This window comes from Ranitomeya imitator, chromosome 1 (genome assembly GCF_032444005.1).
Source record: "Ranitomeya imitator isolate aRanImi1 chromosome 1, aRanImi1.pri, whole genome shotgun sequence".
Taxonomy (NCBI): domain Eukaryota; kingdom Metazoa; phylum Chordata; class Amphibia; order Anura; family Dendrobatidae; genus Ranitomeya; species Ranitomeya imitator.
Genome location: NC_091282.1, coordinates 983826773 through 984115130, shown reverse-complemented (window position 1 = coordinate 984115130; position 288358 = coordinate 983826773). Strand labels below are relative to the sequence as shown.

The 288358-nt window shown below is 44.0% G+C and overlaps 2 protein-coding genes across 2 annotated transcripts; both read right to left on the bottom strand.

Moving 5' to 3' along the window:
* Positions 1-62618: 62618 nt before the first annotated feature.
* On the bottom strand, positions 62619-288079 carry ADAD1 (adenosine deaminase domain containing 1). The gene is made up of 12 exons (XM_069743906.1): positions 287972-288079; positions 272392-272553; positions 222935-223123; positions 207822-207974; positions 199087-199185; positions 174522-174647; positions 146759-146885; positions 96188-96358; positions 86558-86787; positions 86134-86371; positions 80456-80588; positions 62619-63043 (listed from the first exon to the last, which is right to left on the bottom strand). The coding sequence occupies exons 2-12, from the start codon at positions 272546-272548 to the stop codon at positions 62930-62932; spliced, it is 1737 nt and encodes a 578-aa protein (XP_069600007.1). The 5' UTR covers positions 272549-272553; positions 287972-288079; the 3' UTR covers positions 62619-62929.
* Positions 67146-70071, bottom strand: LOC138658249 (uncharacterized). Its single transcript, XM_069745741.1, has 2 exons — positions 69894-70071; positions 67146-69692 (listed from the first exon to the last, which is right to left on the bottom strand). Exons 1-2 carry the CDS (start codon positions 70035-70037, stop codon positions 68499-68501), a joined length of 1338 nt encoding a protein of 445 aa, XP_069601842.1. The 5' UTR covers positions 70038-70071; the 3' UTR covers positions 67146-68498.
* Positions 288080-288358: the final 279 nt, after the last annotated feature.

The window sequence follows — 288358 nt, the reverse complement described above, 5'->3', positions numbered from 1 at the left end:
AGTAACCCTAACCACACCTCTAACCCTGACACACACCTAACCCTAATCCCAACCCTATTTCCAACTGTAAATGTAATCTAAACCCTAACCGTAATTTTAGCCCCAACCCTAACTGTAGCCTTAACCCTAGCCCCAACCCTAACTTTAGCCCCAACCCAAACTGTAGCCCTAACCCTAGCCCTAACCCTAACTTTAGCCCCAACCCTAACTGTAGCCTTAACCATAGCCCTAACCCTAGCCCTAACCCTAGCCCAAACCCTAATGGAAAAATGGAAATACATTTTTTTAATTTTTCCCTAACTAAGGGGGTGATGAAGGGGGGTTTGATTTACTTTTATAGCGGATTTTTATGATTGGCAGCCGTCACACACTGAAAGACGCTTTTTATTGCAAAAAATATTTTTTGCGTTACCACATTTTGAGAGCTATAATTTTTCCATATTTTGGTTCACAGAGTCATGTGAGGTCTTGTTTTTTGCGGGACGAGTTGACGTTTTTATTGGTAACATTTTCGGGCACGTTACATTTTTTGATCGCTTTTTATTCCGATTTTTGCGAGGCAGAATGACCAAAAACCAGCTATTCATGAATTTCTTTTGGGGGAGGCGTTTATACCGTTCCGCGTTTGGTAAAATTGATAAATCAGTTTTATTCTTCGGGTCAGTACGATTACAGCGACACCTCATTTATATCATTTTTTTATGTGTTGGCGCTTTTATACGATAAAAACTATTTTATAGAAAAAATAATTATTTTTCATCGCTTTATTCTCAGGACTATAACTTTTTTTTTTGCTGATGATGCTGTATGGCGGCTCGTTTTTTGCGGGACAAGCTGACGCTTTCAGCGGTATCATGGTTATTTATATCTGTCTTTTTGATCGCGTGTTATTCCACTTTTTGTTCGGCGGTATGATAATAAAGCGTTGTTTTTTGCCTCGTTTTTTTTTTTTCTCTTACGGTGTTTACTGAAGGGGTTAACTAGTGGGCCAGTTTTATAGGTCGGGTCGTTACGGACGCGGCGATACTAAATATGTGTACTTTTATTGTTTTTTTTTTTTATTTAGATAAAGAAATGTATTTAGGGGAATAATATATATTTTTTTTTTTCATTATTTGGGAATATTTTTTTTTATTTTTTTTTTTTACACATTTTGAAATTTTTTTTTAAACTTTTTTACATTGTCCCAGGGGGGGACATCACAGATCAGTGATCTGACAGTGTGCACAGCACTCTGTCAGATCACTGATCTGACATGCAGCGCTGCAGCCTTCACAGTGCCTGCTCTCAGCAGGCTTCTGTGAAGCCACCTCCCTCCCTGCAGGACCCGGATCCGCGGCCATCTTGGATCCGGGGCTGGAGGAAGCAGGGAGGGAGGTGAGACCCTCGCAGCAACGCGATCACATCGCGTTGCTGCGGGGGGCTCAGGGAAGCCCACAGGGAGCCCCCTCCCTGCGGGAAGCTTCCCTATACCGCCGGCACATCGCGATCATCTTTGATCGCGGTGTGCCAGAGGTTAATGTGCCTGGGGCGGTCCGTGACCGCTCCTGGCACATAGTGCCGGATGTCAGCTGCGATAAACAGCTGACACCCGGCCGCGATCGGCGGCGCTCCCCCCGTGAGCGCCGCCGATCGCGCTGGACGTACTATCCCGTCCGTGGTCATGGGGGCCCACCCCACCTCGACGGGATAGTACGTCCCATGTCAGAAAGGGGTTAAACTATTCTATGAAAATTTGCGCTCCAGAGGCAAATAGTGCTCCATCCCTCCTGAGTCTCTGCATATAGCGAAGCAGTACTGTACAGCCACATGTTGGGTATTGCCACGTTAAGTAGAAATGGTGGCACAAATTATGGTAAAATTTTTACACACTTGTGTGAAAATGGAAAATCTGGGTTTAAACAAAATTTTGGTGGTAAAATTGTACCGTATATACTTGTGTATAAGCCGACTTTTTCAGCTCATTTTTTGTGCTGAAAATGACCCCCTCGGCTTGTACACGAGTCATTGTCCCAGAAAAAGTTGGAGGCGCGGCAGGCCACAGGAGGCAGGAGCCGGCGGCTAAAGCCTGTGCCCGCTGCTAAAGAGAAATGAATATTCACTTCACTGGCAGTCAACATTCTTTTATCTTATAGGGCGCAGTTACAGCTGCCGGCTTCCAGCAGCTGCCGGGCTCTCAAGGGTGCCCGCTCATTAACCCCTTAACCCCCAAGGGTGGTTTGCATGTTAATGACCGGGTCAATTTTTACTATTCTGACCACTGTCCCTTTATGAGGTTATAACTCTGGAACGCTTGCATGGATCCCGGTGATTCCGACAATGTTTTCTCGTGACATATTGTACTTCATGTTAGTGGTAAAATTTCCTTGACATTACTTGTTTTTATTTGTGAAAAAAAAACAGAAATTTGGCAAACATTTTGAAAATTTCGCAGTTTTCCAACTTTGAATTTTCATGCCCGCAAATCACAGATATGTCACACAAAATACTTAATAAGCAACATTTCCCACATGCCTACTTTACATCAGCACAATTTTGGAACCAACACTTTTTTTTGTTAGGGAGTTATAAGGGTTAAAAGTTGACCAGCAATTTCTCATTTTTACAGCACCATTTTTTTTAGGGACCACATCACATTTGAAGTCACTTTGAGGGGTCTATATGATAGAAAATACCCAAGTGTGACACCATTCTAAAAACTGCACCCCTCAAGGTGCTCAAAACCACATTCAAGAAGTTTATTAACCCTTCAGGTGTTTCACAGGAATTTTTGTAATGTTTAAAAATAAAAAAATGAACATTTAACTTTTTTTTCACAAAAAATTTACTTCAGATCCAATTTGTTTTATTTTACCAAGGGTAACAGGAGAAATTGGACCCCAAAAGTTGTTGCACATATGTGGGGGTAAACCACTGTTTGGGCACTTGGCAGAGCTCAGAAGGAGCGCCATTTGACTTTTCAATGCAAAATTGGCTGGAATTGAGATAGGACGCCATGTCTCGTTTGGAGAGCCCCTGATGTGCCTAAACAGTGGAAACCCCTCAAAAGTGACATTTTGGAAAGTAGACCCCCTAAGGAACTTATCTAGATGTGTGGTGACCACTTTGAACCCCCAAGTGCTTCACAGAAGTTTATAATGTAGAGCCGTGAAAATTAAAAAAATCATTTTTTTCCACAAAAATGATATTTTAGCCCCCAATTTTGTATTTTCCCAAGGGTTTCTGGAGAAATTGGACCCCAAAAGTTGTTGTGCAAGAAGTGGCGTTTTGGAATGCAGATTTTGATGGAATGGTCTGCGGGCGTCATGTTGCTTTTGCAGAGCCCCTGATGTACCTAAACAGTAGAACCCCCCCAAAGTGACCCCATATAGGAAACTAGACCCCCCAAGGAACTTATCTAGATGTTTTGTGAGAACTTTGAAGCCCCTAGTGTTTCACTAGTTTATAACGCAGAGCCGTGAAAATAAAAAAGCTTTTTTTCCACAAAAATGATTTTTTAGCCCCCAGTTTTGTATTTTCCCAAGGGTAACAGGAGAAATTGGACCCCAAAAGTTGTCCAATTTGTCCTGAGTACGCTGATACCCCATATGTGGGGGTAAACTGCTGGCGCACAGCAGAAAAGGAAGGAGCTCAGTTTTACTTTTTCAATGCAGAATTAGATGGAATTGAGATCGGACGTCATGTTGCGTTTGCAGAGCCCCTGGTGTGCCTAAACAGTGGAAACCTCCCAATTCTAAATCCAACCCTAACCCCAACACACCCTTAACCCTAATCCCAACCCTTACCACACCCCTACCCCAACACACCCCTAACTCTAATCCCAACCCTAACCATAACCCTGACACACCTTTAACCCAACCATAAACGTAATCCAAACCCTAACCACAACTCTAGCCCCAACCCTAACTTTAGCCCCAACCCTAACTCTAATGTGAAAATTGAAATAAATTTTTTTATTTTATAATTTTTCCCTAACTAAGGCGGTGATGAAGGGGGGCTTGACTTACTATTTATAGCGGGTTTTCATGTTTGGCAGCTGTCACACACTAAAAGACGCTTTTTATTGCAAAAAATATTTTTGGCGTTACCACATTCTGAGAGCTATAATTTTTCCATATTTTGGCCCACAGAGTCATGTGAGGTCTTGTCTTTTGTGGGACGAGTTGACGTTATTACTGGTACCATTTTCGGGCATATGACATTTTTAGATTGCTTTTTAATCTGATTTTTGTTAGGCGGAATGAATAAAACCAGCAATTCGTGAATTTTTTTTTTTTTTTGGGGGGGGGGCGTTTATACCATTCCGCATTTGGTAAAATTCATAAAGCAGTTTTATTCTTCGGGTTAGTACGATTACAGCGATAACCTCATATTTTTTTTATGTGTTGCTGCTTTTATACAATAAAAACTATTTTATAGAAGAAAAAATTATTTTTGCATTGCTTTTTTCTGAGGGCTATAACCTTTTTTATTTTTTTGCTGATGACGTTGTATGGCAGCTTGTTTTTTGTGGGACAAGATGATGTTTTCGGTGGTATCATGTTTATTTGTATCTGTCTTTTTTGATCGCGTGTTATTCCACTTTTTGTTCGGCGGTATGATGAAGCAGTTTTTTGCTTTTTTAATTTTTTACGGTGTTCACTGAAGGGGTTAACTAGTGTGACGGTTTATAAGTTGGGTCGTTACGGACTCGGCAATACTAAATATGTATACTTTTATTGTTTCTTTTATTTACATAAAGAAATGTATTTATTGGAACAATATTTTTTTAAAATTTATTTAGGATTATTTTTTTACACATGTAAATTTTTTTTTTTACTTTGTCCCAGGGTGGGACATCATGGTAGTGATCATCATGACAAGCAGTGCCAGATTATATTGAGTTGTTCCGAGGGTCTCAGGGAAGCATGCAGGGAGCTCTCTCCCTGAGCGATGCTTACCTCTGCCACCGGAACGCTGTGATCGTGTTTGATCAGTGTTCTGGGAGTTAATGTGCCGGGAGCGGTCCGTGACCGCTCCTGGCACATAGTGCTGGATGTCAGCTGTAGTAATCAGTCGACACCCAGCCGTGAGCGCGGCTGATCACATATGACGCACTATCCCGTCCCTGGGGAATTAAGTCCCAGGTCACCTCAACGGGTTAGTACGTCTAATGGCAGAAAGGGGTTTAAGTAATGAATATTTACCTCTCTCCACTCCCATAAGCATGGAGAGAGGTGAATATTCATTACTTTAATGTGAGCGGGGACATGTGATCGCTCGGCCGGAAGTGCTGCTGGCAACGGAACGAGATGCAGCGAGGGCGCGCAGGGAAGGTAAGTAGGATGTTTTCTTTATAGGGATGAGGAACATGCATACAAGCAACACACAGAATAAGCAATGGACGGCACTAAAGAAGCACAAATCAGTATGGACATTAACTCCTTAAAGAACATCCGAAAAATACGCAGGTGGCACGTATGTTCTGGGTATACGGTGCTCAGCACTGATAAGCAATCCACAGTAAATTCGATGAAACAAGAAAACAGTGCGGCACTCACCCTTTTTTGAAGCTGTGAAATCGTGCTCTTTATTGGAGAAAAATATATATTTAAAACATCCGTTAGGACATCAGGTCAGCGAGAGGGTGCGGAGGTGGAGTGTGGTCCACACTCCACCTCCGCACCCTCTCGCTGACCTGATGTCCTAACGGATGTTTTAAATATATATTTTTCTCCAATAAAGAGCACGATTTCACAGCTTCAAAAAAGGGTGAGTGCCGCACTGTTTTCTTTTCTTGTTTCATCGAACATGCATACAAGGACAGAGATGGGGAGCTATGCATACAAGGACAAGGATGGGGAGCCATGCATAGGACAGGTATGAGGAGACATGCATAGGACAGGGATGGGGAGCCATGCATACCAGGATAGGGATGAGGAGACAGTGCATACCCAGCTTATACTAAAGTCAGTAAGTTTTCCCAGTTTTTTGTGGCAAAATTAGGTGCCTCAGCTTATACTCGGGTTGGCTTATACACAAGTATATAGATATGGTACTTATTTTTTCTTCACTACTCAATGGTATAAAATTCTTTAGCACACCCATGGTGCCAATATGATCACTGCACCCCTAGATGAATTTGTCGAGGTGTAGTTTGTAAAATGGGGTCACTTACATGGGACTTTGCTGTTTTGGCAACTCAGGGGCTTAACAGTGGGTCATGACACCTGCAAACCATAAAATCTGCACCATAGTATGAGCTTTGCACTGTGCCTGAAAAATATTTTAAGATTACTTGTAGGGCATTGGCACACTCAGGAAAAATGGACCTCAGTTCGTTGTAAAAAAAAATTCCTATTAGCCCTTAGAAAAATTAAAAACTTGGGTTGAAAACATTTTAGTGATAAAAATGTAATTTTCTTCACTGCTCAATAGTATGAAATTCCATGAAGCACATGTGGTGCCAATATGATCACTGTACTTATAGAATAATACATTGGGGAGTGTAGCTTGTAAAATGAGTTCACATATAGGGGTTCCTGTTCTGGCACCTCAGGGGCTCTGACAATGTAACATGGCACCAAACCATTCCAGCAAAATCTGAACTCCAATATGGCACCTCTTCCCTTTTGACCTTGGCACTGTGCCTCAAAAGTAGTATTCCCCAACATATGGGTTAATTGAACAACGAATTGAATGGTACCCTTATGAAAATACAAAATTTGGGGCCAAAATAACGTGTGGAAAATTTGAGTTTTTTTTATTTTCACGGCTTAACGTTATAAACTTCTGTGAAGCACCTTGGGGTTCAAGGTGCTCACCACACATCTGAATACATTCCTTGAGGTCGTTTCCAAAATGGGGTTACTTGTGGGGTGTTTCTACTCTTTAAGCACATCAGGGTCTCTACAAACAGGACATGACATCTGCTAATGATTCCAGGAAATTTTAAATTAAAAAAGTCAAATGGCGCTCCTTCCCTTCCAAGCTCTGCCGTGCATCCAAACAGTGGTTTTGTCCCTCATATTGGCGTGCTCAGGAGAAATTACACAACACATTTTGGGGTTCATTTTTTCCTGTTTCCCTTGTCAGAATAAAAATTGGAAAAAAATAAATTTCATTTATTTTCCACATTCCAAAAATTCCTGTGAAGCACCTAAGGGGTTAATAAACTTCTTTAATGTGGTTTTGAGCACCTTGAGGGGTGCAGTCTTTAGAATGGTGTAACTTTTTGGTATTTCCTATCATATAGACCCCTCAAGTGACTTCAAATGTGACGTGGTCCTTAAAAAAAAATGGTTTTGTAAATTTTGTTGTAAAAATTAAAAATCTCTGGTCAACTTTTAACCCTTAACTTCCTAACCAAAAAATGGTTCCTAAATTTTACTGATGTAAAGTACATGTAACATAGTTTTAAGATTGAAGGAATACTTTAAGTCCATCTAGTTCAACCCATATCCTAAGCTAATATACCCTAATATGTTGATCCAGAGGAAGGTAAAAAAAAACGTGGCAAACAGTAAGCTCCACATTGGGGAAAAAAATTCCTTCCCAACTCCACATACGGCAATCAGACTAGTTCCCTGGATCAACGCCCTATCAAGGAATCTAGTGTATATATATATAACCTGTAACATTATACTTTTCAAGAAAGGCATCCAGTCCCTTCTTCAATTTTACTAATGAATCACTCATTACAACATCATACGGAAGAGAGTTCCAAAGTGTCACTGCTTTTACTGTAAAGAATCCGCATCTTATTATGATTAAACCTTCTTTCCTCCAGACGTAGCAGATGCCCCTTCGTCTCAGGTCTACGAGTAACAAGATCGAAGATGTCTTTGTACTGTCCCCTCATGTGTACATTGTAATAAGATCACCCCTTTGCCTTCGTTTTTCCAAACGAAATAACCCCAAGTGTAATAACCTGTCTTGGTATTGCAGACCCAATTAATAGCCTTGGTCGCTCTTGTCTGCACCCGTTCTAGTTCAGCTATGTCTTTCTTATATACCGGAGTCCAGAACTGTACACAGTATTCTAAGTGTGGTAGCACTAGTGACTTGTATAAAGGTAAAATTATGTTCTCCTCATGAAGATCTATGCCTCTTTTATTGCATCCCATTATTTTATTTGCCTTTGCAGCAGCTGCCTGACACTGGCCACTAAATGCGAGATTGTTATCCACCCATACCCCCAGGTCTTTTTCAGTGACTGTTTTGCCCAATGTTTTACAATTAAGCACATAGTTATACATCTTATTCTGCCCAAGTGCATGACCTCACATTTATCCCCATTAAAGCTCATTTGCCATTTATCATCTCAAGCTTCTAGTTTATATAAATTCTCCTGTAATATAAAATTGTCCTCCTCTGTATTGAATATCCTGCAGAGTTTAGTGTCATCTGCAAAAATTTAAATTCTACTCTGTATTCCCCCTACAAAGTCATTAATAAATGTTAAAAAGAAGCGGGGCCCAATACTGACCCCTGTGGTACCCCACTGTTAACTGTGAACCTGTCCGAGTGTTCCAATAATAATCACTTTCTTTCCTATTCCTGAGCCAGTTCTTAACCCACTTACATTTTCCCCTATCCCCATTATTCTCATTTTATGTATCAACCGTTTATGTGGCACCGTATCAAAAGCTTTTGAAAAGTCCATATACACTACGTCCACTGCGCTTCCTTGGTCCAGTTCGGAACTTACCTCTTCATAGAAGCTTATCAGATTAGTTTGACAGGAACGGTCCCTAGATCACCCATGTTGATATTGGGTCATGAGATGATTCTTCTTCAGATACTCCAGTATATCATCTCTTAGAATGCCCTCCAGGATTTTACCCACAGCAGAGGTTAAGCTTACTGGCCTATAATTTCCTAGTTCAGTTTTTGTCCCCTTTTTGAATATTGGAACCACGTTTGCTATACACCAGTCCTGTGGTACAGACCCTGTTATTATGGAGTCTTTAAAGATTAAAAATAATAGACTTATCTATGACAGTACTTAATTCCTGCAGTCCTCGGGCGTGTATCCCATCTGGGCCAGGGGATTTGTCAACTTTAGTGATTTTTAGACGCCGCCGTACTTCCTGCTGGGTTAAGCAGGTGACATTTAATGGGGAAATTTTTGTTATCACTGATCATGTTGTCCATCATGGGATTTTCTTGTGTAATTACTGTTGAAAAAAGTCATTTACCATATTGGCTTTTTCCTCATCCACCATTTCACCCAGACTATTTTTTAAGGGGACCAACACTATCATTTTTTAGTTTCTTACTATTTATGTAGTTAAATAATATTTTGGGATTATTTTTGCTCTCTCTGGCAATGAGTTTCTCTGTCTCAATCTTTGCTGCCTTGATTTGCTTTTTACAGAATTTATTAAAATGTTCTGTATTTATTTAATGCCTCATCACTACCTACTTGCTTTAATTCTTTAAAAGCTTTAATTTTGTCACTTATTGCGCCCTTTACAGCTCTATTTAGCCATAGTGGTTTCCTCCTATTTCTAGCATGTTTATTCCCACAGGGTATATATATAGTCTGTGAAATTTGCCAAATTTCTTTTTTCACCCCACAAATTAAGACAAGTCATATCAAAGAAATTGTACCACTATCATGAAGTACAATATATCACAAATACAAAATCACAGAATCACCAGGATCCATTGAAGAGTTCCAGAGTTATTACCACATAAAGTGAAATTGGTCAGAATTGTAAAACTAGGCCTGGTCATTAACCCCTTCAAGAAAGGGGAGTGATTTAAACTTTTATATTTTTTTTTCTGATTTTTTAAAACTTTTTTTTCTTTTTAAACTTTTGTCATGCTTCAATAACCTCATTGGGAGGCTAGAAGCTGGCATAGCCTGATTTGCTCTGCTACATAGAAGCAATGCTCAGATTGCTTCTATGTAGCTGGATTCCTGCAGTGCTATGAGCGTCGACCACAGGATGGCGCTCATAGCAATCCATCATCAACAACCATAGAGGTCTCAAGGAGACCTCTGGTTGTCATGCCGACTCATCGTTGAAACCCGGTCACATGACGGGGGATCAGCGGTGTGCGCATTTCCGGCCCAATGGCCGGAAGAGGTAGTTAAATACCGCTGTCAGCATTTGACAGCGGCATTTAACTAGTTAATAGCGGCAGGTGGATCGTGATTCCACCTGCCGCTATTGCGCACATGTCAGCTCACATGTCGCGGCTTTGATGTGGGCTCAGCGCTGGAGCCCACATCAAAGGGGGAGACATGGCATGCGCCGTACTAGAACGGCACATATCATGAAGGGGTTAAAGTGCAAACCACCTTCGGGGTAAAGGGGTTAAATCAAATTCACTAATTGTATCCCTAGTCATAGGAACCTTATTATAATACATAATTACATAGTTATGTAGGTTGAAAAAACGCCTAGGTTTATCTAGTTCAACCTTTCTCCACCAAATGTACATTTTGCCACTAATTTAACAATAACCCGCAATGTTGTTTTCAAGGAAATTGTCCAGCCCTTTTTTAACCCCTTCATGACCCAGCCTATTTTGACCTTAAAGACCTTGCCGTTTTTTGCAATTCTGACCAGTGTCCCTTTATCAGGTAATAACTCAGGAACGCTTCAACAGATCCTAGCGGTTCTGAGATTGTTTTTTCGTGACATATTGGGCTTCGTGTGGTAAATTTAGGTCAATAAATTCTGCGTTTATTTGTGATAAAAATGGAAATTTGGCGAAAATTTTGAAAATTTCGCAATTTTCACATTTTGAATTTTTATTCTGTTAAACCAGAGAGTTATGTGACACAAAATAGTTAATAAATAACATTTCCCACATGTATACTTTACATCAGCACAATTTTGGAAACAAAATTTTTTTTTGCTAGGAAGTTATGAGGGTTAAAATTTGACCAGCGATTTCTCATTTTTACAACGAAATTTACAAAACCATTTTTTTTTAGGGACCACCTCACATTTGAAGTCAGTTTGAGGGGTCTATATGGCGAAAATACCCATTCTAACACCATTCTAAAAAATGCACCCCTCAAGGTACTCAAAACCACATTCAAGAAGTTTATTAACCCTTCAGGTACTTCACAGCAACAGAAGCAACATGGAAGGAAAAAATGAACATTTAACTTTTTAGTCACAAAAATTATCTTTTAGCAACAATTTTTTTACTTTCCCAATGGTAAAAGGAGAAACTGAACCACGAAAGTTGTTGTCCAATTTGTCCTGAGTATGCCGATACCTCATATGTGGGGGTAAACCACTGTTTGGGCGCACGGCAGGGCTTGGAAGGGAAGGAGCGCCATTTGACTTTTTGAATGAAAAATTGGCTCCACTCTTTAGCGGACACCATGTCACGTTTGGAGAGCCCCCGTGTGCCTAAAAATTGGAGCTACCCCACAAGTGACCCCATTTTGGAAACTAGACGCCCCAAGGAACTTTTTTAGATGCATAGTGAGCACTTTGAACCCCCAGGTGCTTCACAAATTGATCCGTAAAAATGAAAAAGTACTTTTTTTTCACAAAAAAATTCTTTTAGCCTCACTTTTTTCATTTTCACATGGGCAACAGGATAAAATGGATCCTAAAATTTGTTGGGCAATTTCTCCTGAGTACACCGATACCTCACATGTGGGGGTAAACCACTGTTTGGGCACATGGTAAGGTTCGGAAGGGAAGGAGCACCATTTGACTTTTTGAATGAAAAATTATCTCCATCGTTAGCGGACACCATGTCGCGTTTGGAGAGCCCCTGTGTGCCTAAATATTGGAGCTCCCCCACAAGTGACCCCATTTTGGAAACTAGACCCCCCAAGGAACTTATCTAGATGCCTAATGAGCACTTTAAACCCTCAGGTGCTTCACAAATTGATCTGTAAAAATGAAAAAGTACTTTTTTTTCCACAAAAAAATTATTTTCGCCTCAAATTTTTCATTTTCACATGGGCAATAGGATAAAATGGATCCTAAGATTTGTTGGGCAATTTCTCCCGAGTACGCCGATACCTCATATGTGGGGGTGAACCACTGTTTGGGCACACGGCAGGGCTCAGAAGGGAAGGCGCGCCATTTGACTTTTTGAATGGAAAATTAGCTCCAATTGTTAGCGGACACCATGTCGCGTTTGGAGAGCCCCTGTGTGCCTAAACATTGGAGCTCCCCCACAAGTGACCCCATTTTTGAAACTTGACCCCCCAAGGAACTTATCTAGATGCATATTGAGCACTTTAAACCCCCAGGTGCTTCACAGAAGTTTATAACGCAGAGCCATGAAAATAAAAAATAATTTTTCTTTCCTCAAAAATGATTTTTTAGCCTCGAATTTCCTATTTTGCCAAGGGAAATAGGAGAAATTGGACCCCAAATGTTGTTGTCCAGTTTGTCCTGAGTACGCTGATACCCCATATGTGGGGGTAAACCACTGTTTGGGCGCACGGCAGGGCTCGGAATGGAAGGCATGCCATTTGGCTTTTTAAATGGAAAATTAGCTCCAATAACTAGCGGACACCATGTCACGTTTTGAGAGCCCCTGTGTGCCTAAACATTGGAGATCCCCCACAAATGACCCCATTTTGAAAACTAGACCCCCAAAGGAACTAATCTAGATGTGTGGTGAGGACTGTGAACCACCAAGTGCTTCACAGATTATAACGCAGAGCCATGAAAAAATATATATATATATTTTCTCAAAAATGATCTTTTAGCCTGCAATTTTTTATTTTCCCAAAGGTAACAGGAGAAATTTGACCCCAAAAGTTGTTGTCCAGTTTCTCCTGAGTACGCTGATACCCCATATGTGGGGGTAAACCACTGTTTGGGCACATGCCGGGGCTCGGAAGTGAAGTAGTGACGTTTTGAAATGCAGACTTTGATGGAATGCTCTGCGGGCGTCACGTTGCGTTTGCAGATCCCCTGATGTGGCTAAACAGTAGAAACCCCCCACAAGTGACCCCATTTTGGAAACTAGACCCCGAAAGGAACTTATCTAGATGTGTGGTGAGCACTTTGAACCCCCAAGTGCTTCACAGAAGTTTATAATGCAGAGCCGTGAAAATAATAAATACGTTTTCTTTCCTCAAAAATAATTATTTAGCCCAGAATTTTTTATTTTCCCAAGGGTTACAGGAGAAATTGGACCCCAAAAGTTGTTGTCCATTTTCTCCTGAGTACGCTGATACCCCATATGTGGGGGTAAACCACTGTTTGGGCACATGCCGGGGCTCGGAAGTGAAGTAGTGACGTTTTGAAATGCAGACTTTGATGGAATGGTCTGCGGGCGTCACGTTGCGTTTGCAGAGCCCCTGGTGTGCCTAAACAGTAGAAACCCCCCACAAGTGACCCCATTTTAGAAACTAGACCCCCCAAGGAACTTATCTAGATATGTGGTGAGCACTTTGAACCCCCAAGTGCTTCACAGACGTTTACAACGCAGAGCCGTGAAAATAAAAAATCATTTTTCTTTCCTCAAAAATGATGTTTTAGCAAGCAATTTTTTTATTTTCACAAGGGTAACAGGAGAAATTGGCCGCCAGTAATTGTTGCGCAGTTTGTCCTGAGTACACTGGTATCCCATATGTGGGGGTAAACCACTGTTTGGGCGCACGTCGGGGCTCGGAAGTGAGGGAGCACCATTTGACTTTTTGAATACAAGATTGGCTGGAATCAATGGTGGCGCCATGTTGCATTTGGAGACCCCCTGATGTGCCTAAACAGTGGAAACCCCTCAATTCTACCTCCAACACTAACCCCCCACACCCCTAACCCTAATCCCAACTGTAGCCATAACCCTAACCACAACCCTAATTCCAACCCTAACCCTAAGTGCCCACGTTGCGGATTCGTGTGAGATTTTTCAGCATCATTTTTGAAAAATCCGCGGGTAAAAGGCACTGCGTTTTACCTGCGGATTTACCGCGGATTTCCAGCGTTTTTTGTGCGGATTTCACCTGTGGATTCCTATTGAGGAACAGGTGTAAAACGCTGCGGAATCTGCACGAAGAATTGACATGCTGCGGAAAATACAACGCAGCGTTTCCGCGCGGTATTTTCCGCACCATGGGCACAGCCGATTACGCACCGTGTGCACATAGCCTAATTCTAAAGGTATGTGCACACGCTGCGGAAAACGCTGCGGATCCGCAGCAGTTTCCCATGAGTTTACAGTTCAATGTAAACCTATGGGAAACAAAAATCGCTGTACACATTGCTGCAGAAAAACTGCACGGAAACGCAGCGGTTTACATTCTGCAGCATGTCACTTCTTTCTGCGGATTCCGCAGAGGTTTTACAACTGCTCCAATGGAAAATTGCAGTTGTAAAACCGCAGCGAAATGCGCAGAAAAACCACGGTAAATCCGCAGCGGTTTAGCACTGCGGATTTATCAAATCCGCAGCGGAAAAATCCGCAGAGGAACACAATACCAACGGGGGGTGGATCGGAGTGCAGGGGGGTTGGATCGGAGCACGGGGGGGGGGGTGATTGGAGCACGTGGGGAGCGGAGCACGGGACGGAGCGGTGCATAGCACTGATCGGAGGACTGGGGGGGGGGGGCGATCGGTGGGGTGGGGGCACATTAGTGTTTCCAGCCATGGCCGATGATATTGCAGCATCGGCCATGGCTGGATTGTAATATTTCACCAGTTATAATAGGTGAAATATTACAAATCGCTCTGATTGGCTGTTGAAAGTGAAACTGCCAATCAGAGCGATCGTAGCCACGGGGGGGTGAAGCCACCCCCCCCTGGGCTAAACTACCACTCCCCCTGTCCCTGCAGATCGGGTGAAATGGGAGTTAACCCTTTCACCGGATCTGCAGGGACGCGATCTTTCCATGATGCCACATAGGCGTCATGGGTCTGATTGGCACCGACTTTCATGACGCCTACGTGGCGTCAAAGGTCGGGAAGGGGTTAAAAACGGTTATAGTGTCTGGCTTTACTACCTCGTGATAGAGCAGTCAGACTGTGGAATGACCTAACTGTAAAAAAAAGAACCCTTTCCTGTATAGCTGCCGTAATCACCTTTTTTCAACCCATAATGAGTGTCCCCTAGTCCTCAGTTCGGTCTTTGGACAGAGTAAGTCATGTGCCAGTGTTTTGTACTGGGCATACACATATTTATACATTTAAATGAGATCTCCTCTGAGGTGTCTTTTTTTTTTAAGCTAAACAAGCCCAACTTTTCCAACCTCTCCTCATATGATAGGTCTTCCCCATGCCTTGTAACTGCCTCCACTGATCGTCTCTTCTGCTCGGCTATTTAGGCCTGGCTCTTTCCTTCAGCCAGTGGCACTTGTAAATGGTTCCTGGTTGGATTCACATCTCTTTGGATTTCCCTGTCATCCTGACCAGTTCAGCAAAGCTAAGTTTTTGCTTGCTCTTTTCTGTCCATAGATTGTGGACTTATCCGTTCTGTGTTTTCTATGTTTGTCCAGCTTATCAGTATGAATTAATTCTGTCTTGCTGGAAGCTCTGGGAAGCAGATTTACCCTCCACACCTTTAGTCAGGTGTGGAGATTTTTTGTAAACTCTGCGTGGATTTTTTGTAGTGTTTTATACTGACCGCACAGTATTCCATCCTGACCTATCTATTTAGCTAGACTGGCCTCCTGTGCTCATCCTGGTTTCTTTCTGTGTATGTCTTTTCCCTCTCCACTCACAGTCATTATTTGTGGGGGGCTAATCTATCCTTTGGGGATTTTCTCTGAGGCAAGATAGCTTTCCTGCTTCTATCTTTAGGGGTAGTTAGCTCTTAGGCTGTGACGAGGTGCCTAGGGAGAGTTAGGAGCATCCCACGGTTACTTCTAGTTTTGTGTTGAGCTTAGGGACTGCGGTCAGTAGTTACCACTTCCTTCAGAGCTCGTTCCATGTTGCCCCTAGACCACCGTATCATAACATGGATCCCATATTCTACATGTGGTCTCACCAGCGATTTGTAAAGGGGTTATAATACGTTGGGATCGCGGGATTTTTATGTTTTTATACATCCTAAAATCTTGTTTGCTTTTGCGGCAGCTGCTTGGCATTGAGTACTGCAGCTTAGCTGACTTGTAACCAGAATGCCCAAGTCCTTCTTCTGTTCTGTAGTCTAGAGTATATTCCTAGTCCTAGGTGCATTACTTTACATTTACCTACATTAAATCTCATTTGCCAAGTGTTTGCCCATTCAGTCATCGTTTTGCAATATTGTAATGTCAAGGCCAGATTTTAGTATCCTACATAGTTTAGTATCATCAGCAGACTGACACTTTACTTTCAATCCCCTCCACAAGGTCATTAATAAAGAGGTTAAAAAGAATGGGTTCTAGCACAGATCCAAGCGGTATCCCCCTGCTGACTATATCCCATTTAGAGAATGTACCATTTACGACAACTCTTTGTTTCCCATCATTTAGCCAATTCCTTACCCATCTGCATATATTTTCCCCCAGTCCTTGCTTCTGTAGCTTCACTATAAGGCTATTATGTGGAACTGTATCAAATGTCTTTGCAAAATCCAGATAAATCACATCAGTCGCATTACTTACATCCAGATTTGCCCTTACCTCCTCATAGAAACCCAACACGTTAGACACGACTTATTCTTCATAAATCCATGCTGGTTGTCAGTTATGTAATTATCTACAATATATTTTTGCAGGCCATCTCTTATAATGCCCTCCAAAATTTTGCACACTACTGGACGGTAGTTGTCTGGATCCACCTTCTTACCTTTCTTAAATATCGGTACCACGTGAGCTATCCTCCAATCCTGTGACACCACCCCTTTTACAAGAGAGAAATATGAGATACAGCGGTCTATCAATTATTGAGCTCAATTCCCTCAGTATCCGTAGATGAATTCCTTCTGGGTCGGGGATTTGTCAATGTTTAAATTGCTCAGACGTAGATGCACTTCTTTTTGTGTTAAACTAGTTCTATCAGGTTGTGAATTTTGATTTTTGCCTTGTTGAATGATCCCTGTAACACACAATTCATTGGTGAATACAGATGAAAAGTGCCTGTTTCATATCTCAGCCTTTACTTTATACTCTGTGATTATCTTGCTGTTGTCATCTTTTAAGAGGCTGATCCCATCAATTTTTTTCTTTTCGGCATTGATGTATTTATAAAAAATTTTGGGATATATTTTAATGTCGTTGGTGATTTGTTTCTCTGTAGATAACTTTGCTAGCTTGATTTCTTTTTCACATTTCTTATTTAGATCTTTATACACCTGAAATGCTATTTCAGTATTTTCGGCTTTCAAGATTTTAAATGCCCTTTGTTTTTGTCTTATTGAACTTTGTACTGTCTTATTCATCCATAATGTTTATTTTTATTCCTTAACATTACCAGAGGGTATAAGTTTTCTGCAAGATTCTAGTAGTATTTCCTTAAAAATACCCCATTTATATTCAGTATCCCCAGTTACCATGACGTTGTTCCATTCAATACGATTAAGCGCTTCTCTTAATTTGTTGAAATCAGCTTTCTTAAAGTTCCAGGGTTTGGCATTTCCCCTTTTGAATGTTTGATTGAAAATTATATTGAAACTTACCATGTTATGGTCACTGCTTCCCAAATGATCCGTGACCTGTAGATCTGAAATTGTATTGGGTCTATTTGATAGAACTAGATCCCTTTAGATTACCTCCAATGGTTGGTTCATCAACCAGCTGACAGGGCCAATTGTCCTGAACTGTGCATAAGAAATGTAGCTTCTAGCATAACCAGAAGATTCTATGTCCCATTGAATGTCTGGATAGTTAAAATCCCCCATATTATAAGAACACTACTGCTTGCTGCATTTTTAATTTGCTGCAGCATTTTATCCTTTACCAGTTCAGCTACCGTATATTGGGAGGCTTGTAGCAAACTCCAATTTGCAGCTTTCCATTATTGTCATCCCCATGTACATTTACATTGCTTTCACTCCCCTCAATGTCTTCTTTGAGCACAGGCTTTAATGTGGATTTTACGAAGATGCGCACCCCTCCACCTTTTTCATCTGTCCTGTCCTTTCTAAATACCATTCTTTTAATTTGATCTTTCTAAAGAACTTTTGCAAATTAATCTGTAACTGAAACCAGTCAGTATGTTTATTGGGGCTGAATGTTAACCCTTTAAGATGGAAATTTGCATATCAGCCAATACCTTTTTTGAAATATTCACCACAAATTCTATTCCCTTCTCCTTGTCGTGATTGGTCTCTGGGGCTGTGATTTGTTTCTCTCATTCCTCCCTCTTTTGTTCACATTTCCCCCCCTCTCCTTTTTGTTTTCAAAACCCTGTGTTGATGTCTCCATATCTGTAATGTATAAAGTTATTAATATCAGATGGTACAACGTTTATATAATTCTTTCTGCTGGACACATAACCTCTTTTTTTTCCATGAGGTATATGCGCCCTTCTTTTGCCAAGCATAGATTTTTACAGTCTTCTGGTCCTCAATGTCTTTATCTCAATTGCATCTTTTCATATCTTCTAATTCTTCACGTAGTTTACCTACGTTTATCAACTGTATAATTGAACATAGTCCATTCTTCAGGTCTGTATTTTTTCTTCATTAACTATGACATTATCCTGAAGTTTTTTGATTATCAACTGTAAAAATTCAATATTTAAGAGAATGATACCAATTGTATACTTATTTGATATCATAGAAAACCGTGTACTAAAAAAAAAGAATCCTCCATAAAAGATTGGGGCAAATATTTGAATACATGCCCCTCTGGATTTTGCGTGCCTTATAGCATTGTCCTAATGTAGTAAGGTGCAATTGTAGAGTTATTATGCATTTCATATCATTCTTATACCTGTGCTTCAAGTCTCAAATACTAGGAGTATTAAGAAAAGATGGATCTTCCTCTATACCTTTTAGGATCCGTTCTTCATCCTCGGTGGTATAATTGAACACGCTGGGCTCAAAGGTGTTATCATCCATAGTCCATAAGAAGGTGAAAAAATTCATATACAATATTACTAAACGTTATTATAAAAATGTGAACATTTCCTGGATAACAATAGCAAGGGTAAAAAATGGAACAGCATACTTAAAAAATGCAATGTTGGTGCAAAAGCCTCCTAAACAAAACCAATCTAAATTTTGTAAAAGTATATAGAAGTAATTAAAGTAGGCAGCACTCCAATAGTTACCAAGTGGCCTTACTTTAGTACATATCGCATGGCGGCGTTTCGGTTCAAATGTACCTTTCTCAAGCAGTGCAACACTTACACATGCAAGGTATAGACACAATTCATCATTATACAATTTACAAAAAAATGCAATACCTTTTCATTTGTGCAAAATGTGCTAATAAATTCATGCTATGTAAAGTGCTAAATGTTATAAAGTGCATTATAAAAGTTCTTCAGTGTATAAATACGTAATTGATATTTTAATTGATACAAGTGTTATTAATAATTAAAAATGAATGACCCATATCAGCCCCGTCATGTGGTATACAGCACGGTAGGGGCAGCACGGTGGCGCAGTGGTTAGCACTGCAGCCTTGCAGTGCTGGGGTCCTGGGTTCTAATCCCACCCAGGACAACATCTGCAAAGAGTTTGTATGTTCTCTCCGTGTTTGCGTGGGTTTCCTCCGGGCACTCTGGTTTCCTCCCACATTCCAAAGACATACTGATAGGGATTCTAGATTGTGAGCCCCATCGGGGACAGTGATGATAATGTGTGCAAAAACTGTAAAGCGCTGCGGAATATGTTAGCGCTATATAAAAATAAAGATTATTATATTATTTATTATTATATACAGATTCCTTAAACCGCGGCAATATGGGTTTCTATGCAGCATTATTGCGCATGCCATAAAATGTGCTAGCATAAGAATCAATACTGGCTTAGACAGGTCAAAGCGAGACTGCGGATGCAAATGCTATTTTTACTGTGGGATAAAGACTGTGCATGGCCATACAGAGTATTTATTAAATAATGTTACGTTTTTTCATTGCTAATGAACCAATTTCACTACATGGTATCGGATAGCACAATATTACCAGGCTTTTATATTACATGTATGATATCTGGTACTATGTAGTGGAATTGGCTCAATAGCAAAAAAAGTATAATTTAATAAATATTCTATATGGCTATGCACAATACTTATCACACTGTAAAAATAGCGTTTGCCTACTTATAAACATTAAAATACGGGAGCAGGCTTGTTATAGAGTTCTGTCCATTTGAAACATGCAATACATACAAACTGTGCATGCGTGATCGGGCTTTGACCTGGCTAAGGATTGGTTGTCATGCGATCACGATATGTCATGTGGAACAGCGATGCATTGACGCCGATATCGGTGTAGTTTAAGAAATCGATAAATCCCATGTCAGGGCTGATATAGGGATTTTTTGTAACACTTGTGTCAATTATAATATCAATTCTGCGTTTATACACAGAATATATATGAAGAACATTATAATGCACTTTATAACTATCACTTTACATAACACGAATTTATTATGGGAACAACAAATTAGCTCCGCTAAAATGAAAAAATATCAGAGAGATAAACAAGATTACGAGCAAAAAAAGATCTATCAATGGCAAGTCAGATCACAAGAAAACAACAACCCCATTAACAACACAAGGAGTCCTTCAATCTCTTCTACTGCTTCCGCATCAAGCAGTGCACCATCAACACATGAGGCAGAATATCGATATCCCAGGCGGGTTAAAACAAGATTTGGAGGAAGAAACCAATATCAAGAGAGACAGAACAAGAAACGCAGCGATCATCCAAAGGTAATTGACCTATCATCTCATACACTTTCTGATGATCATATATCATTATTAGAAAAAGGCTTAACATTTTCTCCCCCTCAACCACTAGACACATTTACAATAAAAGATGTCCATCTATTTGCTAGAAAACTAATCCTTAAACGATTTCATGAAAAAACGGCTATGGGGATAACATTGAATCCCGATTAGGATAAAGAGGTCTTTGCTATTCTCGAATCCTTGGCTGATGAAAATGATTCCCCTGGTCCGGTGAGCACCTTTCCTAATTTTCTTTTTAATAAATCAAAAAAAATTCCTAATATCAACTCCTGCTCAGCAGTCGAGATTTTTGTAAAATTAGTGACTGAGGATATTGAAAAAATTAACCATAAATACTATCTTAAATCTAGTGATCTCAAAGAAAGAAAAATAATTCAAGAACTACAAGAATGGAATGATGTTACTTTTAAAAGAGCAGATAAAGGCGGAAACTTAGTAATCTGGCCAAACGAACTATATGAAAAACAAGCTTTCAAATTACTATCTAATAGCCAATGCTATAAAAGACTAAGTTATATCCCGATTCAAGAATATCAAAGAGAACTAGTAAACATTCTACTGGAGGCCTACGAGTAAGGAATTATCTCCAAAAAATTATTGGAAGTAATAGAGACATTAAAACCTAAACTTCCAATGTTCTACCTCCTCCCTAAATTACACAAAAATGCACTAGACCCCCCCGGGCACCCCATAGTATCGGGTAATGAGAGTCTCACAGAGATTATTTGTAAAATAATCGATTATTATTTAAAACCAATTGTAACTACATTGCCCTCGTTCACTTTAGATACAACTGCGGCGTTAAAAAGATTAGACCAGCTCAATCTTGATAACATGATTCTCGTTATCGCGGACGCAGAGGCATTATATACCTCAATTAAACATACTCAAGGTATAGCAGCTGTGACATGGTTTTTACAAAATAGTAATCTTGATAATGATATGTGTAAGTTTCTCCTTACCTTATTAGAATTTATTCTTACACATAATTGCTTTATGTTTAAGGACCAAATATTTCTTCAAATACAAGGTACAGCAATGGGGGCCGCTTGCGCCCCCTTTTAAGCTAACTTATTTTTAGGTTTTTGGGAGTGGGAAATATTTCAGTGTTCAAATATTCCAGGTATTAATAAAATCCAAAACTGGATAAGATACATTGACGACATTATGTTCGTCTGGGAGGGAACTATTGATGAGCTTAAAAAACTAATGATGGCACTTAATGAGAATGATTATAACATTCATTTGACATATTCCTATGGGCGTAGAATTACATTTCTTGATACTGATATATCCATCAATAACGATGGCTCTATTCTCACAACTCTACCCCTCCACCAGACCTATCCATCAATGTCAATGGCTGCTCACTATCCCCAGTCCCACACGCCCGGTGCCTTGGGGTGATCCTCGACTCTGCCCTCTCTTTCAAGCCACATATCCAAGCCCTTGCCTCCTCCTGTCGTCTCAAACTCAAGAATATTTCCCGGATCCGTGCTTTCCTTGACCGCAACACTGCAAAAACGCTAGTGCATGCCCTTATCATCTCCCGCCTCGACTACTGCAACCTCCTACTCTCTGGACTCCCCTCTAGCACTCTGGCACCACTCCAATCCATCCTACACTCTGCTGCCCGACTAATCCACCTGTCCCCCCGCTATTCCCCAGCCTCTCCCCTGTGTCAAGCCCTTCACTGGCTTCCTATCGCCCAGAGACTCCAGTTCAAAACCCTCACACTGATATACAAAGCCATCCACAACCTGTCTCCTCCATACATCTGTGACATGGTCTCCCAGTACCTACCTACACGCAACCTCCGATCCTCTCAAGACCTCCTTCTCTACTCCCCTCTCATCTCTTCTTCCCACAACCGCATCCAAGACTTCTCCCGTGCATCCCCCATACTCTGGAACTCTACCCCAACACATCAGACTCGCGCCTACCATAGAAACCTTCAAAAAGAACCTGAAGACTCATCTCTTCCGACAAGCCTACAGCCTGCAGTGATCCTCAACCTACTGAACAGCTGCACAGCCAGCTCTTCCCTCTCCTAGTGTATCCTCACCCACCCCCTGCAGACTGTGAGCCCTCGCGGGCAGGGTCCTCCCTCCTTATGTACTCGTGTGCCTTGTTATCTGCTCATGCTTAATGTATTTGTCTATATTTGCCCCGTATTCACATGTAAAACGCCATGGAATAAATGGCGCTATAAAAATGTATAATAATAATAGGAAACCTACCACGCCACGAACACATTCCTATATGCACAATCTTCCCACCTGCCATCAACAATCCGCTCTATCCCAGTGGGACAATACCTAAGAGCCAAAAGAATCTGCTCCACGGAGGATGTATATCAAGAGCAAGCAAAGGATCTCTACTCAAGATTCAGAGAAAGAGGATATGGACATAGACAAATTCAATGTTTACAGAAAAACAAGTCACAAGAAATCAGTTATTATATCAACAAAAGCAAAAAGAAATAACTACTGATATATCTAAGGTGAGACTAATCACACCATACAATAGTCAATGGAAGGATTTCACAGAAATCGTTCATAATCGATGGAATGTCCTACTCACTGATCCCATCCTAAAAAAGACCCTTACTCCAAAACCGTTAATAACTGCTAAAAGATCCAAGAACCTGGGTGATATGTTAGTCAGAAGCCACTATTCCTTTAAAAAACTCCCTCAAAAAAATGTCTTTGGAGAAATACAAGGGTTCTTTCCCTGCAAGAGATGTAAAGGATGTGCCAATACCATCAAAGGTAGGGAATTCTATAATGCAGATGACTCTCAGAAATATACGATCAGAAAATACCTTACCTGTACATCCCAGGGAGTAATTTACCTAGCACGATGCCCATGTCATAAAATATATATTGGCATAACTACAAGAGAACTTCGCATACGAATAAGAGAGCACGTACGCGACATTGAAAAATCTAAAAGATGCCAAACAAGACGAACAACTCAAGACCCTCCCTCGCCATTTCAAGGCATTTCACAATTTGGATGCTAGAGGGCTCGAAATTATGGCCATAGACCAGGTAACCTTGGGAATAAGGGGAGGGAATTTGTTTAAAGTATTATCCCAAGTAGAAAGTCGCTGCATTTTTAGACTCAATTCATTAACCCCAAATGGACTCAATGAGAGTCATGGTTTTGGATCCTTTCTTTAAAATTTTTATGGCTTCCCTGGTTTTGTGTTGTGAATTCTGTGATCAAGCTCCCTCCTGTGGTCACGAGTGGTACTGCGGCTTCTGAGTTTCCTTCCTCAGGTGATGAGGTTAAGTCGTTAGGTGCTGCTCTATTTAACTTCACCTAGTGCTTTGATCCTGGCCTCCAGTCAATGTTCTAGTATTGGTCTTGCTTCCTCCTGGATTGTTCCTGTGGCCTGTCTGCTCAGCATAAGCTAAGTTCTGCTTGTGTTACTTTTGTTGCTATATTTTCTGTCCAGCTTGCTTTTTTGGTTTTGCTTGCTTGCTGGAAGCTCTGAGACGCAGAGGGAGCACCTCCGTACCGTTAGTCGGTGCGGAGGGTCTTTTTGCCCCTCTGCGTGGTTGTTTGTAGGTTTTTGTGTTGACCGCAAAGCTATCTTTCCTATCCTCGGTCTATTCAGTAAGTCGGGCCTCACTTTGCTAAATCTATTTCATCTCTGTGTTTGTATTTTCATCTTAACTCACAGTCATTATATGTGGGGGGCTGCCTTTTCCTTTGGGGAATTTCTCTGAGGCAAGGTAGGCTTATTTTTCTATCTTCAGGGCTAGCTAGTTTCTCAGGCTGTGCCGAGTTGCATAGGGAGCGTTAGGCGCAATCCACGGCTACCTCTAGTGTGGTTTGATAGGTTTAGGGATTGCGGTCAGCAGAGTTCCCACGTCTCAGAGCTCGTCCTATGTTTTGTGGTTTTTGTCAGGTCACTTGTGTGCTCTGAACTTCAAGGTCCATTGTGGTTCTGAATTACCTATTCATAACAGTACTGGAGGCCCAAAGTACTATGCTTCTCAATAGAGGGAAAAAAGAAGTTCTGAGACAATTTTTTTTCTTCTTTGCACTGTGTTTTGCCTTTTTTTTCCCCTAGACATTTGGGTGGTTCAGGACACAGGTGTGGTGATGGACATTAAAGGTCTGTCTTCATGTGTGGATCTTCTCACTGCAAGAGTACAAAATATTCAAGACGTTGTGGCTCAGAATTCTATGTTAGAACCAAGAATTCCTATTCCTGATTTGTTTTCTGGAGATAGAGCTAAATTTCTGAGTTTCAAAAATAATTGCAAACTGTTTCTGGCGTTGAAACCTCGCTCCTCTGGTGACCCAGTTCAACAAGTTAAGATCATTATTTCTTTATTACGTGGCGACCCTCAAGACTGGGCATTTTCCCTTGCGCCAGGAGATCCTGCATTATGTAATATTGATGCGTTTTTTCTGGCGCTCGGATTACTGTACGATGAACCTAATTCAGTGGATCAGGCAGAGAAAAATTTGCTGGCTCTGTGTCAGGATGAGATAGAGATTTATTGTCAGAAGTTTAGAAAGTGGTCTGTGCTCACTCAATGGAATGAATGTGCTTTGGCAGCAATCTTCAGAAAGGGTCTCTCTGAAGCCCTTAAGGATGTCATGGTGGGATTTCCTATGCCTGCTGGTCTGAATGAGTCTATGTCTTTGGCCATTCAGATCGGTCGACGCTTGCGTGAGCGTAAATCTGTGCACCATTTGGCGGTATTATCTGAGCATAAACCTGAGCCTATGCAGTGCGATAGGACTTTGACCAGAGCTGAAAGGCAAGAACACACGTCAGAATGGGCTGTGTTTCTACTGTGGTGATTCCACTCATGCTATCTCCAATTGTCCTAAGCGCACTAAGCGGTTCGCTAAGTCTGCCACCATTGGTACGGTACAGTCGAAATTTCTTTTGTCCGTTACTTTGATCTGCTCTTTGTCTTCCTATTCTGTCATGGCATTTGTGGATTCAGGCGCTGCCCTGAATTTGATGGACTTGGAGTTTGCTAGGCGCTGTGGGTTTGTCTTGGAGCCCTTGCAGTGTCTTATTCCATTGAGAGGAATTGATGCTACGCCTTTGGCCAAGAATAAGCCTCAGTATTGGACCCAGCTGACCATGTGCATGGCTCCTGCGCACCAGGAGGATATTCGCTTTCTGGTGTTGCAAAATCTGCATGATGTGGTCGTGTTGGGGTTGCCATGGCTACAAGTCCATAACCCAGTATTAGATTGGAAATCAATGTCTGTGTCCAGCTGGGGTTGTCAGGGGGTACATGGTGATGTTCCATTTCTGTCTATCTCATCATCCACCCCTTCTGAGGTCCCAGAGTTCTTGTCTGATTACCGGGATGTATTCGATGAGCCCAAGTCCAATGCCCTACCTCCGCATAGGGATTGTGATTGTGCTATCGAGTTGATTCCTGGTAGTAAGTTTCCTAAGGGTCGACTGTTTAATTTATCTGTACCTGAGCATGCCGCTATGCGGAGTTACGTAAAAGAATCCTTGGAGAAGGGTCATATTCGGCCGTCGTCATCGCCATTGGGAGCAGGGTTCTTTTTTGTGGCCAAGAAGGATGGTTTGCTGAAACCTTGTATTGATTACCGCCTTCTAAATAAAATCACGGTCAAATTTCAGTACCCCTTGCCGCTGCTATCTGATTTGTTTGCTCGGATTAAGGGGGCTAGTTGGTTCACCAAGATAGATATTCGTGGTGCATATAATCTTGTGCGTATTAAACGGGGCGATGAATGGAAAACTGCATTTAATACGCCCGAGGGCCATTTTGAGTACCTGGTTATGCCATTCGGGCTTTCTAATGCTCCATCAGTGTTTCAGTCCTTTATGCATGACATCTTCCGAGAGTACCTGGATAAATTCCTGATTGTATACTTGGATGATATTTTGGTCTTCTCGGATGATTGGGAGTCTCATGTGAAGCAGGTCAGAATGGTGTTCCAGGTCCTGCGTGCTAATTCTTTGTTTGTGAAGGGATCAAAGTGTCTCTTTGGTGTTCAGAAGGTTTCATTTTTGGGGTTCATTTTTTCCCCTTCTACCATCGAGATGGACTCTGTTAAGGTCCAGGCCATTTATGATTGGACTCAGCCGACATCTCTGAAGAGTCTGCAAAAGTTCCTTGGCTTTGCTAATTTTTATCGTTGCTTCATCTGTAATTTTTCTAGTATTGCTAAACCATTGACCGATTTGACCAAGAAGGGTGCTGATGTGGTCAATTGGTCTTCTGCTGCTGTGGAAGCTTTTCAAGAGTTAAAGCATCGTTTTTCTTCTGCCCCTGTGTTGTGTCAACCAGATGTTTCGCTTCCGTTCCAGGTTGAGGTTGATGCTTCTGAAATTGGAGCGGGGGCTGTTTTGTCGCAAAGAGGTGCTGATTGCTCGGTGATGAAGTCATGTGCCTTCTTTTCCAGGAAGTTTTCGCCTGCTGAGCGAAATTATGATGTTGGCAATCGAGAGTTGCTGGCCATGAAGTGGGCATTCGAGGAGTGGCGTCATTGGCTTGAAGGAGCTAAGCATCGCGTGGTGGTCTTGACTGATCACAAGAACTTGACTTATCTCGAGTCTGCCAAACGGTTGAATCATAGACAGGCTCGTTGGTCGCTGTTTTTCTCCCGTTTTGACTTTGTGGTTTCGTACCTTCCGGGCTCTAAAAATGTGAAGGCGGATGCCCTGTCTAGGAGTTTTGTGCCCGACTCTCCGGGTTTGCCTGAGCCGGCGGGTATTCTCAAAGAGGGAGTAATTGTGTCTGCCATCTCCCCTGATTTGCGGCGGGTGCTGCAAAAATTTCAGGCTAATAAACCTGATCGTTGCCCAGCAGAGAAACTGTTTGTCCCTGATAGGTGGACGAATAAAGTTATCTCTGAGGTTCACTGTTCGGTGTTGGCTGGTCATCCTGGAATCTTTGGTACCAGAGATTTGGTGGCTAGATCCTTTTGGTGGCCGTCTCTGTCGCGGGATGTGCGTTCTTTTGTGCAGTCCTGTGGGATTTGTGCTCGGGCTAAGCCCTGCTGTTCTCGTGCCAGTGGGTTGCTTTTGCCCTTGCCGATCCCGAAGAGGCATTGGACACATATCTCTATGGATTTTATTTCGGATCTCCCAGTCTCTCAAAAAATGTCGGTCATTTGGGTAGTTTGTGATCGCTTCTCTAAGATGATCCATTTGGTACCCTTGTCTAAATTACCTTCCTCCTCTGATTTGGTGCCATTGTTCTTCCAGCATGTGGTTCGTTTACATGGCATTCCAGAGAACATCGTTTCTGACAGAGGTTCCCAGTTTGTTTCGAGGTTTTGGCGAGCCTTTTGTGCTAGGATGGGCATTGATTTGTCTTTTTCCTCGGCTTTCCATCCTCAGACAAATGGCCAGACTGAACGAACCAATCAGACCTTGGAAACATATTTGAGATGTTTTGTTTCTGCTGATCAGGATGATTGGGTCTCCTTTTTGCCGTTGGCTGAGTTTGCGCTTAATAATCGGGCCAGCTCGGCTACCTTGGTTTCACCGTTTTTCTGCAATTCTGGGTTCCATCCTCGTTTCTCTTCAGGGCAGGTTGAGTCTTCGGACTGTCCTGGTGTGGATACTGTGGTGGACAGGTTGCAGCGGATTTGGACTCATGTAGTGGACAATTTGACCTTGTCCCAGGAGAAGGCTCAACGTTTCGCTAATCGCAGACGCTGTGTGGGTCCCCGACTTCGTGTTGGGGATTTGGTTTGGTTGTCATCTCGTTATATTCCTATGAAGGTTTCCTCTCCTAAGTTTAAGCCTCGTTTCATTGGTCCGTATAGGATTTCTGAGGTTCTTAATCCTGTGTCTTTTCGTTTGACCCTTCCAGATTCTTTTTCCATCCATAACACATTCCATAGGTCATTGTTGCGGAGATACGTGGCGCCTGTGGTTCCATCTGTTGATCCTCCTGCCCCGGTTTTGGTGGAGGGGGAGTTGGAGTATACAGTGAAGATTTTGGATTCTCGGGTTTCGAGATGGAAACTACAGTATCTGGTTAAGTGGAAGGGTTATGGTCAGGAAGATAATTCCTGGGTCTTTGCCTCTGATGTCCATGCTGCCGATCTTGTTCGTGCCTTTCAGATGGCTCATCCTGGTCGGCCTGGGGGCTCTGGTGAAGGTTCGGTGACCCCTCCTCAAGGGGGGGGGGTACTGTTGTGAATTCTGTGATCAAGCTCCCTCCTGTGGTCACGAGTGGTACTGCGGCTTCTGAGTTTCCTTCCTCAGGTGATGAGGTTAAGTCGTTAGGTGCTGCTCTATTTAACTCCACCTAGTGCTTTGATCCTGGCCTCCAGTCAATGTTCTAGTATTGGTCTTGCTTCCTCCTGGATCGTTCCTGTGGCCTGTCTGCTCAGCATAAGCTAAGTTCTGCTTGTGTTACTTTTGTTGCTATATTTTCTGTCCAGCTTGCTTTTTTGGTTTTGCTTGCTTGCTGGAAGCTCTGAGACGCAGAGGGAGCACCTCCGTACCGTTAGTCGGTGCGGAGGGTCTTTTTGCCCCTCTGCGTGGTTGTTTGTAGGTTTTTGTGTTGACCGCAAAGCTATCTTTCCTATCCTCGGTCTATTCAGTAAGTCGGGCCTCACTTTGCTAAATCTATTTCATCTCTGTGTTTGTATTTTCATCTTAACTCACAGTCATTATATGTGGGGGGCTGCCTTTTCCTTTGGGCAATTTCTGAGGCAAGGTAGGCTTATTTTTCTATCTTCAGGGCTAGCTAGTTTCTCAGGCTGTGCCGAGTTGCATAGGGAGCGTTAGGCGCAATCCACGGCTACCTCTAGTGTGGTTTGATAGGTTTAGGGATTGCGGTCAGCAGAGTTCCCACGTCTCAGAGCTCGTCCTATGTTTTGTGGTTTTTGTCAGGTCACTTGTGTGCTCTGAACTTCAAGGTCCATTGTGGTTCTGAATTACCTACTCCTAACAGTTTTGTTCCCTTAAATATATTAGCTTGCAGGATAATTAAAACCAAGGGACCTTAGTTATTATTTTCTTCAGTTACCTATGGGTGTTTTCATTTTGTTTTGCTGTATTCTAATTTTCGTGTAGTGTTGTTTCATTGTATGATTTTAATTATTTATAATCTTTCAGACTTTTTCTTAATCGCTGATGTGTTCTGCTTATGTCCTCCATTGCGGTGAGGAAGAATTTTCCAGATACAACTATCAATAGGACTTATGGAGTGAAAAATCCTCAAGATATTATCACATTAATATTAAACGGATATTCTATATCCAATCTGGACTACTGTATTGGCGGGTTGGCTGAATCTATGCTATGTCCTGCATGCGGAGTGTAATTTTTATTATTTGACATATACTCATTTGTAAAAATTTTTGTGTATTTGTATACCGGGTTCTGTTTTTCACTATACATCACCTTCATCACTCACACACATTAATATTTTCATATATCATAATTACTTATATTATTTATAATTATTATAAATTTACACTAACACTGCTTTATATTGAATTAGGTTTATTTATCATATTAGCACAGTTATACAGTGGGGCAAAAAAGTATTTAGTCAGTCAACAATAGTGCAAGTTCCACCACTTAAAAAGATGAGAGGCGTCTGTAATTTACATCATAGGTAGACCTCAACTATGGGAAACAAACTGAGAAAAAAAAATCCAGAGAATCACATTGTCTGTTTTTTTATCATTTTATTTGCATATTATGGTGGAAAATAAGTATTTGGTCAGAAACAAAATTTCATCTCAATACTTTGTAATATATCCTTTGTTGGCAATGACAGAGGTCAAACGTTTTCTGTAAGTCTTCACAAGGTTGCCACACACTATTGTTGGTATGTTGGCCCATTCCTCCATGCAGATCTCCTCTAGAGCAGTGATGTTTTTGGCTTTTCGCTTGGCAACACGGACTTTCAACTCCCTCCAAAGGTTTTCTATAGGGTTGAGATCTGGAGACTGGCTAGGCCACTCCAGGACCTTGAAATGCTTCTTACGAAGCCACTCCTTCGTTGCCCTGGCGGTGTGCTTTGGATCATTGTCATGTTGAAAGACCCAGCCACGTTTCATCTTCAATGCCCTTGCTGATGGAAGGAGGTTTGCACTCAAAATCTCACAATACATGGCCCCATTCATTCTTTCATGTACCCGGATCAGTCGTCCTGGCCCCTTTGCAGAGAAACAGCCCCAATGCATGATGTTTCCACCACCATGCTTTACAGTAGGTATGGTGTTTGATGGATGCAACTCAGTATTCTTTTTCCTCCAAACACGACAAGTTGTGTTTCTACCAAACAGTTCCAGTTTGGTTTCATCAGACCATAGGACATTCTCCCAAAACTCCTCTGGATCATCCAAATGCTCTCTAGCAAACTTCAGACGGGCCCGGACATGTACTGGCTTAAGCAGTGGGACACGTCTGGCACTGCAGGATCTGAGTCCATGGTGGCGTAGTGTGTTACTTATGGTAGGCCTTGTTACATTGGTCCCAGCTCTCTGCAGTTCATTCACTAGGTCCCCCCGCGTGGTTCTGGGATTTTTGCACAACGTTCTTGTGATCATTCTGACCCCACAGGGTGGGATTTTGCGTGGAGCCCCAGATCGAGGGAGATTATCAGTGGTCTTGTATGTCTTCCATTTTCTAATTATTGCTCCCACTGTTGATTTCTTCACTCCAAGCTGGTTGGCTATTGCAGATTCAGTCTTCCCAGCCTGGTGCAGGGCTACAATTTTGTTTCTGGTGTCCTTTGACAGCTCTTTGGTCTTCACCATAGTGGAGTTTGGAGTCAGACTGTTTGAGGGTGTGCACAGGTGTCTTTTTATACTGATAACAAGTTTAAACAGGTGCCATTACTACAGGTAATGAGTGGAGGAAAGAGGAGACTCTTAAAGAAGAAGTTACAGGTCTGTGAGAGCCAGAAATCTTGATTGTTTGTTTCTGACCAAATACTTATTTTCCACCATAATATGCAAATAAAATGATAAAAAAACAGACAATGTGATTTTCTGGATTTTTTTTCTCAGTTTGTCTCCCATAGTTGAGGTCTACCTATGATGTAAATTACAGACGCCTCTCATCTTTTTAAGTGGTGGAACTTGCACTATTGCTGACTGACTAAATACTTTTTTGCCCCACTGTACATTATATTACATTATATATCTTTTACATTCCCTCTTTTTATACATAATTTGGGCAGACTTTTTATAGTTTGTTATATAATTAGCATGATATGCTTAGACTTGTTGCACTTAGTTTTTCTGACATGTTTTTAATGATATATATATATATATATAGATTCTTGTTGATCGGTAGTCAATATACACGTTTAGATCCCTTGCACTTACCTTTATTGATATATATGTAGTATCTGTGTAAATATATGCAGATACAGGTTTCAAATTTAATTTACTCCATATACATTCCCGGTAGGCTATCTATGGCTTGCACAATTGGTATGGCTGACGCGCAACCTCCGATTTTTTACATCTAGTTTCACCTGCATGCCCTCTTTATTTGTAGGCATATATAATTCCTGCTGATCGGCAGTCAGTACGCATGCCCAGATCTCCTGCACTCAGCTTTCCGAATATGTTTAGCAGCGGTGGATGGCGTGCGTTCCATTGAGCGTGGACGGAAACGCCTTAGTAGTGCGGTGACATCTACGCATGCGTCGCATGGATTGACGTCAGGCAGAACACTGGATCGGATTGGCTCCTCGAGCTATTTATACTGACACACACGCGCTAGCAAACCACGCCTCCTGAAGATCGGTGAAATGCGCGTCGAGGCGGCAGGTGGGAATCCATTACGTACCATCCACATTTCCATGTAAGTTTTACTACCTCATTATGTGCCAGTTACTTCTGCACCTAAGCACTTATGTGACATATAAATAGTACGCACTATCGCACTTTACTTTGGCTTTAATATGCAGCACTATCCTTTCACGTTCAGACTTGACTGAGTAATCATACACTATATGGGAGACATCTCTGTTGCTGCAATTATGGCACAGTGAGTAAAACATAAAAAAACGTACAGCGGGACTAACGTGGTCTTTCTCCTAACATATTAAGGAGGCCGTAATGGCACAGCGAATATAAAAAACGTAGAGCAGGACTGCCCCAAGAGATTGCCGTGACGTGGCGGGGTGGCTCAAAGAATTGATCAATTGTTTGCTAAATATCTCATTTTGATAGTCAGAAATAAATGTGCATTTGCACTTTTCAAATTGCGTTCTGACCACAAGCAGCGCTGGCTTCTCCCCTTTTGTGCTGCAATTAGCCATACTGATTGTGCCTAATCCCTTATATATTAGAATTTCTACTTGTGCAATTCTATGCAACACATTTTTTTTTATATATTTTTATATGGATATAACATATTAAGCCATACCGATTGTGCTTAATCCCTTATATATCAGGATTTTTACTGGTGCAATTCTATGTAAACATTTTCTAAATATTCTTATATGGATATAATTCTCAATATCCCCTCTATTCCTGCTATTTAGTGTCATTCTGTTATTTATCTTTTATCATCCTTTGATTAAATAAAATTTGTTAGATTTTTACATAAATACTCTTGGGTCTTTTTTCTATTATTTCATTATAGAAAGGGTTATATGTGATTATGAATTTAATATTAGCACATTTTGCACAATTTAAAAGGTATTGTCTTTTTTGCTAATATTCGTAAATTGTATAATGATAAAATGTCTCTATATATACCTTGCAGTTTTGCACAGGAACCTCTGGCGAGCACATGGAGGGCTGTGCGTCCCTCCAAAGAAATGCCACCCCACACCATTACTGACCCACTGACAAACCGGTCATGATGAAGGATGTTGCAGGCAGCAGAGCGTTCTCCATGGCGTCTCCAGACTCGGTCACGTCTGTCACATGTGCTTAGTGTGAACCCGCTTTCATCTGTGAAGAGCACAGGGCACCAGTGGTGAAATTGCTAATCCTGGTGTTCTGTGGCAAATGCCAAGCGTCCTGCATGGTGTTGGGCTGTGAGCACAACACCCATCTGTGGACGTCGGGCACTCAAGACCATCCTCATGAGTCGGTTTCTAACCGTTTGTGCAGACATGCACATTTGTGGCTTGCTTGAGGTCATTTTGCAGGGCTCTGGCAGTGCTCCTCCTTGCACAAAGGCTGAGGTAGCAGTCCTGCTGCTGGGTTGTTGCACTCCTACGGCCCCTTCCACATCTCCTGGTGTACTGGCCTGTCTCCTGGTGGTGCCTTCAGCCTCTGGACACTAAGCTGACAGACACAGCTCGCATTTATGTGCCATCCTGGATGAGCTGCACTACTTGAGCCACTTGTGTGGGTTGTAGAGTCCGTCTCATGCTACCATGAGTGTGAAAGCACAACCAACATTCAAAAGTGACCTAAACATCAGCCAGAAAGCATTGGTACGGAGATGTAGTCCCCACCTGCAGAACCACTCCTATATTGAGTGTCTTGATAATTGAGAACGCAGCTAGGGCATATAATAGAATAGGCCGTGTCTATATCCTCTGGATCAGAAATAGGAATAGCTGTGGAGGATATCCACTAAATAAAACGTAACTTTTAATATATACATGAATAAAAGCCTCGGATCCTAACAAACACATATATAGACATTACACAATGTGCTCAAGTGAATCAGTGCTCAAGATAAAAAATTGGAGCGGTCTTACCAATTAAACGGACATAGAAGTATCCCCTCACGTTTCTGTAAGGGGAGTGGTTCCAAAAATAAGCATCAGACTGGAGGGTAGGGAAAAGATGTGTCGTTACTGTCCTCCCTGTAAACCCCCCTAAGAGCTCCTGTCCTGACAAGGACAGGCCCCAAGTAGGTCCTGCTATGGACACCCACCAACCAGAAAAAAGCGAAATAAATACAATGTCTCTATCTCCCAACGCGTTTCAACTCCACTGGGGGAGAATCATCAGGGGAGTTCTATTCAATACAAAACAGTGAGTGTTAGATAGTCCAAAAAGAAGGTTCTGTCATATGGAATCCGTGCAGGTCCATATAAAGTCCGTGCAGATAAAGGTCCCGCAGTGGCAGGGAATCCTAATACACAGTCCCCATATATCGACTGTGTCCGCAACCTGGAGTAAGTCCCTACATTCTGACCAGTTTGCCCACCTTATATAGCCCCATGCACACCAAACAGCTGTGTAAGATAATACCTTGATTAGGAGGTCGGCGCTATACACCCGGTCCTGGGCTGCGCCCATTCTGTTATCGCGTGGTGGAATAGTTCCGGCCGCTGTAGCGCTTGCTACCGGAAGCGACGGCACCATATTAAGAGCGTCACTTCCGCCCACCATGTTAGTGGAGCCCAGCACTCCCATCGGCCGCAGGCGGCCCCGCCATATTGAGTAGTAGAACGGTTCCGGCCACTGTTACCCTCGTTACCGGAAACGACGGCCTCATTTGAAGCACGTCATTTCCGCCCACCATGCAAATGGAGTCCGACGCTCCCATGAGCCGGGAGCAGCAGCGCCATATTGAAGGCGTTCTTTCCGCCCACCATGATGTTGGAGCCCAGCGCTTCCATTCCCCGGAGGAAACCCACGTATCCCATATCTCTGACAATGAGTAGTATCATTACCAGCAAAGACATCGGATAAAGGTGTTTCTATACCCCCGTGCATAAATATATGTCAATTCCGTCCACATATCTCGGGAAAAGATGGACATATGCACCATCTTTTATATGTCTTTTTATATAATGGGCATGAGCCTATGGTACCCCAATCAATATCAATCTGATAATTAAAGCAAGGGGGGGGGGAGGAGGGGGGTAGATATACAAAAAGAGGTCAAAAAAGGGGAGAAGTACCCCAAGTAACATAAAAGTTAGATCCTAAGAGAAAAACCCCTACAGGGCTTGATTGGGAAGAAAGTCCAAAATAGGACCCCAAACCATGTAGCCACAAGGGTTCCAATAGGATGGAACAATAGTCCCATACCTATACAGTATATTATAGATATGACATATTTGTTTTCTTTAGCTGTTCCCTAAAAGCCACAGGCCCATCAAAGAGTCCGAAATATCCAAACAGGATAGATGTAAATAATATTCCATTGAGTATATAAGGTCAAAAGCATAGTATAGGTATCGTACATAATCTAACAGCCCCTATCTCCATAGCAAAAAATGACATGGATAAAACCAAAAGAATGGAAATAACATGAGGGTAGGGAGGGGGAAGGAGAGAAAGGGGGAGGGGAGAGAGAGAGAACTGTCCACAGAAGAGAGCTACATATAAGAGGAATATGTTATAGGAAACATCCAAAATTGATCTGATCATTCAGGCCTCTAGGGTGACAGGTATCCAAAGTAAATATCCAGTTGGCCTCTCTCTGGAGCAGTAGTCTGTCAAGATCCCCACCTCTCGTTGGCATGTCAATCCTATCAATTCCCATAAATCGTATGGCTCTGACATCTCCCCCATGCATACTGTTGACATGTTTTGCAACCGGGGTGTCTCTATGGTTTCGTATGTCACCCAAATGTTCCCCCACCCTCCTCCTAAATTCTCTTATTGTTTTCCCGACATATGTAATGCCACATTGACAAATACCTTTTTTGGATGTATTGATCTCTAAATCACAGGAGGGGGACCGGCTGGAAAGCACGATATATAGGAAACCCACTGCAACTAATTCGTTACTAAGATGGGACAGTAACCATCCATACTCCCTAAAAAAAGGCATCCCAAAAGGCCAATATTTGTGACTACGACGTAATTGCTCTAGCCAGAAGGATTTTAAAATTATGGCCGATGATTTAAGACAGATATTTGGCCAGAGGGTACCCAGATCGGATTCTGCGGGAGGCATTTCAATATGCCAGTAAGCAAAATAGGGAGAGCCTTTTAACACCCCGGAGGGAGGAGACTGAACCAACAAAGGTGACGAGAATTATCTGTACGTATGATAATGGAGCATCATCTGTCAAAAATATCATACGAAGACACTGGGGCATCCTTCAGATGGATGAGGATCTGAGGGATACCCTGGGGAAAGAACCAGTAGTAACATATCGTAGAGCCAAGACACTAGGTGACAGATTGGTACATAGTCACTTTATTGCACCCAGGGAAACAACTTGGCTCCCACAGAGACCAGCAGGATGCTTTAGGTGTAGTGGGTGTATAGCGTGTGATTCTATATGCACGGGTAAGGAGTTTTTCAATGAGAACACACAAGAGATTTTCAAACTCAAGCGATTTGTGAATTGTAGGAGCACAGGAGTTATTTACAGGGGTCTATGTCAATGTGGCATTACATATGTCGGTAAAACAATAAGAGAATTTAGGAGGAGGGTGGGGGAACATTTGGGTGACATACGAAACCATATAGACACCCCGCTTGCAAAACATGTCAACAGTATGCATGGGGGAGATGTCAGAGCCATACGATTTATGGGAATTGATAGGATTGACATGCCAACGAGAGGTGGGGATCTTGACAGACTACTGCTCCAGAGAGAGGCCAACTGGATATTTACTTTGGATACCTGTCACCCTAGAGGCCTGAATGATCAGATCAATTTTGGATGTCTCCTATAACATATTCCTCTTATATGTAGCTCTCTTCTGTGGACAGTTCTCTCTCTCTCCCCTCCCCCTTTCTCTCCTTCCCCCTCCCTACCCTCATGTTATTTCCATTCTTTTGGTTTTATCCATGTCATTTTTTGCTATGGAGATAGGGGCTGTTAGATTATGTACGATACCTATACTATGCTTTTGACCTTATATACTCAATGGAATATTATTTACATTGTTGGGGTGGTCTGCAAGTCAGACCTTCAGGGATATTGGATGGCTGCCAAATGTGTGAGTTTCTCCAGAGAAATGACGGACAGAGATCAGATGTGGTATCTGTATCAGCTGCGTTTTATTACAGGAACGGACCTTCAGTTATATACACTTTTAGAGTAGGCGTATACATCATGTTCGTGCGCAAATCAACTGTTTATTACATATGAGATCATTCTTAATTAATCAGGTGATTGATACCAAAAGGTGACTTGAGTTGAGACACGTAGGGGCTAATGTCCTAAGTCTCCTTTCTAGGTTAGGTGTTACCTATCTCAGCAGTTCCTAATAGTCAACAACATGACTTAGCAAAGTCAGGCCTGCCTGGACATATGTATGAATTATGAGAATACATTAAGGTGGTCCCTGATTTCCCTATCAGTCCCCCCTTTTGAGATTAGATCTGATTCTACCCCTAACCCATAGGTGCTGTCACTGGCCTAACGCCAATGTCGGACTTTCTTGTCAATTCTTCTGCCGAATCCCCCATAGGATGGGGAGATCATATCCTATTCTCAATCATAGCATTCGTTCATAATCATCATTAAGGGGTCTCATCTGCATGTACATAGTCTTTGTAATGGAAGTATCGATCAGTCTCTGGAGGAGTCCTCTAATGCAAGGTATGCAACAGCATCCGACAACCATAAGTATTGCAGTGATGACGACAAGAGATATGAGGAAACTGGACACCAGGTGACTCCATTTTCCGAACCATGACTCGAGCCAATCTGTGAAGGGGTTGTCGATACCCGAGTTCTCTGCGAGCTCCTCAGACAATGATGTAAGACCCTCCAGTGCTTTAGTGATGCTCCCGTCTGGGTCTGTGTTGTTTGGGATGAAAGTACAACAGTAAGTGCCAAACATTTTACATACACCTCATTTCTCTGCTAGTAACATATCTAAAGCCATCCTATTCTGCCATGTCATTAAGGAAGTAGGGCCTAATTGTTCTGCTATTCCCTTTACAGCATCTCTTGTATAATTTATAAACCTTTGTTGATTATAATATATATAATTTATCCAATCCACATTTTTATTAAGGGTAACCCACAAAAAGAAAACTGACTCAAACCCTGCTGCGATCTGGTTCCTAGCTTTGTATTCATCTGGCACACCTCTAGGAACCCCTATGCTGTCTATGTAGATCCTTGGGTCAAAGGATCCAGCAGGTGCTGATCTCTTATTTCTGCGTAGAGTGTCAGCATTCAGTTTACCTTTTTGTATTTCTTCTGATGAGATTATTTGAAATGGCATGAGGATCTGTGTTAGGGCACAGGTGCCAGCCCAATCTGGTGGCAATCTGGCCCTAAGTTGCATATCTCCACATATCCACCATATGTCACTCCTTGCTGCAGTTTGTCCCTTAAACCACTTAGCCTTGAAGCTCCCTGTATCGTGATCTATGGAGGTGGCAGTGTTACAGAATTCTGATGTTAGGTTTCCTACGAATATTGTTTTCTCTGTTCCCGTCCCTTGTCTCTGGAAACAGGTGTAATTTCCCGGATATGCAAACACCCTAGGAGGTATCTGATCCATCTTTACATGTGGATGCAAAGCTGAAAGAGCATAACACAAAGCATTGTCAGAGGGGTCATATGCGGCATCATATAAGGCTAAAATGCACTGCAAGTCAGTTTGGTCTGGTTCTGAGGATGTGAGAGGAATGGTCCCCAAGTGAGGTCTGGCAGTAGCACATGCAATACAGTTAGACTTATTATGTTGCCCTGCGGTGAATCTCATCCACATGAGCCATTCATTCCTTTCAGTGTAGCCTGTTTCTATGGCCACCTTCTCCTCGTAGCTCACTTCCCCAAACATGTTGAATTTTGGCCTTTCTACTGTTGTTGCTTGAGGCTCCTTCCCTTCAGTCTTATTCTGCTGACGGATAGCCCTTAGCCAAAATTGTCCTAACTGAGCCCTTTTTCCCGGGGAATGTAGTCCCAGTACATAAAGACCTTCGTCCACCCGAGAGGGTTCCCTAATGGTTATGAGAAGAGGGTTACATGGAAAGTTGCGAGGGTCCTCTTCCTTGCAATCCCACCTGGCTCCCCATAGTGTAATATACAGCCTGTCAAGGAGAGGCTCCCCTGATGCACTAAGGCGAGTCTTAGCTTCCTCTGGCTTATATCCCCATGGATTTCCTGTATTCCAAGCTGCATCAGACCATGAAGCACAGTTCTCATTCCCTGGTCTAGTTACACAGATATACACCGCAGCCCCTTCAACCGCTGTTATAAACTTATAACTGGGATTACTTCTCTTTTTCCCAAATTTAAGATTCCATTGACATTTTACTATCTCACAAAAGTCAATTCTAAAAGTAGCCATTTTCTCAGAGGTATCAAACCAAATTGTTGGCATCCCCGAGGCATCCCTAGTCAGCATAGGCATAGTCGGTGTCCATTCTTCTTCTTGCTGTGAGGCTGTCAACATCATCAGGAGCAGGATTATCATTGTTCCACTTCCCGACAGTACACTGGCTTGCATGTTTCCAAGCAGGGTCTCCCTCAAGCGGTACGGATGTAGCTGTAGCGAGAGGACCGTGTGATTCTGGCTCCAGAGGTCTCCTGGTGTGTCTTTTGATTACTACTCAACCTCCTAAAACAGAATCAAAAACTTATTCATGCATAGCAACAGTCTCCCTCTGAGGTACTGGACACGGCTATATGGTTGCCTGGAAGGGGACATTTTCCCTATGTGACCTTAGGTACACAACATTGCGTATTACCTCCCTGTTGTTGTCGCTTCTTGGCACCTGGAAGGCTTCTGGTCATCCTGGGAAGAGATCAACACACACGAGCACATACCTTTCTACCTGGTGGTAGTTGTATGATGGCAGTCTACAGTCATTGAAACGGGTAGAGAGGCTTGGGCATGTGTCTATGGTGCATTGCCTATACTACCTGTGTTGTGCAATGGGGTACATGCCTGAGTAGAATCCAAAAGGGAGCATTATGAAATTGTGAGTGACCCTTTTCTCTTTCGTGGCACAACTGTTCTTAGACCAGTGTATCGGGTTGTGAGCCCCTTGGGTCGTCACAGAGTACACAGATCTTGGCAGACACGCCCGCTGTCCCACCTTCCACAAACCTGCATGGTCCCAAGTACCACTCTGTGACCAGACCTTTGACCCCTTCCCGGTGGATCCCTGAGTCAGAGCCTGCAAGATACTGAAGGTCAACTGGTTATACTCAGTGCTTACCATGGTCCGTAGAGGTGCCTCAGGGGTCTCGTGTCGCCATATTCCAGCAGCTCCTGTGGCTGCTTGGTCCTCCTTGTTGGTGCCTCGTGCCTTGTTGGTAGGGAGTTTCCGGTGTGACCTTACCTCAACTATGGCAACCTCTTTCGGGAGCAGTAGTGCGTCCATCACCTGCTTAATGAGGTACCAGTGTTTGACAGGAATGCCTGTTGCTGTAAGAAAACCTCTTGCCCGCCATATGGGGCCAAACTTGTGGGTCACTCCAAAAAGATACTCAGATGTCACATTAATGTTGCATCACTTCCCTTTTGCCCCTCTAAGCGCCTCAATGAGTGCCGTCAACTCCACTTCTTTTTGGTCATGTAAGAAGGGAGTGGTTCTGCTTCTATTACCTCATGCTGTGTGACCACTGTATACCCAGCATAGAACCGTCCATCCTTTCCGATGCTTCTTCCACCATCTACAAAAAGCTCAACATCTGGATTAATGAGAGGTACACGAGAGACATAAGAGAAAACTGCAGTGGCTTGATCCATAAAGGCTATACAAAACAGCAAAAACACAGTGATTTACTAGTACTCCTCCCCCCTTTTGAATCCACTACCTTAGTGCAGAAGAGTGGTTGGATTCAAACTTCCAAGAAAGAAAAGAAAAAGTTTTCCTGGCACAGAGCCAAAAATTTGAAACTTCTACAACTTAACAACTAAGCAAAAACAGAAAATTTTGTTCATAGGGCACCACGTGCTTGGGGCATAGAACCTATGTGCAAATTTTGGACAGTTGGCAGAGTGCCAATTCTTCGTACATTTACTGGGCTGTCTTATCTGACACCTTTTATTGCTCTCCGAGTTCTTTCAAACAACTTTCCCTTTTACACTTTATCTTATCCGTGTACAGTGAACATTTCTTTACAACATATGCAGTAGTTCCTTCTTATTAACATGCTTATACATTCTAAATAAACATGACATTACCCTCTATCGATCTGTGCCTGTGACAGGTTCTACATTTGAAATCCACAGAGGAGAGCAAAGTGTTTTGCAATCTGGATGTAATCTTCTGGTCTCCCTCTGTTCAGGGGGCACCTGAATGGTATGTCACTGGGATACCAGAGATTATTGTCCTCTATGTGACTCAACAAGGTTCCCGGGGTCCACAGAATGGTCCCGTGAACGTTAAGTCGGAAACACTTCAACTCAGGGAATCTTTCTGACAGAGGTCCAAACCCAGTATTCTCTTGGCTATAGCCAGGATGTACCGTTTTTACGATCCACCATCCTTCCGGTGAAATAGCCATCATCAAGCCAACTCTGCAATCTGGGCATGACATCCTACAAAATTTGTGCTGGGGGTCGGCCTTTTACAATGTTACAAGTAATCCTGATTCCTATGAACCATGCAAATACAAAAAGTCCCAGAAAAACAAAAGCAAATCCTTCAGTACAATACAGATTAATGTACTTCAATGGTTGTTCACAATACTTGGCACTATATTCCATATGGGTGAAACATCGGAACCTATATACGTATGCGTGTTAGAAAGGAGCTCTGTTTCCAACACATATACGCTTGACGTGAAAAAGAAGAACAAGAAAAACCTAGCTGTCTGGATTCTAATACTCTCTGTTTCCTAAAAACAAAAACACACTATTCCTATCTGTTCTTTTACCTAAAACCTGCAGAACCCATACAACAATCTGCAAGGCATTCAGCACAGTTGTTCACTTGCAGCCTCCCCAAATATCAGTTAGATAGGTAACAAATATTTGGTTTCAGCTTATCTCATACACATGTGACTATGTGTTTCACTATTAGCGTTCCTCAGTTTTTGTCCTGGCACCAATCGGCCAAGGACCATACCTAACTGGATTCCCTTATGCAGGCAGGATTTTTATGCTTAAATCCTCATTTCTCATACACACGTCTTGCAGAGATCAAACAGGGAATCTCATATATCAATCACTCTTTTACACACAGTTATTCCACTTGTACAACGCTAATCTCCCTTCTGCAGCTACCTGATTCTCACTGCCTGTCCTTATCTGTGTACTATGACCTGCTTCTCCTTGCTGCCTGATATCACCTCAGCGTCTCCTACTGTTTCTCTGTTATCTGCCACTCCTGTCCCTGTGTTCTCTGGTTATTCCTGATTGATATTTCACTGTGTAGTCCCTTATTGTGCCCACTTCTCACAGCCTCTTCCTCGTAACAACTTAGTAACCCCGCACTCACGTATCAGTGCTGGGGTGTGCTAACCTCTAAGTCCCCTCTCCTCTCTGCTGCTCCGTACCTATGCTAAATACTCAGCCAATAGGCGTGCGGGGGACAATGATTAGTGATTTGGCCCTTGTGACCGCCGCAGCGTCACTCACTAATCCCACTGAGGCCTCCTAAAGGGCTCCTATCGCAGACTAACTGCGGCATACACAGAAATGTTATATGCTAACCAGAGAACAGAACTAACTAGCGCAGGCAGATTTGATATGGTCAGAGTTCTCCTCTTAAAGAGGGGCAGCTTGTGCGTACATACAAGGTAGGACAAACACAGACGGACTGACTGACCTCTGACCCAGGGTGCCCCTTAAGGGTCGCCGTAGGGAACTGCAGAGGCCCTATCCCGATTCAACCGGCGTGTTAGACCGTATCTCTTTCACCCGCCCAAGAGGACGTCTCCTCATGGGTGAATTCACACACTCATTCACTCTTCAGTCATGTGCTAGACATATAACAAGACATTTAACAGAGATAGCAGCACATAAAATTAACCAATCCAATATGCCTTTTAAGTATCACATGGATATTCTACGGTTCTTTACCAAACAATATGGACGGCCTTGTAAACAGATCTGACTAGGACATACCTGTCATGCTCGGCTGCAGATTATGAGAGAAAGGGAGACACAGAGAGATTTTGTAAGAATCTAATGGTTCTTACCTTTTTCCGCGGATTGTCTGTGTGTCCTTGGTCTCAGGTCTGCGATGTGCCGGGCATCAGATATTGGTGATCTGCTGTTGTGGCCGCCCACCCTTAGGGACGCCAAAATGTTGGGGTGGTCTGCAAGTCAGACCTTCAGGGATATTGGATGGCTGCCAAATGTGTGAGTTTCTCCAGAGAAATGACGGACAGAGATCAGATGTGGTATCTGTATCAGCTGCGTTTTATTACAGGAACGGACCTTCAGTTATATACACTTTTAGAGTAGGCGTATACATCATGTTCGTGCGCAAATCAACTGTTTATTACATATGAGATCATTCTTAATTAATCAGGTGATTGATACCAAAAGGTGACTTGAGTTGAGACATGTAGGGGCTAATGTCCTAAGTCTCCTTTCTAGGTTAGGTGTTACCTATCTCAGCAGTTCCTAATAGTCAACAACATGACTTAGCAAAGTCAGGCCTGCCTGGACATATGTATGAATTATGAGAATACATTAAGGTGGTCCCTGATTTCCCTATCAGTCCCCCCTTTTGAGATTAGATCTGATTCTACCCCTAACCCATAGGTGCTGTCACTGGCCTAACGCCAATGTCGGACTTTCTTGTCAATTCTTCTGCCGAATCCCCCATAGGATGGGGAGATCATATCCTATTCTCAATCATAGCATTCGTTCATAATCATCATTAAGGGGTCTCATCTGCATGTACATAGTCTTTGTAATGGAAGTATCGATCAGTCTCTGGAGGAGTCCTCTAATGCAAGGTATGCAACAGCATCCGACAACCATAAGTATTGCAGTGATGACGACAAGAGATATGAGGAAACTGGACACCAGGTGACTCCATTTTCCGAACCATGACTCGAGCCAATCTGTGAAGGGGTTGTCGATACCCGAGTTCTCTGCGAGCTCCTCAGACAATGATGTAAGACCCTCCAGTGCTTTAGTGATGCTCCCGTCTGGGTCTGTGTTGTTTGGGATGAAAGTACAACAGTAAGTGCCAAACATTTTACATACACCTCATTTCTCTGCTAGTAACATATCTAAAGCCATCCTATTCTGCCATGTCATTAAGGAAGTAGGGCCTAATTGTTCTGCTATTCCCTTTACAGCATCTCTTGTATAATTTATAAACCTTTGTTGATTATAATATATATAATTTATCCAATCCACATTTTTATTAAGGGTAACCCACAAAAAGAAAACTGACTCAAACCCTGCTGCGATCTGGTTCCTAGCTTTGTATTCATCTGGCACACCTCTAGGAACCCCTATGCTGTCTATGTAGATCCTTGGGTCAAAGGATCCAGCAGGTGCTGATCTCTTATTTCTGCGTAGAGTGTCAGCATTCAGTTTACCTTTTTGTATTTCTTCTGATGAGATTATTTGAAATGGCATGAGGATCTGTGTTAGGGCACAGGTGCCAGCCCAATCTGGTGGCAATCTGGCCCTAAGTTGCATATCTCCACATATCCACCATATGTCACTCCTTGCTGCAGTTTGTCCCTAATAATAATACTGTATAGGTATGGGACTATTGTTCCATCCTATTGGAACCCTTGTGGCTACATGGATTGGGGTCCTATTTTGGACTTTCTTCCCAATCAAGCCCTGTAGGGGTTTTTCTCTTAGGATCTAACTTTTATGTTACTTGGGGTACTTCTCCCCTTTTTTTGACCTCTTTTTGTATATCTACCCCCCTCCTCCCCCCCCCCCTTGCTTTAATTATCAGATTGATATTGATTGGGGTACCATAGGCTCATGCCCATTATATAAAAAGACATATAAAAGATGGTGCATATGTCCATCTTTTCCCGATATATGTGGACTGAATTGACCTATATTTATGCACGGGGGTATAGAAACACCTTTATCCGATGTCTTTGCTGGTAATGATACTACTCATTGTCAGAGATATGGGATACGTGGGTTTCCTCCGGGGAATGGAAGCGCTGGGCTCCAACATCATGGTGGGCGGAAAGAACGCCTTCAATATGGCGCTGCTGCTCCCGGCTCATGGGAGCCTCGGACTCCATTTGCATGGTGGGCGGAAATGACGTGCTTCAAATGAGGCCGTCGTTTCCGGTAACGAGGGTAACAGTGGCCGGAACCGTTCTACTACTCAATATGGCGGGGCCGCCTCCGGCCGATGGGAGCGCTGGGCTCCACTAACATGGTGGGCGGAAGTGACGCTCTTAATATGGTGCCGTCGCTTCCGGTAGCAAGCGCTACAGCGGCCGGAACTATTCCACCACGCGATAACAGAATGGGCGCAACCCAGGACCGGGTGTATAGCGCCGACCTCCTAATCAAGGTATTATCTTACACAGCTGTTTGGTGTGCATGGGGCTATATAGGGTGGGTAAACTGGTCAGAATGTAGGGACTTACTCCAGGTTGCGGACACAGTCGATATATGGGGACTGTGTATTAGGATTCCCTGCCACTGCGGGACCTTTATCTGCACGGACTTTATATGGACCTGCACGGATTCCATATGACAGAACCTTCTTTTTGGACTATCTAACAGACCCACTGGTCACTGTTTTGTATTGAATAGAACTCCCCTGATGATTCTCCGCCAGTGGAGTTGAAACGCGTTGGGAGATAAAGAGACATTGTATTTATTTCGCTTTTTTCTGGTTGGTGGGTGTCCATAGCAGGACCTACTTGGGGCCTGTCCTTGTCAGGACAGGAGCTCTTAGGGGGGGTTTACAGGGAGGACAGTAACGACACATCTTTTCCCTGCCCTCCAGTCTGATGCTTATTTTTGGAACCACTCCCCTTACAGAAACGTGAGGGGATACTTCTATGTCTGTTTAATTGGTAAGACCGCTCCAATTTTTTATCTTGAGCACTGATTCACTTGAGCACATTGTGTAATGTCTATATATGTGTTTGTTAGGATCCGAGGCTTTTATTCATGTATATATTAAAAGTTACGTTTTATTTAGTGGATATCCTCCACAGCTATTCCTATGTCTTGATAATTGCCAATAATTTCCATCAGTTGTCTATTCCATTTGCACAACAGCATGAGAAATTGATTGTCAAACAGTGTTGCTTCCTAAGTGGACAGCTTGATTTCACAGAAGTTTGATTCACTTGGAGTTATATTCTGTTTAACCCCTTCACGACATGTGCCGTACAAGTACTGCACATGTCGAATCTCCCCCTTTGATTCAGGCTCCGACGCTGAGCCCACATCAAAGACGTGACATGTCAGCTGTTTGGAACAGCTGACATGTGAGCGCAATGGCGGTGGAATCGCGATTCACCCGCCGCTATTAACTAGTTAAATGCTGCTGTCAAACTGACAGCGGCATTTAACTAGTGCCATCGGGCCAGAAATGCGTGCATCGCTGACCCCCATCATATGATTGGGGGTCAGCGATGTGTCGGCATGACAACCAGAGGTCTCCTTGAGACCTCTATGGTTGTTGATGCTGGATTGCTGTGAGCGCCACCTTGTGGTCGGCGCTCATAGCAATGCAAGAATTCAGCTACATAGGAGCGATCTGAGTTTTGTTCCTATGTAGCAGAGCCGATCAAGTTGTGCCAGCTTCTAGCCTCCCATGGAGGCTATTGAAGCATGGCAAAAGTAAAAAATTGAAAAAAAAAAAAAATGAAATAAATAAATAAAAATAAAAGTATAAATCAGCCCTTTTTGCCCCATTCAAAATAAAACAATAAAAAAATCAAACATACACATAATTGGTATTGCCGCATTCAGAAACGCTCGATCAATAAAAAAAAAAAAGATTAACTTGATCGCTAAATGGCGTAGCGAGAAAAAAATTCAAAACGCCAGAATTACTTTTTTTTGGTTTCTGCAACATTGCATTAACCCCTTCCCGACCCATGACGCCACGTAGGCGTCATGAAAGTCGGTGCCAATCCGACCCATAACGCCTATGTGGCGTCATAGAAAGATCGCGTCCCTGCAGATCGGGTGAAAGGGTTAACTCCCATTTCACCCGATCTGCAGGGACAGGGGGAGTGGTAGTTTAGCCCAGGGGGGGTGGCTTCACCCCCCCGTGGCTACGATCGCTCTGATTGGCTGTTGAAAGTGAAACTGCCAGAGTGATTTGTAATATTTCACCTATTATAACTGGTGAAATATTACAATCCAGCCATGGCCGATGCTGCAATATCATCGGCCATGGCTGGAAACACTAATGTGCCCCCACCCCACCCATCGCCCCCCCAGCCCTCCGATCTGTCCGGTACACTGCTCCGGCTCCCCACCGTCCTGTGCTCCGCTCCCCCCGTGCTCTTGTCCGCACCCCCCGTGCTCCAATCACCCCCCTGTGCTCAAATCACCCCCCCTGCACTCCGATCCACCCCCGTGCTCCGTTCCACCTTCTCCGTGCTCCGTTCCAGCCCCCCGTGCTCCGTTCCACCCCCTCCCGTGCTCTGATCCACCCCGTGCTGCCCCCCACCCCATCATACTTACCGATCCTGCCGGGGTCCGTCCGTCTTCTCCCTGGGCGCCGCCATCTTCCAAAATGGCGGGCGCATGCGCAGTGCGCCCGCCGAATCTGCCGGCCGGCCGATTCGTTTCAAAGTGCATTTTGATCACTGAGATATAATCTATCACAGTGATCAAAATAAAAAAAATAATAAATGACCCCCCCCTTGTCACCCCCATAGGTAGGGACAATAAAAAAATAAAGAATTTTTTTTTTCCACTAATGTTAGAATAGGGTTAGGGCTAGGGTTAGGGCTAGGGTTTCGGTATGTGCACACGTATTCTGGTCCTCTGCGGATTTTTCCACTGTGGATTTGATAAATCCGCAGTGCTAAACCGCTGCGGATTTATGGCAGATTTACCACGTTTTTTCTGCGCATTTCACTGCGGTTTTACAACTGCGATTTTCTATTTGAGCAGTTGTAAAACCGCTGTGGAATCCGCACAAAGAAGTGACATGCTGCGGAATGTAAACCGCTACGTTTCCGTGCAGTTTTTCCGCAGCATGTGTACAGCGATTTTTGTTTCCCATAGGTTTACATTGAACTGTAAACTCATGGGAAACTGCTGCGGATCCGCAGCGTCTTCCGCAGCGTGTGCACATACCTTTAGAATTAGGCTATGTGCACACGGTGCGGATTTGGCTGCGGATCCGCAGCGGATTGGCAGCAGTGTTCCATCAGGTTTACAGTACCATGTAAACCTATGGAAAACCAAATCCGCTGTGCCCATGGTGCGGAAAATACCGCGCGGAAACGCTGCGTTGTATTTTCCACAGCATGTCAATTCTTTGTGCGGATTCCGCAGCGTTTTACACATGTTCCTCAATAGGAATCCGCAGGTGAAATCCGCACAAAAAACACTGGAAATCCGCGGAAAATCCGCAGGTAAAACGCAGTGCCTTTTACCCACGGATTTTTCAAAAATGATGCTGAAAAATCTCACACGAATCCACAACGTGGGCACATAGCCTTAGGGTTAGGGTTGGAATTAGGGTTGTGGTTAGGGTTGTGATTAGGGTTATGGCTACAGTTGGGATTAGAGTTAGGGGTGTGTTGGGGTTAGTGTTGGAGGTAGAATTGAGGGCTTACCACTGTTTAGGCACATCAGGGGTCTCCAAACGCAACATGGCGCCACCATTGATTCCAGCCAATCTCGTATTCAAAAAGTCAAATGGTGCTCCCTCACTTCCGAGCCCCGACGTGTGCCCAAACAGTGGTTTACCCCCATATATGGGGTAACAGCATACTCAGGATAAACTGCGCAACAATTACTGGGGTCCAATTTCTCCTGTTACCCTTGTGAAAATAAAAAAATGCTTGCTAAAACATCATTTTTGAGGAAAGAAAAATGATTTTTTATTTTCACGGCTCTGCGTTGTAAACGTCTGTGAAGCACTTGGGGGTTCAAAGTGCTCACCACATATCTAGATAAGTTCCTTGGGGGGTCTAGTTTCTAAAATGGGGTCACTTGTGGGGGTTTCTACTGTTTAGGTACAGCAGGGGCTCTGCAAACGCAACGTGACACCCGTAGACCATTCCATCAAAGTCTGCATTTCAAAAGTCACTACTTCCCTTCTGAGCCCCGACGTGTGCCCAAACAGTGGTTTACCCCCACTCATGGGGTATCAGCGTATTCAGGAGAAACTGGACAACAACTTTTGGGGTCCAATTTATCCTGTAACCCTTGGGAAAATAAAAAATTCTGGGCTAAATAATTATTTTTGAGGAAAGAAAACGTATTTATTATTTTCACGGCTCTGCATTATAAACTTCTATGAAGCGCTTGGGGGTTCAAAGTGCTCACCACACATCTAGATAAGTTCCTTTCGGGGTCTAGTTTCCAAAATGGGGTCACTTGTGGGGGGTTTCTACTGTTAAGCCACATCAGGGGCTCTGCAAACGCAACGTGACGCCCACAGAGCATTCCATCAAAGTCTGCATTTCAAAACGTCACTACTTCACTTCCGAGCCTCGGCATGTGCCCAAACAGTGGTTTACCCCCACATATGGGGTATCAGCGTACTCAGGAGAAACTGGACAACAACTTTTGGGGTCCAATTTCTTCTGTTACCCTTGGGAAAATAAAAAATTGCAGGCTAAAAGATCATTTTTGAGAAAATAATTTTTTTTTTTTATTTTCATGGCCCTGCGTTATAAACTTCTGTGAAGCACTTGGGGGTTCAAAGTCCTCACCACACATCTAGATTAGTTCCTTTGGGGGTCTAGTTTCCACAATGGTGTCATTTCTGGGGGATCTCCAATGTTTAGGCACACAGGGGCTCTCCAAAAGTGACATGGTGTCCGCTAATGATTGGAGCTAATTTTCCATTTAAAAAGCCAAATGGCGTGCCATCCCTTCCGAGCCCTGCCGTGCGCCCAAACAGTGGTTTACCCCCACATATGGGGTATCAGCATACTCAGGACAAACTGGACAACAATATTTGGGGTCCAATTTCTCCTATTATCCTTGGCAAAATAGGAAATTCCAGGCTAAAAAATCATTTTTGAGGAAAGAAAAATTATTTTTTATTTTCATGGCTCTGCGTTATAAACTTCTGTGAAGCACCTGGGGGTTTAAAGTGCTCAATATGCATCTAGATAAGTTCCTTGGGGGGTCTAGTTTCCAAAATGGGGTCACTTGTGGGGGAGCTCCAATGTTTAGGCACACAGGGGCTCTCCAAACGCGACATGGTGTCCGCTAACAATTGGAGTTAATTTTCCATTCAAAAAGTCAAATGGCGCGCCTTCCCTTCCGAGCCCTGCCGAGTGCCCAAACAGTGGTTTACCCCCACATATGAGGTATCGGCGTACTCGGGAGAAATTGCCCAACAAATTTTATGATCCATTTTATCCTACTGCCCATGTGAAAATGAAAAAATTGAGGCGAAAATAATTTTTTTGTGAAAAAAAAGTACTTTTTCATTTTTACAGATCAATTTGTGAAGCACCTGAGGGTTTAAAGTGCTCACTAGGCATCTAAATAAGTTCCTTGGGGGGTCTAGTTTCCAAAATGGGGTCACTTGTGGGGGAGCGCCAATGTTTAGGCACACAGGAGCTATCCAAACGCGACATGGTGTCCGCTAACGACGGAAATAATTTTTCATTCAAAAAGTCAAATGGCGCTCCTTCAATTCCGAGCCTTACCATGTGCCCAAACAGTGGTTTACCCCCACATGTGAGGTATTGGGGTACTCAGGAGAAATTGCCCAACACATTTTAGGATCCATTTTATCCTGTTGCCCATGTGAAAATGAAAAAATTGAGGCTAAAAGAATTTTTTTGTGAAAAAAAAGTACTTTTTCATTTTTACGGATCAATTTGTGAAGCACCTGGGGGTTCAAAGTGCTCACTATGCATCTAGATAAGTTCCTTGGCATGTCTAGTTTCCAAAATGGGGTCACTTGTGGGGGAGCTCCAATTTTTAGGCACACGGGGGCTTTCCAAACGTGACATGGTGTCCGCTAAAGAGTGGAGCCAATCTTTGATTCAAAAAGTCAAATGGCGCTCCTTCCCTTCCAAGCCCTGCCGTGCGCCCAAACAGTGGTTTACCCCCACATATGAGGTATCAGCGTACTCAGGACAAATTGGACAACAACTTTCGTGGTTCAGTTTCTCCTTTTACCATTGGGAAAATAAAAAAATTGTTGCTAAAAGATAATTTTTGTGACTAAAAAGTTAAATGTTCATTTTTTCCTTCCATGTTGCTTCTGCTGCTGTGAAGCACCTGAAGGGTTAATAAACTTCTTGAATGTGGTTTTGAGTACCTTGAGGGGTGCAGTTTTTAGAATGGTGTCACTTTTTGGTATTTTCAGCCATATAGACCCCTCAAACTGACTTCAAATGTGAGGTGGTCCCTAAAAAAAATGGTTTTGTAAATTTCGTTGTAAAAATGACAAATCGCTGGTCAAATTTTAACCCTTATAACTTCCTAACAAAAAAAAATTTTGTTTCCAAAATTGTGCTGATGTAAAGTAAACATGTGGGAAATGTTATTTATTAACTATTTTGTGTCACATATCTCTCTGGTTTAACAGAATAAAAATTCAAAATGTGAAAATTGCAAAATTTTCGCCAAATTTCTGTTTTTATCACAAATAAACGCAGAATTTATTGACCTAAATTTACCACTAACATGAAGCCCAATATGTCACGAAAAAACAATCTCAGAACTGCTAGGATCCGTTGAAGCGTTCCTGAGTTATTACCTCATAAAGGGACACTGGTCAGAATTGCAAAAAACGGCAAGGTCTTTAAGGTCAAAATAGGCTGGGTCATGAAGGGGTTAAATGATAAGGTGTGTCCAAACTTTTGCTCTGTACTGTAAATGGCCCACCCTGTATATTATACAATACATATATAATACTAGATGGTGGCCCGATTCTAACGCATCGGGTATTCTAGAATATGCATGTCCATGTAGAATATTGTCCAGCCACGTAGTATATTGCCCAGTTACGTAGTATATTGCCCAGGCACGTATATTGCCCAGCCACGTGGTATATAGCACAGCCCACGTAGTATATTGCCCAGCGACGTAGTATATTGGCCAGCCACGTAGTAAAAATAGCATTTAATAGGGGCAGAGCTGTGCTTTACATTAGTGTATTTTTTGGGCCTTTATTCCCCACCTGTGCTGCCGAAATACCTTTGTAAAGTCGCCGTTTTGGGCTGTCACGCTGGTCTGGTCATATGGGCATGGTGACATCGCTGTTTCTCCCCCAGGTCTTGCTCATTTTTCCGTTGGTGGCGTAGTGGTTTGCGCATGCCCAACAGCCGAATCCACTGCGCAGCTGAAGAAAAAGAGCGTGATCTGCGCTATTCCACGGATTATCGCTGGCGGCGGCCATCTTCCGGAGGTGCACAGATGGTAGTGCTCGGCTTCAGGAAAATGGCTGCGGGATGCCGCGTGCGGCCATTTTCCTGAAGCCGAGTTCCATTGCAAGTCCCAGGGCTGGTGTGAGCAGGACCTATGATGACGTCACATGACCGTGACGTCACGGCAGGTCCTTGTCGCACACCAGCCCTGGGACGGGACCGGAAGCTGCCGCTTGCAATGGAGCGGTCCCGGGAGCGTGGCAAGGAGCGAGAAAGGCGGCGGAGGGTGAGAATAGCAGGTTTTTTTTTATTACTTTTAACATGCATATAGTTAGGGACACACAGGGTTAATAGCAGCGGTAACGGAGTCCGTTACACCGTGGGCCGTTACCGCTGCCATTAACCCTGTGTGAGCGGTGGGGATTACGGAGCGGTCACCGGGCAGTGAGTGCAGGGGAGTAGGGGAGGGACTAATCGGACTGTGGCCGTCGCTGATTGGTCGCGGCAGCCATGACAGGCAGCTGCCGAGACCAATCAGCGAACGAATAACCGTGACAGAAGGACAGACGGAAGTACCCCTTAGACAATTATGTATATAGATACCGTATATACTCGAGTATAAGCCGAGATTTTCAGCCCATTTTTGGGGGCTGAAAGTCCCCCTCTCGGCTTATACTCGAGTCATACCCAGGGGTCGGCAGGGGAGGGGGAGCTGGGGCTATCTAATTATACTCACCTACTCCTGGTGCGGTCCCTGCTTCTTCCAGCGCTGCATATTCTTCCTGTACTGAGCGGTCACATGGTACCGCTCATTACAGTAATGAATATGCGGCTCCACCTCTCATAGGAGTGGAGCCGCATATTCATTACTGTAATGAGCGGTAACGGTGACAGCTCAGTACAGGAAGAATATGCAGCGCTGGGAGAAGCAGGGACTGCACCACGCCAGGAGCAGGTAAGTATACGGTGTGGCTCCGTCATCAGCATCCTCTGGCTGTGATGCTCAGGTCAGAGGGCACGATGACGTGGTCAGTGCGCGCTCTCTGCTGAACTTCAGTGCTAGATGGAGCTGCACCCAAACAAGGAGCAGGTGAAAGTGCCGGGGTCCTGAGCGACGGAGAGGTGAGTATGTGATTTTTTTTTTTTTATCGCAGCCACAGCATATGGGGCAAGTGACTGTATGGATCATCTTATGGGGCCATAACGATTGTGCAGCATTATAAGGGGCAAGTGACTGTATGGAGCATCTTCTGGGGCCATAACAATTGTGCAGCACTATAAGGGGCAAGTGACTGTATGGAGCATCTTATGGGGCCGTAACGTTTGTGCAGCATTATATGGAGCAAGTGACTGTATGGATCATCTTATGGGGCCATAACGTTTGTGCAGCATTATATTGGGCAAATGTGTCTATGGAGCATCTTATGGGGCCCTTATTACCCTTTATGCAGGATTATATGGGGCATATTTTAATATGGAGCATTTAATGGGGCCCATCAAACTTTATGGAGCATTATATGGGGCTCCTGATTCAATATGGATATTCAAAAACACTTAACCTACTGATGTCTCAATTAATTTTACTGGTATCTATTTTTACTTTTGACATTTACCGGTAGCTGCTGCATTTTCCCCCCTAGGCTTAGTCAAGTTTTCCCAGTTATTTGTGGCAAAATTAGGGGTCGGCTTATACTCTAGTATATACGGTATATAAATTGGATTCAGGTCTGGGGAACAGGCGGGCTAGTCCATAGCTTCTATGCCTTCATCTTGCAGAAACTGCTGACACACTCCAGCCACATGAGATCTGGCATTGTCCTGCATTAGGAGAAACCCAGGGCCAACCGCACCAGCATATGATCTCACAAGGGGTCTGAGGATCCCATCTCGGTACCTAATGGCAGTCAGGCTACCTCTGGCGAGCACATGGAAGGCTTTGCGGCCCTCCAAAGAAATGCCACCCCACACCATTACTGACCCACTGCCAAACCGGTCATGCTGAAGGATGTTGCAGGCAGCAGATTGCTCTCCATGGCGTCTCCAGACTCTCAAGTCTGTCACATGTGTTCAGTGTGAACCTGCTTTCATCTGTGAAGAGCACAGGGCGCCAGTAGTGAATTTGCCAATCCTGGTGTTCTGTGGTAAATGCCAAGCATCCTGCAAGGTGTCGGGCTGCGAGCAGAACCCCCATCTGTGGACGTCGGGCACTCAGACCATCCTCGGAGTCGGTTTCTAACCATTTGTGCAGACGCATGCACATTTGTGGCCTGCTGGAGGTCATTTTGCAGGGCTCTGGCAGTGCTCCTCCTTGCATAAAGCCTGAGGTAGCGGTTCTGCTGCTGGTTGTTGCCCTCCTACGGCCCCCTCCATCTACCAGAATGATGCGGATGAAACAAGGGTGGACATTTCAACAAGACAATGATCCCAAACACAGTCAAGGAAACGGTCATTGGTTTCAGAGAAAGAAAAAGCTGCTAAATGGCCCAACAAATCACCTTAGCTGAGTCCAATCGAAAATTTATGGAAGGAACTAAAGCTCATAGTTCATAGAAGGAGCCCACAGAACCTTCAGGATTTGAAGTATTTGTGTGGAAGAATGGGCCAAAATCACAAGTGAGCAATGCATGCATGTGGCTAGTTTATCCATACAAGAGGCGTCTTGAAGCTGTCATCACCAAAGACTTTTGTACGAAGTGGTAAACTCATTTTGGTAAGCGTGTTCAATATTTTTTCCCATGTAATTTCTCATTACTATACATAACTTTACATAACTTAATTTATGGACATCTATGGTTTGATTACTTTGCCTGTGTGGATTGGATGGGTTGTTACCGACATCTATTGAAAATTTTATGTCAAAAGCACCTTTAGAAATTTATTTTTCTTAGAAAATTGTTGACATTTTCAATACTTATGTCACCCACTGTATGCAAAAGGGTGTCTACCACACATAATGGTATCTAAATTTATGGCAGAGAAGAAATCCCAATAGACAACGGAACCCCTCCTAAATTCTTATTTACCACATTGGGTAAGTAATTCAGAGCAAGAGGCAGATGCCTCAATTTTTAGGCTATGTGCACACGTTAAGGATTTTTCGCGCTTTTTTCTGCCATTTTCCGCGGAAAAAAGCTTAAAAAACGCATACATAGGCATCCCATCATTTTTAATGCATTCTGCAATTTTTGTGCACATGATGCGTTTTTTTTCCCGCAAAAAAAAAGGCATTGCGGTAAAAAAACGCAGCATGTTCATTCATTTTGCGGATTTTTTGCCGCTATTCAATGCATTGGGAAGCTCCGGAAAAAAAAAAAAAGAGAAAAACGCGAAAAAAAACGCATGCGGATTTCTTGCAGAAATACGGTTTTGTTCAGGAAATTTCTACAAGAAATCCTGATGTGTGCACATAGCCTTAGTGTGGACACAGTGTTATTACATCTTTCTGACCTAGACGGGTGGCAGTTCTGCTACGATTCTGCTCAATTCACAGTGAGGTAATTTTTGACATATGATAAGGTTTTAACCCCTTTAATTACTGACCTAGAAAGTATGGATACATCATGCATTAAAAGGTGCCTGCTGATTCAGTCAGCATGGCACATGGAGTTGTCGTCCCGGGGGTGGAAACAACCCTCAGCAACTACGATCACAGCATTTCTCAGGCAGACTGAAACACTGAGGTCCAGCTTATAATCAGTGCTGGAAGAGCACCGCTCATAGCCTGGAGCCTAGCAACCACAGCGCCAACTCTGATTTATGTGTTCGGACTACAACATCGATCGCACTATTCACAGTTTACAGACGCAATCTGACCCACAGTGACCGCCCTGAATTTCCTCATTCCATGTTGGGGCCGTTGCAGAGCGGTCATTGTACTGATCTGTCACTCTATGCTGGGCCTTTTGATGCCACAGAGTTTTCAAGCTTATGCCATCACTGCTGGTGTTCCTACTGCAGCTGAAGAAGTTCCTGATATTTCCTAATCAACTTCAATTCACCTTCCCCTTCTATCCCCTCTTATGCTTGGTAGCCCCCGAGAGCTGATCAGTGACACAAATCACTGATCCGCACTTGTGCTTGCTGTTTTCCATCCTTCAACCACTGAGCTACTGATCAGCACCAGCGCTCGCTTTTGGCAAGGACTATTTTTTTCCTTTCTACTTTTTCTTTTTAATCTCCTTTTTGCACCACAACCGTACATGCGTTCTATAGCCGTTGAATGCTGGTCGGTGACCAACATCACTCATCGGGCTCCGACTTAAAAAAAAAAAAAAAAAAAAAGAATTGAGTAAAAAATTATATTCCAAAATAATTGTTGCCCTCCAAATGCGACATGACGCCCGCAGACCATTTCATCAAAGTCTGCATTACAAAACATCACTCCTTCCCTTCCAAGCACTGCCATGTATCCAAACAGTAGTTTTTCCTCCATATTTGAGGGGTATTGTCGTACTCAGGAGATCAGATTTTGAGGTCCTCTTTCTCCTGTTACACTTGCTAAAGTAGAATTTTTGTGAAATAAAAATTAAAAATGTGAATTTTTTCCTTCTACATCGCATTAATTTCTGTGAAGCACCTAAAGGGTAAATAAACTTCTGGAATGTGGTTTTGGGTTGTACAGCTTTTTGCATAGTGTCACTTTTCAGTATTTTCTGTCATAGAGGCCCCCCAAAGTCACTTCAAATGTGGCAAAAAAAAATTATGTTTCAAAAATTGTGCTGATGCAAAGTAGACATGAGGGAAATGTTATTAACTATTTTGTGTGACATAACTCTCTGGTTTAAGGGCAGTTTGAAAATTGCAAAATTTTCCTTTATTTTTTTCTTCTTCACAAATAAAGGCAAGTTGTACTTAAATTCTACCACTATCATGAAGCACATTATGTCACAGAAAAACACTCAGAATCAGTGGGATCCATTGAAGCATTCCAGTTTAATTAACTCAAATGACACTGACCAGAGTTGTAAAATTTGACCTGGTCATGAAATTGCAAAGAAGCTCTGGGGAGGTGAAGGGTTTAAAAACAGGTCTCAGAAAACTGCGACAAAAGCCAACATTTTTTTTTTTTACACATTTCTAAATTAAAAACTATACACGTTTGGTATCTGTGTAGCTGGGGAATCAGATTGCCAGGTCAGTTGTACCATATACTGAACATAGGAAAATAAAACATCCAAAAACCATTGTGGAATTGCACTTTTCAGTTTTACCTCACTTGGAATTTTTCCCCATTTCACAGTACACTATGAGGCATGAATGAATGGCATTAATCAAATATACAACTGGACCAGCACAAAACAAGACCTCACAAGGCTATATGACTGGAAAAATAAAAAAGTTATTGCTCTTGGAAGAAGGGAAGGAAAATTGAAAACTAGAAAATCGCCCCAGGTGTGAAGTTGTTAATGGCACTTTAAAAATAATGCAAAGTTGGTTTCACCCCTTAGTGACAGAGCCAATTTGGTACTTAATGACCAGGCCAATTTTTGCAATTCTGACCACTGTCACTTTATGAGGTTATAACTCTGGAACGCTTCAACGGATCCCGCTGATTCTGAGATTGTTTTTTCGTGACATATTTTACTTCATGTTAGTGGTAACATTTCTTCGATATTACTTGCGATTATTTATGAAAAAAACGGAAATATGGCGAAAATTTTAAAAATGTTGCAATTTTCAAACTTTGTATTTTTATGCCCTTAAATCAGAGAGATATGTCATGAAAAATAGTTAATAAATAACATTTCCCACATGTCTACTTTACATCAGCACAATTTTGGAAACAAATTTTTTTTTTTGTTAGGGAGTTATAAGGGTTAAAAGTTGACCAGCAATTTCTCATTTTTACAACACCATTTTTTTTTTTAGGGACCACATCACATTTGAAGTCATTTTGAGGGGTCTATATGATAGAAAATAACGAAGTGTGACACCATTCTAAAAACTACACCCCTCAAGGTGCTCAAAACCACATTCAAGAAGTTTATTAACCCTTTACGTGCTTCACAGGAACTGAAACAATGTGGAAGGAAAAAATGAACATTTAACTTTTTTTTGCAAACATCTTAATTCAGAACCATTTTTTTTATTTTCACAAGTGTAAAAACAGAAATGTAACCATAAATTTTGTTATGCAATTTCTCCTGAATACGCCAATACCACATATGTGGGGGTAAACCACTTTTTGGGCGCACCGCAGAACTTAGAAGTGAAGGAGCGCCGTTTGACTTTTTCAATGCAGAATTGGCTGGAATGGAGATTGGACGCCATGTCACGTTTAGAGAGCCCCTGATGTGCCTAAACAGTGGAAACTCCCCACAAGTGACACCATTTTGGAAACTAGACCCCTTAAGGAACTAATCTAGATGTGTGGTGAGCACTTTGAACCCCCAAGTGCTTCACAGAAGTTTATAACGTAGAGCCGTGAAAATAAACAAATCGCTTTTGTTTACACAAAAATGATCTTTTTGCCCACAAATTTTTATTTTCACAAGGATAACAGGAGAAATTAGAACACAAAAGTTGTTGTGCAATTTCTCCTGAGTACGTCGATACCCAATATGTGGGGGTAAACCACTGTTAGGGCGCACCGCAGAGCTTGGAAGAGAAGGAGTGCCGTTTTACTTTTTCAATGTAGAATTGGCTGGAATTGAGATTGGACGCCATGTCGCGTTTGGAGAGCCCCTGATGTGCCTTAACAGTGGAAACCCCCCACAAGTGACACCATTTTGAAAACTAGACCCCCCAAGGAACTTATCTAGATGTGTGGTGAGAACTTTGAATGCCCAAGTGCTTCACAGAAGTTTAGAATGCAGAGTCGTGAAAATAAAAAATATTTTTTTTTCCACAAAAAAGATATTGTAGCCCCCAAGTTTTTATTTTCACAAGGGTAACAGGAGAAACTGGACTGCAATAGTTGTTGTCCAATTTATCCCGAGTACGCTGATGCGCCATATGTGGGGGTAAACCACTGTTTGGGCGCACGGCAGAGCTCGGAAGGGAAGGAGCGCCTTTTTGGAATGCAGACTTTGATAGAATGGTCTGTGGGCATTATGTTGTGATTGCAGAGCCCCCGATGTACCTAAACTGTAGAAACCCCCCACAAGTGACCCCATTTTGGAAACTAGACCCCCCAAGGAACTTATCTAGATGTGTGGTGAGAACTTTGAATGCCCAAGTGCTTCACAGAAGTTTAGAATGCAGAGTCGTGAAAATAAAAAATATTTTTTTTTCCACAAAAAAGATATTGTAGCCCCCAAGTTTTTATTTTCACAAGGGTAACAGGAGAAATTGGACCACTAAAGTTGTTGTCCAATTTATCCTGAGTATGCTGATGCCCCATATGTGGGGGTAAACCACTGTTTGGGCGCACGGCAGAGCTCGGAAGGGAAGGAGCGCCGTTTTGCAATGCAGACTTAAGATAGAATGGTCTGTGGGCGTTATGTTGCGTTTGCAGAGCCCCTGATGTACCTAAACAGTAGTAACCCCCCACAAGTGACCCCGTTTTGGAAACTAGACCCCCCCAAGGAACTTATATAGATGTGTGGTGAGAACTTTGAATGCCCAAGTGCTTCACAGAAGTTTATAATGCAGAGTCATAAAAAAAAAAAAATATATATATATATATATATATATATATATATATTTTTTTTTTTTTTTTTTCCACAAAAAGGATTTTGTAGCCCCCAAGTTTTTATTTTCACAAGGGTAACAAGAGAAATTGGACCCCAGAAGTTGTTGTCCAATTTATCCCGAGTATGCTGATGCCCCATATGTGGGGGTAACCCACTGTTTGGGCGCACGGCAGAGCTCAGAAGGGAGGGAGCACCATTTGACTTTTTGAGCGCAAAATTGGCTATCGTGTTTGGAGACCCCCTGATGTACCTAAACAGTGGAAACCCCCCAATTCTAGCTCCAACCCTAACCCCAACACACCCCTAACCCTAATCCCAACCTGATCCATAATCCTAATCACTAACCCTAACCATAATCACAACCCTTACCCCAAAACAACCCTAATGTCAACCCTAACCATAACCCTAATCAAAACCCTAAAATTAACACACCCCTAATCCTAATCTCAACCCTAACCTCAAACCTAACCCTAATCCCAATACACCCCTAATCACAACCCTAACCTTAACCCTAATCCCAAATCTAACCCTAATCCCAAGCGTAACCCTAATGCCAACCCTAACCCTAATACCAACCCTAATCCAAACCCTAACCCCAATCCCAACTCTAATCCTAACTTTAGCCCCAACCCTAACCCTAAGGCTACTTTCACACTTGCGTTGTTTGGCATCCGTCGCAATCCGTCGTTTTGGACAAGAAACGGATCCTGCAAATGTGCCCGCAGGATGCGTTTTTGCCCATAGACTTGTATTGCCGACGGATCGTGACGGATGGCCACACGTCGCATCCGTCGTGCACTGGATCAGTGTTTTGGCGGACCGTCAGCACAAAAAACGTTCAATGTAACTTTTTTTGTACATCGCATCCGCCATTTCTGACCGCGCATGCGTGGCCGAAACTCCGCCCCCTCCTCCCCAGGACATAGATTGGGCAGCGGATGAATGAAAAACTTCATCCGCTGCCCACGTTGTGCACAATTTTCACAACGTGCGTCGGTATGTCGGGCCGATGCATTGCGACGGCCCCGTACCAACGTAAGTGTGAAAGAAGCCTAACCCTAAATTTAGCGCCAACCCTAACTCTAAATTTAGCCCTAACCCTAAATTTAGCCCCAACCCTAAATTTAGCCCTAACCCTAATCCTAGCCCTAACCCTACCCCTAATTTTAGCCCCAACTGCTCTTCTCCTGCCGGCCGGCAGATGGAGACAGATGGCGGGCGCACTGCACATGCGCCCGCCATTTTCTTTTGCCCAGAAGATGCCGACGGCCAGGAGGAGCAGCAGGAGGATCCAGGGACACAGGTGAGTATGGCAGGGTCACCTCAGAGGACAGAGAATTACACTTGGACTTTTTTTTTTTTTTTTGCGGTCGCCGGTAAACAGTTAATTACCGGCGATCGCAAAACAGGGGTCGGTAAAACCGACCCCGATCATGCTCTTTGGGGTCTCGGCTACCCCCGGCAGCCGAGACCCCAAAGATTCTCGCGGGGCCGGCGGGCGCACTGCGCCCGCCATTTTGAAGATGGCGGCGCCCACCTGAAGACACGAGGAGCATCGGGGGAGCTAGGTAAGTATTGGGGGGCCACCTGGGACCCCTTTTCTCTGTCCTCCGATGTGCAATCACATCGGAGGACAGAGAAATTAAAAAGAGATCGCGTTTTTTTTTTTTTTGCGATCGCCGGTAAACGGTTAATTACCGGCGATCGCAAATGCGGGGTGGGTTAAAAACCCCCCGAATCATGTTCTCTGGGGTCTCAGCTACCCTCGGCAGCCGAGACCCCGGAGAAAATCCGACTCTGGGGGGCGCTATTTACTTTTTCCACAGCGCCGTTAATTAACGGCGCTGTGGTTTAAGTACCCTTAGCGGCCGCCGTTAAAAGGCGTATCGGCGGTCGCTAAGGGGTTAAAGACAGTGAACAATTACTGAACTTAATGCAAATAACAGTTTAAAATTTTCACAACACCAACACAAACATGAAACTTAACATTTGTATTTAGTTAAAGGGACAAATACAGATATACAAAATGCTATGACTTCTGTAATACATAAAAAAAAACAACTGTTTCCAGAAAAGTGAAACAAATGGCTTGATTACAGCATTTTAACAACAAAAATTAAAACACAAATAAGAACTGTATGCTAATACCATTTTTTGTTTGTTTATGATCTAAACCATTATCTACAGAAAAAGCATTTTTTTCCCAGTAGGAATTTTTAAACCATACAGTAAGTAACAGGTAAATAAAGTACTGAAGGTGACATATGTGAATAATTCCAATTCTAGGTTTACACTTTGAAGCTTTCAATAGTTTTCGGCTTAACAATCCAAGTCCCCAAACCTCGTTGCTCAAAATAGGACTTCAGCAAGCACTTGGCTTCTTGGTAAGATCCAGAAAGGTTCTGTAGGGTAAAATCACATTTGAAAATGGTTATAAAGCAATACTACCACAGTCTAAGTTAATAAATGGTAAACTTTTTAACCCCTTTTCCAGACACTGGACGGACAGATACATCCTACTTGCCAATGTGTTCTTACAAATTAACGTACTTGTACGTCCTGCTGACCATATGGACACAGGATCTGCCACCTGCGCAATCACCTCATAAAAAACTGCAGTCAGCTCTTTTGCCAACAGTCTATGGCTATTTAGCCCTATAGATGCTGCAGTCAACAGCAACTGTGGCATCCTGAGGTTTCCAAGAGGGGACATCTTACCCCATTAGTCCCCCCAAGGGACTGCATTTTCGTGGCGCTTTTTCAGTACGGAAATGTGCTATGGAATCCTTTTGCAAGCTGAGTCAATGGCAATCCTGAAGTGTTGTGTACATGTATTTACGGACCCTTTTTTTTCTGCAGTATGTCAATTCTTTGTGCGTTTCTGCAACGTTTTTCACCCATTGACTTCAATTGAATCAGTCAAAACAGCAGAAAAAACGCAGGTATAAAATTCTTTGCGGATTTGCTGATTTTTTGTTTGTATTTTTATCGGCTTCCTATGGTGTTTCCCACGCTGTCATCTGTGTGACAGCGTGGGAAACACTGGCATGGTGTTTCTTATCTGCGGTAACGCTACCGCCAGTCAGACCGTCAGTCAAAGAGCTACGGGAATATGCTGTCAGATGTCAGCATAATCCCGCAGATCTGACCTACGGTAACGCTACTGCCAATAAGACTGTCGGTCAGAGCACTGCGGTGTCATTCTGTCAGCGTGACCCCGCAGCTGTGACCCACAGTGGAGACCTGCGGTAAGCTTTTTACATCAGCAAGCGTGGGCTGATGAGACTACTGCTCCAATCGGGCTACGTCTGCGGTCACTGATAACAGTGACAGCAGCTGCCAATGGAAGACATCAGCCGCCGCCTGTACTCACAGTTATAATAGAAAACAAACAAAAAAACAAACAAAAGTAAAATAATTAAATACATATTAAAAAAGAAAACATTATACTCACCTAACACTAAATAAATCCCCGATGCCCTAGTCTCCTAGAAATAATGTAAAATAATAAACCAACATATACTCACCTGTATGCCGTAGTCCATGTAATCTCGAGTGTCCCACGGCGATCTCATGTGTAGAACAGTCACATCGGGAGATGTGACTGCTCTACCCAGCCACCGCTGCTCTCACTAACAGCACTGGTGCCGGAAGGGATATCACCGGAGAAGATCAGCTGATTATCTCACAGCTGATGATCTCCAGTGAACACTCTCACGGCAGCTCAGTGATACACTGCGGGAGCGATTGACTACTGTCAGTGTATCGACGGCTGTCTTTGAGAGCAGTCACATCGGTGATTGCGCTCAGAGTGATCAGGATCTTCTCTGTGGACAGGTGAGGAATATTGTGGTTTATTATTTTATTTTTGTTGCAAGAGATGTTGGCTTCGGTGGATTAGGGCAGGGGTCCCCAACTCCAGTCCTCAGGGCCCACCAACATGTCATGTTTTCAGGATTTCCTTAGTCTTGCCCAGGTAATAATTGCATCACCTGTGCAATGCAAAGGAAATCCTGAAAACATGACCTGTTGGTGGGCCTTGAGGACTGGAGTTGGGGACCCCTGGATTAGGGGTTTGGTGAGTATGGTTTAACCCCTTCATGACCCAGCCTATTTTGACCTTAATGATCTGGCCATTTTTTGCAATTCTGACCAGTGTCCCTTTATGAGGTACCGTATATACAGGTCCTTCTCAAAAAATTAGCATATAGTGTTAAATTTCATTATTTACCATAATGTAATGATTACAATTAAACTTTCATATATTATAGATTCATTATCCACCAACTGAAATTTGTCAGGTCTTTTATTGTTTAAATACTGATGATTTTGGCATACAACTCCTGATAACCCAAAAAACCTGTCTCAAAAAATTAGCATATTTCACCCATCCAATCAAATAAAAGTGTTTTTTAATAACAAACAAAAAAACCATCAAATAATAATGTTCAGTTATGCACTCAATACTTGGTCGGGAATCCTTTGGCAGAAATGACTGCTTCAATGCGGCGTTGCATGGAGGCAATCAGCCTGTGACACTGCTGAGATGTTATGGAGGCCCAGGATGCTTCAATAGCGGCCATAAGCTCATCCAGAGTGTTGGGTCTTGCGTCTCTCAACTTTCTCTTCACAATATCCCACAGATTCTCTATGGGGTTCAGGTCAGGAGAGTTGGCAAGCCAATTGAGCACAGTAATACCATGGTCAGTAAACCATTTACCAGTGGTTTTGGCACTGTGAGCAGCCGATGGAAGCATGAAGTGCTCCAAAATCTCCTGATAGCTAGCTGCATTGACCCTGCCCTTGATGAAACACAGTGGACCAACACCAGCAGCTGACAAGGCACCCCACACCATCACTGACTGTGGGTACTTGACACTGGACTTCAGGCATTTTGGCATTTCCTTCTCCCCAGTCTTCCTCCAGACTCTGGCACCTTGATTTCCGAATGACATGCAAAATTTGCTTTCATCAGAAAAAAGTACTTGGGACCACTTAGCAACAGTCCAGTGCTGCTTCTCTGTAGCCCAGGTCAGGCGCCTCTGCCGCTGTTTATGGTTCAAAAGTGGCTTTACCTGGGGAATGCGGCACCTGTAGCCCATTTCCTGCACACGCCTGTGCACGGTGGCTCTGGATGTTTCCACACCAGACTCAGTCCACTGCTTCCTCAGGTTCCCCAAGGTCTGGAATCGGTCCTTCTCCACAATCTTCCTCAGGGTCCGGTCTCCTCTTCTGATTGTACAGCGTTTTCTGCCACATTGTTTCCTTCCAACAGACTTACCATTGAGGTGCCTTGATACAGCACTCTGGGAACAGCCTATTTGTTGAGAAATTTCTTTCTGGGTCTTACCCTCTTGCTTGAGGGTGTCAATGATGGCCTTCTTGACATCTGTCAGGTTGCTAGTCTTACCCATGATGGGGGTTTTGAGTAATGAACCAGGCAGGGAGTTTATAAAAGCCTCAGGTATCTTTTGCATGTGTTTAGAGTTAATTAGTTGATTCAGAAGATTAGGGTAATAGGTCTTGATATGCTAATTTTTTGAGACAGGTTTTTTGGGTTATCAGGAGTTGTATGCCAAAATCATCAGTATTTAAACAATAAAAGACCTGACAAATTTCAGTTGGTGGATAATGAATCTATAATATATGAAAGTTTAATTGTAATCATTACATTATGGTAAATAATGAAATTTAACACTATATGCAAATTTTTTGAGAAGGACCTGTACTCGAGTATAAGCCGAGATTTTCAGCCCACTTTTTTGGGCTGAAAGTCCCCCTCTCGGCTTATACTCGAGTCATATACCCGGGGGTCGGCAGGTGAGGGGGAGCGGGGGCTGTGTAGTTATACTTACCTGCTGCGGCGCGGTTCCTGCAGTCCCTGGCTTCCCCGGCGCTGCAGATTCTTCCTGTACTGAGTGGTCACATGGCACCGCTCATTACAGAAATTAATAGGCGGCTCCACCTCCCATAGGGGAGGAGCCGCATATTCATTGCTGTAAATGATCGCCAGGAGCAGGTAAGGGGAGCGCAGCGCTGCACGATATTTACCTGCTCCTCGTTCCGGTGTGGCTCCGTCTCCAGCGTCCTCTAGCAGTGACGCTCAGGTTAGAGGGCGCGGTGACGTAGTCAGTGCGCGCCCTCTGCTGAGCGTCAGTGCTGGAGATGGAGCCGCACGAGGAGCAGGTAATTATTGAAAGCGCCGGCACCCTGAGCAAGAGAGGTGAGTATGTGATTTTTTTTTTTTATGGCAGCACCAGCAGCATTATATAAGGAGCATCTATGGGGCCATAAAGAACGGTGCAGAGCATTATATATGGCACAGCATTATATAAGGAGCATCTAAGGGGCCAAAAAGTACGGTGCAGAGCATTATATATGGCACAGCTTTATATGGCACATCTATGGGGCCATAAAGAACGGTGCAGAGCATTATATATGGCACAGCATTATACAAGGAGCATCTATGGGGCCAAAAAGCCGGATTACGTACCGGTAATGCTCTTTTAATGAGTCCACGACAGCACCCCACATGAGAGAGAGGGATCCGCCCATAGGAACAGGAAACCTACAGAATAAAAGGAGGCGGTCCCCTCTCCTCCTCAGTTTAGTTACAGAGTATAAAAAGGGGAACCGCAAAAGTGTTAGTATTCATTCTTATTCAGTCACATAAATTTCTTAACTCTATACAACCATTATTTGTGACCTTAAAGGAAAGAGCTGTGCATAATTTAGGGAGGGTAATACATGGGTGCTGTCGTGGACTCATTAAAAGAGCATTACCGGTACGTAATCCGGCTTTTTACCCTTCGCCACGACAGCACCCCACATGAGAGATTTTCAGAGAGTCATTATTTGGGTGGGATTACTGTATTAAGAACAGCTCTACCAAAGGTCAGATCAGAAGACGTGGACAGATCAAGTCTATAATGGTTGTAGAAGGTGTAGACCAAGTTGCAGCCTTACATATTAAATGGATCGGTACATCTGCTTGTTCCGCCCAGGAGGAAGCCATGGCTCGTGTTGAGTGCGCTTTTATACCCACTGGAGGAATCTCGCCTTTTGACGTATAGGCCAAGCAGATAGCCTCTCTGATCCACCGAGATATGGTAGCTCTCGTGACCCCATGTCCTTTCTTGTGGCCCTGAAAGGAGATAAACAGAGCCCTACTCTCCCTCCATGTCTGACACCTTTCTATATAAGTCAGGATGGCTCTTCTGACATCTAAGGTGTGGAACTTATGATGTTCTGGAGTTACAGGTGAATCAAAAAAGGAAGGGAGAAATATTTCTTGTGACCTGTGGTAGGTGGACGCTACCTTAGGGAGGTATGAGGGGTCTGGTTTCAGGACTATCCGATCATGAAATATCAGTAAGAAAGGTGGGTCTACTGATAGGGCCTGGATGTCACTAACCCGTCTAGCTGAGGTTAGGGCTACTAGTAAGGCTACTTTATATGTTAGGATTTTTAAAGGTATTGAATCTAATGGTTCAAATGGAGAGCTTGTTAAGGCCTCTAATACTAGATTTAAATCCCACGGAGGTAGACGGGGAATATGGACCGGTTTACTACGTTCACAAGATTTTATGAATCTGGAGATCCACCTATTAGCTGCTATATTGCATCCATATAGGGCTCCTAATGCCGAGACCTGAACTCTTAAGGTATTTACAGATAGTCCTAACTCTCGGCCTTTTTGCAAGAACTCTAGGATAGGTGTGAGTGGAACTTGCTTAGTGAACGGTACCGTGTAGAAGTCTAAAAATTTATTCCATACCCTACTATATATTAGGGTGGTAGATCTTTTCCTGCTCAATAAGAGGGTGTTTACTAGTTCTGTTGAGAACCCTCTGGAACTTAATAGTTGCCTCTCAAATTCCACGCCGTCAAGTGAAGACCTTTCACTTGCGGGTGGAAAAAGGGGCCTTGGTACAGCAGCTCCTTGTCTGATGGGAGGATCCAAGGATCGCATAGGCACATGGTCTGGAGACAAGAGAACCATGGTCTTTTCGGCCAGAATGGTGCAATGAGGATTACTCTTGCCTGTTCCCTCCTGATCTTTCTGATCACTAGAGGAATCAGAGACATTGGAGGAAAGGCATATGCCAGTCTGAACCGCCAAGGATGGTGGAGAGAGTCCAACATATCTGGGTGATCCCTGGTGTTCAGGGAAGCGAACCTTTGTACTTGCCGGTTGTCTCTTGTGGCAAATAGGTCGATTTGTGGTATCCCCCATGCTTCTGTTATCCTTCTGAATATGGATTTGTTTAAGGTCCATTCTCCTTGACGCAACTCGTTTCTGCTGAGGTAGTCTGCCCTGATGTTCTCTACACCTTTGATGTGCAGGGCTGTTAAGGATGTTAGATGAGCCTCTGCCAGCTGAAAGATGTTTGCAGCTATGGTCATCAGACTTCCTGACTTTGTACCACCCTGACAGTTCAAGTATGCCACTGCGGTGGAATTGTCTGAGTAAATTCTTACATTTGTTCCATGAATCTGCAGAAGAAAATGATATAAGGCACATTCTATTGCTTTTAACTCCTTCCAGTTGGAGGAACATATTAATTCTGTCTGATCCCAAGTATTTTGGGCCAGATTGTCTTCCATATGTGCTCCCCACCCAATAGGGCTGGCGTCGGTGGTAATTATTTTAGACGGGTCTATTATCCATGGCACACCCCGTGATAGGTGGTCCATGTCTAGCCACCAGGATAGCGATTCTAAGACATTACTGGAAAGAGTTATTCTACTTTCTAGATAACCGTCTTTCCCCTGAGCCGACAATACTTCGTACTGCAATTGACGGGTATGGAATTGTGCCCAAGGTACAGCAGGGATACATGATGATAATGACCCCAGTAAGGACATGGCCTTCCTTAGTGTCATGTAGGGTTTGCGTATTGCGTCTGATACCTTTGATTGTATAGTCAACCTCTTTGACTGAGGAAGAAAGCATTTCTGACTTACGGAGTCTAGCTGGATTCCTAGAAATGTCTGAACGGTTTCTGGATTCAGCCGAGATTTTTCGAAGTTGACGATCCAACCTAACTCCTGTAGGGACGAGATCGTATTAGATAAACGAGTTTTACATTGAAGTGCAGAGCTTCCTACCACTAGAAAGTCATCTAGGTAGGGTATTATCAAGGTATCTCGTTGGTGTAGATGAGCCATCACTTCTAGTATCACCTTAGTGAAGACGCGGGGAGCCATAGAAAGCCCAAATGGCATTGCAACATATTGAAAGTGACGAACCTTTCCCTCCAGGGTGACTGCTACCCTTAGGTACTGCTGATGTTCGGCATGTATGGGAAGATGGTAATAGGCGTCCTTTAAGTCTATTCCGGCCATGACACACCTAGGGAATAAGAGTTTTATGGTAGAACTAATGGATTCCATTTTGAAGGTATGATTACGCAGGAAAGAATTTAATTTTTTAAGATTTATGATGGTTCTAAATGAACCATCTGGTTTATTAATCAGGAATAAAGGGGAGTAGAACCCTTTCCCTTTTTGATCCTGGGGAACTTCAATCAGGACTTTCTTAGATAGAAGAGATAGGATCTCTATTTCTAGAGCCCTCTGTTGGTCCTGACCTTTTGGAGATGTTATTATGAAGGAATCCCAAGGGATTCGATCAAATTCTAATTTAAGGCCGTATTGCACAATGTCCAGAATCCACTGGCTGGATGTTATCTGTTCCCATTGGGGAAGAAAAAATTTTAATCTGCCGCCTACTTCCTGGTTAGCGGTATTTACGTCTCGGATTATGGGACCCGCTAAAAAAGGCACCTTTTTGCTTTGGGTCCTTCGACTCCCATCGCTCTCTTTGTTCAAGCGGCTTGTTCCTAGTAAAGGGGCGTCTCCTGAAGGCTCTCCTGTAGGATGGAAGATACTGGTTAGGGAAGCCTTTCTTCCTTTCACCTGCTTTATTCAGGAGTTCATCCAGCGTCTTCCCAAAAAGGAACTCACCCTGACAGGGAATCGCACAAAGTTTCGCTTTAGCTTGTGCGTCCCCCTTCCAATTCTTTAGCCAGAGTGCACGCCGGGCTGTGTTGACTAGGCCGGCTGACCTGGCTGCAAGACGTAGCGAGTCCACTGAGGCATCAGCTAGGAATGCTACTGCTTCTTTAATTTGAGGCAATTTCAGCAGGATAGATTCCCTCGAAGTTTTGCCTTTAATCTGTTCCTCCAATTGCTCCGTCCATACTAGTAGAGATCTTGCAGTACAGGTACTAGATATGGCGGGCCTGAACGCCCCCGTATTGACTTCCCATGACCTCTTTAGTAAAGCTTCTGCTTTACGGTCCAGCGGGTCTGTCAGGACCCCTGAATCCTCCACTGGTAGGACCGACTGTTTGGTTGTGGAGGCTACCGCAGCATCAACTTTTGGCACCTTTGACCAGGTGTTTAGGTCTTCATCGCTGAAGGGATAGCGCCTTTTAGAGGATGATGGTAAAAACCCTCTATTCTGCTTGTCCCACTCCTTTTTAACAATATCTTTGATGGTTTGTATGACGGGGAAGGACCTACGTTTCCTCTGTCCTAACCCCGCAAACATTATGTCCTGTGCTGATTTCTTTTCTTTCCCATCTGGGCACCCCATCGTGCTCCTGACAGATTTTATTAAATTGTCCACATTACTGTTGGGAAGACAAAGTCCCCCTTCAGTCTCGGATGAGCTCGGCTGAGATCCCTCTTCGTCTGAAGAAATACATACACCCTCTGACTCCGAACTAACCGGAGACCGGGACCTGCTAGGCTGACGGGTACTGGCGCTACTTGTCTGCGCCAAACCCTGCATCTCTTCTCGGATAATAGCTCTGACATCTGAGGGAGTCATGATATTTTCCTGCCGTAGAGTTTGCATGATACACTCTGCACACAGTTTTTTGGCATAATCATCCGGGAGGGGCTGCGTACATAAAGCACACTCTTTATGCTTAGATTTGTGTGTCCTTTTCTTAGTCTAGAGGAAGGATACAGGAGGAACATATATCAGCATATAGGAAGAGACTCTTTCAAAAACTCACCCAGTGAAGCTGACAGGTACCGGTTCTGGAGGCGGAATTCGTTAATTCGTTTAGTGGTAGAACTCTTCTCTGGAGGTCGGCCACCACTCTTTGTGCTGCTCCTCGTGCTTCTCTCCCTGCTGGGAGAGCGCTGTTGCACTGCGGGCAGGTGCGCTTCGTCGGCCGGTGAAGCCATTTCACACACACCGGCCCGACGCTAGCGCTGCATTTTTAAAACTGCCACCCATTCTCCTGCCTCCCCGGACCAACCCGGAAGTGCTCCCGCGACTTCCGGGTTAGACGCGCCGCTCTCACTCACCATGCGGCCGCCGGAGGCTATTAAGCCGGCCGCTGCAGCGCGCGCGTCCTCACAGTGCCGGCCGGACCTACGGTGACCGGACCCGGACCGTGGATGTTTGGCCAGACGAGGGGGGAGGCTGCAAGCAGGGGCTCCCCCGCCGCTGCTTCTGGTACCGCAGCCCCTGCCGTTCCCACAGAAACCGGCGCAGGCGGGTGCATGGCCCAGGGATCCTCTTCATCTGTAGGTAAGCCGGGTCCCTGTAGGAACAGGAAACCTAAACTGAGGAGGAGAGGGGACCGCCTCCTTTTATTCTGTAGGTTTCCTGTTCCTATGGGCGGATCCCTCTCTCTCATGTGGGGTGCTGTCGTGGCGAAGGGTAAAAAGTACGGTGCAGAGCATTATATATGGCACAGCTTTATAAGGAGCATCTATGGGGAAATAATGAACGGTGCAGAGCAATATACCGTATATGGGGCACAGCTTTATAAGGAGCATCTATGGGGCCATAATCAACGGTGCAGCGCAATATACCGTATATGGGGCACAGCTTTATAAGCAGCATCTATGGGGCCATAATCAACGGTGCAGAGCAATATATATGGGGCACAGCTTTATAAGGAGCATCTATGAGGCCATAATGAATGGTGCAGAGCATAATATGTGGTACAGCTTTATACGGAGCATCTATGGGGCCATAATGAACGGTATAGAGCATTCTATATAGCACAGTTGTATATGGAGCATCTATGGGGCAATAATGAACGGTATGGAGCTTCTATTTTTATTTTTGAAATTTACGAGTAGCTACTGCATTTTCCACCCCAGGCTTATACTCGAGTCAATAAGTTTTCCCAGTTTTTTGTGGCAAAATTAGGGGGGTCGGCTTATACTCGGGTCGGCTTATACTCGAGTATATACGGTAATAACTCAGGAACGCTTCAATGGATCGTAGCGATTCTGAGACTGTTTTTTCGTGACATATTGGGCTTCATGTTAGTGGTAAATTTAGGTCGATAATTTTTGCGTTTATTTGTGAAAAAAACGGAAATTTGGCAAAATTTTGAAAATTTCACAATTTTCAAATTTTGAATTTTTATTCTGTTAAACCAGAGTTATGTGACACAAAATAGTTAATAAATAACATTACCTACATGTCTACTTTACATCAACACAATTTTGGGATAAAAAAAATTTTTTGGCTAGTAAGTTATAAGGGTTAAAATTTGACCAGCGATTTCTCATTTTTAAAGCAAAATTTACAAAACCATTTTTTTTAGGAAACACCTCACATTTAAAGTCAGTTTGAGGGGTTTATATGGCTGATATATACCCAAAAGTGACACCATTCTAAAAACTGCACCCCTCAATGTGCCCAAAACCCCATTCAAGAAGTTTATTAACCCTTCAGGTGTTTCACAGCAGCAGAAGCAACATGGAAGGAAAAAATGAACATTTAACTTTTTAGTCACAAAAATTATCTTTTAACAACAATTTTTTTATTTTACCAAGGGTAAAAGGAGAAACTGGACCACGAAAGTTGTGGTCCAATTGAGTGCGCCGACACCTTATATGTGGGGGGGAACCACTGTTTTGGAGCACGACAGGGCTCGGAAGGGAAGGAGCACCATTTGACTTTTTGAATGAAAAAATACTGTATAAACTAGAGTATAAGCCGACCCGAGTATAAGCCGACCCCGCTAATTTTGCCACAAAAAACTGGGAAAACTTAATGACTCGAGTATAAGCCTAGGGTGGAAAATGCAGGAGTTACTGGTAAATTTCAAAAATAAAAATAGATACCAATAAAAGTAAAATTAATTTAGACATCAGTAGGTCAAGTGTTTTTGAATATCAATATTGAATCAGGAGCCCCATATAATGCTCCATACAGTTTATGATGGGCTCCATAAGATGCTCCATATTAAAATATGCCCCATATAACACTGCACAAATGTTGATTATGACCCCATAAGATGCTCCACACAGACATTTGCCCCGTATAATATTCCACAAATGTGGATTATGGCCCGATAAGATGCTCCATACAGATATTTGCCCCATATAATGCTGCACATGGCCCCATAAGATGCTCCATACAGATAACTGCCCCATATAATGCTGCACATGGCCACATAAGATGCCCCATACAGATATTTGCCCCATATAATGCTGCACATGGCCACATAAGATGCCCCATAGATATTTGCTCCCATATAATGCTGCACATGGCCAACACATAAGATGCTCCATACAGATATTTGCCCCGTATAATGCTCCACAAATGTGGATTATGGCCCCATAAGATGCTCCATATAGATATTTGCCCCATATCATGCTGCACATGGCCCCATATAATGCTGCACATGGCCCCATAGAGATATTTGTCCCCATATAATGCTGCACATGGCCACATAAGATGCTCCATACAGATATTTGCCCCATATGCTGTTGCTGCGATTAAAAAAATAAAAAAATTACATACTCACCTCTCCGACCCCTGACACTTGCTATAGTCACCTGCTCCCCGTTCCACCGCTGACCGCCGCTGTGTCCTCCCATCCTCTGCACCGACGTTAAGAAAGAGGGCGGCGCTCACTAATCGCGTCAGTGACCTGAGCGTCACTGCGGAAGACACAGCGGCGCCGACGGTGGAACGAGGAGCAGGTGAATATCACGCACTGCCCCCGTCATACTCACCTGCTCCTGGCGCCATCGCTGCACGTCTGTTCCCCGGCGTCGCATTTTCTTCCTGTAGTGAGCGGTCACCGTTACTGCTCATTACAGTAATGAATATGCAGCTCCACCCCTATGGGAGGTGGAGCTGCATATTCATTACTGTAATGAGCGGTACCATGTGACCGCTCACTACAGGAAGAAGCTGCAGCGCCGGGGAAGCAGGGACCTGCAGGGACCGCGCCAGGAGCAGGTGAGTATAATTAGAGAGTTCCCGCTCCCCCTCCCCTGACGACCCCTGGGTATGACTCAAGTATAAGCCGAGAGGGGGACTTTCAGCCCAAAAAAGTGTGCTGAAAATCTCGGCTTATACTCGAGTATATACGGTAGCTCCAATCGTTAGCGGACACCATGTCGCATTTGGAGAGCCCCTGTGTGCCTAAACATTGGAGCTCTCCCACAAGTGACCCCATTTTGGAAACTAAACCCCCCCAAGGAACTTATCTAGATGTGTAGTGAGCACTTTGGACCCCCAAGTGCTTCACAGAAGTTTATAACGCAGAGCCGTGAAAATAAAAAAAATCATTTTTCTTTCCTCAAAAAATGATTTTTTAGCCCGCAATTTTTTATTTTCACAAGGGTAACAGGAGAAATTGGACCCCAAAAGTTGTTGTTCAGTTTGTCCTGAGTACGCTGATACCCCATATGTGGGGGTAAACTACTATTTGGGCACATTTCGGGGCTCGGAAGGGAAGTAGTGACATTTTGAAATGCAGACTTTGATGGAATGGTCTGCGGGCGTCACGTTGCGTTTGCAGAGCCCCTGATGTGTCTAAACAGTAGAAACCCCCCACAAGTGACCCCATTTTGGAAACTAGACCCCCCAAGGAACTTATCTAGATGTGTAGTGAACACTTTGAACCCCCAAGTGCTTCACAGAAGTTTATAACGCAGATCCGTGAAAATAAAAATTTTCCTCAAAAAAGATTTTTTAGCCCGCAATTTTTTATTTTCACAAGGGAACAGGAGAAATTGGACCCCAAAAGTTGTACAGTTTGTCCTGAGTATGCTGGTACCCCATATGTGGGGGTAAACCACTGTTTGGGCACACGTCAGGGTTCGGAAGGGAGGGAACACCAGTTGACTTTTTGAACGCAAGATTGGCTGGAATCAATAGTGGCGCCATGTCGCGTTTGGAGAGCCCCTGATGTGCCTAAACAGTGGAAACCCCTCAATTCTAACTCCAACACTAACCCCAACACACCCCTAACCCTAATCCCAACTCTAACCATGACCCTAATCACAACCCTAACCCCAACACACCCCTAACCACAACACACCCCTAACCCCAACACACCCATAACCCTAATCTTAATCCTAGTTCCAACCCTAACTCTAAATCCAACCCTAAGGCTATGTGCCCACGTTGCGGATTTGTGTGCAGAGTTTTCCGCACAGTTTTTTAAAAATCTGCACTGCGTTTTACCTGTGGATTTACAGCGGATTTCCAGTGTTTTTTGCGTGGATTTCACCAGCGGATTACGAATAGGTGGAAAACGCTGCAGAATCCGCAAAAGAATTAACATGCTGCGGAAAATACCAAGCGGTATTTTCCACACCATGGGCACAGCGGTTTTCCATAGGATTACATGGTACTGTAAACGTGATGGAAAACTGCTACGAATCCGCAGCAGCCAATCCGCTGCAGATCCGCAGCAGCCAATCCGCTGCAGATCCGCAGCCAAACCCGCACCATGTGCACATAGCCTAATTCTAACCCTAATTGCAACCCTAACCCTCGTTCTAACCCTAACCCTAGTGGAAAAATAAAAATAAATATACTTTGTTTATTTTATTATGTTCCCTACTTATGGGGGTGTTAAAGGGGGGAGGGTTATTTACTATTTTTTTTTATTTTGATCACTGTGATATAATCTATCACAGTGATCAAAATGAATGAATGTATCTGCCGGCTGATTCGGCGGGCGCATGCGTAGTGGAAGATGGCGGCGTCCATGCAGAAGACGGACGGACATCGGAGGTCAGTAAGTATGAGGGGGTGGGATCGGAGCATGGGGTGGGGGGATCGGAGGACGGGGGGAGAGGACAGGAGGACAGAGGGGAGCAGAGGACTTGTAATATTTCACCAATTTTCATTGGTGAAATATTACTATAGCTCTGATTGAAAGTGAAACATCACTTTCAACAGCCAATCAGAGCGAGCGTAGCATAGGAGTGCCAGGAAGAATGCTGTGGCAGGGGCCCTCCCAGCCCCCACTCCTGCAATGGATCCAGCTTCAGGTTAGAGGGGGGGGGGGGGGATGTATAAAGGACGGTGCAGGCACCCTAGCTCCATCTTCCCTTCAGGGGATGAGGAGAGGGATGGTCCGCCTCCTTCCATCACCGCAGTCTTAGCATTGGTGATGCAGTGTGCGCCGTACGGACTGCACTTATGCACCTGTACAGCCTAGGGTTTCTATACCTTAGGGTGGTCAGGGCTGAGTCCGACATCTTGTCCCACGTTGTGGGAGAGGGTATGTGGAGGTGACACCCTACGTGCTCACCCGTTGTTGGTTTGGGGAGATCAGACCCCTTCAAAAGGTCCATGTCCCCCGTCTCTTCTTCATGGTTTATATATATAAAAAAAAAAAAAAAAAGGTCTGGAAAAACCCAGACATGTGCCTCCTAAAGACACTAAGCATGAACTGGGTTCGCCTGCGGCCAGTGCCAGTGTCAGGGTGTATACGGCGGAGGAGGAGCTAACTTTGTTTATGTTTACTTACCGTCAGCCTCCTGGCGGCAGTAGCATACACCCCACAGTCCTGTGTCCCCCCAATGAGACGAAGAAGAAAAAAAATTCTTCACCTGCTGTTGATTTTTTCATTCTGCCTCCCATAGATCGCAGTAAGGCTCGGCACACATTTATCCTGCGCTCACACCAGGGTTTTCGTGTAAATCTCTGAAATACGTGATTCAGACGGAACTCCTGGAGGAAGATTCCCTATATATGAGGCAGATGGAGGAACTGTGGACACATTCTGACCTGCGATCTGGCGGTGCCCATCTTTTTAGGATTGCATAAAAGTGCTGTCGGTCACAGTTTTGTAGACTTCTGAAAGGAAGGAAACTGCTAAACAGAGTTCAGATGGAGGCCACAGTAACTCTACTGCCTCATTATAGTGAATGGATCCCTCGGGGGTTTCATCTGAATTGCGTTACTCACAGATTTAGATGGAGACCCCAACGTGCTCAGAGTAGAGCACTGAATATATGTGATCCCAAACGTTATGTAAAATGTTCACAATAAAAGCTTCAACTCAATCCACAAAAAAAGCAAGCCCCCACTCTGGTCTGTCATCTGTTAACGGAAATATAGGGGGCTCTCACGTTACTGGTAGCTCACAGGCTTTAAAAAAGTGAAATGGCTCCTCGCCCCCCCAAAAGAAATTCAGAAAATTATCAGCTCCCAAATCCAAATGCCCCCCCATCCCTTCTGAATGCCAGTGTGCCTAAATAACATTTAACGCCCACGTTTGGCATTTCTGTAGTGAGGAGAGCCCTCCTAATTTACAGGTACGTGTCTCTAGAAGCATGAGCTGGGCATAATGTACTGGAGACTGCAAAGTACTGGTCACTACAACTGCAGTTTGCAATTTTCACTCAGCAACATCCACTGCTGCTTGTTTCCGGAAAACACCCATGGAATCAAAATAGTCACTACATCTGTAGATAAATACCCAAGGGGTTACAATTTCCAAAATAGGGTCACTTGACGGGAGGATTCTGCTTTTCTAGCACTTAAGAGCTCTTTATAGCCAAATTGCGCTCTGTCCCTCCCGAGACTTTCTGAATGGCTAAACGGTACTGTACAGCCACATATGGGGTTTCTATTTTACCCATTTCCCAGTACGAAAATGTAAAATTTGGGGCTAACACACAATCTTGGTGGTAAAAAAAATAAATTACTTTTTCTTCACTGCCAAGTTGTACAAATGTCTATGACAAAACTGTACTGTCAATATAATCACTGCACCACTGGATGAATTAATTGAGAGGTTTAATTGGTAAAATGGGGTCACTAGCCAATGTAAGGCTAGGTTCACATTGCGTTAAAGCAGCCCATTCAACACATGCGTTAAACGGGCTGCGTTAACGCAAGTGCCGACATGCCATCGCGCTAGCGGTGACAAACCCGGAAACACTGCAGCCTGCGTCCCAGGGTCCGTCACTCAATGACAGCACATCGCTAGCGCACGCCCATTTTGGGCATGCGCTAGCGATGCGCCCGAAATAGGGCTTAATGGCAGCATTAACAGATAGCGTTACACTACGCTATGCCGCGGTGTAAAGCAGTCCGTCTAACGTAATGTGAACGTAATGTGAACCCAGCCTTACTAGGCACACTCAAACAAGTGCAGCAAAATATGCACTGTAATCTAGCACTACATCCATTCTGAGCTTTGCACTGTGCCTCAAAAGTAGTCTTTGACCACAATTTGGGTATTGGTAAATTAGGTAGAAATGGCACATATCTGGGAAAAACTGATTTTTTTAATTTTCACGGCTCTACGTTATAAACATCTGTGAAGCACCTGTGGGTTCAAGGTGCTCAATACACATCTATATAAGTTCACTAAGGGGTCTAGCTTCCAAAATGGTCTCACATGTTGGGGGTTTACACTGTTTAGGCACATCAGAGACTGTCCAAATTCGACATGGCGTCCGCTAATTATGCCAGCAAATTTTACATTCAAAAAGTCAAATGGCACTCCTTCCCTTCTGAGCCCTGCCATGTGCCCAAACAGGAGATTTCCCCCACATATGGGGTATCAGCATGCTCAGGAGAAATTGCACAACAAATTGTATGGTCCATTTTCTCCTGTTACCCTTGTGAAAGTAAAAATAATTAGGACTAAATTAAAATTTTTGTGAAAAAAAAGGAAATGTTTATTTTTTCCTTCCATATTCCAAAAATTCCTGCGCAACCCTTGAAGAGCTAATAAACTTTTTTAATGTTGTTTTCAGTACCTTGAGGGGTGCAGTTTTAAGAATGGTATCACTTTTGTGTATTTTCTGTGATATAGACCCCTCTGAGTCACATCAAATGTGAGGTGGTCCCTAAAAAAATGGTTTTGCAAATTTAGTTGTAAGAATGAGAAATCACCGGGATTCATTGAAGCATTCCAGAGTTATGACCTCAAAAAGTGACAGTGGTCAGAATTGTAAAAATTAGCCTGGTCAGGAAGGTGAAAATAGGCTTCGGGTTGAAGGGGTTAAATTAAGTATACAGAATCAAATAAAAAATCTGCAGTCATTAAAGCAAACGTGTCAGTAGGATTTTACTAGGTCAACTACAGACACTGTCAGGTAGGCAATGTTAAACTGATGAAAATGATACCTGCCGTGAAGAAATCCATCTTGTAGTTCTTGTGTAATTAAAGTTAGAAGTCTTCAGCAGATGCTCGTGCTCTGGGGCGGGACTGTAGGCAGAGTCTTATTTTCCTGCATTAAGCCAGAGAAACCAAGGAAAGACCTGCCCACAGGCCCACCCCAAGCATGTTCCTCATCATAGAGACAGATTGACTGTGCTTCGGGTGGGACTGTGGGCAGGTGTTTCCTTTGTTTCTCTAGCTTACAGCACAGAGATTAGACTCTGCCTACAGCACAGAGATGAGGCTCTGACTACAGTCCCGCCCCGAAGCACGATCATATCAAAACTTCTAACACCAACAACCACAAGACAAATTTTTTTCACTCCAGCAAAATCCTACTGAGGTTCGCTTTAATACTACTGCATTTTCTGCAAATATATTAGTCTTATTTATACTTACCTTTGCTTCATGATAACAGAGACCATGAAACACATCTTCTCTTTTTGCTTCCTTCATAAGCAGGTTAAAACGACTCAACATCGCAGCTTTGCAAAGACGACTTGCCATTGAACGACCACTTTTATATGGCGAACTACAGAGAATTACAAAAAAAATATTATCTTTTAATAAAACATCATTTCAAAAATATTTTCTATAGCCACACAGCTCAACCCCTTAATAATCACCAATTTGTCTTTTTACTGACCTAAGATATAAGGATATAAGAACCTAGCCTCCCCATACAGGTGACAATCCAATAGCGGTCGGCTGTACACTATAGCTGACAACTTGCTGCATTAGCAACAAATCAGTGTTTGCACCGTCCACATCTGTTTAACTCCTTAGATGCTGCTGTCAATAGTGACATCTTATAAATGGTTATCAGAGTGTGGGAGCTTTCTCTTTATCCCCATCAGCACCCTGACATCTTGATTGCGTGGTCCTGATGATTGCCATGGCAATTAATGACCAAATAGTGGCCTTAGAGTCTGCCGACTGTAGTAATCTGTTCAGAAGCTAGCGACATTTTGGTGGTAAAAATACAATTTTTCATTCCGGTCATGTCACTTTGCTTTAATTGCTGAAAATCACCTGAAGGGTTAAATAAATTACCTGACAAGTTTTCATGTCTCACCATTTACCCAATCAGGTCAATTACTTTTATAATTCTACAAATTGGACCTTTATGAGATACCAATTTTTTTTTCATTTCTTCAATTTTAAAGGTGGAAAGAGAGGGCAATTCTAACTTTAATTTGCTTTTTTTATAGCCATCAATTTTTTGTGTTTTACTTTTTATTGTGTTTGCTAGCACACTTATGTGACTTGAAAGTGCGATCATCTGATTGATTGTGCTATTTATAGCAATACCACAGTCTCTATGGGCTGGCTTTCACAGAAGTACAGTCATGAAAGACAGAGGTCTTCAGCAATCCACTGGCTGTCATGGCAACCCATCAGCACACAGCAGCCATGCCCGGTGGGTGGATAGAACAGCCTCCATGGGGCGCATGCTGTAAATGTTGCCGTCACAGGTTGACAGTGGTATTTAACAGTTTAACAGCTGCAGGAAGAAAACAGATGTTGACTGAAAAATATAGCCATCATTTGCCAGGAAAAGTGCCAACAGTTCCTGGGCCCACATATGACTTAAAGGGCTTTTCCCACAATGTATTTTTCTGAATCAATAGATCTTTAAATAATAAGTTGCACAATTGAATGAGTTTAAATAAAATGTTCCTGTGCAGAGATTAGCTTATAAATGTGCCCCTGCTGTGTAATGCTGTGTCTGACCGTACAGGAACATTGTCTATCATACCACAGCTCCTAAACAGGGGAGGACGCAAAAGAGAGTACACAAACATTACAGCACAGGATCACAGCGGATTCTTTTTGTGAGTAAAACATTTTATTACCTATTTTTAAACTATATTTTAACTGAAAAAAAAATGTGATCTCCTGCTGTCATATTTGTATATTCGTTTGCTTCCTCCCCTGGCCAGTAGCTGTGGTTTATCCGACTTGTTCTTGCTAGGTCGGAGATATAAATGAGCACCTGTGTAATGGCTAAGATTATCTTGGAACAAAAAAATGAATTTTTCCTTTAAACAAATGCAATTGAAGTACTTAATTTTTATTCCAAGGTCGGTTGATTAAAATATACTTTTGTTCGTGGCACAAACCCATTAAGTGTATTTCATATGTTGGTAAGGGGTTAAAAATAAAGAATTCAAAATCACCCCTCTCTCAGAGATTGACAGCGGCATTTAACATATTACTGATGGCTAAATAAAGTGGCTTGCAAAAGTATTCACCTTTCTCTCCAATGGCATTTTTTGTGTTTTGCTTGAGGCTATGTGCACACGTTCTGGATTTTTTGTGGCTTTTTCCGTCGGTTTTCCGCTGCAAAATCGCTTAAAAAAACGCATACATTAAGCATCCCATCAATTTTAATGCATTCTGCAATTGTTTGTGCACATGTTGCGTTTTTTTCCGCGATACGTTTTTAATCGCAGAAAAAACGCAGCATGTTCATTAATTTTGCGGATTTCCCCATATTTATTGCATTTGGAAGCTCTGGAAAAAAATGCGAAAAATACGCATGCGGATTTCCTGCGAAAGTAGTCAGGATTTTCTCAGGAAAATTCTGCACACTTTCCGGAACGCGTGCACATAGCCTACGGGTTTGCATCAGTTCACGTAAAGAACATGCTACAACTGTGAACATTTGGTTTTCTTTTTATTGTGAAGCAAACAACAAATAGGACAAAATAACTGAAAACTTTAGTGTGCATAATTATTCACTGCCCTAAAGTCAGTATTTTCTAGAGCCTCCTTTGGTGGTAATTACAGCTGCAAGTCGCTTTGGATGAGCCTCAATGATTTTTCCACATCTTGCCACTGGAATTTTGGCCCATTCATCAGGGCAAAACTGCTCCAGCTCTTTCAGTTACCGTATATACTAGAGTATAAGCTGACCCGAGTATAAGCCAAGACACCTACTTTTGCCACGGAAAACTGGGTAAGCTTACAGACTCGAGTATAAGCAGAGTATGCATTGTCCCCTCATCCCCGTCCTGCTGTTCGTGGCTCTCCTTGTCCTGTCTTGCTATGCGTGGCTCCCCCCTGTCCTGGTATGTGTGGCTCCCCCTGCTGGTGAACAGCAATCTTCAAGTCTGACCACAAATTCTCAATTGGAATAAGGTCAGGGCTTTGACTAGGCCAAACCAAAATATTTACATATTTCCCCTTAAACCACTCGAGTGTTGCTTTGGTAGTATGTTTTGAGTCATTGTTTTATTGGAAGATGATCCGCCATCCCAGTCTGAAATCATTAACAGGTTTTGCTCAATAATATCCCTGTATTTTGCACTATCCAGCTCCTCCTTGACTCGGAACATTTACCCTGTCCCTGCTGCTCAAAAAAAAAAAAAAGCAAAAAAAGAAAAAGATGGGTGTTCTTGGGATGATGAGCCGTATTGATTTGGCACCAGGCATAGCGTTTACTTTGGTGGACAAAAAGTTGCAATTTGATCTTATCTGACAATCCGCTGTGGATCCGCAGCCAAATCTGCACGATGAGCACATAGCCTAATTCTAACCCCAACCTTAATTCTAACCCCAATTCTAACCCTAACCCTAGTGGAAAAATAAGAATAAATATATTTTCTTTATTTTATTATGTTCCCTACCTATGGGGGTGATAAAGGGAGGGTTAATTTACTATTTTTTTTATTTTGATCACTGTGATAGTGTGAAGGAATAATCTAAGATCAAAATTAAAGCAGGCTTAATTTTCTGCTTTTTGACTCCATCTTGCTGTTTTGAGATAAATTCTGTTACTAGGTAAAAGTTCATAGTTGTTATGAGACCTTGATTGTTTCAACCTGAACAAGGCATGAGACTGAGGGTGTATTGTTCTACGAAGACCTTGACGTACAAGCTGTTCTTGCATTCTTAGGGTAAGTTCACACAAGACTTTTTTGCTGCGTATTTTTGCTGCTTTTCTTATGCAAATTTTCAGCTGCTTTTTACAGTACCAGCACACACATTGGGTTTTTGTTTGATCAGTATTTTCTGCTTTGCTGCGTTTTTTGGACATAGGGCATGTCACTTCTTTCAGCGTTTTTGCAGCGTTTTTTCACCCATTGATTTGAATGGGTGATGGAAAAAACGCTGCAAAAACGCATGTAGCATTATTTGCTGTGATTATGGTGCAGAAAAATCATGGCCAGCAGGAAGTGATCTCACAGCCGAGAGCTTAGGGGTGTGGTTAGTGAGGTGTTCATAGTGACAGTGAGCTATTGTGAGGTGTCCTGATAGTGATATATTGTGAGGGAGTTTCTGGTAGTGGGGTGTGAAGAGCCATTGTGAGGTGTCCTGATTGTGATCTATTGTGAGGGAGTTTCTGGTAGTGAGGTGTTAGCCATGTCTTGGTATAGGAGGATGAGCATTAATGTTTCCCAACTAATCATCTATAAGTAGCTGAAAATTAGTATAAAAAAGCAGCAAAAATACGCAGCAAAAAAGTCCTGTGTGAACTTACTCTTATAGGTTAAGAACTATGAGCGTGTTCTTATGTTGATTGGTTGAAGTATAACTTCTAAGATTATGAAAAGTGCGACACAATAAACGGGGGGTCAGAGATCTGCGGGGGGTCTAGTCATTTTCAGTTGCCGGCAAAGCTCTGTGGATCAATTTGAAAATCACTGAGTCAACCATGAAGGGTCACTCCAGGTCCTCCCTCAACAATAGAACCTATCACAGTGATCAAAATGTACCTGGAATGAATCTGCCAGCCAGCAGTGCGCCCGCCATTTTGGAAGATGGCAGCGCCCATAGGAGAAGGAGGGACACCGGGACTCGGTAAGTATGGGGGGGCAACGGAGGGGAGGAAAGACTGACGGCGGCGGCAGATCGGGGTCTCCAGCCGTGGCCGATGATATTGCAGCATCGGCCATGGCTGGATTGTAATATTTCACCAAGTTTCATAGGTGAAATAATACAAATTGCTCTGACTGGCTGTTTCACTTTCAACAGCCAATCAGAGAGATCGTAGCCACGTGGGGGCAAAGCCACCCCCCTGGGCTGAAGTATCACTCCCCCTGTCCCTGCAGGTCAGGTGAAATTTGAGTTAACCCTTTCACATGATCTACAGGAACACTATCATTCTGTGACGCAGCATATGCGTAACAGGTCGGATTGGCACAGACTTTCATGACGCATACGCTGTGTCGAAGGGGTTAATAGAAGTGTTTGTAATGAGACTGCCAGAGATGAGAGCTGAAAGCGGTCTGATAATCACACTCCGCTGTGCTCCAACACATCACACTCTGCAGTGATCACTGCTGACTGTCAATGTTACTTTGAGGGCTTCTTTTTCTGTCCTCCGTGTGCTGCTGCCAGCTTATGATTGGTCAGCGTCAGAAACAAAAGAAGTACAAGACTCCAATGAAGTCTCTTTAGTAATGGCCACTTGGACTTAATCCCTTCACGTCACAGTCATTTTCCCATTTTTTTCCCCCTTCCATTCTTCCAAGAGCCATAACTTTTATTTTTCTGTCCAGATAACCACATGATGGCTTATTTTTTTCAGGACACGTCATTTTATCATGTGATGCAGTGTAAAGAGGGCTGTATAAGGGCTTATTTTTGGCACCCTAAGCTGACATTTTTACTGATACCATTTTTCGGCAGAAACGATGTTTGAAGCGCTTCTTATTCCATTTTATTGTAATTTTGCGGTGCCCCAAAAAATGTAATTGGATTACTATATATTTTGGAAGCCTGATTGCTAGTGCTTTACATAGTACATCAGCACTGCTAGGTACAGTGAACGATCTATGAAAACCAGCTAAATGCTGGCTTTCACAGGAATATCATCATGAGAAGAACGGGAGTCTTCAGCAATCCTTCCAGCCCCACTGGCGACCCACAATCATGTCACGGACGAGCCGAATGACATGCGGCCCTCCAACGGGTGTTAAATGCCGCTGTCAGCAGATCTCCACAATGGAAAGGCAAAAAAGAAGTAATTTTGCACAGTTTCATTTTGCTCTGCAGCACCTGTTACATCATATGTCCAGCTCAACATGAAAAAAATCCTCCGATTATGAAGCATCATACCCAAAAAATACCTTTCAATAATTTCCCCTTGCAGTGCATCCACAATTTCCACTGAACTGTCTCCTTGTGACCAATTCAAACTAAGCCTATAATTTCCACAAACTGTCTGAATTTGGTGAACAGCAGTCACAACACTTATGTAAGGTCTATGTACAAGATAAAACATAGGCAATCGTGAAGTTAGACTATCGTCAATTCGACGTTTTATAGCAATTTCCAGTCCTCTTGTATCGGAGCAATTTCCATTACCTAAAAAGGAAAAACAAAAAACAATCAGCACATTCTGCGTGGCTATTATTTTAACGGCTTATTAAATATTCACTTAATTTTGCAGGGAAAAAGCAGTTTCAAATTGAAAGCTGTATCATGTAGGTCAAACAGCTGATTTCCTGCTAAATAACAAATACTTTTAGAATAATAATAATAATAACCTACCAACAATAATATTGCTGATATATACTGGCTGTATAAAGATGCTTAGGAGTGCTCCTTGAACTCCAAGAACTTCCCATTTTGTTAGCTTGTCTGTGGAGGACATGCTGCTTATGTTAGTAGTAATGTCACAAGGGAAGTATGCCACAGGATAATTTTTGCCCTCCATTGAAATATGAAGGCTTAACCGGTCATTTGCTTCATGCGCGGATAGAGAAAGTGGACTAAGAGATCTGGAATGAAGAAATATCTTTTATAAATTCTTTGTACAAAACATTGAACTTCATTATAAACAAATTTTTAGAAATAACTGTACAATGTGATCTATATAGATGACAATTATAAGCATTGTGCTCTTTCAAGTAATTAAGCAGGTAGCAATGTTCATGAGCATGTCAATTTGGCAGGATACCTTTGCAGATACAACAATATTAATAAGACATTTCACATGATTTTTTTTCGAATGTTTACTAAGGAACTCCTCCAATTTGTGCTGTTCCACTGATTATGTAACAACTACTTTTTTCTGTGGTCTTTTGTCTCTAAGTTATGCCAGTCAAAAAAAAGGAGAATGAAACTTTACATGCAAGTTCTTTGAAGGGGACAGATTTATTTTTTAGCATTGTAGGCATTGTGGAAACTCACTCTAAGGGCCATCTTGGAAAAGGGCGGTCAAGTGCGTTTTTTATGCCTGTAACTTTTAAACGGATGATCCGATTTTATTTATTGTAAAGCTCTTTCCAAACTGATTTTGTCAAGACAAAGCTGTCGGGTGACCAGAGCAATGCACTGGGGAGTGGAAGATGGGGAAAATCCAAAATTAGAGGAGCAAAGGGAATTATCACACTTACAAACGCAAGCAAGTCACAGATAAATCCACAAAACTCCTCATATAACCATCAAACTATCCTCTAGGCCATGCAGCATAAGCTATCTCTGACAATGTGTTTCAGTCAGGACCCAGATTATAAAGGAGATAGGAGTGTCTAACTGAGCTCAGCTCAGACTCCCAGAGCTCCAAACATGGCAGATTAACCCCTGTACTGCCAATAGAAATTTACATAGTTTAACCCCCTTAATGACCGCCAATATGTCTTTTTACGGACCTAAAATATAAGAGAATAGCATCCCCATACAGGTGATAATCCAGCAGCTGTCGGCTGTACACTATAGCTGATAACTTGCTGCATCTGCCACAATCCGTGTTGGCACCGTCCACATCTGTTTAAGGCTGTGTGCACACGTAGCAGATTTTTCGTGCTTTTTCGCTATAAAAACGCTATAAAACCGCGAAAAAAACGCTCACATTAAGCATCCTATTTAATAGAATGCAATCCGCATTTTTTTGTGCACATGCTGCATTTTTCTCCTGAGCGGATTCGCATTCCAGAAAAAAACGCAGCATGTTCATTAAATTTGCGGAATCGCGGGATTCCACACACCTAGGAATGCGTTCATCTGCTTACTTCCCGCATGGGGCTATGCCCACCATGCGGGAAGTAAGCAGATCATGTGCAGTTGGTACCCAGGGTGGAGGAGAGGAGACTCTCCTCCACGGACTGGGCACCATATAATTGTTAAAAAAAAAAAAAAAAAAAGAATTAAACTAAAAAAAATCGTGATATACTCACCTTCGATGGACCCTGGAGTCTTCCTGCCCCTCAGCGCTGCACGTGGCCGCTTCTGTTCCTGTAGATGGTGTGTGAAGGACCTGCGATGACGTCGCAGTCACATGACCGCGATGACGTCGCGGTCACTTGACCGCAATGTCATCGAAGGTCCTGCACACACACCATCTATAGGAACGGAAGCCGCTTAGGAGATCGGCTGTTTGCGGTAGGTGAGTATAACCATTTTTTTTTTATTATTTGTAACATTCTATCTTTTACTATTGATGCGGCATAGGCAGCATCAATAGTAAAAAGTTGGTCACACTTGTCAAACACTGTTTGACAAGTGTGACCAACCTGTCAATCAGTTTTCCAAGCGATGCTACAGATCGCTTGGAAAACGAATATGCATGCCAATTCCGCATGCGATATACCCGCGGCAGGAGGTGCAGAATTGCCGTGGAAATTTCCGCGGCAATTCTGCAACGTGTGCACTTAGCCTAACCCCTTAAATGCTGCTAATAGTGGCTACATCATATAAATGGTTTACAGAATGTGGGGGCTTCCTCTTTATCCCCATTGGCACCCTAAGATCATGATTGTATGGTACTGATGTTTGCCATGGCAATTCACTCCAAATAGCGGCCTTACAGTCTGCCGGCTATAGTAATCTGTTCAGAAGTTACCGACATTTAGGTGGTAAAAAATACACTTTTTCATTTTTGTCATTCATTTTGCATTAATTCCTGAAAATTACCTTTAGGGTTAATAAACTACCTGACAGTGGTTTTCAATATGTCCAGGGGTGCTATTTTTAAAATGATATCACTATTGGGGTTTCCCAATATATAGAACCCCTAAAGTCACTTCAAAACTGGATAGGTCCCTAAAAAATAAATTTTGTAAATTTCCTTGAAAAAATGAAAAATTACTGCTCCATTTTTAAAACTCTGAAAATGCTAACAAAATAAAAGAACATTTTACAAATGGTGCTGATGTAAAGCAGACTTGAGGGAAATGTTATTTATTAAGGCTTTTCTACGGTATGACTATCTGGATTAAAGGGATAATCAAAGTTTGAAAATTGTTAACTTTTTAACATTTTTCTCAAATTTCTGATATTTTTTGTAAACAAACAAAGCATACCTACCTAAATTTACCATTATCAAAAATCATAATGTGCCACGAAAAAAATCTCAAAATCACTGGGATTTGTTGAAGCGTTCAAGAGTTATTAACAAACTGACACTGGCCAGTTTTAAAAAAAATTGGTCTGGTCACAAAGGGGTTGGTTACAAAGAAAGTGAATGCTCCTGCTCTGAAAAGAAGCATAACAGACTTTGTGGTCTTCTGACTCCTCTCAGTCGTGGTAACCCTGTGACAGATTTTTTTAAATTTATACTGTACTGCTTTTTCTAAACCCAAGGGTTTCCTCAGAAATTGCCTTCTAATGTTTTAATGCTGGTTTTGAATGACCCTTTTACTTTTAATTGTTTTCTGATTTATTTGATAGTTCATACTGAATGTAATCCTGTGGTGGATCGGAGTGCGGGGGGTGGATCGGAGTGGGGGGGTGGATCGGAGTGCAGGGGGGTTGGATTGGAGCATGGGGGGAGCGGACAGGAGGACGGGGGAGCGGAGCACAGGACGGAGGGGAGCGGACCACAGATCGGAGGGCTTTGGGGGGGGGGGGCGATCGGTGGGTTGGGGGCGCATCAGTGTTTCCAGCCGTGGCCGATGATATTGCAGCATCGGCCATGGCTGGATTGTAATATTTCACCAGTTTTTTAGGTGAAATATTACAAATCGCTGACTGGCAGTTTCACTTTCAACATCCAATCAGAGTGATCGTAGCCACGGGGGAAGGGGGGGGGGGGGGGGGGGGTGAAGCCACCCCCCCTAGGCTAAACTACCACTCCCCCTGTCCATGCAGATCGGTTGAAATGGGAGTTAACCCTTTCACCCGATCTGCAGGGACGCGATCTTTCCATGACGCCTACGTGGCGTCAAAGGTCGGGAAGGGGTTAAGCCAAAACATTTGAGAACAGTTTTATTACAACCCATTTAAGGACTTTATTACTGGGTGATGTATAATGTAATTTCATAGCTATGTAGGCCAATTGGATGTCCTAACAACTATTTCTAATACACCAGTTAATGGGGTTGTAAAATTTGCTAGTGTTTAATTATTTAGCGGATATGTGTCAACTGCTCATCACTGGACACTCACTGATTCTGAGAATACTGTCAGTTTAGAATTATAGCCCTGCAAACTGTGGACTGGGGAGTACTTGCATGACCAATACAATTCCTTCAAACCAGTGTACATCAACTTCCATCAACAGTTCAAGTTTTCTTGCATTTCCTCAGTATTATAAAGAAATCCTGAAAACATTACACTGGGGAACACAATTTTTTTTTAGAGTTAGGTCAGACAACTGTTCTTAATTAATTTTTGGATGCTGAATCCAGAAATGATCTCAGTTTTTCTCTATCACGTCAAGTTTTTGAACGATAGGGTTTTGTCTTCTCAAAACTATGTAAACTACTGTACCTAAAAAGTGTTGTTTTTTTTAAATAGTACAAATATGAACAAAAAATGAAATATATAGGAAATAGGCATGACAAAGTTGTGACTACTCTTACAAGTTGCCACGTAGCTCTATATGAGTCGAATTGTAATCAGATAACAAGTCTTATTACAGATATCAGTGCAATTGTGCTTCTCTGGCAGGTAAGTTGTGTAGGAAAAACTTGACGTGCTAGAAAAAAACTGACTACATTTTTGGAATCAGCATGCCAATTTTAGTATAAATCAGCTCAAAAACCTAACTCAACAGAAAATGTTTTTCAAATTGTTCCCCTGTGTTATCTGTTGGCGGGTCTTTATACTTGGGACCACAGAAGCATCAGGGATCTATTATTTTAATAGGTTGTGACCAACAAGTAGGTTTTAATTTGTTCTCTACTCTTATTAACACAAGACTACACTTATTTTCTTTAAATGATTGACTTCATAAATGTGTGATTGTTGAACAAATTAATAATGTGTTAAGTTAAGCAAACCAAAACATAATTTCAAATAAAAGTAATTTATAAACTTAAGGTACCTTCACACAAGACGATTTCGTTAACGATATCGTTGCAACGTCACGCTTTTTGTGACGTAGCAACGATCCCGCTAACGATCTCATTATGTGTGACAGCGACCAACGATCAGGTCCCTGCTGGGAGATCGTTGGTCGCTGGGGAATGATCAGGACCTTTTTTTTGGTCGCTGCTCACCCGCTGTCATCGCTGGATCGGTGTGTGTGACGCCGATCCAGCGATGTGTTCACTGGTAACCAGGGTAAATATCGGGTTACTAAGCGCAGGGCCGAGTTTGGTAACCCGATATTTACCCTGGTTACCATTCTAAAAGTAAAAAACAAACAAACCAGTACATACTCACATTCCGATGTCTGTCACGTCCCCGGCGTCAGCTTCCCTGCACTGACTGTCAGCGCCGGCCGTAAAGCAGAGCACAGCGGTGACGTCACCGCTGTGCTTTGCTTTACGGCCGGCGCTGACACAGTCAGTGCGGATAGCTGACGCCAGGGGACGTGACAGACATCGGAATGTGAGTATATACTTTTTTTTTTTTTTTTACTTTTACAATGGTAACCAGGGTAAATATCGGGTTACTAAGCGCGGCCCTGCGCTTAGTAACCCGATATTTACCCTGGTTACCCGGGGACTTCGGCATCGTTGAAGACAGTTTCAACGATGCCGAAGTCTTTTCCCTGATCGTTGGTCGCTGGGAGAGCTGTCTGTGTGACAGCTCCCCAGCGACCACACAACGACTTACCAACGATCACGGCCAGGTCGTATCGCTGGTCGTGATCGTTGGTAAGTCGTTTAGTGTAACGGTACCTTTAAACTGCCTAGAAATTGTGGTTACGTGTTATGGCGCCCTCCTATTTTCTTATCTCTTGAACCCCTTAAGGATCAAAAGCCACTTTGTAGGTTAATGACCAGGCCTTCATTTTGAAATCTGACCACTGTCACTTTAGGTGGTTATAACTTTGGAACGCTTCAACGGATCCCAGTCATTCGGACATTGTATTTTTGTGACATATTGTACTTTACGATACTGGCTTCTTCAAAATTTCTTGTGTTTATTTGTGAAAAAAAACAAAAAAAATTGGCAGAATTTTTGAAATTTTCACAATTTTCAAACTTTTAATTTTTATGCCCCTAAATCAGAGCATTAGGTCACACAAAATAGTTAATAAATAACATTTCCCACATGTCTACTTTTCATCAGCACAATTTTTGAAACTTTTTTTTATTAGGAAGTTAAAAGGGTTAAAAAATGACTAGCGATTTCTCATTTTTCTAACAAAATTTACAAAACCATTATTTTTCGGACACAATTTTTTTATTTTCTGAAGGATATCAGGAGAAAATGAACCACAATATTTCTTGTGCAATTTCTTCAGAATACACAGATACCGCCATTTGTTGAGAAAGATCGCTCTTTAGGAGCACCATTTGAGGGTTTGAACGTAAAATTGGCTGGAATCAAGAGCGGACGCCATGTTGTGTTTGCAGAGCCCCTCATGTGCCTAAACAGTGGAAACCCTCCACAAGTGACCCCATTTTGGAAACTAAACCCCACACGGGACTTATCTAGATGTTTGGTGAGCGCCTTGAACCCCCAGATGCTTCACATAAGTTTAAAACCAGGGCTGTGGAGTCAGAGTCATGGAAACTCAGAGTCAGAGGTTTGGCTTACCAACTCCACAGCCCTGTTTATAATGTAGAGCCGTGAAAATTAAAAATCTAATTTTTTCCACAAAAATAATCTTTTGGCACCAACCTTTTTATTTTCACAAAGGTAGCAGGAGAAAAAGGATGGATCAGCTGCACAGACCGACGCTGGAAGGCGGGGGACCTGGGGGAGAATTTGACAAGCGCAGTGCACATGCCCAGGAATCCCCGCCCCGCGCATAATGCATGACACAATGTGGGCGGGGATTCAGTAACAGGGTGGCAGCACTGCCCGCACAGGTGCAGTCAGGAACCCGGCATCTGAGCTATGACGGCCGATGCTCAATGCGCCTGCCCCAGGCAGGCGAGCACAGCGCAGGCGCCGGATTTCAGACGAAAACAGCGCTCAGTGGGCGGCGACCAGCGCCCCAGAAGAGATGACTGACGGCAGTTGGGCGCTTCACAGAGGAGGCTTTAGACCTGCCTCCAGGTATAAAGATAGGTATTTGGGGAAAATTATAAAACGCTTTGAGGGAATAACAGCAGCAAAAACTAAAAGAGTCACCTTGTTAGAATGCAGCATTACTGCTGCACAAGGTGGCTCTTTTAGTTTATAACGGCTGGAGGGGGTGACAGTGTCCCTTTAAACAGTGGAAACCTCCAAGTGATACCATTTTGGAAACTATACCCCTCAAGGAACTTATCTTGATTTTTGGTGAAAATCTTGAACCACCAGGTGCTTTACAGAAGTTTGTAACAGAGCTAAGAAAATAATAATAATAAAAAAAAACAACACCACATTTTTTATTTTAGCCAAAAAAAAATTATTTTCTCAAGGATAACAGGAGAAAATGGACCCCAAAATTTGTTGTGCAATTTCTCCTCAGTGTGCCAATACCCCATGTGTGGGTGAAAACTACTTTTGAGACACAATGCAAAGATCAAAATAGAAGGAGTGCCATACTAAAAGTGCAGATTTTCTATTATAGTTTGAGAATATAATAACGTATTTCAGAGATTTACACAGAAACTCCGGGTGTACGAGCTCCGTGTAGAGCGCAGGATAAATGTGCACCAAGCCTTACTGCGATCTTTGGGAGGTGTAATTAACAAATCAACAGCAGGTGAAGAAGTTCATATTTTTATTTTTACGCCTTTCCTCGTGAGGTATAAGTGATTAGGTGACTTTTCTTTGGGTCAGTGCGATTACAGCGATACCAGATTATATCCGTTTTTGGATGTTTGGATGCTGTCACACACTAAGAGACACTTTTTTTTTGCATCACCATATTTTGGCCCACGGAGACATGTGAGGGCTTGTTTTTTTGTGGGACGAGCTGAATTTTTTATTGGTACCATTTTCATGAACATAACATTTTTTCATCGCTTTCTATTCCGATTTTTGTCGAAGCAGAATGAACAAAAACCAACAATTCAGGATTTTTTCTTTACCCTCAGTTCTGCATGTGGTAAAATTGATAAGGCAGTTTTATTGTTCGGATCAGTATGTTTACAGCGATGCCACATTTATACAGTTTTTATGTTTTGGCGCTTTTACACAAAAACCTTTATAGAAAAAATAATTATCTTTGCATTGCTTTATTGTGAGAGATATATAACTTATTTTTTCGCTGATGAAGCTGAATGGCAGCTTGTTTTCTGCAGGACAAGATAGCATTTTCAGTGATACCATTTTTATTTACATTCATCTTTTTTATCTCGTTTTATTCCACTTTTCCAAGCGACACGATGATATAGCATAGTCTGCAAATTTTTAATTTTTTTTTTACGTTCCCTGAAGTACTTAACTAGCATGACACTTTTATAGATCGGATTATTCCGGACATGGCAATACCAAACGTGTACTTTTTTTGTTTCTTTAAAAAAAAAAAAAAATGTAAAAATGTGTATTTATCAGTGGATTTTATTATTATTTTGTAATTTTTTTTTTTTTTAACATTTTTTTCATAGTCCCCCCTCCCCCCCAGGTCCCTGTATGGGACTTTCATTGTTTACTTTGATTGAAGGTATAATGCAGTACAATGCTCTAGCATTGCACTGCATTATACCTATACTGAAAGCTTACGACACCATGCTGTGAGAGTATGGTCTTAGAACCTTTCTGTAGCTTGGTGACCCCGGGTCACCATGGCAACGATCGGCCCCGTGATGACGTCGCAGGGACGCCGATCTGAAGGTAGAGGGAGCTCCTATGCCTCTGCCTCCCTCATGCAGCATTTAGGGGGTTAACAGCCAGGGGAAGCACTGACACCACTCCTGGCTTTTAGTGCAGATGCTCAGCCACTGGCAGAACTGAGCTGCTGCACTGATCGGGCGAGGAAGTGCTGATATTTCAGCATTGTCTGCGCAATCACAGCTATCTGGGTGCAGGGACCGACAGTATAGTCACTGCACCTCTTCCCGTGCCTCTCAGCTGTCACAGAAAGCTGTCAGCACTGAATGCATTAGAGACACAGCTCATCCTGGTGTGGGAACCGACACACGGCCATGATGGACTGTGTCCATCAGTGAACGTTAAGGGGTTAATTGCTACCGCCTACACAATTTGTCTCATGCCCGAATCCTCATTTAAATAGGTTGTGCAAAGATTTCTGCAATTTTGCAGGCCAGCTCAAAGGAACCAGGTAGATCACAAACAAAAAAAGGTATCTATACTTGTTTTGGAACTAGGTATGCATTTTTCTTTTTCATTCCACATCATAAAGTCCATTTAAGAAAAATGAAAGGGAGACCAATATGTAACCCTTTCTCAAATCTATAAATTAGGAAAACAAAATAAAAATCCTGTCAAATTTAATGGCAAAAGCCCTGGCCATTTAAGAAATGGAGATTGAAGTTGGGGCTCTCAAATGTCTCACTATTTTGACAATTGTGTGCATCTTTCCGTTTCTGAGATGGGAGATACCAATAAGTGGGGGAGATGGAGTGTGTAGAATGTAAACACAGGAAAGCTCTGTGCTGCTGTTCAGCTGAATGTAGTGATATATGTAGAAATGTAAGATGGATTACGGTGCTTTACAGAGCATCAACTCAACTCAGTGTGCTGTGTCTATGTAGGGAGAGACTCCGATTAACCTTTCACCGGTAGCTTTATCCTCCTCTACAGTACTAACCCTTTACAGACAGCTTTATCTGCTTTAAACTGAGCTGCATAATACACATGAAATCGTAATCATGGGACATCCCATTTAACATGTATGATTACTTTTTTAAGTTCACGACAAATTTGTTGAAAACAAGAAATACTTACATCTGTGAGTTGCTTTGTGCAGCCCCTTTTGGAAGCTGATTCATATACAGGTAAAGATTTGACTTCTGCTTAAAGGCAAGGAGATCAGTAGCTGTCTCTCGGCAGAAAATTGACTTTTTCATCATACCACTATTTCCACTGAAGTAGAGAAGTAACTGTCTGTAAAAATACCTATAAACAATATACTAACAGTTAAATGTTGAATTAAAGATTACCTAATCATTAAAAAAAAATTTCACCTTTCATTAAACAAGTAATTATTATTTGTGTGTGTTCAATTGCGTTGGATAGATTGTGACAATGTTCATAATGTGTTGTGTAATTAATGGCGCTATATAAGCGAAAAAAATGAACACTTTTAAAGTAGTCAGCATCTGACACACACACTTAAACCCCTTAGGCCGGCCTCACACTAGCGAGTTTTATGGACGTATGAGTGGCGCAGAAAAAACGGATTGCACACGGTACAATGATTCTCTATGGCCCAGCTCCTATTTGCCGTATTTTACTGATCCGTATTATACGGTCTTCTACGGCCATAGAAAATAACAGCATGCTGCGTTTGTCACCGTATTGCGCAAAAAATACGCCAATGAAAGTCTATGGGGGCGAGAAAAATACGGATTACACACGGACCAACAGTGTGACTTGTGAGAAATACGCAGCGGTGTTCTATAGAAAAGCCGGCAATTCAGTGCGGTGTACAGTAAAATTACACTGACAGGTTAGAATAGAATAGCTAAGATAAATGTCTACACATAGTATAGGGGTATATATATATATATATATATATATATATATATATATATATATATATATATATATATATATCTATATCTGTCAGTGAAACACACATGTATATATATTAATATTTCATACAGCGCTAGATAGCTTAAAAGCCGGTAATTCAATTGCCGGCTTTTCCTATCTCCTTCTCAAACCCGACACGATATGAGACATGGTTTACACACAGTAAACCATCTCATATCCCTTTTTTTTTTTTTGCATATTCCACACTACTAATGTTAGTAGTGTGTATGTGCAAGATTTGGGCGCTCTAGCTATTAAATTTAAGGGTTGAATCGCAGGCAAAATTGGCGTGGGCTCCTGCGCAATGTTCTCCGCCAGAGTTGTAAAGCCAGTGACTGAGGGCAGATATTAAAAGCCTGGAACGGGTCTATGGTTTTTGCCACCCTCCCCACCCCCCTGGCTAAAAACATCTGCCCCCAGCCACCCCAGAAAAGGCACATCTGGAAGATGCGCCTATTCTGGCACTTGGCCACTCTCTTCCCATTCCAGTGTAGCAGTTGGATATGGGGTAATAAAGGGTTAATGTCACCTTGCTATTGTAAGGTGACATTAAGCCAGATTAATAATGGAGAGGCGTCAATTATGACACCTATCCATTATTAATTAGTATGAAATGGTTAAAAAAAACTCACACATTATTACAAAGTATTTTAATGAAATAAAAACACAGGTTGTTGTAATATTTTATTATACTGGTAATCCACCTGAAGACCCTTGTCACCTGGTAAAAAAAAACAAACAACAATATTCCATACCTTCTGATGCTCAGTCTCGTCCCACGCTGTGCACAGTAACATACACATAGTGTCAAGTCGGCACTGTTATACTGATTAAAATGATGCCTTGGTTGATAAATTCCATGTGGTTGTTTTTTAATCTGTAATTTCAGTTTTGAGTCAATGATATGCTCATGCTCTGAGGCAGCCTGTTGGGGGTCTTCATGTGCTGCTCTGATTAGGCATTCATAATGCAGACTGCTGATAGGTCACTAATCACTCACTGACCTGCCCCATAGTTTGCATAATGAATACCTGTACATACAGAAGAGAAAAAAATGCTTATGCAAAAAAAAAAAAAAGCCACCGCATCGCACAAAGCTCCATCGCCGCACCCGCTGAACCAACCTGGGATGGGATTTCTCGGAGGCCACCGCATCTGCCGCTCCAGCCTGGGACAACCGAACACCCCCCTGTGACCACGCTCCACACGGAGTCTTACAGTCCGAAAAATACAGTAAATTAGCTGTGGTTTATCACATTTTTGAAAAGCATAGTTCAAATTCTGTAGTCACATGCAGGCCTGATTACTGACACACCTCTTCTCAATCAAGAAATCACTTATAAAGGACTTGTCTGACAAAGTGAAGTACACCAAAAGATGCTGAAAAGCTAGATATCTGGCATAGAAGTACAGCATTTCAGTAAATTAACATAATACAACAGTAAAATATGGTGGTGGTATGTAATGGTCTGGGGTTGTTTTGTTGCTTCAGGACCCGGAAGACTTGCTGTGGTAACTGAACCATGAATTCTGAAAAAATCCTGAAAGAGAATGTCTGGCAATCTGTTCGTGTCCTCAAGCTGAAGCACACTTGGGTTATACAGCAGGACAATGATCCAAAACACACTAGCAGGTCCATCTCTGAATAGCTTAATAAAAACAAAATTATGACTTTGTAGTGACCTAGTCAAAGTCCTGACCTTAATCCGCTTGAGATGCTGTGGCATGACCTTAAAAAGGCAGTTCATGCTCAGAAACCCTCCAATGTGGCTGAATTACAACAAATCTGCAGAGATGAGTGGGCCAAAATTCCTCCAGTGCGTTATAAAAGACTCATTGCCAGTTATTGCAAATGCTTGATTGCAAGTATTGCTGCTAAGGGGGCCCAACCAGTTATTAGATTTAGTTTCAATATGTTTATTTAAAGTTTTAAATACAACAAAGAATAAACAATCTTCTGTACGGAAGAAAACGGTGCATTAATAAAAAGTATAATGATTGCTTTGTACTAATTTCAGCTTTAAAGGGGGCAAACAAAACATACAAAGACACCCAGACAGTACATACAAAGGGTAATTACATCAGGAAGGGGAGCATAAATTCAGTCATCAAACTGACAATAACTACAGCATAACAGGAGATATTGTTCATGTAGGTTAGCGCTCAAGAGACCCGGTAATCTAGACAGCCATTACTAAATAGAGTCTAAGTTGAGCAAAAGTCTGGGGGGCACCAAATACAAACGGTATTGTTTACAAATCATAGGAAGATTTATTCTACTAAGGCAGTATGGATCCCAGACCCACCATACAATCTACATTATGGGGAAAGCGTAAAAGCTTGAGTCAGAAGAACATTAGAATCGAGGTCAAGCAAAGGGTTCCAAGTCCGGAAAAAAGTGCTCCACTCATCATTCCTGGTTGCTTGGATACGTTCGTATAATAGAATCGTGTTTACTCTATCCTTGACTAGCGAAATGGAAAGTGACGTGGTTTTCCATCTGGCAGCAATGTGAATTTTAGCGGCCATACAGATAATGGTTACCAATTTATGTAGACTCTTCGAGAATCCAGGATATTTTGCCCCCAGCAGAAATACTGTGGGATCCATGGAGACTGTTTTACCATAGATCTGTTCCACGATTGACTTGGCCTCGCGCCACAAAGTCTCAACGACTGGACAGCTCCACCATATGTGTAATATGTCACCTAATGCATTACAACCTCTGAAGCAATTGTCGGGTATGTGTGGGTGGATGGCATGAAGTCTCACTGGGACGTAATACGCTCTGTGGAGAACTTTAATCGACGTTTCTGCTAAGGAGGCCTGATGACTACCCTTTGTTAGTGTATCACAGCACATATAACATTTCTCTATGGGTATGACAAGACCCAGATCCTCCTCCCATTGTAACAAATTTGAATTTCTCTTTCATACGTGGTGTATTAAAAGCAGAGTATACCAAGGAGATCATTCCCCTCCCCCATAGGATCGTGCAGGCACCTCTGTTCAAACCCAGTTGCAAGAAATAGCGTCCCATGAGGTAGAATTCGTCTAGCAAAATGAAGGAATTGATTTATACGTAGTGCTTCCCTAAATGGTGGCTCATGTTTCTGAATGAATTCTTGTCTAGTGAGTAGAATATTGAATGGGGAGCAGAGGTGTTTCAATGTGGTGATACCTCTCAAGATCCACCAAGAAAAAAAGAGAGGGCTCTAGGCCTGGTAAGAACATAGGGTTATAGAATAAGGAGGTGAGTGGAGAGGATTCAGATTGTAAACCATACTTGAATCTCTTTCCTCCAGAGGATCAAGGAGTGGGCAGAAAAAGGGGCAGTGTCAGAAATATTTTGCGGAATTTTGCCAGTGGACCACAGGAGGCCAGGGAGAGAATAAGGCCGTAGAAAATGAGATTCCAAATGTACCCATCTAGGGCTCCTTTTACCGGAATTGACATTAGCCAATTGGGCTATTTGGGCAGATTTAAAATATGACGCAAGGTTGGGTAGGGATAGCCCACCTATCTTTCTATGCAAAAACATAATATTTTGTTTGATCCTTGGCCTCTTACCTTTCCATATAAACTTTGAGATGAGCGTTTGAATATCTCGAAGGTTTTTTGATGGTATTGCAATAAGGAGGGAACAAAAAAGATATAAGAATCGTGGGAGGGATATCATCTTAATGGCGTGCAATCGACCCAGCCAGGACAGATTCAGAGAGGACCACCTGGCTATGTCAGCCTGAAATTTCCTAATTAAAAGGGGGTAGTTCCATTTATAGAGGGATGATTTGTGAGATGTTAGATTAATTCCAAGATGGGTTAGAAAGTGGTCTTTTCTGCTAAATCCAAACTGAGCTACTAGATTGTCTTGATCTTCCCTGGAGGTATTAACAAATAATGCCTCAGATTTTTCGACGTTAATTTTAAGGCCTGATACTGTTTCAAACGTGTGGAGAAGGGAAAATAAGTTGGGAAGGGTAGAGTAGGGGTTGGTTAGGGCCAGGAGGAGGTTGTCAGCGAAAAGACTGACTTTATATTGATCACCAAGATCAGCGGGGCCTAATATGTTGGGATTATTTCTTATAGTTTCGGCCAAGGGCTTTATGGCTAGGGCGAATAATGCTGGTGATAATGGACATCCCTGACGTGTACCTCGTTGTATAGCTATAGGGGTAGGTTTGGTAGATGGGAGCTTAAGATAGGCAGTCAGATTATCATAGATTAACTGGAGACATGAGATCAATTTTTGGGGAAATCCGAATTTAGTTAAAACCGAAAAAAGGTATGACCAAGAGAGTGAATCGAAAGCTTTTTCAATATCTAAGGCTATCATCATAAGTGGTTTGTGAGAATGGTTTGCCGAGTGGATAACATTAAGGGTATGTGCACACGATGCAGATTTAGTGCAGAACTGCAGCAGATTTTTCTGCAGCAGAAACGCTGCAGAACTGCACTGTCATTTACAGTACAATGTAAATCAATGTGAAAAAAATGTGAAAAAAAAAAGCTGTGCACATGGTGCAGAAAAATCTGCGCAGAAACGCTGCAGATTTCAAAGAAGTGCATGTCACTTCTTTTGTGCAGTTCTGCAGCGTTTCTGCACCCCTCCATAATAGAAATCCATTGGTAAAATCTGCACAAAAAACGCATTAAAAAAACGCATCAAAAACGCACAAAAAACGCACAAAAAACGCACCTGTGGATTCTGCCAGGAGATGCAGATTTAGTGCAGATTTTATGCAGAAAATTCTGCACCAAATCTGCATCGTGTGCACACAGCCTTAGATTTCTCCTTATGTTATCAGGACCCTTGCCTCATGGGTATGAAGACCACTTGGTCCTGATGTATCAATGAGGGAAGAATCTTATTAAGTCTATCAGTAATAATTGATGTAAATATTTTGAGATCGACGTTTAATAATGAAATGGGTCTATAATTTTTAACTAATAAGTGATCTCTTTTTGGTTTGGGGATGACCGTCACATGGGCTATGTAGAACTCAGGGGGCATCTGGGAGCCGTTTAAAAGGGCATTACAGAAGGTTTTAATATGGGGCACTAGTAGATTATTGAATTTTTTATAGTACATGGCGGTGAGTCCATCAGGACCGGGGGCTTTTCCTGTTTTTAGCTTTTTGATTACTAAAGGTACCTTCACACTGAGCAACTTTACAACGAGAACGACAGCGATCCGTGACGTTGCAGCGTCCTGGATAGCGATCTCGTTGTGTTTGACACGCAGCAGCGATCAGGATCCTGGTGTGACATCTCTGGTCGTAGCTGAAAGTCCGGAACTTTATTTGGTCGTCAGGTCGGCGTCATTCGTCATGTTTGACAGCAAAAGCAACGATGCCTGCAATGTTTTTCCACAGAGCTAACAAGCAGTGAGAACGATAAGTACGTCACTGGATCGCTCCTGCATCGTTCTGGAGTTGCTGTGTTTGACATCTCTACAGCGACCTAACAGCGACGCTCCAGCGACGTTACCCCTGCAGCGCGGCGCCGTTCCTCTGGAGTTTACAGCGCCACCCCTCCTGCGAGTATCTCGCCCCGCAGCAGCGCTTATTTCTAACACCTCCAGGCGTATTAAGGCGCTTATCTCTCCCGGGCATTGTCTGACGCTGGCACCTGTTTGGGCCCATACATGTTATTTGTGGCTTCCAGTACTTCAAAAAACTGTTTCTGATGAAGGTCTTGTGATTAGACCGAAGACATTTACATTTTTGAACTGGATGCACTAAATAAACAAATTGTTCACTTTTCATCTTGCATAAAGATCTCCTGAGTGCCAAGTAATTTATTGCTCCAGCGATCTAGTTTAGGTCGGATCGTTGTCTATATCACTGGAGCGTCGCTAAATGTGACGGTACCTTAAGTCAATTTCTTCAGTTAGAATTTCTGATTGGAGCTGCTGGGATATTGGTTCTGAAATATTAGGAAGGGATATGTCCTGTAAAAATGATTGTAGAAGGTGCGGGGGAGGAACTTTAGGGGAGGAATAAAGCTTCTGATAGTATTCATAGAATGCTTTATAAATGGTCTCTGGATGGGCCGATGCATGTCCCATAGTATCCCTAATAGAATGTATCCAGTTTATGAGTTCTCTCGATCGCAATTGATGGGCCAGCATTTTAGAGGGTTTGTTTGCCTGTTTATAAAAGGTGGCTCGAGTCCAAGCCAGGGCTTTTTCTGTTCTGGTGGTTAACCCCTTTCTGCCATTAGACGTACTATTCCGTCAATGTGGGGTGGGCTTTACCTTCCAAGGACGGAATAGTACGTCATAGGCGATCGGCCGCGCTCACGGGGGGAGCGCGGTCGATCGCAGCTGACATCCGGCACTATGTGCCAGGAGCGGTCACGGACCGCCCCCGGCACATTAACCCCCGGCACACCGCGATCAAACATGATCGCGATGTGCCGGCGGTGCAGGGATGCATCGCGCAGGGAGGGGGCTCCCTGCGGGCTTCCCTGAGACCCCCGCAGCAACGCGATGTGATCGCGTTGCTCCGGGGGTCTCCCACCTCCTTCCTGCAGCAAGTCCCGGATCCAAAATGGCCGCGGATCCGGGTCCTGCAGGGAGGGAGGTGGCTTACCAAGTTGCCTGCTCAGAGCAGGCACTTGGTAACGCTGCACTGCTCTCAGACAGATCGGTGAGAGTGCTGTGCAAACTGGCAGATCACCGATCTGTATTGTCCCTCCCTTGGGACAAAGTAAAAAAGTTAAAAAAAAAAAAATTACAAATGTGTAAAAAAAAAAAAAAAAAACCTAAATAATGAAAAAAAAAAAAATATTATTCCCATAAATACATTTCTTTATCGAAATAAAAAAAAAAAACAATAAAAGTACACATATTTAGTATCGCCGCGTCCGTAACGACCCGACCTATAAAACTGTCCCACTAGTTAACCCCTTCAGTAAACACCGTAAGAAAAAAAAATAAAAACACGAGACAAAAAACAACGCTTTATTATCATACCGCCGAACAAAAAGTGGAATAACACGCGATCAAAAAGACGGATATAAATATCCATGGTACCGCTGAAAGCGTCATCTTGTCCCGCAAAAAACGAGCCGCCATACAGCATCATCAGCGAAAAAATAAAAAAGTTATAGTCCTGAGAATAAAGCGATGCAAAAATAATTATTTTTTCTATAAAATAGTTTTTATCGTATAAAAGCGCCAAAACATAAAAAAAATGATATAAATGAGGTATCTGACCCGAAGAATAAGGGTATGTTCACACGTTCAGGATTTCCATCCTTTTTTTTTCCTGTTTTTTAAAAAACTGCAGCTCTTGGCAGAAAACGCAGGTCCTTTTTTTGGTCCTTTTTTGGTCCGTTTTTGATGCGTTTTTTGATGCAGTTTTCTAGCCAGAGTCTGTGTGTTTTCTAGGAATTTTTTTAGGGTTAAAATGGCTGAAAATACCCTAACCCTACCCCTAACCCTACCCCTAACCCTAACCCTACCCCTAACCCTACCCCTATTCTAACCTTAGTGGAAAAAAAAAAAAAAAAAATTCTTTATTTTTTTTATTGTCCCTACCTATGGGGGTGACAAAGGGGGGGGGGGGGGGGTGTCATTTACTATTTTTTTATTTTGATCACTGAGATAGGTTATATCTCAGTGATCAAAATGCACTTTGTAACGAATCTGCCGGCCGGCAGATTCGGCGGGCGCACTGCGCATGCGCCCGCCATTTTGCAAGATGGCGGCGCCCAGGGAGAAGACGGCCGGACGGACACCGGGACGCCGGGTGAGTATAAGGGGGGGAGATTAGGGCACGGGGGGGGGGGAATCGGAGCACTGGGGGGGTGGGCATCGGAGCACTGGGGGGGGGGCATCGGAGCACGGGGGGGCGGGATCGGAGCACGGGGGGGCAGCCACACTCCGCCCACGCACTTCCTCCCGCTCCCCCGCACTTCCTGCTGCAGCGGTTCTGCACATCAAACCGCAGTAAAACCCGCAGATATATTTTTGATCTGCGGGTTTTACTGCGGTTTGGACCTCACAATGGAGGTCTATGGGTGCAGAACCGCTGCGGCTCCGGAAAAAGAATTGACATGCTCCTTCTTTTTTCCGGGAGCTATTCAGCGCGTCTTTTTTTTTTACAATTTCCGGACCATGTGCACAGTGTGTCCTGTTTTCCATAGGGTACAGTGTACTGTACCCTGCATGGAAAACAGCTGCGGAACCGCAGCGGCAAAACCGCCGCGGTTCCGCGGTAAAAAACGCACTGTGTGAACATGGCCTAAAACTGCTTTATCAATTTTACCAAACGGGGAACGGTATAAACGCCTTCGCCAAAAGAAATTCATGAATACCTGGTTATTGGTAATTCCGCCTCACAAAAATCGGAATAAAAAGCGATCAAAAAATGTCACGTGCCCGAAAATGTTACCAATAAAAACGTCAACTCGTCCCGCAAAAAACAAGACCTCACATGACTCTGTGGACTCAAACATGGAAAAATTATAGCTCTCAAAATGTGGTAACGCAAAAAATATTTTTTGCAATAAAAAGCGTCTTTCAGTGTGTGACGGCTGCCTATCATAAAAATCCGCTAAAAAACCCGCTATAAAAGTAAATCAAACCCCCCTTCATCACGCCTTTAGTTAGAGAAAAATAAAAAAATTAAAAAAATGTATTTATTTCCATTTTCCCATTAGGGTTAGGGCTAGGGTTACAGTTAGGGTTAAGGCTACAGTTAGGGTTGGGGCTAAAGTTAGGGGTAGGGTTTGGATTACATTTGCGGTTGGGAATAGGGTTGGGATTAGGGTTAGGGGTGTGTCTGGGTTAGAGGTGTGGTTAGGGTTACCGTTGGGATTAGGGTTAGGGGTGTGTTTGGATTAGGGTTTCAGTTATAATTGGGAGGTTTCCACTGTTTAGACACATCAGGGGCTCTCCAAACGCGACATGGCGTCCGATCTCAATTCCAGCCAATTCTGCATTGAAAAAGTAAAACAGTGCTCCTTCCCTTCCGAGCTCTCCCGTGTGTCCAAACAGGAGTTTACCCCAACATATGGGGTATCAGCGTACTCAGGACAAATTGGACAACAACTTTTGGGGTCCAATTTCTCCTGTTACCCTTGGGAAAATACAAAACTGGGGGCTAAAAAATAATTTTTGTGGGAAAAAAAAAAGATTTTTTATTTTCACGGCTCTGCGTAATAAACTGTAGTGAAACACATGGGGGCTCAAAGTTCTCACAACACATCTAGATAAGTTCCTTGGGGGGTCTAGTTTCCAATATGGGGTCACTTGTGGGGGGTTTCTACTGTTTAGGTACATTAGGGGCTCTGCAAACGCAATGTGACGCCTGCAGACCATTCCATCTAAGTCTGTATTCCAAATGGCGCTCCTTCCCTTCCGAGCCCTCCCATGCGCCCAAACGGTGGTTCCCCCCCACATATGGGGTATCAGCGCACTCAGGACAAATTGCACAACAACTTTTGGGGTCCAATTTCTCCTGTTACCCTCGGGAAAATACGAAACTGGGGACTAAAAAATAATTTTTGTGGGAAAAAAATGATTTTTTATTTTTACGGTTCTGCATTATAAACTTCTGTGAAGCACTTGGTGGGTCAAAGTGCTCACCACACCTCTAGATAAGTTCCTTAGGGGGTCTACTTTCCAAAATGGTGTCACTTGTGGGGGGATTCAATGTTTAGGCACATCAGTGGCTCTCCAAACGCAACATGGCGTCCCATCTCAATTCCAGTCAATTTTGCATTGAGAAGTCAAATGGCGCTCCTTCGCTTCCAAGCTCTGTCATGCGCCCAAACAGTGGTTTACCTCCACTTATGGGGTATCGGCGTACTCAGGACAAATTGTACAACAAGGTTTGGGGTCCATTTTCTCCTGTAACCCTTGGTAAAATAAAACAAATTGGAGCTGAAGTAAATTTTTTGTGAAAAAAAGTTAAATGTTAATTTTTATTTAAACATTCCAAAAATTCCTGTGAAACACCTGAAGGGTTAATAAACTTCTTGAATGTGGTTTTGAGAACCTTGAGGGGTGCAGTTTTTAGAATGGTGTCACACTTGGGTATTTTCTATCATATAGACCCCTCAAAATGACTTCAAATGAGATGTGGTCCCTAAAATAAAATGGTGTTGTAAAAACGAGAAATTGCTGGTCAACTTTTAACCCTTATACCTCCCTAACAAATAAAAATTTTGGTTCCAAAATTGTGCTGATGTAAAGTAGACATGTGGGAAATGTTACTTATTAAGTATTTTGTGTGACATATCTCTGTGATTAAATCGCATAAAAAATCAAAGTTGGAAAATTGCAAAATTTTCGCCATTTTTCCGTTTTTTTCACAAATAAACGCAGGTAATATCAAAGATATTTTACCACTATCATGAAGTACAATATGTCACGAGAAAACAATGTCAGAATCACCGGGATCCGTTGAAGAGTTCCAGAGTTATAACCTCATAAAGGGACAGTGGTCAGAATTGTAAAAATTGGCCCGGTCCATAACGTGCAAACCACCCTTGGGGGTAAAGGGGTTAAGACCGCGTCTAATTGTAGTTTGACGTCGTGTATTTGTTTAATTAGGTAACGGGATGTAGACATCTGATTTGCCTGTTCTAGCTTAAATAATTTTGTTTCCAACTTGTTTTGGAGTTCAGATCTACTTTTTTTCTTAGTGGATGCTATTTTAATTAACGCGCCGGTAATGAACTTTTTATGGGCCAACCAGACGTTCCCAGGTGAGGAGTCCTCAGTCACATTGGATTGGAAAAAGAGTTTCAGTTCTTCTGCAATTTGAGAGGATATCGCAGGGTCAACCAGCAGAGACTCATTTGACCGCCATCTAAAGAGATTGGATGTAACAACATCAAATTTAAAAACGGATAGGACCGCGTCATGATCAGACAATGATGACGGGACATGACGCGAAAACAAAACAGTTGGGAGAGAATTTGCCGCAGTTATTTGGAGGTCAATTCGAGAATACGATCTATGGACTGGAGAAAAGTGTGTGTATTCTCTTGTGGGTCCATTAATTTCTCTCCATATGTCTACCAGCCGATTATCATTCATCATGCGAAGAATTTTTTTCCTGTCGGTCTTAGTGATGTCTGATCTTTTTGATGAACTGCTATCCAGGTTCGGGTTTAGGGTGAAATTGTAGTCACCGCACCAAATCAGATGGTGGTAAGAGATGGAGGAGAGTTTAGATAAGATTAGTTTAAAGACCGATAATTGAGTGTTAGCGGGAAGGTAACTGTTTACAATGCAGAGATTATGGCCTTGTAGTGTCCCTTGTAAAATTAAAAATCTGCCCTCCGGGTCTGAATAAGAGTTGGTTAAGTGGAATGGAAAATTGTTTTTGAGAAATATGGCTACGCCCCTAGTCTTACGATCCCAGGAGGCTAAAAAGAAGCGGGAATAATTAGAGTCAAAATATTTGGGGGAAGAGGTGTTGGAGAAATGGGTTTCTTGCAAACATAGGATGTCGGGTCTATGCTTGTGATAGTCCAAAAAGGCTTTTTTCCTTTTTAGCGGTGAATTGAGCCCCCTAACATTATGAGATATAACTGTACACATGGCTAACTTAAATAAATACCGCCCATGATCCAGATGTCTCGAGCGCTTCTCCGACCAAACCAAAGAGACAGCCTGTGTTGGTATCGATAGGATGAACAGCTTTGTGCAATTCTAAAAGGAAACAGTAGGGAGGGTACAAAACAAGGGGGAACACAAACACATAACACAAAAAAGGCAAAGACTTGGGTCAAAAGCACAAAATGTATGGTGGCCCGGAGATTCATATTAGGGAAAAATCCAGGTACCACCGAAGTTGGGCGACATGTGGAGAACCCGAGAATCCGACCCTTGTAATAGTAAGCCCTGATGGGGAAGCAGGAGGGGGTAGTGAGGAAGGGTTAGAGGCAAAAAAAAAAAAAGGGGGTGGGGAGGAAGTAGGTTAGAGTCGGGCTATCAATGTATAACTCGGAACTGGGGGATTATTAGGAAAAAAGATGCACAGAATTGCAGGATATAGCAACAGAGTTATTGAAGTTTAGCAAAACTCGCAACGATCAATCTTGTAACAACAAGTTAACTTGGAGTATCCAACGGAATGGGCCCAGAGGCCAGTCAAGTAATACGTGCAATTTGGCTCCTAGTTTTAGGAGCAGACTTCCAGTCTCTGACCGGTCGGTCTTGGTTTCCTTTGCGGCTGAGGTGGTATAGCATCGGGAATTGGTATTCCAGCTTGTTCTAATGCTTTTTTACCCTCGTCCAGCGAGCGGCAGACATGTAGCTCATTCCCGTGGGTGAAAGTTAGTGCGAACAGATATCCCCAGCGGTATTTAACTTGCGCTGTTTGCAGTGCAGTAGTGACTGGCTTGAGGGACCTCCTTCTGAAAAGCGTTAACTGGGGCGATGTCTGCATACAGGCGCACTGAGTCAGGGAGACCAGGTAGTGAGGAAAGAGGTCTTGCTGCATTTAAAATCAGACCTCGGGACTCTTCATAGTGCATTTTAAGGACCACATCCCTCGGCAAATCTGAGGAGTGAGGCCTGCCAAGTGATCTGTGGATCCTCGTGATGTGCAATAACGAAGGATCTATATCTGGCAGCAGCGCGGTGCGTCTAATAGTCGCAATGCAGGCTTACCGTGGCGGCAGAGGTGGCGCAGTAAGCGGGGTCCCTTTCTCCGGTGAGGTGATGCAGCAGCCCGGTAAGCAGCAGAGCCGGGTGAATCCTGTCGTTATCGGTGGCGGCGGCCATTTTCCTCAGGCCGCGCGTGCGCAGATGGAGCGCTCTGCTTCCCGGGGCTTCAGGAAAATGGCCGCCGCGAACTCCATCTGCGCACGCGCGGCCTCTTTCCTGAAGCCCCGGGAAGCAGAGCGCTTCATCTGCACACGCGCGGCCTCAGGAAGATGGCCGCCCCCACCAATAACAACAGGATTCACCCGGCTCTGCTGCTTACCAGGCTGCTGCATCACCTCACCGGAGAAAGGGACCCCGCTTACTGCGCCTCCTCTGCCGCCGCACCTCTGCCACCGCAGGATTCAACCGGCTCTGCTGCTTACCGGGCTGCTGCATCACCATACCGGGGAAAGGGACCCCTCTCACGCCATACCTCTCACTGCGCCTCCTCATCCTAGCACCTCCCCACCTCTGCCGACACCATGCCTCCTGTGACCCTGCTCTGCCACCGCCAGCCCTCAGGTAAGATACTGTAAATTCGGACAATAAGACGGACCCCATCTTATAAAAAAATCTTTTTTTTCTGCAATTTTCACCCCAAATTTGGGGTGCGCCTTATGGTCCGGTGCGTCTTAGGCTGCTTTCACACATCCGGTTTTTGGTTTCAGGCTAAATCCGGCAAATTTGCAAAAAAATGGATCTGGTGTAAATTGTGAAAAACTGATGCACTGGATCAGTTTTTTAGCTGGATCCGGCTCTCTGTACTGCGCATGGGTGAGAGAGAGAGATTCCATGCCAGAAACAAAAACAAAGCTTCTGGGCATGCTCAATGTATAAAAAACGGATTCAGTCGCCGGATACGTTCAGTCACACATCCGTTCCATGCGTTTATTGCCGGATCCGTCCCTTCAGGCTTTTTTGCCGGACACAAAAACCGTTGCAGGAGACGTTTTTTGTGTCCGGCAAAAAAGCCTGAAGGGACGGATCTGGCACAAAACGGATGAAACGCATGTCCTTCAGGCACAATCCGGCGCTAATACAACTGTATGGGTAAAAAACGGATCCGGCGTAAGAAAAAAACGGATCCGGATTGTGCCTGAAACTGCCGGATTGTGCCTGAAAGAAAAAACCTGATGTGTGAAAGCAGCCTTATAGTCCGAAAAATACGGTATTTGATTTAGGAAGCAATCACTTTTTCCCTTGTCAGCTGTGGTGCCCACTCAACTCAGATGCGTGTTATGAAAGAAATGAGGCAAAATGCGCATCGGGGTGAGGATACTACAGCTGAAACCTCGCTGCATTCTGTACATCATTACAGGTGATTAACGGTTCTTTATCTGCATAATAGTACCATTACTTTTTATTCTCCATCCGTGGAGGATAGTTTTTTTAGTACTGCATCTTTCTTTGTGACTATATTTGGTCTGGGGGCAGTGTACAATATTGATTTGTGTGATTGGAACATAAGAGACATGGATTTTTTCCTGCTAGATTTAGGGTATGTTCACACGTTCCTGATTTCCCTCCTTTTTTTTCAGGACTGAAACCGCAGCTCTTTGCAGAAAACGCAGGTCCTTTTTTTGGTGCTTTTTTGGTGCGTTTTTTTATGCAGTTTTCTATGCAGAGTCTGTGTTTTCTAGGAAGTTTTTTAGGGTTAAAATGGCTGAAAATACCCTAACCCTACCCCTAACCCTATTCTAACCTTAGTGGGGAAAAAAAAAATTCTTAATTTTTTTATTGTCCCTACCTATGGGGGTGACAAAGGGGGGGGTGTCATTTACTATTTTTTTTATTTTGATCACTGAGATATAACTAACCTATCTCAGTGATCAAAATGCACTTTGGAACGAATCTGCCGGCCGATTCGGCGGGCGCACTGCGCATGCGCCCGCCATTTTGCAAGATGGCGGCGCCCAGGGAGAAGATGGCCGGACGGACACCGGGAGGCCGGGTAAGTATAAGGGGGGAGATTAGAGCACGGGGGGGGGGGGGGGGTTGCATCGGAGCATGGGGGTGGGATCGGGGCAGCCACACTCCGCCCACGCACTTCCGCCCGCTTCCCCGCACTTCCTGCTGCAGCGGTTCGGCACCACAAACCGCAATAAAACCCGCAGATATATTTTTGATCTGCGGGTTTTACCTCACAATGGAGGTCTATGGGTGCAGAACCGCTGCGGCTCCGAAAAAAGAAGTGACATGGTACTTCTTTTTTACCGCGGCTATTCAGCATGGCTTTTTTTCCCGATTCCCGCATCATGTGCACAGTGGTTCCGGTTTTCCATAGGGTACATTGTACTGTACCCTGCATGGAAAACAGCTGCGGAACCGCAGCGGCAAAAACGCTGCGGTTCCGCAGAAAAAAAACGCACTGTGTGAACATGGCCTTATACTTTTTATTTATTTAGCACATATTCTATTTACTGTCTACAATAGGCATATTTACGTATGTTGTTTGCTGTTCAAGTAACAAGTATAACTAGCATACTTATTTCTGGACTGTGTTGTTCTTGCATTGAACAAAATAGTTTTTATTGGTATAAGTAAGAAACCATAATACAAGATTAGTTTTTTTCCGTTATTTTTTCATTTACTAATGCAAAGATGCTACCATATGTATATGGAGTATTGATAACTAGATCACATTGCTCTGGGAAGATTACTTTTATGGAGTAATGTAGAGTTGATAGGCACACCAGAAACTTCAGGTCTGAATGTCTGATGGTATGTGTCATAAGGTGGTCATCAATTTGCATACCATGCATGGGTGCACACATTGCACAGTATGCAAATTACTTCATCTAATAATTTTTTATATTTAAAATGTGTTTATTTTTCAGAGACAATGGAAGTAAATATGTAAATTAGTACTATTGTCTAATAACACATTTTTAATTAACCCCTTTCCGACACTGGACGCAATATTCCGTCCACATGACCTTGGCCTATCTGACTGTGGACGTAATATTACGTCATCGTGATCGCCCGCGCTCACGGGGGATGCATGGGTGATCGCTGCTGAGTGTCTGCGGATTCTGACAGCTGACACTAGGTGCCAGAAGCGGTCACAGACCGCTCCTGGCACTTTAACCTTCGAAATGCTGCGATCGAACACAATCGTAGCATTCCGGAAGCCGGCACAGGGCTGACAGGCCCCTCCGCCTTTGGATTGGAGACCCTGCGGCGTCCCGATCGTTGACATGGTGAGCGCGGATGTAGTCATGGTGACATCCAGGTAACCAGAACAAGGAAACTTGTTGCTCATGCCCAGTGCATGATCAGCAAGTCTCTCTGTTAGTGCAATGCTGACAGCTTCTATGGCATGGAGAGGCTGCTTCATCTGCATGCTAAAGAAGCGATCAGCCAGCCAAAAATTATATCACCATAGTGGGACAAATTAAAAAAATGTTAGAAAAAAGTACAAAAAAGGTTTTTTTTTAAATAATTGTAAAAAAAATATAAAAAAAATAAAAAAAAAATCAATATATTCTATCTCTAAATAAATAATTGAATTAAAAAAACAACAAAAAAATACACGTTTGGCATTGCCGCGTCAACTCGACCTATAAAACTGTCCCACTAGTTAACTCATTTAAGTGAACACCATTATATAAAAAAAAAAAAAAAAAAAACAAGGCAAAAAAACAATGCTTTATTATCATGCTGCCAAACAAAAAGTGGAATAACACGCGATCAAAAAGAAGGATACCGTATACACTAGACTCTAGTCTTGCCCAGGTAATAATTGCATCACCTGTGCAATGCAAAGGAAATCCTTAAAACATGACCTGTTGGTGGGCCTTGAGGACTGGAGTTGGGGACCTCTGCACTAGAGTATAAGCCGAGATTTTCAGCCCAAATTTTTGGGCTGACAGTGCCCCTTTCGGCTTATACTCGAGTCACGGTCGGCGGCAGGGTCAGCGGGTGAGAGGGCGCTGAGGCATACTTACCTGCTTCCGGGACTCCTGGGGCTGTCCCTGCAGTCCCACGGTCTCCAGGTGCCGCAGCTCTTCCCCTGTTCAGCGGTCAGGTGGGACCGCTCATTAGAGAAATGAATATGGACTCCACTCCCATAGGGGTGGAGCCGCATATTCATTTCTCTAATGAGCGGTAACCGCTGATAGAGGAAGAGGCTGCGGCACCGAAGACCAGCTGTCCGGGGGAAGGAGCGGGACGCCGGGAGCAGGTAAGTATTTTATATTCACCTGTCCACGTTCCACCCGCTGGGCGCCGCTCCATCTTCGCGTCCTCTTGCAGTGACTGTGCAGGTCACGATGACGTACTAGTGTGCGCGCCGCCCTCTGCCTGATCAGTCAGTGCGGAGAGATGCCGAGACGGGACGCCGAGGAGCTGCAAGCAAGAGGTGAGTATGGCATTTTTTTTTTTTTTTATTATTGCAGCAGCAGCAATGGCACAGCTTTCTATGGTACATCTATGGGGCAATAATGAACGGTGCAGAGCACTATATGGCACAGCTATGGGGCAATAATGAACGGTGCAGAGCACTATATGGCACAGCTATGGGGCAATAATGAACGGTGCAGAGCACTATATGGCACAGCTATGGGGCAAGAATGAACGGTGCAGAGCACTATATGGCACAACTATGGGGCAAGAATGAACGGTGCAGATCACTATATGGCACAGCTTTCTATGGTACATCTATGGGGCAATAATGAACGGTGCAGAGCACTATATGGCACAGCTATGGGGCAATAATGAACGGTGCAGAGCACTATATGGCACAGCTATGGGGCAATAATGAACGGAGCAGAGCACTATATGGCACAGCTATGGGGCAATAATGAACGGTGCAGAGCACTATATGGCACACCTATGGGGCAATAATGAACGGTGCAGAGCACTATATGGCACAGCTATGGGGCAATAATGAACGGTGCAGAGCACTATATGGCACAGCTATGGGGCAATAATGAACGGTGCAGAGCACTATATGGCACAGCTATGGGGCAATAATGAACGGTGCAGAGCACTATATGGCACAGCTATGCGGCAATAATGAACGGTGCAGAGCACAATATGGCACAGCTATGGGGCAATAATGAACGGTGCAGAGCACTATATGGCACAGCTATGGGGCAATAATGAACGGTGCAGAGCACTATATGGCACAGCTATGGGGCAATAATGAACGGTGCAGAGCACTATATGGTACAGCTTTCTATGGTACATCTATGGGGCAATAATGAACGGTGCAGAGCACTATATGGCACAGCTATGGGGCCATAATGAACGGCATGGAGCATCTATTTTAATTTTTGAAATTCACTGGTAGCTACTGCATTTTCCACCCTAGGCTTATACTCGAGTCAATAAGTTTTCCCAGTTTTTGTGGCAAAATTAGGGGGGAATCGGCTTATGCTCGGGTCGGCTTATACTCGAGTATATACGGTATACATAAATATGGTACTGCTGAAAATGTCATCTTGTCCCGCAAAAAATAAACAATGCTGCCTCCCAAAAATCAGAATAGAAAGCGATCAAAAAATGTCATGCGCCCCAAAATTGTACCAATAAAAATGTCAACTCGTCCCGCAAAAAAAAAGCCATCACATGACGATTTGGGCCAAAATATGGAACAATTATAGCTCTCAAAATGTGGTATTGTAAAAACTATTTTTTTTACAATAAAGGGAATTAAACCTATCGGTAATTCTATTCCCAGAAGTCCCTCAGGACAGCACCATGGAGGTAGTCCTTCCTTGAGCTATAGCGGGACAGGATCACAGAAAGGTTTAAAGGCCCTTCCCTCCTCCACCCTCCAGTGTTTTTTTCAAAGTACCACAGAGGGATGGATGGAAGTGGTCTAAATGCACACTTCCAAAACGCATATGTAAAAAACACCAACGGCTCCATCTCAATCTCAAGCCAAGGCGACCTGATGGATGAACGATCTGCCAGAAGATCTATCTTGTGTAAGCCTAAAGACAAACAAAGGGAGGGAAATAAGGGTGCTGTCTTGAGGGACTTCTGGAAACAGAATTACCGGTAGGTCTAATTCCCTTTTTCCATTACGTCCCTTAGGACAGCACCTTTGAGAATACCAAAGTCCCAGGCAAGAACCAGGCCCGATATAGAAATGATCTGTAAGATCAAAAGAAATATAGATATCTAAAGAGATCCACAAAGATAAATCACCGTAGCGAGTGTCTGATATACAGTGGGGCAAAAAAGTATTTAGTCAGTGAGCAATAGTGCAAGTTCCACCACTTAAAAAGATGAGAGGCGTCTGTAATTTACATCATAGGTAGACCTCAACTATGGGAGACAAACTGAGAAAAAAAAATCCAGAAAATCACATTGTTTGTTTTTTTTAACAATTTATTTGCATATTATGGTGGAAAATAAGTATTTGGTCAGAAACAAACAATCAAGATTTCTGGCTCTCACAGACCTGTAACTTCTTCTTTAAGAGTCTCCTCTTTCCTCCACTCATTACCTGTAGTAATGGCACCTGTTTAAACTTGTTATCAGTATAAAAAGACACCTGTGCACACCCTCAAACAGTCTGACTCCAAACTCCACTATGGTGAAGACCAAAGAGCTGTCAAAGGACACCAGAAACAAAATTGTAGCCCTGCACCAGGCTGGGAAGACTGAATCTGCAATAGCCAACCAGCTTGGAGTGAAGAAATCAACAGTGGGAGCAATAATTAGAAAATGGAAGACATACAAGACCACTGATAATCTCCCTCGATCTGGGGCTCCACGCAAAATCCCACCCCGTGGGGTCAGAATGATCACAAGAACGGTGAGCAAAAATCCCAGAACCACGTGGGGGACCTAGTGAATGAACTGCAGAGAGCTGGGACCAATGTAACAAGGCCTACCATAAGTAACACACTACGCCACCATGGACTCAGATCCTGCAGTGCCAGACGTGTCCCACTGCTTAAGCCAGTACATGTCCGGGCCCGTCTGAAGTTTGCTAGAGAGCATTTGGATGATCCAGAGGAGTTTTGGGAGAATGTCCTATGGTCTGATGAAACCAAACTAGAACTGTTTGGTAGAAACACAACTTGTCGTGTTTGGAGGAAAAAGAATACTGAGTTACATCCATCAAACACCATACCTACTGTAAAGCATGGTGGTGGAAACATCATGCTTTGGGGCTGTTTCTCTGCAAAGGGGCCAGGACGACTGATCCGGGTACATGAAAGAATGAATGGGGCCATGTATCGTGAGATTTTGAGTGCAAACCTCCTTCCATCAGCAAGGGCATTGAAGATGAAACGTGGCTGGGTCTTTCAACATGACAATGATCCAAAGCACACCGCCAGGGCAACGAAGGAGTGGCTTCGTAAGAAGCATTTCAAGCTCCTGGAGTGGCCTAGCCAGTCTCCAGATCTCAACCCTATAGAAAACCTTTGGAGGGAGTTTAAAGTCCTTGTTGCCAAGCGAAAAGCCAAAAACATCACTGCTCTAGAGGAGATCTGCATGGAGGAATGGGCCAACATACCAACAACAGTGTGTGGCAACCTTGTGAAGACTTACAGAAAACGTTTGACCTCTGTCATTGCCAACAAAGGATATATTACAAAGTATTGAGATGAAATTTTGTTTCTGACCAAATACTTATTTTCCACCATAATATGCAAATAAAATGTTAAAAAAACAGACAATGTGATTTTCTGGATTTTTTTTTTCTCAGTTTGTCTCCCATAGTTGAGGTCTACCTATGATGTAAATTACAGACGCCTCTCATCTTTTTAAGTGGTGGAACTTGCACTATTGCTGACTGACTAAATACTTTTTTGCCCCACTGTATGTCTATAATGGCAAAAATTCAGTATGATGTAAACAAGATACACAGCAGAAACAGAGAGTAAAACACACCCGTTGTACCCCAACACCAATAATGAACTTCAGTGAGTTATGAGTTATGGTGATAGATACTTATAAACACCACTGCCACAGAATAGGCCTAAAAAACCTTATTGTCCAGCAAAAGTACCGTATATACTCGAGTATAAGCCGACCCCCCTAAAAAAAAAATTGGGAAAACCTATTAACTCGAGTATAAGCCTAGGGTGGAAATGCAGCAGCTACCGGTGAATTTCAAAAATAAAAATAGATCATTATTTCCCCATAGCTGTGCCATATAGTGCTCTGCGCCGTTCATATCTCCCCATAGCTGTGCCCCATATAGTGCTCTGCACTGTTCATATTCCCCCTTGGCTGTGCCATATAGTGCTCTGCAGCGTTCATATCTCCCCATAGCTGTGCCCCATACAGTGCTCTGCAGCGTTCATATCTCCCCATAGCTGTGCCCCATATAGTGCTCTGCAGCGTTCATATCTCCCCATAGCTGTGCCCCATACAGTGCTCTGCACCGTTCATATCTCCCCATAGCTGTGCCCCATACAGTGCTCTGCTGCGTTCATATCTCCCCATAGCTGTGCCCCATACAGTGCTCTGCAGCGTTCATATCTCCCCATAGCTGTGCCCCATACAGTGCTCTGCAGCGTTCATATCTCCCCATAGCTGTGCCCCATATAGTGCTCTGCAGCGTTCATATCTTACCATAGCTGTGCCCCATACAGTGCTCTGCAGCGTTCATATCTCCCCATAGCTGTGCCCCATACAGTGCTCTGCAGCGTTCATATCTCCCCATAGCTGTGCCCCATACAGTGCTCTGCAGCGTTCATATCTCCCCATAGCTGTGCCCCATACAGTGCTCTGCAGCGTTCATATCTCCCCATAGCTGTGCCCCATATAGTGCTCTGCAGCGTTCATATATCCCCATAGATGCTCCACATAAATCTGTGCCATGGCCGCTGCTGCTGCAATAAAAAAAAAAAAAAAAAAGCCATACTCACCTCTCTTGCTTGCAGCTCCCAGCGTCCGGTCCCGGCACCTCCATCTTCTCGGCGTCTCTGCACTGACTGATCAGGCAGAGGGCGCCGTGCACACTATATGCGTCATCGTGCCCTCTGACCTGAACAGTCAGCGCAGAGACACTGGGAAGATGGAGGCGCCGGGAAGATGGAGGTGAATATGACATACTTACCTAGTCCCAGCGATCCTGGCGCTCCCCGCCTGTCACAGCTGTCTTCGGTGCCGCAGCTTCTTTCTCTATCAGCGGTCACCGTTACCGCTGATTAGAGAAATGAATAGGCGGCTCCACTATGGGAGGTGGAGCCGCCTATTCATTTCTCTAATGAGCGGTCCCAAGTGACCGCTGAAGAGGGGAAGAAGCTGCAGCACAGAAGACAGTGGGACAGCAGGGACAGCGCGAGGATCGCTGGGACTAGGTAAGTATACCTCAGCGCCCTCTCCCCCTCACCCGCCGACCCCACCGCTACCGTGACTCGAGTATAAGCCGAGAGGGGCACTTTCAGCCCAAAAATTTGGGCTGAAAATCTCGGCTTATACTCGAGTATATACGGTATGTCGATAGCCACAGCCACAACACAATGAGGACTGTATAGACTAATAATTGGCTGCATGTGCTTAATAAAACAGGACTGTTCTTTCATCGGTCCTCCTGGGCTCAAATTAAACCTTGGTTACAGACCAGCTTACCATACTACAAGGAGACCTGCAGGACAGAAACCCTGGACTGCTGGAAGATCAAACCAGTAACAGTCAGTACATGGATAATGGGCAGAGCTTTGGGATGCATGTACATTATTGTGACAGGAGATCACGTCTATTTCGAATCCTTAGATGTCTAGGCCGCAAGTAAGGGCTGGATATTACTGAAACTAAGAAATACACCGTCTGGCAGGTAACATCCCCTGCCATTACCAACGTTGGGCTTCTCATTAGAACCGCTGAAAGGGAAATGTGGATCATCACTCCTGTTTAACTGATGTTAGACACAGGGAGTCTGGACTCGAATTGATGAAAGTAAGTGTGGGGCTTTGCTGGTAAAAATACTTTGAAAATAAATATACCAAAACTAATATTTTGATATTAGTTTTGGTATATTTATTTTGATTGACACTAATCTGAGTATCTAGTACTATACTTTTTTTTTTTTTTAAAAATACTTTGACATGAGAGATTATTTGAAACTACTTCTATTCGAGTCATTAGTTCAGACATTATATATGTGTCAACTTATTTCTTTATTTTACAGCCAGAACAGGCTATCTAACTTGGGCTCACCCGGGAAAAAATAAAGGCCTAAAAGGCAATCTTCTCAGTGATATTTCTACACCCAGATTTTATGAAATCCTATCTCCACTATGCGTTCAAAGACGCAGGTGGCAAACCTGCATATACGCACATGCGGCATGTCTTTATAGACCGCAGCATGTCTATTCATCTTGCGGAGACGTTCAGTCTCCGCAAGATAAATTACACAGTCGATGTATAGGATGCGGTGCTTTCGCATGTCTTCAGTGAACACATGTGGAATCACAAAAGCCGTCAGCGCTTTGGGCACAGCTACGTCCAAAGCGCAGCATATACGGAACGTGGAAACATACCCTAAATGCTAAAACTGACTTGCCACTATGATTCTCCAGGTCATTACAAGTTCATAGATACCAAACATGTACATTTTCTATTTTATTTAAGTGGAGAAAAAACCTTTAAGTTTGCAAAAAAATAAAAAGGCCATTTTCTGAGACCCGTAGTGTCTCCATTTTTCAGGATCTGGGCAAGGGCTTACTTTTTGCACGCCGAGCTGAAGTTTTTATTGATACCATTTTAGTGTCCATACAATGTTTTGATCGCCTGTTACTGCATTTTATTGCAATGCTACGGTGACAAAAAAAGCAAAAAAAAACTAATTGGCATTTTGATTTTGTTTCTCTTTAGTTTAGTTTATCAGATTAATTCTTTTTACATTTTGATAGATTGGGCGTTTCTGAACACAGCGATACCAAATATGTGTATTTTTGCCTTTTTTTTATTATTTTGAATGGGACGAATGTTGGGTGATTTAACTTACCGTATATACTGAAGTAGAAGCCGACCCGAGTATAAGCCGACCCCCCTAATTTTGCCACAAAAAACTGGGAAAACTTATTGACTCGAGTATAAGCCTAGGGTGGAAAATGGAGCAGCTACCGGTTAATGTCAAAAATAAAAATAGATACCAATATAAGTAAAATTAATTGAGACATCAGTAGGTTAAGTGTTTTTGAATATCCATATTGAATCAGGAGCCCCATATAATGATCCATACAGTTCATTATTGCCCCATAGATGCTCCATATAAAGCTGTGCCCCATATACAATGCTCTGCACCGTTAATTATTGCCCCATAGCTGTGCCATATAGTGCTCTGCACCGTTCATTATGGCCCCATAGCTGTGCCATATAGTGCTCTGCACCGTTCATTATTGCCGCATAGCTGTGCCATATAGTGCTCTGCACCGTTCATTATTGCCCCATAGCTGTGCCATATAGTGCTCTGCACCGTTCATTATTGCCCCATAGCTGTGCCATATAGTGCTCTGCACCGTTCATTATTGCCCCATAGCTGTGCCATATAGTGCTCTGCACCGTTCATTATGGCCCCATAGCTGTGCTATATAGTGCTCTGCACCGTTCATTATGTCCCCATAGCTGTGCCATATAGTGCTCTGCACCATTCATTATGGCCCCATAGCTGTGCCATATAATGCTCTGCACCGTTCATTATGGCCCCATAGCTGTACCATATAGTGCTCTGCACCGTTCATTATGGCCCCATAGCTGTGCCATATAGTGCTCTGCACCGTTCATTATTTTCCCATAGCTGTGCCATATAGTGCTCTGCACCATTCATTATTGCCCCATAGCTGTGCCATATAGTGCTCTGCACCGTTCATTATTGCCCCATTGCTGTGCCATATAGTGCTCTGCACCGTTCATTATTGCCCCATAGCTGTACTACCATGTAGTGCTCTGCACCGTTCATTATTGCCCCATAGCTGTGCTGCCATATAGTGCTCTGCACTGTTCATTTTTGCCCCATTGATGTACCATAGAAAGCTCTGCCATTGCTGTTGCAATAAAAAAAAAAAAAAAAAAAGTCATACTCACCTCTCTTGCTTGCAGCTCCCGACGTCTCGACCCGGTGTCTCTCTGCACTGACTGATCAGGCAGAGGGCGGTGCGCACACTATATGCGTCATCGCGCCCTCTGACAAGCACAGTCAGAGCGGAGAGACGCCCAGAAGATGGAGCGGCGCCGGGAAGATGGAGCGACGCCCGGCGTGTGGAACGGGTATAGGTGAATATGCGATACTTACCTGCTCCCGGCGTCCCGCTCCTTCTCCCAGACAGCTGGTCTTCGGGTGCTGCAGCCTCTTCCTCTATCAGCGGTCACCGTAACCGCTGATTAGAGAAATGAATATGCGGCTCCACCCCTATGGGAGTGGAGTCCATATTCATTTTTCTAATGAGCGGTCCCACGTGACCGCTGAACAGGGGAAGAGCTGCAGCACCCGAAGACAATGTGATAGGCAGGGGGAGCGTCAGGACCGCCGGGACTAGGTTAAGTATGCCTCAGCGCCCTCTCCCCCTCACCCGCCACCCACTGTGACTCGAGTATAAGCCGAGAGGGGCACTTTCAGCCCAAAAATTTGGGCTGAAAATCTCGGCTTATACTCGAGTATATACGGTACATATTTTTAAATTTTTGAAATATGTCATGTCAACCCATCGACGACCGGCGGTCATGTGACACGAGCACTAATGGGTGGGGATCGTCACAGGACAATGTCAACAGCCGAGTGTGGATCGCGATTTTGCCAGTGGCTGTTAGGGGCACATCTGTGCCGGAAAATATGTGGACTCAGCGCCGAAGCCAGCATGGGGTGCAAGGGGGGGTGGGGGGTGTTGTATGGGATATGACCTTTGATGCGTATGCAAGTCAAAGGTCGTTAAGGGGTTAACATTCCTAAAGACTTTCATCCACCAGACAGAGGCCAAAAAGGTACTTTTTTTTAAATTAAAGTGCTTTTTATTAAAGCATATATCCAGATTGTAACGCAGTCTAACAAATTCCAGACAGATACAAAATGTTCAAAGCAGATTAATACATTTTCCTTTAACATGAACTAACACCCTTACCCGCTAACCCCCCTCTTCCTCCCTATCCCCTCCCCACCAATCCCCATCCCAATATACTTTATTATCAAACTGATACATACCCTCTTGATTAATTTATACAGCTTTGCAGAAGCTAAACTGTACAAGTAGAAATTCCTACAGAAGCAATTAAATTACTCCCAACCTACTCCGCAATAGCTCAGCAGACAACACACCCTGCTAATCCATCCGCCCCACAATTTTTCAAATTTTTTTAATGTTGACCTCTCTTAATGTAGATATTCCTTTCCACGAGAACAATAAAGTTTATTTTGCCCACAAATTCTTTTTTGACTGATGTCATTTCATCTAACCAATGCATCGCAATAAGCTTCCTAGCAGCATACAGCAATCTTGCAATAGCCAATCTCCCACATTCATCCATAGCAATATCATCCACACATCCCAACAGGCAAGTCAGCGGATTACGCACAATATTTACCCCCATCACTTCTTGAATCAAATTGAGCACAAAAAGGTTATTTTAGGTTGAATCTGGCTAGTCACAGTCTTCATTTGATAAGTTCTATAGGAAATAGGGATTTTTGTGTACTCACCGTAAAATCCTTTTCTCCGAGCCATTCATTGGGGGACACAGACCGTGGGTGTATGCTGCTGCCACTAGGAGGCTGACACTAAGTGATACAAAGAAAGTTAGCTCCTCCCCTGCAGTATACACCCTCCTGCTGGCTCTCAGCTAACCAGTTCGGTGCAAAAGCAGTAGGAGATCAATAACAATATATGAGCGTATAGCATGTCATATTATGAGAGTATAGCATGTCAGATTATAAAAAACAATCATAAGCTAATAACAGGGTGGGAGCTGAGTCCCCCAATGAATGGCTCGGAGAAAAGGATTTTACGGTGAGTACACAAAAATCCCTATTTCTCCTTTGCCTCATTGGGGGACACAGACCGTGGGACGTCCCAAAGCAGTCCCTGGGTGGGGACAACAATAGATCAGGCCCTGTGTAACCGCTACTTACAAGTGCGCCACCGCGGCCTGCAGAGTCCGCCTGCCCAGACTCACATCTGTGGAAGTGTGGGAATTATAGTGCTTCAAGAATGCATGCAGACTGGACGAATCCGCAAGCTTGCAGGCGTGCCTTGCCGACGCCTGGTGCCTAGAACCCTTGATAGACAGGGAGATAGGCTGACATCTAGCACGGAAGGACTCCTGGATGGTGGAACGAATTCACCATGTTATCATGGTCGATGAAACGGCTAAACCCTTCCTGAAAATGTCAGGAAGCCTTCCTCTACTGTCAGGAAGCCCAAATAAAGCGTCCAACCTTCGGAAGGACGCCGTCCTCAAGACGTACCTACTCAGAGCACTCACTTCGTCCAGAATATGGGGGAACTCATTCCATTTTGTGGACTGGTGCCAAAAGAGATGAGGGAAGAACTATGCCCTCATAACAGTGGTAATAAAGTACCACCTTGGTAACAAGGGATGGGGATGGCCTGAGGACAACCTTGCCTCAAAAGTAATAAGGGAAAAAAGTCTGAAAGAGCAGAGCAGCTAGCTCCGAAGACTCGTCAGTGAGAATATTGCAGAGGAAAAAGGGGCGACTTTCCCTGATAGTAAAGTCTGCCCGGATGAAAAGGAGCCTACTGTAAGGCTCCTAGGAATAATAAGGTCCCAATGAGCTAACGGTATGCGATAGAGAAGGACTACGTGTGAAAACTCCCTGTGAGAAAGTCCCTACTTGCAGTTTTGCTGCGATAAGGCGAGAAGATACTAGCTCTGCAAACAAAAAATGGACGTGGTCAGTGCGGATCTCTGAGGATCACTGGGGCCCCTTTCTGCTTCCGAAAGGCTTTCGGAAGCAGTGGAAGGGGAGTTATGGAAACTGGTACCACGGCAGAACCAAAGCATGGAGTGCGATGGCTCTTGGATCTCAAGGCCGAACCACAAACTCGAGTACATTGGCCTTCAGTCTGGATGTCATCCCACCTACAACTGGAGAGCTCCAGTAAGGGCAGATCTGATTGAAGACTTCGGGGTAAAGTTCCCACTGACTTGAGGCGGAACCCTGACGGCTGAATTTGTTTGCGGTTCAGAGTTCTACTCCTGGGATATATACTACCGAGATCACTGAATAATAGACTTTGGCCCATCAGAGAAAGTGAGGTACCTCGGTCATGGCGCCTGATCATGGGTACATGCTAGATGACTGACGTATGGCACCGCCGTGGCATTATCCAATTGAATTCGGATAGGGTTACCCGCCAGAAGGCAGTGGACCTGCTGTAGGACTACCGCTCGGATCTCCAGAACAATGATAGGGAGAAAAAGACTGGCATTGGTAGTTACTAATAACCATTGAACCGGGAGAAAGGCCCTGGATGAAGAAGGAGCTCAGAGACTATTGTCTGAAAGTCTGTTTGACTTGCTGAAAACGAGCGGAGCGAAGGAAACCGCTTCCATTGTCGTCACCATTTTTCCTCAGAACTCTCCTAGTAAATCGAATGAAATGAGGGGGTGAGTAATCAAGTCCTCAGAACTCTCCTTGCGCGAGCTCGCTGTTGAAGGGCCATGACCTGGTCTAGAGGAAGAATTACCATCCTTCTAGAAGTGTGCAGGATCATCCTCAAAAAGGATATCTGCCGGGCTGGAAATGAGGAGAACTTGTCTAAGTGTAGCTGCCAGCCCAGGTGAGAAGGTATCGCAAGTGATATAGACGACTCAGCGTAGTCCTGGAAGGGCGGCTAGACAGTCGACCACACAGGGCAGGACGAGCACGCCTCTAGAGTGCAAGAGAAACATGACATCTGCCATGACCCGTGCGAACACTCTGGGTGCGGAAGCAAGGCCGAAAAACAAGGTTGTGACTTGAAAATGCTGTTGACGAATGGAAAGGAGAAGGAATTTTTGCAGAGGGTAAGCACCCCGAATATCGATGGATGCCGGAAACTGCACCTTTTTCTGTTGAAGTAATGGCTGAGCGGAGGGACTCCATCCAAAGAAGGAGGACCATGTCAAAGGTTGTTAGAAGTTTGAGGTCCAGGGTCGATCTTACTTTTCGTTCCCCTGTTTGGAACCAAGATCCCTTAGATCTAGACTGTGCTGGACAATCCTTATACAATCCTTTGTCAGTCTCCCGCTCAAAGGATTTGATTGGCCAGTTGTTACTGGTGTGAATCAAGGTAGTTAAGGTCTCCAGCCAGGAGACCATTGCTCTAGCAATCCATGCGGCCGCTGGGGAGGATAGAGCGCCGAACCCGAAGACGGAATGAACCAGATTTTCTATCTGACAGTCCGTGGTATTTTTAATTGATGACCCATCGGGTAGGGATACTGGTAGGTATACCACAGGAGATTCTATCCGGTTAATCTGCCCCATGGCAGAATGTGCGGCTGCATCCAGCAGGTCATAGTCTCTTGCCATCGCCGCTCTCTTTTCACGGTGCAGAGATAAAAATTAGGAACCCTCGATCCATCAACCTCTTAACAGGGAAGTGGAGAGGAATTGTCCGCCTTCTTGCATCTTCCGCTAAATAGTGGTGATGCAGAGGGGGGTGCTCGTACGCCAAAAAGGGTGCCTCTGTATGTCCACAGAGTTCAGGTCTCCGGGTGGACAGGACAGGTTGTCTGGCGTTAGGCCTGGATGCAGAAGAGGAAACATGGAGGCGACACTCCGTGTGCTCGTCTGTTGATGGTGTGGGGAGATCGGTGCCCTTTAAAGGACCCGTCGCCCTTAAAAAAACAGGCCAGGCATGGCATCCCACGTAGAGGCTTCTGTCCAGTGAATCGCTTATCCGAATTGAATGGCAAATGCTCTCGAGGGAGTTTAGTCTCTGAAGCTCTGGCAAGTTCAGGCAATATCCAATCCATATTCAGAGCCTTGTAGTCATCAAATCATTGGTGAGGGAGCAGGAAACGAAAAACTTCCGTTTTCTAGATGCCTGTATGTTTCTAGACGCCTGCACGTTTCTAGAATACTTGCGGCCCCTGCTAGCCGACGGCTCCCATGTAGGATAGGGACCATGTATATTGGTCCTGCGAGCACTCCAAACACAGAGGGTACACAGAGGGATTCAATCTCTTGGTCAGAGAACCATGGATTGTGGTCAGTGAAGAAGTCCACTGAGGGGAACTAGAGGATAAAGCTGGGGTCGGTGGCGGAGGGCTCCTCGGATTGATCAAGCGCCTTTAAGACCAGGGAATACTGGTCATGCACCTTTAAGACCAGGGAATACTGGTCATGCGCCTTTAAGACCAGGGAATACTGGTCATGCACCTTTAAGACCAGGGAATACTGGTCAAACGCCTTTGAGACCAGGAAATACTGGTCATGCACCTTTAAGACCAGGGAATACTGGTCATGCGCCTTTAAGACCAGGGAATACTGGTCATGCGCCTGTAAGACCAGAGAATACTGGTCATGCGCCTTTAACCCCTTCACCCCGAAGCCTGTTTTCACCTAAGTGACAGGGCCAATTTTTACAATTCTGACCACTGTCACTTTATGAGGTAATAACTCTGAAACGCTTCAACGGATCCTGGCGATTCTGACATTGTTTTCTCGTGACATATTGTACTTCATGATAGTGGTAAAATTTATTTGATATTACCTTCTTTATTTGTGAAAAAAACAGAAATTTGGCGAAAATTTTGAAAATTTTGCAATTTTCAAACTTTGAATTTTTATACCCTTGCATTAGAGACTCATATCGCACAAATTAGTTAATAAATAACATTTCCCACATGTCTACTTTACATCAGCAACATTTTGGAACCAATTTTTTTTTCCTTAGGGAGTTACAAGGGTTAAAAGTTAAACAGCGATTTCTCATTTTTTCAACAACTTTTATAAAACCATTTTTTGTAGGGACCACATCATATTTGAAGTCACTTTGAGAGGCTTATAGGATTTAAAATACCCAAAAGTGACACCATTCTAAAAACTACACCCCCCGAGGTACTCAAAACCACATTCAAGAAGTTTATTAACCCTTCAGGTGCTTCACAGGAATTAACGGAATGTGGAAGGAAAAAAATAACATTTAACTTTTTTTTTCCACATAATGATCTTTTAGCAACATTTTTTTTTTATTTTCACAAGGGTAAAAGAAGAAAATGGACCACGAAAGTTGTTGTGCAATTCCTTCTGAATACACTGATACCCCATATGTGGGAGAAAACCACTGTCTGGGCGCACGGCAGGGCTCGGAAGGGAAGGAGCGCCGTTTGACTATTTCAAACCAAAATTGGCTGGAATTGAGATCGGACACCATGTCCCGTTTGGAGAGCCCCTGATGTACCTAAACAGTGGAAAACTGCCACAAGTGACCCCATTTTGGAAACTAGACCCTTCAAGGAACTTATCTAGCTATGTGGTGAGCACATTGAACTCCCAGGTGCTTCACAGAAGTTTAGAACGTAGAGGCGTGAAAATAAAAATTCACATTTTTTCCCCAAAAATGATCTTTTAACAACAATTTTTTTATCTTCACAAATGTAAAAGGAGAAAATGGACCACTAAAGTTGTTGACCAATTTATCCTGAATACACTGATACCCCATATGTGGGGGAAAACCACTGTTTGGGCACACTACAGGGCTCGGAAGGGAAGGAGCGCCATTTGACTTTTACAAACCAAAATTGGCTGGAATTGAGATCGGACACCATGTCCCGATTGGAGAGCCCCTGATGTGCCTAAACAGTGGAAAACCGCCACAAGTGACCCCATTTTGGAAACTAGACCCTTCAAGGAACTTATATAGCTATGTGGTGAGCACTTTGAACCCCCAGGTGCTTCACAGAAGTTTAGAACGTAGAGGCGTGAAAATAAAAAATTACATTTTTTCCCCAAAAATGATCTTTTAGCAACAATTTTTTTTTATCTACACAAGTGTAAAAGGAGAAAATGGACCACTAAAATTGTTGACCAATTTATCCTGAATACACTGATACCCCATATGTGGGGGAAAACCACTGTTTGGGCACACGGCAGGGCTCGGAAGGGAAGGAGCGCCTTTTGACTTTTACAAACCAAAATTGGCTGGAATTGACATCGGACACCATGTCCCGTTTGGAGAGCCCCTGATGTGCCTAAACAGTGGAAAACCGCCACAAGTGACCCCATTTTGGAAACTAGACCCTTCAAGGAACTTATCTAGCTATGTGATGAGCACCGTGAACCTCCAAGTGCCTCACCAAAAATTATAACGATGAGTCGTAAAAAAAAATAGAACACATTTTTTCCACAAAAATGATCTTTAGCAAGGTTCTTTTTGTTTTCCCAAGGGTTATAGGACAAAATAGAAAGAAAAAAATGTTGTGCAATTTTTCACGAGTACGCCGATACCCCATATGTGGGGAAAAACCACTGTTTGTGCGCATGGCAGAGCTCGGAAGGGAAGGAGCACCATTTGGAATGCAGACTTAGATGGATTGGTCTGCAGGCGTCACGTTGCATTTGCAGAGCCCCTGATGTACCTAAACAGTGGAAATCCTCCACAAGTGACCCCATTTTGAAAACTGGACCTCCCAAGGAATTTATTTAGATATGTGGTGAGCACCGTAAACCTCCAAGTGCCTCACTCCACAAGTGACCCCATTTTGAAAACTGGACCTCCCAAGGAATTTATTTAGATATGTGGTGAGCACCGTAAACCTCCAAGTGCCTCACTCCACAAGTGACACCATTTTGAAAACTGGACCTCCCAAGGAATTTATTTAGATATGTGGTGAGCACCGTAAACCTCCAAGTGCCTCACTCCACAAGTGACCCCATTTTGAAAACTGGACCTCCCAAGGAATTTAATTAGATATATGGTGAGCACCGTAAACCTCCAAGTGCCTCACTCCACAAGTGACACCATTTTGAAAACTGGACCTCCCAAGGAATTTAATTAGATATATGGTGAGCACCGTAAACCTCCAAGTGCCTCACTCCACAAGTGACCCCATTTTGAAAACTGGACCTCCCAAGGAATTTATTTAGATATGTGGTGAGCACCGTAAACCTCCAAGTGCCTCACTCCACAAGTGACCCCATGTTGGAAACTACACAGTGTGTTGTGTCAACAGGGTATAAACTAATTTTTATTAATTTGTGGACGTGTGGTATGCTTTGAAGCAATCCTTAATGCAAAGGCCAGGTTTCTCAGGGCAGGTTTCACAATGGTAAATTGTGTCCTTTCAGATTCCCCTCTTGGAACATACTCTGCACCGTTTTTGTGATCGTCCTGTCCTCGCTGTTTGGGGAACCTGTCCTGGGAAATGTTGACCTTGGACAATACGGGCACTATCAGATTCAGAAGTACTGGGACCCTCACCTCCCTGAGTGCCAAACATTAGGGCCTTGATGACTACCTCCTGAAACTGAAGGAAGGTCCCCGTATTGCCTGCAGATCGGGACAGCACAAAAGCATTGTACAGTGCCATCTGTACAATGTGCACGGCCAATTTTTTGTACCATACGTAAGCTTTTCGCATGGCACTGTATGGTTGGAGGACCTGATCTGAGAGATCCACACCCCCGATGTACCGATTGTAATCCAGGATACAATCTGGCTTTGGGACTTGTGTTGTGGTCCCACGAACAGTGACAAGGGTGCTGTTGTCACGGTGTATGGTGGTCAGGATAAGGACATCCCTTTTGTCCTTATACTTGACCACCAGCATGTTGTCGCTGCATTTGGCTCTGCTTTCCCCTTTTCTCAGCGTTTGCCCAATTAGCGGCTTAGGGAGGCCTCGCTGATTTTTTCGCACGGTGCCACATGCAGCTGTACCTCTGGCAGAGAGGGCCTTGAAGAGTGGGATGCTGGTGTAAAAGTTGTCAATATAAAGGTGATAACCCTTATCCAGCAGTGGGTGCAGCAATTCCCACACAATTTTCCCACTCACCCCCAGGATGGGGGGGCATTCAGGGGGGTTAATCTGGGTGTCCTTACCCTCGTAGACCCTAAATCTGTGGGTGTACCCTGAGGTACTCTCGCACAGTTTGTACAGCTTTATTCCGTACCTGGACCTCTTACTGGGCAGGTACTGTCGGAATTTTAGCCTCCCTTTGAAATGAACGAGAGATTCATCAATAGCGATGTCCCTCTGGGGTGTGTACGCCTCAGCAAATTTTCTGCTGAAGTGTTCAACCACTGGACGAATTTTATATAGACGATCAAAGTTTGGATCGTCTCGGGGAGGACACTGCGCATTATCACTGAAATGCAAAAATTTTTGGATCGCTTCAAATCGTGTCCTTTTCATGGCCATGCGGAATACCGGTGTACTGTAGAGAATGTCAGTACTCCAGTATTGCCGAAGCTTTGGCTTTTTGATTAGGCCCATATGCAGCACAATTCCCCAAAATGTCATCTCTGCTGCATTTACGGGGGTCCATCTGGCATAAGATGACGTGGGATTTTGGGTCAATTTCAGTGAGGCCAGTCGTGTCAAACTGGATTCCTGAGCTGCTGCTGAAATCCGGAATGACGGGCTGAAAATTTTCCGGGGGTGCAATCCATACGGGATCGATTGCTGCAGGAGTTGCCTGGGTCCTACGGCGCCTTGTTAGGGGTCTTTCCTCACCAGATGAGGAGGAGGAATAGAGGAATGTGGGATCTTCCTCACTGGCTGAATCCGTGTCGGACGCAAGGATGGCGTAAGCCTCCTCTGGTGAATAGCGCCTTGTTGACGAATGGGCCATTTTTTTTTTCCCAAACCCTGGGTATGTGTGTGTAAGTGGTGCTTTTACACGTGTAATGTGTGGGGCTTGTGTATAGGGTACTCTTTATTAACCAATCAGAGAGAAAAAACAAGTAGTGAGAAAAAATGTAGAAGAAACAAGAAAAAAAGATGAAAAGAAAAATCAATGTAAAAAAATAAGTTTGTATAAAAAAAAAGTATAAATTTACCCTACGCAACTAAATATTTTTTTTTCCAAAAGAAAAGCGAACGCCACTAACAGTGTGACGTACGCTCCCCTAATGCACTAGAGATTATCCGGCGATAGCAGATTTTTTTTATGCACAAGACGCTACCTCCCTACCTATAAAACTCAGTACGATTTTTTTTTTTCTAAAAGATGATCGGTCGTCACCAACGCGGTGACGCTGGCTACACTAACACGCTACCACTAAACTACTCTGTACAATTTTTTTTTTCTCTAAAAAAAAACAAGACCGGTCGTCACGAACGCTGTGACACCAGCTAATCTACGTCTAAGACTACACTGTACTAACTACTATTATATTTTTGTAAAACAAAAAAAAAAAATCGGACGTTGCTTAGACTGCGAAGTCCGTTACACTAACTAGCTAAAAAATAAAAGTCCTGTAGCGCAGTCTCTGATCAGCAGCGATACTGATCAAAGAGCTGCGGACACAGGAAGAGCACGAATGCTCTGCGCGGGACGCCGCGCACAGGAAAAAAAGCGCAAAAAATTGAATTGGAGGGGGGTACTTGAACAGGGATGGAGGGACGTCACCAAACACTGACGCCGGCTACGCTACCTTGTTACGTCTAAAACTACACTGTACTAACTACAATTTTTTTTCTTAAAAAAAAAAAAAAAAAAAAACAGACGTCGCTTAGACTGCAATGTCCGCTACACTAACTAAAAAAAAAAAAGTCCTGTGGCGCAGTCTCTGATCAGCAGCGATACTGATCAGAGCGCTGCAGACACAGGAAGAGCACGAATGCTCTGCGCGGGACGCCGCGCACAGGAAAAAAAGCGCAAAAAAGTGCGCAAAAAATTTCAATTGGAGGGTGGGGGAGGGAGGGGGTACTGGAACAGGGATGGGGGGATGGGAAAGGGGTGGGGGAGGTGCTGCTGCTGTGATCACAGGAGTCACACAGCAGGCAGATGGCAGCAGAGAGCACAGAGCACGGAGCACAAGATGGAGCAGGAGATCAGCACAGGAGGCAGGAGATCGCAGGGAGGATCGCACTGGCCACCAATGGATTCTCTATCTCAGGTGACACAGAGGGGCTTAGACCACCGCTCTGCACGCCAAATCTGAGAGAAAGATGGCGTGCAGGGCGGTGATCGGTATTTTAAATTAACCCCTTTGGCGCTGATTGGCTAGAAGCTATTGTTCAGCCAATCAGCGCCATAGGGGTTAATCAAGTGAGGTGACGTGTGAATCACCCCACCTACTGTGACGGCTATGACTGGTGCGACGTCACACAGCATCAATCACAGCCTGTCACATGCTTTTTTTTTTTTTTTAAACTTTATTGTCACATCGCTGTGATTGGCTGGTCAGAATTGACCAGCCAATCACAGCGATCGCTGATGCGGGGAGGCGGTGCAGGCACCCGGGGCTGCGTGCAGGGATTGTCTGCTGTCAGGAACAGCAGACACCGGAACCCGATCACCGCGCGGTGACCGGAAAATGGCGGCGCCGTACTAGTACTGCGGCTGGCACTAATGCAGTGCCGGCAGCGCAGTACTAGTACGGCGCATGGCGCGAAGGGGTTAAGACCAGGGAATACTGGTCATGCACCTTTAAGACCAGGGAATACTGGTCATGCACCTTTAAGACCAGGGAATACTGGTCATGCGCCTTTAAGACCAGAGAATACTGGTCATGCACCTTCAAGACCAGAAAATACTGGTCATGCACCTTTAAGAACATGGAATACTGGTCATGCGCCTTTAAGACCAGGGAATACTGGTCAATGCGCCTTTAAGACCAGAGAATACTGCACATGAGCTTTAAAAGATCAAGGAATACATGTCATACGCCTTTAAGACTGGGAATACTGGCCATATGCCTTTAAGACCAGGGAATACTGGTCATGTGCTTTTAAGACCAGGAAATACTGGTCATGTGCCTTTAAGACCAGGGACTACTAATCGTGTGCCTTTAAGACCAGGTACTTCCTTACCCGGGTACTGATGTAGAGTCGATGTGCCACTTTAATGCAAAAAAAACTGTCACCCCAGTGTGAGCAGGCCGGGTGGACCAAGATGGTCACCGGGAGTTGCAGAGCTGATAAAATCTTGCAGAGAGCGAGAAGCGCCAATTTGGGGGCGGAGCCACAGACACGATGTTGAATAGGCCCAAGCCGGGGCCTAAATTTCAGTAGCCAGCGGACGTCACCAGTGGGTCGTTCTAGGCAAGACTTCCAGGATGCAGCCTACAAATCGGCCGAAGCCAGGGGCTAAATTTTTGCAGCCATCCAGAGCGTTACCTCAGAGAGGTGGGCCACAGGGAAGTGGCTGAGGCTGCCTGTCAGCATGTGAATATCCCACTGAAGATGGATCCACTCACCATTGATGCGCGTCCCGGCATGGAGCCGCCGCGGATGGGGGTTTCAACGCTGTTCTGTGCAGCGTGGACGGTGCAGGGATAAGCCTCAATCCATCGTCCCTTTGTTAGGGAGGTGGAGAGGAACCGTCCGCCTCCTTGTGCCATCTGCTTTAACAGTGGTGGGACAGTGGGGGCTGCTCGGACGCCATAGAGAGGGGCCTCTGTACATCCACGGAGTTCAGTCCGGGTGGACAGGGCCAGTTGTCCGGCATTTGGCCTGGCTCCAGGAGAGGATACATGGAGGCGACACTCCATGTGGTCGCCTGCTGCTGGTGTGGGGAGATCGGGACCATGAAGGAACCGTCGCCCTGACAGTGAGCTCAGGCATGGCTTCCCACGTCGCAGGAGAGGGTACGGGGAGGTATACGCGCCGTGCTCGCCTGTTGATGGTTCGAGGGAGATCGGAACCTTGAAAGGAACCGTCGCCCCCTTCAGTCCGTTAATTAAAAAATAAAAATTTACAGAAAATTAAACAATAAAATAAAAACGTTGGGGTCTGAAACAGACCCATGTGCCTCCTACAGACACTAAGCAAGAACTGGTTAGCTGAGAGCCAGCAGGGGGGTGTATACTGCAGGGGAGGAGCTAACTTTCTTTGTATCACTTAGTGTCAGCCTCCTATTGGCAGCAGCATACACCCACGGTCTGTGTCCCCCAATGAGGCGAAGGAGAGAATGAATAAGGTTTTCCTACACAGAAAGTCACCAAAAAAAGTCACCATGTAGTATTCATCTTTTACAATGGATCCCTATGGTAAACGGATACCTGAGCATTCATCCTGATTGTGGCCATTGTCTGCGGCATAACTCCTGGTATGCCCTCAACAGTGGCCATAAATGTAGTGTCTTATCAGCTTAAAGGGAAGGTACCGTGTTTGTAGATCATTAATAAATCAATGTAATGTAGCATAACATGCTGTTATAACCAAGTTTTGAATGCATTTGAAACATATTTCGTGTGTTATAGGAGATTAAAGAAGGCACTGGGGGCTGACATCTTGCATTCACAGTAGCATCATGACACTATCAGTGTCTTAATACGGCAGCCCATGGTCATAGGAGATAACAGACGGACGCCGACCCTATCTATTGTAATAGAACTGTAACTGCTGTGAACTGGGCACGCCTCTGTGGGCTTCACAGTAGTTGGAGTCTTCTGCTACCATATTCATGGAGCCCTCGGATCTGCTAACATCAGCTTCAGCAGAACCAGGGTGGATAAAAATCAATGTTTTTTTTATTTAAATCGGATTTTTTTCAATAAACTGCTTTTTGAGGAAAATATTTTACCATCCAAAGGTTCTTCCATCATGAGATAAAGCTGAGTTGTTTAACTCAGTAGAATAAAGGCTGTATGTTTGTAACATTCACAATGCCATGCTCTTCCAGAGGTTTCTGTAGGATTAGTGGGCAGTTTCTCTCCTATATTATCACAGACGCTCACTTTACTTACGCAGTTCTCAAAACTGAATTTGACTCCGCAGAGGTCCCAGCCTCTTCTTCACGGCAAAAATGTTACAACATGAACAGAGTTGAGAAAAAGACCTTAATCCTATTGTTCTACAAACCTATGAATACAGAATCAACCCCTTCAGTGCCAAGTCCAAGAAGTTAGACAATATGTTTCTGATTGTTTGGAGTGGAATAGATCTGCACAACACAAGAAGAATGTGAATCTAAGTGTGAGGAGGAGGAAGGGCAAGCAGACAAGAAAATGAAACTTTGAGCACAATACTGCAGCATAGCCACAGACAGACAAGTCTGGATATGTTTGTGTGTACGATCTGAGGTTTATTACATTCTTTCCTTATAATGGCAGCAGGCCGTAAAAGAGATCCAGTTTGGGAATATTTTAATGAAGCTCCTTCGCCTATCGGTAAGGCAGGCATGCGTGCAAAATGCAAACGATGCAACAAAGAGATGCAAGGCCTGGTGGTGCGAATCAGGTGAGACAACATCATGAGAAGTGCGGTGATGAAGATGACCAAAGAAACACTTCTGAACAGGCAGGATCTTCAGGTTGGTAAACATTTTTATTGAATCCTATTTCTAAAGACTGAACTGTCATGTGTGAGAAAAATTATATTTCTTATTATTACTGCATGTTACTGTCATTTGGTACAGTTATGAAGAAAAACAAATATTCCTTTTGGGGCAGTGATGTGTTGTGTACAATAAGCAGAAATTGTATAAACAATAAAATAACAGCATTGACTTTTTTTGTTTAGGGGAATTCATGGATTCTGGAAACTATACACCTCCAAGATCACCATCATCCTGTTCTACAGTTTCAGAGTTATCCATCCAGGATAGTGCTTCATTAGCAGCAGCATCATCATCATCATCATCAGACACCCACAGCCACATATCACCATCACCCAAAAGGAAGAAAAAACCTTTACCTCCTGGAACCACCATAGATAGGTTTGTGATAAGAACTAGCAGATTAGAAAAAAAGTTGATTGATGAAAAAATTGCCCAGTTTATTTATGCAACGAACTCTTCTTTCCGTCTGACTGAGAACCCACATTTCATTAATATGGTTCAGTCACTGAGACCAGGATACAGTCCACCCAGCAGAGCTGATGGTGCAGGGAAACTGCTGGATCAAGTGTATGACAGAGAAATGGAGCAATGTGCAACAGCTCTGGAGGGTAAAATTGTTAAACTAAGTATTGATGGGTGGAGTAACGTCCACAATGATCCTATTGTATGTGCTTGTATAACAACAGAAGAAGGTAAAGTCTTCCTTGCACAAACAACTGATACGTCAGGAAATGCACACACAGCAGAATACTTACAAGAAGTGGCAGTAAAAGCTATAACGAAATGTGAACAAAAATGCAAATGTCTAGTACGCAGTTTGGTCACTGACAATGCTGCAAATGTATCCAAGATGAGAAGACATTTAGAAGAGCAGGGAGGGAATACAAAGCTGCTAATAACATATGGTTGCAGTGCTCATTTGCTGCACCTCTTAGCCAAAGACTTAAGTGTTCCAGAAATAAAGGTTAATGTTGTTGAAATTGCTAAATACTTCCGTAATAATCATTTTGCTGCAGCAGCTCTGAAAAGGATGGGTGGAACCAAGCTAACGCTCCCACAAGATGTTAGATGGAACTCTGTGGTGGACTGTTTTGAGCAGTATATCAAAAACTGGCCTATTCTGATGACACTTTGTGAAGAAAATCGAGATAAAATAGATGGCACTGTCACGGCCAAAATCCTCAACATTGGGCTTAAGAGAAATGTTGAACATATGCTGAGCTTCCTGAAACCCATCTCTCAAGCTTTAAACAAAATACAGAAAAATAGCTGTTTTATTGCGGATGCTGTTGAAATTTGGGAGGAACTGAGTGAACACTTAAAAACAGAACTACACATGGACAGAATTAAATTACAAGCAGTAAACAAACAAATGGGACAAGCACTGACTCCAGCTCATTTTTTGGCAAATATTGTCAATATCCAATATCAGGGTCAAAACCTAAGTGCTGAGGAAGAGGAGTTAGCTATAACATGGGTATCCAGCAATCATCCATCTTTAATGCCAACTATAATAAACTTCAGAGCTAAGGGGGAACCATTCAAGAAATACATGTTTGCTGAAGATATTTTAAGGAAGGTCACACCAGTAAACTGGTGGAAGTCACTTAAGCGCTTGGATTTAGAGACTGTTCATGTAATGATTTCACTTTTAACAGCAGTAGCTTCTTCTGCAGGCGTTGAAAGAATATTCTCTTCCTTTGGATTCATTCATTCTAAATTGAGAAATCGGTTGGGACCCAATAAAGCAGGAAAGCTTGTTTTTCTTTTCCAGATTATGAATAGGAACAAAGAAGATGAAGATGACGACAAGTGAGCTACAGAGGACAGCAGGGACAGTAGTATTTAAGTTTTTCATGTGTCGTCTGGGCTGACAGTCCAAGTTTCTTATAATATATATATATATTTTGTTTAGCCAAATTAGTTAACAAACATGGATGTTTGTTTAAGCAAATAACTTATGCTGTAATGTTGTTATTGTTTCAGTTGAATAAATCTATTTAAATTGTTATTAAGGTCAGGATTATTTTTCTCCTTCCTAAGTACAACAGAACAGTGGTGTCCAAATATGAATGATTAACCCATTAAACTGGGGAGAAAAAAGTAATATAAAAAGTGATTCTAAAAATCTTCATCTTCTTGCATGTTAAAGTAGCAAGAACTAGTTTAGGTAGAAACTGTGATTTAAATCACTGATTTAAATCAAGCCTTACTGACTAGTGATTTAACCCCTTAGCGACCGCCGATACGCCTTTTAACGGCGGCCGCTAAGGGTACTTAAACCACAGCGCCGTTAATTAACGGCGCTGTGGAAAAAGTAAATAGCGCCCCATGAGTCGGATTGTCTCCGGGGTCTCGGCTGCCGGGGGTAGCCGAGACCCCAGAGAACATGATTCGGGGTTTTTTTTTACCCACCCCGCATTTGCGATCGCCGGTAATTAACAGTTTACCGGCGATCACAAAAAAAAAAGCGATCTCTTTAATTTCTCTGTCCTCCGATGTGATCGCACATCGGAGGACAGAGAAAAGGGGTCCCAGGTAGCCCCCCAATACTCACCTATCTCCCCCGGTGCTCCTCGTGGCTCCCGGTGGGCGCCGCCATCTTCAAAATGGCGGGCGCATGCGCAGTGCGCCCGCCGGCCCCGCGAGAATCTTTGGGGTCTCGGCTGCCATGGGTAGCCGAGACCACAAAGAGCATGATCAGGGTCGGTTTTACTGACCCCTGTTTTGCGATCGCCGGTAATTAACTGTTTACCGGCGACCGCAAAAAAAAAAAAAAAGTAAAGTGTAATTCTCTGTCCTCTGATGTGATCGCACATCAGAGGACAGAGAAATAGGAGGATTCGGGCACCCTATCATACTCACCTGTGTCCCTGGATCCTCCTGCTGCTCCTCCTGGCCGCCGGCAAAAGAAAATGGCGGGCGCATGCGCAGTGCGCCCGCCATCTGTCTCCATCTGCTGGCCGGCAGGAGAACAGCAGTTGGGGCTAAAATTAGGGTTAGGGCTATGGTTAGGGCTAAATTTAGGGTTAGGGTTGGGGCTTTTTTTTTGCCGACGGTCCGCCAAAACACAACTGATCCAGTGCACGACGGACGCGACGTGTGGCCATCCGTCACGATCCGTCGGCAATACAAGTTTATGGGCAAAAAACGCATCCTGCGGGCACATTTGCAGGATCCGTTTCTTGTCCAAAACGACGGATTGCGACGGATGCCAAACGACGCAAGTGTGAAAGTAGCCTTAGGGCTAGGGTTAGGGTTGGGGCTAAAGTTAGGGCTAGGGTTGGGGCTAAATTTAGGGTTAGAGTTGGGATTAGGGTTAGGGTTTGGATTAGGGTTGGTATTAGGGTTAGGGTTGGCATTAGGGTTACGCTTGGGATTAGGGTTAAGGTTAGGGTTGTGATTGGGGGTGTATTGGGATTAGGGTTAGGTTTGAGGTTAGGGTTGAGATTAGGATTAGGGGTGTGTTGGATTTAGGGTTTTGATTAGGGTTATGGTTAGGGTTGACATTAGGGTTGTTTTGGGGTAAGGGTTGTGATTATGGATAGGATTAGTGATTAGGATTATGGATCAGGTTGGGATTAGGGTTAGGGGTGTGTTGGGGTTAGGGTTGGAGCTAGAATTGGGGGGTTTCCACTGTTTAGGTACATCAGGGGGTCTCCAAACATGACAGCCAATTTTGCGCTCAAAAAGTCAAATGGTGCTCCCTCCCGTCTGAGCTCTGCCGTGCGCCCAAACAGTGGGTTACCCCCACATATGGGGCATCAGCATACTCAGGATAAATTGGACAACAACTTTAGTGGTCCAATTTCTCCTGTTACCCTTGTGAAAATAAAAACTTGGGGGCTACAATATCTTTTTTGTGAAAAAAAAAATATTTTTTATTTTCACGACTCTGCATTCTAAACTTCTGTGAAGCACTTGGGCATTCAAAGTTCTCACCACACATCTAGATAAGTTCCATGGGGGGTCTAGTTTCCAAAATGGGGTCACTTGTGGGGGGTTACTACAGTTTAGGTACATCGGGGGCTCTGCAATCGCAACATAATGCCCACAGACCATTCTATCAAAGTCTGCATTCCAAAAAGGCGCTCCTTCCCTTCCGAGCTCTGCCGTGCGCCCAAACAGTGGTTTACGCCCACATATGGCGCATCAGCGTACTCGGGATAAATTGGACAACAACTATTGCAGTCCAATTTCTCCTGTTACCCTTGTGAAAATAAAAACTTGGGGGCTACAATATCTTTTTTGTGGAAAAAATTTTTTTTTTATTTTCACGACTCTGCATTCTAAACTTCTGTGAAGCACTTGGGCATTCAAAGTTCTCACCACACATCTAGATAAGTTCCATGGGGGGTCTAGTTTCCAAAATGGGGTCACTTGTGGGGGATTTCTACTGTTTAGGCACATCAGGGGCTCTCCAAACGCGACATGGCGTCCGATCTCAATTCCAGCCAATTCTGCATTGAAAAAGTCAAATGGCGCGCCTTCACTTCTAAGTTCTGCGGTGCGCCCAAAAAGTGGTTTACCCCCACATATGGGGTATTGGCGTATTCAGGAGAAATTGCATAACAAAATTTATGGTTACATTTCTGTTTTTACACTTGTGAAAATAAAAAAAATGGTTCTGAATTAAGATGTTTGCAAAAAAAGTTAAATGTTCATTTTTTCCTTCCACATGGTTTCAGTTCCTGTGAAGCACGAAAAGGGTTAATAAACTTCTTGAATGTGGTTTTGAGAACCTTGAGGGGTGTAGTTTTTAGAATGATTTATATGAGTTAGATTTAAATCAAATCCACCCTGAGCAGAACAGATCCTAGATTAAGGGCTTAGGGGAGTAAAATGCAGGAGAAAAGTACAGGCAAAATAGCAGAGACATCACATCAAGGAGGTACCATTATTGGAACAGGAATGGTCAGCTGCAGGAGGTGTGATTAATCCCTTCCTATGATAAGTAGCTGCTGGTCTGCAGTGAATGGCCATTGTGGAGGGGGGTGAGAGAATCATGTAACCTGGGTGAGAGAGACTGATGGGAGAGAGAGAGAGACAGTAACTGCTGGTGATAGCAGATCACAGGGCAGTCACCCACAAAATGGCACTGTCCTGTGATGCTACTCTTCATTCTGCCCCAGGGATACTAGACCACCCAAAAGGGGAGGGAAATGGTGATGTCAGCAGTTATTGCCCCAATTTTCCAGCTTACAATAAAGATGGCAAGTCTTACTATAGTTGCTTGAAATCTAAAACGGAAAATGCTCCCCCCTAGTTGTAAATTTGTTTGTAAGAAAATATATATTTTTCATATAGAAAAGTTTGTCAACAGTCGAAACATTGCACTAATACATTTTAACCCCTTCACGCCACGACCCTTTTTTGTTTTTGTGCTTTCGTTTTTCGCTCCCCTCCTTCCCTGAGCCATAACTTTTTTATTTTTCCGTCAATATGGTCATGTGAGGGCTTATTTTTGGCGGGATGAGTTGTACTTTTGAACGACACCATTGGTTTTACCATGTCTTGTACTAGAAAAAGGGAAAAAAGTTCCAAGTGTGGTGAAATTGCAAAAAAAGTGCAATCCCACACTTGTTTTTTGTTTGGCTTTTTTGCTAGCTTCACTAAATGCTAAAACTGACCTGATATAATTATCTAGGTCATTACGAGTTCATAGACACCTAACATGTCTAAGTTAATTTTTATCTAAGTGGTGAACAAAAATTCAAAACTTTGCTTAAAAAAAATTAAAAAAAAGACCCAATTTCCGATAACCGTAGCGTCTCCATTTTTCATGATCTGGGGTCGGGTGAAGGATTATTTTGTGTGTGCGGAGATGACATTTTTAATGATTCCATTTTTGTGCAGATACGTTCTTTCGATCTCCCGTTATTGCAGTTTAATGCAATGTCGCGGCGATCAAAAAAACATAATTCTGGCGTTTCAATTTTTTTCTCGCTACGCTGTTTAGCGATCACGTTAATTCTTTTTTTTTATTGATAGATCAAGCGATTCTGAACACGGCGATACCAAATATGTGTAGGTTTCATTTTTTTTTTTTATTGTTTTATTTTGGATGGGGCGAAAGGGGGTGATTTAACCCCTTTACCCCCAAGGGTGGTTTGCATGTTAATGACCAGGCCAATTTTTACAATTCTGACCACTGTCCCTTTATGAGGTTATCACTCTGGAACGCTTCAACGGATCCCGGTGATTCTGACATTGTTTTCTCGTGACATATTGTACTTCATGATAGTGGTAAAATTTCTTTGATATTACCTGCGTTTATTTAAGAAAAAAACGGAAATTTGGCAAAAATTTTACAATTTTCCAACTTTGAATTTTTATGCAATTAAATCACAGAGAAATGTCACACAAAATACTTAAGTAACATTTCCCACATGTCTACTTTACATCAGCACAATTTTGGAACCAACATTTTTTTTTCTGTTAGGGAGTTAAGGGTTAAAAGTTGACCAGCAATTTCTCATTTTTACAACACTATTTTTTTTTAGGGACCATATCTCATTTGAAGTCATCTTGAGGGGTCTATATGATAGAAAATACCCAAGTGTGACACCATTCTGAAAACTGCACCCCTCAAGGTGCTCAAAACCACATTCAAGAAGTTTATTAACCCTTCTGGTGCTTCACAAGAATTTTTGGAATGTTTAAATAAAATGAACATTTAATTTTTTTTCACAAAAAGTTTACTTCAGCTCCAATTTGTTTTATTTTTTACCAAGGGTAACAGGAGAAAATGGACCCCAAAAGTTGTTGTACAATTTGTCCTGAGTACGCTGATACCCCATATGTGGGGGTAAACCGCTGTTTGGGTGCATGGCAGAACTCGGATGTGAAGGAGCGCCATTTGACTTTTCAATGCAAAATTGCCTGAAATTGAGATGGGACGCCATGCTGCGTTTGGAGAGCCCCTGATGTGCCTAAACATTGAAACCCCCCACAAGTGACACCATTTTGGAAAGTAGACCCCCTAAGGAACTTATCTAGAGGTGTGGTGAGCACTTTGACCCACCAAGTGCTTCACAGAAGTTTATAATGCAGAACCGTAAAAATAAAAAAATCAAATTTTTTCACAAAAATGATCTTTTCGCCCCCAATTTTTTTTTTCCCAAGGGTAAAAAGAAATTGGACCCCAAAAGTTGTTGTACAATTTGTCCTGAGTACGCTGATACCCCATATGTGGCGGTAAACCACTGTTTGGGAGCATGGGAGAGCTCGGAAGGGAAGGAGCGCCGTTTGACTTTTTAATGCAAAATTGACAGGAATTGAGATGGGACGCCATGTTGCGTTTGGAGAGCCACTGATGTGCCTAAACATTGAAATCCCCCATAAGTGACACCATTTTGGAAAGTAGAGCCCCTAAGGAACTCATCTAGATGTGTTGTGAGAGCTTTGAACCCCCAAGTGTTTCACTACAGTTTATAACGCAGAGCCGTGAAAATAAAAAAAATCTTTTTTTCCCCACAAAAATAATTTTTTAGCCCCCAGTTTTGTATTTTTCCAAGGGTAACAGGAGAAATTGGACCCCAAAAGTTGTTGTCCAATTTGTCCGGAGCACGCTGATACCCCATATGTGGGGGGAACCACCGTTTGGGTGCATGGGAGGGCTCGGAAGGGAAGGAGCGCCATTTGGAATGCAGACTTAGATGGAATGGTCTGCTGGCGTCACATTGCATTTGCAGAGCCCCTAATGTACCTAAACAGTAGAAACCCCCCACAATTGACCCCATATTGGAAACTACACCCCCCAAGGAACTTATCTAGATGTGTTGTGAGAGCTTTGAACCCCCAAGTGTTTCACTACAGTTTATAACGCAGAGCCGTGAAAATAAAAAATCTTTTTTTCCCACAAAAATTATTTTTTTGCCCCCAGTTTTGTATTTTCCCAAGGGTAACAGGAGAAATTGGACGCCAAAAGTTGTTGTCCAATGTGTCCTGAGTTCGCTGATATCACATATGTTTGGGTAAACCCGTTTGGGCACACGGTAGAGCTCGGAAGGGAAGGAGCACTGTTTTACTTTTTCAACGCAGAATTGGCTGGAATTGAGATCGGACGCCATGTCGCGTTTGGAGAGCCCCTGATGTGCCTAAACAGAGGAAACCCCCCAATTGTAACTGAAACCCTAATCCAAACACACCCCTAACCCTAATCCCAACGGTAACCCTAACCAAACCTCTAACCCTGACACACCCCTAACCCCAACCCTAAATGTAATCCAAACTTTAACTTTAGTCCCAACCCTAACTTTAGCCTTAACCCTAGCCCTAAAGGGAAAATGGAAATAAATACATTTTACATTTTTTAATTTTTCCCTAACTAAGGGGGACAATTTATGATTGGCAGCCGTCACACACTGAAAGACACTTTTTATTGCAAAAAATATTTTTTTGCGTTACCACATTTTGAGAGCTATAATTTTTCCATATTTGGGTCCAGAGTCATGTGAGGTCTTGTTTTTCGCGGGACGAGTTGACGTTTTTATTGGTAACATTTTCGGGCTCGTGACATTTTTTGATCGCTTTTTATTCTGATTTTTGTGAGGCAGAATGACCAAAAACCAGCTATTCATGAATTTCTTTTGGGGGAGGCGTTTATACCGTTCCGTGTTTGGTAAAATTGATAAAGCAGTTTTATTCTTCGGGTCAGTACAATTACAGCAATACCTCATTTATATCATGTTTTTAGGTTTTGGCGCTTTTATATGATTATTATTATTATTTATTTATATAGCACCATTGATTCCATGGTGCTGTACATGAGAAGGGGTTACATACAAGTTACAGATATCACATACAGTAAACAAACTAACAATGACGGACTGATACAGAGGGGCGAGTACCCTGCCCTTGAGGGCTTACATTCTACTGGATTATGGGGAAGGAGACAGTAGGTTGAGGGTTGCAGGATATGATCAAAACGATTTTATAGAAAAAATACAGTAATTATTTTTGCATCGCTTTATTCTGTGGACTATAACTTTTTTATTTTTTCGCTGATGACGCTGTACGGCGGTTTGTTTTTTTGTGGGACAAGATGACGTTTTCAGCGGTACCATGGTTATTTATATCAGTCTTTTTGATCACGTGTTATTCCACTTTTTGTTTGGCGGTATGATAAAGCGTCGTTTTTTGCCTCTTTTTTTTTTTACCGTGTTCACTGAAGGGGTTAACTAGTGATATAGTTTTATAGGTGGGGTCGTTGCGGACGCGGCGATACTAAATGTATTTTTTTTTATTTTTTTTAATTTAAAGAAATGTATTTATAACAACAACAACATTTTTTTTTTTGTAGGAATTTAAAAAAAATTTTTTTTTTACACTATAACATTGCCCCGGGGGGGCATCATGTTATAGTGTAAGATCGCTGATCTGACACTTTGCTGTGCACTGTGTCAGATAAGCGATCTGACGTGCACTCCTGGAGGCTTCCCGGCGCCTGCTCTGAGCAGGCGCAGTGAAGCCACCTCCTTGCAGGACCCTGATGCAGCGGCCATTTTGGATTAGGGCCTGCTGCAGGGAGGAGGTAAGAGACCCTCGCAGCAACGCAATCACATCGTGTTGCTCCGAGGGTCCCAGGGAGCCCCCTCCCTGCGCGATGCTTCCCTATACCGCCGCAACACTGCGATCATGTTTGATCGCAGTCTGCCAGGGGTTAATGTGCCAGGGGTGGTTCGTGACCGCTCCTGGCACATAGTGCCGGATGTCAGCTGCGATAGTCAGGGGACACCTGGCCGCGCTGCCCCCGTGAGCGCGGCCGATCGCGTATGATGTACTATCCCGTCGGTGGTCATACGGGCCCACCCCACCTCGATGGGATAGTACGTCACATGTCAGAAAGGGGTTAAACTTTTATATTTTTTTCATAATTTTAAAAACTTTTTTTTAACGTTTGCCATGCTTTAATAGCCTCCATGGGAGGCTAAAAGCTGGCACCACTGGATCGGCTCAGCTACATAGCAGCGATCATCAGATCGCTGCTATGTAGCTGAATTGCAGGCTTTCTATGAGCGCTGAACACAGGGTGGCGAACACAGGGTGGCGCTCACAGCAGGCCAGCACCAGTAACCATAGAGGTCTCAAGGACCTCTATGGTTACCATCCTGATGCATCGCCGACCCCCGATCATGTGACGGGGTCAGCGATGCGCTTATTTCCGGCCTCGCGGCCGAAAGCGGTAGTTAAATGCGTTTGACAGCGGCATTTAACAGGTTTAGAGCGGCGGGTGAATCGCGATTTCACCCACCGCTATTGCGCGCACGTCAGCTGTACAAAACAGCTGACATGTCGCGACTTTGATGTGGGCTCACCACCGGAGCCCACATCAAAAGGGGGAGACACGACATGCTCAGTACTAGTACGGCGCATGTCGTGAAGGGGTTAATTACTATTTTAGGCTTAATTTCACACAAAAAAAAAAACTATAAGAAAACTGGTGACACTTTCCTTTTAAAGGGACTCTGTCACCTGAATTTGGAGGGAACAATTTTCAGCCATAGGGGCGGGGTTTTCGGGTGTTTGATTCACCCTTTCATTACCCGCTGGCTGCATGCTGACGGCAATATTGGATTGAAGTTCATTCTCTGTCCTCCGTAGTACATGCATGCACAAGGCAATCTTGCAATTAAGGCTGACAAAAAACAGCAAGCTGCGATGGTGGGGAGAAGTCTGCTTTTTGTTATTTTATATTGGATATTGGTACACAGATATTAAATACCTTAGTAAGGAACGCCTTGCTGAGACTATAGCATGTGAATCATGAAGAATTCTCCCATCATTTTGAGTGTTCTGTCCAAAATTTGACTCTCCGGTACCCAATGCAACAACGTCCCACTGTTTTCCATCTAAAAAGCAAAGAAAACTAGTTTTTTTTCTCAAACTTTTGAAGTCCAAAATATTATTTCAAATCCAAATTTTGTCATCAGAATTTAGTGAATAATACAAAAACAGGGAAAGAAGAAAGTAAAAGGTCGATAAAAAAACACAAATAAATGTCCTTTTATGTCTGGTGTAACTGTAATTTTGAGAAAGTTTTTATATACTACATGTGAAACAGTGTTTCTGATGGGTTGGGTTGTGAGACCCTCACAGTCAAACATTGCTTTGACGTCCACAGCTCCTGCACACAAAGAGTGCACACAACCTGCGTTCAACAGCCGGCAGTACTTTGGATGCAGCGGATATGTGCTGCGTTCAAAGCGCTGCTGATTCCTGACCATGGGCACATACCCTAACAATCGCGAAAAATGCGGGGCAGGCACCCTCTATAGTCAGAGCATATCTGAGCACCCGATGCAAACTGGAGTAGCGAGCACTTGCGCTCAACACTAATGATGACATATTCAATAAGACGACTTAATGTTATCAAATGTATCACACCTGTGGTTCAAAATGCTTACTATAACCCAGGGAAAAATCCTTGAGGGGTGTGGTTTCCAAAATGTTATGTGTCATGTTAAAGTTTTCCACTGTTTAGGCACATCATGGGCTCTACAAGAGCGACATGGCGTCTGCTAAATCCGTTACACAGCGCCACTAACGCAATGTAACGGATCCGTTAGCGCACCCATTGACCGCAATGTATCTAACGGATCTCTAATGCATGCCATTTGTGGCATGCGTTAGCGATGTGCCGTTATTTTGTGACGGACCTCGAATGCTGTCTGCAGCATTTTTGGGTCCATTCTCGCTAGCGCAGATCGGGCATCTGCGCTAGCGCGATCGCTAAACGCGATCACTTTTTGGGCATTGCGTTAACGCAGTCCGCTAGCGTATACGCTAAACGGACTGCACTAACGCAATGTGAACCTAGCCTAACAAACAAAAAATTAAGTTTCCAAAATTGTACCGATATAAAGTAGACACGTGGAAAATGTTTATTTTGTGTGACATCTCTCTCTGGTTTAAGGGCATAAGAATTGTTTGAAATTTTAAAACTTTTTGCCAAATTTCCGTTTTTTTCAAAAATAAACGAAAGTCATTTTGAAGAAATTTTACCACTATCATGAAGCACAATATGTCATGAAAAAAAAAAAAAATCTCAGAATCAGTGGGATCCGTTGAAGCGTTCCACAGTTATAACTACATAAAGTGATACTGGCAGAATTGTAAAATTTGGCTTGGTCAATAAGGTAAAAATTGGCTAGGTCACTAAGGGGTTAAAGGGAATCTGTTAGCAGGATCAATACTACTAAAGGTACCTTCACACTGAGCAACTTTACAACGAGAACGACAGCGATCCATGACGTTGCAGCGTCCTGGATAGCGATCTCGTTGTGTTTGACACGCAGCAGCGATCAGGATCCCGCTGTGACATCGCTGGTCGTAGCTAGAAGTCCGGAACTTTATTTGGTCATCAGGTCGGTGTGATTCGTCATGTTTTACAGCAAAAGCAACGATGCCTGCAATGTTTTAACATGGAGCTAACAACCGGCGAGAATGATAAGTACGTCACTGGATCGCTCCTGCATTGTTCTGGTGTTGCCGTGTTTGACGTCTCCTAGCGACCTAAACAGCGACGCTGCAGCGATCGGCTCGTTGTCTATATCGCTGCAGCGTCGCTTAGTGTAACGGTACCTTAAGACACCTATATGGGCATGAAGGTCATAGAAAGCTGAATATAATGATACCTTGATATCTGGGATGTCTTAATCCTGAGTAATCCTATTTAACTGAGCTGTTATCCTATTTAACTGAGCTGTTCAGTGCTATGAGACGGACATAGACCTGCATTAGAATCTGCCTCCAGAGCTTATTTTAAATAAAAGGTGGCATTTCCAGTGTGAGACAAATAACTAACACAGAACAGCAGAACTGAACTTTGTATTCTTAAAATATATATTTTTTTACAGCTATCTGAGCTTTGCTGTACTGCAACACTGGCTGCCCCTGAGATGGAAGTTGAAGCTGAGGGGAATCAGCATGTGTCCGTTTAAGGAACCTGTCACGCCCCCCTGGCATTTTTAACTAAAAGAGCCACATTGTGCAGCACTAATATTGCATTCTGTCAAGGTGGCTCTTTTATTTGGGGTCCCTTCCAACGCTGAAATATTCATTTTTATAATTTGACCGCCATACCTGTAGTCTGTCCGAGGGGCATGTCTTTTCTCCCCAGACACAAATGCCTCCAAGCCATCACTCATTTCCTCTGTGCGCTGCAACCTGTGCCTTCATTAACGTCACCGTCTACTGCGCTGTAAGTTCCCATCATGTGATGAAAGTCGAAGGGCAGCGCAAACTGTGCATGCCCGAAAAAAATTACAAAGCAGGCGCTGGGGACGTAAACGAATGCAAAGGAGGCAGCGCCCGGATGGAGGTGCTGCGGAGGGCTGCGTACGTCCTAAGTGAAGCTCCGCCCACCGCCGCACCTCCTCCGGCCAGCTCCGCCCACGCCAGCATGCGTACCCTATCTTTACCATTAGGTACGCAGGCCATGCCGATGTATGCGGATGCCTCTACATGTGTCGTTTTGACGGTGCGGCTATCTGCGCCGAACGCAACGAGTTGCAATTTGCTGTGGTCGCCGAACTGTCAAAACTACGCATGCCCACAGCATGTAAGAGATCATTTACATACAGCTCTTAAGAGACCACTGCAGAGTTTTCTAAAAATCACCATCTCTATATGTCTGACAGCCATTCCATTCCAGTGTCTGGGTCCAGTGCTTCCCATCTTCATATGATGACGTCCTCTTTGCTTCGGGAAGCAGCTCCTGCGCAGGCGTACTTTATCTGCCCTGTTGAGGGCAGAGCAAAGTGCTGCACTGTGCAGGCGCTGGGAAAGGTAAGAGAGGCCCGGCGCCTGCGCACTGCAGAACGTTACAGTACTCAACAGGGCAGATAAAGTACGCCTGCGCAGGAGCCGCGGCAGGTAGCAAGGAAGAGGATATGATCGTATGAAGATGGGAGGCGCTGGACCCGGATCACGACGCCCATCGGATCGCATCGGGACCGCCCCTGGGCGAGTATAATTTAACTTATTTTTCTTCTCTTTCAGGTTACATCGGAGGCTTATCTACAGCATTACAGAATACTTTAACTGTAAAGCGCTGCGGAATATGTTGGCGCTATATAAATAAAGATTATTATTACTGTAGATAAGCCCCTGATGCCGGGGGCCTTAGCTTATAGGCGAATTTTGGGGTCACAGATTCCTTTTAAAGGTCATGGAGTGGCCTAGCAAGTCTCCAGACCTTAATCCCATAGAAAACTTATGGAGGGAGTTGATGCTCCGAGTTGCCAAACGACAGCCTCAAAATCTTAATGATTTAGTGATGATTTGCAAAGAGGACTGGACCAAATTCTTCCTGACAAGTGCGCAAACCTCATCATCGACTACAAAACACATCTCACTGCTGTGCTGGTCAACAAGGGTTTTGCCACCAAGTATTAAGTCTTGTTTGCCAGAGGGATCAAATATTTATTTCTCACTGCAAAATGCAAATAAATGTATTTAATTTATACAATGTGATTTTCTGGATTTTACTTCTGATATTCTATCTCAATGTTAAAATTAACCTACCCTTAAAATTACAGTACCTGTTTTTATTATCTAATAAAGTTTATTTGGCCTTTTCTATTTTTTGCTTTTTTGGATTCTCTGGTGTTTATTTAACCCCTTTACCCCCAAGGGTGGTTTGCACGTTAATGACCAGGCCAAGATTTACAATTCTGACCACTGTCCCTTTATGAGGTTATAACTCGAACGCTTCAACGGATCCCAGTGATTCTGTTATTGTTTTCTCGTGACATATTGTACTTCATGATAGTGGTAAAATTTCTTTGATATTACCTGCGTTTATTTGTGAAAAAAACGGAAATTTGGCAAAAATTTTGAAAATTTCGCAATTTTTCAACTTTGAATTTTTATGCAATTAAATCACAGAGATATGTCACACAAAACACTTAACCCTAGAACGCATATTGGGGCCTTTTAGGCCCCCATGCTTCCATTTTTGCTATTATCTGCAAAATTACTTTAGTTGTAATTTTGAAACTCCAGGTATTCTTCAAGTATGTCGTTGTTGATAATATCCAGTTCATATAATTTTTTTCATAGGCATTATGGTGTAACAATGCTTGTTTGGTGAAAACTACATCTGTACGAATTGGGGGCCTTTTAGGCCCCCGCTATTTTTATCATGTTCTCAGTAGTGTTTGTGTCTCAAGTTACTTTATTTGTACTCAGTAATGCTGGTGGAGGGGCCAGGGTGTGGATAATAACATGTGAGGATGTCATGTGATTTTTGGAGGGAGTGATAAGGCCATGACATCACCTCAGGTCCTTCGGAACACAGTAATGAGCTGTGTATAGAGTACTGAGGACAGTATACACTGTGAGCTAATTGCTGAAGGACCTGTGATAATATAAGCTGTTGAGAGGAAATCTGATTCATTTTCAGTTTCTGTTTCTAAGAAGCTTGCAAAGGCTAGAGCTTGTGAGCCACAAAAATCCGGAGAATTGTACACCACCTAAAAGTATTAAAGGTAAGAGCTGCTGAGGGTGAGAGGAAGAAGGGGGGACATTACACTTACAGTGTGTCACACACAAGCAAAGAGTGGACAACCCTGATTCTGTTCATTGTTTTTTCTTTTAGTTTGCTAACATCTAGTCAGCAATGGCACACTCTTCCTCCAAGCGTCTGACTGAACAAGAGATTGAAGCGATTATGTTTCAAAGCGATGATGAAAGTGAACTATCTTTGTCTGAAGAATATCTGCCACCAGCTAATCAAACATCCTCATACAGTGATTCTTCTGATGATGAAAAAGTGAATCTAGTGGATCCTCAAGAAGTGATAAGCAGAACATCCAAAACGAATGTTTTTTGGGACAGTAATCCTACATTAGTCGGACGTACTCCAACACACAATATTGTGAGACAGGCTCAAGGAGCTGTGGGAAGTCCCAGTTACTTTACCCCTAAAGATGTATTCTGTACTTATTTTTCTGACAATATTGCAGAAGAGGTCCTATTATGTTCAAACCTAGAATGAAGACGTATCGCTTCTGCAAAAAATAAGTCCTGGAAAAATATCTCAAAAGAGGAACTTTATGCATATATTGGACTTTTACTGCTGGCAGGGAGTCAAAAATCGTATGATGTCCCAATACGAGAATTATTTCTGGACCCACTTTCTGATCCACACTATAAGGCGACAATGTCAGTGGGCAGATATGAGGAAATTAGAAGAATCATTCGCTTTGATGACAAGCGAACTTGTGCAGTGAGGTTTGAAACAGACAAATTAGCCCCTATCAGGTATATAATTAGAACATATTTATCAAAAATTGCACAAAACTTCTGAAAAAATAACATGTCAATTGTTTTGAAGACTAATATAATAGAAAATAAAGTTAAAATAAAAATGTAGCTGCAGCTAGTTTGCTATAGATTTCTATGCGTTTTTGTGTGTGTTCATGTCTGTGTGAAATTTGGGAAAAAAAAAATTTGGGGTGTTTTCTGTGAAAAATTATATAATTAAAATTTTGTCCACTACTCATATTTTATTGAGCAATTTTGAAATAAACTTGTGAAAGTTATTTAAGTGTGTTTTTCTACATTATGTGCATGGGGGCCTAAAATAATGTATAATTTTTAACGCCATGCGTTCTAGGGTTAATAAGTAACTTTTTTTTTTTTTTTTTTTTAAGGGACCACATCTCATTTGAAGTCATTTTGAGGGGTCTATGATAGAAAATACCCAAGTGTGACACCATTCTAAAAACTGCACCACTCAAGGTGCTCAAAACCACATTCAAGAAGTTTATTAACCCTTCAGGTGTTTCACAGGAATTTTTGGAATGTTTAAAAAAAAATGAACATTTAACTTTTTTTCACAAAAAATTTACTTCAGCTCCAATTTGTTTTATTTTACCAAGGGTAACAGGAGAAAATGGACCCCAAAAGTTGTTGTACAATTTGTCCTGAGTATGCAGATACCCCATATGTGGGGGGTAAACCACTGTTTGGGCGCATGGGAGAGCTCGGAAGGGAAGGAGCGCCATTTGACTTTTCAATGCAAAATTGACAGGAATTGAGATGGGACGCCAAGTTGCGTTTGGAGAGCCACTGATGTGCCTAAATATTGAAACCCCCCACAAGTGACACCATTTTGGAAAGTAGACCCCCTAAGGAACTTATCTAGATGTGTGGTGAGGACTTTGACCCACCAAGGGCTTCACAGAAGTTTATAATGCAGAGCTGTAAAAATAAAACAAACATTTTTCCCACAAAAATTATTTTTTAGCCCACAGTTTTTTATTTTTCCAAGGGTAACAGGAGAAACTGGACCCTAAATATTGTTGTTTAATTTGTCCTGAGTACGCTGATACCCGATATGTGGGGGGGAACCACCGTTTGAGCGCATGGCAGAGCTCGGAAGAGAAGGAGCATCATTTGGAATGCAGATTTAGATGGATTGGTCTGCAGGCGTCACATTGCGTTTGCAGAGCCCCTAATGTACCTAAACAGTAGAAACCCCCCACAAGTGACCCCATATTGGAAACTAGACCCCCCAAGGAACTTATCTAGATGTGTTGTGAGAACTTTGAACCCCCAAGTGTTTCACTACAGTTTATAACGCAGAGCCGTGAAAATAAAAAATCTTTTTTTCCCACAAAAAATATTTTTTAGCCCCCAGTTTTGTATGTTCCCACGGGTAACAGGAGAAATGGGACCCCAAAAGTTGTTGTCCAATTTGTCCTGAGTACGCCGATACCCCATATGTTGGGATAAACCCTTGTTTGGGCACACGGGAGAGCTCGGAAGGAAAGAAGCACTGGTTTACTTTTTCAACGCAGAATTGGCTGGAATTGAGATCGGACGCCATGTCGCGTTTGGAGAGCCCCTGATGTGCCTAAACAGAGGAAACCCCCCCCCCAATTATAACTGAAACCCTAATCCAAACACACCCCTAACCCCAACGGTAACCCTAACCACACCTCTAACCCAGACACACCCCTAACCCTAATACCAACCCTAAATGTAATCCAAACCCTAACCCTAACTTTAGCCCCAACCCTAACCCTAACTTTAGCCCCAACCCTAACTGTAGCCTTAACCCTAGCCCCAACCCTAATGGCAAAATGGAAATAAATACATTTTTAAATTTTTTTTTAGTTTTTCCCTAACTAAGGGAGTTATGAAGGGGGGGGGGGGGGGGGGGTTTGATTTACTTTTATAGCGGGATTTTTAGCGGATTTTTATGATTGGCAGCCGTCACACACTGAAAGACGCTTTTTATTGCAAAAAATATTTTTTGCGTTATCACATTTTGAGAGCTATAATTTTTCCATATTTGAGTCCACAGAGTCATGTGAGGTCTTGTTTTTTGTGGGACGAGTTGACGTTTTTATTGGTAACATTTTCGGGCACGTGACATTTTTTGATCACTTTTTATTCTGATTTTTGTGAGGCAGAATGACCAAAAACCAGCTATTTCATGAATTTCTTTTGGGGGAGGCGTTTATACCGTTCCGCGTTTGGTAAAATTGATAAAGCAGTTTTATTCTTCGGGTCAGTACGATTACAGCGACACCTCATTTATATCATTTTTTTATGTTTTGGCGCTTTTATACGATAAAAACTATTTTATAGAAAAAATAATTATTTTTGCATCGCTTTATTCTGAGGACTATAACTTTTTTATTTTTTCGCTGATGATGCTGTATGGCGGCTCGTTTTTTGCGGGACAAGATGACATTTTCAGCTGTACCATGGTTATTTATATCTGTCTTTTTGATCGCGTGTTATTCCACTTTTTGTTCGGCTGTATGATAATAAAGCGTTGTTTTTTGCCTCTTTTTTCCCCTTACGGTGTTTACTGCAGGGGTTAACTAGTGGGACAGTTTTATAGGTTGGGTCGTTACGGACGTGGCGATACTAAATATGTGTACTTTTATTGTTTGTTTTTATTTAGATAAAGAAATGTATTTATGGGAATAATATATATTTTTTTCTTTATTTAGGAATTTTTTTATTTTATTTTTTATTTACACATGTGGACATTTTTTTTTTTTAACTTTTTAACTTTGTCCCGGGGTGGACATCACAGATCGCCGCTGATCTGACAGTTTGCACAGCACTCTGTCAGATCAGCGATCTGACTTACAGCACTGCAGGCTTACCAAGCGCCTGCTCTGAGCAGGCACTTGGTAAGCCACCTCCCTCCCTGCAGGACCCGGATGCCGCGGTGTGACGGGGGTTAATGTGCCGGGGGCGGTCCGTGACCGCTCCTGACACATAGTGCCGGATGTCGGGTGCGATAGGCAGCTGACACCCGGCCGCGATCGGCCGCACTCCCCCCGTGAGCGCGGCCGATCGCGCTGGACGTACTATTCCGTCCTTGGGAATTAATGCCCACCCCACATGGACGGAATAGTACGACCAATGACAGAAAAGAGGTTAACTGATATCTCATTGCATAGGTGTATTTACTACTAGTACACACACAGTCTTTATACGGATTTTGCACTTCCAATTTGGAATAAATCAGCCTCTAATGCAGGGGTCCCCAACCTGTAGCTCGGGAGCCACATGTGGCTCGTGGTCCCATGAATTGTGGCTCGCGGCTGTCTGCCAGCTTGGTGCATTACCTCCAGGTGTAGCAAACCGGTATGAAGTGCACATCTCAAAATGGTGAATGTGAGCAGCTCTGCACAGAAGAGCAGATTTGGATGCACATGAATTTAGAGATAATTTAACTATGGTAAGCTGGAGACAGGATGATACTACCTATCAGAAGAGACACTTGAAGCTGGGTGTGAGTTTTTTGGGAAAATACTGAATGAGGGTATCGTAGGAACCCCTGGTTCTTGGTACACTGCTCCCGGTTGATTTCTGTGGGAAAGGTTTTGTTATCACTATACCTGTAATGGGCGCTTTGGTTGCCATCACTGTGAAGTGAGTGGGCGCTTGATGTAGCTCTTAAGGTCAGTAAGGTTGGGGACAATTGCTCTAATGTATTTAAATCACGGATTTTAACATTGTAGACATGCGTGATGCTAATTAGTGGATACCATGCATTAACATGACCCTTGTGTCACATTTTGAGGGGTACCATCATTTCTGTCCAGGCCTATTTCATGAGTTATTTTTTTTTTTATTATTTCTGAAGCATAGTTGAAAACCAATGTCTGACTTTCATTTTCATACATTTTTTATTTATTATTACTTTTGTCAGATTCAAGCTATTTCTGTGACCATTGTGGGTTTTTCTGTCATTAAACGAGGAGTACCAACAATTTTGACCACGTGTGTATGTATGGCTCAATTCCCTGCCTAACCAGCCATTTATAATGTTATTCATTTAAACCCATATTTAAAGAAAGTATTTAAACCTCCACTTTTCCCGGTTTTAGAGGTACATCGCATAACCGAAGCTGCATAAAATGTATATACCCGTCATCTGCACTTCCGGTCATGTGTAATGCAATTCTGTAATGCATACACCTAGCTTCCGAGGTTCAATGATGCTGCCAAATAAAGCAGAATACATGCATGAGATTTGTAGGGAGCTAGCTGTGACGCCATCTCTTGTAAATCATGCTATCATGCCCACAGGGGGGTGTTAACATGAAAAGAAGGCCAACTAGTCTGAGAAAACTAACACTCCATCGACATGTCAAATGGCAGACGCGGTACTGAATAAGGTGCACGTCTCTGACTTGGGAGCACACAGAGAAAGCAGCACGAAAAGGATGTCTGTGCCAGTTCCCCCTTGTGCCATTAATCCGCCACTACGTGGTTGTAATCTGGCTCCAACGCACAATACTCAGAGCATCGGCCAGTCCCTCGCTGTAGCGGGAGCCAGAGTTTCCCCGTCCTGTGACATTACCCAGTCAACATCTGCGGGGGTTCCTCCAGGATCGGAGTACACTCGTCCAGAGTCACACAGCGGTGAGTGTTCCAAGGGTAGCGAGGAAACGTTATGCGCTATGGGGTTAATTTAAAAGAAATGGAGCTAACTTCAGCGTTAAAGGAGATAATCCTACAATTATCTCATTCAAGGGGAGAAGTGGTGAACAATGCAACACCACAATCCGCTAATCTACACAAAGACGCCTTCTTCTGCGGGATCAGCCCGCTAGGCGCTCATATAGACCAGGAAACGAGACATAAAATCTGGAACAACGATTCTATTGATATATGGTGGATAAAGCGAATGATAGGGGATTCGAAAGGGGGAGATCGAAAATCGGATTAACCATGAATAATTGGCTCCAGGCCTTCGCAGTATTATTATTATTATTATTATACATTTTTATAGCGCCATTTATTCCATGGCGCTTTACATGTGAATACGGGGCAAATATAGACAAATACATTAAACATGAGCAGATAACAAGGCACACGAGTACATAAGGAGGGAGGACCCTGCCCGCGAGGGCTCACAGTCTGCAGGGGGTGGGTGAGGATACACTAGGAGAGGGAAGAGCTGGCTGTGCGGCTGTTCAGTAGGTTGAGGATCACTGCAGGCTGTAGGCTTGTCGGAAGAGATGAGTCTTCAGGTTCTTTTTGAAGGTTTCTATGGTAGGCGCAAGTCTGATGTGTTGGGGTAGAGAGTTCCAGAGTATGGGGGAAGCACGGGAGAAGTCTTGGATGCGGTTATGGGAAGAAGAGATGAGAGGGGAGTAGAGAAGGAGGTCTTGGGAGGACCGGAGGTCGCGTGTAGGTAGGTACCGGGAGACCATGTCACAGATGTATGGAGGAGACAGGTTGTGGATGGCTTTGTATGTCAGTGTGAGGGATTTGAACTGGAGTCTCTGGGCGATAGGAAGCCAGTGAAGGGCTTGACACAGGGGAGAGGCTGGGGAATAGCGGGGGGACAGGTGGATTAGTCGGGCAGCAGAGTGTAGGATGGATTGGAGTGGTGCCAGAGTGCTAGAGGGGAGTCCAGAGAGTAGGAGGTTGCAGTAGTCGAGGCGGGAGATGTTAAGGGCATGCACTAGCGTTTTTGCAGTGTTGCGGTCAAGGAAAGCACGGATCCGGGAAATATTTTTGAGTTTGAGACAACAGGAGGAGGCAAGGGCTTGGATATGTGGCTTGAAAGAGAGGGCAGAGTCGAGGATCACCCCGAGGCACCGGGCGTGTGGGACTGGGGATAGTGAGCAGCCATTGACATTGATGGATAGGTCTGGTGGAGGGGTAGAGTGAGATGGGGGAAAGATGATGAATTCTGTTTTGTCCATGTTCAGTTGTAGAAAGCGAGCAGAAAAGAAGGCTGAAATGGCAGACAGACAGTGCGGGATTTTGGTAAGCAAGGAGGAGAGGTCAGGTCCGGAGAGGTAGATCTGCGTGTCGTCACGCAGTATTGGGCTGTATTATTTGCCAGAAACATCCGGAACGCTGCTCCGAATTATTTATATATCAGGACATGATATATAGTTCGTACAAGTCGCACGGCGGTTCAGCCTGGCGTCGGTACGACGAGGAGTTCCGCAGGCGTCTGGCCATACAGCCCGATCTAGGCTGGGGGGTTAAAGCAACAGATGTGTGGTTGCGACTGATGCGGTCCCAAAAGCAGCCCCCCCTTTTCAGCCACGACCACTAATTACTCCGCAGCTGCAGGTCAGAACTCAGTAGTTGTTCGAAAATTCGGGGCCTGCTGGTTATTTAACGAGGGAAACTGCCGATTTCAAGCGCTATGCAAATTCAGACATGATTGCTCCGCTTGCAGGGTGGGAGTGGGGCTGGGGGGCGAGACACCCAGCGTCAAGGTGCACTCGCCAGGCATACAAAGGGCCTGCAAGGCAGAACCCCAGTGAGCGTAACCGAGATGGCCCCCTGGCTAAATCTCAACCCCAATAAGTCAGCGGCTCAGCAGCTGCAAGCGGGATTCTCCGACGGGTTTTTCATCCCTTTCAGGTTTACGAGAACGCCAACCTTATCCGATAACCTAAAATCTGCTCGAGAATTCCCTGGAATTCTTAGACAAAAAATAGCTAAGGAGGTAGAATTGGGTAGAATTGCAGGCCCCTTCCAGTTGCTCCCCTTCAAAAACATTAAAATATCTCCGTTAGGCATCATAAAAAGGAACCTGGTAAATACCGTCTAATCCATCATTTATCCCACCCAAAGGGCGATTCAGTTAACGACGCAATTTCCCCAGAAGAAGCTTCTGTCTCCTACGCGTCGTTCGATAAAGTGGTAGAATTAGTCCGGGCAGCCGGGACCGGCGCCCTGCTAGCCAAATCAGACATTGAATCGGCATTCCGTTTACTACCCGTGCACCCCGAATGTTTCCACCTTCTGGGCTGCAAAGTGGACCAACACTATTACTTCGATATGTGCCTCCCGATGGGATGTGCCATCTCATGTCACTATTTCGAGCTATTCAGCACCTTCCTAGATTGGGTAGTTCGGTACGAGACGGGCAGCAAATCACTAATTCACTACCTCGACGATTTCCTGTTTGTCGGCCCCAAAGATTCTAAACTCTGCTCCGATTTACTAGGAAAATTCAAATATATCGCACACAAATTCGGCGTGCCATTGTCACCGGAAAAAACGGAGGGACCATGTAATGTATTGCCCTTCTTGAGCATCGAAATATATACTAATTTGATGGTTTTCCGCTTACCAGAGGATAAAATACAAAAAACCCAGCAAATGTTGAAAGGCTTCCGCGAAGTTAACAAGGTAACCCTACAGCAAATGCAGGGGTTATTGGGGCTACTGACGTTCGCCTGCAGTGTAATGCCGGTGGGCAGAGCATTCTCGCACAGACTATCTTTGGCAACAAAAGGCGCTTCTCAGCCCGGCCATAGAATCAGGCTCACTCGGTCGCTAAAAGCAGACCTGCTAGTATGGCAGACGTCCCTACAATCGTACAACGGTCACACGTACGTCATGGCTAGAGAGATCACAAGCAAGGAATTAGGGCTGACAATAGGGTGGAACAAAAAAGAGGGTTTTGCAGCAATCTTAAAAACCAATGGTGCAAATCTGGTTGGCCAGAGAAATGGACGTCAACAAAGTGGGGGCAAGACCCAGCCCTATGGGAATTGTTTGCACTAGTAGCAGCGTTGGAGATATGGGCCGATCAGTTGAGAAACATGAACATTCGTTTCCAAACAAAAAATGTGAAAACAGCGAAGAGTTTAAATCAGAGGTGTCAAACTGCATTCCTCAAGGGCTGCAAACAGGTCATGTTTTCAGGATTTGGATTTCCTTGTACTGCACAGGTGATAATCACATGTCTTCTTCATCATTGCCCATACTCGCTCTCTTGCGCCGGCTAGCGCTGATATGCCTTGAAAACAATATTTGGTGTAGAGCCACCGTGGTGGCGGAAGTTGACGATGATATCATTAACCCACTGTTATTTTCCAATTGGCAGGCTTTCAGAATCCAGCAGCCCAAAGCGCAACCCCGGGGTATTCCGTGTCCACTGTCCCTCTGGGACACAGTAGCCAATCATTGATGCCCTTAATTCGGACCTCCGTGTCGCCAGCTACCTGGCAGGTGTATGGTAAGGGTTGGGAGGAGTGATGCTCAAGAATTCAGGGTAGGCCAGTTGATAACTGCGACTAAGCACGAAGCGCGGTGACGATCGATTTTCTACTACGGTTGAGGGAAGGTGGGGCGTCGGGTACCTCGGCACAACGGAAATTATCGGGGCTAGCATTTTTCTTTCAATTATTGGGATGGGTAGACGTAACTAAATCCTTCTGCATAAGACAAGCCATAAAAGGTTGGAAAAGGCTTCAGCCAAGCCAAGAATGTCGCCACCCCATTTCTCTGAGACTATTGCAGGACCTGATCGCGATATCCCCGTCAGTTTGCTCATCGCAATAGGAGGCGGCCCTCATATCGGCAGCTTTTGCGACCGTCTTTTTCGGAGCACTGCGTATCAGCGAATTGCTACCGCGGTCAAAAACGTGTCGGAAGGAGGCCTCATTAACGGGGACATAGTGATATGCAGCGACGCCCTGCGCATCAGGGTTAGGAAATCCAAATGCGATCCCACCGGTAGGGGCACTTGGGTCCTGATTAACTCTACAGATGGCCCAGCTTGCCCGCTAAAAATGGTTAAAACATACGCCGTAATAAGACACGCGGGTAGATTATTCTTCACTCATCCAGACGGGTCCCCTCTGACCAAGTACCAATTCCAGGCAATGTTCAAGCTATGCTTGGAGAAAACCGGCGCAAATCCAAAGGAGTACGGAACACATTCGTTCCGGATAGGGGCGGCCACAGATGCAGCTAGGGCAGGAGTGTCAGAGGCCGAGGTGCAGAGAATGGGTCGTTGGAAGTCCGCATGCTTCGCCAGAAACATAAGACCCGACTTGGTTAACCCCTTCATGACCCAGCCTATTTTGACCTTAATGACCTGGCCGTTTTTTGCAATTCTGACCAGTGTCCCTTTATGAGGTAATAACTCAGGAACGCTTCAATGGATCCTAGCGGTTCTGAGATTGTTTTTTCGTGACATATTGGGCTTCATGTTAGTGGTAAATTTAGGTCAATAAATTCTGTGTTTATTTGTGATAAAAACGGAAATTTGGCAAAAATTTTGAAAATTTCGCAATTTTCACATTTTGAATTTTTATTCTGTTAAACCAGAGAGTTATGTGACACAAAATAGTTAATAAATAACATTTCCCACACGCCTACTTTACATCAGCACAATTTTGGAAACATTTTTTTTTGCTAGGAAGTTATAGGGGTTAAAATTTGACCAGCGATTTCTCATTTTTACAACGAAATTTACAAAACCATTTTTTTTAGGGACCACCTCACATTTGAATTCAGTTTGAGGGGTCTATATGGCTGAAAATACCCAAAAGTGACACCATTCTAAAAACTGCACCCCTCAAGGTGCACAAAACCACATTCAAGAAGTTTATTAACCCTTCAGGTGCTTCACAGCAGCAGAAGCAACATGGAAGGAAAAAATGAACATTTAACTTTTTAGTCACAAAAATGATTTTTCAGCAACAATTTTTTTATTTTCCTAATGGTAAAAGGAGAAACTGAACAATGAAAGTTGTTGTCCAATTTGTCCTGAGTACGCTGATACCTCATATGTGGGGGTAAACCACTGTTTGGGCGCACAGCAGGGCTTGGAAGGGAAGGAGCGCCATTTGACTTTTTGAATGAAAAATTGGCTGCACTCTTTAGCGGACACCATGTCACGTTTAGAGAGCCCCCGTGTGCCTAAAAATTGGAGCTCCCCCACAAGTGACCCCATTTTGGAAACTAGACGCCCCAAGGAACTTATCTAGATGCATAGTGAGCCCTTTAAACCCCCAGGAGCTTCACAAATCGATCCGTAAAAATGAAAAAGTACTTTTTTTTCCACAAAAAATTTCTTTTCGCCTCAATTTTTTCATTTTCACATGGGTACTAGGATAAAATGGATCCTAAAATTTGTTGAGCAATTTCTCCCGAGTACGCCGATACCTCATATGTGGGGGTAAACCACTGTTTGGGCACACGGCAGGGCTCGGAAGGGAAGGCGCGCCTTTTGACTTTTTGAATGGAAAATTAGCTCCAATTGTTAGCGGACACTATGTCGCGTTTGGAGAGCCCCTGTGTGCCTATGCATTGGAGCTCCCCTACAAGTGACCCCATTTTGGAAACTAGACCCCCCCAAGGAACTTATCTAGATGCATACTGAGCACTTTAAACCCCCAGGTGCTTCACAGAAGTTTATAATGCAGAGCCACGAAAATCAAAAATAATTTTTCTTTTCTCAAAAATGATTTTTTAGCCTGGAATTTCCTATTTTGCCAATGGTAATAGGAGAAATTGGACCACAAATTTTGTTGTCCAGTTTGTCCTGAGTACGCAGATACCCCATATGTGGGGGTAAACCACTGTTTGGGCGCACGGCAGGGCTCAGAAGGGAAGGCACGCCATTTGGCTTTTTAAATGGAAAATTAGCTCCAATCATTTGCGGACACCATGTCGCGTTTGGAGAGCCCCTGTGTGCTTACACATTGGAGATCCCCCACAAATGACCCCATTTTGGAAACTAGACCCCCAAAGGAACTAATCTAGATGTGTGGTGAGCACTTTGAACCCTCAAGTGCTTCACAGAAGTTTATAATGCAGAGCCATGAAATTTAAAAAAAAAAATTTCTTTTCTCAAAAATGATTTTTTATTTTCCCAAGGGTAACAGGAGAAATTTGACCCCAAAAGTTGTTGTCCAGTTTCTCCTGAGTACGCCGATACTCCATATGTGGGGGTAAACCACTGTTTAGGCACATGCTGGAGCTCGGAAGTGAAGTAGTGACGTTTTGAAATGCAGACTTTGATGGAATGGTCTGCGGACGTCATGTTGCGTTTGCAGAGCCCCTGGTGTGCCTAAACAGTAGAAACCCCCCACAAGTGACCCCATTTTGGAAACTAGACCCCCAAAGGAACTTATCTAGATATGTGGTGAGCACTTTCAACCCCCAAGTGCTTTACAGAAGTTTATAACGCAGAGCCGTGAAAATAATAAATACGTTTTCTTTCCTCAAAAATAATTTTTTAGCCCAGAATTTGTTATTTTCCCAAGGGTAACAGGAGAAATTGGACCCCAAAAGTTGTTGTGCAGTTTCTCCTGAGTACGCCGATACCCCATGTGTGGGGGTAAACCACTGTTTGGGCACACGTCGGGGCTCAGAAGGGAAGTAGTGACTTTTGAAATGCAGACTTTGATGGAATGGTCTGCGGACGTCATGTTGCGTTTGCAGAGCCCCTGGTGTGCCTAAACAGTAGAAACCCCCCACAAGTGACCCCATTTTGGAAACTAGACCCCCCAAGGAACTTATCTAGATATGTGGTGAGCACTTTGAACCCCCAAGTGCTTCACAGACGTTTACAACGCAGAGCCGTGAAAATAAAAAATCATTTTTCTTTCCTCAAAAATGATGTTTTAGCAAGCAATTTTTTATTTTCTCAAGGGTAACAGGAGAAACTGGACCCCAGTAATTGTTGCGCAGTTTGTCCTGAGTATGCTGGTACCCCATATGTGGGGGTAAACCACTGTTTGGGCACACGTCGGGGCTCGGAAGTGAGGGAGCACCATTTGACTTTTTGAATACAAGATTGGCTGGAATCAATGGTGGCGCCATGTTGCGTTTGGAGACCCCCTGATGTGCCTAAACAGTGGTAACCCCTCAATTCTGACGCCAACACACCCCTAACCCTTATCCCAACTGTAGTCGTAACCCTAATCACTACCCTAACCCCAACACACCCCTAACCACAACCCTAACCCCAACACACCCCTAACCCTAATTCCAACCCAACCCTAACCCTAAGGCTATGTGCCAACGTTGCGGATTCGTGTGAGATATTTCCTCACCATTTTTGAAAAATCCGCGGGTAAAAGGCACTGCGTTTTACCTGCGGATTTACCGCGGATAGCCAGTGTTTTTTGTGCGGATTTCACCTGTGGATTCCTATTGAGGAACAGGTGTAAAACGCTGCGGAATCCGCACAAAGAATTGACATGCTGCGGAAAATACAACGCAGCGTTTCCGCGTGGTATTTTCCGCACCATGGGTACAGCGGATTTGGTTTTCCATATGTTTACATGGTACTGTAAACCTGATGGAACACTGCTGCGGATCCGCAGCCAAATCCGCACCGTGTGCACATGACCAAATTCTAAAGGTATGTGCACACGCTGCGGAAAATGCTGTGGATCCGCAGCAGTTTCCCATGAGTTTACAGTTCAATGTAAACCTATGGGAAACAAAAATCGCTGTACACATGCTGCAGAAAAACTGCACGGAAACGCAGCGGTTTACATTCCGCAGCATGTCACTTCTTTCTGCGGATTCCGCAGCGGTTTTACAACTGCTCCAATAGAAAATCGCAGTTGTAAAACCGCAGTGAAATGCGCAGAAAAACCGCGGTAAATCCACAGCGGTTTAGCACTGCGGATTTATCAAATCCTCTGCGGAAAAATCCAGAATACGTGTGCACATCCCGAACCCTAACCCTACCCCTAACCCCAACCTTAGTGGAAAAAAAATCATTATTTTTTTTATTGTCCCTACCTATGGGGGTGACAAAGGGGGGGGGGGGGGGGGTCATTTATTATTTTTTTTATTTTGATCACTGAGATATAACCTATCTCAGTGATCAAAATTCACTCTGGAACGAATCTGCCTGCCAGGGCACGGGGGGGCGTCGGAGCACGGGGGGGTGGATCGGAGCATGGGGGAGGTGGATCTTAACACGGGGGGGTGGATTGGAGCACGGGGTGGGGGATCGCTGTGCGGGGGGTTGGTTTGGAGCACGGGGGGATCGCTGTGCGGGGGAGGATCGGAGTGCGGGGGGGTTTGATTGGAGCACGGGGGGTGTGATTGGAGCACGGGGGGAGCGGACAGGAGGACGGGGGAGCGGAGCACAGGACGGAGGGGAGCGGAGCACAGATCGGAGGGCTGGGGGGGGGGGGGGCGATCGGTGGGGTGGGGTGGGTGCACATAAGTGTTTCCAGCCATGGCCGATGATATTGCAGCATCGGCCATGGCTGGATTGTAATATTTCACCAGTTTTTTAGGTGAAATATTACAAATCGCTCTGATTGGCTGTTGAAAGTGAAACTGCCAATCAGAGCGATCGTAGCCAGGGGGGGGGGGGGGTGCGTCACAGGTCGGATTGGCACCGACTTTCATGACGCATACGCTGTCACAGGGCGGGAAGGGGTTAATTAACATGTGTTGTCTCTTACAGGGGTTGAAGTTTGGGTTGTAGGAGATTCTTACGTATACTGGGCCGAAGAGAGGGCCAAACTGCGGCCAGGAGGAACAAATCTTTACCTCCCGGGCATAAAAGTTAATTGGAGGGGTATCAGAGGCCTCCAGTGGCAGGTGTTCAAGGAGATGGTTGGCATAGCGAGGATGGTGGAACACCCGGTGCTAATGGTGGTACACGCTGGCAGCAACGACCTTGGAAAACAAAAGGTGGCCGAATTGCACAGATGGGTGACAACGGATATGGAGAGGTTCAGCTGTCTTTTCAGGAACATGATACTGGTGTGGTCTGATATAACACCACGGGCCGTATGGCGAGGAGCAAGAGATAAAAAAGCCATAGAGAGGACAAGGAGTAAATTCAATGCTCGGATTGGAAAATATGTGAGAGGAAGAGGCGGTATCGTGATTCGTCACCACCCGCTACAAGGGAATAACACGCCACAATTAAGACCGGACGGAATACACCTAACGGACATTGGCCTCGATATTTTTTTGTTGGGTTTACAGGATGGGATTGAACAGGCCCTAACATTGATGGGTGGGGTCGGAGTCCCGTGTAGGTAATACACGGGATCCTCCATGGCGGAAGAAGTGGAGGAGGGCAAAGGTCGTAACCGCTCGTTGGGCCAATTCCCCTGACGATCATGGACAGGAGCTCGGCCCGAGCTGCTCGTTACGATATGTAATTGCCCTTTCTCTGCTTATTTAATTAATAAACTGTGACCAACCTGTTCAACCCACCTAGGACTGTGTGTGTTTCATTACGGGATTGATGGGAGGGGGGAAGGCACTGGTTACGACACCCAGATCTCCACAGTCTGGCAGACGCGGTACTGAATAAGGTGCGCGTCTCTGACTTGGGAGCACACAGAGAAAGCAGCACGAAAAGGATGTCTGTGCCAGTTCCCCCCTGGCATCACTCCCCCCCCTTAGTGATGCACTAATTTGAAGACCCCCAGCCGGTCAGTGGTCACTAGAGGGGAGGGGTCCTACGGCCACTCCTACAGGGGTTAAATCCAGGTGTCCGACCGGGAACTTCCTCTTTTCCTCCCGGCGGACACCTGGAAGCTTTTGTCCCACCCTCCCTCCCTTTTAAAGGCTATTGGTGTTACTAACCCGCGGGATAATGTAAATTTGTAAATGCTATGGTAAGATGTATAAAAAAATAAATAAAATAAATAAAAATGTATATACGTATGTGATATAACTAACCCTAGTAACCTTTATTAAGTCACAGCGGAAGAAGGCAAAGGTCGTAACCGCTCGTTGGGCCAATTCCCCTGTCGATCACGGACAGGAGCTCGGCGCGAGCCGCTCGTTACGATATGTAATTGCCCTTTCTCTGCTTATTTAATTAATAAACTGTGACCGACCTGTTCAACCCACCTAGCACTGTGTGTGTTTCATTATGGGATTGATGGGAGGTGGGAAGGCACTGGTTACGACACCCAGGTCTCCACAGTCTGCCTAATTAGCACTGAAAAATCTGAGCTTATAAATACTGTTTTTTAAATAAAACATGGATGTAAGTGAATAATATTATAAAGGGCTGGTTAGGTAGGGAATTTAGTCAATATATGTGAATGTTACTGGGTGAGGGCATGAGGGGACCTGACAGGTTCCCTTTAAGTCTTTATTCTTAATTTTTTTTTTTACTTTGTTTTAGGGAACTTGAACATGCAATTGTCTGATCGCTTATACTATAAACTGTTTTACCACAGTATTTAATGTACACCGGTCTTTTTTTTTTTTGAAACATAAATTTTTATTTATTTACAAATTGTGTCAAGCATTACATCTTATTGACATTAAATTCTTAATAATTAACACAACGTTATGGGGATTAGGGAAGGGAAGAGGATAGGGGATATGGTGACATTACAATAACTATCCAATCACATTCTCTATATGCAAATCTGCAAAGTTATTTAAGAACGGTATTTAAACGGAAAGATAACCAATTGATCAATTTTTTATGAAATTGAGCTATATTATTATTAGATGTAGCGATTATTTTTTCTGATGGGCAATTTTCGTTGATCAGTGATACGACCTCGGGCAGTGAGGGGCACTTGGAGTTTTTCCAGTAACTAGCAATTTTGATTCTTGTTGCTACAATAATATGTACAATCACTGTATGGAACTCATAGGGAAACGAGTCCAAATCAATAGCGAGTAATGCCTGCTGTGCATTAAGATTCACCGGTATACCACAAATCTGGGACATCAGATGATCTATGGCTTCCCACAGACGTCTAATTCTGTCACAACTCCACCATATATGTAACATGTCTGCACAGGGGTCTCCACACCTCCAGCACGTGTCTGGGGAACTGCGTAACATCCTAGACAATCTACTGGGAGTGAAATACCACCGATATAACAATTTCCTGGAGTTTTCTATGTGGTTAGTACATTTAGATTGGCTTCCAATAATTAAGAAGGATGCCCTCCACTGATCCGGTGTGAATGTGCAGTTTAGGTCTTTTTCCCACTTTTGCAGGTATGTAGTTAGAGAGGGCAGGGTATTCTCCAACATACAGTCGTAGCTTGTGGACAGCGCCCTAATCTGTGATGTCGGGTTCATCAGCATAGAGTAAAGTTTAGATGGCCGTGCAGGCATCTGTTTTTTCCTTTCAGTTAGGAAATGCCGGATCTGCAAATATTTGTAAAAATCCCTTTGAGGAACATTGTATTTATCTCGTAATGATGTAAAAGTAATCATTTCCTCCCCATCACACAAGTTCCCAATTGAGGTGGTTTTGGGTAAATTCCAATTTTTAAGTTTGAGGTCCGGGATACAATGCTCCAGTGTCTCTATAGGAGCTTTGAGGAATGCGGTTTGTATAAGGCCTAATTTATTAGTCAGCACACTCCATAGCTCCAGAGCCGCGTCTATTGTTGGGGACATTTTTAGGTATCTATTAGGGGCTATAGTTTGATGTGCCTGGTAAAAAGCTGAGACATTGGAGGTTCTCATCAGATGTTTTTCAATTGCTATCCAGTGCCGATCATCATCATTATTCCACATGAATCGTAACTGTTCGAATAATGCGGCCCTGTAGTACCGGACCACTGAGGGGCACCCTAGGCCACCCTTACTCATAGGGATGTAAAGCGTGTCCGCTTGGACTCTGGGTTTTCTCTCTTGCCAAATGTATTTTAAAATCATTGCTTGAAAATCTTTTAATATTTTCATTGGGAATATGATGGGGAGATTGCGGAATAAATACTGTATTTGTGGGAGAATGAACATTTTTACCGATGCAATCCTGCCCAGCCATGACAGTTCGTGTTTCTTCATACGTAACATGTCAGTTTGGATTTTCTTCCTTAGAGACTCATAATTCAGTGATAGCATTTTATCTGCTGAGAGTGTCAGCCGAATACCTAAATACTCAATATGGTCATTTTCCCACTTAAAAGGGTATTTATTCTCAAAATTTTTGGGGTGTTTTGTGAGAGGGGTTAGGTTTAATACCTGGCATTTAGACACGTTCAGCTTATAATATGATATTTTAGCATATGAGTCGATTACTTGCATTGCTGCCGGTAATGATTCTGTCGGGTTTGTCAACGCTAGAATGATGTCGTCAGCAAATAAACCTATTTTGTGTTCCGTTTTATTCACCTGAATTCCTGATATCATCGAGTGTGATCTAATTTTCTGCGCTAGAGGCTCAATCACCAAAGCGAATATAAGGGGTGATAGCGGACACCCCTGTCTCGTCCCGTTAGTAATAGTAAACCTGTCCGACATCATTCCAGAGACAGAAACCGACGCTGATGGGTGAGAATATAGCAGAGTGATTGCTTTAGCAATATTACCCGCAAATCCGAATCTGGCCAGAACCTCAAACAGGTATCCCCAATGCACCCGATCGAATGCCTTCTCCGCGTCCAGGGATAGAAGCAGAGAAGGCGTCCGGTCCCTCCCCGCCACATGGATGAGGTCAATCATTCGTCTGGTGCCGTCCAATGTCTGTCTAGATTTGATAAATCCAACCTGGTCTCTGTGCACCAGGGAGGGGATTACATCGGAGAGTCTATTTGCTAAGATTTTTGAGTACAGCTTGAGGTCAGTATTTAGAAGGGATATTGGCCTGAAATTACTTGGATGATCGGGCGTTTTTCCTGGCTTGGGGAGGACTATAGTCGCTTGTAACATTTCTTCTCGTATTTTGCCTGTTTCAAATATATTTTGGAAGACTAATAGATGTGGGGACAATATTTGTTTGAATAGCTTCAAGTATTCATTAGTTATACCATCCGGTCCTGGGGATTTATTATTTTTTGTTGCCTGAATGGTTTGTTGGATTTCTTTTTGGCTTATAGGTTGATTTATTGCAATCAATTTATCCTCCGGGATTTGGGGTAGGGATATGCTATTCAGGAAATTATTAATTAGCTCAGCGTTGGGTTGTGGGATAAGGTTGTCGGTCTTGAGATTATAGAGTGAGGAGTAATATCTTGCGAAAGTATTCGCAATTTCTTTAGGGTTGTATATTTTGTTCTTTTGATCATCTTGTATGTGAGCTATGTTTTGCTTTGTTAATCTCGCTTTAATCTTATTGGCAAGTATTTTACTCGCCTTATTCCCCTGCCAATAATATTTCGCTTTATTCCGCCTCAAATTATGCTCATATTTATATTGGAATAGCTGATATAGTTCGTATCTTGCCTTTTGTAGTTTTCTATATACCGTGGGTGATGGGCTATGTTTATGGATGTTTTCCAATGTTGCTATATTTTTATTGAGCTCTTCTATTTGTCGCATTCTCCATTTTTTGTGTTGCGCTGCTATCTGTATTAGCCGCCCTCTTATATAGGCCTTGTGGGCGCACCACACTGTGGTCGGGGATATGTCAGGGGTACTATTGATATCAAAAAATTCCTGGAGAAGGTCGTTAAGTTGGGATTTAATATTATCGGAGGCTATTAGGAAGTTATTAATTCTCCACGGAGAATAAGTTAAATTATTGTACGTCTCTTTAATTTGGCATGTTACAGGAGCGTGGTCCGACCAGGTTATGTTCCCAATTTTTGCTGATTGTATATTTTGTAGGAGCCATTTATCCACTACTATTAGATCTATTCTTGAATATACTTTGTGTGGGTGGGAGTAATATGTATAATCCCTTTCAGAAGCATGAAGGACCCTCCACGTGTCATACAGTTCTTCTGATATAAGACACTGGGACAACGCATGGGATTGGGACTTTTTCTTTGAGCACCAAGATTTGTCTATATTGGGGATCGGGACGATGTTAAAATCTCCACAGATTAGCAGGGATCCTTGTTTTATTTTGGATAATTTAGTTATGAGGTCTTTAACCCCTTCACGACATGCGCCGTACATCTACTGCGCATGCCGTGAATCCCCCTTTGATGTGGGCTCCGGCGGTGAGCCCACATCAAAGTCGCGACATGCCAGCTGTTTTGTACAGCTGACATGTGCGCGCAATAGCGGCGGGTGAAATCGCTATTCACCCGCCGCTATTAACCTGTTAAATGCCGCTGTCAAACACAGACAGCGGCATTTAACTACCGCATCCGGCCGGGCGGCCGGATATGACGTCATCGCCGACCCCCGTCACATGATCGGGGGTCGGCGATGCATCAGGAAGGTAACCATAGAGGTCCTTGAGACCTCTATGGTTACTGATGCAGGTCTGCTGTGAGCGCCCCCCTGTGGTCGGCGCTCACAGCACACCTGCATTTCTGCTACATAGCAGCGATCTGATTATCGCTGCTATGTAGCAGAGCCGATCAGGCTATGCCAGCTTCTAGCCTCCCATGGAGGCTATTGAAGCATGGCACAAGTAAAAAAAAAATGTTTTTAAAAATATGAAAAAAATATAAAAAAATATAAAAGTTTAAATCACCCCCCTTTCGCCCCATCCTAAATAAAACAATTAAAAAAAAAAAAAAACCTACATGTATTTGGTATCGCCGTGTTCAGAATCGCCCGATCTATCAATTAAAAAAAAGCATTAACCTGATCGCTAAACGGCGTAGCGAGAAAAAAATCCGAAACGCCAGAATTACGTTTTTTTGGTCGCCGCAACATTGCATTAAAATGCAATAACGGGCGATCAAAAGAACGTATCTGCGCAAAAATGGTATCATTAAAAACATCAGCTCGGCACGCAAAAAATAAGCCCTCACCCGACCCCAGATCACGAAAAATGGAGACGCTACGGGTATCGGAAAATGGCACTTTTTTTTTTTTTAGCAAAGTTTGGAATTTTTTTTTACCACTTAGATAAAAAATAACCTAGTCATGTTAGGTGTCTATGAACTCGTAATGACCTAGAGAATCATATTGGCAGGCTAGTTTTAGCATTTAGTGAACCTAGCAAAAAAGCCAAACAAAAAACAAGTGTGGGATTGCACTTTTTTTTGCAATTTCACCGCACTTGGAATTTTTTCCCCGTTTTCTAGTAAAAGACATGGTAAAACCAATGGTGTCGTTCAAAAGTACAACTTGTCCCGCAAAAAATAAGCCCTCACATGACCATATTGACGGAAAAATAAAAAAGTTATGGCTCTGGGAAGGAGGGAAGCGAAAAACGAACACGCAAAAATGAAAAAGGGCCGCGACTTGAAGGGGTTAATAAAAGTGATTTGACCTGTATTGGGTGCATATATAGATGCAATTGTATACACCTTATTGATATTACATATCAATATTACATATCTGCCTTCATCATCCAGAACGCTATCAACAAGCTGGAACGCTACAGTGTCTTTTATTGCAATCGCTACCCCTCTCTTCTTTTTCGCCGCATATGACACATAGATATGGGGGTAATTTTTATGTTGTAGTCTGGGTGTATCATCACGATTTAAATGAGTTTCTTGGACACATAGTATGTCCGCTTTGAGTGCCTGGGCTTCTTTCCATAATAACGATCTCTTGAAAGGGCTGTTTAGGCCTTTCGCATTAATGCTAGATATTTGAAATACCATCAGTTACAAAAAAGAAAAAAAATTCAATCAGTCACCAGATACAGGATAATAATAAGGGAAACAAAGGGGTTAAAGTAATTAACAACAACCAGAACAAGTACAACTTGTACAACTCAGAGTCCGGTTCTATGTGAACCAACTGGATAGTCGTTCCTATCCAGTATTAAAGGGGGGAGAGAATAGAAAAAACGAAAGCAATATTCTCATGCCCCTTCAACCTGCCAGCCAGGCAAAAAAAATAACAGTGTGGTGTCCCGGCATAGGCACACAGGGGGTACATATGGTAACAGTACTTGCGTGAGAATCAGGTCCATTCTTTGTTCAGCGTCGGGGGTCTTTTCTTTAGTGGGGAGCTGGTATCTTCATCCACTGATGTCAGGGACCAATCCTGGAGCAGGGTCATGGCCTCTCTGGGAGACGCAAGGACGTGTGAAGTTCCGTTTTTCGTCACGATGAGCTTTACTGGATATCCCCACCTGTAGACAATACTGTTGTCCCGCAGAATCTTGGTTGCGGATGAGAATTCTCGCCTCCTGTTCAGGGTTGTCGCAGACTAGTCGGTGAACACCAGAATGTTCCGGAATCTTTCGGGAAGTTCTTGCTTTGCTGACGCTGACTTGGTCACAGCCTCCTTGAAGTGGTAGAAGTGCAGCCTGGCTATCACGTCTCGCGGTGTGGAGCTGGAAGCAGACTTTGGTTTGGGGATCCGATGTGCCCTGTCAATCAGCAGGTCCCTCTGTTCTGCTGACGGCACCAGAACTGTGAAGAAGTCCATTAGAAACTCCTTTAGTGTATCCGCTGACACACTCTCAGGGATTCCTCTGAAACGTAGGTTATTGCGCCTGGATCGGTCTTCTAGGTCTGCAAGCTTCAGTTTTAGGGCCATGATTTCTTCGTCCGCTTCATTATGCGCGTCTACTAGTTGGTTGTGCGCCGTAGTATATTCCTCCAGTTTCCCCTCTGTGTGTGAGGTTCTGTCGCCAATCTGCGTTATTTCTTTATGTAGCTCAGTGAAAGCCGTTGTGATATCAGTGTGAATGGCTTGCTTCAGGTCTCCCAGCAGGGATCTGAGTGTGGCTACAGTGACAGGGGCAGAATTGGAGTCTGTAATAGGAGAGTCTGAGGAGACGGTCAGGGCTGTGTTTAGTGGCTGTAAATCTTCAGGCTCTGAACCTTCAGCATTCCTAGCAGGGGGGGAAAGCAGGGACTGCAGCGTTGGTGAATAGCTCTGTGTGCTCAGGGACCTTGCAGTTTTGCTGGGAGTTTGGGGCTGGTGGAGTGATTCACTGTTCAGCTCTGACCTTTGCTTTGCACTGCCATTACTCCTGCTGTTGCCGGCGGCCGCGTGGTGAGAGCTGCGGTCGCCATCTTGGATCCAACTACCCATCGCTTCAAAGACCTGGACCCTGCTGGGCGCCTGCCCCCTCCTTCTCCCTCGCTTCATTCCTGGAGTGCACCACCGCCTGGCTTATCTTATCTTCAGATCTGACCTCCTCCGGTCACCTCACTGTGCTTTGGGCCGCTTATGATAGCTGGTGGTTAGGGAGCTCGAGCCTCGCACGTCCGCTCAGCTCCACATCCGGTCACGCCCCCTCGTACATCGGTCTTTTAAAAATCTCAGCTCCAACCGCTGCTAAGATACAGGTCACAGCTGTGCAACAGTCAGCCTCTATCCTAGCACTGACTACAAACATAATTTGCTTTTAGGGGTTAAAACAATTTTTCATATTCTAAAAGGTTTTCGGATATGGATTAGTGCTATTTATTTCCAGTGTGCGATTTATGCATCTTAAAAGTCTTACCTGTTTCCATTACAAATGCAGCTAAAGAATTTCCACAGTTTTCATATTCTGGATACTTGGATACCAGTTCGGAAAACTTTTGTTTTATCACTTGCGTTATCTGGTCATGAACAAAAGAACGCTTCTCTGGAAAAACAACACCACAATACAATACATTTAAGTAGCAATTTTAAGTTGAAATATATCACAGCTTATTAGAGAAAGCATGTTCTATAATTAAAACATTAATTTCTTAAAATGTAAAAACAATTGAAGACATATTTTTAGGGTAGTTTGGCATTCGAGTCAGCACGGTGATGAGCAATTAATTGTCCACAGGCTGCATGCTGGTCTTAAGTGCCCATTCAACCTTCGACCATTAAGTACCCGACTCAAGAGTTATGTAATCTCTGTTTTAGAAGAGACAATTTCTGTGCCCAGTAGGTGGCAACATCATAGACATGTGCCCATCTGCAGAACACATGAAAAAATTTAGACTCCAGTCAAGTAGAGGTATAGGTGATGCACTTGGCATGCATAAGCAAATCTGCCATTGAGTAGCATGTACAGTTATTACCAAACCTAAAAGGCAAGTAGCACATGTTTAAAAAAATAAACAAATAGCACAAATGTTGTGTATCCACTGGAATGGTACAACCTAAAAATATAATACACAACCAAAGGATTTAACCCCTTTCTGACATCAGACGTAGTACCAAGTCCATGTGCCCTGGGCCCGTCTGACCATGGACGGGATAGTACGTCATCGTCGATCGGTCGCGCACATGGGTGGTGTGCGGCCGAGTGTCAGCTGATTCTCACAGCTGACACCCGGCACTAAGTCACAGACCGCTCCCGGCAATTTAACCGCCGAACACTGCGATCAAACATGATTGCAGCGTTCTGGAGCCGGCACAGGGGCTGACAGCCCCTCTGCCTTTGGATCAGAGTCCCGATCGCTGCCATGGAGATCCGATGTCGTCAAGACATCTGGGTCTCCAGAGCTGAGAGACTTCCTGTCATGCACAGTGATGATCAGGAAGTCTCTCAGGTCAGTGTGCAGTATTGGTTTAAATTAATGGTTTAAATAATTGTAAAAATAAAAATCAATATTTATTCTATCACTAAATAAATATTTGAATTAAAAAAAAATCTAAATAAAAGTACACATGGGTAATTCCATATCAAGTGATCCAAATATGAATATTTTTTTTACCTCACGTCTTTAGATTTTTTTTTTTTTTTATGAAGTACAAATTACAAATTAAAAGTTTTGAATTTTTTTCTTCATCAGTTAATTTTTTACAGATTTCCAAAGTTTCAAAAAAGCGCGGATTTTGGCCTGGTATGGCTTTACATTGTTTATCATATCTCGGGCTAGAATTAAGATAAAGAGGTGGGAGAGGCATCATGTTTTTCAGAACGGTACCGGCTTTCGCATGATATGTCACAAGACTGTTTTGGAGAAATCAAATTCAAAATTTTGATGCGCAATTGTGAAAAAATGTATGTTTTAATATTGTGAAAACATGCCATGTGTGTTACTTGTGTTCTTGTTTATGTTTGTACAGGGATTCAACTTGGGACCTATCAAATTTTTATTTTTTTTAAGCCTTGAATCATCTGATTTTATGTTTGTGTGAGCTTCTTCCATTTTTCTTTTCAAATTACAATTTATTGCATTCAACATTTGTATGCAACAATAAAGAAACACAAAAAACAAATACAGAAGTGCAAGAAGAAAAGCTCTATGACCACCTTTATCTCTCCTTAAAGAAAAAGACATCCCATATAAGTGGGGATTTCCATTGCAGCTGATAGCTTTTAAAGGAGGGAAAACAGCAACTTTTCGTAATCTGGGTGATCTGGCCACCTTCCTGGGAACTTTTGAGTTACCAATGACTGACCTTCCTGATTGGCCGAGTTCCCCCCAGCTCCCAGACATTCCACCGAGATGGCTGAAAGCTCAACATGCCAAACAACATATGAAACATGGTCCTTTCGGACAGACCTGAGGGGACTCTCCTCCCCACTCTTTCTGTTTTCAGAGCATAATACCCTGCATACACATGCCCTGACAAGTTTTTCTGACTTCTGGATCAATATGTGTTGGGTTTGCCCGTGCTCAATCGTATGGACCGTTTTCACTTAAGTGGACATTTAAACTTACTATCTGCTATTAAAATAATATTAAGAGTTAGAAGGTCTAATTACCCCCCCAATAGTTTATATTGTTCAGTTAGAGCTCAAATTTAATTCAAGGGGGGTTAGACGTTGGTTACTTTGATGGACCTTAAGGCTGTGTGCACACGATGCTGTTTCGCGTTTTTTTCGCAATAAAAACGCTATAAAACCGCAAAAAAAAACCCAGCATAGAATAAGCATCCCATCATTTAGAATGAATTCTGCATGTTTTGTGCACATGATGCGTTTTTTTTCCGCATCGCGGTAAAAAACTCAGCATGTTCATTAATTTTGCGGGGTTTTTTTGCGGATTTCCCACAATAAAATGCATTGGGAAATGTCCGGAAAAAAACGCATCAAAAACGCACCAAAAACGCGCAAAAATGCATGCAGATTTCTTGCAGAAGATTTCAGGTTTTTCTCAGGAATTTTCTGCAAGGATTCCAGAACGTGTGCACATAGCCTAAATAATGTTACTTACTTGCTGTTATTTTGTCTAGGCCATGGGGGTGACAGAGCTTGGATCTCACCCTCGGCTTTTCCTCACCCAAACCGATGTGTCTGGTGGATTCTCGACACATCACGATTTCTTCCTTTAGGTATTCACTCACCGCCCACTAAACTTCCTTTTTTCATTCTCAATCTGTTTGTTTCCTTCTCTTTTTCTTCCTTCCTAATGTTCCATTCCCAGTTCCTTAACTTATTCCCCACCCTGGAATTACACATGAATATACAGATCTGGTTTCCGTCCCCATACAACCAATTCTTTAAACAACACATTGATTATGGCTGAAGTTAAATTTTGTTCCTTTAATGCTAAAGGGTTAAACATACCAGAAAAAAGATAGCAGATCTTGTACTCCAACCATAAGCAACGTGTCTCAATTTTGCTGCTTCAGGAGACTCACTTTAAGGCTGCCATCACACTAGCAGTATTTGGTCAGTATTTTACATCAGTATTTGTAAGCCAAAACCAGGAGTGGAACAATTAGAGGAAAAGTATAATAGAAACATATGCACCACTTCTGCATTTATCACCCACTCCTGGTTTTGGCTTACAAATACTGATGTAAAATACTGACCAAATACTGATAGTGTGACGGCAGCCTAAGGGTACCGTCACACTATACGATTTACCTACGATCACGACCAGCGATATGACCTGGCCGTGATCGTAGGTAAATCGTAGTGTGGTCGCTGGAGAGCTGTCACACAGACAGCTCTCCAGCGACCAACGATGCCGAGGTACCCGGGTAACCAGGGTAAACATCGGGTTACTAAGCGCAGGACCACGCTTAGTAACCCGATGTTTACCCTGGTTACCAGCGTAAAAAACAAACAAACAGCACATACTTACATTCCGGTGTCCGTCAGGTCCCTTGCCGTCTGCTTCCCGCACTGTGACTGCCGGCCGTAAAGTGAAAGCACAGCACAGCGGTGACGTCACCGCTGTGCTCTGCTTTCACTTTACGGCCGGCAGTCACTGAGTGCGGGAAGCAGACGGCAAGGGACCTGACGGACACCAGAATGTAAGTATGTGCGGTTTGTTTTTTTTTAGTTTTACGCTTGTAACCAGGGTAAACATCGGGTTACTAAGCGCGGCCCTGCGCTTAGTAACCCGATGTTTACCCTGGTTACAAGCGAACGCATCGCTAGATCGCATCGCTAGATCGGTGTCACACACACCGATCTAGCGATGCCAGCGGGAGATCCAGCGACGAAAGAAAGTTCTAAACGATCTGCTACGACGTACGATTCTCAGCAGGATCCCTGATCGCTGCTGCGTGTCAGACACAGCGATATCGTAACGATATCGCTGGAACGTCACGAATCGTACCGTCGTATCGATCGAAATGGCAATGTGTGATGGTACCCTAAGACTGGAGTGACCCCTAATTGTACGTCCTTTTACTACCCGAAGTGGTATCATAGTACAAATCCTCATTCCAAGTCTAAGGGAGTGTCTATAGGTTTTCGTAAGTCCTTCCTTCCAGAGGTCATTGACTCGGTAATTGATACGGAAGGGAGATTTATTTTCTTGAAGTTGGCTTGGAGATCTCCTGAACTTATCTTGGCGAATGTTTATTTTCCTAACCAGGGTCAGCAGATATTTGGCTACTCATGCAAAAAGCTTCTAGAGAAATTTGCAGATGGCTCGCCAATTATCCTCGGAGGCGATTTTAACCTTCCAATGAATCCTCTAATTGACGTATCAACGGTTACCGTATATACTCGAGTATAAGCCGAGATTTTCAGCCCATTTTTTTGGGCTGAAAGTCCCCCTCTCGGCTTATACTCGAGTCATATACCGGGAGGGGGAGCGGGGGCTGTGTAATTATACTTACCTTCTCCCGGCGCGGTCCCTGCAGTCCCTGGCTTCCCCGGCGCTGCAGATTCTTCCTGTGCTGAGTGGTCTCATGGCACCGCTCATTACAGAAATAAATATGCGGCTCCACCTCCCATAGGGGTGGAGCTGCATATTCATTGCTGTAAATGAGCGGTAACTGTGACCGCTCAATACAGGAAGAAGATGCAGCGCCGGGGAAGCCAGGGTCTTCAGGGACCGCGCCGGGAGCAGGTAAGTATACGGGGAGCGCAGCGCTGCGTGATATTTACCTGCTCCTCGCTCCGGTGCGGCTCCGTCTGCAGCGTCCTCTAGCTGTGACGCTCAGTTCAGAGGGCGCGGTGACGTAGTCAGTGAGCGCCCTCTGCTGAGCGTCAGTGCTGGAGACGGAGCCGCACGAGGAGCAGATAAATATTGAAAGCGCCGGCGTCCTGAGCGGAGAGGCGAGTATGTGATTTTTTTTTTTTTTTATTGCAGCAGCAGCATTATATATGGAACAGCTTTCTATGGAGCATCCATGGGGCAATAATGAACGGTGCAGAGCATTCTATATGGGGCACAGCTTTCTATGGGGCAATAATGAACGGTGCAGCGCATTCTATATGGGGCACAGCTTTCTATGGAGCATCTATGGGGCCATAATCAACGGTGCAGAGCATTCTATATGGGGCACAGCTTTCTATGGAGCAATAATGAACGGTGCAGAGCATTATATATGGCACAGCTTTCTATGGAACATCTATGGGGCCATAATGAATGGTGCAGAGCATTAAATGTGGCACAGCTTTATATGGAGCATCTATGGGGCAACAATGAACAGTAGGGAGCATCTATTTTTATTTTTGAAATTCACCGGTAGCTGCTGCATTTCCTACCCTAGGCTTATTCTCGAGTCAGTAAGTTTTCCCAGCTTTTTGTGGCAAAATTAGGGGGGTCGGCTTATACTCGAGTATATATGGTAAGTCCTCTTACTCTCCATCTTCTATTAAAAAAGTGAGAAAGCAGATGAGTGATCTGCGACTGGTTGATGTGTGGAGGGCTCTCCATCCAAATGTGAGAGACTATAGCTTCTATTCGCAAGTATACTCCACATACAGTAGAATTGACTATTTTTTGTGTCCCATCCCTTGCTGGACCTGGGGGTGGGGGCGGAGATGGGGTCGGTGCTGTGGTCCGACCATGCGCCCATTTATTTTTCGATGCAACTGGACCCCTTGTGAAGTCTAAATTCTCTTGGCGACTAAACGAGAACTTACTGCAGGACCCGATCTGTGCCTCAGAGGTGAAACGATCTATCGAAGGCTTTGTGGTGGACCATGCTGCGGACCCCACATCTCCTTCAATAAAATGGGAGGCCCTGAAGAGTATTCTAAGAGTCGTCTTTATCTCACAGGGTGACAGTCTTAAGAAGAATCGTATAGCAGAAATAGCTGATCTCTCCTCCCAGATCTATAAACTTGAGACACAACAAACAGGACCTCTCCCCGCTCACCCTATCGAATTTATCCACAGCCAGACAAAAGTTACTTACAATACTAGATCAGAAATCCCGGTGTTTAAGAGAGAGAACCAAGAGCCGTTTCTATCACTTAAGTAACAAAAAATGGCAAATTCCTAGCAAGAGCACTGCATCCACGGGGCCCACAAACATTCATCCCATTCATCAGAAATGCCAAGTGTAAGAAAGCCCACAGTACACGGGACATATTATCCAACTTTTATGATTACTATAACTCCCTGTATAATATAAAAGGTCACTTTAAGGATCTCTCCGCCCACTCATTCCACGATAAAATCAAATCTTACATACAATCAAATTGCCCGCGGTTTCGGGGGAGTGCCTGGCGGACCTCGAGGAAGATTTTTCATTAGAGGAGGTCACATCAGTGATTGGGGACCTACCTGAAGCCAGGCAAAAGTCCTGGCCCTGATGGTTATTCAGTGGGATTCTACAAACAGTTTTCGGATCTGCTGGACCCCCCATTCCTAGCCGCGTGTAATTTTGTGGCCTCGGGGGATCTTTTCCCCCACAGGCTCTAGCCGCTCATATAACGGTCATCCCGAAACCAGAGAAGGATCCCTCGTTATGTAGCAGTTATCGCCCTATCTCACCTATCAATATAGATGTTAAAACCTATTACAAAATGATCGCTAAAAGATTAAGTGTTCTTTTGCCCCACCTAATTAACCAGGACCAAGTAGGTTTCATCCCAGGAAGGGAGGCAAGAGATAACACTATAAGATCTATTTCTTTTATAGACAGGACAAACAGGACCGGTGACCCCATGTGTATATTTTCAATCGATACCGAAAAGGCTTTCGATAGGGTGGGTTGGGATTTTATGCATCAAACGCTAGAGGGTATTGGACTAAAAGAAAATGCTGAGGAGTATTATGGCTCTTTACGAGTCCCCCTCTGCACAGATCAAAGTTAATGGCTCTTTGTCAGATCCCTTGCATATACGAAATGGCACAAGGCAGGGGTGCCCTTTATCGCCCTTGTTACATGTATTAACTATGGAACATTTGGCCAATGCAATCCGTAGTAATCCATCTATAAAGGGGGTGAGGATCCTTTCGGAAGAACACAAATTGGCACTTTTTGCTGACGATATGCTCATGTTTATTACATCCCCTATAACTACTATACCCAATATCCTATCGGAACTACGCAGTTTTGGTTATCGGAGCAATTTCAAAATAAATTCCAATGAATCTGAAATACTAAATATCTCCTTATCCTCATTAGTTTCTCAGTTACACTCCTTCCCGTTTAAGTGGCGTTCTGATACCCTTAGATATCTGGGTATAAATCTAACCTCTAAGACGTCACAATTATATGAAGCCAATCACAAAACAGCTCTCTATAGAGCAGAGCTTGATCTGGAGAAGTGGAACAAATTACATTTTTCCCGACTTGGGAGGATCAATACAATAAAATGGACTTATTACCACGTCGCCTTTATTTTTTTCAGACCATTCCTATGGTCTTACCCCCTTCCTTTTTCTCCAGACTCAAGACAATAATCACAAGATATGTGTGTTCAGGCAGACGTCCTCGCCTGTCGTACCAGCTATTAAGCAGATCTAAATGAACGGGAGGATTGAGCCTCCCTAACTTCCTATTTTATAATTATGCTTCCCTTGGAACTTGTCTCCTAGATCTATTTCATCATAAACACACACAAAAAAATGGGTGAACTTGGAATCACAGATCTCTTCGAATAATTTCAAGGCGAGCACCTGGCAAGGAGGAAATATAAAAGTTCAGAGAGAGGACCTCCCTTTTCTCAAAAGAAATCTGATCCTTTTTGTTAAAAACGGTAATCGTAAGCTCAACATCTCATCCATACCAGGCCCTCTGACCCCGATTTCTGATAACGCAGACTTCCCTGCGGGCCTAGATAAAGTTACATTCCTACATAAACATAAAGACAACCACCCGATAGTTCAGGACTACATAACTCAATTTCTATAAAATCCTTGCAATCTCTCTTCGTAGAGAGGCGGACCCTCCCCCTGGCCTTATGGTTTTTTTATGAACAAATTAGAAGCTATATTATCAAGATATCCAGACAGGTTGACCTATTTAGACCTCTTACTCCCTTCGAGTCAGCTTGCTTGGATGGGGACCCTCCATTACATACGGTATCACTACTCTATAAAATGTTTCAGGAACATCAAGTGTCTACACTTGACCCTCCGGTCTTCTTCTTGAAATGGGAAAATGATTTCAATAAATCATTAACACTGGAAGACAGGAATAAAAGTCTCCTCCACACATTCAGATCTTAATTATGTGCAGACCACCAAGAGAGAGGCTATAAACTGTTGACTCGATGGTACAGATGCCCAGACAGAATCAACACTATGTTACCCACTACCCCAGATACGTGTTGGAGATGTTGGAAGGTGAAGGGATCATATTCACATATCTGGTGGTCCTGTCCACCCATTAGAAATTTTTGGGAGGCTGTTTTTGATCTCCACAATAAATTATCTCTTTACAAAGCTCAACCCACAATGGAGGTAGCTCTGCTGTCTATTTGTGATCTCTCCATAGCCAAATTTAAGAAAAGTCTTCTTAGACACTTCTTGACAGCTGCACACAATCTAATACCCCACTACTGGAAGCAATCAAATTCCCCTTCACGGTCTGAATTTGTGGCGGAATTGAACCTTATCTTTAGAATGGAACAATTGGCGGGACAGGATACGGGAACTTAAAGTTTTAAACATATGGACTCCTTGGATAGTGTTCAGAGAGACTACAGAGCTAACTACTTGGCTTGGCTAACTGACTGACTATATTAGTGATGCCCACTTGCATCTATATTCTAGGTGGTGGAACACATGTTCCTTAATATTAACAGCTGAATTGGACGAGAAACTGGAAACCACACCCTCCTTCCCCTTCCTCTCTCTCTTCTTCTCTTTTCCATCTCTTTCTGTTCACTTTTCCTTTATCTTCTATTAAACACAAAGTTGGTTTACACCATATTAAGGTTCTATATAATGTAACAATTCAGATACCCTTACTTCAGCACTATATTCAACTTTAGTTATCATAACGGGTTTTGGAGAATCGGATTCTTAATAAATATGAATCTTATTGCCAATGTTAATAGATCATTGCGTAGTTAATGGATATAATGTTCACGAGATCGTATTTTAGGAATTGGTTAATGATCCCCGATTCTCTTTTGAAAAGTTAAATAGAATAGCATTCTCTATCATATAGGAGGACAAAGAAGCCACTATACAGGCTTATATTGAAAACTTTATTATATTTTTTCCTGATTAACAGTGGTCAGAAGTGCCAAATGTTATTTTTGATTTGTATCTGCTTGTCACTATCTTAATTTGCAATGTATCTTTATATGCAACCTCATTCAAAACCTGAATTCTTTTTTTTTCCACAAAAAATTATTTTTTAGCTCCCAGTTTTGTATTTTCCCAAGGGTAACAGGAGAAATTGGACCCCAAAAGCTGTCCAATTTGTCCCGAATACGCTGATACCCCATATGTGGGGGGGGGGGGACCACAGTTTGGGCGCATGGCAGAGCTCGGAAGGGAAGGAGAGCTGTTTGGAATGCAGACTTAGATGGATTGGTCTGCAGGCGTCATGTTGCATTTGCAGAGCCCCTGATGTACCTAAACAGTAGAAACCCAGTTTAGACAGATGGAGGGATTTCATATTTGGAGGGAGGCAGGCATCTCTCGGATGGGCCAGATTTTACATCAGGGTAGAATTAGAGACTTTGAGATATTGCAGGAAGAATTTTTACTCCCGGAGTCTGAGATGTACCAATACCGTCGTCTTTCTCATGCGTACCGGGCACAGTGTAAGAGAGGGCCTGTTGAAATCCAGGTGGATCTTATGCTGGATTTTATCCTTGAAGGGGGAGGCACGAAGGGGGTGATTTCGGGTATATATGAATTCCTTCTATTTTCTTTTCTGGCGGAGCACCCTATTAGAGCAAGGGCGAAATGGGAGGCTGACCTGGGGGCGATTGATGATGACCGATGGGAATCAGTATTGGATTATGTGCCCAAGATATCAATGAGTGAGCCTGGTAGGCTGTCACAATTATTTGTCATTCATAGGGCTTACAGAACCCCAGACATGTTGTTCAAAGCCGGATTAAGGCCTAATTCAGAATGCCCTAGATGCTCGCAGTCCGAAGCAGGCATCCTTCATATGTTGTGGCAGTGCCCCAGGCTGTCCTCCTTTTGGGTGGTGGTGTTGAATAAAGTGGGTTTGGCATATAGTTGTAATGTGCCTCGGGATCCTCTGGTATGTGTTTTGGGCTATGTGGAGGAGGTAATAACTGATAAGCTGTATAAAACGGTTATAGCTAGACTGCTATTTATTGCGCGAAAGTTGATCGCCAAATTCTGGATTAGGGAAGAGCCACCAACAAGGAGAGACTTTATGAAGCAAGTGGACCATATCATTGCTTTGGAGAAGAGTATCTACGTTAGGAGGAACAAGATGGACCTCTTTGACAGGTTGTGGAGCCCGTGGCTTGAATCAATGTGACCTGAAGACCTTTTGCCCCTATGGAAATATTTTTTGACAAGTCATCTTCCTCTTCTTGTACTTTTGTATGTGATAATTTAGTGGGGGATGACTCTTGACAGGTCTCTAGTGGGTGGGGGGAAGGGGGGTGGGAGTTTGGTTTGGGACTAAATAAGTTTTCTAACAAAAAAAAGTATTGTGTATTTGTATATTGCTGAAAACAAACTATTCCTTTTATTGTCTATGCACAATTTTGATGGTTTAATAAAAATATCTGATTCAAAAAAAAAAACAGTAGAAACCCCCCACAATTGACCCCATATTGGAAACTAGACCACCACGGAACTTATCTAGATGTGTTGTGAGAACTTTGAACCCCCAAGTGTTTCACTACAGTTTATAACACAGAGCTGTGAAAATACAAAAATCTTTTTTTTTTCTACAAAAATTATTTTTTAGCCCCCGGTTTTGTATTTTCCCAAAGGTAACAGGAGAAATTGGACCCCAAAAGTTGTTGTCCAATTTGTGCTGAGTAGGCTGATACTACAAATGTTGGGGTCAACCCCTGATTGGGCGCACGGGAGAGCTCGGAAGGGAAGGAGCACTGTTTTACTTTTTCAAACGCAGAATTGGCTGGAATGGAGATCGGACTCCATGTCGCGTTTGGAGAGCCCCTGATGTGCCTAAACAGTGGAAACCCCCCAATTCTAACTGAAACCCTAACCCAAACACACCCCTAACCCTAATCCCAACCATAACCCTAACCACACCTCTAATCCCAACCTTAATCCCAACAGTAAATGTAATCCAAACCCTAACTTTAGCCCCAAACCTGACTTTAGCCAACCCTAACTTTAGCCCCAACCCTAACCCTAACTTTAGCCCCAACCCTAACCCTAACTTTAGCCACAACCCTAACCCTAACATTAGCCACAACCCTAACGGGAAAATGGAAATAAATACATTTTTTTAAATTTTATTATTTTTCCTTAACTAAGGGGACGATGAAGGGGGGTTTGATTTACTTTTCTAGTGGGTTTTTTTAAGAGGATTTTTATGATTGGCAGCCGTCACACACTAAAAGACGTCACACACTAAAAGATGCTTCTCCACATTTTGAGAGCTGTAATTTTTCCATATTTTGGTCCAGAGTGTCATGTGTGGTCTTGTTCTTTGCGGGACGAGTTGATGAATAAATAAACGAGTTGATAGAATAAACAAAAATCAGCTATTCATGAATTTCTTTTTTTTTTTTTGGGGGGGGGGGGGGAGGAAGGTTGTGGGCGCGCTTATACCGTTCCACGTTTGGTAAAATTGATAAAGCAGTCTTATTTTTGGGTTAGTACGATTACAGCAATACTTCATTTATATCATTTTTTTATGTTTTGGCGCTTTTATACGATAAAAACTTTTCTATAAAAAAATAATTATTTTTGCATCGCTTTATTCTGAGGACTATAACTTATTTTTTCGTTGATGACGCTGTATGGCGGCTCATTTTTTGCGGGACAAGATGACGTTTTCAGCGGTACCATGGTTATTTATGTACGTCTTTTTGATCGAGTGTTATTCCACTTTTTGTTTGGCAGTATGATAATAAAGCGTTGTTTTTTGCCTCTTTTTTTTTTTTTTTTTTTACAGTGTTCACTGGAGGGGTTAAAAAAAAAGTAAAAAGGAAGCAGCGGACAAAGAATACTAAATCAAATGGACAAAAAATATTATAATAAAAACTGATAAACAATAATATGTATTACTGTCCAAGTGAGAAAATATATACCGTATATACTCGAGTATAAGCCGACCCGAGTATAAGCCGACCCCCTAATTTTGCCACAAAAAACTGGGAAAACTTATTGACTCGAGTATAAGCCTAGGGTGGAAATGCAGCATTTACCGGTGAATTTCAAAAATAAAAATAGATCATTATTTCCCCATAGCTGTGCCATATAGTGCTCTACACCGTTCATATTTCCCCATAGGTGTGAACCATATAGTGCTCTGCACCGTTCACTGTGCCCCCTAGCTGTGCCATATACGGTGCTCTGCACCGTTCATTGTGCCCCATAGATGTGCCATATACGGTGCTCTGCACCGTTCACTGTGCCCCATAGCTGTGCCATATACGGTGCTCTGCACCGTTCACTGTGCCCCATAGCTGTGCTGTGCCATATACGGTGCTCTGCACCGTTCACTGTGCCCCATAGCTGTGCCATATACGGTGCTCTGCACCGTTCACTGTGCCCCATAGCTGTGCTGTGCCATATACGGTGCTCTGCACCGTTCACTGTGCCCCATACATAGCTGTGCTGTGCCATATACGGTGCTCTGCACCGTTCACTGTGCCCCATAGCTGTGCCATATACGGTGCTCTGCACCGTTCACTGTGCCCCATAGCTGTGCTGTGCCATATACGGTGCTCTGCACCGTTCACTGTGCCCCATAGATGTTCCACATAAATTTGTGCCGCCGCTGCCGCAATAAAGAAAAAAAAACACATACTCACCTCCCTTGATTGCAGCTCCCGGCGTCTCGTTCCGGCGCCTCCATCTTCCCGGCGTCTCTGCTCTGACTGATCAGGCAGAGGGCGCCGCGCACACTGTATGCGTCATCGCGCCCTCTGCCTGAACAGTCAGAGAGCAGAGACGCCGGGAAGATGGAGGCGCCGGCCGGGAAGATGGATCGGCGCCCGGCGGCTGGAACGAGGACAGGTGAATATGCTATACTCACCTAGTCCTGGCGATCCTCGCGCTGTCCCCTCCTGTCTTCGGTGCCGCAGCTTCTTTCTCTATCAGCGGTCACCGGCACCGCTGATTAGAGAAATGAATAAGCGGCTCCGCCCCTATGGGAGGTGGAGCCGCTTATTCATTTCTGTAATGAGCGGTCCCACGTGACCGCTGAAGAGAGGAAGAAACTGCAGCGCCGAAGCCCGTGGGACAGCAGGGACAGCGCGAGGATCGCTGGGACTAGGTAAGTATGCCTCAGCGCCCTCACCCCCTCACCCGCCGACCCCACCGCTACCGTGACTCGAGTATAAGCCGAGGGGGGCACTTTCAGCCCAAAAATTTGGGCTGAAAATCTCGGCTTATACTCGAGTATATACGGTAGATATATCCAATCTGTAGAAAAGTCCACTACTTAAAAAATTAATGGAATACCATTCGGTAATAAAAAACAAAAAAAGGCCCTATGTATGGAAGTAAACACGTAAATGAATAAGAAATGATAACCAAATTGTAAACCCAAAAATAATAAAAAACAAGTGTGATATGGTAAAATGCCTTTATTATAAAAATATATACTGGGCAAAAGATGGCAACAGCAGTACTGTGCCTGTAACTGGAGGAAAAGATATATAATAAACAAAATATACAGCAAAAATAGCAATAATAAAACCGGACGCAAAAAGGAGGTAAGGTACGTATAATATGAAATATATACATAAAACAGTGGTCATATGATGACTAGAAAGAAGCACTCCACATATATAGTACATAACAATAATAATAGCTCTCAATTATGCTGCAATGCTAAAAAATATATAGATAGATATAGATAGATAGATAGAAAGATAGATAGATAGATAGATCTATCTATCTACTATATAAAGCTGAATGTGTGTATGTGTATGTCCGGGATTGGCATCTGCACCGTCGCAGCTACAGCCACAAAATTTTGCAGTGTCACACGTCTGGACCCCGAGAGCGTCATAGGCTATGTTGTGAGGCGAAATTTTAACCCCGCGCGTTCCAATTCACCAAACAATTTTGCCCCTATCTACATAATGGGGAAAAAAGTGAAAGGAAAAGTGTTGGAGGCGTCGCAGCTACAGAAACAAAATGTTGCAGTCACACGTCTGGACCCTGAGAGTGTCATAGGCTACGTTGTGAGGTGAAATTTTAACCCCGCGCTTTCCAATTCACCAAACTATTTTTCCCTTATCTACATAATGGGGAAAAGTGAAAGGAAAAGTGTTAGAGGCAAATTGACAGCTGCCAGATGTGAACAAGGGGGACTTAAAGAATGAGAGCGATGGCGCCAAAGAGTATATACCGATCAGTTGCTAAGGTGGGGCCCCGACATGAGATACTCACCACACATGGGGATATGAACACACACAAAATGCGCCACACACTACCACGTGCTTGAACACATATACCACCATCAGCACACATTTCACCACACATACACCAACCTTGCCACATAAAAGTCGAAACACAAAAGTCGCCGCTCAAAACTCGCCACATGCAAAAACTAGGCTCACGCAAATCTCGCCACAAGTGCAAAACTCACCTCATGGAAAACTCGCCACACGCAAAACTTGCACACGCGGAAAAATTGCCACATGCACAAAATTTGCAACACATGCAAAAGTTGCCTCACACAAAACTTGCACATACTCAAAAGGCACCAGACATAAAACTCACCACGCGCAAAACTCGCCATGCGCAAAACTTGCTGCACACAACTTGCTACACTAACCTGTCACATGCAACTCGACACAAAAAGTTGCTACACGCATGTCGCCACACACAACTCAACACACACAACTTGACAGACGAAACTCGCCCTAAAACACACACAAGTCTGGTATTAGCCTTCAAAAATAAAAATCTGATTAATAAGCAGACAAACTACAAGAGCAACAAATGTACCATATAGGAAATACGGCAGCTGTCAGTCACATGACCTGTCTATTATGTGTATGTGTGAGCTAATATATACTGCCAGAGGGAGGGCTTCCTGTTGGCTGGGGATTTATCAGGCTGCCAATTTATCTTACAAATACTGAGGTAAAAATACTGAGCAAATAACGTGTTAACGAGGTCTAATACAGGAGATCACACAGGTATATACTATATACAGGGGAGATGACACACAGATATATACTATATACAGGAGAGATGACAGGTATATACTATATAGAGGAGATGACATACAGGTACATACTATATACAGGAGGAGATGACATACAGGTATATACTATATACAGGAGGAGATGACACACAGGTATATACTATATACAGGAGCAGATTACCTACAGGTATATACTATATACAGGAGGAGATGACATACAGGTATATGCTATATATAGAAGATGACATACAGGTATATACTATATACAGGAGGAGATGACACACAGATATATACTATATACAGGGGAGATGACACACAGGTATATACTATATACAGGAGGAGATGACATACAGGTATATACTATATATAGAAGGAGATGACATACAGGTATATACCATATATAGGAGGAGATGACATACAGGTATATACTATATATAGGAGGAGATGACATACAGGTATATACTATATATAGGAGGAGATGACATACAGGTATATACTATATACAGGGGAGATGACACACAGCAGGTATATACTATATACAGGGGAGATGACATACAGGTATATACTATATACAGGAGATGACATACAGATGTGTCATGATCCCAATGGCAGGGGATCACAAAAGGACAAGCACACAAAAAACAGAACAAGCTCTAGGGTGATGGAAACGGAGCTGACCGCGATCCTGAACCTAATTCACAACACTAGCAGTAGCCGGGGAACGTGCCTACGATGATTCTAGACGTCTCGCGCCAGCCGAAGGACTAGCTTCCCCTATTAGAAGAAACAAAGACCTCTCTTGCCTCCAGAGAAACACCCCACAGAAATAGCAGCCCTCCACATGTAATGACGGTGAAATGAGAGGAAAGCACATACGTAGTAATGAAAACAGATTCAGCAAAATGAGGCCCGCTAAAACTAGATAGCAGAGGATACAAAAGTGAACTGCGCGGTCAGTGAAAAACCCTACAAAAAACCATCTGGAAATTACCTGAACTCATGTGCCAACTCATGGAACATGAGGAGTAATATCAGCCCACTAGAGCAACCAGCAACAAGGAATCACATAACTGCAAGCTGGACTAAAACAAAAATAAAGCAAAACGTGGAACAGGAAAATCAAAAACTTAGCTTGTCCTGAAGATTACAGAAGCGGGAAGCAGAGGTAACAAGACACACTGATTACATTGATCGCCGGCGAGGAAATGACAAGAAAGCCAGGTTAAATAGGAAACTCCCATATCCTGATAGAACAGGTGGACACCAGAGACCGCAGAGAACACAAGTCACCCAGTACCATCTGTAACCACCAGAGGGAGCCCAAAAACAGAATCCACAACACAGCTGTATACTATATATAAGGGAGATGACAAACATGTATATACTGAGGTGAAAATGAGAGGTGTGAGGTGAAAATGAAAAGGTGTGAGTGCAAAATGAGAGGAGTGAGGGAAAATAGTGGAGTGATCGGAAAATGACAGATGTGAGGTCGAAATGACAAGTGTTAGGCGGGAATAAGAGGAGTGAGGGAGAAAATGAGAGGTGTGAGGGAGAAAATGAGATGTGAGGGGGAAAATTAAAGATGTGATTGGGAAAATGAGAGGCGTGATGGGAAAATAAGAGAAGTGACGTGCTATAACTAACCACAGATATTTACTATGCCCAGGCAACGCCGGGCTCTTCAGCTAATTAATATATATATATATATATATATATATATATATATATATATATATATATATATATATATATATATATATATATATATATATATATATATATATATATACACCTATAAGTGTAGGAAGTGAAAAATACTAAAAAAAAAAGGGGGCCCTGAATAATGTGTGATAAAAAATATATATAAATGGGTGGTACCACTAAAGAAGTGTGATGGCAATGTAAATATAACAAAAAAATATATATAAAAGTGTTACTACAAACAGCTCATAAAAATAACATGGGCTGTACAAAAAGTGTATACTTGTGTAAAAGAGTAAATGCAGTGCACAATAAAACATGCAGCGCCTTGATTTATCAAATCCGCTGCGAAAAAATCCGCAGAGGACCAGAATACGTGTGCACATACCGAAACCCTAACCCTCGTTCTTACCCCAACCTTAGTGGAAAAAAAAAAATTATTTATTTTATTATTGTCCCTACCTATGGGGGCGACAAAGGGGGGGGGGTCATTTACTATTTTTTTTATTTTGATCACTGTGATAGAACCTATCACAGTGATCAAAATGCACATTGGAACGAATCTGCCTGCCGGCAGATTCCGCAGGCGCAGTGCGCATGCGCCCGCCATTTTGGAAGATGGCGGCGCCCATGAAGAAGACGGACGGACCCCGGGAGGCTCGGTAAGTATGATGGGGTGGGGGGGAGCATGGGGGGGTGGATTGGAGTGTGTGTGTGTGTGGGGGGGGGGGGGGGGGGGGTGGATTGGAGTGCAGGGGGGTTGGATTGGAGCACGGGGTGGGATTGGAGCACGGGGGAGTAGACAGGAGGATGGAGGGGAGTGGCGCAGTGTACAGGACTGATCGGAGGACTGGGGGGGGGAAATCTGTGGCGGTGGGGGCAGACCAGTGTTTCCAGCCATGGCCGATGATATTGCAGCATCGGCCATGGCTGGATTGTAATATTTCACCAGTTTTAATAGGTGAAATATTACAAATCGCTCTGATTGGCTGTTGAAAGTGAAACTGCCAATCAGAGCGATCGTAGCCACGGGGGAGGGGGGGAGGGGGGGGTGTAAAGGAAACCTACTGCGACGAATACTCTATTGCATGCTTCCTCTGCCCATAATAGATCCACTATCAATGGTATACCGACTGGCCAATTTGTAAGAGTAAAGAGGATTTGTACTTCAACAAAGGATTATGAGAATCAAGCGTCGGATCTTGTTAGAAGATTTAGTGACAGAGGGTATAGCAATAAACAAATTCAAAAAGGCTATAAGAAAACAGTGGGTTTTACTAGAGAAGAACTCATATATGATGATCGGAAAAAAGATGAGAAATGCCACAAGAATAAGGATTTAGGAAGAATAAGGATTTATTACTAACTTTAATAAGCAATGGCCGGATCTGACATATTATGCGTAAGCATTGGAATAGGAATATCTTGCAATCAGATCCTTTGCTTAAACGCCTTTTACCAGATCGGCCCTCTGATGGTACCGAAAAGATCAAAGAACCTGAAAGATCTACTTGTGCGTAGCCATTATTCCACAATTTCCTCTAGACCAAGAGTACCAGAAGAAAATGGCTTTTTCCCATGTAACATGTGCAAAGGATGCACGAATTTGGTGAAAAGTAAAACATTTGCCAATCATGATGGGTCAAGAATATTTCAAATACATGAAAAACTGAATTGTGCTTCTAAAGGGATTGTCTATCATGCCCAATGCCAGTGTAAGAAAATTTATGTGGGTCTCACCACACCAGAGTTAAAAGTGAGAACCAGAGAGCACGTGAGAGATACTGAAAAGTCGTTGGTCGTGGAAGATATAAGCACTTTAAAAACCCTGCCTAGGCACTTTGAGCTATTCCATCACTCGGACCCTAAGGGCCTTAAGATTAAAGCGATTGACCAGGTACAGTTGGGACCTAGGGGAGGTAATCTGGGTAGAATACTGGCTCAAGAAGAGAGCAAATGGATTTATTTGTTGGGAGCCATGGCACCACAGGGCCTGAATGAAACCTTTGGTTTTAATTCTTTTTTATAAACAGCCCTGTATATTTTCCATTATTGTTTTTTTATTCTGCCTATATATAACTAAATATAACGAAATTCTCCCTTACCTTATAGTATAGACATTTATAATTCATAATTCTTATTATCGATGGTGAGTCTCCAAAAAAAATTTTTTTTCTTTTATCCGGCTTTGTATCCTGTTTTTCATGTTATATGTGTTTTTGTTCTGTCCTTGTATTAATTTTGGTTTTATTTTGTAGTATTCATATCGTATTTCGGTGGCAACTTACCTTGATTGGTTGTGTGTGGACTATGCGGGTTTCCATCTGGATGGCTTTTTGGCAACACGCATTTCGGAATAAAGATCCTTTTTGAAATGAAGAAAAAAATCTTTGAACTATGGACTTTATTAATTTTTATTTATTTAATAAATATTTAGATTTTATCATCTCTTTGATATAGAGGTGTATTTATATTGGAGTTTATGAACTATGGTTATATTAAATTGTCAATATAATATATATGCACTTTTATTAATCACTATACGGATGCACTTAACTTATTTTTCTGTTATATATGTATAAGTGATATGATATATTTATACTGGAATTTATGAAAACAATGATATTAATGTTGTTAATGATCACCATTTGTACTTACGGTATTTATCTTTATATACCGTATATACTCGAGTATAAGCCGAGATTTTCAGCCCAAATTTTTGGGCTGAAAGTGCCCCTCTCGGCTTATACTCGAGTCAAGGTGGGTGGCAGGGTCGGTGGGTGAGGCATACTTACCTGCTTCCAGCGATCCTGGCGCTCCCCGCCTGTCCCACGGTCTTCGGTGCTGCAGTTCTTCCATTGTTCAGCGGTCACGTGGGACCGCTCATTAGAGAAATGAATAAGCGGCTCCACCTCCCATATGAATGGAGCCACATATTCATTTCTCTAATCAGCGGTGCCGAATGACCGCTGATAGAAGAAGAGGCTGCAGCACCGAAGACAGTTGTCCGGGAGAAGGAGCCAGACGCCGGGACCAGGTAAGTATCGTATATTTACCTGTCCTCGTTCCACACGCCGGGCGTCGCTCCATCTTCCCGGCGTCTATCTGCACTGACTGTGCAGGTCAGAGGGCGCGATGACGCATATAGTGTGCACGGCGCCCTCTGCCTGAACAGTCAGAGCAGAGAGACGTTGGGACCGGACGCTGGGAGCTGCAAGCGAGAGGTGAGTATGGCGTTTTTTTTTTTATTGCAGCAGCAGCAGCGGCGGCACAGAAGGAACGGTGCAGAGCACTATATGGGGCACAGCTATGGGGAAATATGAACGGTGCAGAGCACTATATGGCAGAGCTATGGGACAATATGAACGGTGCAGAGCACTATATGGCAGAGCTGTGGGGCAATATGAACGGTGCAGAGCACTATATGGCAGAGCTATGGGGCAATATGAACGGTGCAGAGCACTATATGGCAGAGCTGTGGGGAAATATGAACGGTGCAGAGCACTATATGGCAGAGCTATGGGGAAATATGAACAGTGCAGAGCACTATATGGCAGAGCTATGGGGAAATATGAACGGTGCAGAGCACTATATGGCAGAGCTATGGGGAAATATGAACGGTGCAGAGCACTATATGGCAGAGCTATGGGGAAATATGAACGGTGCAGAGCACTATATGGCAGAGCTATGGGGAAATATGAACGGTGCAGAGCACTATATGGCAGAGCTATGGGGAAATATGAACGGTGCAGAGCACTATATGGCAGAGCTATGGGGAAATATGAACGGTGCAGAGCACTATATGGCACAGCTATGGGGCAATAATGAACATGCAGAGCACTATATGGCACAGCTATGGGGCAAGAATGATCTATTTTTATTTTTGAAATTCACCGGTAAATGCTGCATTTCCACCCTAGGCTTATACTCGAGTCAATAAGTTTTCCCAGTTTTTTGTGGCAAAATTAGGGGGGGTCGGCTTATACTCGGGTCGGCTTATATTCGAGTATATACGGTAATTGTCCGTTTTATATTTATAGCTATATGGATGCACATTTGGGCATAGGATATTTATTATGTATTGAAAGACTGATCAGGTCACATATTAGGTACACTTAATTAGAGGTAGATATAGTTTCAGAGGTGGATGTAATATCTCTAATTGGATCTATTGTTGCTTATAGCTGCTTATCCATATATAGTCCTGTTTCGAGTGTTATTGATCACGCCATTGTAACAATTTTAGTAAAATTTTTATTAGTCTTCGGTATTCAGCCTACGCATGCGCCTTTCAGTGATGACCTCGTGACTTCCGGCCCCGTGCACGGAAGGAGGGTGAGCGTTTCACGCTTGCGTTCCTGGACCGGGGACCTGGAAGTCACTATTCTGCTGAAGGAAGTACGGGGATCGGCGCATGCGCACTAGTGCGCTGATTATACCGACGCGAGCATCAGCTGAGATTGTAGTATTTAAGGAAGTACCAGACATCTATTGACACATATGCCCCTCATTGAGGAAGCCAGTCAAGCGAAACGGTGCTGTCTGGGTAGCCAAGGAGCGTCTTTAGCCAGAACAGTTGTTGTGTAAGTATTTAGTAATACAACTTTTTCCACTTATATTATTAGCAGCTATTATACTAGTCATCCACAGGGCAACAGTTAAATGATTGTAGTAAATGCAGTTTAGTCATTGGGCCACAGCTGGCTGTTTATTGCAGTTCCCCCTAAATCTGTGCACTATGCTATATATACTGGGTGGAATCTCTTTAGCAGGTTGCTATTTGGTATGATTTTAAGAATATATATATATATATATATATATATATATATATATATATATATATATATATATATATATATATATATATATATATATATATATATATATATATATATGTATCTCTATCTCTATATCTATCTATCTATCTATAGGTACATGTTGCAGAATTTAAGTTGCTGCTGGGTATACTCTTATCTGTTTTGGTAGCCGCTCCAGGCTATATGTAAATATGGATATTTCCCTTGCTGAATATTAATGGTTTTTTAAATATTATAATTGAAGATATATATTTTTTAATTATTCCAGTGTTTATGCCTCTTTGTCCCTGTGGATTTCAAACGGGATTTTGTGTAAAAACATCATCTCTGATCGCAGTGTTCCGGGGGTTAATGTGCCAGGAGCGGTTTGTGACCGCTCCTGGCACATAGTGCCGGATGTCAGCTGCGATAGTCAACTGACATCCGGCCCCGCTCCCCCCGTGAGCGCGGCTGATCGGTGACGACGTACTATCCAGTCGGTGGTCATACGGGCCCATACCACCTCGACGGGATAGTACGCCAGATGTCAGAAAGGGGTTAAAACCTGCATTCCCATGCAATCTTATGGGATTCTGCAGTTGCTGTGTCCATGCTGCGGATTTTCCCACTGCGGAATCGCATAGCAGTAAAATCCGCAGCATGTTCATTATTTCTGCGGAATCGCTGCGATTAAGCAGCCATATGATTGCATAGAACGCTCACTTTATACATGTGGCTATGCTCTCCTCCAGGCCCTTGGGAACCATATTTCTGTAAAAATAAAATAAAAAAAGAATTAAAATAAAAAATAGGGATATACTCACCATCTGATGGCCCCCGGAGTCCTCCCGCCTCTCAGTGGTGCACGCGGCGGCTTCCAGTTCCAGGGATGCATTGCGCGAAGGACCTGGGATGACTTCGCGTTCACGTGACGTCACAAAGGTCCTTTGCGCAAAGCATCTCTGGGAACGGAACGTACCGGGAGCGCCACTGAGGAGATCGGGGGCCGGCAGAAGGTGAGAATAACAATATTTTTTATTTTTAACATTCTATCTTTTACTATTTATGCTGCATAGGCAGCATTAATAGTAAAAAGTTGGTCACTATGCTTGACAACCTGTCAATCACTTTTCCAAGCGATGCTTCAAATCGCTTGGAAAACGCAAGCATTCTGCAAGCTAAACAAAACACTTGTGTTTTGCAGGAAAACGTATGCAAATTCTGCATGTGTTTTACCCAAGGCAGGGAGCTGCGGAAATGCTGTGGACATTTCTGCAGCATTTCTGCAACGTGGGCACATAGCCTTAAAGTGATTTTACATACACAAAACTTGTATTGTCATGTTGCCCTAATAGATTCTCTTTAAATCTGATATAAAAGGAAAAATTATAAAAAAAAAAAAAAAAAATCGGCACGCCCAAACGGAGATGAATAAAAATTACTCATCTTTGTTGTACGTCCATAAAATCACAAACTAGTTCTGGTGACATGTTAAGATCTGACAAGTTTCTGGCAACAGCCCTTAGTCATATGCCACCATTTCTGCAATTTTTCCTGTTCCTTCTGAGCACACCAGACAAATTTCAGGCCCCCCTCGGCTGTTCATCTATCTATTCCGTAACCAGCAGCTATACAAAGAAGGTGGTGAACTCTGCATTTTTCTATAATGACAATATAAAGTAAACAGATCAGGACAGTTTGCACTACAAATAATCTTACCCTCTCTTCCAAAATCGATGGGCTAGATTTCAAGGAAACTTTTTTTTTTTTTTTAAAGTACTATGCAAGTTAGGTTCCAGGTGTATTGTGGGAGGAGCCACACAGTCTTCTTCCTAGTTTAACTCACTGCTTCCTAGACTAACTCTGGCTGACCGTGTTCACTAAAATTGTATATTCACTTGTGATGAGAAAATGTGCTTGGATAACATCTTATCTGAGCGCGCTTATTATGTTCGAATCTCTGCGGCTGCATGATGCGCTGCACTGCGTCCAAAGAGCTGCCGTCTACTGAAAGCAGGTGAATCCGCATGTGTCCACTGAACTGTGCAGATATACGGCGTTCAACACATTCTATGAATAAAATTTCTCTTGTGTAGACTTGCGGAAAAATTGGCATGGTGCAGTCTGGAGAGACACTCCGCATGTCCGTCTCCACGGGGTGAGCGGCAGGCGTCTGTGAACGCATAGTGGGCATTGGATTTCTTGAAATCCCATCCACTATGCTGTAACATCTGGCCGCTGCAAGCTTGACGCTGCATAAGTACGCAGCGTCAAACCCGCAACCTGCACATACCCTTAAGGCTGTCTAATAGCCACAAATCATGCAGCCACAAAGATTCAAACATAATATATGAGCACACTCACATGCTCGGATAACACGTTATCCGAGCACATTCGTTCATCACTAATATTGACACTTCGTCACAGTATCGCAGTAGGCACAGAACAGAACTATTAAATTGTTAACTTCAAGAGAAAGAATACTTAGCGGATTTGCCAAACCTATAGCAATTGGTGGGATTACCAGTGGAGAAAGCATTTGCCCCAGTATTTTTTGAAATACACAGTAGAGGAACATTCAAGTCGATAGATGGAGGAGGGAAGCGCTCGTGTATATCTAAAATAGATTTACAATAAAAGTCACAAGAGGAATGCAGATGCTAAAACAAATATAAGAATACTTACCAAAGTGTTTATTTGAAGCACCTGAAACCTCTGTAGATACATTATGTGCCACCGGTAACAAAGGAGGGCCTCCAATGTTTTTACTTTCTGAATGGCAAACTGTAAATTACAAATAAATTTTCATTTTACATGTGCTTACATATTTTGTTATACCACAGTTGAAATTTATATTGATCTTCTTAACTTCATATCTTACACCTACATGACTCCATGAGTCGACGAGCATGATGCATTAATAAATGTTATGCATCCTCATGGACCAGCTAGCTTCTTTCACTGGCCTGTGAGAAATGATACATGCTGGATTCCCGAGCAGTCAATCATTGCAATAATTCCAGCACCAGCTGCAACAGCAATGGGCCGACAATACAGCTTCTCTGAACCGATTATGTTGCAAATTCAGCAACAATTCCAGACCACTTAGACTGAACATTATGGCTTGGGAACCAACAAAAGATACCCAATATTAGGCTTGGGATCCTAGGCAAAGACACCCACACTCAGGCTTCGGAACCTGCGATAAAGAGACCGCCCGAGGCTCGCCTTGCACGGCTATCGGCCATGGCTCCTAGGCGATGGGGCTGCCAATTCTCGAAAGACAACATTATTACAATTCTTAATAGGATTATAATACCAATTCTTAGGGAATTGGTTGTGGTATAACCACCATGGACCAACGCAAGGGTTTGAATAGTGCAGTTACCATTCATTGCGTATTAATAAATAACACCATGTTCAGTGGCATTTTTCATTTTTTAAACTGAGAGACTCAAAAAAAAAAAAAAAAAAACAATGATCCTTGTAGAGAAAAATGTGCTCTTTCTAATGATATCAGAATTAATATATTTTAGGGGTACCTTTTTGAGAAATTTGACCTAAAAATAGGTAAAATTCGTTTTTTGTTTTTAAAGTTTTTCATCATATGTGGGTGTGAATATTTCCACAAATACATATGCTTTGACCGTGATATTGCAGCAATGCAAAGTCATGTAGATGTTTGGTGTACAGGGCAAAGCACCAGTTACTATTGGTTTTTGGTCTTGAGTTATACAGTCATGGCCAAAATTATTGACACCCATGCAAATCTGTCAGATAACACTCATTTTCTTCCTGAAAATGATTGCAAACACAAATTATTTGGTATTATCATCTTCATTTAATTTGTCTTAAATGAAAAACACAAAAGAGAATGAAGCAAAAAGCAAAACATTAATCATTTCACACAAAACTCCAGAAATGGGCCAGACAAAAGTATTGGCACCCTCAGCCGAATACTTGGTTGCACAATCTTTAGCCAAAATAACTGCGACCAACCGCTTCCGGTAACCATCAATGAGTTTCTTACAATGCTCTGCTGGAATTTTAGACCATTCTTCTTTGGCAAACTGCTCCAGGTCCCTGATATTTGAAGGGTGCCTTCTCCAAACTGCCATTTTTAGATCTCTCCACAGGTGTTCTATGGGATTCAGGTCTGGACTCATTGCTGGCCACCTTAGAAGTCTCCAGTGCTTTCTCTCAAACCATTTTCTAGTGCTTTTTGAAGTGTTTTGGGTCATTGTCCTGCTGGAAGACCCATGACCTCTGAGGAAGACCCAGCTTTCTTACACTGGGCCCTACATTATGCTGCAAAATTTGTTGGTAGTCTCCAGACTTCATAATGCCATGCACACGGTCAAGCAGTCCAGTGCCAGAAGCAGCAAAGCAATCCCAAAACATCAGGGAACCTCCGCCATGTTTGAATGTAGGAACCGTGTTCTTTTCTTTGAATGCCTCTTTTTTCTCCTGTAAACTCTTTGTTGATGCCTTTGCCCAAAAAGCTCTACTTTTGTCTCATCTGACCAGAGATAAATCTTCCAAAACGTTTTAGGCTTTTTCAGGTAAGTTTTAGCAAACTCCAGCCTGGCTTTTTTATGTCTCGGGGTAAGAAGTGGGGTCTTCCTGGGTCTCCTACCATACAGTCCCTTTTCATTCAGACGCCGACGGATAGTACGGGTTGACACTGTTGTACCCTCGGACTGCAGGGCAGCTTGAACTTGTTTGGATGTTAGTCGAGGTTCTTTATCCAACATCCGCACAATCTTGCGTTGAAATCTCTTGTCAATTTTTCTTTTCCGTCCACATCTAGGGAGGTTAGCCACAATGCCAGGGGCTTTGAACTTCTTGATGACACTGCGCACGGTAGACACAGGAACATTCAGGTCTTTGGAGATGGACTTGTAGCCTTGAGATTGCTCATGCTTCCTCACAATTTGGTTTCTCAAGTCCTCAGACAGTTCTTTGGTCTTCTTTCTTTTCTCCATGCTCAATGTAGTACACACAAGGACACAGGACAGAGGTTGAGTCAACTTTAATCCATGTCAACTGGCTGCAAGTGTGATTTAGTTATTGCCAACACCTGTTAGGTGCCACAGGTAAGTTACAGGTGCTGTTAATTACATTAGAGAAGCATCACATGATTTTTCAAAGGGTGCCAATACTTTTGTCCACCTCCTTTTTTATGTTTGCTGTTGAATTATATTCAATTTGGCTTTAGGACAATTCTTTTTGTGTTTTTTCACTTAAGACAAATTAAATGAAGATAATACCAAATAATTTATGTTTGCAATCATTTTCAGGAAGAAAATGAGTATTATCTGACAGAATTGCAGGGGTGTCAATCCTTTTGGCCATGACTGTATATGGGCAAAGTTTGGCATAAATTTTATGAAACGCGTTTTTCAAGCTACTTTGACACAAAATTGCGGCCGAAATGTTGTTTTGTCATAGCCGGTAATAATTTTATCGTGTTTAGCAGCAAAACATCATAGCCAGTATAGAACTCTAATGGCTAGGTGCCAAAATTTGCAAAATCCTCTTAGCTGAAGCCGCAGGCTTGGTGGAACCGCCAGTGAAAGGTCAACAGTGCACAATGTATTTGAGATCTGGCCCTAAAAATTTACAGAACCTCTTTTCAAACATACATGTACATCCTTATAAATTTTCAGCAAAATCGGAGAAGGTCGAGTGGGGACCACTGGTCCACTTGACATGGAATGACTGAGATGGGCACTGACTCATTGAGTAACATTGGTCAGAATGTAACGTGATGTTACCTTGCATTGTACTCGTCCGATTTATACGCTCTTGTGAGCAAGCCCTAAATCTTATCCTCACAGCGAATGAGGAGGAACATGGGAGAACTCAGGATTATTCAGGCACTTTCATATTGGGGGGTAAGTGCCACTGGTGACCTCACATCTACAGATTCCTGCTGGGACGCAGGTAATGCTATAAAAAATTAGAAATTTTGGCCATAGAATCCTGTGGGTTGTTTTTTTTTTGCAGGCTAGTTCGGCATAGGAAAAGGTTCTAACACCTTCAAAGCATTTTGGGGCATTTAATCTAAAACAGAAGAATCTTACAATGCTCACATAATTAGCAATAGATTCATTAGGTACATAACCAACATCCAAGATTGCCAGTTAAATACAAGTATGTAAAAATGAACTACCATTCCAAAAAGACCATATATGTGCAGAAAAAAAAAAAAAAAGGAGCTTTTATGGTATAAAAGTTCATTATTAATTTACAAAAAAATACATCATCTATAAAAATGTATAAGGCTATGTGCACACGTCAGGAAAGTATGCAGAAATTTCCTGAGAAAATCCTGAGGTTTTCCGCAGGAATTCTACACATGTTTTTGTCACATTTTTATCGCGTATTTTGCACGTTTTTCGCGTTTTTTTCCGGAGGTTCCCAATGCAATAATATAGTGGGAAATCCGCTTAAAATCCGCAAAAGTAATGAACATGCTGCGTATTTTTCTGCAACATGTGCACAAAAATTACGGAACCCATTAAAAATGATGAGATGCTTAATGTATGCATTTTTAAAGCATTTTTGCTGCGGAAAGCCGCCGAAAAATCCGTGAATAATCCGGAACGTATGCACATACCCTAAGGTTGACCATCACCAAAAAATTCCCAGGTGACCAATGGTTTCATACAATAGACATTGTAATTGTAATTCCTGCCAAGAGCTAGAAGGAAAAATGGATACAATGCTTAAAGGGAACCTGTCACCCCGAAAATCGCGGGTGAGGTAAGCCCATCGGCATCAGGGGCTTATCTGCAGCATTCTGTAATGCTGTAGATAAGCCCCCGATGTTACCTGAAAGAGGAGAAAAAGACGTTATACTATACTCACCCAGGGGCGGTCCCGCTGCTGGTCAGGTCAAACGGGCGTCTCAGGTCCGCTGCGGCGCCTCCCATCTTCATTACAAGACGTCCTCTTCTGATCTTCAGCCACGGCTCCGGCGCAGGCGTACTTTGCTCTGCCCTGTTGAGGGCAGACAAAGTACTGCAGTGCGCAGGCGCCGGGCCTCTGACCTTTCCGGCGCCTGCGCACTGCAGTACTATCCTCTGCCCTCAAGAGGGCAGAGGAAAGTACGCCTGCGCCGGAGCCGTGGCTGACGATCAGAAGAGGACGTCTTGTAATGAAGATGGGAGGCGCCGCAGCGGACCAGAGACGCCCATCTGACCTGACCAGCAACGGGACCGCCCCTGGGTGAGTATAATATAACGTCTTTTTCTCCTCTTTCAGGTAACATCGGGGGCTTATCTACAGCATTACAGAATGCTGCAGATAAGCCCCTGATGCCGGTGGGCTTACCTCACCCGCGATTTTCGGGGTGACAGGTTCCCTTTAAAAGCAAATAAGTTCACATAGTAATGACAGAAACAACCACCACTGTGGACAAGAAAGGCACCTATTATTTGTTATGTCAGCTGTTATAGATGGCTGGTAAAAAGGGGATTAGAGAAATGTCACAATAGGCATAAGAAACACCGTGGATATACCAACAGCTGAATAGTAACAGATTAAGGCATATTTAAGCAGGTTTATGTGATACTGTATGCAAGTTTATTGACTACTACTTAAGGCTAGGTTCACATTGCGCTAGGGCAGTCCGTTTAGCACATAGCGCTATGGACTGCGCTAACGTAATGTCCCAAAAGGGATCACGTTTGCCGATCTGCGCTAGCGAGGAATGGATTGCGAACACTGCAAACAGCGTTCGAGGTCCGTCACTCAAATGACGGCACATCGCTAGCGCACGCGTTCGCCATTACAAGCAATGGCTGCGTTAACGGACTACGTTACACCGCATTTTGCCGCGGTGTAACGTAGTCCGTTTAATGGGTTCACATAACGCAATGTGAACCTAGCCAACCATTAGTGGAGACTTTACCATCATATGTAAAGGACACTACGGACGTGCTAAGGAGAATCAATGGAATCTTTGTTGAGTTTGATACACTCCTGGTCACTGCAGACACAGAGTCCCCTATACAACTGTATTGACCATGAAGATGGACTTGATGCTGTCCGCTTTTTCCTGGGGATTCCAACTGGGACAGCCATGTTTGTGGGTTGGTCCTCGAGTTGCTCAGGTTCATTCTTAAACACTTTTTTTTGTTTTTAGGGACAATTTATTTACAGAAATAAGGCACTGCCATGGGTGCGGCCTGTGCGCCCTCATATGCAAACTTGTTCTTGGGGTACTGGGAGTATGATTTGTTTGGGGATGTGGGGGAGTGGACCACAGACCACATGCAGTGCTGGATCAGGTATATTGATGATTTACTATTTTTCTTGGTAAGGCACTACAATGGAGCTGGAGAAATTCATGGACCAAGTCAATGTAAATCTGTTTAACATTATTTATAATTGAAAGTTTAATTTAATCGGATTACACATTTTCTTGACATCAGCCTTGAAGTGGATGAACAACGGTGCCTTCAGACTGACGTATACAGAAAAAAATCAGTTGTCTATTGTATGAAACCATTTGTCAACTGAAATTTTTTGGTGCCTTTTCCTTCTTATACATTATATACCGTTTATATACCATATATACTCGAGTATAAGCCGACCCGAGTATAAGCACAAGCACCTACTTTTGCCACGGAAAACTGGGTAAGCTTATAGACTCGAGTATAAGCCGCCGGGTCTGCATTGTCCCCTCATCCCTGTCCTGCTATGAGTGCCTTCCCCCGTCCTGTCCTAGTATGTGGCTCCCCTCCCCCTGTCCTGGTATGTGTGGCTCCCCCTGTTGTGTGCATGGCTCCCCCAGTCCCTGCATTGTCCCCTCATCCCTGTCCTGCTATGAGTGCCTTCCCCCGTCCTGTCCTAGTATGTGGCTCCCCTCCCCCTGTCCTGGTATGTGTGGCTCCCCCTGTTGTGTGCATGGCTCCCCCAGTCCCACATTACTCAGCTTCCCCTGTCCCCCATGGCTCGGCTCCCCCCTTCCCCTGGTTGTATGCATGGCTCACATTGCCCCCCTCCCTGTCATACTTGCCCTCCTCACCTGCATCTACATTGTCACGGCGCCGGCGGCTCTCCTCTCACGTGGTACCGCTCATTAAAGGGAACCTGTCACCCCCCTCAGGCGTTTGTAACTAAAAGAGCCACCTTGTGCAGCACTAATGCTGTATTCTGACAAGGTGGCTCTATTAGTTATGCTCCCTGAACACACTGTAATAAACGCTTATAAAATGTGCCCCTCATACCGTGAAATCGTCCCGGGGGCGGGTCTTTACCCCCTAATCAGACGCAGCACAGCCGTCACTCCGGGCCTGTGCGCGCCGCCTCCTCTTGCTTCATTATTGCCCCAGACATCTGCGCTGTAAGTTTTTTTTTCCGGGCATGCGCAGTTGCGCTGCCCTTCGTACTTACAGCGCAGGCGCCAGGGACGCTGATGAAGCAAGAGGCGGCGGGCCCCGGCACGCACAGGCCCGGAGTGACGGCTGTGCTGTGTCTAAAGACCGGGACGATTTCACAGTATGAGGGGGCACATTTTATAAGCGTCTATTTCAGCGCGTGCAAGGAGCATAACTAATAGAGCCACCTTTTCAGAATGCAGCATTAGTGCTGCACAAAGTGGCTCTTTTAGTTACAAACGCCTGAGGGGGGTGACAGATTCCCTTTAAGGTAATAAATATGCGCTTTGCCTATGGGAGTGGAGATGCGTCCATATTCATTACCTTAATGAGCGGTACGTGATCGGTCAGCACAGGAGAGCCGCTGACGCCGTGACAACGGAGATGCAGGGACGGAGATGCAGCGACGGAGGGCGAATATGATGTCTTCTCATAGCAGGCGGCTGTCACTGTGCCACAGCCGCCGGCTCCTGCCGCTCCCTCTCCCTCGTTCTAGACAATTGACTTGTGTATTAGCCGAGGGGGGTGTTTTCAGCACAAACAATGGTGCTGAAAATCTCGGCTTATACACGAGTATATATGGTAATTATTCGTGTGTGTATTTTTTGTAAATTAATAATGAACCGTTATGCCATAAAAACTCCCTTCTTTCGAATTGCACATATAAACACTCACAATGTTACAATGCATAAAAGACATTCTCATCTCCAAAATCCTATCGTAACATGTAGAAGGTGTAATAAAAATAATTAGCAAATACCTTCAATTAGAAATGTACAGTTCTAATAACAAATGTTGCTTACTATGGATGAGCGAATAGCTTTGAATAAATCCTTATCCGAATAGCTATAGCGGGATCCCGGATACCTGGAGCACTCCCGATCAGCTGTATGTGTCGGCACTGTGTGACAGTCACAACAGATGCATGGAGAGCCTGTTTCTTGGAACTGTCACACAGCCGCAACACATACAGCTGCGGCGCCGGACAGCTGATTATCGGGAGCGCTCCAGGTATCCGGGTTCCCCATGCAGCTATTCGGTAACGCTATAGCTATTCAGAGAAGGACTTATCCGAAGCTATTCGCTCATCCCTATTGCTTACCTCATGTGCAGGGTATTGCAGAAGCTTAGGTATCAGTGATTGTAGAAAAGAAACAAGGAAGAAGGCTGTGCAAACGCAACAAAAAAAAAATATTCATATCTATTAGAAACAATAAAGAGTGAGGGGCTTGGATGAGATGGTCCAAAATAGCCAATCCAAATAGGCAGACTTTATCTAAAGTGATATATGGAATACCCTGGTTCAAAAATAGATATATACCACATACAGTAATTAGCAACAATAAAAAATTAATATATATATATATATATATATATATATATATATATATATATATACACACACACACACACACACACACACACACACACATACACACCCACTTATACATACACAATATGGCATATCAATTTATGTGAATTGAACAAATTGGGAACACCTATCAATAAAGAAAAAATAACCTACATCAATATTATCAGGATGTTTACCAGGGTAAGCTACAGAGCATAATGTTAAACAGGTCCCACTTAGTAGCTTAGGCATCCATGGTTACGAACACTCAGCGACAGTAGGTTGCTAGTGGTTATAACCATGGATACCTAAACTACAATTTCCTGCTCATGAGGTAAGCAACACTGTTTATCAGGAGAACAATACTACATTTCTAATTTGAGGCATTTGCTAATATTATTAATACACCTACTATATATTGGGATAGGAAATTTACATTGGGAATATCAATTAAATCATGCTTTTATTGACAGTACAACAAAGGATTTTTATCCCCCAAGACCACTTTCAACAGTATTTATATGTGGGCATAAAAGTTAACCATAGAGAGAAGGAATAAAGCCATCAGTAGCATGACCAGAAATATCCATAACTGCATTAAATGTGAATACAAAAAAAGTTGATTATAAAAAAAGAGTTTAACAATACTAACACACCCACAATATTGTTTGGACAATTACCATACGATTCAGGTTCTTCAAACAGAAGAAGTTCATCCAAAGCCAACTTCGCAGCATTTGCTTTTGCTTCTTTTTTGTTCTGTCCCATTCCAGTTTTGTACTGAATTCCATCAACAATGGCACAGAATGCAAAATAAGCCCCAAAAACATTTCCTCAAGACACAAAAATGAAGAAAAAACATTACACACCAAGTAGGTCAAAAATAGGATATATGAAAAGACTGAACTAAAGCAACCAAAAAAATATATTCTAAGATGTATTCGGGACAAAACGTCTGATTTGGAAGCTGATGTGGTGACACATTCTGTTTGTTTTTGGGTATGTCTGATTATAATGCATCTTTAAATCTCTTCACTACTGATTTTATTTTTCTGCATTACATCTAACTCTTACAATTGCATTTGTGGATACAGTAGGTACGGAAAGTATTCAGACCCCTTTAAATTTGTCACTGTTTCATTACAGCCATTTGGTAAATTCAAAAAGTATCGTTTCTCCATGCTTAACATGTCACTTTCCGCAAGGAGAAACGATACTTTTTGGATCCCGGTCAGACGCCTCTCATTCAGCCAAACCAGATCTCCACTTTGCACTGATGAGGGGCAGTACCCCGAAACACAGTGTCTGCAGATTGAGATCTGGTTTGGCTCTTATCCTAAGTCATGTGAGAAGGCTCGTTAAAGGGCCGACTGACTGTTAGGACTGCTACTTCCAATAGGTGGCACTAGAGTTCTAGTCCTCTTCTTCAGAGACAATTTGCATATACATACCTGCCAAGGCTACTTTCACACTTGTGTCGTGCACTGCACGTCGCAATGCGTCGTTTAGGAGAAAAAATGCATCCTGCAAAATTGCTTGCAGGATGCGTTTTTTCTCCACTGACTAACATTAGCAACGCATTGCGACACGTTGCATGTAACTTTTTTTCCTCCTCCCCACCTCCACGCAACTCACAATGGGGCAGCGGATGCGCTGGAAAAATGCATCCGCTGCCCCCGTTGTGCGGCGCTTGCACATTATGCGTCGGTACGTTGGGCTGATGCAGCGCGACGGCCCCGTACCGACGCTAATGTGAAAGTAGCCTAACACTCCCTGTTAGTATTCTGCCATCTGGTGGCTATCCTTTGTATTCTTTTACAGATTTCTCCTTGCTTGCATTTTTTTTTGTATTTACTATTAACTTATTTTTGTGTAGCTGTGTATCTCAACAGCAAAATATTTACTGCATATATACATATATATTTGTTTAATTTCTGATATAATTGGAGTAATGTATGATATTTAAAAATATATATTCTACACAAAAAACAACCAAGTTTTTCCATTAAAAGAATAGAAAAGAAAGGAAGATTTTGGGGACTCACAGTAAAATCTTTTTCTCTGAGCCTTCATTGGGGGACACAGGAAACCATGGGTGTATGCTGCTGCTGCCACTAGGAGGTTGACACCATGCAAAAAAAGGGTTAGCTCCTACCCAGCAGTATATACCCACCAACTGGCAGAAAGCTAATCAATTAGGCTACTTTCACACTTGCGTTTTTCAGCTTCCGTCACAATCCGTTGATTTTTGAGAATGCAGGATCCTGCCCCAAAATTTTCCCATAGACTTGTAGTAGCGACGGATTGCCATCCATTGTGCGCTGGATCCGTCAGAAAATAGAGGTCCGTCGTGCGGATAAAACATTCATAGGAACGTTTTTTGTGCACGTCGGAAAATCGTTCAGCGACGCATCCTGCGCTGCTCGTCGTCGGCAAGCGACATATCACGTTTTTCCCCTCTGAGCATGGCCGGAAGGATTTTCAAATCCGGGAAAAAAACAAAATCAATCTCTCTCTCCATTGAAATTGTGGCAACACCATAAACGACGCATCCGTAGATACTCCGGATGCGTCACACAGGTTTTTCACAATTTTCAGAATGTCCGTTGACACGTCATTTTACTGCACAACGACGTACAGCAGACGACGCAAGTGTGAAAGAAGCCTTAGTGAGAAAGCAGTAGAAGTAGAGAACATAAACAATGTAACAGATAACAACAGAACCTAATACAACAATAAAACAAGGGCGGGTGCTGTGTCCCCCAATGACGACTCCGAGAAAAAGATTTTAAGGTGAGTATTCAAAATCTTCCTTTCTCTCCGTGTCACTGGGGAACACAGGAAACATGGGATGTCCCAAATCTGTCCCAAGGGTGGGAAGAATAATAATAACCTCAAGTCAGAGCTCAGGCCATTGCCGCTTGCAGGACCTTTCTACCAAGGTTCGCATCCAATGAAGCACGAGTGTGAACCCTGTAGAACTTAGTAAAAGTATGAATGGAGGCCCATGTGTCAAGCCTTGCAGAGCTGCGAGGCCGATGCCTAATGGCGAACTGCCCAGGAGGCCCCCACCGAACGCGTGAAGTGTGCCGTAATGCTCAATGCAAATTGTCTTTTCAGAGAGGAAGAGGACTAGAACTCTAGTGCCCCCTATTGGAAGTAGCAATCCTAACAGTCAATGTCGACCCTTTAACGAGCATTGTCACATGATTGAGGATAAAAGCCAAACCAGAATCTCAATTTTAAGACACTGGGTACTGCCCCTCGTCAGTGCAAAGTGGAGATCTGGTTTCGCTGAGTGAAAGCTGACCGGGATTCAAGAAGTATCGCTTCTCCTTGCGGAGAGTGACATGTTAAGCATGTCGAGATGAGGAGACTTAACACCGCAATAATCCTCAATGGACGTCCTCTACATCTTAGACGGTAAGCTTCAAGAACGGTGGAACGGATCCATCGAACAATGGTAGACCGGCACGCAGGAAGACCCCTTTGTGTACACCATCTGGGATGATGAACATAGAGTCTGATCACCGGAAAGATTCAGTCCTGGACAGATAAATACGTAGACCTCTCACTAGATCCAGTTTGAACAACAACTGCTCCCGGGGGTGAGAAGGGGATGGACAAAAAGATGGAAGCACAATGTCCTCATTCAGATGAAAACCGGAAACCACCTTGGGAAGAAAGGATGGAACCGGACATAGGACCACCTTGTCCTGTTGAAAGATCAGGTAAGGAGAACGACAAGAGAGCGCTGCTAGCTAAGAGACTTGTCTAATTGAAGTGATAGCGACCAGGAAAGTGATCTTCCAGGAAAGGAATGTGAAAGATCTCACGCAGTGGTTCAAACGGAGACTCCTGTAAGACATCACGTACCAAATTAAGATCCCAGGGTTCCACTGGGGGAACGGAGTGAGCGACTCCCTGGATGAACGTTTTGAGCTGCCAAATTCCTTTGGAACAGGACAGACAGAGCCAAAACTTGTCCCTTAATAGAAGTAAGGGGCAGTCCGGACTCCAGACCAGACTACAGAAAAGACAGGATGGATGGGAGATGAAAACCCATTGGAGCGATTTGGTGAGCTTCACACCATAGGAAATATGCTTTCCATGTTCGGTGGTAAATTCAGAAAGAGGAAGGCTTCCTTGCCCAGCTGATTTCAAAACCGCGGCTTCAACAGCCATGCTGTTAAATTGAGCGACTGAGAACTCTGGTGGAAGCGGGGCCCCCGTGACAAAAGGTCCGGGAGATCCAGAAGTCTCCACGGCGTGTACGCTAGGAGGTTGACCAACTCCGAGTACCAGGGTCTTCGTTGCCAATCCGGGGCGATGAGGGTTACGGAAATTCCCTCTTTTATTTTTATTTTTTTTGACTACCCTGGGGATTAGCGGTAGAGGTGGAAATAGGTACGTAAGGGAGAACTGTACCCAGGATATCGCTAGCGCATCAAATCCGTTCGCTGGGGGGGTTCGCGTGATCTGGACACGAACTGAGGAACTTTGTGGTTGAGTCTGGATGCCATTAGGTCGATGTCCCCAGTCCCCCATCTGAGGCAGATCCTGTGAAAGACCGACTGATTCAGAGACCATTCGCCTGCAGCGAGCCCCTCTCAGCTGAGAAAGTCTGCAGTCCAGTTTTCGACTCCTGGTATGTGCACCGCGGAAATTGCTGGAACATTCTGCTTGGCCCAAGACAAGATCCAAGCGACCTCTGACATCACTGCCCGACTTCGAGTTCCCCCTTGGTGGTTGACGCATGCCACCGCCGTGGCGTTGTCAGTCAGACTGGACATCCATGAAGGAGCTCCTGCCAATGTAGCAGGGAAAGAAATATTGCTCGGAGTTCCAGAATGTTGATAGGGAGGGAAGATTCCTGAGCTGACCACCGACCCTGGCCCGTCAAATCTTGGAACACCGCACCCCCAGCCGAGAAGGAACACTGCACCCCAGCCATTGTTACTATCTTCCAACAAATAGGAAGGAAGGACCTCCCGAGATGGATCGACTGGGAACACACACACCATATTAGGGACTGTTTTATGCTTGGTGGAATCTAGACCACCTGATCCAGGGAATGGATCGACTTGTCCAATCTCGCCAGAAGGAAGAGTTGGAGAGGAACGCGTGTCAAACTGGGCAAACAGAGCTGCTTCCATTGAAGCAACCATCTTGCCTAGTAGGCTCATGCAGAAGTGGAGGGATCGGAGAGAGTAACCTCTGAGAGATCGTACTCCGTGCATGAGAGCTAGCGATTTTTCCTTGGGTAGGAATATCTTTGCTTGAGCGGTGTCGAAGAGAATTCCCAGAAGAAAAAAAAAAGACGTTGGACCGGGATCAGAGAGGACTTTGCGGTGTTGACAATCCAGCCCAGCCAAGCGAGAGTGTCCAGGGTGATCTGCAGACTCTCCTGACACGCAGAGGCGGTTGCGGCCTTGAATAGGATGTCATCTAAATAAGGAATGATGAGGATGCCGCCCCTGCTGCGTAGAATGGCCATCGCTGTCACCATTACTTTGGTAAAAACTATGGGGGCGGTGGCCAAGCCAAACGGCAATGCTGTGAATTTGAAGTGAAGCCCCTGAATGGCGAAACAAAGGAATCTGTGGTGTGGGGGAAAAATGAGAATGTGCAGGTAGGCATCTTGAATGTCCACCGAGCAAAGGAATTCCTCTGGCTCCATGGAGGCTATCACAGATCGAAGGGACTCCATCTTGAAGTGACGCAGTCGCACATATTTGTTCAGGAACGTGAGGTCCAGAATGGGATAAACTGAGCACCATCCTTCTTTGAAACCACAAGCAGGTTGGAATATAAACCTGAGAAGCGCTCTCGTGTGGGAACGGAAACGATGACACCGGTCTTGAGCAGGGAGTCGATAGCTTTGGAAAAACCTGGAACGAGAGAGAGGTATTAATCGGTGGACAGGACTCGAAAAAAAACTATCTTGTAACCGTAGGAGAGGACGTCTCGGACCCAGGCGTCGCCGACTACAGATAGCCACTCGTCCCGAAACTGAAAGAGACGACCGCCCACCCTGAAAAACTTCCCAGGTGGGGGGCCACCCAACATGTTGATGAAACTCTGTTGGTGCCTGACCTGGAAGACCAGCGTTGGGTAGGACTTGAATGCCAGGTCGGGGCTGGCTTAAAGAAGGGTTCTTTCCTTTGTTGATGCACTGGGGACTTGTCCTGTCAGGGGTTACTCTGTGGTTGAAACCTCCAAAAGGAGTGAAAAGGAACTGTGCGATGGGGTGTACGCTTAACTCTCTGTTGTGGTAGAAGCGTACCTTTCCCTCCCGTGGCATTGGAGATGATCTTCTCCAGCTCTTCTCCAAATAGGCGAGAACTGTGGAAGGGAAGACCTGTGAGGGACTTCTTTGAAGCGGAGTCCACATTCCAGGCTTTAAGCCACAGGACCCTGCGGACAGTGATGATGTTGCCGGCTGCTATGGCTGAGCAGGCAGCTGGGTCAAGAGACGCGGACAAAAGATATTTTCCCGCCTGGCTGATCTGGTCCGCCAGACCTGTCAACTTGTCGGCCGGGGCCGTGGCGACGATAACTTAGCGGAGATGGACGGCCAGAGACTCTGTGTCGGTCGGAGGGTTCCTTTAGAGAGGAACTGTCCGACAGAGGAAGGTCTTTGTGGCCAGCCGAGAGACCGGAGGGGCTACCGAAGGAGACACTGCCCATTTGTTAAGCAGATCAGGCTGAAAAGGATACAGGACGCTCATGCATTTTTTTTTCCTCTGGAAACGCTTGCCTGGGTGCTGCCATTCCACCGCGAAGGTCCTGTTGAACTCATCATGGTTGGCAAAGACCCGGGAAGGGTGCTTAATTTATGGAGATGTCGAGCTGGATGATGAGCTAACGCAGGTGCGCTTTTTTTGAAGTTCTGGACTTCCTGAGAGGGGAATTCCTTTGGGTATGCGGGGGGTTAATAGTATCCGAGGGGGGAAACCGAGACCCGCTAGCAGGTGCAGGATTAGGAAGCTGTTCCAAAACCGAGACCAAAGTCTGAGACACCTTGGTTAGGTCAGCTACCGACAGATAGAGATGTCACCCACTCGGGAAGGGGTGCACTCTCATTGCGAGAAGTGGGGGGCTCCTGGGAAGACATATTAGACAATCTTCAATTATGGCAGAGAGGTGAGGTCTGACCAGAGGGAAACATCTTTTTACAGGAGGAGCATGTGAAGTGTGCTACAATGGGAGGAGGGTGGGAGTGAGGCTCCCTGGAGTTAGACATATAAGAAAGAGAGGGGAACTAAGTGCCAGGGTAGATCTGCCAGGAATGAGAGCCGACCCCTCAGTGACAGAGCATACAGACCTGGATCCTGGCTGGAGCAGACTAACAGGCAAAGCTGCAGAGGTAGCAGGAAGGTAGATGGAGTGCGAAAGTTGTGGTGTGACAGGCTGCAGAGCGGCGTGGAGATGGCGCCAGATCGTGGGTGGAGCCTGTAGAGCGCGCAAATTTCCCGCTCTATGGTAGGGAGGCGCGCAATGTAGCCAGGTCTGCAGGAAAAAGGCGCACAGATGCCAGGCCAGTAGAGGGCCGCGCTGATAGGCCAGAGGGGGTGGGTGTGGCTGAGCGTCGGAGCGTGCGATTGGATGGCTGGCGGCTGTAGTAGGCCTAGAATGGAGCCGGGAGCTAAATTTGAGCTGGGGAACCACAGGGGGAGGGCGTGGAGGACGCTGCAGATGGCCGAGGGAGCCGGAAACGGTCCCTTTTTTTCTCTACAACGGATGCTTGTAACCCCTGGTCAGGACCTCTTGAATAACTATATATATATATATATATATATATATATATATATATATATATATATATATATATATATATATATATATATATATATATATATATATATATATATATATATATATATATATATATTTTATTTATTTTTTTTTTTAAATAAATTGAACCCACTGTCTGCTGCATGGAATACGTGTCCTGCAGATTCGAATTCCTCTTCACAGAACTGGCGCTGGAAGACGGACTGGTATGCAGACCTCGGAGCCACTGCTTGTCTCTGGTAGCCATCGGGTAGCAATTCAGTCTTCCTATCCCTTGAACGACCGACTACGGAGGGCGGGCGGCACAGGGCGGTATTCGCCAGGACCGGGCGGCATCTTTGGTCTTGCGGATGTCCCAAACACAAGTTAAGTGTTAAGATATGAGAGGGTACAGTACTGACGTATTCCCACACTCTGCTCGCGGTCTCTAGGGGGGAGAGCACAGTAATTAATTACACTTCATCGCCCAGATCACAAGCCGAATCTGAAAAAGAGATCAATAAACCCAACAAAACCTAAAGGTAGATACAGGGCTGAGGACAGCCCGTGTCCACCTCCTACTGACACCAAGCTAAAACTGATTAACTTTCTGCCAGTTGGTGGGTATATACTGCTGGGGAGGAGCTAACCCTTTTTTTGGATAGTGTCAACCTCCTAGTGGCAGCAGCAGCATACACCCATGGTTTCTTGTGTCCCCCAATGAAGCGTGAGAGAAGTTAGCACCATTACTAGTAAACTTTGTAATGTACTTAAAAGAGAACCTGTTGACAAACTCCCTTTAATTTATAAATTTGGTACCCAAGTTAGGATCTTAGGGGGATGTAATCATTTATTCACATATGCTTGCCTATACAGCTAACTCTATGGTTGAACCATTTATAAAAGATAAAGCCCTTGAAACAGTCTTACAAAAAAACTCGAGAGCAAATATTAAATTCATTTTTTTTTTTCAACAGACATCTGAAATCTGCACGAAGGAATAATGAGAGAAAGTGATAATCATCTTTAAATATCTACAATTTCACTACAATTTAAGGTGGGACATGTCAAAAGAATAAAACTTATAAGGGTAAGTTCACACAGGGCGTTTTTTGCTGCTTTTTTATGCTAGTTTTTTTTTTTTACGTACCAGCAAAGCCTATGAGATTTCAGAAATCTCATGCACACACATTTGGTTTTTGTTTGATCAGTATTTTGTGCTTTGCAGCGTTGTTTTGACATAGGGCATGTCATTTCTTTCAGCGTTTTTCACTTGAATGGGGGGTCCGACATTAGTGTTTGACACGCTGTCATATGCATGACAGCGTGGCAAACGCCGCTTCTGATTGGCGGGGAAATCCTCCCCGCCGGTCAGAGAGCCGTGGCTCTCCGGTCAGAAGACAGCTGTGATCGGAGGTGTAAACTCACCTCCGATCACTGGTGTCAGCTGATGGGACTACCGCTCCCATCATCTGACACCTACAGTCGCGAAGTACAGTGAGAGCAGGAGTGGCGGATGGGAGTATTCATCTGCCGCTCCTGCTCTAAAATTAAAAAAAAAAAAACCCGGCGTGGGTTCCCCCTTAGGCCGGGATCACACACAGCGAGATACGGCCGAGTCTCGCAGGTTAAAACCAAGCTCTGGCACCGGCACTCCGGAGAGGAGCTTGCAGCCGCATAGCAAAACATGGAGCTGCATGCTCCACTCCGGAGTGCCGGTGCCAGAGCTCATTTTTAACCTGCGAGACTCGGCCGTATCTCGCTGTAGTGTGATCTTGGCCTAATTTTGATAACCAGTCAGACAAAACTCACAGCTGCAACCCCCAGCTGTGTGCTTCAGCAAGGCTAGTTATCAAGAATATAGAGGGGTCCTCACGCTTTTTTAATTTAAATAATTAAAAAAACTGTGTGGGGTCCCTCCCCAATTTTCACAACCAGCCTTGCTAAAGCTCACAGCTGGGGGCTGGTATTCTCAGGCTGGTAAGGGGCCATAGATCTAGGCCCCCCCCAGCCTAAAAAAAAGCAGCCCGCAGCTGCCCAGAAAAGGCGCATCTATTATTCTGGCGCTTTGCCCGACTCTTCCCACTTGCCCTGTAGAGGTGACAAGCAATGTCAGGTAATGAGGGGTTAATGTCACCTTCCTATTGCAAGGCCAGGTTCACACTGCGTTAATAGCAGCCCGTTCAACACATACGTTAACGGGCTGCTATTAACGCAAGTGCCGTATAGGCAGTGCGCTAGCGCAGATAGAGCATCTGCTAGCTCTATCTGCGCTAGCGGTGACGGACCCGGAAACGCTGCAGCCCATGTCTCAGGGTCCGTCACTCAATGACGGCACATCGCTAGCGCACGCCCGTTGTGGGCGTGCGCTAGCAATGCGTCCGTCATTGAATACAATGGCGGCATTAACGGACTACGTTACACCGCGTTATGCCGCGGTGTAACGTAGTCCGTTAGACGGGCGGGTTCAACACATTGTGAACCCAGCCTAAGGTGACATTAAGCCGGTTAGTAATGGAGAGGCGACAATAAGACACCTATCCATTACTAATCCTATAGTAATTGAAGGGTAAAATAAACACACACACACAGAAAAAAGTCTTTTACTGAAATAAAACAACACAGTTTTGACCATATTTTTATTGTTCTGCCGTTCCAAAGCGAAGCCCTTGATCTTCTGTAATAAAAATAAAATAAAGTATACTCCCTGATCCGTCGTAGTCCGATCTAACGAGTGTCCCATGCAGAATTTGGGGGAGATAAAGCTTACAAACGGGAGGGCTGCTAACGTGACCGCTCCCGGCTGTAAGCGAATGGGAAATGAATGAGACGGAGCGGGCGCAGGCTCAGTAACTAGCGGTGACGTCACTGAGCCTGTGCTCCCTCACTGCCTGACCGGAGGGAACCTCTACAGCGTGGGAAAATGCCGGGGAAGAGGATACCGCAGGTAATGTATCTATTCTATCTACCAATCTATCTATTCATTAATTCTATCAATCTATCTATTCATTCTATCAACAGGAAGTTGTTTTTTTCTTTGTGTGCACTCAACTTTATTGGCATGCACGAAGAGGAAAAAAAAAAACGCATGGAAAAAAAAAAAACTCCAAAAAATGCACCTAAACCTCCGTTTTTGGTGCAGCTTCTTTCCTGCCAAGATGATCAGGTTTTGCTGCAGAAAAAAAATGCAGCAAAAACGCCCTGTGTGAACTTACCCTTATAGTGCACTTTCTATAGTACTGCCAATGCATCCTGCTAAGCAGAGAAAAAATTCCAAACGCAAAGTGTGTATAATTCTTGTAATGAGCTGAGAAGACTATACAGTCAAATACCCCAAACCATTAGCTTTTATTTCAGTGTTCTAAAGTCATTGGCAATACTTGAGTCTGACACAAATATTGGTTTTCACAAAGTTTTCTGCTTCAGTATTAATAATAGTGGCAATTTGCATTAACTCTATATTGATATGAAGAGAGATCAGATGAAGAGTAAAATATTGCAAAGTCATTCATTGTCATGAAAATTAAAAACAAAAAAACATGTCATCTGAATTTCGGTCCGGTCACAAAATGACCTGTTTACATGATTTTAGTGATTGCATTAGCTTAGGAGAGTGTGGGCAAAGATAATTCAGCTACTATCATGCTGACTGAATTAAAAGAGCAGACTTGTTGCTTTAAAAAGGGGCTGATGCTTGAAATCATGGTCTTTTGTTAACCACGATTATCTTCAAGGAAACATGTGCTGTCATAATTGATTCACTTCAAAAAAGCTTTACAGGTAAGGATATCTCTGCTGCTTGTAAGACGGCCCCTACAAAAAACATTAATTGGTTCATCAACAACTTCATAGAGAGCGGTTTAAATTGTTGTGAAAGATTTCGGGAAGCCCAAGTTCCAGGATTAGAGATGAGTATCGCTTTGCGCAACCCAGGTTAAAAGACACTCTCTGGCCGTGGACAGGAGCTCTGCAAATTTCCTACGCTCTCAAGTTCCTCTGTGTGGCATTTGATTAGTCAGCTTTGACTTCATCTGTGTGACCTACAGGTGACAACGCACCAGCCTGACAAATCACAAGCAGAGTCTGTGATACTGGAGGCAAAAGAAAATTTACTCAGCTCCAATTCACAGCCAGAGAATCATAGAATGATGGCGTTGGGAGGGACCTCTTGGGTCATCTGGTCGAACCCCCTGCTCAAAGCAGGATTCACTAAATCATGCCAGACAGATGTCTGTCTAGCTTCTGTTTGAAAACTTCCATGGAAGAAGAACTCACCACCTCTCGTGGCAATCACCCTCACTGTCAAAACGTTTTTCCTAATATCCAATCTGTGTCTCCTCCCATTCAGTTTCATCCCATTACTTCCTTGTGCAAATGAGAATAAAGATGATCCTTCTACAATGTGACAGCCCTTGAGATATTTATAGACAGCTATTAAGACTCCTCTCAGAACTAACGTAAACAGTGGACTAGGGTTGCGCCAATCGACCTTCTCATTTTCAACCAAGGCAGTTTTCTAAAAACAGGGTTCAGCTATGGAATCTGTTCAAAACCACTACAGAGCTTGCTCAGGAATGGCAGCAGGCAGGTGACAATGCATCTGCACGTACAGTGAGGGGGATGCTGGCCTTGTGTCAGAAAGGACGGAAAATGCCGACATATATAAAAGACTTATGCATAATATAGTGTATATAGGGCAGCACGGTGGCTCAGTGGATAGCACTGCAGCCTTGCAGCGCTGGGGTCAAATCCCACCAAGGACAACATCTGCAAGGAGTTTGTATGTTCTCTCCGTGTTTGCGCGGGTTTCCTCCGGGTTCTCCGGTTTCCTCCCACATTCCAAAGACATACTGATAGGGAATTTCGATTGTGAGCCCCATCGGGGACAGCGATGACAATGTGTGCAAACTGTTAAGCGCTGTGGAATATGTTAGTGCTATATAAAAATAAAGATTATTATTATTATTAACAGCGACAAACAACCTTTTCTCCACAAAAAACATCATGCTGTTTAGGATATCTGAAAATTTATTGCACAGAAAAGATGAGAGGACCGACCATAAGTCAAGTATTGTTGCAGGAGTACGTCATCCTGAGACCATTCATGTGTTGGGTTGTTTTTCATGCAAGGGAATGGGCTTACTAAAAATTTACCCTAGGAACAATGCCATGAATAAAGAATGGTATCTAAACATCCTGCAAGATCAGCGTCTCTCAACGATCATGCAGGAATTTGGTGATGAACAATGCATTTTCCAGCATGATGGAGCACCATGACACAAGGCAAAGTAATAAGTAAGTGGTTCGGTGAACAAAACTTTGAAAATTTGGGTCCACTTCCAGGAAATTCCCCAGACCTGAATCTTATTGAGAAACTGTGGTCAATCCTCAACAAGAGGGTGAAGAAAAACACAAATTGTGAAACTATGTACTGATTAGACAATGGGTTGTCATCAGTCCTGATTTTGTCCAGTCTGTGATATCAGTTTGGCAAGGTGTATTGAATAAGTCTTGAAAAATAGTCCACACTGTAAATACTTATGAAATACTTATAATTGTATTTTATTAAACCCCTTCACAACATGTTACACGGTGACCCGAGGAAGATGCCTATTGTTTCTAACACCAGAGCACCGAGACTCGTCGCCACGGGGGTGGGGGGTGTTCGGCTTGGGAGGAGGTTTCTTGCCCAAAACCCCACTTTGTCACATGCTAATTGGAGCCCTGTAGCAAAAAGTTTGCTGAGGTGTACATCCCACAAAGGGATGAATCCCTAATACACTTCAAGGGAAGGCTTACGTGCCGGCAATATGTGACCAGTAAGAGGGACAGGTGCAGAATTTAAAAAGTACAAGCTGTGCGAGTGTACCTCAGGGTACATAGGTTTGGTGTTTATGAAGGGAGGGACACCTGGTATTAACCCCCTAAATGTCCACCTGTCCTCAGGAGCGAGTGGGGAAATTGTGTAGGAATTATTGCATCCACTTATAGATAAGGGTTAACACGTCTGCGTAGATAACTTCTACACCAGCATCCCATTCTTCAAATCCCTCTGACAGCTACTGCAGCATGCAGTACTGTGTGCAAAAATCAGAGAGGCCTCCCTAGGACGCTAACTGGGCAGCTGCTCATAAAGGGAGAGAGCCGAGCCCAATGTACCGACAACATGCTAGTGGTCAAGTACAAAAGGAATATCCTTTTCTTGACAACAATACATGGTAATCGCAGCAACCCCACCGCTGTATGAGGTACCACTACACAGATCACCAAGCCAGAATGTGTCCTGGAGTACAATAAGAACATGGAGGAGTTGATCTCTGATATCAAGTCCTCCAGCCCTGTAGGGCCATGAGGTAAGCCAAGGGGTTTTACAAAAAGCTGGCCGTGCACATGTACAGATGGCAATGTAGAACGCTTACAGTACATGCTATCATGATGTGCAAGCAAGACTGGAACATTCCTTCAGTTAATGGAGGTTGTGATTAAGGCCCCAACATTTGCTTATCAGAAGGGGAAGGGTCCAGTACTTCTGGAACTGAATAGGCCCGTATAGTATCAGGGCAACATTTTCCCGTGAGGTCTCCAATCTGGAAAGAAAGGAAGGTCACAAAGAAAAACGCAAAGTCTGTTACAAAAGGGGGGGAAAAGAAAGGATACAATTTTTCAGTGTGACACATGCACCAACAAACCTGGTCTGTGCATAAATGAATGTTTCCACCAATCCCTGGACTATAAAATTAATTCTGACTTACTCTAATTTATTGCATGACTGGATGCACTCTATATACAACTTCAGTATGCCAACCTGATGCACTCTACACAACACCTATGCCAATCTGATGTACAAAACTCACACATGCAATCATTATAAAATTTACACACTAGGAAAACATTATATTAATTCCAATATAGGGTCACTTGTGGGGGGTTCTTTTATTTTGGCACTTCCATGTTCACGGTTCAACGTTGTAAAATTCTGTGAAGCATATGTGGGTTCAAGGTGCTCACCAAACGTCTAGATAATTCCTTGAAGGATCTCGTTTCCAAAATAGGGTCACTGCCACAGTTTTAAACACATCAGGAAGTCTGCAAAGATGACATGGCATCTGCTTTAAATTACATCCAATTTAGTATTCCAAAAGTCAAACGGTAATCCTTCCCTTCCGAACACTGCCGTGCCCAAACAGTAGTTTCCCAACACATACTGCCTGTGTACTCAGGAGAAATTGTATAACAAACTTTGGGGATTAATTTCTCCTTAAGAAAATAAAAAAAAACTGGGGCTACAAAAAATGCGTGGGAAAAGAAACTTTTTGCATGTGGTTTTTGGACTTTAAGGGATGCAGTTTTTAAAATGGTGTCACTTTTAGGTATTTTCTGTCACATAGGTCCCTCAAAGTATCTTCATACATGACGTGGCTCCTAAAAAAATGGATGATAATCTTAAACTATTCTAACTTACTAAAAAAAAAAAAAAAAAAATGTTTCAACAATGATGTTGATGTAAAGTAGACCTGTTGTAAATGTTATTACCGTAACTATTTTGTGTGATATTACTCTCTCGCGTAACATCATAAAATGTAGAATTTTAAAAATCAAGAAATTTTTACCCAAGTTCTGATATTTTCACAAATAAGCATAAAAAATGACCTAACTTTACTACTAATATGAAGTTCAAGGTCTCACACAAAAAAAAAACAAAAACACAACCTCAGAATCATTAGGATCCATTGAAGTGTTCCAAAGTTATTTCCGCATAAAGTCACACTGGTAAGAAATGTAAAATTTGACCTCGTCAGGAAGGTGAAAACAGGCTTCTGGGTGAAGGAATTAAACATAGAAACATCTGGTTAGAAAAATCATCTAAAAAACACTGAAGCACTGAACTTTGTGAAAAACTAAATTTGTGTTAAGAATTTAAACTTTTGGCCAAAATTGTATAACACATCATACACTAACTACACAAGAATACATAAAAAATCATATTGTCTAAAGATTTAAACTTGGAAATTCTCACCTGTGGTTACGGTCTCTTTAAGCTCAAGTTCCATTCGCTGCATTTGTGCAAATTGGTGTAAAGCAGAAACTGAATTAAATTCCCCAAGTTTATACTTCATAATGAACTCTTTCGGAATTTTTTTAGGTGCCACTGACAATTTTGGTGGACGTAGAATCATCTCTGCCAAAAATGGTTCAGGACAGTTCCCTGGATAAATTGGTTATACAAGAGTGAGAGGAAACACAGGTGTGAGACAGACTAGAATATCAAGACAATGGAAAGGGAGGAAGAGCGAATGTTTAAGGGAAAATTTTCACAACCGTATAATTCTTATGAGGATCACAAGCAATGTTCGGAATGGCCGACAACTCTCCTGACCCGAGAGTGACAACATGAATTTCTATGCAGTGGTCAGAGAACCACCAGAAAGTCCGAGCATTCTTGTCCACATAATACAGGAGTGTGATTATTCCCAGAAGTTCTTAAAAGGGGTACTCAAGGGAGATGGGTGGAGGGGTGGGAAGGACTCACCCCCTCGTTACATGCTACAGTGAAGGACACATCAGGGGGCTGGCTGCTGCTACTAAAACCCAGGAGCAGGACAGACCCCTCTTCTCGCACTGGTTGTTGCAATAGGGAGCTTCACAATCTTGGGTGACCCATTTTCCAAGACGGGGAGGCCTGCAGCGTTCAGAAGATAATAGAAGTGCACTGAGCATCTCATCTTTATAGTTTATGAATGCAGGGACTGTACAGAATTTTTTCTTATCTCCCCAGAGTACCTCTTTAACTCTTAAGTACATGGAGAAAGCAGTTCTACTCTTGAAAATAAAAATTAGATAAAGCAAAACTTGAATCTGTCAGAATATAAAAGACATAAAAATAAATAATATTTACTGAATGATTACACAGCTGTAGTCAATATTATTTGCACCCAACTACTAAATACACTGTAAGGCTATGTGCACACTTTGCGGTTTTTACCGCGGAACCGCGGCGATTTTGATGCTGCGGGTCCGCAGCAGTTTCCATTGCGCTTACAGTAATCTGCAAACCCTATGGAAACCGCAAACTGCTGTGCATATGCTGCAGGAAAAACCGTGCAGAAACGCAGCGGTTTATAACCCGCAGCATGTCACTTCTTTGTGCAGAATCGCTGCGATTCTGCACCCATAGAAATGCATTGATCCGCTGACTTCCCGCATGGGGCTGTGCCCACCATGCGGGAAGTAAGCGGATAATGTGCGGTTGCTACCCGGGTGGAGGGGAGGAGACTCTCCTCCAGGCCCCAGGAACCATATTTGTGGTTAAAAAAAGAATTAAAATAAAAAATAATGATATACTCACCTCTCAGCGCTGCACGCAGCCGTCCGGTCTCAGGTTTGCTATGCGACCAGGACCTGCGGTGACGTCGCGGTCACATGACCGTGACGTCACGAAGGTCCTTCTCGCACAGCATCTTTGGAACCGGACCGCCGCCTGCAGCTCAGAGGAGATCGGGATGTCGGAGGGTGAGTATATAATTATTTTTTTATTTTTAACATTACTATTGATGCTGCATATGCAGCATCAATAGTAGGAAATCCCGCAGCGGAAACCGCAGGACAAAACGTGATAAATCTGCAGGGATAACCGCAGCGGTTTTGCCCTGCAGATTAATCAAATCCGCTGCGGGAGAACCCGCAGGGACCCGACGCAACGTGTGAACATGGCCTAAAAGTATTATTTTGTGAAAATATTTGAATAAATACAGTGTGCTTTGAAAAAGTATTTATACTCCTTACAGGCTTTCCACATTTTTTTATTGGTATTTTATGTGTTATTCCAACAAAGAGTAGCAAGTATTTGTGAAATGTAAGAGAAATGATACATGGTTTAATTATTTTAAGAATATAAATCTGAAAATCGTGACACGCATTTGTATTTAGCCCTTTGTAGTCAGATACCCCAAAATGAAAATCCTGAATGACCAATTGCCTCTAGAAGTCATATAATTGGTAAATTTGAGTACACTTTTATTCTATTCTCAGTATAACTACAGCTGTTCTGTGAAAGCCTCAGGGGTTTGTTTGAGAAGATTAGGGATCAAACAGCATCATGAAAACTAAGGCCTCTTTCACATTTCCGTCGGTACGGGCCCGTCGCTATGCGTCGGGCCGACAGACGTGAAATTACTGCACGACGTGGGCAGCGGATGCAGTTTTTCAATGCATCCGCTGTCCATTCTGCAGTCTGGGGAGGAGGGGGCGAAGTTTCAGCAGCGCATGCGCTGGCGAAAATGGCGGAGGCAACGCACAAAAAAAAGTTACATTGAACGTTTCTTGTGCGTCGCGTCTGCCAAAACATGACGGATCCGTCGCACGACGGACGCGACGTGTGCCCATCCGTCGCTAATACAAGAGATATGGGCAAAAAACGCATCCTGCAAGCACATTTGCAGGATCCATTTTTTGCCCATAACGATGGATTGCGACGGATCTAAAAAGACAGAAATGTGAAAAAGAGGCCTTAGTAACACACCAAACAGGGATAAAGTTGTTGTGAACAGCAAAGCTTGGTTAGGTTTTTAATCCATTTCAGACAATGAACTTAATGATCTGTCCATGTGCCCTGGGTCTATTTGACCATGGACGGATCATTACGTCATCGGGTGTGCTGGTGATCGCCGCCGGTTGTCAGCCGACGACATCCGGGTCACCAGAGCTAGGAGACTTGCTGATCATGCGAAGGCTGACAGTTTCTATAGCATGCAGATGCTGCTTCATCTCCATGTTATAGAAGCTATCAGCCTGCAAAAAAAGATTTGATGTGATGAAATGTCCATAGACTTCCATTCTATTCATACTTCTGCATGCCGCAGGATCCGTCGCGACACGTTTTCCCGACGCAGACAAAAAAACGTTACATTGAACATTTTTTCCAGACGACGGTCCGCCAAAACACGACGAATCCGTCGCACGACGGATGCGACGTGTGGCCATCCGTCGCTAATACAATTCTATGGGAAAAAACAGATCCTGCGGGCACATTTGCAAGATCCGTTTTTTTTTTCAAAACGACGCATTGCGACGGAAGTGTGAAAGAGGCCCTAGTTAAAAAAAAGTTTGAAAAAAATATAAAAAAATAAATAATGTACATTCTAGCTCTAAAAAATAAATATTTGAATGAAAAAACAAAACAAAACACAAAACAATAAAAGTACACGTATTTGGTATCGCCGCGTCCCCAACAACCAGACCTATAAAACTGCCCCACTAGTTAACTCCTTTAATGAATGCCATAAAAAAGGCAAAAAACAATGCTTTATCATCATACCATCGAACAGAAAGTGTAATAATACGCTATCAAAAAGACAGATATAAATAAAAATGGTACTGCTGAAAACGTCATCTTGTCCCGCACAAAAAACAAACCACCATACAGGTCCATCAGCAGAAAAATAAAAAAAAGTTATAGCGCTCAGTTGCAAAAAGTTATTTTTTCTATAAAATAGTTTTAATTGTTTTAAAGTGCGAAAACATAAAAAAGATATAAATGTGATATCGCTGTAATTGCCCTGACCCGAAGAATAAAACTGCCTTATCAATTTTACCACACACAAAAAGGCGAAACCCCTCCATCCCCAAAAGAAATTCATGAATTGATGTTTATTGTTCATTCTGCCTCCCAAAAATCAGAATAGAAAGCGATCAAAAAATGTCATGACAGAAAACGGTACCAATAAAAACATCAACTCGTCCAGCAAAAAACAAGACCTCACATGACTGCGGGTCAAAATATGGAAAAATAGGGATTTTTGTGTACTCACCGTAAAATCCTTTTCTCCGAGCCAATCATTGGGGGATTGCTGCTGCCACTATGAGGCTCACATTAAGTATTAGAGTGGCTAGCTCCAAAAACTCGCCTGAATGATGTGACCGCCACGAAAAAAGGCGACCTTCCATGACAGTAAAGTCAGCAACATCATGAAACGGATCAAAAGGAGTCTCTTGTAAGACCCCCAGCACCAGTTAAGGTCACCAAGATCTAGCACTATGCGATAGTGAAGTACCTCATGTAAAACTCCCTGCGTGAAAGTCCTTAGTTGCCATTTTGTTGCAATAAGACCGAGAAGGCCAAAATCTGGACTTTCGGCGAGCTGAGCGCCCGGCCTGAACCCAGATTGTTTTGAAACTAAAAATGGGGAAGGCATCCAAGATCCCTGCCCCAAGCAAAATGCGTACTGAGGTGGGCTTACAAGCACTAGTCGCTGATGTTGTGAGAGTCCCGCCTGAGTCAGAACCCAGGATTCAACAGCCAAGTTGAGAAACACGGGACCCCTGGCATCTAGCGACAAAACGGTCCCTGTAGAGCAGATCTGGACGATCTGACAATCGCCAGAGAAAGACGGCGACAAATTGTACTAGGTCAGTCCGGATCGCCCGGGAACAGTGGGACAGTTTCCGCTTTTTAAAGACTCTCAGAAATGGCGAAAGAGGGGAAGCGGAATTGACACCACAGAGAACCAGAGCATGCACTGCGATGGCTTTTGGATCTCGAGACCGAACTATGAACTCGAGTGCTTTGGCATTCAGTCTGAACGCCATCTGATCTACATCCGGAGTTCCCCAGCAAAAGCAGATCTTTTGGAAGACTTCCGGATGAAGTTCCCACTCGCCAAAGGCAAGACCTTGGTGGCTGAGGAAGTCTGCCACTCAGTTTTCCTGCACCACCGAGATCACTGAGTGATTGATCACTTCCACCAGAGAATGTGAGCGACCCCAGCCATAGCCGCCCGGCTGCGGGTACCCCCTTAATGATTGATGTACGCCGCGGCACTATCTGATTGAATTCAGATGGGGTGACCCGCCAGAAGACAGTGGAACTGCTATAGGGCTGGCGCTCGAATCTCCAGAAACATTGATAGGGAGTACCCGAGATGACCGGCGGCTTTGAGCAGTGTGGTGACGCTCCCCAGCCCAGAAGACTGGAATCGGTAGTCACTACTAACTGTTAAACCGAAAGTTGAGGGAGGAGCTCAGAGTCCATCATCTGAGAGCCTGTGTGACCCACAGAGCCACCAGCTGAGCGAAGGTGATTGCTTCCATTGCCGCCACCATTTTTCCCAGAACCCTTATAGCAAATCGGATGGAATGAGGGGACGAGTGACAAAGTGCACAAGCTCCCTGTTGGAGGGCCAAGGCCTTGCAACAGCAACCCTCTGGAAGGGACCAGGATCCATCCTCAAAAAGGATATCCGCTGGGCTGGAAATGGGGAAGACTTGCTTAAGTTAATCAGCCAGCCAAGGCGAAAAAGACTCTCAAGTGATACAGACAGACTCAGCGCAGTCCAGGAAGGATGGTCCCTTGACTAAAAATTAGTCCGGAAAGGGCAGGACGACTACGCCCCAAGAGTGTGACATGGACATGACGGCCGCCATGACTCTTGAGAACACTCTAGGAGCAGTAACAAGGCCTAAAGGCAAAATCGTGGACAATGCTTTTCCTTAATGGCGAAGCGCAGGAATTTTTGGCAAGGGGGAAAACCATCAGAAATTGGAGGTAAGCAGCCAAAATATCGGTGGATGCCGGCAACGCCACCCTTTTTCCATTGAGGTAATGACCAAATGGCAGGACCCCCTCCGAAAATGGTGGGCCTTGACACATTTGTTAGAAGTTTGAGGTCAAGGATTGGTCTTAGTTTTCCCGTCCTTTTATTTGGAACCTAGATCTTTGAGGTCTAGCCTGTCTTGGGAAGAAATAACGGGCCCGCCTGGATTGGTTCCAACTTTTCATCGAATAACCGACCACTCTGGTAAGAGTAATTTCAGACTTTTTTTGACACAGAGTCCGCTTTCCATCATCTGAGCCATAATGGCCTTCTGAATGTAATGGCATTTGCTGCGGACAGCGCCGAGCAACTAGCCGCGTCCACTTAGTCTACCGCTCAAGAGATTTGATTGGCCACTTGTACTGTCTGCAGGAGAAGGTTACTGTTCTGAATCGAAGTAGTTAAGGTCCCCGACCAGGAACCCATTGCTTTAGCTACCAATGCGGCGGGTAAGGAAGGGTAGAGCTCTGACCCAGAAAAACTGCCGGGTGGTAGAATGCGCAGCTGCATCCAGCAGGTCAGGATAAACCATCTCTTGCTGTCGCTGCTGTCTTTGGACGGTGTATGGTTAGAGTGATGAACCCTCGATCCACCATCCCCTTAACAGGAAAGTGGAGAGGGACCGTCCGTCTCCTTGCATCATTCGCTAAACAGCGGTGATGCAGTGGGGGCTGCTCGGATGCCAAAAAGGGGTGTGTTTGTACATTCTAGACTTCAGGCCCCCGGGTGGCCAGGGCTGGGTGTCCGGCATTAGGCCTGGTTGCAGGAAAGGATACATGGAAGCAACACTCCATGTGCTCGTCTGTTAATGGTGTGGGGAGATCAGTGCCCTTTAAGGGACCCATTGCCTCTAAAAATCAGTCCAGGCATGGCATCCTATGTAGTGCATCGCTTATCCGGACACTCCCTATTCGGGTGACTGACAAATGTTCTATGAGGGAATTTAGTCCTTTTGAAGGACAGTGCATGATCCAGAGAAGAGCCAGAGTCCTCGACAACCTACAGAGTGTGGATGACGGTCTCAATAAAAGAGTCCACCGTTTTCCGGAAAAAAACTGGCAAATGCAGGAAAACCAGAGGCTTCTGTCCTGTGAAGCGTTCTTTCTGTGCCGCTGAATAATGTCCTAAATTCAGGATGGTTGGTGAACATCTTATGCAGATGTTTAATCCTGTTAAAGGATACCGCGTGAGCTGGAACAGAGATTCGGCCACCTTCAGGGTTTGGTTGGCGGCTTCAAAGAGATTATATACCGTCACTTGATTCTCAGGCGAGTTCTGATCGAGAGAATTGTCAGACTTCCATTCAGAGTCCTGGTCGCTGCAAACCTGTGGGTGACGGGGAGCGAGAAGTGGAGCCTACGGACGCCGAGGTGCAGGAGGGCCCGAGAAACGTACTATGAGTACGTTTTCTATCCGTCCTAGTATTCTGTGCCTGAGATAGGCCCATGTAGGCCAACGGTTCCCGTGTAGAAGAGGGACCTTGTTACACAGGCAGGCGGATGCCCCGACTTGTCGAGGGGTCCCGGAAGGGCTCAATCGCTTTAGTCAGTGAGGCCCTGGACTGCAGCAGTAACAAAACTCACTCAGTGGGACTAGGTGCGCTAGGATCTGTAACGGTGGAGGGCTCCCGATACTTCACAGAGTAGATTACTCTGCCCCCGGGATAGCAAGGACTGACCAGAGGTGCATGTGGCAAAAAATACTGTATGGGTTGTATTAGACAGAGTACCCCCGTATGTTCTGGCTCTGCTGAATGCACCCAATGAGAAGAAGGGTAATGCCTAGAATGTACTACGGGGAAAGTGGCCAATGGGAAAAAATGATGCCCAGGATCACAGCACAGCTTTTTCCCCTGTCCTGTGCCCGGAGATAGAATCCTCCCGCTGCTGGAGCCCAGTCTGCAGAGCGCAGCCAGAAGCCTGAGAATGGACGCCAGAAAAAGAGAAAACGCGCTGAGGAAGTGGGCAGAGCTTCCAACTTGCGGCCTACAACAGGCCAAAGCCGGGGAGAAAAGTTGTGGACACCGGCCGCAGCCGGGGAGTAAATTTCCAGCTCCGGCCGGCGCATATCCACTGGGTATCCGCAGTGCATCAGGAGCCCTCGTACCGAACCCGACCCCTGTCACTCACCGATCGAATGTCAGGGGAGCCCGCTGTGAGGAGCTGCAGAGCTTGACCGCTTTGTTGCAGGTCAGGTGCCGTTGATTTTTGGACGGTGCAGGAACCCTCCATCCACCATCCTTCATAGGGAGGTGGAGAGGGACCATCCGCTTCCTTGTACCATCCGCTTTCAACCGTAGTGGTGCAGTGGAGGCTGCTTGGACGCCACTAGGTGGGCCTCTGTACATCCAAGGGTTTAATCCCTGAGGATGAAACAGGGCTGAATGTCCGGCAATAGGTCTGGCTGGGGAAGAGGGTACATGGAGGTGACACTCCATGTGCTCATCCGTTAAAGGTGTGGGGAGATCTGTGCCCTTGAAGGGACCCGTCGCCCCTAAGAATCAGCTCAGGCGTGGCATCCCACGTCGCAGGAGAGGATACGGAGAGGTTACACTCTCCGTGCTCGCCTGTTGGTGGTTCGGGGAGATCGGAGCTTTGAAAGGTTCTGTCACCCCTCCATTGCAAAAAATAAAATCAAAAATGTAAAAAGTAAAATAATCAAAGTTTTTGGTCTGAATAGCAGAACCGTCCGTGTGCCTCCTACAGACACTAAGCAAGAACTGGTTCTCTGGGAGCCAGCAGGAGGGTGTATACTGTAGTGGAGGAGCTAACTTTCTTTGTAATACTTAGTGCCAGCCTCCTAGTGGCAGCATAACACCCACAGTATGTGTACCCCAATGAAGCGAAGGAGAAAATATAGCGCTCAAAATGTTGTGATGCAAAAACTATTTTTTTGCAATAAAAAGCGTATTTTAGCGTGTGACAGCAGCCAGATACAAAAACCCGATATAAGGCCTCTTTCACACGTCCAGGTACATCCGGTACCGGAGAGGTCAGTGTACGTGTAATACTTGCGGCACATATGTGCTGCATCAGTACCACAAGGACGAGTGCCAGGGAAGAAACGTTACAGTAAGGCCCCTTTCACACATCAATTATTTGCTATCAGTCGCAATAAGTTAAATTTTGAAGAAAAAAAAACAAATCCGGTGACTAATGCCGCCAGATCCGTTCCGGATACATCGCTTGCTCGAATTGAAGCCTATGGGTCCCGAATCCATTAAATGATGGAATTCGGCAACTTTTTTTTTAACGAAGCATGCTACGATTTATTTAGGATCCAGTTAGCCAGATCCGCTAGTCGGATCCGTCGAAAAAAGTTTTTCACAATCTCTGACGGATCCGTCGAGCCAACGGATTGTGACTGACGGCAAAAAACTGATGTGTGAAAAGTACTGTTCCCCGGCGCCGAGTGCTGAACACAGCTCTCATCATTCTCTCTGCCAGGAATCTGTGCAAAAAGGGGAGAATGATGAGCGTTATATTTAAGTGATAAAGACAGTGAAAAGACAGCAGGCAGTGGCTGATGGTACTATTAGGCTGTGTGCACACGTTGCGGATTTTTCACATTTTTTTGCTATAAAAACGCAATTTTTGTGCACATGATGCGTTTTTTTTCCGCAAAAAAAACCCCCATAGCAGTAAAAAATGCATCATGTTCATTAATTTTGCGGGTTTTTCGCGCTATTTAATGCTCCAGAAAAAAAACACGTCAAAAACGCGAGAAAAACGCATGCAGATTTCTTGCAGAAAATGTCCAGCTTTGCTCAGGAAATTTCTGCAAGAAATCCTGAACGTGTGCACACAGCCTTACTCCGATCAGCCTACCCCTGCTGCCACTAATAACATCGATAGCAGGAGCGGCTGATGGAGGCATTCATCAGCCGCCGCCTGTGCTATAAATCTAATATATAAAGCTGAATGTGTGTATGTGTGTGTATATGTGTGTATGTCCGGGATTGGCATCTGCAACGTCGTAGCTACAGCCACAAAATTTTGCACAGTCACAAGTCTGGAACCCGAGAGCGTCATAGGCTATGTTGTGAGGCGAAATTTTAACCCCGCGCTTTCCAATTCACCAAACAATTTTGCCCCTATTTACATAATGGGGAAAAAAGTGAAAGGAAAAGTGTTGGAGGCGTCGCAGCTACAGCAACAAAATTTTGCACAGTCACACGTCTGGACCCTGAGAGCGTCATAGGCTATGTTGTGAGGTGAAATTTTAACCCCGCGCTTTCCAATTCACCAAACAATTTTGCCCCTATCTACATAATGGGGAAAGTGAAAGGAAAAGTGTTGGAGGCAAATTGACAGCTGCCAGATGTGAACAAGGGGGACTTAAAGAGTGAGAGCGAGGTGGGGCCCCGACATGGGATACTCACCACACACGGGGATATGAACACACACACACAAAATGCGCCACACACTACCACGTGCTTGAACACATATTACCCTCAGCACACATTTCACCACACATACACCAACCTCGCCACATAAAAGTCGAAACACAAAAGTCGCTGCTCAGAACTCGCCACCCGCAAAACTCGCCACATGCAAAAACTAGGCTCAGGCAAAACTCGCCACAAGTGCAAAACTCACCTCATGGAAAACTCGCCACACGCAAAACTTGCACACGCGGAAAAATTGCCACATGCACAAAAGTTGCAACACATGCAAAAGTTGCCTCACACAAACCTTGCACATACTCAAAAGGCACAACACATAAAACTCGCCATGCACAAAACTCGCCATGCGCAAAACTCGCCATGTGCAAAACTTGCTGCACACAACTTGCTACACTAACCTGTCACATGCAGCTCGACACACAAAAAGTTGCTACACGCATATCGCCACACAAAACTCATCTCACAAAAGTCGCTACATGCATGTCGCCACACGCAACTCAACACACAACTTGACATATGAAACTCGCCCTAAAACACACAAGAGTCTGGTATTATCCTTCAAAAATAAAAATCTGATTAATAAGCAGACAAACTACAAGAGCAACAAATGTACCATATAGGAAATACGGCAGCTGTCAGTCACATGACCTGTCTATTATGTGTATGTGTGAGCTAATATATACTGCCAGGGGGAGGGCTTCCTGTTGGCTGGGGATTTATCAGGCTGCCAATTTAGCTTACAAATACTGAGGTAAAAATACTGAGCAAATAACGTGTGAACAAGGTCTAATACGGGAGGAGATGACACACAGGTATATACTATATACAGGGGAGATGACACACAGATATATACTATCTACAGGAGAGATGACACACAGGTATATACTATATAGAGGAGGAGATGACATACAGGTACATATATATACAGGAGGAGATGACATACAGGTATATACTATATACAGGAGGAGATGACACAGGTATATACTATATACAGGAGCAGATGACCTACAGGTATATACTATATACAGGAGATGACATACAGGTATATGCTATATATAGAAGATGGCATGCAGGAATATACTATATACAGGAGGAGATGACACACAGATATATACTATATACAGGGGAGATGACACAGGTATATACTATATACAGGAGGAGATTACATACAGGTATATACTATATATAGAAGGAGATGACATTCAGGTATATACTATATATAGGGGAGATGACAGCAGGTATATACTATATACAGGGGAGATGACATACAGGTATATACTATATACAGGAGATGACATACAGATGTATACTATATATAAGGGAGATGACAAACATGTATATACTGAGGTGAAAATGAGAGGTGTGAGGTGAAAATGAAAAGGTGTGAGTGCAAAATGAGAGGAGTGAGGAAAAATAGTGGAGTGATCAGAAAATGACAGATGTGAGGTTGAAATGACAAGTGTTAGGGGGGAATGAGAGGAGTGAGGGAGAAAATGAGAGGTGTGAGGGAGAAAATGAGAGATGTGAGGGGGAAAATGAAAGATGTGATTCGGAAAATGAGAGGCGTGATGGGAAAATAACTAAAAACAGATATTTACTATGCCCAGGCAACGCCGGGCTCTTCAGCTAGTCTATACATATAATAAGGAGTGTGTGTGTGTATGTATGTATCAGCAACCAATCACTAAGCATCTTTCAAGAAGCTGAGCTGTGATTGATTGTTATGAGCAACAGTTTTCCTTCTAGACCGTTGTGGCTTATTATCATTTCTATGGTGTTCTTGCCCCTTCTGTAAAGCTGGAAATAACAATTTATTACCATGTCGAGCAGCAGGAGCCCAGTATCACACAAGATAGGATTAGATACACTGCACAGTAGACAGTATCACACAGGATAGGATTAGATACAAGGCTCAGCACACAGTATGACACAGGAGAGGATTAGATACACAGCTTAGCAGACAGTATCAGACAGGATAGGGTTAGAAACACAGCTCAGCACACAGTATCACACAGGATAGGATTAGATACAAGGCTCAGTAGACAATAACACAGGAGAGGATTAGTTACACGGCTCAGCAGACAGTATCACACAGGATAGGATTAGATTCACGGCTCAGCACACAGTATCACACAGGGTAGGATTAGGGACATGGCTCAGCAGACAGTATCACACAGGATAGGATTAGATACACGGTTCAGCAGTCAGTATCACACAAGATAGGATTAGATACACGGTTCAGCAGTAAGTATCACACTGGAGAGAATTACATACATGGCTCAGCAGACAGTATCACACAGGATAGGATTAGATATACAGCTCAGCAGACGGTATCACACAGCATAGGATTAGATACACAGCTCAGCAACAGGATGTGCCAAAGGAGAGGACTTTTTCATTCCAAGAACTCCATCTGATTTGCCTTTTGATTTTAAACACCTCCAGTTTCCAGTTCGACTGGCATTTGCAATGTCCATTAATATGGCTCAGGGACAGTCCTTGAAAGTAGTAGGGATCGATTTGCAATCTCCATGCTTTTCTCATGGTCAACTTTATGTGGCCTGTTCAAGAGTTGAAACTGCCAAAAATCTATTCATCTTTGCACAGGAAGGAAAAACCAAAAATGTTGATTATCAAAAGTCTCTTTAAAGTCTCTTTAGGTTCTGTAGAAGGACGTAGATCTGGGGATTTATTATGATGGAATATAGGCTGAACTGGATGGACAAATGTCTTTTTTCGGCCTTACTAACTATGTTTTTAATGAGTTGAAAATAAAACACTATCAATACTTAAGTAATCGTTTAGTTAATTTGTGTTGCAAATCTGTAGTGTTGAATATATGATGTGAAATGTTTTTATGTGCAATATAATCATTATAATTTGTTATAACTGACCACAGTTAGTTACTATGCCCGGGCAATGTTGAGCTCTTCAACTAGTAAATATATAAAGCTGAGTGTATGTATGAATGAATAAATGAATTAGTGTGTGTGTGTCGGCCACGCCTACTCGACATAGCCCTACTCCCTCCTCAACCAATCATTAAGCATCTTTCATTTCACCAGAGCTGTTAAGAAGATCAAAGCTGAGCTGTGATTGTTTGCTTTGAGCAACAGTTTTCCTTAGCCACGTCCACTCCGCATAGCAGGCACAGACCACATCTAGCTCAGTCATGTCTAGAATGGAGATGCTCCTGTGAGGCATGACGTCAATGGAAAGGGAAAAGCCTCATGTACAGAGATGTGAGGGGCAAAATGAGAGATGTCGGGAGAAAATGAGAGAAGTGAGGTGCTGCTGCAGTATGAGGCTGTGTATAGAGAAGAGTGAAGCGCTGCAGGTGAAGGCTGTGTATAGGGCCACACTCACACGTTCAGTATTTGGCCAGTATTTTACCTCAGTATTTACCGTATTTTTCGGACTACAAGACGCACTTTTCCCCCCTAAAAAAGGGGGGAAAATGGGGGGTGCGTCTAATAGTCGCAATGCAGGCTTACCGTGGCGACAGAGGTGCGGTGGCAGAGGTGCGGCGGCAGAGGTGGCGCAGTAAGCGGGGTCCCTTTCTCCGGTGAGGTGATGCAGCAGCCCGGTAAGCAGCAGATCTGGGTGAATCCTGTTGTTATCGGTGGTGGCGGCCATTTTCCTGAGGCCGCGCGTGCGCAGATGGAGCGCTCTGCTTCCCGGGGCTTCAGGAAAATGGCCACCGCGATCTCCATCTGCGGCCATTTTCCTGAAGCCCCGGGAAGCAGAGCGCTTCATCTGCACACGCGCAGCCTCAGGAAGATGGCCGCCCCCACCGATAACGAGGTCGAATACAAGAGGAGATGACACACGTATATACTATATACAGGAGGAGATGACGGGTATATACTATATACAGGAGGAGATGACGGGTATATACTATATACAGGAGGAGATGACGGGTATATACTATATACAGGAGGAGATGACGGGTATATACTATATACAGGAGGAGATGACGGGTATATACTATATACAGGAGGAGATGACGGGTATATACTATATACAGGAGGAGATGACGGGTATATACTATATACAGGAGGAGATGACGGGTATATACTATATACAGGAGGAGATGACCGGTATATACTATATACAGGAGGAGATGACCGGTATATACTATATACAGGAGGAGATGACAGGTATATACTATATACAGGAGATGACCGGTATATACTATATACAGGAGATGACACAGGTATATACTATATACAGGAGATGACAGGTATATACCATATACAGGAGGAGATGGCATACAGGTATATACTATATACAGGAGCAGATGACAGGTATATACTATATACAGGAGGAGATGACATACAGGTATATACTATATACACAGGAGGAGATGACCGGTATATACTATATACAGGAGATGAGATACAGGTATATACTATATACAGGAGCAGATGACCGGTATATACAGTTAGGGCCAGAAATATTTGGACAGTGACACAAGTTTTGTTATTTTAGCTGTTTACAAAAACATGTTCAGAAATACAATTATATATATATATAATATGGGCTGAAAGTGCACACTCCCAGCTGCAATATGATAGTTTCCACATCCAAATCGGAGAAAGGGTTTAGGAATCATAGCTCTGTAATGCATAGCGTCCTCTTTTTCAAGGGACCAAAAGTAATTGGACAATGGACTCTAAGGGCTGCAATTAACTCTGAAGGCGTCTCCCTCGTTAACCTGTAATCAATGAAGTAGTTAAAAGGTCAGGGGTGGATTCCAGGTGTGTGGTTTTGCATTTGGAAGCTGTTGCTGTGAGCAGACAACATGCGGTCAAAGGAACTCTCAATTGAGGTGAAGCAGAACATCCTGAGGCTGAAAAAAAAGAAAAAATCCATCAGAGAGATAGCAGACATGCTTGGAGTAGCAAAATCAACAGTTGGGTACATTCTGAGAAAAAAGGAATTGACTGGTGAGCTTGGGAACTCAAAAAGGCCTGGGCGTCCACGGATGACAACAGTGGTGGATGATCGCCGCATACTTAATTGGGGGAAGAAGAACCCGTTCACAACATCAACTGAAGTCTAGAACACTCTCAGTGAAGTAGGTGTATCTGTCTCTAAGTCAACAGTAAAGAGAAGACTCCATGACAGTAAATACAAAGGGTTCACATCTAGATGCAAACCATTCATCAATACCAAAAATAGACAGGCCAGAGTTAAATTTGCAGAAAAACACCTCAAGAAGCCAGCTCAGTTCTGGAAAAGTATTCTATGGACAGATGAGACAAAGATCAACCTGTACCAGAATGATGGGAAGAAAAAAGTTTGGAGAAGAAAGGGAACGGCACATGATCCAAGGCACACCACATCCTCTGTAAAACATGGTGGAGGCAACGTGATGGCATGGGCATGCATGGCTTTCAATGGCACTGGGTCACTTGTGTTTATTGATGACATAAGAGCAGACAAGAGTAGCCGGATGAATTCTGAAGTGTACCGGGATACTTTCAGCCCAGATTCAGCCAAATGCTGCAAAGTTGATTGGACGGCGCTTCATAGTACAGATGGACAATGACCCCAAGCATACAGCCAAAGCTACCCAGGAGTTCATGAGTGCCAAAAAGTGGAACATTCTGCAATGGCCAAGTCAATCTCCAGATCTAAACCCAATTGAGCATGCATTTCACTTGCTCAAATCCAGACTTAAGACAGAAAGACCCACAAACAAGCAAGACCTGAAGGCTGCGGCTGTAAAGGCCTGGCAAAGCATTAAGAAGGAGGAAACCCAGCGTTTGGTGATGTCCATGGGTTCCAGACTTAAGGCAGTGATTGCCTCCAAAGGATTTGCAACAAAATATTGAAAATAAAAATATTTTGTTTGGGTTATGTTTATTTGTCCAATTACTTTTGACCTCCTAAAATGTGGAGTGTTTGTAAAGAAATGTGTACAATTCCTACATTTTCTATCAGATATTTTTGTTCAACCCTTCAAATTAAACGTTACAATCTGCACTTGAATTCTGTTGTAGAGGTTTCATTTCAAATCCAATGTGGTGGCATGCAGAGCCCAACTCGCGAAAATTGTGTCACTGTCCAAATATTTCTGGCCCTAACTGTACACGAGATGACATACAGGTATATACTATATGCAGATGAGACAGGTGTATACTATATACAGGAGGAGATGACACACAGATATATACTATATATATATATATATATATATATATATATATATATATATATATATATATAGGAGGAGATGACACACAGATATATACTACATACAGGAGGAGATGACAGGTATATACTATATACAGGAGCAGACTACAGGTATATACTATATACAGGAGATGACAGGTATATACTATATACAGGAGCAGACTACAGGTATATACTATATACAGGAGATGACAGGTATATACTATATACAGGAGCAGACTACAGGTATATACTATATACAGGAGATGACACAGGTATATACTATATACAGGAGCAGACTACAGGTATATATTATATACAGGAGATGACAGGTATATACTATATACAGGAGCAGACTACAGGTATATTCTATATACAGGAGATGACACAGGTATATACTATATACAGGAGCAGATGACAGGTATATACTATATACAGGAGGAGATGACAGGTATACACTATATGGGGTCATTCCATATCAAGTGATCCAAATATGAATATTTTTTTTACCTTACGTCTTTAGATTTTTTTTATTTTTTGTTAAAAGTTTAGAACTTTTTTCTTCATCAGTTAATTTTTTTTTTACAGATTTTTAAAGTTTTGAAAAAGCGCGGATTTTGGCCTGAAATGGCTTTACATTTTTTATCATATCTCGGGCTAGAATTAAGATATAGAGGTGGGAGAGGCATCATTTTTCTCAGAACGGTACCAGATTTCATTTGATATGTCACAAGACTATGTTTCTTTATATTTTGTTTTGGAGAAATCAAATTAAAAATTTTGATGCGCAATTCTGAAAAAAACGTATGTTTTAAAATTGTGAAAACATGCATGTGTGTTACTCGTGTCCTTGTTTATATTTGTACAGGGACTCAACTTGGGATCTATCAAATTTGTATTTTTTTTTAAGCCTTGAATCATCTGATTTTATGTTTGCGTGAGTTTCTTCCTTTTTTTCTTTTCAAATTACAACTTATTGCATTCAACATTTATATGTAACAATAAAGAAACACAAAAAACAAATACCGAAGTGACAGAATAAATACATCTTAATCATCATAACAACTTGCTCAGCATTTTCAACCTGAATTCTTTGAACAAGCCAAAAGATAAAAGGTGATCACATCCTCAAGTGTTATTTTCTAAATACAGTCTGATCCTAATTATATGTTAAAAACAAGATTAAAAGAACCAATATTTCTACCACCTATTTATACATGGAACAATTTTTTTCTACTATATCACTAAACAAGTCATTTATGAAGTGTTTAAGAAGAATAGTACAGTAGTTAAATCCTCGTTCTATAAAATATGAACTAATCAAACAATAGTAGGTTTTTACACTGGCCTGTTATCATCAATGTGTCGCATCTAGTGGGTGAAATGTCATCTCGTCCATAAGGGCTCACTAGCAATGGCCGTTTCCTTTTGTCTCAAAGTATGTACGGCCTGTCATGGTGCTCGGCTCCACCTGAGTTATATCTGATTTTTGTTCACTTTTACAATGTCTGATTTCCTTGGATACACAAAGGACGGCGCTGGACCAGAAAGTGCAGAAAAGTCACTTCTACGTCTTCATTTTCACAATCTTTGGAGAATCCAGTAGCCGCCAGCGCCGATCATATTGACAGGTCACATAGCCAGTTGTGTCATCCATTGCCGATCTTGTGCTGCCTTCTACCACTTCAAGGTTGTCACTGTCTTTATTTCCACTACATGGGATGACAGTCCGGTATTGCTGAGTCCCTGTGATGGGTTCTGCTTCCTGTAACTGATGTTATAACAAACTATCCTCCTCCTCTTCGTCGTCCTGGTTTGTACAATACTGGATAATAAGATAATTTTTCTCCCTCCATTTGAGGAGTTGCCTGGGTGATAAGATCTGGTGCGAATTCGGTCTGTGGAGGCCCGAGCTGCCGGCCGGTCATCTGCTCTGCAGTCAACGTCTACCCCTGGTCATTCTCAGCCCTAAGGCTAGGGTCACATTGCGTTAGTGCAATCCGTTTAGCGCTAGCGTATTGCGCTAACGCAATGTTTTCTATGGGGCTGCGGTCGGGGTCGCGGTAACGTCCCCGCTCTCGCAGATCCCCGATCTGCGAGAGCGGGGAACGGACCGCGGGCGCGCCTCGGACGCTGCAAGCAGCGTCCGCGGCGCGCCAGGGATCCCCGGCGCGTCGCTAGCGCGTGCCGAACATGGCACGCGCTAGTGAAGCGCGTTCCCATTAGCGTGAATGGGCGCGTTAACGGCCGCGTTGCACGGCGTTAATTTCACCGTGCAACGCTGTCCGTTTAACGCGGTCCCATAACGCAATGGGAACCCAGCCTAACAAAGCTTCTCCTCTGTCCTCTCCTGCTTCTTAGGCAACTTTCACACTAGCGTTAACTGCAATACGTTAAAATGCGTCGTTTTGCCGAAAAAATGCATCCAGCAAAAGTGCTTGCAGGATGCGTTTTTCCCCCATAGACTTGTATTGGCGACGTATTGCGACGTATTGGCATATGTCGGTATACGTCGTACGACGGATGTGTCGAAATTAGGCGACACGTCGTCTGGAAAAACGTAGATTGTAACGTTTTTTGGCTCCGACAAAAAAACGTGTCACGACGCATCCAGCGGCATGCGTCTTTGGCTACAATGAAAGTCTATGAGCGACGGATCCGTCGAGACACGTCGTACGACGCAATGCAACGCTGCAATACGTTTTTTTCTACTGAGCATGCTCAGAACCAGGATTTTGTAGTTAATTGGCCAGACATCCCCAAATCTATATAAACCTGGCCTGGGCCTTCAACCCCACATATGCCAGCAAGACACAGAGACTCAGAAGAAGCCTGCAAGACCCCAGCCTGACATCAAGACCCCAGCCTGACATCAAGACCCCAGCCTGACATCAAGACCCCAGCCTGGCCGCAAGGACCTTCCAGCCACACTCCAACAGTGTGAGTATTGCCATTTTTGGGTGCGTGTGTGTGCATTTGTGTATGACGTACTGACTACAGCAAGAGCTTAAAACCTGAATACAACCTGAGGCCTGACATCATCCTGCAACAGCCAGTGCCCTGCTACAGTCCAGATCCACCCTGAGGCCTGCCACTGCGAAGACATCCAGCTCCAGCCGGAGGACTGATGGCCGTGTGTGTGTATTTTTGTACTGCTGTGTGCTTTTGTATGTACAGTTAGGGCCAGAAATATTTGGACAGTGACACAATTTTCGCGAGTTGGGCTCTGCATGCCACCACATTGGATTTGAAATGAAACCTCTACAACAGAATTCAAGTGCAGATTGTAACGTTTAATTTGAAGGGTTGAACAAAAATATTTGATAGAAAATGTAGGAATTGTACACATTTGTTTACAAACACTCCACATTTTAGGAGGTCAAAAGTAATTGGACAAATAAACATAACCCAAACAAAATATTTTTATTTTCAATATTTTGTTGCAAATCCTTTGGAGGCAATCACTGCCTTAAGTCTGGAACCCATGGACATCACCAAACGCTGGGTTTCCTCCTTCTTAATGCTTTGCCAGGCCTTTACAGCCGCAGCCTTCAGGTCTTGCTTGTTTGTGGGTCTTTCCGTCTTAAGTCTGGATTTGAGCAAGTGAAATGCATGCTCAATTGGGTTTAGATCTGGAGATTAACTTGGCCATTGCAGAATGTTCCACTTTTTGGCACTCATGAACTCCTGGGTAGCTTTGGCTGTATGCTTGGGGTCATTGTCCATCTGTACTATGAAGCGCCGTCCAATCAACTTTGCAGCATTTGGCTGAATCTGGGCTGAAAGTATATCCCGGTACACTTCAGAATTCATCCGGCTACTCTTGTCTGCTCTTATGTCATCAATAAACACAAGTGACCCAGTGCCATTGAAAGCCATGCATGCCCATGCCATCACGTTGCCTCCACCATGTTTTACAGAGGATGTGGTGTGCCTTGGATCATGTGCCGTTCCCTTTCTTCTCCAAACTTTTTTCTTCCCATCATTCTGGTACAGGTTGATCTTTGTCTCATCTGTCCATAGAATACTTTTCCAGAACTGAGCTGGCTTCTTGAGGTGTTTTTCTGCAAATTTAACTCTGGCCTGTCTATTTTTGTTATTGATGAATGGTTTGCATCTAGATGTGAACCCTTTGTAGTTACGGTCATGGAGTCTTCTATTTACTGTTGACTTAGAGACAGATACACCTACTTCACTGAGAGTGTTCTGGACTTCAGTTGATGTTGTGAACGGGTTCTTCTTCACCAAATTAAGTATGCGGCGATCATCCACCACTGTTGTCATCCGTGGACGCCCAGGCCTTTTTGAGTTCCCAAGCTCACCAGTCAATTCCTTTTTTCTCAGAATGTACCCAACTGTTGATTTTGCTACTCCAAGCATGTCTGCTATCTCTCTGATGGATTTTTTCTTTTTTTTCAGCCTCAGGATGTTCTGCTTCACCTCAATTGAGAGTTCCTTTGACCGCATGTTGTCTGCTCACAGCAACAGCTTCCAAATGCAAAACCACACACCTGGAATCCACCCCTGACCTTTTAACTACTTCATTGATTACAGGTTAACGAGGGAGACGCCTTCAGAGTTAATTGCAGCCCTTAGAGTCCATTGTCCAATTACTTTTGGTCCCTTGAAAAAGAGGACGCTATGCATTACAGAGCTATGATTCCTAAACCCTTTCTCCGATTTGGATGTGGAAACTCATATTGCAGCTGGGAGTGTGCACTTTCAGCCCATATTATATATATAAAATTGTATTTCTGAACATGTTTTTGTAAACAGCTAAAATAACAAAACTTGTGTCACTGTCCAAATATTTCTGGCCCTAACTGTATGTGTTCACGTGTCTGCACCTTATTATGCCTTTGCCAATATTATGCCTGTTCATGTTGTGTTATGACTCTGCCTGCAGGTATGTTTGTGTGCGTCTTGTTGGTTGCATGTGCATTTGTCAATGCCACATTGGTTAATTTACTTTTAGATGTATTTACTAAGTATAGTGGTTTGTGCAGCATGTGTGAATGTTTTTATTTTATTTTCCTCTTAAATTTTTTTTTTTTTTTAATCGGATGTATTATTGCAAAGTCTAGTGGTCTTCAGCTTGTGGTTAGAATGTGTGTTTTTTTTTTTTTGTTTTTTTTTTAAGTGTTAATTTTTTTAATTTACTGTTGAAACCATTCCCAGTTGATGTACTTGTATTTAAAATAAAGAGCATTTCTGCTCCATTGTGATTTAAAAAAAAAAAAAAAAAAAAAAAATAAAATGTTTATTAAAAAATTGTCCGTAGTATAATTTCATAAAAGTAAATTTAAAACAGGTGTATGTACCAATGGTTACACATGCAATACAGAGTTGGTTGAGGGCTCATTTTTTACTAAAGGTTATCCTTTGAAGGTTTTTTGGGGGAGGTTATTTTTTTTTTTTAAAAGTGTAAAAAATATTTTTACATGGTGTCTCACATTTTAATTTTTTTTTTTTTGGGACATGGAAATGAATGGTATAACGTGCACCTGTTTTTGGGTTTTGGTGTCCACCTATTTCTCACATTTTAACAGGGTGTTTATTGTTAAACATTACCTAGTTCTGGGGTGGTCTAACTCTAAATCCATTATACTTATTATATTACAGATACACTAGGGACCACAGCCACCGGCCGTAGCCACCAGGACCACAGCCTCACATTTTTTAAAGTAAGTTTTGAAGACCCCAAATCTGCTACTTCAATGTGTAGAGCAGATTGCAAGTGTCTTTTAACTTACAGACCCACCAGGACCACAGCCACCAGCCGTAGCCACCAGGACCAAAGCCACCGGCCGTAGCCACCAGGACCACAGCCTCACATTTTTTGAAGTACCGTATATACTCGAGTATAAGCCGACCCCCTAATTTGCCACAAAAAACTGGGAAACTTATTGACTCGAGTATAAGCCTAGGGTGGAAAATGCAGCAGCTACTGGTAAATTTAAAAAATAAAAATAGATGCTCCATACTGTTCATTATTGCCCCATAGATGCTCCATATACAACTGTGCTATATAGAATGCTCTGCACCGTTCATTATGGCCCCATAGATGCTCCTTATAAAGCTGTGCCCCATATATATTGCTCTGCACCGTTGATTATGGCCCCATAGATGCTCCTTATAAAGCTGTGCCCCATATATAATGCTCTGCATGGCCCCATAGATGCTCTACATAAAGCTGTGCCCCATATATAATGCTCTGCACCATTGATTATGGCCCCATAGATGCTCCTTATAAGGGTATGTGTCCACTTTCAGGATGGCCGGCGGTATCGCCGGAGCGGCTTAGCCGCTCTGCGGTAAGTCCCGCCCCCTTTCTGGGACGCGATGATGCCAGATGTGTTCACAGCACACATCCGGCATCATCGCTCCCCACCATAGGGCCCTGTGCTATATCTTGCGGCGACGCAGCGTCGCCGCAAGATATACGGACATGCTGCGATCTGAAAAGACGCGCAGCATGTCCGGAGTCGCAGGGCCGCCGCGTGCGTATTACCACGCATAGTGGAGACGGGATTTCATTCAATCCCCTCCACTATGCTGTAACATCTGGACGCTGCGTGTCTGACGCTGCGGCTCTATGCAGCGTCAGACACGCAGCGTTTCCTGCACGTGGACACATACCCTAAAGCTGTGCCATATATAATGTTCTGCACCGTTGATTATGGCCCCATAGATGCTCCATATATAATGCTGCTGGTGCTGCAATAAAAAAAATAAAAAAAATCACATACTCACCTCTCTTGCTCAGGATGCCAGCGCTTTCAATATTTACCTGCTTCTCGTGCGGCTCCGTCTCCAGCACTGACGCTCAGCAGAGGGCGCGCGCTGACTACGTCACCGCGCCCTCTGACCTGAGCGTCACTGCTAGAGGACGCTGCAGACGGAGCCACACCGGAACGAGGAGCAGGTAAATATAGCGCAGCGCTGCGCTCCCCGTATACTTACCTGCTCCTGGCGCGGTCCCTGCAGTCCCTGGCTTCCCCGGCGCTGAAGCTTCTTCCTGTAATTGAGCGGTCACAGTTACCGATCATTTACAGCAATGAATATGCGGCTCCTCCCCTATGGGAGGTGGAGCCGCCTATTAATTTCTGTAATGAGCGGTGCCATGTGACCACTCAGTACAGGAAGAATCTGCAGCGCCGGGGAAGCCAGGGACTGCAGGGACCGCGCCGCAGCAGGTATGTGTGATTACACAGCCCCCGCTCTCTCTCACCTGCCAACCCCCGGGTATATGACTCGAGTATAAGCCGAGAGGGGGACTTTCAGCCCCAAAAAATGGGCTGTAAATCTCGGCTTATACTCGAGTATATACGGTAAGTTTTGAAGACCCCAAATCTGCTACTTCAATGTGTAGAGCAGATTCCAAGTGTCTTTTAACTTACAGACCCACCAGGACCACAGCCACCAGCCGTAGCCACCAGGACCAAAGCCACCGGCCGTAGCCACCAGGACCAAAGCCACCGGCCGTAGCCACCAGGACCAAAGCCTCACATTTTTTAAAGTAAGTTTTGAAGACCCCAAATTTGCTACTTCAATGTGTAGAGCAGATTGCAAGTGTCTTTTAACCTACAGACCCACCAGGACCACAGCCACCAGCCGTAGCCACCAGGACCAAAGCCACCGGCCGTAGCCACCAGGACCACAGCCTCACATTTTTTAAAGTAAGTTTTGAAGACCCCAAATCTGCTACTTCAATGTGTAGAGCAGATTGCAAGTGTCTTTTAACTTACAGACCCACCAGGACCACAGCCACCGGCTGTAGCCACCAGGAACACAATGTCCTCTTCTGGCAGCTCTCCTCCACAGCAACAGCGTGTATCGGTAAGTAAACAAAAATTTTTTTTTTTTTAAATTTACATCATTTTTATTCACTACATGCATTTATTATGTTTAAACAGGAATCAGAATCCGATGAGGAGCTGTCAGAAGGGACCGAGACGGGTGGAGACATCCAAGTGGAGGAGGAACCAAGTGTAAGTAGTGGTGAAACACTTGCTTCACACATCACACTGCACCATACACGAAACAGATTTTCAGATACAACGGAACACAGAAAACATATACATACATTAAAGCTAATTTTTTTTCTCCTTTATTTCAGTCTCCTGCTGCTTCTGCTGAACACCGTGAAGGTTCTCCCAGGCACTCCCAGAGTCGGCGGACTCGTCGCCGCGGTCGGCCATCAGTGAGTTGGTTTTTGGGGGGGGCTTCGATTGGTCATTTTGTTTTTCAGTGTACTAATTTTTATATTTTTCTTATATATTTTTTACTCACAGGCTTCACAGCGTGCTCCTGCCGTTGATTATGACATTGAAATCGAACCTCTAATCGAGGAGGTTCGCGAGCGGGAGCCGCTGTGGAACATGGCTGACCGCAGGCATGCTGATACCAGTGTCACCCGTCGGCTCTGGGAGGAAGTATGCCAGAACATCTTTCCGAGGTGGGAGGACCTTCTTCCACAGCAGCAGAGCAAACTATGTAAGTATTCACTTTTCAGTGATGTTTAGAGCTGAATGTAATGTCTTGCATTTACCATTTTTTTTCTTTATTCCTGTCTTCACAGGTGGCAAGGTTAGGAAGCGGTGGCGGTCACTGAGGGATCGCTTTAAGAGGGAATTCAACGAGGAGATGCAGGCCCCGAGTGGCTCAGCAGGAAGGAAGAAGAGGAGCTACAGATACACCCCTGCCCTCTCCTTCCTGAGGCGAACCATGCTGAGTAGAGTGTAAGTATTCAACATCCCAGTAATAACCATGTTAACCTGTCTAATCACAAAACTTTTGTTTCAGTCCGGGCTTTTTCATATCAATATATTGTTTTTTTTTTTTTTCTTTCACAGCACCTTCTCCAGCCACCGTGCTCCTGCATCTTCCTCTGCGTCCTCTGGAGCGATCCCTCCTGAGTCCGCCACCGGGGACCACGTCGGTAGGCCACACACCTCTGTCCCCTCCACTTCATCCACCTCAGGCACTGGAGCGCAGCCTTCGTTACTCGCATCTGATGCTCAACAGATAGCGTTCCCTTTACCCCACCCCTCTGACCCTGCCACCTCTACACCACCGTTAGGTTCGTGGCGGCAGCGACAGAGGGGTCAGGAAAGGAGCTATGCTCCTGAGTTCTTACATCTAAATGCATCCTTCCAAAGTTCTTTTAAAATTTTGGGAGAGCAAGTGACTGCTGGTTTCAACATGGTGCAATCACGCATCAGTGAAACCCACCATGAAACCAGCAGTCGCTTGGATAGGCTGCATTTAGATGTAAGTCAATCTCCGGCAAATCTTTTTTTTCAATCCATGCTTAGGAGCATGGAGAAGCTTTCTTTTGATCAGCAGATGCGGGTAATCAATAGCTGCCATAATGCTCTACTCAAGGTCCTCCACGAACCCCAATCTACCCCCACACATCCCAGTCACCATTTCAACACCATGCCCCCCAATATCAACGTCAGTCCCAATACCAAACCAGGCCCACAACCCAAATGTATTCCCCAGTGTTTTCTTCTTCCTTGCCCAGCTTTCCTTCCCCATTCAGTTTTACAAATACCCCAACACAACCCCCCTCTGGTCAGCCTCCTGCTTTTCACCACCCTTCCACTGCAGACCAAACAAGTAGGGTTTCCCCAATCCCACCTACCGACGTGGTCCAACATTCCAGCCCCTCCTCCCATAGTTACTCCACCCAACACTACCAAGACTTATAATTTTGTTACTAAAAGTTTATAAATTTACAAAACAAAAGTTATTTTGAAAAGAAAAAAAAAATGTTTTTTGAAAATGCTAAAAAAAAAACTCAAGAGTTAAAATAAAAATCTTTCTGATTTAAAATCTACTCTGTGTGTGTGTGTGTGGATTCATTAAGGTAATATGGTAACCATTAAAAGGTTAAATGAAAATAAACACCAGACGTTTGAAAGGTATAACACAATGGTTTTATTACCAAGCAAACCACGCTTTGGGAATTTTTTTTTTTTTTTGGCAGAAACACAATTTTTACATAAACAACAAAAGCCATGAAAAACATGTCACACAATGATGTCTTGCCATGGAATCCGCCCAACAGGTGACAAAAAATAATCCGCAAACTGGTCCCTCATCCTAGTAACAGAACCTGTGGAGCGAACAGAGGCACTGCGGTAATCCCACAAGGTTGTCGCCAATTCTTCGTCATCCAAGGTAACGGGCTCCTTTGAAAGGACAAAGTTATGGAGCACCACACATGCCTTGACAACATCGTCTACAGTTTTGGTTTCCAGTTTTATTGCCGTCAGCAGAACTCTCCACTTTGCCGTCAATATACCAAAAGAGCACTCTACTACTCTTCTTGCTCTAGTAAGACGGTAATTAAATACCCGCTTGGTACGGTTTAATTCACGGCTGCTATATGGTTTCGGTAGGTGCGGCGACAGTTGAAACGCTTCATCACCTACACAAACATATTGCATGGCTGGTTCACTTGTTCCTGGGAGCGGTCAGGCTGGCGGGAAATTGTATGTATCTCCATACAGGCAACGACCCATTGGAGAGTTTTTAAAAACTTGTGAATCGTTGGACCGGCCATACGCTCCTATGTCCACAGCAAGGAATCGGCAGTTGGCGTCTGCAATAGCCATGAGTACAATGGAGAAGTATTTTTTATAGTTGTAGTACTCGGATCCTGTTCCTGCCGGTTTAGCAATCCTTATGTGTTTGCCGTCCACGGCACCAACACAATTTGGGAAATTGCAAATTATCTCAAATTGTTCTGCACTTCTCAACCAGATTTCCATTGATGGTTGTGGGATATACTCCGGCTGTAAAGTGTCCCAAATAGCCCGACATGTGTCCTTCACAATTCCGCCAATAGTGGAAATCCCCAGCCGGAATTGGTAATGGAGCGAAGTCAGCGACTCAACTGTGGCTAGGAAGCTGCAGGAAAAAAAAATGTAAGAAAAATTTGCACAGACCATCAAGTTTTTGTTTTTTTGGTTTACTGTTAAGTTATAATAAATGGCACTGTGAAAAATTTTTTTGTATGACGGGACGCACAATAAAACCTGCATGAAACGTGTTAAATAGTCGAATGGCCTCAAACAAAAAAAAAAATCACATGCTGCAGAAAATGGTGCGCAATGTGTCAGCGCAGTATTGTCTGCAGCATGTAATAACATTCAATATGAGCAATGACATAAAAAAAATATGCTTACCGCAGTGTCACCAGGAGCCGCTCCGCCGGTGTGATGGCAAGCCTCATCCTTGTGTCCTGCCTTTGGATGACATCCCCTAGTTTTCCAACCAAATAATCGAAATGTTCCATCCTCATCCGTACATAATTGAAGAATTTCAGTGGGTTGCACCGCAACTCCAGATAGAGAGTAGACTGGACACCCCTGGTCATGCGCAGCTCATTGATCGGATGTATCCAGAATCGTCTCACTCTCCGTTGCATCCTCCGTCTTTCTGCTGCCGCTTCCTTCTCCCGCACTATGATATCCAGGCGATTCGTCTCAAATATAACGTCAGTAACCAAACTCGCAATCCTACCAAGTACACCATCCATCCTTGCCACTAAACTAAAACCCTCAAAGATGGGCTGTAAATACAGTCAGTATATAGATTTCCCTTATTTTACAGTAGCCAATCAAATTTGGGTGCCTCCCATTTTAAAAACGGATCCGTCGTAAAAACGGATGCAACGGATGGTAAAAACGGATGCAACGTATGCAACGCATCCAGCATTTCAACGCAACCGTTTGGCGTATTTGCGACGGATCCGTCGAAATGCTGTATGCGTTGCATACGTTTTCCACTTTGACGCATCCTTTTTTTCGGCAAAAAGACGTTTTTGTGACGGTTTGCAGTTAACGCTAGTGTGAAAGTAGCCTAAGTGGTAACATAATAAAATAATACAGTAATATCTAGCAATCATGGATTATTTGGTAAATCTAGACCCCGCACTGTTAGACCACAGGCTGAACAGATCTGAAATCAAGATTTTTGAACTGACACTGTAATAGTTTTATTTTTTAAAATATGATCCCATCACGATCCCATCTTGTATTTTTGTACAGATGTGGATAGGAGCATAGCAGGCACATGTGCAGTTTTTGAAATTTTTAAATTAAACGTTTTTTTTCGGAAATGCGTTTTCGAGTTTTGCGCTTGCATTCGCATAGGTAAAATATTATCAAAGATACTCGTGACATATCTGGTGAAAGCCTGTACTGTTCTGAATAGAATGGTGTTTATTTTGTTTCTCTATCTCTTGTCTAGCCTGAGTTATGGGGAGAAATGTAAAGCCAGGCAACACCGAAATTCGCACTTTTTCCGAACTTTGAAAATCAATAAAAAATAATTAAAAAAAAATATCTAGATTTTCTTCTTCTTCACATTTTGCATTCTCTGACACACTGTTACCAAATAACAAAATCTCAAAAAAAATCTATAATATAACGCTGGGAGCGTCACTCTGTCCGAAGCCTTTATAGACTGCGCAGGCGCAAGCGCTGGCGCAGTCTGGCCCCCACAGAGTGACGCTCCCAGGAGATCGCGGTATGCGTAAGCACTGAACGCATACCGCGATCTCCACCGGAGAGTCAGGGACCGTGGACGCGCCAGGAGGGAGGGTAAGTATATTCACCTGTCCTCCGTTCCAGCGCTGCGTGCGGCTCCGTCTTCCGGCTCCTCTGCTGTGACAGAGTCCAGTCACAGGCAGAGGAGCCGGAGTGTGTGTTCAAGAAAATGGCGCCGGAAAGCGCGGACTGCGCAGGCGCCGATTCCTGCTGCCGGAATCGGCGCCTGCGCAGTCCGCGCTTTCCGACGCCATTTTCTTGAACACACACTCCGGCTCCACTGCAGGTGTGTCTTCAAGAAAATGGCGCCGGGACTGCGCAGGCGCCGATTCCTGCTGCCGGAATCGGCGCCGGCGCAGTCCGCGCTTTCCGGCGCCATTTTCTTGAAGACACACCTGCAGTGGAGCCGGACGATAGGCGAGTATGGTATTTTTTTTTTTTTTTTTATATGGCAGCAGCATACGGGGGCATATAATACAATAGTGGCGCAGGATGGCAGCAGCACATGACAGAACGGGCGCAGGATGGCAGCAGCACATGACAGAACGGGCGCAGGATGGCAGCAGCACATGACAGAACGGGCGCAGGATGGCAGCAGCACATGACAGAACGGGCGCAGGATGGGAGCAGCACATGACAGAACGGGCGCAGGATGGCAGCAGCGCATGGCATAACGGGCGCAGGATGGGAGCAGCACATGACAGAACGGGCGCAGGATGGCAGCAGCGCATGACAGAACGGGCGCAGGATGGCAGCAGCACATGACAGAACGGGCGCAGGATGGCAGCAGCACATGACAGAACGGGCGCAGGATGGCAGCAGCACATGACAGAACGGGCGCAGGATGGCAGCAGCACATGACAGAATGGGCGCAGGATGGCAGCAGCACATGACAGAACGGGCGCAGGATGGCAGCAGGATGGCAGCAGCACATGACAGAACGGGCGCAGGATGGCAGCAGCACATGACAGAACGGGCGCAGGATGGCAGCAGCACATGACAGAACGGGCGCAGGATGGCAGCAGCACATGACAGAACGGGCGCAGGATGGCAGCAGCACATGACAGAACGGGCGCAGGATGGCAGCAGCACATGACAGAACGGGCGCAGGATGGCAGCAGCACATGACAGAATGGGCGCAGGATGGCAGCAGCACATGACAGAACGGGCGCAGGATGGCAGCAGGATGGCAGCAGCACATGACAGAACGGGCGCAGGATGGCAGCAGCACATGACAGAACGGGCGCAGGATGGCAGCAGCACATGACAGAACGGGCGCAGGATGGCAGCAGCGCATGACAGAACGGGCGCAGGATGGCAGCAGCGCATGACAGAACGGGCGCAGGATGGCAGCAGCACATGACAGAACGGGCGCAGGATGGCAGCAGCACATGACAGAACGGGCGCAGGATGGCAGCAGCACATGACAGAACGGGCGCAGGATGGCAGCAGCACATGACAGAACGGGCGCAGGATGGCAGCAGCACATGACAGAACGGGCGCAGGATGGCAGCAGCACATGACAGAACGGGCGCAGGATGGCAGCAGCACATGACAGAACGGGCGCAGGATGGCAGCAGGATGGGAGCAGCACATGACAGAACGGGCGCAGGATGGCAGCAGCACATGACAGAACGGGAGCAGGATGGCAGCAGCACATGATGGAGACCATATACCAATATAAATGCTCGCCACCTGGGCGTAGAACGGGTTCAATAGCTAGTTAAAAATATAGTGGTAAAAATCATTGGTTCACTTGACATGGAATGACCCTATACAGGAGGAGATGACATATGGGTATATACTATATACAGATGAGACAGGTGTATACTATATACAGGAGGAGATGACATACAGGTACATACTATATGCAGATGACAGGTATATACTATATACAGGAGATGACAGGTATATAGTATGTACAGGAGGAGATGACAGGTATACATTATATACAGGAGGTGACACGTATATACTATATACAGGAGATGGCACAGGTATATATACATACAGGAGGAGATGATATACAGGTATATACTATATACAGGAGGTGACAGGTATATACTATATACAGGAGGAGGTGACAGGTATATACTATATACAGGAGATGACATACAGGTATATAGTATATACAGAAGCAGATGGCACAGGTATGTACTACATACAGGAGATGACACATAGGTATATGTTATATACAGTAGGAGATGACATATATACTATATACAGGGGAGATGACATACAGGTATATACTGAGGGGAAAATGACAGGTGTTAGGGGGAAAATGAGAGGAGTGAGGAGGAAAATGAGAGGAGGGGGAAATGAGAGGACTGTGGGGGAAAATGAGAGGAGGGGGAAAATGAGAGATGTGAGAGGGGAAAAGAGAGGAGTGATGGAAAAAATGAGAGAAGTGAGGTGCTATAACCAGGCTCTTCAGCTAGTAAATAAATAAATAAAATAAATAAAAAAACAGCGTGGGTTCCCCTGCATTTTCTATAACCAGCCAGGCAAAACTCATAGCTGGGGGCTGCAACCCTCAGCTGTCCCCAAGGTTAGTCCCCATGCTGTTTTTTTTTTCTCACTTAAATAATTTAAAAATACGGTGTGGGGTCCCCCCCATTTTTGACAACCAGCTAGTATTCTCAGACTGGTAAGGGGCCATGGATATTGTCTCCCCCAGCCTAAAAATAGCAGCCCGCAGCACCCAGAAAAAGCACATCTATTAGATACGCCAATTTCAGATAGGGAGGGAAATTAGTGCTGTCGTGGAAGGTTCCTAGAAACCGAATTAACGGTAAGAATATACCGGATTACGTACCGGTAATGCTCTTTTATAGAGCCCACGACAGCACCCACTAGACAGAGGGGATCCGCCCCTAGGAACAGGAAACCTACAGAGAGATAAAAGGGGCGGCCCCCCCTCGCTCCTCAGTTGTTTTACAGAGAATAGGAGGAACCGCCGCCAAGTTTTAGTTAACAGGTTCAGGTATATACATATATACACATATTTACAACCTCATATTATATCTTTCTAATATTTACACCTCACCAAACAAGCACCATGTGCAACTATATACAGAAAAGGGAGGGATGTGAACGGGTGCTGTCGTGGGCTCTATAAAAGAGCATTACCGGTACGTAATCCGGTATTTTCTATTCGCCACGACAGCACCCACTAGAGAGAATTGCAGAGACTATAGACTGGGTGGGTTTACTGAGTCAAGGACCGATACACCAAAAGTTAGATCAGAAGCAGAGGATAGATCTAATCTATAATGCTTATAGAAGGTATTTGGTGAAGACCAAGTTGCAGCCTTACATATAAGGTCTATTGGCACATTCGCCCTTTCTGCCCAGGAAGTCGACAAGGCTCTTGTAGAGTGCGCTCCCACATGCATTGGAGGATCTTTCCCTCCAGCTTTATACGCCAAGATTATGGCCTCTCTGATCCAGCGAGATAATGTGTTCTTTGTGACTCCGGCACCCTTGGTTTTACCCTGGAAAGACACAAAGAGAGCCCTACTCTTCCTCCAGTCCCTAGTTCTCTCTAAATAGGCTAGGACAGACCTTTTTACATCTAGGGTGTGAAGTCTTTCTTCTTCTGGAGTTGAGTGGTTCTCATAAAAGGTGGGTAACAAGATCTCCTGGGATCTATGAAAGGTAGAAGCCACCTTAGGGAGATAACAAGGATCTGTTTTTAAAAGTATCCTATCTGATGTTACCGTTAAAAAGGGAGGATCTATAGATAATGCATGGAGATCGCTCACTCTTCTGGCAGAGACTAATGCCACTAGCAAAACAGTCTTCAAAGAAATGTTCTTTAGTGAGGCTGTATGGAGAGGCTCAAAAGGTGGTTGTGTTAATGCATTCAAAACTATCGAAAGATCCCACTGAGGAACCCGAGGAATGTTAATTGGTTTTGATCTTTCACAAGCGGATATAAACCGGGATATCCATTTATTTCCTGCAATGTCATGATTAAAAAGAGCTCCTAATGCTGAAACCTGCACCTTCAGAGTGCTCACGGAGAGCCCTAATTCCAGCCCTTTTTGTAGAAATTCTAATATTTGAAATATAGGAATCTCAGAGGAAAATTGTGTAGTATGAAATTGAAGGAATTTCCTCCAAATTCTAACATAAATCCTGGTAGTTGAAGGTTTTCTGCTCTTCATAAGAGTATCGATTAACCCATTAGAAAACCCCCTGAGATTTAGTAACCGCCTCTCAAACTCCAGGCAGTTAAGTTCATGCCCTTTGCCTGAGGATGGAGGAATGGACCCTGAGAGAGCAGGTCCTTGGACTGAGGCAGAATCCATGGATCTGACACTGACATCGCCCTCAGCCATGAGAACCATGGCCTCTTGGGCCAAAATGGGGCTATCAACAGAACTTTTGCGCCCGCCTCCCTTATTTTTCTTATTACTATAGGTAATAGATTCCATGGAGGGAAAGCATAGGCCAGATCGAATGTCCATGGCGTCTGGAGGGCATCGAGTATGTCTGGCTTGTCCTCCCTGTTTAGAGAGGCAAACATCTTGACTTGATGGTTGGCTCTTGTGGCAAACAAGTCTATTTGAGGAACACCCCATCGAGCTGTTATTGCCTTGAAAATCTTCCTGCTCAGCATCCATTCCCCTTGATGAAGAGTATGACGGCTCAGGAAATCGGCACGAAAGTTGTCTGTGCCTCTGATGTGTACTGCCGATAGTGATAGTAGATGACCTTCGGCTAATTCCATGATGTCTGATGCCACCTCCCTGAGTTTGTCCGACCTTGTACCTCCCTGATGGTTCAGATACGCCACCGCAGTGGTGTTGTCGGAGAATACTCTTGTATGAGAGCCGCTGAGCTGGGGAAGAAAGTGGAGAAGGGAGTAATATACCGCCCTCAACTCCTTGACATTCGAGGAATTATTAAGATCTGAGCTGGACCAAAGATCCTGAACCCATTGATCCTGAAAATGTGCCCCCCAGCCTTCAGGACTAGCATCTGTGGTCACAACACTAGAAGGAGTGATTACCCATAGAACCCCCTTTGAAAGATTATTCTGATCCAACCACCACCTAAGGGAGTGTAATACTTCCGATGTTAGAAAAACTGTTCTATCCAGACATCCTCTATTCTTAATGTCCTCCTCCAATACAAATTTTTGTAGCTGCCTAGTATGGAACTGTGCCCACTGTACCACAGGAATGCACGATGTTAGAGAGCCTAGCAATGACATGACCTGTCTTAGTGACATACTACGTCTTTTTATTGCTGAGGACACCTTATCAACTATGGAGAATTTCTTATCCTCAGGCAGTTTACAAATCTGGTCAACGGAATCCAGAAGGAGCCCAAGGAATCTTTGACACGTTACAGACTGAAGTCTAGATTTTTCCCAATTAACTAGCCAACCCAGGGATTGTAAGGATATGACTACTTCCCGTAATCTCTGCTCACACTGTAGGGGGCTCTTTCCTACAATCAACAGGTCATCTAGATATGGAATGACCAAAGTATCCTTTACCCGTAAAAAGGACATTACTTCTGATAGTAACTTAGTAAAAATCCTTGGGGCCATAGATAACCCGAAGGGCATTGCTCTATATTGTAAATGACGAATTTGCCCCTCTATACAAACTGCTACCCGAAGAAATTGTTGGTGTGAATTATGAATGGGAATATGGTAGTAAGCATCTTTTAGATCCAATACTACCATGTAACAATTTGGAAATAGATTTTTTATAGCTGAACGAATGGATTCCATTTTGAATGTTTTAGGTTTTATAAAGGAATTCAGCTTCCTCAAATTGATTATAGTTCTGAAAGAGCCATCCGGCTTACTAATCAGGAACAAGGGAGAGTAAAAACCTCTCCCTATCTGAGAAGATGGAACCTCTACTAGGACATGTTTGCGTAGGAGGGTTTTAACCTCGGTTTCAAGTGCCTCTTGCTGAGGCTTGGATCTTAAGGTGGTAAGAAGAAAAGAATCCGGAGGAGTTTTAATAAAGTCTAGTGTGAGGCCTGAGGATGTTAATTTAATAGCCCATTGATTAGTTGTTATTTCTTTCCATTGATGACTGAATTGTTTTAGTCTTCCCCCCACCGGAGAAATATCACTGATGGAATTTATCGGTTGGCTTGAAGGGGCGTTTATTAAACAGATTTCCTTTTTGTTTGAAATCCTTATTATTCCACCTGTCTCTGAAGCCTCCCTTTCTTCCGAATGGTGGCTTCCTGAACGCCCTTCTGTAAGACGGAATAAAGGGATTAGGGAATCCTTTCTTCCTCTCGCCCGCCTTAGTGAGAATATCATCAAGGACTGTGCCAAACAGGTACTCACCCTGACAGGGTATGGAACATAATTTGGATCTTGACTGGGCATCCCCCTTCCAGTTTTTTAACCATAAAGCCCGCCGAGCCGTATTAGCGAGATTAGCTGTCCTGGCCGCCAGGCGGAGGGAATCAATTGAGGCATCTGAAATAAAAGCCGCAGCACCTTTAATCAAAGGGATAGATGCCCTTAATTTTTCTCTAGATACGCCACTTTTAATCTTCTGATCCAGCTGATCCAGCCAGACTAGCATTGATCTGCCAGTACATGTGGCTGAAATAGCCGGCTTGAATGCCGTGACACAGGCCTCCCACGATTTTTTAAGGAGTGCGTCTGATTTCCGGTCCATAGGATCTGATAAGGAACCTGCATCCTCTACTGGTAAGGAGAAACGGCGAGATGTAGACGCAACTGCCGCATCGACTTTTGGTATCTTGGCCCAGGTATTCAAATCCTCATCATCAAAGGGGTAGCGCCTCTTACAGGATATTGGGACCAACCCCTTTTGACCTCTACTCCATTCTTTTTTAACGAGATCTTTTATGGCCTGATTTATTGGAAATACGTGGCCTTGCTTCTGAGAAAGACCAGCGAACATAACTTCTTGTGGCGTCTGGGGTTCTTTTGATTCAGACACCCCCATCGTATTTCTCACTGATTTTACTAGGTTGTTTATGCCCTCAGTTGGAAAACAGACGAAGTCCTCTTCCTCTGAGGAATTAGATTGCTGAGAAATATCAGAGTCGACCTCCCCACTCTCCGCTGATGTGTCAGCTCTAGGAGAGGATGTTTTCCTCCTTCGTTTCTCCATATTTACTGAAGAAGTAGAACCACCTCCCAACGACTGGAGTTCTTCCCGAATTATGAGACGTATCTCATTCATTTTAACCGATTCCTCCTGCCGTAAGGTGTTGTCTATACATGCCTGACACAGACTTTTAAGATAGGAGTCAGGCAGGGGTTCGGTACATATGGCACATTGTTTGTGCTTACTCTTCCCCGTCCTCTTTGCCTAGAAATAATATAAGCAAAGGAATCAATATAAGCTTCAGTGAAGCTATATACGCACTCACCCAGCGTAATATTTATACCGGCTGCGGAGATGCCTTAGCTTGGGGTGTGGAACGGGAGGATTTTCTTCCTGATTTATCAGTGGAGTCACTTATTTTAGAGTGTCCACTATTCCTTTTCCTGGCTTCACCACTAGGGACTAATGGCTCTTCCATAGGGTGCACCCTGACCTCCTCTTGGGACGACATAATGGCACACTGACTGCCTTAACTGACTACACTTTATAGTGTAGTAATGTACACACCCCTTGCTTTGTCTCCACTTTTTTTTTTTTTTTACTTACAGATCCGGCGTTTAGAGTAATGGCACCACATGGGGGAATCCAATATGGCGGTTCCCCTGGAAATGACCTCCAACACCGTGCCCCGGAAGTTCCTCTCCATTTCCGGGACGCCGACGCTACTGCGCATGCGCCCGCGTCCTGTATGCCGGGAGACGCCGCTGCCTGCTGCATCCCACCATGTCACCTCTTACCTTGGAGGGACAGGAGGGCCTCGTATCGTGGAACCGTCTCACCGCTGCCCAGACGCACACCGGAGGACGTCGCACCAGGTACCCGCACTGTCGGCGTCTCCACAACGGTGTCCCAGCAGGGAGACCGTTGGATAACTTCAGGCTGCCTGTCAGCCGCACCAGATGAGGGGGGAGCCCGCAGGATCATTCCCCCGACTCTGTCTACCTGCTTCTGGAACCCCTGCCGCTCAGCAGAGTCGTACAGGCGGTAGTCCAGGCAGGTCTTCCTCTTCCTATCCATAGAGTCTTCTCTGTGGGTCTCCATCTAGGAACAGGAAACCAACTGAGGAGCGAGGGGGGGCCGCCCCTTTTATCTCTCTGTAGGTTTCCTGTTCCTAGGGGCGGATCCCCTCTCTCTAGTGGGTGCTGTCGTGGCGAATAGAAAAATTCTATTTTCTCCAGTCACCTTCCACGACAGCGGTACTGGAGTAGTATCAACAAATAATTTCTAGGGGGGGGGACAACCGCCTGCAGAACTGTTCTGCCGAAAGTTAAATCCCGGTTGAAATCAAGCCTGTAGTGCCTGGTGAACGTGTGTACTGATGACCAGGTGGCAGCTCTGCAAATCTGCTCCGTAGAAGGGTCACCTCTCTCTGCCCATGATGTTGACACCAACCGTGTAGAATGGGCCTTCAGTGATGGAGGAGGTGGTAGATTCTGGGATGAGTATGCCAGAGATATGGCTTGTTTAATCCAGTTGGCGATAGTATTTTTTGTAGCCTTTCTGCCTTTGTTCTTACCGGAGAGTTGAATGAAGAGATTTTGATCAATCCTCCAACTCTGTTTGTGAAAGATAATGTAGGACCACTCTGCGGACATCCAGAGTGTGGAAGGACTCCTCTCTCACATTAGAAGGATCCGGGTAGAATGAGGGCAACACTATGTCCTGACCTCTATGAAAGTCTGATGTTACTTTAGGTAAGAAGGTAGGATCTAGACGAAGGATTATACTATCCGATGTTACCCTCAAGTAAGGCTCTTGTATGGATAGGGCATGTAGTTCTCCTATCCGTCTGGCAGAGGTAATAGCCACTAAAAAGACCGTTTTTAGGGTAAGAACCTTTAATGAAGACTGAGATAAAGGTTCGAAAGGGTCCCGAGTTAGACTATTAAGGAACAAATTAAGGTCCCAAGGAGGAGTGTTGTTGAGAACTCTGGGACGGATTCTACTCGCTGAAGTTACAAAACGCCTGATCCACCGATGTTTGGCTAGTTCCTGATCGAAATAGGAGCTAAGTGCTGAAATCTGTACCTTTAAGGTATTGGGCCTAAGACCCAACTCTAAACCCCTTTGCAAGAAGTCCAGAATTTTGGCAATATTAGGATGAAATGGGTCTGGAATATCTGGAAGATACCACGATGAAAACTTCTTCCAGATTTTGGCATAAATGGCATTTGTTATGGGTTTTCTACTGTTTTGGAGAGTCTAAATTACTTCATCTGAGAGACCTCTTGCTTTTAGTATTTCGGCCTCAGAAGCCATGTTGAAAGATTTAATCTGTGAAGGTTTGGATGCAGCAACGGTTCCTGATGAAGATTTTCCTTCTGAGGTAGACATACTGGACCTTCCTGAGCCATGTCTAACAGGGCGCTGTACCAACTCCTCCCCGGCCATGTTGGCGAGATTAGAATCGCCGTAACTCGTTCGGATCAGATCTTCTGTAGAGTTTTTGATAGCAATGGGATCGGAGGAAAGGCATAAACGAGGTTGAACCTCCATGGGTGAGAGAACGCATCCATGCCCAGTGCTCTGTCTGCCATATTTAGGGAGAAATAAGTTTGCAGCTTGGCATTCTGACTGTTGGCAAAAAGGTCCACTTCTGGAATCCCCCATCTGGAAATCAGGGAGAGGAAGACCTCCTGGTCCGGACACCATTCCCCTGGATGTACATCCTTTCTGCTCAGGAAATCTGCCTGGGTATTGGCTGACCCCTTCAGGTGAACTGCCGAAATGGAGAGGACGTGCCTCTCTGCCCAGAAAAAATGTTTGAGGCTAAGGTTTTTAGTTTCCTGAATCTTGTGCCTCCTTGATGACGAAGGTATGCTACTGTGGTCATATTGTCGGAATATATTCTGACATGGTGATGACCCTGAACAATAGAGAATGCGGCTTTTAACGCCTCTTCCACCGCTTTCAGTTCTCTGAAGTTTGAAGAGCTTGCTCTGATGTCTGGGGCCCAGGTGCCCTGGAAATGGGTTCCCTCGACTACAGCTCCCCATCCCTTTTGACAGGCGTCCGATGTTAGTGTCTTTAGCGGGATCTGATCCCAACTGACCCCCCGTTGGAGATTTCTGAGCCGTAGCCACCATGTCAGGGATGCCCTGACATGATTGGGAAGGCAAATTCTCTTGGAAAGAGAACTCTGCTGTCCGTCCCAGGATGATAGGACATGGGTTTGGAGGACTCTCGTGTGGGCTTGAGCCCAAGATACCATCTGGATACAAGATGTTAGAGATCCCAGCACAGACATGGAATGTCGTAGAGTAGGAGCCTTCAGGGTTCTGAATGCCGTTATCTTCTGTACCAGATCGAGTTGACGTTCTCTGGGCAGAAAGGAACTCCTCACCTCCGAGTCCAGAAGGACTCTTAGGAACTTCTTCCTCCTGGAGCGAAGTAGGTCCGATTTCTCTAGATTCGGGATCCAACCCAACGACTTTAGGATTTCTAGAGATCTTGTTAAGTCCGCCCTGAGGCGGGAGACTGAGGGAGCGACAATGAGTAGATCGTCTAGATAGGGTACTATGCAGATCCCCTGAAGACGGATGAATATAATGGCTTCTGTCATGATCTTTGTAAAGGACTCTAGGAGCTGAGGCGATTCCAAAGGGAAGGGAGTTGAACTGGTAGTGTACTATCTCCCGATCCTGAGATATTGCGAATCTTAGGTATTTCCGGAATTCTGGATGGATTGGGACGTGATAATAAGCGTCCCTCAGATCCACCGTAGCCATCGCCCAGTCCTGTCCTATCAGAGGGATCGCTGTTTTGACGGATTCCATCTTGAACCTCCTGTAGGTTATTACTTGATTCAGGGGTTTCAAGTTGATTATTATCAATAGTGTCCTCTGCCAATTTCTTGCTGAGGTACTGGGGAAATTACTCCTTCCTGGAGTAAGAGTACCGTCACACAGTGGCATTTTGATCGCTACGACGGCACGATCCGTGACGTTCCAGCGATATATCCGTGACATTCCAGCGATCTCGCTGTGTCTGACACGCTCCTGCGATCAGGGACCCCGCTGAGAATCGTACGCCGTAGCAGATCGTTTGAAACTTTCTTTCGTCGTCTAGTGTCCCGCTGTGGCGGCATGATCGGATGGTGTAACAAAGGTGTGCACGATATTGTATACGATGTGCGCATAGTAACCAACGGCTTCTACATCGCACATACGTCATGAAATTATCGCTCCAGCGTCGTACATTGCAAAGTGTGACAGCAGTCTACGACGCTGGAGCGATATTGTTACGATGCTGGAGCGTCACGGATCGTGCCGTCGTAGCGATCAAAATGCCACTGTGTGACGGTACCCTTAGTCTTGAAGGCCGGAAAGGAATGCGCCCTGAGGGCTGAGACTCTGTAATGAGGTTATCCTTATGTGGTGAGGGGGAGGGCTCTCGAACTCTAATTTTAGTCCATTCTGAATAGTGTCGAGTACCCACTGGTTCGACAAAATGGAACTCCACTGGTTGATTAAGCTCGAGAGACGCCCCCCAACGCCCTGGGCGTAGTCACTGCTTGTCCGGGGTCTGCTGGGACTGGGGAACCAGGATGTTCCTACCTTTCCCTCCTTTAGGATAGCTCCAGCGTCCTGATTTGCCTTTCCCTTTGAACTCACGTTGGAAGGGTTGTTCTTTTGAGGGACGAAAAAAACGTTTCTTCGGATTTCTCTGCTCCGGAAGCGCTTTCTTCTTGTCCGTTGCCTTATCCAGAATATCGTCCAGGGCCTGCCCGAACAGATAGCGGCCCTGAAAGGGAATGGCACAGAGCTTTGTTTTGGACGTTATGTCCCCACTCCAAGACTTAAGCCATAGAGCTCTTCTGGCTGAGTTAGAGAGAACTGCAGATTTGGCAGCCACTCTTACGGACTCTGCCGAAGCATCGGCGAGGAAGCCCGTAGTTTCTGGAGAAGCGGGAGAGAATCTAAGATTACTTCCCTAGATGTTCCCTGGGTAAGGTGGTCTTCAAGCGTGCAGAGCCAACGGAATAGGGATCTAGCCACGCAGGTGGACGCAATGTTTGTTTTAAGGAGATTGGTAGAAGTCTCCCACGATCTTCTTAGTAAACTCTCCATCTTGCGGTCCATAGGGTCTCTGAGTTGGGAAGAATCCTCGAAAGGGAGGGTTGTCTTTTTTGACACTCTAGAGACCTGCACATCTACCTTAGGGGTATCCCACAGAGAGACGTCTCCATCGAGAGAAAAACGATTTTTAAGCTCAGAGGGAACAGTAAGACCCTTTTCGGGCGATTCCCATTCATGAAGAATGAGACTCTGTACATTCTCGTGTATAGGAAACCCCTTTAATTTTTTAGGCTTTAACCCGCCGAACATCTCATCCTGCACTGATGGCTTCTCCTCCTCCTCCTCAACGCCCATTGTCCCCTTGACCGTACTAATCAACTCATGTATGTCCTCTGAGGAAAAATAGTATTTTTTACTCTCCTCTTTGGGGGTGGAAGTGGAGCCCTCATTCTCCCACAAATCCTCCGAGCCGGAGGAATGAAGTTCACCAGAATCTGAATCAGAAGTAACCGTTGCCATCTTCCTTTTTTTAGGAGGAGGTGGCGGAGGTAACAGAGACTGGGAAAGGGCCGATACCGAGGACTGAACTTCCTGTTTAATGAGGGATTTAATGCTCTCGAACAAGGATGGCTGTTCTGAGCGAATTATTTCATCAGTGCAGGGCTGGCACAGTCTCTTCTTGTAAGAAGAAGGTAGCTTTGATGCACAAACACCACATTTTCGATCTTCCGATTTTGTCTTGGAAGATCTGGCCTTCCTAGGGGCAGAGGCCTTGTCTCCCTAAAAGAGAGAGAAGGGGGACTAAGTATATGCACCCTAAGGAATACCGGGATAGAGGGACCTTAACCCACTACTCACGGTAGGAGGGAGGACGCAGGGCTCGGCAGAAGCAGAGACAGGTCTGTCACCATCCATGGTCAGTCAGTACTGCAGTCCAGTCAGACAGACAGGGGGCCTTACCTGGAGGTGACTACCAGGGTTAAATACCGTGGAAGCTGCGTCCAATCTTGTGCTCCTCCTCCCGGTTCCTGGCGTAGTGGAAAAACCACTATGCCGCCATCAGAACTGTATCACGACGCACGTGCGTTCCACCGCTGGAACGCACATGCCGTGAACCGGAAGTTCGGGTACTTCCGGTTCGCGCGTCCACGAGGAGAGGAGGAAATGCCGGGGAGCCGCGCGGGGACCCCGGCCGCACCACACCGCTTTACTCTCGAAGGAGCGCGGGAGGAGCGGAGGAGGGGTCCCGAGTCCACACCATGTGGGGAGACGGGAGCAGCGCCGCAGGGAGGAGAAACATCCCGACCCAGGCTGCCCGGCTAGGTAAGGTTCTGAGTGCTCCGATCGCCGTCCACGGCAGCACTACCGCAGGACCTCTTCATGCCCCATAGGGGACAGGAAAAACACTGGAGGTGGCAGGAAGGGGAGGGTATTTAACCTCTGTGTTTCCTGTCCCCCATTAGGGCGGGGAGACATCCTCCAGTACCGCTGTCGTGGAAGGTGACTGGAGAAAATACATTTTATTATTGTCACCCGGGGGACAGTCCGTAGTGATATGGTGTGATGGGTGTCGCAGGTCCGGGTCCTCCCATCTTCTTGCAATGTCGCCGTCCTGTTGCTTCATCGCTCCCCGGCATCATGCTCCTGCGCAGCCTTACTTTCATGTCCCGTTGAGAGCAAAGTACTGCACCGAGCAGGCGCCGGGAAAGGTTAGAGCAGCCCAGCACTTGCACACTGCAGTATTTTACTCTGCCCTAACCAGGAACGCGATGCCAGGGAGCGATGAAGCAATAGGAGGGTGGCATAGCAAGAAGATGGGAGGAGCCGGACGCAGACCTGCAGAACCCGTAAGACCAACCTCCCTGGGTGAGAATAATAAACTTATTTTTCTTATCTTGCAGGTCGGACTGGGGGCTTATCTACAGCATTATATCGGCCAAAACTGCTGACAGGTTACCTTTAAAATAATTAGGTCAGATTTGAGGTCATCTATGAAGGAGGATCTGATGGAGGTGATACTATGAAACCCATAAAGGCAACAGGTTTCTGCTAATAACCAAGAAAAATTATCTTTCACAATTGGTGCAGAATCCAACCAGAGGAGCAGCACTTTTAGACCTAATACTATCTAATAGACCTGACAGAATAACAAATCTGCAGGTGGTCGGGCATCTAGGAAATAGCGACCACAATATTGTACAGTTTCACCTGTCTTTCACTAGGGGGACTTGTCAGGGAGTCACAAAAACACTGAACTTTAGGAAGGCAAAGTTTGACCAGCTTAGAGATGCCCTTAATCTGGTAGACTGGGACAATATCCTCAGAAATAAGAATACAGATAATAAATGGGAAATGTTTAAGAACATCCTAAATAGGCAGTGTAAGCGGTTTATACCTTGTGGGAATAAAAGGACTAGAAATAGGAAAAATCCAATGTGGCTAAACAAAGAAGTAAGACAGGCAATTAACAGTAAAAAGAAAGCATTTGCACTACTAAAGCAGGATGGCACCATTGAAGCTCTAAAAAACTATAGGGAGAAAAATACTTTATCTAAAAAACTAATTAAAGCTGCCAAAAAGGAAACAGAGAAGCACATTGCTAAGGAGAGTAAAACTAATCCCAAACTGTTCTTCAACTATATCAATAGTAAAAGAATAAAAACTGAAAATGTAGGCCCCTTAAAAAATAGTGAGGAAAGAATGGTTGTAGATGACGAGGAAAAAGCTAACATATTAAACACCTTCTTCTCCACGGTATTCACGGTGGAAAATGAAATGCTAGGTGAAATCCCAAGAAACAATGAAAACCCTATATTAAGGGTCACCAATCTAACCCAAGAAGAGGTGCGAAACCGGCTAAATAAGATTAAAATAGATAAATCTCCGGGTCCGGATGGCATACACCCACGAGTACTAAGAGAACTAAGTAACGTAATAGATAAACCATTATTTCTTATTTTTAGGGACTCTATAGCGACAGGGTCTGTTCCACAGGATTGGCGCATAGCAAATGTGGTGCCAATATTCAAAAAGGACTCTAAAAGTGAACCTGGAAATTATAGGCCGGTAAGTCTAACCTCTATTGTTGGTAAAATATTTGAAGGGTTTCTGAGGGATGTTATTCTGGATTATCTCAATGAGAATAACTGTTTAACTCCATATCAGCATGGGTTTATGAGAAATCGCTCCTGTCAAACCAATCTAATCAGTTTTTATGAAGAGGTAAGCTATAGGCTGGACCACGGTGAGTCATTGGACGTGGTATATCTCGATTTTTCCAAAGCGTTTGATACCGTGCTGCACAAGAGGTTGGTACACAAAATGAGAATGCTTGGTCTGGGGGAAAATGTGTGTAAATGGGTTAGTAACTGGCTTAGTGATAGAAAGCAGAGGGTGGTTATAAATGGTATAGTCTCTAACTGGGTCGCTGTGACCAGTGGGGTACCGCAGGGGTCGGTATTGGGACCTGTTCTCTTCAACATATTCATTAATTACCTGGTAGAAGGTTTACACAGTAAAATATCGATATTTGCAGATGATACAAAACTATGTAAAGCAGTTAATACAAGAGAAGATAGTATTCTGCTACAGATGGATCTGGATAAGTTGGAAACTTGGGCTGAAAGGTGGCAGATGAGGTTTAACAATGATAAATGTAAGGTTATACACATGGGAAGAAGGAATCAATATCACCATTACACACTGAATGGGAAACCACTGGGTAAATCTGACAGGGAGAAGGACTTGGGGATCCTAGTTAATGATAAACTTACCTGGAGCAGCCAGTGCCAGGCAGCAGCTGCCAAGGCAAACAGGATCATGGGGTGCATTAAAAGAGGTCTGGATACACATGATGAGAGCATTATACTGCCTCTGTACAAATCCCTAGTTAGACCGCACATGGAGTACTGTGTCCAGTTTTGGGCACCGGTGTTCAGGAAGGATATAATGGAACTAGAGAGAGTACAAAGGAGGGCAACAAAATTAATAAAGGGGATGGGAGAACTACAATACCCAGATAGATTAGCGAAATTAGGATTATTTAGTCTAGAAAAAAGACGACTGAGGGGCGATCTAATAACCATGTATAAGTATATAAGGGGACAATACAAATATCTCGCTGAGGATCTGTTTATACCAAGGAAGGTGACGGGCACAAGGGGGCATTCTTTGCGTCTGGAGGAGAGAAGGTTTTTCCACCAACATAGAAGAGGATTCTTTACTGTTAGGGCAGTGAGAATCTGGAATTGCTTGCCTGAGGAGGTGGTGATGGCGAACTCAGTCGAGGGGTTCAAGAGAGGCCTGGATGTCTTCCTGGAGCAGAACAATATTGTATCATACAATTAGGTTCTGTAGAAGGACGTAGATCTGGGGATTTATTATGATGGAATATAGGCTGAACTGGATGGACAAATGTCTTTTTTCGGCCTATGTTACTATTTCTCAGAACAAATTCTTAGACTGCACAAATGTTATTCAGTACATTTTTGTTGAAAACTTTTTTCCCCACTTACTGCACAGTGTATAATAAATTGCAAACACGCAAATGTTTTTTGTTCTTAATGGGAAGGTGCCATCAAAAAAAATTTTTTTTCAGAAATTGTAAAAATGTAAAGAATTAATGATTACATTTTCTTAAAAAATATTATCATTTGTTTATAATTTAGTAAAATATGAAAAATAATTTGAAAAGTTTTGGAATTTCCACTTTTAAACACTAGGGGGAGCAGCTGCTGAAATTTCAGAAAAACCTAGTGTACAAATAGCTCACATTACTGCACTGCAGTAATTATGGGCGGAGTCTGCTGACGTGTGTGATGTCTCCTCTCCCCCCCTTCTGGGTGTTTGCTAAGGGATTAGAGAGGATGATATTCAGGAACCCAGTGAGCAGCCATTTTGTTAGTGACTGCAGAGTATGGCTGCCGTCACACTAGCAGTATTTGGTCAGTATTTTACCTCAGTATTTGTAAGCCAAAACCAGGAGTGGAACAATTACAGGAAAAGTATAATAGAAAGAAACATATACACTTCTGCATTTATCACCCACTCCTGGTTTTGGTTTACAAATACGGAGGTAAAATACTGACCAAATACTGCTAGTGGATGGCAGCCTTAGGCTACTTTCACACTAGCGTTGGCTGTAAGTTGCAATGCGTCGTTCAGGAGAAAAAAAACACATCCTGCAAAGTTGTCTGCAGGATGCGTTTTTTCCCCATAGGTTAACATTACCGACGCATTGCGACGTATTGCCACACGTCGCAACTGTCGTGCGACGGTTGCGTCATGTTTTGGTGGACCGCCGCCACAAAAAAGTTACATGTAACGTTTGTTTGTGCGTCGAGTCCGCCATTTTCGACCACGCATGCACGGCCGAAACTCCGCCCCATCCTCCCCAGACCTTACAATGGGGCAGTGGAAGCGTCTTAAGACTGCTTCCGCTGCCCACGTCGGACATTTCTTTCACAGCATGCGTCGGTACGTCGGCCTGACGCACTGCAACGGGCTCGTACCGACGCTAGTGTGAAAGCAGCCTTATACTGACAAGTAGACAGTCACCGAGGATGGCAGGCAGCAAGGATTCTGGAAGATATGTGGAGGGAGCAGGGTGACAGCAGCACAGAGTATTTCAGGAGAGCAGTGTGCTGGTCTATAGGGGCCCCCTGTTTGGTGTGCGGAGCAGCCAGGGATTGTACATAGAGTGCTGTCTTTTATACACATGGATGGACTGTCTGCTCCACAGAAATCCAGGAAACATTTCTGCTGATTGATGGCCTGTTCTGAGCCAGACATTGCATGCGGACCCCATTCCCCTCCTCAGATCCTGTCCTGGCGATGTATGAAAGCGAGGCGACAGGCGCAGTACAGGGTTACAATGGGAAGCAGGGGTGAAATGTAGCCATATAGTAACGATAAAAATGAGACCCCTCTCTTCAGCTGCCTCACCAGCCCTCCCCTGACTGCACCTAACGTAGGTCCTGCTGCCCCCTCTATGTCCTGCTGCCCCCTCTATGACCCCAGACCCGTGTGCAGGTGATCAGCCAGAACCACCCTAGAATGGGTCCCCTTTCTGAAGATTATACCACCATATAGATCACACATAATACCTCCATATAGATCACACATACCACCACATAGATCACACATAATACCGCCAGTGTTCTCACATACCACCATATGCTTCTCACATAATACCGCCATATAGATCACCCATAATGCCGCCACATAGATCTCACATGTATTGTAAATAAAGACTCGGCCAGAATAAAGTCCTTTACTAATCTTTTTTAAACCATACCGAACGCATAATCCTCGACTCCCTCATCTCCCACAACAAAAATAATAAACCACAATGGGGAAAGACACGCAGGGGGGAGAGGAGTGCATAGGAGAGGATTAGATACTGACTGCTGAGCCGTGTATCTAATCCTGTCCTGTGTGATACTGTGCTGAGTCGTGTATCTAATCCTATCTTGTGTGATACTGTACACAGGACAGGATTAGCTACACAGGACAGAGGTAGTAGTGGTAGATGGTATATAGAGGCAGGCAGCATTGGTAGATGGTATATAGAGGCAGGCAGCAGTGGTAAGTGGTATACAAAGGCAGATAGCGGTGGTATACAGAGGCAGGTAGCGGTGGTATACAGAGGCAGGTAGCGGTGGTATACAGAGGCAGGTAGCGGTGGTATATGGGGGCTGGTAGCAGTGGTAGATGGTATATTGGGGCTGGTAGCAGTGGTAGATGGTATATAGGGGCAGGTAGCAGTGGTATATAGGGGAAGGTAGCAGTGGTAGGTGGTATATAGGGGCAGGTAGCAGTGGTAGGTGGTATATAGGGGCTGGTAGCAGTTGTAGGTGGTATATAGGGGCTGGTAGCAGTGGTAGGTGGTATATAGAGGCAGTGGTAGGTGGTATATAGGGGCAGGTAGCAGTGGTATTTAGGGGCAGGTAGCAGTGGTAGGTGGTATATAGGGGCAGGTAGCAGTGGTATGTAGGGGCAGGTAGCAGTGGTAGGTGGTATATAGGGGCTGGCAGCACTGGTAGGTGGTATATAGGGGCTGGTAGCAGTGGTAGATGCATAAGAAAACAAAAACTCTGTACTTACCTTCAGTCCTCTCCCAGGAAGTGCTGAATCATGTTCAGGGCAGAGCAGTGATGATCTCCCTGCTCTGAACAGGTCGGCAGTGAGCAGTGATTGCAGCCTGTACTGTAATACTAAGTACAGGCTGCAATCACAGCTCCTGGCTGCAGATACTTACCCTGGACCCTCGCTTCCCAGCAACAGCTTCTCCCTGGCAGCTCCTGCCATCGCACACACTGAGCTGTGTGTGCGATGACAGAGGAAAATAAACAAAATGGCCGCGATCTCCTCTCACAGCTGTGACGTTGCAGCTCAGTGGGCGTGCCCAAGTCACAGCTGAGAGGCAGGAGAAGCAGCCTCAATGAAAGAGATGCGGTCGGAGTCCGACCGTTGGCTCCTATGCCCATGGCTGCCGTAAGTGAGGTGTGCAAGTGTCGGGCCCAGACACTTACACCCACACTAATGAAAATGGCAGCCTCCAGTGGTAAAAGTAAAAATGAATAAATAAAAAAGTATGAAAGTAGTACATTTACTTTTGTATTAAAAATAATTGATTATATAATCAATAATTATTAATACAAAAACTAAAATCACGGCACCCTCCCTTTAAGTTGTATTCCAAAAAACATATTATCTTCTATCTAAATGGCTTGAATATTGTATCATAATAATGATTAAAAGCCTTATGTTACCATTTTACTACAGTAAATTTATCACTTAAAGGGAAGGTACCGCGTTTGTAGGTCATTAATAAATCACTGTAATGTAGCATAACATGCTGCTATAAGCAAGTTTGAAATGCATGTGAAACAGATTTCATGTGTTATATAAGTTTAAAGAATGCACTGGGGGCTGACATCTTGGTTTTGCAGCAGTAGCAGGGCACTATCAGTGTCAGATTACGGCACCCCATGGACATAGGGGATAATAGACCGGCGCTGACCCTATCTGTAACATTGCAGCAGCAATGAGCTGGGCACGCCTCTGTGGGCTGCACAATTCACTGCTGTAGGTGTGACTAGCTGCCATTTTATAATAGCCCCGTGCTCTCTATCGCAGGACAGAAGAAGCCCTCAATGCTCCAAGCAGGCACACATCCTCTGCTCCTCACACACTGCCCTGTGTGCTTCTCCTGCTGTGTCTCCCCCTCCCACACAGTCCCTGTGATCTCCTGTAAGCTGCACTCACAGCCTGCAGAGAGGGAGGTGACACCTGGAGAGAGAGCAGAATATATGAGGGTTAGGCACTGTTGCTACTGCTTCGTAATACACAAGAACACACCCTATGTTGCGGTCTATTACAACTACATTCAGCATGAAAACAGATGCACAAAACTCCCAGGTTTACATGTTACACACATATTAAAAATAAGTGGCCTATTGTAAAGATGGTACCTAATTACAGTATAATGAGAAAATCTCTTTCCTACCAAAGTCCAGGATTGGGCACATGCATTTTCATACAAGCATGCTTTCTACACATCACCTGTACATGAAAAGAGATTGCAATCCATTCTACCTGTCACCGGAGAAATTTTAGAAACTCCATCGTGGGTTTCACAGTATGCTGAAGGCACCGATGCTGCAGTCTGGATCACAGGAGGCAAATTTCTCTGTAGTATCTGAGCAAAACTAGGAACCTTAGAATTCTGATTCCAACAATTGTTTCCCGACATATTATCTGTAACAAAAAATGGTAAAACTATTATAAGCCACCATTTATATTTCCTTTTAAATAAACTTGTTAAAGCCAATGAACAGGCCCATCTCATTTTATACAACAAATGCTTAAAAAGAGTACCTTTCACAAGTTATAGCCTGTTAAACTGGCCACTTCATGGACTACTGGCTGCAAAGCGGAATTAAACATATTTTTTTATTTTCTCATCTCCGTTGTGGAGATATTATCATGTAATGTGTAGATTATGTTAGAACAGCGTCAGCACAAGTCCCTTTTCTACTCACAGCAGAGACGCTCCCTGGGCATGTAAGGGTACTTTCACACTAGCGTTTTTTGTAAATCCGTCACAATGCGTCGTTTTGCAGAAAAAACGCATCCTGCAAAAGTGCTTGCAGGATGCGTTTTTTCTCCATAGACTTCTATTGGCGACGCATTTGCACACTTCGCATCCATCTTGCGACGGATGCGTCGTGCTTTGGCGGACAGTCGGGGAAAAAAACCCTATATGTAACGTTTTTTTCTCCCGACGGACCGCTTTTTCCGACCGCGCATGCGCGGCCGGAACTCCGCCCCCACCTCCCCGCACCTTACAATGGGGCAGCGGATGCGCCGGAAAAATGCATCCGCTGCACCCATTGTGCAAAGCGTTAAACGCTAGCGTCGGAATCTCTCCCCGACGCATTGCGACGGGGAGATTCCGACGCTAGTGTGAAAGAAGCCTAACACATTTGATATTTAAGGCACCCTCCCCTACTGGGAGATGCCTTAACAACTTTAGTAATCAGTGCGTTTCATGCTACCTAGTTATAAGGGTTCCTTGTTCCGGTGTTCCCTGAACTTGATCCTGTCCTGTCTGCACCTAATCTTGCCTGACCTGTCAGAAGAACATGACTTCTAGTGTGAGATGTAATGATGGACAGCTCTGATCTCTACAACTACAGTATATAGCAAAGCTGAGTAATTACAAATACATCCAGATATTCACTCATGGCACTCCGTGTGGGAGGATTGTGAATAAAGCAGAACTGAGCGGTATTATAAAGTTGTCTGCAGCTATCCTTTACCAGTTCGGCCCCAACCTCATAGAGATAGGGCCAAAGCAGAGACCTGGAAGTTTTCGTAATCACACTCAGCTCTCGCCTATACTACATAGTAGATGCAAAGATAAGGGATCAGAACAGGACATTCTTGTTTTACCTTACATGACACCTTCTGCTTATTATCTGGCAAAATCATGCTGGAGACCATGTACACAACCCAAGAGAATAATCTCTGGTAAACCTTTGTTGTGCTTATAAATTACTAGCTGAAGAGCCCGGCGTTGCCCGGGCATAGTAACTAACTGATGAGTTATAGCACCTCACTTCTCTCATTTTCCCTCTCACGCTCATTTGCCCCCTCACTCCTCATTTTCCCCCCTAACACCTGTCATTTTGGCCTCTCACCTGTCATTTTCCCCTCACTATATACCTGAATGTCCTCTCCTTCTGCATATAGTATATACCTGTATGTCATCTCCTTCTGTATATAAAAAAGCACAAAAGTCCACACAACAAAATGACTAAAGGGTCCAAGTAATATATAGAAAATTACAATTTATTAGTTAAAAACAACCAAAAAAAAGGTCAGACAACAACGTGTAAGAGGAAAATATGCAAAAGATTGAACATACATTGTGGAATATTGTAAATGTCAGAACACACCGGGACATTGGAAATAAATGAGGCAGAAAAACTGTAACCTAATGTAAGGGCAAGAGCACAATTTAACCATATAAACCCGAACAAGCAAAAGGGTTAATAACAATTACAGCCCTTCAGTGCCGCAGTGAGTAACCACAGCACCATGCTTAGTATAAGGCAACCGCCTCAAAATAATATCATAACCATAATTACTAGAATATAGGCGATACCCGGCACCAGCATACCAATGAACCGGTCCGTCCGCCCCAACGCGCATTTCGGACCTCATTTATTTCCAATGTCCCGGTGTGTTCTGACATTTACAATATTCCACAATGTATGTTCAATCTTTTGCATATTTTCCTCTGACAAGTTGTTGTCTGACCCTTGTTTTGGTCGTTTTTAACTAATAAATTATAATTTTCTATATATTACTTGGACCCTTTAGACATTTTGTTGTGTGGACTTATGTGTATTTGTATTAATGATAGGGGCTGATAGTCCGTATTGCATACAGGGACCTTATAATTGTTTATTGGGTTCTGCTGTGTTACTATGTGGCTCTGTTCGTTAGGGATTGTGTATCCTTATATAGTATATACCTGCGTGTCATCTCCTCCTGTATATAGTATATACCTGCGTTTCATCTCCTCCTGTATATAGTATATACCTGCGTGTCATCTCCTCCTGTATATAGTATATACCTGCGTGTCATCTCCTCCTGTATATAGTATATACCTGCGTGTCATCTCCTCCTGTATATAGTATATACCTGCGTGTCATCTCCTCCTGTATATAGTATATACCTGCGTGTCATCTCCTCCTGTATATAGTATATACCTGCGTGTCATCTCCTCCTGTATATAGTATATACCTGCGTGTCATCTCCTCCTGTATATAGTATATACCTGCGTGTCATCTCCTCCTGTATATAGTATATACCTGCGTGTCATCTCCTCCTGTATATAGTATATACCTGCGTGTCATCTCCTCCTGTATATAGTATATACCTGCGTGTCATCTCCTCCTGTATATAGTATATACCTGCTTGTCATCTCCTCCTGTATATAGTATATACCTGCATGTCATCTCCTCCTGTATATCTATATATATAATTGCCTAAGGGTTTTTCCGTCTGTCTGTCCTGGAAATCCCGCGTCAGGCCTCGACCAATCAGCGATGGGCACAGCATGGCGACGATTATGTCATAAAGGTTGCCTCGACCAATCAGCGACGGGCAGTCTGCCGCAAATTCGCCTCGACCAATCAGCGACGGGCACAGTATCGACGTAGATGTCATAATGGTTGCCTCGACCAATCAGCGACGGGCACAGTCTGCCGCGAATTCTGGAATCATCATTGTCCATATACTACGGGGACATGCATATTCTAGAATACCCGATGCGTTAGAATCGGGCCACAATCTAGTAGTATATATCTGTGTGTCATCTCCTCCTGTATATACCATATACCTGTGTGTCACCTCCTCCTGTATATACCATATACCTGTGTGTCACCTCCTCCTGTATATACCATATACCTGTGTGTCACCTCCTCCTGTATATACCTGTATGTCCTCTCCTCCTGTATATAGTATATACCTGTGTCTCATCTCCTCCTGAATGTAGTATATATTTATGTCATCTCTTCCTGTATACAGTATATATCTGTGTCATCTCCTCCTGTATACAGTATATACCTGTGTCATCTCCGCCTGTATACAGTATATACCTGTGTCATCTCCTCCTGTATACAGAATATACCTGTGTCATCTTCTCCTGTATATATATACATATATACACACACATACTAGATTGTGGCCCGATTCTAACGCATCGGGTATTCTAGAATATGCATGTCCCCGTAGTATATGGACAATGATGATTCCAGAATTCGTGGCAGACTGTGCCCGTCGCTGATTGGTCGAGGCAACCTTTATGACATCATCGTCGCCATGGCAACCATTATGACATCTACGTCAATACTGTGCCCGTCGCCGAATCAGAAACGTAGGATTTCTACGTCCTTTATGACATCATCGTCGCTGTGCCCGTTGCTGATTGATTGGTCGAGGCCTGGCGGCCTCGACCAGAGACGCGGGATTTCTACGTCGATACTGTGCCCGTCGCTGATTGGTCGAGGCCGCCAGGCCTCGACCAATCAGAGACGCGGGATTTCCAGGGCAGACAGACAGAAAAACCCTTAGACAATTATAATATATATATATATATATATATATATATATATATATTATATATATATATATATATATATATTATATATATATATATATTATATATATATATATATATATATATATATATATATATATATATATATATATATATATGCGCAATTGTTGTCATGGTGACCTGGGGTCATAATGGCAAACCTTGGGTCACTAAGCCACAGAAAGCTTCTGAGACCATGCTCACAGGATGGCATCAATAACTTTCAGTATGTATTGTTAGAGCAGGATTTATATTTTATCTAACCTGAATTCATTTTAGTTTCTTTCTACATGTATTTCTATCCTTCCAAGATGGAGTTCCTGATCAGATAAGGGGGTTTAGGAATGCCTTTGTGTAAAAACATAAAAAGAGAAACAAAACCTAGGCCGGGTTCACATTAGCATTTCTGTGCGCAGCATATGATCTGCATATATCCGCATGCGTCCATATCTACATGGTGTATGCAGGCATCTGCTTTTGCATGTGTTTGCTTGCGGATGCATACTGTTATGATCTGGTTGTTTAGGAGCAACATGGAACGAGCTCTGAAGGACGTGGTAACTGTACTGACCGCAGTCCCTAAGCTCAACACAACACTAGAAGTAGCCGTGTAATTCTCCTAACTCTCCCTAGGCATCTCGTCACAGCCTAAGAGCTAACTACCCCTAAAGATAGAAGCAGGAAAGCTATCTTGCCTCAGAGAAAATCCCCAAAGGATAAATTAGCCCCCCACAAATAATGACTGAGTGGAGATGGAAAAGACATACACAGAATGAAACCAGGATGAGCACAGAAGGCCAGTCTAGCTAAATAGATAGGACAGGATGGAATACTGTGCGGTCAGTATAAAACTCTACAAAAAATCCACGCAGAGTTTACAAAAATCTCCACACCTGACTAAGGTGTGGAGGGTAAATCTGCTTCCCAGAGCTTCCAGCAAGACAGAATTAATTCATACTGATAAGCTGGACAAACATAGAAAGCACAGAACGGATAAGTCCACAATCTATGGACAGAAAAGAGCAAGCAAAAACTTAGCTTAGCTGAACTGGTCAGGATAACAGGGAACTCCAAAGAGATGTGAATCCAACCAGGAACCATTTACAAGTGGCACTGGCTGAAGGAAAGAGCCAGGCCTAAATAGCAGAGCAGAAGAGACGATAAGTGGAGGCAGCTGATGACAGCTAACTCCAAGAAGCAGCCATACCACTAGAAACCACAAGAGGGAGCCCAAGAGCAGAACTCACAGAAGTGCCACTTACAACCACCGGAGGGAGCCCAAGAGCGGAATTCACAACAGCATACACATGGGTCGTTTTGCATTTTTTGTCGCATCAAATATTGCGCAATCGTCCGTATGCAGTTGATTGCGTAAAAAAATATGCATTAGTCTATTGTAACGCATTGGTTCACAATGACACGCATGCGAATGCTTTCGATACGCATGCGTACTTTAGACTGCGCATATCCAGAAAATGATGTCACCGCCTCCACCATGCGCATAAACACAAACACATGCCAAAACGCATGCACACGCAGCGTTTTTATTTGCATCATGCACAAGATGATTTGCAGGCGTAAGCATGCGTTTGTGCATGCAGATGATACGCTGCGCACAGAAATGCTAATGTGAACTTAGCCTTAGAGGCTAGTACGACTCCTAGACCACAAGTAGGGTGTTAACTAAGGCCTCTTTCACATTTCCGTCGTTACGGGCCCGTCGCAATGCGTCGGGCTGATGTACCAACGTACGTTGTGAAGTTTTTGCACGAAGTGGGCAGCGGATGCAGTCCGGAGAGGAGGGGGCAGAGTTTTGGCCGCGCATGTGCGATCGAAAATGGCGGACGCGTCGCACAAAAAAAAAAATGTTACATTGAACTTTTTTTGTGATGACGGTCCGCCAATTACCGACGCATCCAGTGCACGACATATGGAACGTGTATCCATACGTCGCAATGCGTCGGTAATACAAGTCTATGTGCAAAAAACGTATGCTGCGGGCAACTTTGCAGGATGCGTTTTTTGCACAGAACGATGCATTGCAACGTCTTCAAAAAGACGGAAATGTGAAAGAGGCCTTAGCCAATTACAAGTATGCATACTAATGCCAGCACATATTAAGAGATAAGATGAACGAATTATATTGTTACTAGATGGTGGCCCAATTCTAACGCATCGGGTATTCTAGAATATGTATGTATGTACAGTTAGGTCCATATATATTTGGACAGAGACAACATTTTTCTAATTTTGGTTATAGACATTACCGCAATGAATTTTAAACAAAACAATTCAGATGCAGTTGAAGTTCAGACTTTCAGCTTTCATTTGAGGGTATCCACATTAAAATTGGATGAAGGGTTTAGGAGTTTAAGCTCCTTAACATGTGCCACCCTGTTTTTAAAGGGACCAAAACTAATTGGACAATTGACTCCAAGGCTATTTCATTGACAGGTGAGGGTAATCCCTTTGTTATGTCATTCTCAATTAAGCAGATAAAAGCCCTGGAGTTGATCTGAGGTGTGGTGCTTGCATTTGGAAGGTTTTGCTGTGAATTAAACATGCGGTCAAAGGAGCTCTCCATGCAGGTGAAACAAGCCATCCTTAACCCCTTTCTGACATTAGACGTACTATCCCGTCGAGGTGGGGTGGGCCGCTATGACCACCGACGGGATAGTATGTCATACGCGATCGGCCGCGCTCTCGGGGGGAGCGCGGCCGGGTGTCAGCTGCCTATCGCAGCTGACATCCGGCACTATGTGCCAGGAGCGGTCACGGACCGCCCCCGGCACATTAACCCCCGGCACACCGCGATCAAACATGATCGCGATGTGCCAGTGGCACAAGGAAGCATCGCGCAGGGAGGGGGCTCCCTGCGGGCTTCCCTGAGCCCCCCACAGCAACGCGATGTGATCGTGTTGCTGCGAGGGTCTCCCTACCTCCCTCCCTGTAGCAGGCCCGGATCCAAGATTGCCACGGCATCCGGGTCCTGCAGGGAGGGAGGTGGCTTCACAGAACCTGCTCAGAGCAGGCATTGTGAAGCCTGCAGTGCTCTGAGACAGATCGGTGATCTGACAGAGTGCTGTGCAAACTGTCAGATCACCAATCTGTGATGTCCCCCTTCCTGGGACAAAGTAAAAAAAAAAAAAAATTTCCAAATGTGTATTAAAAAAAAAATCCTAAATAATGAAAAAAATATATATATTATTCCCATAAATACATTTATCTAAATAATACTAAAAAAACAAAAAAACAATAAAAGTACACATATTTAGTATCGCCGCGTCCGTAACGGCCTGACCTATAAAACTGTCCCACTAGTTAACCCCTTCAGTAAACACCGTAAGAAAAAAAAAAAAACGAGGCAAAAAACAACGCTTTATCATACCGCCGAACAAAAAGTGGAATAACATGCGATCAAGAAGACAGATATAAATAACCATGGTACCACTGAAAACATCATCTTGTCCTTAAAAAACGAGCCGCCATATAGCATCATCAGCAAAAAAATAAAAAAGTTAGTCCTCAGAATAAAGCGATGCCAAAATAATTATTTTTTCTATAAAATAGTTTTTATCGTATAAAAGCGCCAAAACATAAAAAAATGATATAAATGAGGTGTCGCTGTAATCGTACTGACCCGAAGAATAAAACGGCTTTATCAATTTTACAAAACGCGGAACGGTATAAACGCCTCCCCCAAAAGAAATTCATAAATAGCTGGTTTTTGGTCATTCTGCCTCACAAAAATCGGAAAAAGCGATCAAAAATGTCACGTGCCCGAAAAGGTTACCAATAAAAACGTCAACTCGTCCCGCAAAAAACAAGACCTCACATGACTCTGTGGACCGAAATATGGAAAAATTATAGCTCTCAAAATGTGGTAACGCAAAAAAAAAAAAAATGTTTGCAATAAAAAGCGTCTTTCAGTGTGTGACGGCTGCAAATCATAAAAATCCGCTAAAAAACCCGCTATAAAAGTAAATCAAACCCCCCCCTTCATCACCCCCTTAGTTAGGGAAACACTAAAAAAATGTATTTCCATTTTCCCATTAGGGCTAGGGTTAAGGCTTCAGTTAGGGTTGGGGCTAAAGTTACGGTTTAGATTACATTTACAGTTGGGAATAGGGTTGGGATTAGGGGTGTGTCAGGGTTAGAGGTGTGGTTAGGGTTACTGTTGGGATTAGAGTTTCAGTTATAATTGGGATGCTGTAGATAAGCCCCCGATGTAACCTAAAAGATGAGAAAAAGAGGTTATATTATATTCACCTGGGCGGGTGGTCCAATCCGATGGGCGTCGCGGTTCTTCACACTGCAGCTCCAGAAGAGGACGTCATCTGATGAAGATGGGAGGCACCGGACAGGGACATCCATCGAAGTGGACCGCCCTTGAGTATAATATAACCTCTTTTTCTCATCTTTTAGGATACATCTGGGGCTTATCTACAGCATTACAGAATGCTGTAGATAAGCCACTGATGCTGGTGGGCTTACCTCACCCTCGATTTTGGGGGTGACAGGTTCCCTTTAATAGAGAAGAGCAGACTGCTTTGCTATCAGACATGAGGTCCACAATCAGAAAAGAGGTCCAGGCCTCGATTTCAGGGCTAATCCAGGTGCATGCCTCCGTGCCCGATTCCCAAATTGGTTCCCGTAAAAGACCGAGGGAAATAGAAGTGTTCTCTGAAGAGAATATGTGGGATAAATCCGACCAGGAAAAAGGGACCGACCCGCCAGAGGGAAGGAAAAGATATCTTTTTTTTTTTTCCTCTGAGTTCATAGACGAACTCCTCCATGCAGTAAGTAATACCATGCAGGTGGAGGAAACCCCCAAACCCTTCTCCGTACAGGGCGAGATGTTTGGAGGGTTACGGTCCCAGAGGAATAGAGTCTTCCCGGTCAACAGCCACATTTGCTCAATGATCATGGAGGAATAGGAGGATGCGGAAGAGACTGGTTATTGTCAGAGACTTCAAACTTCGCCTTCCCTTTGAGGCAGAGGACATAAAAGCCTGGGAAGACATACCCAAGATCGATTTTCCAGTAGCCAAGGTGGCGAAGAGGACCTCAATACTGTTCGATGACTCCTCCAACCTGAAAGAACCCATGGAAAAGGCAGACGGCCTCCTAAAGGGAACCTGGGAACCCTCGGCAGTCATAATTCGGGCTAACATAGCGGCAACCTCGGTGGCTCGATCTATGCATTTATGGGTCGACGTCTTGGAGGAACACCTGAGGTCCAAGACCCCCAGGGACACCATCCTGAAATCCCTTCCCCTCCTGAAGCTAGCAACCGGATTCTTGGCTGGCACATGAGCAGAATCTGTTAAGATTCGCAGCCAGGAATGGGTCTTTATCCAATGTCACGCAGAGAGATAATTGGCTAAAAACATGGTCAGGGGACACGCAGTCCAAAAACAAGCTGTGTTCCACTCCCTTCTCAAGTATTAAAGTATTTGGGCCTGTACTAGACGATATCCTAAAAAAGGCATCAGACAAAAACAAAGGGTTCCGCAAGGAGAAACCAAAGAAATGTCAGCCCCTTCGTAAGCCCAAACCAAGCCAGAGGTCAGGCTATAAAGGAAAGGGCAAAACGGGCAGATGGAGCTACCTCAAAGGAGGTAGGGGTAAGGACTCAATTTTTAGTTCAGGCTCAGGTAGAAAGTGATGGTGTGAGTGTGGGGGGACGGCTAGCCAATTACTGGGGGGCTGGCAGGAGATTTCAGGAAACGCAACTCCCCCCAGTGAGGTTCATCATAAACTCCCACCTTCAGTCAGCCATTTCCCCCATGTGGACAGATGTCCAGGATCTCCTAAAGATCGGGGCAGTAGTCCCGGTGCCCAGAAGGAAAAGTGCAAGGGCCATTACTCTAGTCTCTTCTTGGTAAAAAAAACCCTCAGGAGCAAGCCGCTTATAAATTTAAAACGCCTGAACCGCTGCATGAAATACAAACAGTTCAAGATGGTCCATCAGATCTACAATTCCCCTTATAGACAGGAATGCGGTGGTGTACCCTAAACTTAACACGTACCTTCACGTTCTCGCCTGTGCTTCATTTCAAGGATGCCTAAAGTTTGCTCTGACGGTCCAGGAGAAGAATTCGTCATTAGCAGTCCCATTGTCTTCCCTTTGGCCTAGCTTCAGCGCCCAGGGTATTCACCAAGCTAGTGGCGGAGTTAGTCGCCTACCTAAGGAAACTGGATATCATCATAGTTCCCTACCTAGACGACATCCAGATCATAGCCAGCTCCAAGGAACAACTCATGGAGCACTACAAGACCTCGATTACCACACTTCAGAGGCTGGGATGGGTCACAAATTGGGAGAAGTCGGATCTCTTTCCAGAATCCAGTAAGAGATTCCTAGGGTTTCTTCTAGACTCCCAACTAAGAACATCTTTCTTACCAGAAGAAAAGCAGATCGCTATGAAGGAAAAAAAAAAAATCCACCAATTTATGGGAAGCCGCTGCTCCATCAGAGAAGCTAGGACTGGTGATCTCTTGTATCCCCTCTAGGGCGCAGTTCTATCTGCCTGGGACAAGCGTAAATGGACACCGATACCCCTATCTCTCTTGGTGAGGGAATCTCTACGAAGGTGGACCACTATGGAAAACCTCCAGGTGGGAGTTCCCTGGATTCTTTCCCCTTGCACCGTGATCACCACTGACAAGTTAGCTGGGCTGGGGCGGCCATTTGGAAGGAAGATACTCCCATCGAGAGTGGAATCTAGAGATAGGATCCAGATCCTCGAACTTCAGGGAACTGTATGTAGTATGGAAGGCGCTAATAGAGGTTCAGTCGACTGTCAGGGGCAGACATGTAGAGATCCTGTCTGACAACACAACGATGGTGGCATTCTTTCGCCACCAAGGGGGGGGGGGGGGGGGGGGCGGCGGTCAAAACATCCTGCCCTGCAAGACCTAGTAAGGAAGATTTTCAAATGGGCGGAAAGGACGGTGGTATCAGTCTCTGCAGTACACCTGGAAGGATCCAGGAACCAGGTGGCAGACTTCTTGAGCAGGCAGAAGATATCCCCGTCGGAGTAGAAATTGTACGACGAAGTGTTCGGCATGCTGTGTCAACGCTGGGGGTTTCCACGAGTGGATCTATTCGCATCCAGAGAAAACCCCCTAGATGGTTCCGTAGGCGTTGATGCAATGTCCCAACAATGGGGAGAGAAGCTTTCCTACGTATTTCCCTTCTTCCTCTGGTTTTGAGAGTACTGAGGAAAGTACAGGAAGAAAGGACGAAGATCATCTTGGTGGTGCCCTTCTGGCCGAAGAGATGATTCCTCTGCTAAGATGACAGTAGAAGACCCCATCCTCCTCCCAAGAAAAGACCTCCTATACGAGGTCCCAGTTATCCACCACAATCTGGACATTCTTCAGCTATCAGCATGGATCCTGAGGATTGTCCAACGATGTGATATCTACCCTTCAAGCAAACAGGAAACCTGTAACCTCTGCTATATATAATAAGATTTAGAAGTACTTCTGCATTTACTGCGGGGAGTCATCGGTAGATACATCTCACCTGGACATTCCCACAATTCTTAATTTACTGCAGAGTTTTCAACAAGGGTCTTAGACCAAGTACTCGGAGGGTACAGATTTCAGCCCTTATCGTATTTTTCGACTCTCCCCTATCTACCGACCCCTGGATAGCTAGGTTCTCCAGAGGTACACAGAGACTGAGGCCTTGGAATCTAAACCTGTTGCTCAACGCGCTTTGCAAACATCCATATGAACCAGTAAATGATATGGACATTAGTAAGCTCATTTAAAAAGGCTTTCCTAGTAGCAATTACATTGGCCAAAATAGGAGAATTGCAGGTCCTATCTATAAGGGATACATTTACGGATATTTGAGGACTGACTGGTCTTGAGTCTCGACCCAGCGTTTCTCCCTAAAGTAGTATTAACCCCAAACATGAACCAGGAAGTCGGTCTCCTCTCCTTTTGCCAGCACCCTAGAAACCATCACTTTCATTGTCTAGATGTTAAGGAAACGGTTCTCCACTACTTAAGAGGCACTTAGGGACTGGAGAGAGCACACAAACTTATTCATGCAATTTGGGCAGGTTAAATAGAGGAAAGAGAGCGGCAAAATCCACAATAGCTAGGTGGATCAGATCCACAATTGGTATGGCCGACGAGGCTGAGGGAAGGTCTCCCCAGAAACTCTTAGTGTCCATTCAACTAGGGCCATTGCTACCTCATGGGCAGAAAAAGGTGGGGCACCAGTGGATCAGATACGTAGGGCCTCAACATAATCAAATCTGAATACCTGCTCGAGACATAAGCTAGATGTACTCTCGGCGCAAGTGGCCTTCGGTAGGACGGTTCTTCATGCACTGGTCCCACCCTAGGTCACTATACTTGGGAACTCTCCATGGTGCAGTCTGGATTGAGGACCTGGAAAGCGGTAATTATACCTACCGGAAATTGTGTTTCCAGGAATCCATCATTACAGCATGGCTAGTTCCCTCCCTTCTGAGGAATTCTATATTAATGTGATGAATGTTTGTATAAAGAATACATTTTTGTTGCATCGATCCTGGTGTGGTACTTAGAAAAGACACTGAGGAGTGGAGATGGGATGGTCCTTTTAACCTCTCATTGTTTCCTGGCCGAGTAAGGATAAGAAGGACGTCCTCCATGGTGCCATCAGGATTGATGACCTGGAAAGAATTATTAAATTTGTACTGCTAAAATGTTGTTTTAGCCCCAAATTTTTATAAGGGCTAAAAGGAAAAAAAATGGACTTCTCAGTTCGTTGTGCAATTTCTCCTGATTGCATCAATATGTAAATCGGGACGACTGTTGAGGCACAAAACTCAGAAGGAACACCATATTATAATGCAGATTTTACTACTATGGTTTACGGGTGCCATGACCAACTGAAAGAGCCCCTGAGGTGCCAGAACAGCAGAATCCACCCATAAAGGATCCCATTTTACAAATTACACCTCTCAAATTCATCCAAGGGCGGTTTCACAAATCCTGATATGGAAAACTTGACGTGGGGTCCAACCTATGTTATTAAACCAACCTGGCAAAACACAGGTGCAGGTTGCTATTCTCAGGCTGGTAAGGGGTCATGGATATGGCCCCCTCCCCCCCCCAGCCTAAACAGCTGATCGCAGCTGCCCAGAAACAGCACATCTCTTAGATGTGCCAAATCTGAATCTTTGCCCGGTTCTTCCCACTTGCCCTGGAGTGGTGGCAAGCGGGGTAATGAGGAGTTAATGTATCCTTGCTATTGTAAGGTGACATTATGCCCAGCTTAGTAATGGAGAGGTGCCAATAAGACACCTATCCATTACTAATCCTATAGTTGGTAAAGGGTTAAATAAACACCACACAGTAAGAATAAAGAATTTTAATGAAATTCTACACCACACAGTTTTGCCATCTTTATTATACTGGTAATCCAAGCGACGCTCTTGATCTCCTGTAAAAGTAAAAATAACAAACCAAAAATATAACATACCTGTCCGGCGCTCAGTCCCACGGTGTAATCCATATCTGGGGAATGTACAGTTTACAACCGGAGTGGTGCCAAGATGTGACCGCTCCAGCTGTAAACTACTGGGGAATGAGTAAGAAGCAGCGGGCACAGGTTCAGTAACTAGCAGTGACGTCACCGAGTCTGTGCTCGCTGCCAGCATGAACTCCTGCCACCTCAGGACCGTGGAAGAGTGCAAGTGATGAGGTCGCGGCAGTTCAAGCTGTCACAGTGACCTCATTTGAATGGGTCTAGGTGTGTCAAGTGTCTCCAGTACGTGAAAAAACTGTCACAAAACGTACCAAGACAGTGACGTGTGAAACTGGCCTAAGGGTGTAGTGATCATATTGACACCACCGGTGTGTCACAGAATATTATACCATTGGTCAGTGAAGAAAAATTAAATATTTTTTTTAATCACGAAAATTTTGTTTTAGCCCTAGGTTATACATTCTCACATGAAAAAAAAAATGGGTAAAAATGGCAACAAAACTCACCACAATTTCTGCTAAATGTGGAAATACCACATGTGGCTTTAAGCTGCTCCTTAGCCACGCAGCGAAACTCGAGAGGGACGGAGTGCACATTTTCCTAGAATAGCTGGTGGATTCCATATGCAGAGCCTCTAACTGCTAGAAGAGCAGAATAACACCCTCAAGCGACCTTATTTTGGGAATTATACCCCTCCTTCTGCAAAACATGTGGCCACTAAATGTGGTAAAGACACACTGGGCTCAGCAAGAAGTAGGCGATTTGGGAGCTCAGAATTTGTTGAATCTTTTGTTGGGAACATTTTAAATCACATTTATCCTGTGCGCTACACTGAGCTGAACCTCTGAACGCCGTGAAGCATATGTAACCCTGGCTATCCCCTTAAAGCTACAAGTCTACAGTCATTCTATGTGACTAGACTTCTGATTCCTCACATCACACATACTGCTCTGTCAGAATTGGCTATTTGCCTACTTTGCTGCCAGTTCTGATGCCCAGAACCCTTTTGGGTCAGGCTGGAGTGACTCGAGTTAGATATGGGGCAGCGCTATCGGTTTGTCTGCAGTGTGAGATCAAGGGCCCCAAAATATTTTAACCCTTTCAATAATGCCATTCGGTGTTCAATTTAATTACCATTTTTCTGCGAGTAGTATATTTTTGGCAGCTGCTTTTACATGTATTTGCATTAGGGCACCTGCTGAACTGTATTTTATTATTGTGTTTTATTTATTTTTGTTATACCTGTAAAAAAAAAAAAAATCAACGTTAGCATTGTACTCAGGTCATAGTGTAATTTTGCTGTAAAAAAAAAAAATATATATATATATATATATATATACACAAGTTCCAAGTGTCATATTCCGTGTATGCAGACAGGAAAATTTAAACTGTGACCAAAAATCCAGAATTTGTTTCTTCCAAATGGTGTCATGCAATCAATATTTCACAAGTCACTACATGGACACTCATCAGATGTAATGCTGTAGAGTCCCTCCTCTAACCCAGTCACCCTGAGCTTTTAGTGGTCCCACTAGGAGTGGGCTACATGGTGGCAAGTGTCTGCCCAGCCCTGTCAGATGCCTGGTCCTGCCACATAACATGTCATCAGCACATGCGGCAGGTCACAGGTGTGGTCAGGCTCATGCTTCATCAGTCTGCATCTGGATGATGGCGCCAGTGCCACAGGGGCTGCCCAATACACGCGCGTCCCTACAGACCCTCACCCTGGCGGTGCCATATTGTGCTCGGGCTCCCTACAGCCCAGCAGGTAACTCGTGCATGTACGAACACGTTTGGGGTCCCTGAGAGGACTGTGCGTTCCGTCACCCGACTACAAGCTGCCCCTCCATACAGAGGAACGAGTCCAGGAGCGTGTATCCCTTCGCTAAACCGACTCCTACGATTAGGCGGGAAAACCGGCAATGATAGTGCTTTTATTACTTCACCAAAGGCCCCGTACGTATACACCTGACCCACGCACACACTGTGACAATGACATACATTACCTCACAGTGCAGCCTCCACGCAGCTCCAGCCAAGCGCACCTCTCCTTCAGGACACCAACCACCTGAACTGAGCTCCCAGCCAATGGCGGAAAACCATACCCCGCACGTGATCTAGGCGGAGTATCCGTGACTGCCATGTGCGCAATAAAAGTAGTCCCTTGAGGGGAAGGATACGAACGAATGTGTTTCTGTTCTAGCCCTCTGTCCTCACCCCGGTGCAGCCGGAACTTTGCTTCTTCCACAAATATGTGTGCCCATGGCAAAGGGGCATTAGGCGGCCACATGGTGTACCATGCCATGGCTGGCAGGGAGAGAGAGTTGTCGTGATAAGCTATGTGCCCACACACACAAACAAAATTTGTGGCTAGCACACAATCTCGATGGTAA

Excerpts from the sequence above, each read along its gene's own strand:
- ADAD1 (XM_069743906.1), bottom strand. The coding sequence starts at position 272,548 with ATGTCGGGAAACAATTGTTGGAATCAGAATTCTAAGGTTCCTAGTTTT. Across the intron at positions 199,186-207,821 it reads TGAAGAACCTGAATCGTATG|TTTGCCATTCAGAAAGTAAA; the intron begins GTAATTGTCCAA and ends TGTAATTTACAG. Across the intron at positions 86,788-96,187 it reads GCACAAAGCAACTCACAGAT|ATCTCTTAGTCCACTTTCTC; the intron begins GTAAGTATTTCT and ends TCTTCATTCCAG.
- LOC138658249 (XM_069745741.1), bottom strand. The coding sequence starts at position 70,037 with ATGGAATCCATTAGTTCTACCATAAAACTCTTATTCCCTAGGTGTGTC. Across the intron at positions 69,693-69,893 it reads CAGTCACCCTGGAGGGAAAG|GAGTTAGGTTGGATCGTCAA; the intron begins GTTCGTCACTTT and ends TCGTCCCTACAG.